This window comes from Cupressus sempervirens, chromosome 8, assembly GCF_028749045.1.
Source record: "Cupressus sempervirens isolate cs-2001-9-10 chromosome 8, ASM2874904v1, whole genome shotgun sequence".
Lineage (NCBI taxonomy): Eukaryota > Viridiplantae > Streptophyta > Pinopsida > Cupressales > Cupressaceae > Cupressus > Cupressus sempervirens.
The window spans coordinates 391809556-392097913 of NC_143125.1; the positions used below are offsets into that span (position 1 = coordinate 391809556).

Consider the following 288358-nt stretch of genomic DNA (forward strand, 5'->3'; position numbering starts at 1 on the left):
TTGGGACTTAACTTTGAGTGGTAACTTTATAGTCAAACTGGCCTACAAGCACCTCTTTAGTAAGGACCTTTGTCCACCATCATGGAGTAATATTTGGATTAGTAATCTTCTCCCTAAAATTAATTTCTTCTAGTGGACGGTTCAACATGGCAAAATTTTAACTATAGACAATTTGAAAAGAAGGGGCTTTTATATAACAAACTGATGTTTTCTCTGCAAGGATAAGGAGGAGAGTATCTCTCACTTGTTCCTTGAATGCCTAGTATGCCTTAAAGATATGGGTAATCGTTGTGGGAGAGATTTGGTTTGAATTGGGTTATGAAAGACAACTTATGTCAATTTGTGGAGAATTGGTGTTGTCCCTTCTACCACCCAAAATTGGTCTTTTTGTGGAAAATTGTTCCACCATATATTTGTTGGCATATATGGAAAGAAAGAAATAAAAAAATATTTTGAGTGGAGGAAAAACCGGTGGAGGTGGTTTTTGGAATAATGGAGAAATTGCTGAAGGAAAATATTAGGGTTGCCAAATGTAAGTTACCAAAGGAAGAACCAAGTAGGCAAAGAAGGTCAAATTGCTGAAAACTGGGGTATTCAGGAGGATTTTTACCTTTTCGATAACTCAAAAATGTTAAAGAGACAAAAAACAAGATGGAAACCACCTACCCTTACTCAATTCAAACTAAATTTCAATGGTGTTGCTAGAGGAGGTATAGGAGCAGCGAGTGGAGTGTTGTGGGATGGGAATGGAAATGCATTGTTAGTCTACATTGGGAAGGTGAGGAGTGGAAGTAATAATTTGGTCGAGGCAATGGCTTTTCTTTGGGGTCTTCATATGATTAGTGAAATGTAACTTAAGGAAATAACCATAGAGGGGGACTCCAAATAAATTATTGATTTGGTTAATGGAATGTCCCAACTAGGATGGAATATTTAGACTATCATTATAGACATTAGGCATATGTTAGAAGGGATGGAAAGTGTCCACCTATAGCACATAGGGAAGGAAATAAGGTGGTCAATGCAACGACTGCCATGGGGTTTAAATTAACGACAGTCACGTGCTGGAGAAATATGGAAAATCTAAATGAAGATATTAAATCCTTGATACACGAGGAAAGAGGGGGGAATATCATTTAATTATGGCTGTAAAATTTAAGTTTGGGGCCAAATTTGGCAATCCTTTCCTTAGGGAGTCGAAGTGCGCTAAATTTAATAAAGGCTTTAGGGAAATGAGGAGAAGACGTGGCCATACAAATGGAGAAATGAATGAATGAAATTTAAGAAGAGTGTCATTTCATCATTATGGTAACACATTGTGGAATTCAAATTACTTCCCCTTTGAAAGTATGAATGATATCATTATTCAAATTGTAAGATATTTTTGGGGTGTTAAAATTATGATGTTAAACAAGCACGATTCCCATTATGAATTCGCTTGGGATTTTGAAGCTTATTGAGCACGAGCTTGTAAAACCTTTTTGCTCATTGCTAAAAATCTCAGGGTTGATAGTATTCGCAGTGTTCTCGCAGACAAGGAGGTTCAGATGGGCATCACTGAGGTGGAGAAACTGGAAATTGGTAGGCAAGATATGGGTGGAGATTTGAATAGGTTGGAGCCTGTGAAAATTGAGAACTTCAAAGACAAGATGGCTAACTAGTTCTTGCTAAAGGAGGGGGGTTTTCTGCCTTACATGCAGCTGATGACGGGGTATGATGAGAATTGTTCCCTCCAATTCATCAATGGGTGGAATGACCACAAGGTAACCATTAATGAAATCACATTTCAAGTGAATGAGGAAGTTATCGCAATGGCTACTGGTCTTTCAATGAAAGGAAAAAAATGTATAAAGGTCACTAAAACTGTTGATGAGGCCAGTATGAGCAGTTTTTTGGCAGAGAGTGACGAACTAGTGCGCTACAGAGGAGGTTTTAAGAGGGATAAGCTACCAATCCCATGGGACGATGTTTGCCTGGTTCTCATGAAATACCTTACGCTAGAGGGCAGGTTCGATGTTTACTACTACTATCATTTTCCCTTATTGAATCATTTTAGAATTAGGGATTTTATTTCTATCCCATTTTTTCTGCTGCATTATCTAGAGGATATGGTCAGTGATGTTAGGGAGAAGAGGAATAAGGGGCATAACTTCACCATTATCCACCAAGGCCTAATTTTTTGCCTATACCAATTTCATCTTTCCCTTGGCCCCCCTAGGGGGGTGGTAGTTGATAACCAACACCACTAGCATAATTCACCCCCAAGTACCAGTACTAGTACCAAAATTAATACCCCACGACCCTCCCCTAGCCATGAAAATAAGAAAAAGAAGAAACCTAATGTGGTTGTGGAAAAAAAGGGTAGTAAAAAGATTAAAGTGGAAAAACCACTGGAGGTGGAAGAGGAGGAATCAAAGGAGGAGGCATGTGGAAAGGGTAGGAGAAGATCAGGAAGAATTGCCCAGTCCTAGTCAAGGTGCAAGCAAAAATCTAACTGGAGAAATATGAAAATCTAAATGAGGATATTAAGTCCTTCATACGCAAGGAAAGAGGGGAGAATATCATTTCATTATGGCTATAAAATTTAAGGCTGGGGCCAAATTTGGCAACCCTTTCCTTGGGGAGTCGAAGTGCACTAAATTTAATAAAGGTTTTAGGGAAATGAGGAGAAGACGTGGCCATACAAATTGAGAAATGAATGAATGCAATTTAAGAAGAGCGTCATTTCATCATTATGGTAACACACTACGGAATTCAAATTACTTCCCCTTTGAAAGTACGAATAATATCATTATTCAGATTGTAAGAGATTTTTGGGGTGTTAAAATTATGATGTTAAATAGGTACGATTCCCATACTGAATTCGCTTGGGATTTTGAAGCTTATTGAGCACGAGTTTGTAAAACCTTTTCGCTCATTGCTAAAAATCTTAGGGTTGATAGTATTCGCAGTGTTCTCACAGACAAGGAGGTTCGGATGCACATCACTAAGGTGGAGGAACTAGAAATTGGCAGGGAAGATATGGGTGGAGATTTGAATAAGCTGGAGCCCGCAAAAATTGAGAACTTCAAAGACAGGATGACTAACTAGTTCTTGCTAAAGGAGGGGGGTTTTCTGCTCGCAAAAATTGAGAACTTCAAAGACAAGATGGCTAACTAGTTCCTGCTAAAGGATGGGGGTTTTCTGCCTTACATGTAGTTAATGGCGGGGTATGACGAGAATTGTGCCCTCCAGTTCGTCAATGGGTGGAACGATCACAAGGTAACCATTAATGGAATCACATTTCAAGTGAATGAGGAAGTTATCGCAATGGCTACTAGTCTCTCAATGAAAGGGAAAAAATGGAGAAAGGTCACTAAAATCGTTGACGAGGCCAGTATGAGCAATTTTTTTGCGGAGAGTGAGGAACCAATGCACTACAAAGGAGGTTTTAAGAGGGATAAGCTGCCAGCCCCATGGGACGATGTTTGCCTAGTTCTAATGAAATACCTTACACTGGAGGGCAGGTTCGATGTTTACTACTACTATCATTTTCCCTTATTGAATCATTTTAGAATTAGGGATTTTATTTCTATCCCATTTTTTCTATTGCATTCTCTAGAGGATATGGTCAATGATATTAGGGAGAAGAGGAATAAAGGGCATAACTTCACCATTATCTACCAAGGCCTAATTTTTCACCTATACCAATTCCATCTTTCCCTTTGCCCCCCTAGGGGGGTGGTAGTTGATAACCAGTGCCACCGACAGAATTCACCCCCAAGTACCAGTACTAGTACTAGAATTAATACCCAGCGACGCTCCCCTAGCCGTGAAAATAAGAAAAAGAAAAAACCTGATGCGATTGTGGAAAAAAAGGGTAGTAAAAAGAGGTAGAAGAGGAGGAATCAGAGGAGGAGGCATGTGGAAAGGGTAGGAGAAGATTAGGAAGAATTGCCCAGTCCCAGTCAAGGTGCAAGCAAAAATCTTACAGATTCAGGGTTGAGGAGGTGGAAGAGGAGAGCTCAGAAAATAATGAAGAAGGGAGGGGGGAGGAGGATAACTCTGATTCCAAGAGAGATAAAGGGAAGGAGGAGGTAGAAAAAAGTGTTAACTCTGCAGACAATTCTGTTGATAATGCTCAGATGTCTACTGAAAATACTCAGGTGTCGATTGGAAATGTTATTACCACGGAGACTACCCATGTTTCGGCCAGCTTCACCCTACAACCCATTACTTTCTGTGAAGATAGTAGTAAAGTGGACACCTCCCCCATTACCATTTCCTCCCTGGTCAAAGAAAAATCTAAGGTTTTTACTAACCCAAGGGTTTTGCAGGATAATAACCAGGTGGAAAAAGCTAAAGAGGAAGCAAAAAAGGCGGGAATGGATAATAAGGACACTGAGGAGAAATTGGAGGAGTATGCCAAATTGGACAAAAGGGTTAAAACTTTAGAAGAGGGGTTTGTCACCTTCTCTAAATTTTTTCTAAAGGTACCCACGCTGCAGCCACCACCCTCCAACTGCTGGCACAAGAGAAAGAAGAAACAAGAATGGACATGGAGGATTATAAGCTCCATTTTAAATTCCTTGCTGATGATTGGGCTTAGGTTCTGTTGGTTGGGAAGTGAAAGGAAAAAGCTGAGAATTAAGTTTTCTTGTTTTAAAGGATCCTTGGATCCAAATTGTTTTTTGTTAATCTATTGTTACTTGATTTGTTGGTTTCCAATTGTTGCTTAGACTTGGGTTGGCCTAGTTGTGCCAACAGTTTTTATGATGAACTTAAGTAGTATAGAAAACATTATGGACTTCTATTGTAGTTTAGTTGCTTCTGTTCATAGTAGTATGCTGGTTAGTTACTTGCATAGTATTATTGTGGTTAAGTTGAACTTTAGTATGTTTTTACAGTAGTAGTGTTCACTATTGGTCTCTGCTGGTGATGTGTTGGTTACTAGCATTTTGGTTGTAAGGGCCAACCCCCTTGTTTTTTGTCGCTTTTTATTTCAAAAACAATAACTTTAAACTAAAAATAAAAATCCTACAAATAATTATAATATTATAAAGGACTTTGTACTTGAGCAAGCTATTTATTAATGGGTGAGTAAACAATAGTAAAAAAAGTAAGATAAAGAATGATGTTATTTCATAGTAACGAGAATTGCGACGATTCACATGATTCGAGGATTCGATTCAAGCCAAACTTATTTTTGTGGATTAGTGAATCAAATCAGCGATGAAGGGTTTATTAAATAAGTTACTAAATTTCAAGGGTTTTTTAAATTTGTGGACTCGTGGCCAATTTGATTCTGATTTATGGTTGATTCATGATATGATTTAGCCTTGTCAATTATGATCTTATTCAGATTCTCGTTACTTTTTGTTATTCTAATAATAGAAATCCATTTCTTGAAAACACTTGCTATTCTCCCCTCAAGCAGTGTGTATGCTACACATGCATGGCATGACACAGGACATGGCATTCCAGTAGCCAGTGCTCAAAGGTGATGCCCCCTCATTTCTAATGGTTGATGTCCCTTTATTTCACATGGATTCTAAACCCAAGTGGGTAAGTTTTGATTACCTTAAATATAATATGTTGTCGTCTAATGTGATATATATTTGTGAAGATATATAAATAAATAATATTATAATTAGATTTGAATGATGAATTATTAAATGGGTTATGAATATATATTCTTATACTTATAATGTGTATTTTTTTTACTTTTTTTATTTCATTTTATGAATACATTTAAAGTGATTAAGATTTCATTTTATTGATATAATTTTTAATATTACAATTAATTATATAAAATAGAGATGATATTTATGAATTCAAAAATTAAAAAATTAAAGATCATTTAAAAAAATAAGTTCTATTTTTAATTTTATTCTAAATAATATATTTTAAAAAAATTAATTGACACTTATTTATGAAATATATTATTATAAACATCATACATTGTACTTTAATATTTAAAGTGTCTATAATTTGAGTTTAATTTTTTTATCATCATTAATGTTGTTCAGAACCAACCATAACAAATTGACCAACATTTTTATCCTCCACCACAACATTTCATTCCAAACCAATAGGATCAACAACCACCACCTTTTCTATAGTAGAGTTAGCAATAGGAACCTCACCCCCATCCAAAATAGTCTGTGCTTGAATTGAACCAGTGGTACCCTACATAACTTCTGTAAGATTCTCATCATCTTAAGAAGATTTTTAAACCACCGTATAGTGTTGTGAAGAGGCTTCCTTCCACTATGAAAAGGGCTTCTTAAATTTCACTCTTTTGAAATTGCACTTCGTCACAACATTTCATGTTTAAAAATATTTTCTACATCTAAAAGGAAAACCTTCATAGTTTAATGTTTGAATCAAGAAGCCATTTGGAGAACAAAGTTTAATATTTGCTAAAGACCTCTAGAGGCATCTATTTCAACAAGAATTCATGCATAAGTAGAGTGAAAGATTGAAAGAATTTGAATCCACAATGTAAAAAATCTCCTAAAGCCTCACCCACTTCTTTAAGGACAAGATCCATCCAATGATGAAGAGCAAGGTTAGGAAAATGACCCAAATTGGCATCTATCAGAAAGATATAGAATATGGGTTCAAATCCTTTTAACCATAAGAGGGAAATGATTTTCCCATGTAAAAGAGTGATTGCAAAGAATGACCCTCCTATCTTTTGGGTCCTCAAATTTGACTATGAAGAAACATTTTACCAAGGGAAAGATATGAACCAAGTCTTTTTATATGTGGTTCACAATGCTTATAAATACAAGCATGGAGCCTCAGGAGAGTGAGCAAGAAACCCCGAAGTTGACAAATAACAACATCCATAGTGAGAGCCTCAGTCCTTTACTGAGTATATGATATTGCATCTTCTTCTAGATTCAAGAGAAGATAACACTAGATAGGAAAAGAAATGGTATTTTCTCTTTTTGAAATAACCCTTGGACCCCCTCCAGAACATAAGGTTTGGGAAAAAGAAGGCTCATTCTTAGCAACCAAACAACCATCTCATGTAGACAACGACCTAGAACCCTGAGCATCATCCAATCAAATAGGGACCTTATAAATAGAATCATTGTAGACACAAGTAGAGCCATTGTCTAGAAAGCCAGTTTGCAAGAAAATAAAAGACCATGTTCCAACAACAACACAAGGTGCTAAAGAAGGCAAAGGGTCCAAAACCCTCGACATTGCTTGGCCAAACAAGGGCCCATGAAGCCTCGACCATGAACAACCAACAAAGGGAGACAAAGAACCAACATCAACGGCAGGATTATCAACACCATTATGGAGAAGAGCACTAGTTTTCAGGGAAATCCTAGCAAAAATGCAAGCAAGCTCCATCACCAAGCTTGCTTGGATTTTATGTCACTATAGAGGTCAAACATTAAATCAAAGTTGATTTATTTTAGTGAATGCACCTTTATTATATAATGCTACAGTGGGAGATCAAAAAAAAAAGTGGTTTCTATTCAATAAAAGTTATAAAAAAAACACCATAAATAATAACTAAAAACATTCCTTGGATAATGGTGAAAAAATAGTAAAATTATATAGTACAAAAAAGCCCCACAAAAATAAAGAAAAGACATTCCTAAAATAATATCAAGAAAACATTCCCAAAAAATAGGAGTTAAAAGTAGGCCTGAAAAATAAAATTGGAAGTACAATAAGGTGGTTAAAAAAACCAAGTAAAACCCTATAAAAAGAGGTTGGGGCTCTCAGTTGTGCATGTTGAGATTGTTATGTATGATATTTATATCTATGGAAACCTAGTGGAGTTTGGAGTTAGACTTGGTTCAACTTAAGGTTTGTGAGAACAAAACCACTTACAAGAAACAAACTCTACATTTTTTTAAAGGCAATCTAAAGAATATCTTGGTGATTTCATCATAGAGGACATAGTTGAACATACTTGCAAGGTTTATTTCAATTTTTGTAAAACAATTCTTGCATATTAGTTTGTTAAAGGATGAATGAAGAAGAACAAAAGAAAGTGTTTGTTGTTCATTCTTGTTTGTTGTTGACTCTACATTGCTAATAGGGATGTGAGCTTTCTAGAGCTAATCAGCTAGGGCTTTGGTTTCTTCAACATTTTGGGGTTAGAGTGGGAAGCTACATTGCTATAATTTTCTTTATCATTGCTAGAGTTTTCAAGAGTTTGGTATTCATTTTGGGAGCAACAATTTGCAAATTTTCTTGAATAACTCAAGCTATTTCAATGATGCAATTTATGGGTATATTTGAATTAGACATCCCATGCTATTTGATAATTTGGGTTGTCCTCACTTTTGGCAAAATGTGTATTTTCAAATAAAAATAGAAACATGGAATTTTTAACTTCATAGATTTCTACATATTTTTAGTTTTCTAAGTTGTTAAATTGTCATAGGTTACTTTATTATATACACTTTGTTTATTATTTCAAAATCATTGCGAAACCAAAACAAACAACAATTAAAACAAAGGGCAAAACATCAACAAATCATATTGTAGTAGTATAAGAGCTCAAATTTTCCTGTCATCCTGTTGTGTGAATTCAAAAAGTTATTTTTAGATTTTACATGACATATTAGAGTTAGTAAAAGCAATTTATAAGACATGTTGCAAATGTAATTTGGAATAAGAGAAAGGAAAAATAAGCCCATCACTCTTATCCATTAGATAAATGTGTGATTGTTGTAAAGAAATCACCTCATGATTTGTTGCAAATTTGTCTTGATCCTAAAGCAACCACTTTGAGTAAACAAAGGCGGTTTAAAGACAAACAAATGGTGAAATAAAGCTATTGGTTATCCTTTTTGTAATGGAGATTGCATGAATCTTAGCAGCTTGGGAACCTTATGAAGATAACACAATAAAGGAGGTACTTCAAGTAAGCATTGATAGTTCCAAAGATGTTGGGGACTATAGGAGTCATTATTTCTCTAAAAGGGTTGTACCAAAAATATTTGCAAAAATCATGACAATTATTTTAGCTAGACTTGGGATTACTATTAGAATTTTTGAATGTTTTCTTTATTGCTCAAGATAGCTTCTCGTATTTTAGCAATCTAATATTAGAACTTGTTTTTATGTTCCTATATTGTAGCAGTCTAATATTTAGATACTTGCTATTTTGTAAATATCTAGTGTTGTATATACGAGCATGTTAATCATTGTAAATATCAAGCAATTCATTAAAATCTATCTGCTCTTGCATCTACTACTTTATGGTATCAACTCAATTACTTCAATTTTTTTCAATTTCTTTTGAAATTATTCGCTCTAAATTTTCAAAATTATTTCAGAGTTTTTTTTTTCTACAACCCGCCTAGGGTTTCCACCTTGTTATTTCTGAATGTCAATTAGGTTTCATCTTTTGAGGATCTGCAAATCACGAGCTGGGCATAACTCCAAATCGTGTCTACACAACTCGGGTGCATTTTTGGTCGCTTCTTATCTGCAAACCAAGGTTTCTCTCTTATGTAAATGCTTGGACCTGGCAACATCTGCTATTCATGATCATTTCTAGCAAAATCACGACTTAAAACTTTTGGTTTTCTTTGCATAACTCGTGTTTTTTCTTCACACAACTCTACCCTTTTTTAAATGCCTGTGATTGCACATTATGCCATTTTTCAGAGTCAACACAATAATCTTCCATCCCACATATGCCTATAACTGCAATCTGTGACAAAAATCGACAATTTTTTTCTAAGAAATCGCCATTTTTTTGCAATTTTCTTATTCCATCATTGTCGAATAGGGTTTTCTTCGAAACCCTAAATTTGAGCTTGGAAAAATATTTTGATTTCATATTCTTGGTGGGTTTTTCGAGATCTTGTATGGGTCTTTGTCAATTTTTCTAGGTACCTCATTTTTTGTGCCTTAATTTTTGAGCCAACAGATTTGAAATTTGACTTCAAATTCTTTTTGGGTTTTTGTCAACTCTTCTAGGCACTTGTTAGATCTTTCTAGGTCAGCCAAGAATTTGCTTTGAAATACGTGCCTGTTGAACTTTATTTTTTTGAACTATGTACTTGATTCTATTTAACACTATTCAATTTTTTTTTGCAAGTGGCCTCTTTGACCAACTTCTTGTTAAAGGGCAGTCAGTGATTTAATGGCAATAATTATAATAGCTGGAAGTAATGTAAGTCGACTATATTTGAGTATCGCCTCCTCGATAAACTGGTTTTGGACAAAGAAACTCTTCCTACCACAATTGGAGTTGATCAAGACAAGTTTGATGATTCTAACAGTGAAGTTGTCATGCTTCTAAAGTTGTCTGTTACAGATGACCAATTGCCTTAGATTCCCTTAGGGAAGACAACCTCAAATATTTGGAAGCACTTGAAGGAGCTACATGAGACCTTTGATAAAAGACGAGCATTCTTCTTGGAAAATTAGTTGTTCTCTATCATGATGGATGGCAATGTCTTACAGGAGCATCTCACAAAGATTAAGGACATTCGAGATCAAATGAGGGTATTGGTTGGAAAATGGAGGAAGAAGATACCGTAGTCATCACTCTCAAGAGTCTACCACAATCCTATGAGCACTTTGTTGAGACTCTCAACATTACGTCTACGAATGTTGCTCTGATGTTTCCTTATTTATGCAACAAATTCTTACAAGAGGATCACTAGAAGCAACAGTTTGCTAGCTGTGCTTCCTCGTCCTCTTTAGAACAAGCTTATGCAGCTACATTTCAACCATCTTAGTACTCACAACAAGGAGGTTCACATCAACCTTCAGGCAACCCTCAACAAAAGAAAGTGCAGTGTCACTACTGTCGCAAGTACAACCATATGAAGAAAGATTGTCGTCAAAGAATCACTTCTAAACAAAGGAAGCAGGGAGGGTCACATCAGCAAGAAAATGTTGTTGAGCACTCTAAGCAGAAAGAGTCTGTTTTTTACGCTTTTATGGATAAAAGCTTGTCATATCTAGCTAGGTCTTCTGCTTGGTATATCAATTATGTTGCTTCACATTACTTTTCTCATTGGTGTGATTGGTTTACATATTTCTCTTCATTCAGTGATTCAATTGTGTTTGGCAGAGGAGAGGAATACAAAATTGTTGGCTAAGGAAATGTTCAGATATAGTCAGGTGGGAGGAAGCTCCTCCTCAACATGTGCTATGTTCCCAGTATGACACTCAGTTTTCTTTCTATGAGTCAGATCATGAGGAATTCCTCTCAATTGGATGTGGTGTTTAGTACTAAAAAATGTTCGTTATTGACCGAGTGACTCATCGTACTATTGCTACTTGTCTAGAAGATCATGGCCTATATTGGCTTACTGACACTAGTGATTCCCTTGAGATAGCTATAGCAGCTCATACTTCATCTCTCATCACTTTGTGGCATCAACGATATGGACATCTCAACATCGAGTACCTGTCTCAGATGTCCCAGGAGGGACTTGTTTCTGGCCTACCTGATATTCAAACACAACATCATGGAGTGTGCAACGATTGTCAAGTTGGCAAACAACATCAGACTCTGTTCAATGATGGAGATTTTTGGCATGCATCTAAAGTACTTCATTTATTTCATGCTGACATTTGAAGCCCTATGAATACATCTTCAATTATTAGTTGCAAATACTTTATGCTCATTGTTGATGATTTTAGTAGAAAGATGTGGGTATACTTTCTTAGACAAAAAATAGATGCATTTAGTACCTTTCAGAAGTTTAAATCTTTGGTTGAAAAAGAGTTCGATTGTAGTATCAATTCTCTTAGAACAAATAATGGTGGAGAATTTTGTTCCACTACATTCTTCGACTTCTATGCTACCCATGGCATCAAACGCCAGTTCACTACACCTCACACTCCTTAGCAAAATAGTGTTATTGGGCATCGCAATCATACGATTGTTGAGATGGCTCGTTCTATGTTACAATGCAAAACCGTTCCTAATAAGTATTGGGTAGAAGCAGTGTTTACTATTGTCTACCTCCAAAATCATTCTCCTACTCATGATGTTAAAGGAAAGACTCCAGAAGAGGTTTGGTTAGTCGTAAGCCCAACATTATTCATTTGAAGACTTTTGACTCTCTTGCATATGTCTAGATTCCTGATGCTAAGCACTTGAAGTTGAATTCCAAGAGTTAGAGACTCATGCTGACAAGGTACAATGACAATTATACAGCCTACAAATTGATAGATGTCGACACTAATTGTCTTATCTTCAGTCGTGATGCTTTCTTTGATGAATCTCAAGGATCTTTTCTTTCTTCTCTTGCACAGTGTTCTGAGGATCAGCCTCACAGTGTTCCTCTTCCTCTAGCTTCACCTGATGGGAGAGATGATGCAGATGATGCTTGTTGTGAGGCTCCTATTGCTAATCCCATTGAGGCTCTGGAACATAATCCTCTTCATGCTCCTATTGCTGCTCCTAATCCTCTTCCAGCCCCTCTAGACATTAGCTCCTCCACTCTTTGGCCTAAATGGTCTGCTAAAACTATTAGTGATCTTTGGGATGATGAGTTCATTGAGGGTAGAGCTTCTAGAAATAAGAGCAAACAATAGCCTATAGTTAATTTTGTTCTTATGGCTAACATTCATAGTGTCTATGAGCCCGAGACTTATTTTGAGGCTAAAGGTATCCCTGAGTGGGAATATGCTATGAATGTAGAGTTCCAAAGTCTTTGGGAAAATCACACCAAGGTCCTCTCCAATCTTCCTTCAAGAAAGAAGCCCATTAGTTGCAAATGGGTGTACAAGGTGAAATACATAGTTGATGGAACCTTAGACAAACATAAAGCTCATCTTGTTGCTCGTGGGTTCTCACATAAACAAGGCATTAACTATGAGGAGACCTTTGCTCCTATAGCCAAAATGAGTACCGTATGGCTTGTCCTTGCTTTAGTAACTCAATTTGGTTGGAAAGTTCATCAGATGGACGTTAAGAGTGCTTTTTTGAATGGTGACTTGCAGGAAGAGGTCTACATGATGCAACCACCTAGATTTAAGGTTGTTGGTTAGGAACACAAAGTTTGTAAACTTGTCAAAGCTCTCTATGGTCTGAAACAAGCCCCTCAGGCTTGGTACATGAAGATTGATAAATACTTTACCGATCAGGGTTTTTAGCAGAGTCCATCGGATTCAAATTTGTATATCAAACATATAGGTGATGATATATTGTTTATACCTATTTATGTGGATGATTTGATCATTACTGGCAGTTCAGAACATTTGATCACTGAAATCAAATAGGATTTGTGTCACACCTTTGATATGACAGATTTTGGACTCTTGCATTATAGTCTCAAAGTTGAGCTTTGGCAAACTTAGCACAATATCTTCCTTTCTCAGTCCAAGTATGCCATAAATCTTGTGGCTAGGTTCAGAATGCAAGATTGCAAACCTGCCTCCTCTCCTATGGAATTCGGGCTCAAATTGTTAGCTCACTCTGTTTCACATGTTGCGGATGAATCTTTGATTAAACAACTAGTAGGCAGTGTTGTTTATCTTACTACAACTAGACCTGATATTAGCTTTGCAATAAGCTACATATCCCACTTTATGATAGCTCTCAAGGTTGATCATTGGACAGCAACACAGTGTGTCTTGCGCTATGTAAGCGAGCGATACTTCTAATTATGACCTTCTGTACACTCGAACTCTTGACCCTACACTATGTGGCTACACAGATTCAAAATGGGTCAATTATGTTGATGATCGTAAGTCTACTATTGGATATGTGTTTGATTTGGGATCTGGTGTTGTCACCTGGATGAGTAAGAAGCAACAGGTGGTGGCTCTATCTTCGACTGAAGTGGAGTATTGGGGAGGAGTTAAGGCAACTTGTGAGACAGTTTGGCTTCGGTGTATGCTTGTGGATATGCATGTTCCTCCGAATTAACCAACTCCCATATTCTGTGATATCAGAGTGTGCTTAAATTGGTAGAGGATCTGGTCTTCCATGAAAGAACCAAGCATGTCGAAACTCATTGTCATTACATTCGTCAGCTAGTTGAAGACAAATCCGTCCAATTTTTGTATGTTCCTACATTGGAGTAGCCCACAGATATCTTCACCAAGTCCCTCCCTTCTTATAAATTTGTAAAATTCAGGGAAACTATTGGTGTTGTTGATAGATTGAGCATTATGGAAGGGTGTTAGAATATTTTGAATGTTACCTTTAATGCTCAAGATAGCTTCCCATATTTTAGCAATCTAATATTAGATACTTGCTATTATGTTCCTATATTGTAGCATTCTAATATTAGATACTTGATATTTTGTAAATACATGGTTTTGTATAAATAAGTGCATTGCTCATTGTAAACATTGAGCAATTCATTGAATTCTATCTACTCTTGTGTCTACTATTTTAATTACATGATTTTATTACATAGATGTTTCAACATTTTTTGGTCACAATTAAGAAAGAAAATGATCAATATGTTATCGCAATCACTGAGACTATTATGGTCATGTCAATTAATGAGAGTGATGTTTACAACCCCTTATACATACATTGTTAGCTATTTCAAGGAAAAACAAGATGTTCCTAAATCTTCTTATGAGCCAGTAAAAAATGTGAGGGAAAATTGAAAACCTTCGTGGATATTGAGGATGCGAGATAATGCCATCGAGCATAAAGACCTTGACGATTCATTGGTTGTGTGCAACTACTAAGCAAGAGGAAGCATGTAATGGTAGTGTCATAATAACACTATTTGATCCAATTTCAAATTTAACTAGTGATTTTTCTAACATTAATGATTTTCGTTATGTATCGTGTGATGAGTTCACCAATATCCTTGTTGATGAAAGGCACAATGAAAACAAATTTTCAAAAGGGGATAAAAAGATCAAATGTGGTGATGATTTGAAATGAGCATTGAATGATGGACATGTTAAAAGCATGTATGATGATGTTTCTCTAATGAGATTTGGATGATGAGCGAGTTGAGAACAATTATGGTGTTCTCCAATTAACTTATGATGATGATTCTATATCTTATTCTAGTAATGATGCTTATGATGACTTAAGTACATATAATTTGGGGGCTAATTTATCCACAAGGTAAAAGCAACCATGAAGAATATAGTGAAAACAAATTTTCTAAACAAAAAATCAGAGTTTTAGCACTTGGGTCTAGTTGTGAAAACATTTAAACATGATGACAATCTAGCATAGGAAGAATTTTTGTTTGATCTTGATAAAGTTATGGTCTTACACAGTTTGCATGGAGGATGCCCTTAATGTTGTTGATAAAATCAAATTATCATTGCTTGTAGCTTATCTTAGGCACCTTGTTGATTTGGATCAACAATTTTCTACTGAGAATGATAAGGGAGACATTCAAGTGAATTGTGATAGTTATGGAGTTACTATTGATAGTTATAACAATTCTGATTTTAGTATTCATTTCAACATCAATTCCTTTTTTTTGCCCATACATAATTAAAAGGATCAATTTGTGGTTTTGATAACCCTTTGTTTGAGATGGTAATGATATGACATGTGACAATTCAATTTTTGAAGTGGAAAATGGAACAAGTCTCATTTGTAGTGCTCAACTTGGTGAATGAAGTATGGAATGGGATCTAAAAGAGGATTCAAAATCTTAGAGAATAGTTTTCAACCTATTGGAAGCCTCAAGGTAGACATGCCACTAGATATGGAATGCACATAAGGAGAAATAAACATTGAATTTAGAGTGATATGGCACTAGGAGGCATCATCAATTCTTATTACATAAGAAATTGGAAGGTAGCTTGGTTATGCAATTTGTCAATTTTAGTTGAATTATTCTTTCCTTGGGAAGTAGGAGAAATTTTCCACAAGTCAAATTGTGGTATTGCTATTAGAAATCAATAGTGTAGTTTTTGAGTCAAACTCATTGACCCATGCTTCATGAGTAGTGGTTTGAAAGAACACATCTCTTATGAGAATGAATGGAACACTTGACACTCATTGCATCTAGGTAATGCTCACAAAGGTGAAGTACCAAAACTTCACAAGTGGTCACCCATCCCAATACTACTCCAGCTTAGATGCACACAATGCCCAAGATACACCAATACTTTGAAATCGAGCAAAATCCAACAAGAACCAAACATCCACATTTTCAACTAAAAAACACACTTTGAGATCGTGATATAAAATACTTCAAGATGTCCTTTAATCATTCAAACTTCACAAACCTACTCTTTGTAATAGAGGCTACTAGCACATAAGCTAAGTTAAATAAAACAACGCAATAAACAAATATTGGATGACACACAAAATGAGGCAACACCAAAAACTAACAAATTCAAACATCTTGGACTTTAATGGAATAAAAAATATACTCAAACTCTCAAATATCCAACAAACATCCCATTCTAGGAATACACGCAAAATTTGACAAAATAACTAGGTAAAAACACTCATTTTCCAATCAAGAATTCACATAAATACTCGAGTCTGTCTAACTGGGTCATGTGATTGCATAAAAAAAGAGGGGAACACTAGTTCTCAACCTCCAATCATTTAGCAATAAAAAAGAAGAGATAATCAAAAGGAGGAAGCCCTACCTCAAGCCAAAGCTCCAAAACTAAGATAGATGAGAACAAAATAAAGGAAGCATCCAATGGGCTGAAAATTGCAGTGGGATGAAGAATTGTGCCACAATTCCAACAAGTCGCTCCTCACGAAAAATCCAGCAAGCCAATCTCCCACAATGAGTACTTTACTCAATTTCTCCAAAGGGGTTCAGAGAGCAAATTTTTTATTGTTAAACATAAAAATGAGAAGTGAAGTGTTAAAACTCACCTTTTGCCTAATTCAAGCACTTTTATCAAAGTGACTTATAAATTAGAATATTAAATCATTTTATAGACTAATTGGCCCATTTCCCAAATTAAATAAATCAATTATAGACATTTGGAATTCAACTACAAAAAATTAGTCCATAAATAAAAGAAATTAGATCAAATCAATAAAATCCCTTAAATCAATTAAATCAACATTTTTGGTGACAACTATTGAACCCTAAACGCACAGACACACTCACGGGTCTAATCACATAATGCATTACAAATTCAGATTTACTAATCTCTAGAGGATTAATAATAACAAACATATGCATGTCATCCATACAAGAACAACATTGGCTTAACATAAATAATCAAAGTCACTAGTCTCCTAGTGCCCATTGTTGGGGATATAAGTATACATTTGAATCCTCAATTCAGAGTGAATATACTTGGTACCTATTCAATAAATAAAAAACATCAAGTGTCGATGCTCAAGGTATAAATAGTTGAAGCCCAAACAAGCAAAAGTCACAAGAAGAAGAAAACGAGACACCGTGTAGATCTTACAAGTGACTACGACTCCATTCCAACTTCATACTAGCACCAATAGGTAATCCTCACATAGCACTAGTTCGGTAAAACATAACAACATATAATTACATGATATTGCATTAAAAAATTTAAATAATCATTTCTAGTCTTTTAAGCATGCATTTCAATTGAAATTAAAGGACAAATATCCACAGCATAGAGGCACAATAACTATAATCCAAATGAACATCTTCCATATGCAAATATAATCCATAATCCCAAACTCAAATATCGATAAATCATTTTCTTGTTATTCTAAGCATATAACAATGAAATTAACTAGATTACTTAATGACATATACAACATAATGCTTTACAAAATCCCAAACAGTTATCACAAAGAAACATCAATAGTCTCAAATGCAAGGTACACCAAATAACGCTAGGCGCCATCATATAGATACAATTAAAATACTACTAATAGCTAAATCAGCCATAAAGGTCAAAACTGTTGCAGGTACAAGAATCATGTGCAATAGTCCAATGCATCACACAGGCAACCAATGCATCACATAGGCAACCACTATTCATATCTCAAGGGTACTCACGGAATAATATTGTGATACCATACCAATCTGGGTAACTATTAGCATAGACCTCAATGAAACCATTGAATACATCATAAGTCTAATAAGTTGGACATAAATCATAATTAGTCTGCTAATATAACATCATTCAAATCACCCCAAGGGTGTAGACTACCCATGGGTCCCAACATAATCACTTTGAAAGCAAGAACATCAAGGTCACATCCATCAGGATGGCATAAAAAAATCAAATGTGAGAGGCACTACATGCATATTAGCCTAAGTTCAAAATTATTGGAAAAAAATACTATTTTTTAGCACTAATGGTTTAAGAAAACACCAATGGTACAAGAATCTAAAGTATAAAATTATGTAATTTTTATATAATACATACCATTATCATATATTTTCAGCTACAAAAAATAAAAAATATATTGCAAATGAGATAATCTGAGGTTCTACAATGCTGCAATCTGAATATAGGTCTACCAATCCAACCCAAGGCACTTTTAAGTCATGGATTCAACTCTCTTGTGACATAAATTAATCATAAAACAAACATGATTATGAAAGGAAAGAATAGGGAAGACGTTGCAATTGATAAAAAGGCCTTCAACTATACTTGTTCACGTCATGTTTGCTATCTTTTTAGATTTCCTTCATTCTCACATAATTCATAATTCAATTAATTTAATGACTTATGTATTGGGTCCATATATAATGAAGGAAATTGGAAAATATATACTTGATTGTACAAGAGGAGGAAATGAATATCTTCCATATCTGGTCTTAGCATAAGGAGTAATACAATTTGACACATGGTGCAGCTTACATAGACGGATTGTCATTAGCATAAGCAGGTCTTGCATTCAACAGAGGTTGGAGAGCTTTGACGACGATACTCATGTTTGGGCGAAAATCAGCTTCATACTGGACACATAAGGCAGCAACAGCAGCCATCTGTTTGAAATGTGCAGTACAGAAAGGTAAAAAGTTGATAATTTACCAATTCTAATCTGTAAGCTTTACATGAGAGACAATGAATGAAAGAGAGAAGTTAACATAACTAAGAAACTACCATTCAATTTATGATTCTAGCACAAATGTGGGAAATGTTCTAGTTTTCCACTTATAAGGGACCAATCTTTGGTATGATAGTGTATATATTAAAAGTCAACACACATTTAACTGTGAAAGCAGTACATATAAACTTCAAAGACGTTTTCTCTAGGTCATTCTCAACAAATGAATAATGAGTCAGGCAGAAGAAATGGCACAAGGATTTTCGCTTCCAAAATCAAATTTCATCTAGAAGCATATAACAGAATTTAATAACAGCCGAGAGAAAAAATCGAAGTCAAATGTAAAATCCCACAAATTATGATAATTACGCTAGCAAGTTGCACCTGCAGTCTCAGCTTAAGGCACATCTGACTGGTTGTTAAACAAGAAGGTAATTGATAGGTGCATTGATATGAGAAATTTAAATCTAAATTAAATATACAGGTTACAAATGCCCCAATGCACACAATTACCTAGCTAATAACAACCATCAGCTCTGGTCAAGATCTACCTGTGATACAACTGACAGACTATAGATGGTGAAGAAAAACGACAAATATGCAAGTTTAAATATTTAAGGTTAGGAATTAGGAAAATTCAAGGCTTGAGGGAGATTAAAGAAAGAAAGCAGCCTCTTTAGAATAGCAACGGCAGGAATAAAACCTTCAGTCTGAAAACTTGCTATAAATGCTCTGACTTGAGTATTTTTGTTTCGTACCATACATTATGCAATAGGAATGAAGTTTTCTATTACACAATAAAATCAATCTTAAAAGGTACCATGCAACTACACACACATAGGTATATGGATATGTATCTGCATGTGTGTGTATATATATGTTTTTGTGGTATATATAAACAGCTTTTGGAAAAAATAACTTTTGCATTGTGTTAAAATGAGAAAAACATAAATCATAACAATAAGTGGAAATAAAACTAGAAAAAAACTGAAACACTTCACATTAAACAAAGTACCAACACAAGGAAACAGATTACTGAAATTATCACTAAGACTTAGGCTATTGTCAGGCTTCATAGAAAGTAAGAGAAATCAAAAGCCCTGTGCTACTTCTAACCTTGGCAACTGCTTTAGGTGGATAATCTCCTTTCAAACTTGGATCCACACATTGCTTCACTTTGTCCTCACTAAGTCTTGGAGTCGCCTGCAAAAATATAACAAGAGATTTCAGTGAGTCCTATACTTTGCGTGGTCTCCTTGTTGAGACTAGTTTTGTCTCGTCTGTTTGGCTCTTGAAAGGTCAGGGACCTTTGTTTTCCTTGATCAAAAACATATTATAGCATACTTCATGCTTGGGAAACAAAAGCTTCATCTAAAGAAGATTGTGACTACAATATCAACCCAATTTATACCAAACAAAGAAAAACCAAAAAACATTCTTCTTATTAATAAACTGCTTCCTTGATACCAAAGAATGGGTTCCATTTAATTGTTAGAAAAAAAAACTCCTGAAGAATTGAAAACTCATATATCTGAAGGAATAGAAATTCTTACCCAAGTAACAAGACTCTGCTGACCACGTGGCAATGTATGATCCACTGGCTTTCTCCCTGTCAACAGCTCTAAAAGTACAACACCGAAGCTGTAAACATCACTCTTTTGGCTAAGTTGTCCTGTCATTGCATATCTGTTGCACAAGAGAATAAATACAACCATTGGACTTACATGAGAGAACTTTAAAAAAAAAACTGTGGGTATCAAATGCCATTGCCAGCTGTATTTTTAATTTTGTATTATTGTTGACTGGGTAACATATGCAATTAACTATTCCAGCCAAATAGTGAAGGGGAACATAGATATCATCACAATATCATGACAAGTAGTCATCGTAGAGATGCCATCAGAGGCCAAGACTGGATCCCAGATAGGTCATGATATTTCAGAGACAAGTTGTTCATGTCACTCTCCCCATTTATTTCACATTTTTCAGACACCTTGGACATACCCTTTTTAGTGCTTTTGAGAATGCCCTGATATCTTAAGATGAATGGGGATCATCAAGACATCAGTTGACCATCCTAGGGATGCCAAGGCATCCTGTACAGCCAAACAAAACACAAGAAAAGATTTTAAAATGGTCAAAAAGAATGAAAAATCAATTTGCAATGACCCCTTCAATGACGGAATAAACAAACAATACTAAGCAATCAGTAATGGACAGCGACTGGTTACTAGTAATCAAAAGACTGTGATCTTATGAACGATGACTAACTAAGAAAATTCGTTTGATAAAACAGTAATTAGAATATAATTAACGGTACTCAGTAGTTAGTTAAACACCCTGAAGAAGTGAGGATGTGTGAATAAAGGATAAACAAACTATAGCAATACAAAGAAGAAGTAACATTTCATTTTAAAAAGCAGTCTAATCTTAACCATTATCAGCAATTCTTATTTAGCAGCCATTACGACAGCAATCTAATTAATTCGAAAAACTGTCCAACTTTGTAAAAGACAATTGTTGTCCTACATTTTGTCACCACAAAATGTAGGTAACAGTACAAAACTTTTTCAAATTAATTTCGAATTTCTCCGAGTTTAGTGCATTATTTAATTGGTTAATATTGATCAATCAATCATTTCTAATTGATATAATGAATCCTTTTACTGAAGGCTTTTGTCAAGTCTATTAATTTTTCTATTTGTCGAGCATGTCCTTGATTTTTGGTCCTTTGGTTTTTGTGTGTGTTTGTTAGCTATTGGTCATTTGGTTTTGCTCAAATCATTTCTCAATTTTCCTTTTGATTCGATCTATCTTAGGGCTTAATCGGAGTTGGCAATCAAAAGATATGACAGTTTTAGCACTCAAAAAGTGGACCTTTTAGGTGCAACTGCACAAATTAAAATATTATGTTATATTTTGAAGTTGATATTCACTTTTTGAAAAATATAACATAATTTCACTTGATGTTATGTTTTTAAGTTACTTGATCATTTTGATTTTTCACTAAAAGTAACTATAGAGCACTTTATGTTATATTTTAAGTTGAGTTGTTTTTTAATTTTTCACTAGGTGACCATATTAACTATATAGTTTAATTTAATTTTTGAGTTTTAATTCAAAGCATCTTAGTAAATATTACTTTTAAGATTAAATTGACATGTGCTTAATTTATTACTTAAGTAGTGCATAAAATGTCTACAAGCACATTTTCATCAAAATATGCAGTTGCACCCAAAAGGTGCAATTTTGAATGAAAATGCAATTTGAAATACATAAAAGATGTCATTACATGTGTTTTAAAATATGCAATTGCATCCAGAAGGTGAGACATGCATATTTGATTGTTTTCAAAACATGCAGTGACCTCCAAAAACTGTGATTTTGCTAAGGGACACTTTTGATGATTTTAAAACATGTAATTGCACACAAAAGATGTGATTTGTCTTCAAATGCATGCACGTGTCTTCATAAAACCCGATTTTGAAGATTGAAGGAAAATTTTCATGCACTTGCCCTACAAGAACGCGTTTTTGCTTGAGATCTCCAAATTTATTCATTCCAAGTCAAGGAAATCATCTAGCTAGGGTCGTTCTTGCAGTTGAATGCATTCTCATGCATTTAGCGTCCAAATCCATGAAGAAATCTTTGCATTTCATGAAGATTTGAAGTCATATTTTTGGCAAAAACGTTCACTTTTGGGTGATTTTGATCACGTTTTTAGCTAAAGAGGAGGCATTTTGGAGTTTTCATAGAGAATCTTGCTATTGGCAAATACATTTTTACCCTCCATTTGCAAAAACGATTCACTTTAAGGCAACTTTGAAACACATTTTTGGATGAAAAACATCCCAAGAGCTTGCATTTGTAAAACACATTGGTGTTTTGAGGGATTGTAGGGCACATTTTGGGCATTCTTATCCAAAAACGCCTCATTGGATGCTCTTTACAAATTCATCATTGCAAGGTTGAAGAGGTCCAAGTTTGTTTGAGAATTTTTCAAAGTTGGAATTTCTTCCCCTTCATTCTTGGCACATTAATCTTCAAGTGGACATTTTCAATTTTGCTAATTAATTCATGCTTATCTTGCTGTTTTGATGCACGTTTTAGCTTGATGTTACACACTTGTTGATTATGCCATGAAAAGTGCTTTTTTTTTTAACAATGATGTAAATACTCATTTTCATACTTCTGTTTTTTTCCCAAATTCCAAATTTGAGTTTGCATGTTGAAGTATCTTGCTTGTTGACATGTTTGAGTCTAATACCAAACATAGGCATTTGTTTTGTGCTTGTTTTCGTTTTGTTTGCTTGCTTTTTCGTTTTTCTTCATTTGGAACAAGTTGAAGTGCTTTTCCAAGAACTTGAGAACGTTTCACTTCACTCCACCTTCCATCATCGCATGCAAGTGCATCATTTCATTTCCTGCCAAGCCACATTGTATTCATTCCTTTCATATGCAATTACACTTCATGAGCAATTACATGTAATTCCACTTTTCATGTCATAACACATTTCATTTCATTTCATCTCATTCTCAACATACAATTACATGTAAACTCATCCTCCATCTGCATTTACATGCAATCTCACTTTGTATTCCCAATCGCATGTCACATATACATGTAATTCACTTTTCAAGTAATGACATCTTGAAAACCTTTTTTTGACTTAAAAATCGCTCTTTAAAACTCAAAAAAAAAATATTTGCACACATTCCCATGCATTCAACTTTCATGCCTTAAAGCGTTTTCATAAATGCTCACTTCTACCCCATGTTTCCATCTTCTCAAGCCATATTTCAGCCCTTAAATATGCAAGTTATCACCTTTCAAGATCATCACACTAGATTTTTGAAGTGTCTAATCCATACTTCAGAACTTTGTTGTTGATCAAGAATCAACGTTTTTATGGAAGCAATATCCTCTAATGATGTGTTCACATTTTGGAATTTTCATGTTGCAGCACAAGCACAAGAAATGCCCTCATCCACAAAATTGAAAGGAAAAATGAAATATCAACATGACAAAGAATTGGCTCGTACAACTCCATCTCATGTCATGTCTATTCTTGATAGTGTGTCCAATACAAAGATTGCGCATGTGGATATGATTGATTTCTTGTGAAGAATAGAAGCTCCTGCTAATCCTAAAATGAAATGCATCAAAAGGAGTAATATTCATTTGGTGTCTACATTTTCTATGGCTTCCCTGGAACCAGAAATTGCTCTAGGATGTGCAAAGCGTTTCAATCCAAAGTCTAAAATGATCAAGGATGCAGATGGTAATGTCATTATCAATCTTAATCCTAAGGTTATTGAACAAATTTTCGAAGTACCACAGAGTGCAGAATGTGTGGATTTGACAAAAGAAGCCTTTTTGGAAATATGGAATGAAAACAAGGGAAATTATCAAAAATATGTTAATTTATATTTGGTTGGATTCCAAGAGAAACAATTTCTCAAGATGGCCTACAACCATTCATAGATCTAATTTCAAGCTAGAATACAAAGACTTGATTACTCTTTTCAACAGAATATAGGGCCTCAAGGATTTCAATGATTTTGAACCATGGATGTACAAGCTCATTTTTCAAATCATTAGTAATAAGGAACATATCTTTTTGGGAGAGCTTATTGCCATTGCGCTTTGTAAGCAGCTACCCAATGTAGGAACATTAACACCATTCTACATGAATTCTTATCTTGCCTATATTGTTGTTGCTATGGGATCTTTTTTCAAGACTTTCAACCAAAGGAGACCATTTTCAAGTTCCAGCTTGGGAGCATTATGATCAAATTACTTTGACAAATAGTAGCACTATAGGGGAGTTCAAGATGCGTTCTTTGGACATTTTTGGTGCTTGTTTGATAAGAAGTCAATCAAAAGAGTGTCTAATGAGGCTTGAGATAAGGTTAATCAATATGGTTGCATCTTTATTCAGTTTCCAACTTTTACCTATTTGAGAGTTAGGTATTTCAAAGGAGAACCATATACCTTACCTAGGTATGCTATTGACAGGATCATTCTAATGAATTGGCTAGACAACTTATGGAGGTTCAATCTGATCAACATACTATGGATAGACCAAGTTTTGGTATTTCTTCTGCCAAACCCTTGGTGATTGGTCATTATATCATCATTTATGTACACAAAGCAAAGGGTATGGAAGCAAAACTTTAGTTGATTACATTGAAGAAGTTAAAAGCCAGATATGATTTTGATTACAAAAATCAATTCAAAAATTAAGAAAGCATTTACTCATGTCCATCGAACAGAAGACATTTGGATTATTGATATGCGAACAGAGTTGGATATCATGAAAATGGATTATTGCAGGTTAACATTGCAATAGATTATTGATCTTCATATGCTCGAGATTCCATCTGATTTTCAAATTGGAGATGATGTTAATATTCTTGATCCAAAATATCATCAGGTTGGTTTTGATAAACGATGTGCTTTTCCCATTCAATGACAACAAAAAGAAGGTACTTTTATCCTTTATCTATTTCAGTCCATCTTGGCAAACACTAACAAGTGGTTGAAAATCAAAGGTCTCAAAAGGGTCAATCAAAACTTAGGTTTGGATTGTGGAAGTTTTGGTCCCCCTGGAAGGAAGTCACAATTAGAAATTGCAGGGAAAGATGGTGCATCTTCCTCTGATGTAAAGAAATCTCTCAAATTCAAATTGAAAGGTGGAAAGGGATTTAAATTATATCAAACACCTGAACAAATTCAAGAGTTAGAAGGAGAATCAGATGAAGGACTTGAGGAAGAAGATGAGGAAGAAGGAGAAGTCATGATCATACCTCCACAGCCTACACAAACTCAGGGCCATCTATGTAGGAAGTACCTTTTTTGGGTGCAATAGATGATGACGTGGATTCATTCTCCACTGTCTTCACACCTTCTAACGCAACCTCAAAAGTAAATACATCGACACTTCCTATATCTTCAGCAACTCCTCCCATTTTATAAGTTGAACAATGTGAACACTTAGGGAATGTGTTCGAGGATTTTCCAACCCCTCACAGAAGGTCAAGTTTCTCAACTTGATACATCTCTAACTGGTTTTGAGTTGTTTATGACAGAATCTTCCTATCATGCACCTATGAATTCAGCTATACAAACTGAATCATGATCGGTCACAATTGAGATACAATTGGGATCAATGCCAATGGTCTCCACTAACATCTCTAACTGGTTTTGAGTTTTTTATGACAGAATCCTCCTATCATGCACCTATGAATTCAGCTATACAAACTAAATCATGATCGGTCACAATTGAGATACAATTGGGATCAATGCCAATGGTCTCCACTATATCTGTTTCTGTAGATGAAAATTTCAATTTGCCTACATGGTTGAGCAAGATTACAATGAAGAGAAGAAAGATTGAGGTACCCCCAGATGACCTTACTATTAAAAAAATAAGTCTAAATCTTTGAAAGATAAGATTGTTTCTAGGATTATAGTTGATTCTAAAAAAATAAGTTTGTAGAAGTTGTTGAACCATTGGTGCATAAGCCAATTGAAGAACTTTGTCGTTCTAATTACAAGTTCACTAAAGTCGAACTTGGAAAGTAGTCATGAATTATGGGAGAAGAAAAACTAGCTGAAACAAGAGGTTGTTAGTTTAAATGAGGTTATTCGACAACAATCCTCACAACATACAGTTGTTGTATCTCAGACACCTAAAGATAAAAGGATAGTAGAAGTTGCAAAGTCTTGGATGTGAGAAGTCATTTCTGAAGGAGTACAGGCCATTGCAGACTAAGTCACAAGGTTCGCCGAATTTTCGGCTTCAAGTTCGAAATTCGGCGAACCCTAAAAAACTAAAAAATAAAGTTAAAAGTTCGCTATAAGTTCGTACGGCAGAAAAAATTTCGTCGTTTTGTGGAAACTATAATTTATTGGTCGCCGTTTAAGGGTTTGGCCAAAAGTATTATAAAAAACCCGAGCCCTTCACTAGGAATGCATCAGCGGACGACGACCTGTTTCTCCACTTAGCGCATGAAGCAAAATAAATTGGTTTTACTGTTCCGGCGTTTGAAGCAGGAGTCATTATAGAAACTGGTTGGACGCTGGTTGGATGCGCATTCAAAGATCACGCTGGTTTAGCGTTTGGTCGACCTCCTGCCGCCGACCTCCTTGCATCCAACCTCCTCCTTGCATTCGACCTCTTGCCGCTGACGACCTTGCATCCGACCTCCTGCTGCCGACGGATACCAGGTAGGTTTCCTTCACTTTCTTCCTGGCTTTCTTTCATTCCCTTTGGCGCCTGCGATTTTTTTCATTGTTTCAGACTTTCAGTTTAGGTTTTTAATTGTTCAATGTTTATAAATTATAGTTACACAACTTATACTGTTTAATATTATAATATAAATTATTGTTCATTTAGGTTTTTTATTGTTCAATGTTTATAAATTATAGTTATAAAACTTAAACTGTTTAATATTATAATATAAATTATTGTTCAATGTTTATAGTTATATTGTTTAATATTTTAATATTGTTTTATATTATAGTTTTATTTTTTTAAAATTTTGTAAACTCAAAACAAATAATAAATTAAATTATTAAATTAATAAATATAATATTTTAATATAAATATTTATATTAAATAATAAGATTTTAACACTAAAATAGTAATAGATTTATATTCTAATAATAATGTTTATAAAAAGTAGTAATATTTTATTTTATATTAAATTATATCGTGAATTAATGTTTAAATATTATATTTATTTTTGTCAAGTTTTTATATTTTATTTTATAATTATTTAGTTTTGTATGCAATATTTGTTTTAGGTAAACTACAAAATAATTACACTATCTTTATTTATTATTAATATTACTAATTAATTTATAATATATTATTTTATTAATTGTTTTCTATATTTATATGAAAAAACTAATGTATATAAATAATATAAACATAGAAAATCTATTATGCTTTTATTCTATATTTTAAATCATATAGTTTAAGGGTTTTATTTTGTTAAATTTAGTGATCTTACTTTGTTTTAACGTCACATATACTTTAATTTAATAATATTTTTTATATTGTATGCCCTTAATGAAATTTGGTATTTATTTATGTTTCATTATAGAGTTCAAAAAAATTATTTTTTATATCTCCTTTTAATATATTAAAAAAATATTGAATGATTTGAAATAAAAGTATTAATTCTTTCTTTTGTATCATGCAGGTTGTAATTGAATGGCTCCCAAAAAATCGAAGTCTGAAGTATGGAAATATGTGACAAAAGATGGTGCCAAACTCTATTGTACGAATTGTAAGAAAGATTTTACAGAAAGTCTAACAAGGGCAAGAGATCACTTACTTGGTATTAGTGGAGGCACAGGAGGAGGGGTTAAAGCATGTCCAAATGTGACTAATGAAATGGTAGCTGATATAGAAAGAGAACTAACCCATTTGGGGGAAGCTGACCACATAAACATGCAAAAAAAACAAAGAATTCAAGAGGATATATCTAGGTTCACATCTGTGTCATCTTCTAGTGTGCTCAAGTCTACAGGCGCAGGAAAACAAAGTGGAACATTAAACAGCTTTTGGAACCAATAGAGAGACAAGAGGTGGATGATGCATGGGGTGATTATTTTTTTACAAGTGCTACTCCATTCAATTCAGCAAGGAATCCTCATTTCCGTAATGCAGTTGCGAAAACAGCAGAGTTTGGCAAAGGTTATACACCTCCATCTTCAGAGGCTCTCAGAACAACTCTTCTAGAGAGGTCCAAAGGCAGAGTGACAGGAAAGTTAACTGTGGTTAAAGACACTTGGAAGGCAACTGGTTGCACTATATTGAGTGATGGGTGGTCAGATATATGTCAGAGGCCTTTGATTAATGTTTTAGTGGCTTCCCCTGAAGGAGTTGTGTTCTTGAAAGTGATTGACACGATCAATCAAAAGAAAACTTCAGAGTATATTTTCCAGATATTAGACAAAGCCATTATTGAAGTAGGGGTGGAAAATGTGGTTCAGGTGGTTACTGATAGTGCAGCGAATTGTGTGGGAGCCGGGAAGCTGATTGTAGAGAAGTACCCACAGATTTATTGGAGCCCATGTGCAGCCCATTGTTTGGATTTGTTGCTTCATGACTTGGCCAAGTTCCCATGGATACATGAAGCAATTTATAGAGGGAGATCAGTTGCAAATTTCATTAGAAACCATCGTCTCACCTTGAGTCTTTACAGGAAACATGCATCGAGAGAGTTGTTGAGGCCTTGTGACACAAGGTTTGCTTCATTCTATATCACATTGAGGAGGGTACTTGAAGAAAAGGCAGCTTTGAGATCTGTGATTTGTTCTAATGAGTGGGAAGGTTCAGCACTTTCTAAAAGTGCTAAAGGGAAGAACATAGAGCAAATCATTTTAAACAACAATTTTTGGGAAAGTGGATCAAAGGTTTTGAACATATGTGGTCCAATTGTTGAGGTTCTTCGTATGGTGGATGGTGACGCTCCTTGCCTTGGCATGCTTTATGAAAGTATGGACCGTTGTAAAGAATCCATTCAGAGAGCATTGAAGAATGTGGAAGCAGACTACATGGAGATATGGGAGGCAGTTGATTTCAGGTGGAAAATGATGCACACACCTCTACATGCAGCAGCTTGCTATTTGGAGCCCAAGTTATTTTGTATTGATAGACAAAGTGATAGTGAAATTATGGTAGGGCTTTATGATGCCATTAGAAAGTATGAGCCGGATCAAAACACTGCAGCTTTGATCAAGGACCAATGTTGGAGATACAAGAAAGCAGAAGGGATGTTTGGAATGCAAGCAGCACAATATGACATGGCACGAGTTGAGGTAACTGGGTCTAGATGGTGGATGAGCTATGGGGCACAAACTCCTGAACTACAGCGCTTTGCTATTAGAGTATTGAGTCAGGGAGCAAGTTCATCAGCATGTGAGAGGAATTGGAGTTGTTTTGACCACATTCATTCTAAAAAGAGGAACAAGCTGCTGTCCGGAAAGTTGGGAGATCTTGTCTATGTTCGTAGCAATTTGAAATTGCTCATGAACCAATCAGCAAAGGACTCCACATCTTCCTCACAAAAAGGAATTTTAGAAGACATGGCAATTGGACCTCTAGAGGAACCAGACTTCTTGGATGATGAGCTTAGTAGTGACACTGATGATGATTCTAGAGTAGATCAGCCAAGTGCTCTTGATAACCTGGAGCTTTTTTGAAGTTTAATAGTATTGACTTTTGACTATAATATTTTGACAAGAACTATCTTCGTACTTTTGCTAATTTTGAACTATTTGAAGTTCTAAACTTTGAAGTATAAAACGCTGATCTATCTTTTGGATAGTAAAAGAACTTTGTAATCATGATTTCACATGTTTCTTATGGGTTATATCTTATAAATGTGATATCTTTTGTTGTAATGATTTCAAATCTATTTTGTAATCTCAAACTATTCTGATTATATATTGGATATATTGTTAGACATGAAGAGATGTTTTCTATTGTAGTTATGAATTGAAAGTTCCTTGCATTAAACTCAAACATATAATAATAATGATAAATAACATATTTTTTGGAGAATTACATGAGGCGAATTTAATGTCGAATTTTTTTTCGAGTTTTTTGACTTGCCGAACTTCATCCGAACTTCATCCTTGTCGAACTCGAACTCGAACCTTGTGACTTAGATTGCAGATACAGCCAAAGTCCTTGGTCGTATCAAAAATATGGAAGAAATGGTAAATGCTTTGATTGCATGTTTGATTCAGGAAGCTAATACTTTGAAAGAAAAATTGAATGACTGGGATGAGATCGCCAAATTTGATGTTGATGCCATGGTCACGTGTGATGTTCTTCCATCCTATGAAATTTTCTATAGATACCATGGACTCATGGGTTATAAAGAAGAGACACTAAGAAAGCTTGTAACAAAGATTCAAGGAAACATAGAAGATTGTTAGGCAATAGAAACTAGAATCATGAGCCATTTGGAACAAATGGGATGTCAAATTCTTGACGAACATGGTAACTTGGTTGAAGTTGAAGGGATGACTTCAGAATATACAATCGGGATCAATGCTGATCTATATTCTGAAGATTTTGGTTTCCATACAATGAACAGGTTTTCTTTGTACAAATCTTTAACAAAGCACTTATAGGATTCTCTATCGGAAAATTCTAAAATTGTGAAATCAGCATATGCCAATGCAATGAGGATAGAAGCCATTTCAAAGACAATGGAGATTTCGGATCTTCCTACAACGTGTGATGTCATCATCAAACTCAAGGCACTAAAGAACAATCTCTAAGATTGTTAATTTATTTTCATGTTTGTAGATTGAAGAGGATGTATTGCATGAAACTTTGTAATTACATGAAACTTTATAATTACATGTAATGTGATTTGCATGTGTAGTGACATGTAATCCAATAATTTCTCTTGTTAGTTAGACTAGGTCAAAGTTGGTTGAGTTGCTCCCACTTTTTCCTCCTTTTTCTAAACTCCTTTGCCTATATAAAGGAGTGCTCTCTCATTGTAAAATCATCTTTTATTATTGTATGCAAGAGAGCTCTGGCGAAATTGTGCAAGCATAACTTTGATTGTGTAGTGCCATTTTGAAAGAAAAGTGAATAAAAGAATCAATTGAAATTGAACTTTGATTGAGTGAAATTGTTACTTGTGCAAGTTAGAAGCTTTGACAGTGATTTGCATTTGTTATCTTTGATTCATACGTTTTTTCCATTCTTGATAATTGAGTATAAAAAGAATTAGGAAGCAATTAGAGCCGAAGATTTTCCTAGGAGTGGTTGTGGAGATATATAGACTCAAAGCTTTGACTGTAGCTTTTATCTCTTTCTTGATTCACAAAATAGTTAAGGATACTTTACTTCCGGAAGTCTTTGCGCCCCAGTAGTAAAGATTATTCTAATAAAATAGATTAAGATCGGACTTAAAACCAAATCGGTACACTTTCAACTAGCCATTGAGTTACTATAAGTTCATTGATATCACCGTTTACAACTCTACATAGAAGTGCACTTCAAGGTTTCATCTTGCCCATTACTAACTTTGTCAGAAAGCGGATTCTTTCCTGAAGCTAAGAGGAAAGAATATGGGTAATACCCTTTCGAAATTTCTTAACTTCCTGCTTACCTTGAGTTGATCCAAGGAATGGTGAGAAGGGGGAGCCTTCCCTTTAAGGTAGGAGAGACTGTCTCACACGCTCATCCTATTTTGTGACTGAATTTTACCCAAAACTATCATTTGCAAAATATCCACGCAACAATGATGATCACTGAGTAAGACACACCTTACCATCTGCATTGGAAAAATATATATGCAGCACATCGACCATGGTTGGGGGACCCGGAAAATAAGCAAAGAAACAAATACATAATAGCAAGAAGACATGTACTTTGAAATGAAGAGAAATCATTTATCTGCAGAAAAAGATCAACTCAGAAATAGCAGCAATAATAGAAAAAGTAGAGGAAACATTGATACAACTATCACTAAGATATTACAACGAAACAAATGCAGCAATACTGTAATATCCCTCTAATAATGAAATCTAATAGTCAGTTGATCATTGAAAGTATAAAATGAGATAATTAAATAATAACAATAGATATAATTTATCAAGACAAATTATAGTTTACCAAGTTCATATAACTAGAATCAATATTCACACATACCGATTAAATAACAATCAATATGAAATAAATATAATCTATTCGTCTACCTCAGAAATATAATCAATATGACTAATAAATAAAACATGTAGTTGAATGATATAATAAATAACAAATAATAAATCAATAGTGAATATGGTATAATATTTAAATAATTGACAATTAAATAATCCAAAAGTCGTGACCATCATAGACCATTGAATACCCTTTGGAAAATGCTTGTATAAGAGCAATGTAGGGGAATAGAGATAGCCAAGGAACATCAGAACAAAGAGAGAAACGAACACAATATGATCCAATAATAACAAACAATGATAATCATCATTGTCAATCAATACATAACAGAAGCAAATAAATAAAGCGGTCAGATTTGAACCAAAAGAAGGGAAATAGATAGAAATGAACACAAGCAACGAACGAAGATGAGAGAAAGCTATCAACAGTGGCAAAGAAATAAGGAATAAGAAAATAATTTACTTGCCAAATGAGAAGTCAATAGAATACTAGAAGGAAGGCCGATAAATACCGACTCGGACAATTAAATATTCATAGCACCCAAATTGATAGCCATCAAAGATAGTCATGATCATTGCATAGAGGACAGTCAATCCATGGTGGAAGAACAACCAAACAAGAAGTCGGAAAAAAATAGAAATACCCCACTTTAAATATTTAATACTTGGCTTAGGCATATAATAAATAGCCCCTTCCAATGATGACTCAACCCTCAACTTAAGTTAAATTATAACTTTATAATAAGTAATTTAATGATTTAATAATAACTTGGCCACTAAAAATATAATAACTCCTCAAATACTCATTATTAAATTTGTCGTTTGAAATAGGAGTCACATCTATTATTTCTCCATGTGACCAAATGCACTTTCCAAAAATAGAAACAGTCCATCTCAACACCCAACTTACCACAAATAGTAAGTACACAAATCTAAGCCCAAATAAAGTCCAATCTAAGCCAAACAAAGACCAAACTGTAGCTTACTGAATTGTGGAGAAGACAAGAACTTACCAAGCCAAGCCACTGCCTCAAAAGACCCTCTATCCACAATAATTAACCTACAAGGATCACAAGAATAGGGCAATCCCTAAAACTCTGATGCTATAAAAAATGGGGACATTATAGTCCGTCGGCCTCGAGATTGCTTGTCTAGCAACACAGTAAACTCAAACCTCCACGTGGATCTTAAATGAAGAAGTACGTGGCATCCCTATCAACACTGAACCAATTGCATGCCAATATCATTAGGACCATCAACACCACCTTTAATATACAACCAAGTACCTGTGTTGATGATGTCAAAGTCAAGGATCACCAGAAGATAACTCCATAGGAGATCTCAAATTACTCTTCTTCCGTGTAGCCACCCATATAATATATATTGGACTAGAATCTTGTTCATCACAACAATACTTGAAAAAGACATAGCTACAAGAGAACCATATGCACTCACAACAACTACATCAATAATAGTTGTAGCCACCTCAAAACCTATGGACACAAGAACATCACCAATTGCCACAACAGAAAACTAAACAAAATCTGCAAATGGCAAAAACTGAGCCCAACTCCACACAGGTGAGTGATCAACATGAATTTAAAAACGGGGATTTTTATAAGACTGTGTTGCATTCATGTCGAACATAGGATTGTCCACAAAGTGAACATCAACATTGTTTTGATCAATAGTATAGCATAAGTTTGTCTCTACATCACTCAACTCATCATCAATCACATGTCTACTATCATCAGAGCACATATCTACAACTACATGCATACCTCTAAACTCCTCGATATAAGGCTCAACCAACATAGGAGTGGTTGCTGATATGACGGTATCCTCGCATGCTCTTACCTCCACTATCACTGCATCACCATCAAACACAAGATCCTGGGGGGTCATTTTGATAATTGTATCATCTGACTCAACCTCAGATGAATTCACATCATACTCCACGTCCCTCGTGTCCATCTCATGTGGTGTCTCATTAGAAATATCCCACACATATGTAGCCAACACTGTTTTATCACATTTTGCTCTTTGAAAAAGTAATATTGTGCTATGCTCAAATCTCATATTCGAAATTAGTTGGGTCATGCATTTGTGATTTTGATTTAGCTAATTCACCGCCATATCCAACTGTTTCACAATGTCGTGTTTCTCCAATTCTCCATCCTTAGGTGAAGTATACCCTCTATGGGTATAATGAATACCAAACCCCCTATCACCATCCATAACAATGTAAACCAGATCTCCAAAATAGAGTACTAATCAAACAGAGCCCTTTTAATGCAGGTTGGCCAAAAACTGCTCTGATACCCCTGTAATAACCCCACTCAATTATTGCCTTGTTAAAATCCAATTTTTCTTCACAAGATTAATGGTTTGACATTTTGTCAAACACTTTGCATGAAATCTGTATCTCGCAATCTTTTATCTTCAGATTACTTCCACTTGCTTGTAATGGTTCAAATTTCGTTTAGACGCATGCAAATGGTCATTAGATGTCCAAACAAAGAAGTGGAAGTACAAATGCAATCTTTTTTGACCATTCAAACACATAAATATGATTTTAGCATGTGAAATGTGCATCTATAGCCAATAGACATTTCTACAAACACTTGGCATGCAATCTAATGATTGCAAAATATGACTCAACCAGAAGATAACTCCATAGGAGATCCCAACAAACTATTCTTTTGTGTAGCCACCCATATAATATATATTGGACTAGAATCTTGTTCATCACCAACAATACTTGAAAAAGACATAGCTACAAGAGAACCATATGCACTTATGCAACCTCTATCAATGATAGGTGTAGCCACGTCAAAACTTGTGGACAAAGGAACATCACCAACTAGTGTAACAGAAAACTGAACCGAATCTGCAAATGGTGAAAACTAAGCCCAACTCCACTCAGGTGAGTGATCAACATCAATTTCAAAAAGGGGATTGTCATAGGCTAATGTTGCATCCATGTTGAACATAGGATTGTCCACAAAGTGAACATCAACAATGTGTTGATCAGTAGTATAACATAAGTCTATCTCTACATCACTCACCTCATCATCAATCACATGTGTACTATCATCAGAGCACATATCTACAACTGCATGCATACCGCTAAACACCTCGGTAGATGGCTCAACTGACATAGGAATGGCTGCTGATATAACGGTATCGTAGCATGTTCCTACCTCAACTGTCACTACATCGCCATCAAACACACAATCCTAGGGTTCATGTCAACAGTTGTATCATCTGACTCAACCTGACATGAATTCCCATCATACTCCACATCTCCCGTGTCCATCTCATGCGGTGTCTCATAAGAAACGTCCCACGCATTTGCAGCCACCACTATATCATCACAATTTGCTCTTCAAAAAAGCCATATCATGGTCCACTCAAATCTCGGATTTGAAATCAGGTGTGTCATTCGTTTGTGATTTTGATTTAGCTAATTCACTGGCATATCCAACTGTTTCACAATACCTTTTATCTCAAATCCTCCATGCTTAGGTGGAGTACGCCCTCTGCAGGTATAATGAATACCAAACCTCCTATCACCATCCATAAAGCTAAAAACCAAATCTCCAAAATAAAGCACTAATCAAACTAAGCCCATTTCCTACAGGCTAGCAAGAAATTGCTCTAATACCCCTGTAATAACCCCACTCGGTTATTGCCCTATTAAACATCAATTTTTCTTCACAAGATTAATGGTTTGACATTTTGTCAAACACTCTGCATGAAATCTCTATCTCGTTGTCTTTTGTCTTTAGAGTACTTCTGATTGCTTGTAATGGTTTAAATCTACTTTAGATGCATGCAAATGGTCATTAGATGTCCAAACAAAAAAGTTGAAGAACAAATGCAATCTTTTTAACCATTCAAATACATACAAATGATTTTAGCATGTGAAATTTGCATCTATGACCAGTAGACATTTCTAAAAATACTTGGCATGCAATCTAATGACTAAAATGCAACTGCAACTTGGCATTTTTACAAACAATTGTTGTGCAACCTTATAACTCCTTATTTCAATAACAAACTGTTAACAATGGACCACAAATAATAATGCCAAGATGAAATTATTGATTTGCAATATTAAACTTGTAAATTGTTACTACAACTCCCATGAAATTTGCAATTAAATTAAGAAACTATAAGTGACTATTGTAGATGTTAAATTGCAACAGATTTGTATGAGGAACCACGTACATTAGTATGCTCCCTCCATCTCAAGGCAAATCGCAATTAACATGTAATAGACGTCGCCCCAACAGAAAAAAAACATCAAACTCCTATAGCTTTCACCAATATCTAACCCTTGGATAGCAGAATTATAAACACCTAGAGCAGAAAATATGAAGGGATTCAAATCAGTAACCCAAAGCATTGAATTCTTTCAGCATCACAATATCCTCCTAGCCACGGTTGAAAAGTTGTTGAAGATGCAAATAAATTCTCTTTTCAGCCACTGTAGATACAATAGAGAAGTAATGGCAATTTTGCTATACTTCAGCAGCAAACTTGCAAAGACACCGCTAAAAAATCAGACCCTAATACCTCGTCAAGGGCACAAAATCAACAACTTAGAAGAGCCACAAAGGAAACCAAAGAAAATAAATATTCAAGCGTGTTTTTTGCAATGAAATGAGCTCATATTTATAATGCTTTGTTGAGAAAATTTTCCAAAAGAACTCAACTTCAAAATTTGGGAAATTTTCCCAAAACAACTCAGCTCTTGAAACTTTCCAACACATCACTTTAGATATTTAATACTTGCTTAGACATATAATAAATAACCCCTTCTAGTGATGACTCAACCCTCAACTTAAGTGAAATTATAACTTTATAATAAGTCATTTAATGATTCAATAATAATTTGGTCACTAAAAATATAATAACTCCTAAAATACTCGTCATTGAAATATGTTGTGTAAAATAGGAGTCACATCTATTATTTCTCCATGTGACCAAATGCACTTTCCAAAAATAGAAATGTTTCATTTTAATAAACACCCAACTTACCACAAATAGTAAGTACACAAATCTAAGCCCAAATGAAGTCCAATCTAAGCCAAACAAAGACCAACCTATAGCTTACTGAATTGTGGAGAAGACAAGACCTTGACAAGCCAAGCCACTGCTTCAGAAGACCCTCTATGCACAATTATTAGCCTATGAGGATCACAAGAATAGACCAATCCCTGAACCTCTGATGGTGTAAAAAATGGGGACATTACAATCCGCCCTCCCTGAGATTCCTTGTCCTCAAGCAATCCGGCAACATAGTGAACTCAAACCTCCACCTATATCCCAAATGAAGAAGTACGCAACATCCTTATCAACACTGAACCAACTACATGCCAATATCATCAGTACCATCATCAACATTGCCTTTAATATAGCACCCTGTACCTATGTTGATGATATCAAACTCGGGCCATCACCAAAAGATAACTCCATAGGAAATCTCAACATACTCTTTTCTCATGTAACCACCCATATAATATATATTGGACTGGAATCTTGTTCATCACCAACAATACTTGAAAAAGACATAGCTACAACAGAACCATATGCACTCATGCCAACTATATCAATAATAGGTGTAGCCACATCAAAACCTATAGACACAAGAACATCACTAACTGTCGCAACAAAAAAATGAACCAAATCTGCAAATCGCAAAAACTAAGCCCAACTCTCCACTCAAGCAAGTGATCAACATCAATTTAAAAAAGGGGATTGTCATAAGACTATGTTGCATTCATGTCGAACATAGGGTTGTCCACAAAGTGAACATCAACACTGTATTCATCAGTAGTACAGCATAAGTCTATCTCTACATCACTCACCTCATCATCAATCACATATGTACTATCATCAGAGCACACATCTACAACTGCATGCATATCGCTAAACTCCTTGGTAGATGGCTCAACCGACATAGAAGTGGTTGCTGATATGACGATATCCTCGCATGCTCTTACTTCCACTATCATTGCATCACCATCAAACACACGATCCTTAGGGCTCATTTTGACAATTCTATCATCATAAATCAACCTGAGATGAATTCCCATCATACTCCACATCCCCTATATCCATCTCATGTGGTGTCTCATTAGCAATGTCCCGCACATCTGTAGCCAACATTGTATCATCACATTTTTCTCTTCAAAGAAGTGATATTGCACTCTGCTCAAATCTCATATTCGAAATCAGTTGGGTCATGCATTTGTGATTTTGATTTAGCTAATTCACTAGCATATCCAACTGTTTCACAATACCTTGTTTCTCAAATTGTCCATCCCTAGGTAAAGTGCGTCCTCTATGGGTATAATGAATACCAAACCCCTTGTCACCATCCATAATGATGTAAACCAAATCGCTAGAATAGAGTACTAGTCAAACTGAGCCCATTTCATGCAGGTTGGCCAAAAACTGCTGTGATAACACTGTAATAACCCCACTCAATTATTGCCTTGTTAAACATCAATTTTTATTGACAAGATTAGTGGTTTCACATTTTGTCAAATACTTTCAATGAAATCTCTATCCTGCCATCTTTTATCTTCAAATTACTTCCACTTGCATGTAATGGTTCAAATTTAGTTTAGACGCATCCAAATGGTCATTAGATGTCCAAACAAAGAAGCTGAAGTACAAGTACAATCTTTTTTGACCATTCAAATACATACAAATGATTTTACCATGTCAAATGTACATCTAGAGTCAGTAGACATTTCTACAAATACTTGGCATGCAATCTAATGACTGAAATACATAACTACAACTTGGAATTTTAACAAACAATTGTTGTGCAACCTTATAACTCCAAATTTCAATACCAAACTGTTTACAATGGACCACGAATAATAATGCCAATATGAAACTATTGATTTTTAATTATAAACTCGCAAATTATTACAACTCTCATGAAATTTGCAATGAAATGAAGGACGGATAGGTGACTGCTATAGATGTCAAATTACAGCAGATTTGTATGACGAACCACTTACATCAGTATGCTTCCTCCAGCTTAAGGCAGATCTCAGTGAGCATGTAATAGATGCTAGTCTAATAAAGAAAACATCAAACTCTTGCAACTTTGACCAATTTCTAACCCCTGGATAGCAGAATTATAACACCTACAACAACAAATATAAAAGGCATTCAAATCAATAACCCAAATCATTGAATTTCTTCAATGCCACAATATCTTCCTAGCCACAGTTGAACAATAATGAAAGATGCAAATAAATTCTATTTCCAGCCATGTTAGATACAATAATGGCAATTTTACTATACTTGAGTGGCAAACTTGCAAAGTCGCCGCTCAAAAATGAGACCCTTATACCTCAGCAAGGGCACAGAACCAACTACTTGAAAGAGCCACGAAGGCAACCAAATCAAATAAATAGTTAAGTGTGCTTCTTCCAATGGAATGAGCTCATATTTCTAATGCTTTGTTGATACAAGTTTCCAAAAACACTCAACTTCAGAAACTGGGAAAGTTTCCCAAAGCAACTCAGCTCTTGAAACTTTCCAACACATCACTTTCGATATTTAATACTTGGCTTAGGCATATAATAAATGGCCCCTTCCAATGACTCAGCCCTCATCTTAAGTCAAATTATAACTTTATAACAAGTCATTTAATGATTTAATAATAATTTGGCCAGTAAAAAAATAATAACTCCCAAAATACTCATCATTTAAATATGTCGCTTGAAATAGGAGTCACACCTATTATTTCTCCATGTGACCAAATGCATTTTTCAAAAATAGCAAGGGTCCATCTCAATCAACACCCAACTTACCACAAATAGTAAGTACACAAATCTAAGCCCAAATGAAGCGCAATCTGAGCGAAACGAAAACCAATATGTAGCTTATTGAATTGTGGATGCCAAGCCATTGCCTCAGAAGACCCTCTATCCACAATAATTAACCTAACAGGATCACAATAATAGGTTGCTCCCTAAAACTCTGATGCTGGGAAAAATGGGGACATTACAATCCGCCCTCCCTTTTTGGGACATTAGGAGATCCAAAGTTACATTCATATAATATTGAATTTGGCTTATGAGCGTTTAAAGCAAATTTATAAAATGTGTCAATTTAATATTATAAAGGGGGTTAAAAGGTGACAAAGAAGGAAAAAGACCAAAGGAGAGAAAGGGAGCTCAAGAGTCACATATTGGGTCCTTAAAGATGAATGAGGATTTCATTTGCGATAGGCTTGAGTATTGGATTTCAAATCAGTTTTTTCTTGGAGAAACTTGGAGGGAAGCTACTTTCATTTTAAGAACTAGGTTTGAGGACGAAAACCCTCTAGCCGGAAAACAGTGGACGAGAACCCATTGTTTGTGGAGGCATCATTTCAGGTGTCTCACTTGTGCTTACATTTATCTTTATTGTCCAATCTGACTATTGTTACTGTTTATAAGATTGACTTTTCTCTGCATGCTATTGTATTGTTGAATATTAAAATACAATAGCAGTTTCTATTATTTTTCTATATGACAAATTGTTGTATTGCTGGTTTATCACAACTTTCCCTTCAACGTGCCAAGGAATCCATATTGAAAGAGCTTGGTCACAGTGTTGACGGTTGTTGGGAAAGGGTACAAGGCCCCCACTCCAAGATATCTTAGTAGCAAGTTGCTAAATGTTGATATTGTACGTGCAAAAGAAATTAAGAATGATGAAAAGAGGCAATGACAAAAGTATCGATGCCCAATTCTTTCAAATTAGTGGGCAGAAGGGAGGAATGACACTCATTATTTTTTTACCAGCTTCAAATGGTGAGATGGTTTTTCTAAAGTCAATTGATGCCTCCAACATAATAAGAGTGCAGAAAATTGGAGCTTGTTTGAAGCAAGTTGTTTTAAAGGTATATAAACTGTCCAAGCTGTTATTGACAATGCAATGACATACATGGCAAATAGAAGATTCCTTCAAAATAGGCATCAAACACTTTTCTAGACTTCTTTGTGCAGCTCAATACTTTGACATTCTTTTAAAATACATAAGCAAAATTGATTGGGTGAAATTAATTATAGAACAAGCACGAGATATAACAAGGAATACACATAATCACTGATTAGGTTCTTCAATTGATAAGAGATCGGACCAAGACTAAAGAGATTCAACAAAATTTGCAGCTAATTTTCTAATGTTGCAAAAGTATTACTAGTCTACTGACTATCTTAAAAAAAATGCTTGTGAGTCACCATGGTAGACTACACTAAGACAAAGAAGGATGACAGAGAAAGGATCAGAAAAAAATATTTTTTTTATGGTGATTATGCAACTGTAGCATTAGAGATGGTCAAGGTAATTTCAACTTTAGTTAAATTTTGAGTTGAATCCTTTTTATTTTAGCTTTAAAAGTATTTTGTTACATTGTAAGCTGTAATTTAAGTTTGCTTCTACTTTGTAATTGGTAGGTGATTGATCTTTTCGTGAGGATTTTGTGCTTAGTAGGTGGGACAAGAACTGCAATGGGATATATTAGTGAGGCAATTGACAGAACCAAAAAGGTCATCACAAACTGTGACATCAGGGATGAAAATAAATTTGCCCCTATTTGGGAGATAGTTTATTGGAGGTAGAACAATCAAGTTATCAACTACACCGACCCATTCATATGATTGACTATTATCCTAGTCCCAAGTTTAAATTCTCTAATAGCTTCATGGATGCTAACAAAAGAGCCAATCCACATGTATTAAGAGGATGACACCTATAGTTGACACGAGAGACCTCATCATTTTAGAGTAGCAAAATCATAAGCAACTAGCTGGGGTTGTTTTCTATAATGTCCCCAAGATGGAGGTGATTCATTTTCAATGATTAATGTACATTACTATGTCTCTAAATCCATTCAATTTAAGAAGACAATGAATAGTTCATAATACATTCAACAGTTAACATATGTAAGCCCGGATTTCTTAAATCTCTCCTAAACTCAATACTACAGAGATTGTGGATTTACTTGTCATAGGGTGCTTGACACCAATCTATAATAGATTCCCTCAAGGATTTGGGACCCTACCCTATCCTGTCTTTGGATTAACTTGACCTATATGGATTTACTCAACCTCTTCCTACACAACACCAACCTTTTCTCTAAGGAGCTATAGTAGGAGATTAAATAAATGGCTGCATGTATTAATATCTCATGTATTACCACTATATAAATAAAATATAACATACATCCTTATTCTTTTAAATTAGAATAAGAAATAATTACTAATTTATAATAAATACCTGAAGTCCTAGTTCCTTATTTGTAAGGTCCTTTTTTGGGACATTGTAAATTGACTGACAACTTAACAAAATATTAAAATGGTCTCTATTGAAGCTTAATGTAAAATAATAAAGTCATTGTAATATTGAAAAGAGGATTGAAGAGGGACAAAAGGAAAGAAGAAGAAAAAACAAAAGTTGTAATACAAAAGGTCACAGGGATGCTCTTTAAAAGAACAAAGCGGGGCTCATTTACATATGCTTGGTTTATGATTTGATTATTGTTCTCTTGGAGAATTTGGAAGCTTCAACTTTCAGCAAGTTTTGAGAGGACAGTAGCCCTCCATCTTGGAGGCAGTCGACAAAAACCCATTCTTGACTAGAGATATCATACAAGTGTTCCCCTTATTCTTAATCCTTATTTCTAGTGATCCAATCGGACTCTTATGTTTTGTGTTTGTGATTTGATTTGGTTATTGTTCTACTAAAGATTTAAATGCAATATTATTTTAGAATCTATATTTTAGCTAGGTAATTGTAATTCTGCTAGATATAAATCAACTGCATGCAAAATATTTGTTTGAATTTTTGTGTTAAAATCTAGGCACAATATCATATAGGGATATTATAGTGGTATTAGAGTTGGTTTTCCTACCATCCTATGAAGTTTTTATGTGTGACACGAACAATTTAAGTTTATGGATTGTTTGTGAAAAAAAAAAAGATACATTATTTTATTGAGTACTGTCAGAGAAAATAAAGTTTTTTTTAAAATATTAATGACATGAGATTATCTAGGTTTGTTATGTTAAATATCACTAAAAAATATTGAAGTTCACAATTTTAGTGATTAATATTAGGTATTGGTTTTGCGTACTCTATTGTTAGCTGGAGACTATGAGAACTTGAAATACGACGAGGAATAAGCAACGGATATAATAGGAACAAAGGAGCTTATTATTTGTCAAGCATAGTTATACAAAGCAATTAGTTTGATTTTGTAATAGAGAAGAACCATTCAAGATGGAGCTTAGCAAAGGAGACTAGAAATGAATCATCTTGAGGACATGAATACATTTATCTTTTCAAACCTTTTTGTTGCCCTGCATTTTGTCACCACAAAATTGAGGTAACAGTACAAAACTTTTCCAATTAAGTTTCACATTTCTCAAAGAAAATTCATTATTTTATTAGTAAGAATTGATCAAACAATTACTATATATTCATACAATGATGTGTTTTAGTGAAGGCTTTTGTCAAATCTTTTTTCGTTTTTTCAATTTGTTAGCCTGTGCTTGATTTTTCAAGCCTTCAAAATCCTTATTTGCATTTTTGAGTGTTTGTTTAGTTTGCTTTTATCTTTTTGTTGAGTTCAATCTCTTTCTTTCTGTAATGTCCCTGCTACTACGAGCTATGAAACCTACAAAAAACAACTGTGAGAATCATAATAATTATGAATTTCATTATCCTACCCCTTAATCTTAATCCCATTCCTTAAAGACATCTCTAGATCAGGTTTTCTAACCACAGTTATTTCAACCGTCTTTTTTAGAATGCACCCTTTAAAGTTCATATATGCATATGTTGACACCATTAAAACCTTTTTACCATTATACTTCCTCAGGCATGTCGGTCAGATGGAGATAACTCTCGCATACCAACATTATAGAGTTTGTATCCATTCAGTAGTGTTTGGCCAAATGGACCTTACATCCATCTTTGATACCAACACTATATAACCATCTTTGTTGTGTCAGTCAAGCAGGTAATTATTCCCATCTCTAATACTAACACTAAGAATTTGTAATTTACTTTATTGTATCGGTCAAATGGGAGTGTACCCATGTCTGACACTAATACATGAATTTATAATCTTCCCTTCATAGGTTATTGATTAATCCTTTCAATTATTAAATTATAATCCTTTAATAAGTGTATAAAATATTGTTTGAAAATTACATATTCACACAAGTTGTTTCCCACTTATGATCAAATAAATTAAAAGATTACTTGATTGTTACATATCCTTATATACGAGTCCCTTATTTATTATGTTTTAATATGTCAATAGGATCTCTCTACATATATATATTAAAACTTCAATAAATAATAAAGACGATGCTTCTTACCTTTATACTTGTCAACCCGTGCTATGTAGCTTGGGTGATGGGTTCTTTATTACATTTGGTCGAATGTCTTCTAAGGCCTCAATCTTATAGATGAATTTGATGGCCTTTTCTATAGGGGAGCAAACAAGGGTGTGTCTGCTAATATCATTCCACTCCACTGTCGATGCCAATGTATTGTATGCAATTTAGTGGTGTGGGATTTGTACTTGTGTCGTCTTAGAATCTCCCCATCTTTGTTGATGTTTACTCCTATGCTCCCACGTCACTGTTGCTGCTTTGTTTGGAATATTATGTTTGCATTCGCAAGTTTGAGTGGTTATGAATATTGAAAACAAGCTTATTTGATGTTCCCTGCTTCCTTCACAATGGTCGATTATTTATATATCTTCTTTTCTTATGATTGATGTGACCTTTGGCCACGTTGTTTGGTATGGGATTATTACTATCTTTTACTTTATCAATTCATTTAGTTCGTCCCTCTTAATGAATAAAAGATATTATTTTCTTTCTTATTTAAATAATAAGATTAAATTGCTAAATCATATTAATATTGATTATATAATTAAAATGTATTATTCTTTTTATACCATTATTAAAGAAATTATTATTCTTTACATACATATAGTTTATACATTTCATTAGTAATTTATAACTCAATTGAGCTCCATTGTACTTTCGGTTTTCCCGTTGATTTGGTATATCTTAGGGCTTAATCGAACTTATTAGTCAAAAGTTATGACCATTTAAGTGCCCAAAAAGTGGACTCTCCAAGCTCAATCCTATATTTAAAATATGGATGTTATTTCTAATGTTGAGTTGCACTTTTTGAAAAAAAAAAAACTTAAAATGACTTTATGTTATGTTTTAAAGTTACTCTTCACTTTTGATTTATCACTTATGTGATTTAAGTGACTATAGTGCACTTTATGTTATAATTTCATGTTGAGTTGTTTTTATATATTTTACTTAAGTGACTATAGTGCACTATACGGTTTGATTAAATATTGAGTTTACTTAATTGTTTTATTTAAAACATCAAAGTAAAATATTGCAAATAAAAAAATATTTACACAATATGTAAACTATATAGTGTAAATATCCTATTTTGACCCATTTAAAGTGATTTTTACTCCATCATCATAGACATGTGCTAAATAGGAAGTGTAAGTTTCTCAACTCAACAACATATAAATATGCTTCATGCAATTGCATCCATAGAGTGTGATTTTGTCTTGCAAACCCAAATGCATGTAAAGTTAAAGCATATTTTCAACACATGCAAATGCACTTGAAGAGGGTGATTTTGCAATTGAAGGGAAATGTTTGATTTAGACAAATGAGAAGGCAAAGAAAAAAACATGTGTTTGCATGTCTAGAGTCTGATTTGTATGTAAAAAGACAGTTCCAGCCAAGGCGTCACATGCAATGGCCTCCTAGAGTACAATTTCCACTAAAACATGTCATTTCCAAGTCATTTTAAATATGCAATGCCTTTCCTAGAGTGTGATTTGCATAAAACATGCCTTTCACATGTTGGGCATTACATGTAATGACTCCTAGAGAGTGCCATTTGAACTCAAACCCATTTTGCATGCAAAATAAAACATGCGTTTGCACTCCAAGAGTCTGATTTCGCCTTTAGGTTAAAAACATTGGAGTTTGGGGAGAAAATAAAACATGCAAATGCATCCCAAGACTGTGATTTGCTTCTTGGATACATGTAAACATCATTCAAAGGCATTTTGTCCTCAATACATGCAAAACATTACATGTAAAGGCAGCCAAAGAGTACATTTTTCTCCAAAAATTCCTAAAGACATTCATTTCAAGACCACATGTTTGCATTTGGAGGTCACGATTTGGCATTTAAATGCATGTAAATGCATCAAGAGACCACATGTTTCATCATTTGCAGCAAAAACATTTCATGTATTTGCATTTCTAGGGCACGTTTTTATCAAAAACGACCAAGAACATGCATTCTCTAAAAACATTTTGCATGTAAGAGAGTTTGGAGATCACATTTTGGCATATACAAGCAAAAATGCCCATGCATTTGAGCTTGGAGATCACGATTTGCAAAGTTTGAACTAGTCAAAGGCTCTTAGTTGTTGCATGCATTTACATTTGGAGAACCCGATTTTGGAGAAGAATTGTTCATCCAAATTCCTCTTTCCTCCATTTTTGGCTAATTAAGCTACAAGTAGAAGGATTCAAATTTGCTTCTATTTCTTACTACTTTTCTACAATATTGCATTCTTTGGCTTGTTTTGGCCATTTGTTCAAATGCAACCCATGTCTTTTGAATTGTCTTTAAATAAGTTTAAATCCTCTTATTTGTACATGTAAAAACTCCTCAAAACTCCAAAAACAAAATTGCATGTAAAGGGATATCTTCAAGTTTGTTATGTTTGAGTCGATAGCAAGAGACATGCTTTTGTTTTGTTCTTTGTTATTCTTGTTTGTTTTCATTTCTTTTTTGGAAAAATGTTGAGGATTTCCACACAAGAGTACAAGTGCATATACATGCTTTCATCTTCCATGCCAATTCACATTTAATCCATTTTCCAAACTCCATTCTCCAACACATGCAATTACACTCTCCACACCCGATTGCATATTTTACAATTTACACAATGTAAAATAAGAAGTTTTCACCATATGCAATGACATCTGAGAACCTAACTTGGGTGACAGCTCAGATTTTAAAATACCAAAACTCTCATTTTACACACATTTATATGCTTCCAACTTGCATTCTCGATCATTCAAAGCAAAAGCCCCACTTTGCCCACATGCAATCCATCATTCTAAGCCCACTTTGTTCATTCTCGCCAAAATACAAGTCATTACATTCATTTCTAGCCATCAAATGTGTTAAATAAGTATCTGATCCATCCTTTGAACACCTATACTCATTGGAATTTTTATGTTACAATGGACTCTTCAAGTCAAGAAGGCATACTTCGAATCGAAAGAAGCAATATTCATCCTCTCCACTTTCCCAATGGTGGCCCTAGAACTTGAGTTCCTGTGGGAATGCACCAAATCACTTTTTAAAAGAAGAGTGAGAGAGATAAATCAATTGAAGATGTTGATGGGAAAGTTGTTCTGGGTTTACATCCGGACATCATTGAGAACGTTTTCAAAGTGTTAAGAAACTTCAGAATGTGCGAAATTGACAAAAAGAATTCACAACTGTAGAATGAGCAAAAGCTTGATTACATCAAGTTTTCAAATGAGGACTGACAATTCATCAAAGAGAATGCAGTGACATGGAATACACGAACACCTGAATCAACAATCATCCACAAATGTGCCATCAAGTACAAGGCCTTTGTTGATAGTCTACAAGATTGATTCATTGAGAATCAAGTTATCAACAGCTTCAACATTTTCTTCAAGTATTTTTCAGCTTTGGAGTTGCAGAAGATGAATTGCATGTGATGCAATTACCTGCCTCGTGAAATATAATCCAATAAATCTTCTTTCCTAGTTTGACTGAGTCAAGGTGGTTGAGTCGCTCCCACCTTTTTTCTTCTTTTTCTCATTACTTTTTTCTATATAAGGAGTACCCCCCTCATTGTAAAAATCATATTTTATTCTATGCAAGAAAGTTTTGCCGAACTTGTGCAAGCATAACTTTGATTGTGTAGCACCAATTTGGAAGAAAAGTGAATAAAAGAAGCAAATGGATTCGAATCTTTGACTAGAAGCAATTGTGATAGCACAAATTGTAATTGCAATTTGTGTCTATTGTTTTTTATTCATGTTTTATTATATCTTTAAATTAAAAGGACAATGAGTTAAGAAATAATCGGAGTCGAAGCTTTGATTGGGAGCAATCATGGTGATACATAGACTAGAAGCTTTGACTTTAGAATTTATTATGATCTCAAATTCACAAAAAATAATTAAAATTTCCCTATTTCTGGAAGTCTTTGTGCCCCAATCGTAGAGGTTTTTCTTATATAATAGATTAAAACTAAAAATAAAGCAATAGAATCGAAATCATCTGTTCTGGAAATATTTGCGCCTCAATGGTATTGATTTTTCTTATAAATTAGACAAACATAATTTAGAGCCAAACCGGTAGGCTTTTCAATCAGCCTTTGAGTTGGGGTTGGTTTATCCATATTACCATTTCTAGATGGTAGATAGAAGTGTAGTTTAGAGATTTAATCTTGCCCATTACTCACACTGTGGGAAAGTGGATTCTTTCCTGAAATCTAAGAGGAAAGAATATTGGTATCACCCCTTAAAGATCTCTCAATTTCTTGATTATCTTGAATTGATCCAAGGAATGATGAGAAGGGGAAGCCTTCCCTTTAAGGTAGGAGAGATTTTGTCTCATACGTCGTGGCTGGTCTACCTATTTTGTATCTTGATCTGAACAAATTGTCGGTTGCAACATGTTAAGTATATAACCAGATAACATACAAGTCTAAAAGTGTAAACCGCACTTGACCTTCTTATCCTATATACTACGTATGAAATTATATGTATCCTTCCTCTCATGAGATAGCGACTTCATAGAAGGTTATGTGTTATTATTAAAAACTAATTTAATCACTATGTGTTAGTTAGCATTTAATGATAACCAATCATGTAAATTGCTGATTTATGGAAGAGGCATATGGGCCGACTTAGGCAAGAGACATACCCATTCAAGTGTCATGTCCTTTAGTCGAGTATATAGGAAGGTTAGTATTGCAATTTGAGGAACACACAATTACAATCAAGTCTGCTTCTTCAAGCAATATCATCCTACCTATTTATTGCAGAAATATATAACATTCTGATCAAAAGTAAAGGTGACAACTTCTTCAATATTCAGATTATTAAGAAGACCATTTTCAGCAACCAAAGAAACAATTAAAGTCTAATTCAAAGGATACAGAATTTACAGAATCTTTACATGGTATTAGCTCTGGTAGTTGAACCTAGGCTTTGCAAAATTCAGTTATCAGACTTCATATATATCTAGCAACATTCCCTATCTTCAAATGGCACACACAATCAGACCCGAGGACAAGTTTGATGGGAAAGAACACTTTGAGGCCTGGAAATTCAGAATCATGATGATTCTTGAAGAGAATGATGTCAGACAATTCGTTGATAAAGCGTCCAAACAACCGCCAATTGAACCTCATTAATCCATCTGGAGCAAAGGAAATAGGAAAGCAATTCAAATCATATTAGATGGAGTAAAAAATGATATCGTACCCATGCTTACAAAACATCAAACTGCATTTCATATGATGAATGTATTACGAAATGCATATGAAGTCAACAATGCAACTAGGGTTCTAGCACTAAAAAGGCAACTAAATCACATTTAGATAAAGAAAGGAGAATCAATGAATTCTTACTTCCTAAGGGTTGTTGGCATTAGAGATGAACTATCTAGTATAGGAACTATTATTAGTGATACAGAATTAACACTAATGGCTATAGATAGATTACTGGATTCATGGGAGACTTTTGCACAAGGAATAAGTGCTAGATATAATCTTCTTGACTTCAACAAGCTTAAGAACAATTGTCTTCAAGAAGAATCCAGAAAGATAAAGAAATGAGGGAAACTAAAAACAGAAGATGAAGAACTTCATGTTCTTAATACAAACTCATATAAGGGCAAAAAGCATTTCAAAAAGAAAAAGGGAAATCAGAAAAATGGGAAACCCAAGAAAGATCTATCTAAAATAAAGTGTTTCAAATATGAAAAATTTGGACACTATAGATCTAATTGTCCTGAAAATTCTAAACAACAAGCAAATTGTACAAATGTTATTAGGGAAAAAGATACCTATGATCCCAAGAACCGTGTTTTGTACTCCTCATTATCAAATGATATTTCAAATAAAGCATGGGTAATTGATAGTGGGTCTTCTAGACATATAACGGGATACAAAGAAATACTAGACTCTCTATCAGAGAAGGTTAATGGTGAAGTTACCATTGGTGATAATTCAACACATTCAGTTGAAGGAATTGGAAATTGCACCTTGAAACTAAAATCAGGAAATACTCTTCTTCTCAAAGGTGTACTCCACGTACTAGGAATTAAAGGAAATCTAATCTCAATTACAACGCTCGAAGATGATGGGCATACTGTTGCATTCGTGGATGCCAAAGTATTAACTTGGGCAAAGAACTCTTCAATCAAGAAAGCGAAGATGATTGGTCAGAGAAAATGATACTTGTATGAATTGAATACAGAATCTAGTTGACCTATTCAAGCCTTAGTTCATGAAGCTGCAGACATAAATGAAATTTGGCACAAAAGATTAGGGCATCTAAATTTCAAAACCTTATCAACTATGAGAAGATGGTTTTTAGGTTACCTAAATTAAATAAAGACCACTCAAGCATATGCAAAGGGTGCGCTCTAGGTAAGAACACCAAAAGTCCATTTCATGATAGCACTAGAAAAACAAATAATGTTTTGGAATTAATTCATTTAGATCTATGTGGACCTATGTCTATTCCTTCTCTTGGAGGACTCTAGTATTATATTTTGTTCATAGATGACTTTTCTAGGAAAACATGGATTTACTTCTTAAAATGTAAATAATTAGAAGAAATCCTTAAGAGATTCAAATAATTCAAAGCATTAACTAAGAAATTATCAAAACATAAAATTAAAACTCTTAGAACTGATAATGGAGGGGAATACACCTCAAATTTGTTTAAAAAGTTCTGTAAAGAATCAAGAATTAAGAGGAAGTACACCGTTCCTTATAATTCAAAACAAAGTGGGGTAGCTGAAAAAATGAATAGAACAATAATAGAAGCTATGATAGAAGAATACCAATCTATTATGAAGAATGATGTTTAGGAAATTGTTCCAAGACCTAAAGCAAAATTTGGTGTTTCTTCCAAGTGGATATTTAAAATAAAACATGCTCCTGACGGTAGCATTGAGAAGTATAAAGCTAGATTTGTAGCCAAAGGATTTTTCTCAGAAAGAAGGATTGATTATGAAGAAACCTTTACTCCTATTGCCAGATATACCTCCATAAGAGCAATCCTAGCAATCGCAACATCAAAGGGATGGAAAGTACATCAAATAGATGTAAAAACAACATTCCTAAATGGAAAGATTACAGAAGAAGTATATCTGGAGCAACCTAAAGGATTTGAAACTCACGATCCTAACATTTTTGTTTGCAAGCTCAAGAAAGCTCTCCATGGTCTTAAGCAGGCTCCTAGGGCCTGGTATGAAAAGATTGATAAGTATCTCACCGGCATAGGATTCTCCAAGAATGAAGCCGATCCAAATTTATATTATAAAAGAGATAAAGATAATATGGTAATTCTGATATTATATGTTGATGACTTATTAATAACAAGTGATGATAATCTTATAGATCAATGCAAGAAAGATATAACTAGAGAATTCGAGATGAAAGGCTTGGGACTCCATCATTACTTCCTAGGACTGAAAGTACCGCAGAATTCTAATAGTATCATACTTAATCAAGGGCAGTATACATCAGACATTTTGAAGAGATTTGGAATGTGGAATTGCAAGTCTATGTCTTCTCCAATGGAGACTAATCTACATATGCTTAAAGAAGCAGTAGCAAAATCACCTTCCATAGATTCTACTCTCTACAGATAGATGATTGGATCCCTTATGTACTTAGTAAATACAAGACCGGATATTTGCTATGCTATTAATGACTTAAGCCAGTTTATTTGGGAGCCAAAGGAGATTTATCTAGTTGCAGTTAAGCACATTATGGGATACTTTGATGTAGGCGCAATCTTTATTTTAAGCTTGTTTGTTAATCAAGAAACTTCTAGATAAATAATCTGAGGTGGTGAGGCTCTCACAAACCTTGGAATAGATTAGTTCCAATTATGTAATAGGAAGTTGAGACATTATAGGGATGTCATTAGATTAGTTTCAAGCTTAACTTAGCCTATTTTATAGTATAAAATAAGCCTCAGTGCAGCTTGCAAGAATATAAGTAGTGTATGGTAAACCATAATGTAAATAAAGCTGTTGTTTTGCATCCGACTGTTTTATTCGAGTTCTTTTTCTGTGAGTCTATTGGTCTCTGCTATCATTTTTTGGAGTGTATTTTCTAGACTGCATTAGTTGGTATCAAAGCAAGTCTGATACAGCCGCTGGGTGAGGAATACATTTGCAGCCACGTGAATAGCATACAGAAGGAAGTCTTTGCAGTTTGGAAAAATTTTGATGAGGACCCAACGCAAAGATCAGTGCAAGAAAAGAAGAGAAATAATGGCGTCACTGTGAAGGTGCAGACATAAAAGATTAGTCCCGGTAAAATGCTCATAAGTATAAAAGATCAGTCCCGGTAAAATGCTCATAAGTTTCTTGTTTTCCAACGAAGTTCAGAAATTCAAAATGTTTTCGAAAGCTGGGAGAGAGGAGCATCAAACCTAGAAATTATTTTGAATAATTCATTTCAGCGAATGAGCAGCTTTCATCACAAGGTGACGGATTTTACTACAATATATAGGAGTAAGTTTTATGAATTTAAATTTAATACTGTTTGCATATTTGAAATCTCTTTTCTAAGTGATCCATTTTATAAAAGAGGACATTTTGATCTTAGTAAGAATTAAAAAAAAATTGTATGAGAAAAAGATTATTCTTCAGCCCCCTACCATTATTGTCTAAAAATAAAGAAGTCCCAGCGAGTGTGAAAGAAGACCTTTGCCTAGAGATGGCATTCAGAGTTCGTGGAAGAAGAGGAGGTCGAGGAGGGGGTTGAGGAGGAGCAACTGCAAATGTAGAAATCCTAGAAGAGATGAGACGCATGCAAGCACGACTGCAAGCTATGGAACTTGCACAAAGAGGAGGTATTGATATGGAAGATATCAGTGACGAAGAAGAAGCTCAGGAGGCAGAGGTAGAACCTGAGGAAGAAGGATTTGAGACAAGATTCATTAAAGCAATTACCAGAGCGACTTCCAAACCCAAGTTGGAAGTGCCTATGTATGAAGGTAGCCTGGATGCTGAGAAATTGATCGATTGGATCAATGCAATGGAGAAATACTTCAAGTATGAAAGTGTCGCTGATGACAAGAAAGTAAAATTTGCAGTAACAAGACTAGAAGGTCATGCATCCCTTTGGTGGAATGGAGTACAAGATGAAAGAAGACAAAAAGGGAAATTAAAGATCAAGAGTTGGGATCGGATGATAGCAAAGCTAAAAGGTAAATTCCTACCTAGAGATTACGAGGTTAATCTTTTTAAGGAATTACAAAATCTTAAGCAAAAGGAAGTGTCAGTTAAAGATTATACAAAGGAATTTTATAAGTTGACCATTAGAGCTGGTCATATTGAAGATGATACAGAAAAAGTGGCTCGATATCTCAATGGATTGAGATATAATATTCAAGATGAAATTAATCTTTTATGTCCAAGAACAGTGGAAGAAGCATACCAGTATGCTCTCAAAGCAGAGGAGAAGTTGTCTAGAAAACAAGCACAAAGCTCCAGAGGGAAAAGTAGGAGCTATAGAGGAAGAGGATCATCGAGTGGTAGAAACCAATGGCAAGCTCATAGGGAAGAAGCTAGTAGTTCACATCACCAGGAACAATCTTTCCTAGGTAATGATTCCTTTAGAATCAGAAGACCCTATTCAAGAGGTAGAGGTAGAGGATTTGTTAGCAAATGTTTTCAATGTAATAAGTATGGACATAGATCTTATGAGTGTCCAGAGAACTCTGTGACAAGCCAAAAAAGTGCACACATTGCTCAAGCTGAGGAGGAGATTGCAGAATCACTTGTTCATACAGATGTACCTGAGGTTGGAGAATCATTGCTCATGAAACGAGTCCTACTTAAGCCAACCAAAGAAATTCAAGAACCATTACAAAGGAAAGCATTATTCAAAACTACCTGCAAGGCCAAAGGTAAATGTTGTAAAGTTATAATTGATAGTGGGAGTACTGACAACCTTGTATCCACTGAAATGGTTGATAAGTTAGGCTTGAAAAGGACAACTCGTCCAACCCCATATAAGGTGTCTTGGCTGCAAAAAGGACATCAGGTATTGGTAACAAAACAATGCCAACTAGAATTTCAAATAGGGAGTTATAAAGATAAAGTAATATGTGATGTTATGCCTATGGATGTCTGTCATATTCTCTTAGGTAGACCTTGGCAATTCGACAGGAAGGCAATCCATGATGGAAGATGTAACACATATACTTTTGGAAAAGATGGACATAAACACACACTAATACCTCTTAAGGATGAAAATGTAGTTGAAAAGGTCAGTCCTAAGGTATTAATGGTAAGTGGGAAAGAATTTTTGCATCAAATCAAGAAGGAGGAGGTAAATTTTGCTCTAATTGGGAAACCAAAGGTAATTCTTACAAGTACAAAATTGGTTGATTTACCTTTGGAAATTCAAAATATGTTAGATGAATTTATTGATATTGTTGTGGATGATTTGCCTAATGAGTTACCACCAATAAGAAGTAGCAGCCATCATATTGATCTTATCCCTGGAGCTAACTTGCCAAACAAAGCAGCCTATAGAATGACTCCAAGAGAGAATGAAGAGATCAAAGCCCAAGTACGAGATTTGCTTGACAAAGGGTTGGTCAGAGAAAGTCTAAGTCCCTGTGCCGTTCCTACAGTATTGAGTCCAAAAAAAGATGGAGGATGGAGAATGTACACAGATTCTAGAGCCATAAACAAAATCACCATCAGGTATAGATTTCATTTGCCTCGTATGGATGATTTAATGGATTGTCTAAGTGGTGCTAAGTATTTTTCTAAAATAGATTTAAAAAGTGGATATCATCAGATTAGAATAAGGGAAGGTGATGAATGGAAAACGGCATTTAAAACTAATGATGGGCTTTATGAATGGTTAGCAATGCCATTTGGTTTAACAAATGCTCCAAGCACTTTTATGAGATTAATGAATGAAGTGCTTAAGGAATTCATAGGAAAATTTGTAATAGTCTATCTTGATGATATTTTAATCTATAGTCAATCAAAGGAAGAGCACCTTCGACACTTAAGATTGGTTTTAAGTAAGTTGAAGCAAGAAAAACTTTTAATCAATCTTAAGAAGTGCATATTTTTGAAGGATGAGTTAATTTATTTGGGTTTTGTAATATCTAAAGATGGATTGAAAATGGATCCTGAAAAGGTTAAAGCCATAATAGATTGGCCTACTCCAAGAAATGTTTTTGAAGTCAGAAGTTTTCATGGACTAGCTAGTTTTTACAGGAAGTTCATAAGAAACTTCAGTGGTATTTGTGCTCCAATTGTTGAAACAATCAAGGGAAATAAACAGTTTTTCCAATGGACTAAAGAAGCAGAAACAAGTTTTCAGTTACTGAAGAAAAAGATTACAAAACAACCTATTCTAGCCTTACCTAATTTTGATAAACTCTTCCAAGTTGAATGCGATGCTAGTGGAATGGTTGTAGGTGTTGTTTTAAGTCAAGAAGGTAAGCCAATTGCTTACTATAGTGAAAAACTAAATGATAAAAGGAAGAAATATTCTTCATATGACAAAGAATTTTATGCTCTTGTTCAAGCTTTGAAAAAGTGGAGGCATTATTTAATGCCCAAAGAATTTGTGTTGTATACTGATAACCATGCTTTAAAGTTTATTAGTAACCAAACCAAAATAAATCAAAGGCATGTAAAATGGATTGAATTTCTTCAAAATTTCACCTTTGTTATCAAGCATAAAAGTGATCAAACTAACAAAGTTGCAGATGCTTTGAGCAAAAAAAGTTTGATCATGCGGAGCTCTGAAATAAGCATAATGGGTTTTAATGATCTAAAGGAGATGTACAAGGAAAACATAGACTTCAAAGAAGCATATGTAGCATGTGTGAATCCTCTTAGTAAGGATAGAAGTCCTTGGATGGATTTCATGATTTAAGAATGTCTTCTGTTCAAAGGAAGTCAGCTTTGCATCCCAAGAAGTTCCATGAGAGAGAACTTGGTGAAAGAAAAACATAGTGGTAGTTTAGCAGGACACTTCGGGCAAAACAAGACACTGGCTCAGTTGAGTGCACACTATTACTGGCCAGGTATGAGCAAAGATGTTAAGAAGTTTGTAGAAAGATGTAAAGTGTGTCAACATGCCAAAGGAGGTGGTCAAAATGCAGGTTTATATCAGCCATTGCCAATTCCCAATAGGCCATGGGATTTAGTAAGTATGGACTTTGTACTTGGTTTACCAAGAACTCAAAAAGGGCATGATTCAATCTTTGTAGTAGTTGATCGCTTTTCCAAAATGGCTCATTTTATTCCATGTAGAAAGACAAGTGATGCTACAAATATTGCCAATTTGTTCTTCAAGGAGATAGTTCGGTTACATGGACTGCCTAAAAGCATTGTCTCTGATTGGGACACTAAATTTGTAGGACACTTCTGGAGGACTCTATGGAAAAAGTTGGGTACAAATTTAAGCTTTAGCTCAGCTTATCATCCTCAAACAGATGGTCAAACAGAAGTAGTCAACGGAAGCCTTGGGAACATCTTGAGAAGTTTGATCAATATGCATCCCAAATAGTAGGACTTGGTACTTGCAAAAGCAGAGTTCGCATACAATGATTCACCTAACAGAAGCACGAGTATGAGTCCATTTCAGATTTTGTATGGTATGCATCCTAGAGGAGTATATGAGTTAAGGAATTTGGGTAAATTGGAAACAAGAAGTGTCGATGGTGAAGACTTTGCAAGAGCAATGCAAGATTTGCATGAACAGGTAAAAAGGAAACTTGAAGAAAGTACCATCAAGTACAAAATGAGAGCTGATCAGAAAAGAAAAGAAGTCAACTTTAATATTGGTGACCTTGTTCTAGCTCATCTTAGAAAAGAGAGATTTCCAAAGGGTGAGTATAATAAGCTAAAGGCTAAGAAAATTGGCCCTTGCAAGATCTTAAGAAAGTTTTCTAGTAATGCATATGAAATAGAACTTCCACTAGGAATTGCGATTTCTCCTATATTTAATGTTGCAGATTTATACCCTTTCAAAGGTGAACAGCAAACATTTTGAGCACCTGGAAAAGATAAAGAACAGATTGTTGAGTGGAAACAACAATTACCCAAAGAAACACCCAAGCAACCCGAGGAAATTGTGGACAAGAAAGTGGTCAAGAAAACCAGAGGCAAAGAATATTTCCAATACCTAGTCAAATGGAAGGGCCATCCACTTGAGGATGCCACATGGATGACAGCTTCAGAACTATCCAAGCATGGTACAAATATTGAAGACCTCATGGACAGGAGTTCATGAACAAATCTTTTGTTTCTTGGGAGTCTGATGCAGGCGCAATCTTTATTTTAAGCTTGTTTGTTAATCAAGAAACTTCTAGATAAATAATCTGAGGTGGTGAGGCTCTCACAAACCTTGGAATAGATTAGTTCCAATTATGTAATAGGAAGTTGAGACATTATAGGGATGTCATTAGATTAGTTTCAAGCTTAACTTAGCCTATTTTATAGTATAAAATAAGCCTCAGTGCAGCTTGCAAGAATATAAGTAGTGTATGGTAAACCATAATGTAAATAAAGTTGTTGTTTTACATCCGACTGTTTTATTCGAGTTCTTTTTCTATGAGTCTTTTGGTCTCTGCTATCATTTTTTGGAGTGTATTTTCTAGACTGCATTACACTTACAAGGTACTCTTAATTTTGGATCAAAATATAAGAAAGTTGATCTAGATTTGCATGGATTCACTGATTCAGATTGGGGAGGAAGTGTCAAAGGCAGGAAAAGTACTTCAGGATGTTTCAGTTTAGGATCAGAGATGATATCTTGGATATGCAGAAAGCAGTCTTCAATAGCTCAGAGCTCCACAGAAGCCGAATACATTGTAGCAGCGATAGCCTCTCGAGAAGCAGTCTGGTTAAGGAAGTTACTTGTGGGATTATTTGGGCAAGCCATGAATTCTATGATTACTCATTGTGATAATCAGAATTCCATCAAGCTTTCAGTGAGTCCAGTTTTTCATGACAGGTCCAAGCATATTGAAATTCCTTACCATTATGTAAGAGATATGATAGACAGGAATTCTGTAAAATTAGAATACATTTGCACTACAGATCAGACAACAGACCTACTCACCAAACCCCTATCTAGAGTGAAGATATAGAACACTTCAAAAAGAGACTTGGTATGGTTGAGTTGTAATCCATTTGTACTCTTTAAATTATTAATAAAATAATTTTATTTTGTCAGGCTATTGATTGTTACGGGCTCCACCATTTGTATTCATTATTTAAGAGGTGACGATCTCTGAGATAATGAACACTTGTATAAAAGACATTATAAGAGGTGATGATCTCTTAGATAATGTGCTAAACAGTAGAGTTCTACTATAAGATCTAGATGAGTGTAAAGATCATATCGTGATGTAGACATTGCTATGTTTATGAGTTACAATTTGGATAAAGGAAGAATTTTATTATTCTCCAGGTTTATCCTGTATTCTGGTAGATCTTAAACTCAGGATCTTGTTGTGATATAGAAATATCAGTTTCAATGAATCACAGCTTGGATAAATAAAGAAATCAAATTACTCTTCAGATTTATCCTGTATATTATCACTAGTAGTAGTGATTTGACATATCATAGGTTTAGTTATATGACATTGTATCACATGTTCTATGATACCACATACTAAGAAGATTCACACAAATATAGGGTATTAATTCTTGCTTATTCATCTGTATTGATGTTGCTAGATATGATATCTCTCTGTATGATTATCAAGTTAAGAGGGAGTGTTAAGTATATAACCAGATAACATATAGGTTTGAAAGTACAGACCGCACTTGACCTTCTTATCCTATATACTACGTATGAAATTATATGTATCCTTCCTCTCATGAGACAGCGACTTCATAGAAGGTTATGTGTTATTTTTAAAAACTAATTTAATCACTATGTGTTAGTTAGCATTTAATGATAACCAATCATGTAAATTGCCGATTTATGGAAGAGGCATATGGGCCAACTTAGGCAAGAGACATGCCCATTCAAGTGTCATGTCCTTTAGTCGGGTATATAGGAAGGTTAGTATTGCAGTTTGAAGAACACACAATTACAATCAAGTCTGCTTCTTCAAGCAATATCATCCTACCTATTTATTGCAGAAATATATAACATTTTGATCAGAAGTAAAGGTGACAACTTCTTCAATATTGAGATTATTAAGAAGACCATTCTCAGCAACCAAAGACAGAATTAAAGTCTGATTCAAAGGATACAGAATTTACAGAATCTTTAAACAACATATCCGCCCAATATTTTCCATGAGTTTGTATCGATATTCTGTAAAGAATTTCATATATTTTATTTGGTCAACTTGACAAATCTTGGCACTTCTAAAATTTTATTGATCATTTGAGAGGATTTTAACAATGGTTATTTTATATAATAATTGATGGCTTGATATAATGTCCTGTATTTCCTCAAAGCATGGTCCGGTGAGCGATTGTAATTATCTTATTGACACTTATTATAAAGTTTGGAATATTTAAATCGGATTATGTCAAGTATGGCATTTGAAAGAAATAATATATGGGGAGGCACTATATTATTATTGTGGTGTCTGTGATAGCCTAAGCATTCGACAGGCTTACCATGGACTTGCCCCCTTCTAGAAGTTTCAAACCCATTAGGTAGGAGGAAGAGTTACAAACAAGATTTGAAGTTCTATTTGGGAATTATGGCATAGAATATGATATTGGCAAAATACAGGTTGAGTTTCTCGAGTTTTCTGCAGAAAAGCATTAATAATCAAGTAAAAATATCAGTCCTTCAATTTTCAGATTAATAATAGAAACTTGAACGTTACAATTTGTGAGCATTTACTTAACCAGGTTCAAGTGATCTATTTGTAGATTTGTGGTAGAATATTTTGTGGGCACACCAAAACATTAGAGGCTAGTTATCTTTGTTTTATCAGAACCCTGTTGCACTTCCAAGTGTGAGCACAATTGATGCTTATTTGACTAAGTGCCTCAATGACCTTTACTTTTACTAGAACCTTTGTCCTTATCCACAAAGATGGAGGACCTTTTCATCAGACCATTGACTTAGATGACATCAATCTATTTCTTGATTGGCTCTCAAAGAAGCAAATGTCCAGTTGACTAAGGAAGGTATGGCTTAATTGGAGAAACAAGCAAGAGTGGAAAGGCATTGAAGGAAAGCATACTTGAGGAGTCATTCATTCGTAATGATGGTTGCAAATTATATCCACTCAAAATTACTAAATACCATGTGGGGAAGAAGTAACATTGTATTTGGCTGTTTATTACACGTTAACAGTTAAAGAATTATTATCCATAATTTTATGATAATACAGTATTACAATGTATCGTTGACTTTAAAATCATTAACACTAAAAAATTTAGGAGTTTAAGGGATATATGATCTATGTAATCTTTGTATAATAAAAGATTAATAGTCAGAATAGACCTATGTTTCTCTAAATGCATTAATGTCTATTAAATTATTTTTCTTAGGCCAACTCCCAAATCTGAGTTGATCTTATGAGATGTCAAATTCAAATTTTCCAAATCTGCAATAAATCACTAGAGAATTATAAAACAAAATCACAATTATTAAAAGCAGTAAACTGCTTTGTTAGATTGCAGTATCAGGACTTTTAGCTGTAAAATAATATATATAGTTAAATGCACAGGTGTGCATAGTGTTCCTAAGTAAATCGGAACCACTAGCTCAAAATAATCTAGAATTTATCATTAAAAAATGCAATATCAATCATTTGTGGCAATAAAATGCAATCGATTACCAGCAGTAAACAAAGAACTGTTCTTATGCCACGGTAACATTATCTATTATGTATAAAAGCAATAAATTGTGATTGGATTAATGTCAATCATTCCAAAAAACAGTTCCTTAATCTATTCAAAAGACCATAAGGCTTCATTTTCTGAGCTGCAAACAATATTGATGTTAAGGATTGCTAGATAATTTCAATATTGAAATTTTGAATCTCCTACTGAAAATGTTTTCTGCAAAGAGAATTCATTATTGAATACAAATTTCTGACAACAAGCAAAACTATGTTCCTTAAAATGAACTTACTCTGGGGCATGATAACCAAATGTTCCAAGGACACGAGTGGAATGAAGTCGCGCAGCCATATCAGGAGCTTGATTAGACAGATCAAAATCAGCAATCTTTGCCAAGTAGTCATCAAAAAGTAAGACATTGCTCGACTTGATATCACGGTGAATTATTGGTGGTTGTAACTTCTCATGGAGATACTCAAGCCCTTTTGCAGATCCTGCTGCAATTTTTACTCGTTCCATCCAACTGAGAACCGGACCTGGTTGTGCTCCTTTTACACCTTTCCTGCCTATGCTAAACCAAGGGAATAGAATAACTTATTAAAACAACAAAACCCTTGCTCACCAACATAAATAAACACTAACAAGCACTTACAGTTTTACATTCAAAACCTCCACTCATGTTCATTGAAAGAAGTTCCTTTATGAAAGAAATAAGTGAAAACCATATTACAAGAGAGATCTAGTTTGTCCAATAATCTGATATCGATTCTAATCATATTGACTTATTATATAAACAGTTCATGTTTTCAAAACACACAAAGGAGGCAAGGAAAAGCTGAAAAATACAACAAACTATGCAAATATCATAAGTGAAAATGGTGTTGCAAATGTCAGAGTTTGAAGCTTATTATTCTTAATACAATACCTTTTATATTTATCTTCTACACATCTGTAAGTGTGCATCTTTTCTCTGAGATAAAACTAAAAGGAACCTAACATTCAAATCATCAATGGTCAATATAAGAAGCAACAATGGAATAGTGAGGAAACAAAGACTCATTGTGATCTTTTTTGATATCTGCAAAAAAAAAAAATTAGCATTTTAAAATCGACTTTGGAGACAAGATTAGTGCATCGGAAATGAAGAAACAAAACTAAAATGCATGCTCTAAGACGTTTGGCCAGTGTATAACCAATTTACTATGAATATGGCCATGCAACATGAAATAGATTTGCACGCAGATACAATTTTTTGCAAATAAAATTCAGAATCTACAGATCAGATATGGAAGTCCAACTCGATGCCATTACTCAGCAGCTATATATCTGTTAAAAAAATAACAAAGGAATATTCCAAGGATCCCTACAACTTGTTTGTTATGAATGGTGACATTCATAGATTTGTAAGTTAATTTTGTAACTCCTCTCCTCGTCTCTATTTAAAAGATGCTCCTCTCTCATTCTTCATACACATTTTTGATGTTATTGTAAATGAGCTAATTGCTCCCTCTCACTCTTTTTTAGGCTTTTCCTCTATTTGTAATAATTCACAAGGGGTTTTTCTTTGCTTTTCCCCTTTCAAAAACTCGTCTCCTTGTTGTCTCTTTGGGTGATTCGTCCAAGTTTATGCTATTCTCATGTTTACATTTTTCTTGATCATCTAACTCTCTTGGATTTTATTATTTCCTTGCTCTTTTATTTTTTCTTTTCATGGCATCAAAGCTTGGTTACTAATCTTTGTTTGAGTGTAAGTTGATGAAGGTTGCCATTTTATCAACCTCGCCTAGTTTTCGAAACATTCTAAGAAGGGGGTTGAAAACTCATTTCATTGACTCACTTGTGTTGCACGTTTTTCATCTACCATGTTTTTTTCATTTCTAACCCTCTTTGGAAGGCTTGCCACCAGAGAGTTCGTTGTTATTTGGCTTTAAATCTTTTGTACTAACCCTCTTTGGGAGGCTTGCCGCCAAAGACTAGTTTTAAAAAAAAAATCAGCCTAACCTTAGTCGTGAAATCACAAGATTAGAACTTTGTGCTCAAAAGCTATTTGCAGATTGTTTATCTCATTTAGTTGCAGGTTTCACATTTAACTTTTTTTTACAGATCTATACATACATCTTTGTGCTTGCAGATTTTCAAATGTTATTATAATTCTTATATAAAGTTTTCTGCAGGTTCCAGCATTATTGTTGCATCGTATATGAATGTCTAATAACCTCAATTGATTATAGCTCAGTTACACACAATTTTTATATGCTAAGTAGTTGTTTGACATTTCGTCAAACATTTCCCAGGTAATACTGATACCACTGAAATGCTGGATGATAATTTTTGCACAGGATGTCAGCTTGTAAATTTATGAATATTCAAATCTTTTGGGATAAATGCATATAACCAGATGTAATTCTAATTCTCCAACCTTTTAAAAAAAAAACTTCACATACACAACTTCAACAGAAATCAATATCAGAATGATGATAGACAATTAAATGAAAAATTCCTCTTTATTCATTTCCTTAACATAAATAGCATTTACTAAACTCCCATACAATTAGACGTAAAATGTAACAATGAACCTGGCAATGAGTTGTATAATAAGTATCAAACTTTTCCATAAATCACAGCCTGGTATGTAATGCTACAGTAGTCCCAAAATGATGCCCAAATTAATGTAGCAAATTCCAATTGCAGCCTCAACTATGTATGACTTGGCCTTGAAAAATCAGCATGGCCCCTAAAATACAAACACTGGCTTCCAGCTTGAACACAGGACATCAAATGTAACTCACAGGGCTTCTAAACAGATTGTAGGCCTTGAATTTCCAACCGTAGGCCCTGTAACTTCAAACACAGGCCTTAATTTGCTAACGCTGGCCTCCCAAGGGTGATTGCATGTGAACAAACTTGGTCACAGTACACAAAAATTTGATTGCAGGACCCAGGAATCCACTCGCAGCATTCCAATTAGTGAGAATGCTGCCAATATAGGAAACAGCAGCCAATGTTGAGTCCACACGCTGCCTAGTATGAGGAACGGCAACCTCCAAAACACACAGCAGTCTCCAAAAACAAACACATGTATCTCAACTACAAATCTCAGCCTTTCAAACACAACTCAAACCTCCAAGAGAGGATGTGATAGATGCTTAACCAACCATGAATTTGACTTCTCAGTTACAATATGAACAGTATGAGAAGCCACAATGGAATTCTCAAAAATCACAAATCCCAAACACCACTATACTTCAGCAATAGAGTAATACTTTAGCCTTCAAACCATTATACCTTAGCAAGGGAATTGAATTCACAAATCAAAAAACCCTCTCAACCAAGCAAACAAAGAAAAATAGACAATCGGATGCGTTTTCCTTTACAATGGGCTCATATTTATAATCTCCAAATGGCACTAAGTTTCCCAAACACAACTCCACTTAAGACGCTTCACCAACACAACATCACTTAATAAATATAATAATACTAATAATAAAGTGCCATATAGCAATGTGAAATTTAATAATTAATCAATAAATATAAACCCAACCAATTAATAGCTCCATATAATGCAAGTGATGACCAACTGCCAGCGCCACCAACAACACTGTGAAATATGGCAACTGTCCAAATTTGACTTACTAAAGATAGTAAATCCTCAACTAAGAACCTCAAATCTCATTGTAAGCTCACGAGGGTCACTATGATGAATTACCTCAATCAACTGCAGGAGCTCGCCAAAAATGGCGACATTACAGTCTCCACTCCCTAAGATTGTTTGTCCTCAACCAATCCGACAATGCACCAAAACCTCCACCAGGATCCCATATGAAGAAGCACGTGACATCCCTATCATCCCTAAACAACTCTTGTAACATTACCACTAGTATAAATGATTGAACGTGCAAACTATATCAAACCTAACTGTAGATGTCACATGAGTGAACATCTCATAGGAAAGAAACTTGGTAAAATGACAAAGCTTGCTTTCCCAAACTACGCAAAGTGAGCTGCCACACACACCATCTGACACATGCACAACTAAACTGTGCACTTGAAAATGATCGTGCACATGAGAGTCAAAAGCAAAACCATATGCACTTGACATCATGTACGCATCCCAAAACTCCACTACGAGCCCTGTTTGAAATCCCAAAGCACTAAAAAGATCCCATATAGTGAACTCACTCCACCAACAACCCCTACAAAAGTTGTAGCTATAGGATAACCTGGTGCAAAGTGGGGTTCTTTGTTGTTGTCAACAAATGCACTCATTGCAACAAAACCTGTAATTGCAATGAATTCAGCCACATCCTCATCACAATTTGTGGATACAGGAATGTAACCAACTGCTGCTACAGGAAACGAACTGTGTTTGCAGATGGTGTAAACTATTGCCACCTCCACTCAAGTGAGTGGTCAACATCAATCTCAAAAAGTGGACTGTCCACAGAGTGAACCTCAACAATGTCTTGATATGTACTATAAAATGACAATGTCATTACATCACTCATCACATAATCAACAACATTTATCATCAATACAAACATCAACAACTAAGGTACTTCTATTGAGTACCTCACTGAAAAGCTCAACTACCATAGAATTAGCTACTAATCTGCCAGTATCATCGCACGTTTTCACTTCCACTATCACTGCATCGCCATCAAATGCACAATTTTAGGGACTCAAGCCAACAATTGCATCATCTAACTCAGCCTTAAATGAATTCCAATCACATCCTTCATCCAATGTGTCCAACACCTGAGCACTAACATGTGGTAAATCAAAAGAAATGTCTTACACATCAGTAGCAATCACTATATCATCATCATGCCAAAAATCCTCACTGCTGTCATGTAAATCAAAACTAATGTGACTATCAATATCCATCTTATCTCCCTCGGTATCATCAATAACATGCACACTATCATCCACAACATTTTTGGACTTTGCTATGACACTAGGTACAACTGTAATCTCATGTGGGCCACTACTAATATAAAAATCAGACTTAGAGTTTTGACTGGAAACATTTTCTTGCTCCCTAATAGTGTCCATAGTACCATCACGTTTCTTCCTTTGCAAAAACGATTTCATGTTCTGCTCAAATTTTGGATTTGAAATCAATTTTGTCATTTGTTTGTCGTTTTGATTCAACTCATTCACTAACACATTCAAGTGTTTCACAATACCATCCCATTATTTTTTATTAATGGCCATGATTCTAACACATGCACAATAAATTTTATTTTCTTACCCCACAAGATGGCAGGAAACCGCTTTGATACCATTGTAATAACCCCAATTGGTATAGCTCAGACAGACAATCTTCCTATGCTAAGTAGTTGTTTGACATTTCGTCAAACATTTGGCAAGTAATACTGATACCACTGAAATGTTGGATGATACTTTTTGCATAGGATGTTAGATTAGAGATTTATGAATATTCAGATCTTTTAATGGATAAATGCATATAAACAGAAGTAATGTGAATTCTCCAACTTATTTAGAAATAAACTTCACATACACAGCTTCAACTGAAATCGATATCAGAATGATGATAGACAATTAAATGAACAATTCCTCTTTATTCATTGCCTTAACATCAATAGCATTTACCAAACTCCCATACAATTAGATGTAATATGTAACAATAAACATGGTAATGAGTTGTATAATAAGTATCAAGCTTCTCCACAAATTGCAGCCTGGGATATAATGTTACAACAGTCTGAAAATGATGCCCAAATTAGCATAGTGAATTCCAATTGCAGCCTCAACTATGTACGACTTGGCCTTCACAAATCACAATGGCCCCTAAACTCCAAATGTTGGCTTCCTGCTTGAACACAAGACTCCAGTTGTAACTGACAGGGCTTCTAGATAGATCACAGGTCTTGAATTTCCAACCGCAGGCCATGTAAATTCAAATGGAGGCTTTAAGTTTCTAGTGCTGGCCTCTCAAGGGTAATTGCAGGTGAACTGACTTGGTCACAGGCCACAAAAAGTTGATCAAAGGACCTAGGAATCCACTCACAGCCTTCCAAATAGTTTGAATGCTGCCAATATAGGAAACAGCAGCCAATTATGAGTCCACATGCTGCCTAGAATGAGGAACAACCTCCAAAACATACAACAGTCTCCAAAAACGAACGGAGGTATCTCAACAACAAACCTCAGCCTTTCAGACACAAATCGAACATTTAACAAAGGATGTGATGGATGCCTAACCAACCAGCTATGAATTTGATTTCTCAGTTACAGTATGAATAGTATGACAAGCCACAATGGAATTCTTAGAATTCACAAATCCCAAACTCCGCTATGCTTCAACAATGGACTAAAACTTAAGCCTTCAAATCCTTATACCTCAACAAGGGAATTGAATTCACAAATGAGAAAACCCTCTCAACCAAGCAACAAAAGAAAAATAGTCAGTTGAATGCCTTTTATTTCATAATAGGCTCAGATTTATAATCCTCAAATGGCACTCAGCTTCCCAAACACAACTCCACTTAAGAAGCTTCACCAATACAACATCACTTGATAAAATATAACAATAATATAGTGTCATATAATAATGTAAACTTTAATAATTAATTAATAAATATGAACCCAACAAATTAATAACTCCATCCATGCAGGTGATGACCAACTACCAATGCCATCAACTACACTGCCAAATATGACAACTGTCCAAATTTGATTTAATATTATTAGTAAGCCCTCAACTAAGACCCTTAAATCTCATAACAAGGTCAATAATGACCACAGATTTTTGAAAGGGATCCTTGGTGATACGGAGCTTATGAAGAAGGACATCGGTAGTTTGCAGCAACAGTTGCAGGACATTTTGAGAGAACTTGATCAGCTCGGCAAAACTTCAAGAGGGGAGAGAACTCTGGGACAGCATATTGATAGACTTTCTAAGGTGGTGTTATCTCTTGAAATTACACCCTCATTAAGCTTGACAAAAAAAATTTAAAATTTCAAGATAAACAATGGAAACACTTCTAAGCTGTGGGTGAACTATATAAGAAGTGAATCTCCGAATAAGGCCGGCTCCTAACTTTCTTACACTTGCAAAACTATTGACTTTCTAGGAAAAGGGGAGAAACAGATAGCTTTAAAACAAAGATGAACTTGAAAACTAAAACAAAACCGTTAAACAAAGGTGAACAGCTCTGCAACAAATACTTGGTCTCAAATGCAGAGAAGGAAAAATTCACAACCTATTATGGACCATTTTTGCATAAATATTTCATTAATCGGTATGAACAATGCAAACACTATCAAGGAAAGATGATTTTCACAAGTTAGCATTCTAAACACCTCTACAACACAGTTAATAACCTGCACTAAAAGTCACTTGCAAAAAGATGAAGGTAAGTGAGACAGAAACTACATATATATATATATATATATATATATATATATATATATATATATATATATATATATATATATATATATTTTAAAGGAAAAAAATCTGTATTTCTTGTTTCATCAATCACATGTCATACTGAATGCAATAATAAGTAGGATAAAGAACTCTGCAAATGGAAGAAATACCTGCTAAATATATAGATTTCCAATGAGAATGAGTTACAGCGAAAATGATGCCAAAAGACCAAGGAGAAATATTTTTTATCACTAAGTCCTTTCAAATCACTAACTAGAACTGAACTTCTAAAAATGAGCTCACAACCCACTTAAAACACTTCCCACAACCTTTGGGGTCGGATGCTAGAAAAATCCCTAGGAGAAGGGGCTTAGAAACTTCCACCATAAAGTTCCACCTCTGAAAAATATCTCACGAGTCATAAACAACCTTATGGCTCAAAAAAAATTGTCCATAAAACTCTCCAAATGACCATGAAGACCCTTTAACTGATAAGACAAGATCAAATTCGACCTGCAGTCTCCTATATTCCCTGCACATGTCTTCAAACTGACTTATGACTCACAAAATCCCAATTAAATGGCATATTACACATGGCTTTTATCTTTTAAATGCATTTTTTTTAAAAACAAACATATTTAATGGTTCATAAACACCATTAAATAGCTTATTTTATAAAATACCAAGCAAAATACATTTAAAAGCTACAACTTAACCTTTCCTAAAGCTAAAATGTTTTAAAATCCCCCCACACAGCAAAAGCCATAATAAAGACTTGGGCAAAATAAAATAAAAATCCTACTAAATACGTTGAATTCCAAAACTTATGAAATCCGACTTGGGGCTTACTTCATCAACATTTGAGTTACAAGATTAACTCATTTTGACATTCGCAAATGCTTGGAGAGGCTCTCTCGGCTAGGGTTTGAGGAGAAGAGAAGAAAAATTGCAGCGCATTTTCCATGATATTGAGTAAGGTTCAGTTGCTTCCTTTGTCTTGAATAGTTTTTTGCCTTGCGTGATTTATAATTGCTGCTGTAGATATAAATCTGGAACAGGAACAGTGTTTTGCACTTGCTATATCATTCCTATTTGCTGAAATTTTAGATGGGTTTCAATGTTATTATTCCTCAGCAAATTCGTGCGTTCTGGAAGCATTTTTACTGTTGGAAATCTGTTCTTTGGCTGCGAAAAACTTACAGCTGGTGAGATTTTTCTTCAAATGCAAAAAAATAGTTCTTTTTCTAGGTTTTTAGAGAAACCTGACCATGACTTTAGCTGCTCTCAGAAGAAATCAAACTCTTTCTCTTCTCTGCTCTTTCACAAGGTATCACAGCTTAGCATCCTTCATTACCTCTGTTCCCATTTAAATCTTTTCCTTAGACTCCCCTTCATTTTTTACATTTGCATATGATGAATTTAATGAGGTTTTCTTGTTTCTTGCTATTCTGGTTTTGATCTTATCCTGAAGCCGCCATGAAGCTATTCTATATCTTGCTGGGAGGAATTCGTTGGTATACCAAAAGATTCAATAGGACAAGTTTCTTGAGATTGACTAGAGCAAGAAGAGGCTTCCCAACATATAGTTGTTATATGAATCAGTATTCCATTGTTCTTCAGAACAGATATGCCTAGAATCAAAGACCTTTTGCTCTGCATGTTTTGTTTATGAGTGTATTGCTTGAAGTAGAAGTAATTGTAACTTCTTGTTTTAAAGCCATGTCGTATTCTTGTGATGCTTCTGACAGCTCCTTACCAACCTCAACAATAGGTTTGTGTGGCTTATATCCTATCTTAGGAATTGTGTACTAACTTTCTTGCTCAACTCTGTTTTGAATTTCAGAATTTCTGATGGATGTTTGTGCAGGCTGTTTGATATTGAGTTCTGGAAGCACTGGATAACCCTCTTTTTTTTTTTATCGATGCTTTAACCAACACTTTTCACTTTTGATATTATCAAGAATGTACATATTGTCAATAGCCCTGCTTGCATCAGCAATATGGTTACAATCTTTATCAATTTCACAACAGTCTGCATTGAAAACTAAAGTGCATCCTCGATCACACATTCAACTCACAATAGATTATGTTTCAGACCACCTGCATAAAAACCATTTCCAACTTTGGTTTCACCATCATCCAAAATAAGTGTACTTTTGCCTTTAATTTTTTGTAGATGCATTATCTTCAAATTTTACTGTAGCTCCATTGGTCCTTGTGAAATGTTGAAACATGCTCTTGTCTTCAATTCTGTTGCTCTTATAGCATTACACTCTTAGTTTTTTAGATCTGCCTATAGTGCAAAAGCCACTTCTTGCTAGACTTTGTGAATTCTATATCATTTTGCTTGCTGGAATGTTTCCTCATTGGATTTCTTGCTTTTACTGCTTTAAGCTTTGCTCAAATGTTCATGACTGTGATGTTATTACTTGTTCATAATGAAAGCTTGGTGATTTTATTGAGGCATCTTGATATCATTTAGATGATCTGTATTCTTGACACAGACTTATCACTTTTCTCCTCTTTACTTCATTGGTTGCTCATGAACTTTGGATGTCTTATTCCCTGTTTGTTATCATGATGGATTCTGAAAGATGGCAGCTAGATTTAAGATTTCATACTGATATGTAAAATTGTCTTTTTGATATATGTGTTATTCTTCAATCAGTTTTGATACTCCAATCTCTTACAAGCACGCCAGGCTCAATAACCCTTGTGGGAGCCTACGGTTATATCCGCACACTTGTTAAGAGTTTGGATGCTACACAGGAAACAAACATTTAGATGTAAATGCATGTGCGGGGCAAAGGTTGAGCTTGTCAGTCATTGCTTAGATCATTTTGATCTAACTCATTTTTTTGCATCTACAGGATCTGGAACGGGAGCATGGAAAGATAGGACAAAAGAAGCGTGTGGGCAACCAGCAACAAGCCAGTCATTCCAGGCAATGGCGGGCACCCATGAACCCTTTGCTTTTATGTTATTTCATTTCTGTACTTGCATATATATGTAAAAGTTTGATTCTGATGTATTTTTTATTATTGGTTAGTTTCACGGCATGTGTGAAACACTATGGACTTTTAATAAATGAACTTACATTTTCAGAAAACATGTATCTGTTTTATACATTGCCTTTTTGATGCTTTTGTCATCAAATGTAATTCATAATCCATAAAAATGAAATATCAAGTGTGGAGAAATAAGTTATGTCAGCAACACGACCTTTCTTTTTAAACTAATAGGTCAAAAGGATAACAGGTGGTTGGTAACGTTGAAGGGGTTAAGAATCTTATGCAACGTGTTCCACCCCTGTAAGCCAAGAACGGAGCTTTGGATCAGCTGATTAAAGATTTCCAGAAAAAGTTGGATGGTCTGGATAACAGAGTGATTAATATGGAAAAGATGGTTAAGAAACTGGCTGATCAGAATTGTTCTATTATGAAGACTGGGGCAGACAACATTAATAATCTCTTGAATAAATTTGAACATGGGAAAGATCAAAGCTCCAAGGAAGTGAAAGATGACCAGGGAACTAGCAAGTGCACCAAAGCCAACTCAAAAAAGACAGAGGTTGTCGAAGCCAAAGATATGGATGATCTAAAGGCCTCTGCAAAAAGCATGAATATCCTTGTAGATCAAGCAGCGGATTTACTGAAGACCCTGTAGCTGGTTTTGTGCTGTCTTTTTTCTTTCTTTTTGTTGTCTTTTCCTACTGGTTGTTTTTGGCTACTTGTTTTAGCTAGTTCTACTCTATGGTGTTGATGCACAGTTCTTCTCGGTTGTTCAGCTTTTGTTATCTTGTTCCTATGTAAAAGGTTTCGGGTCCTTTAAAACCTGTTTTTACTTAATCAAAACAAGAAAAAGCTTTCTTACCTTTAGGTTCTCTGTTTACAATCAATGAAACAACTTGATCGATCTTCTTTTCTTCTATCTACATTTCTAGCCAATCTATAGCATAATCACCACCAGTGCTCACACTTTTAGTTAGTACTATTTTATCCTTATGCACACTAGCCTTAAAAGAAGTCTCAAGTCTAGGTAGATTAGGCTTCAATCTAGATTCAAATGCTTGTAACTGTCCAATTAAAGTTTCTCTATTAAAATTTGGCTTCATTGGAATGACTTCTATTACAATCACCTTAGTTTCATAAGCAGGAGATAATGAGCTCAGAATTTTGTAGCATACCTCATCCTTTGATATAGTTCATCCACAACCTTTTATGCCTATAACAATCTCAATGATCCTTGGAATATATGACCTAACCGATTCATCTTCTTGTATTTTTCCATTTTCAAGCATAATTTTCCAATTTTGTAGCCTAGACATCTTGGCATATTTATCTCCTTCATAAAGTGCTTCTAATCTTGTCTAAATATGATAACCAAGTTGTAGACCTTTTACCTCAAGAATTTTTTTTTTCTGGAATTGTAGAGATTGGTACCTCTCTACCATACATGTTGTACATAAGTACCTCTTCCTCAGTAGTACATGTAGGTAGATCCTCTTCTACCTTGACATCCTTCTAAGTCATGGTAATCATCTAGTAATCAGTCCCCATGAAGATCAAATGAGTTCTCATCTTATCTTCCAATTGTCATAGTTCTCTCCATCAAAATTTTTGGACTTCCTTTTTTGAATGCCACGAATCTCCACAAGCTTCTAAGATTTCTTATCAACGAGGAATTCACACTCTCATACCAATTGTCAGAAAGTGAAGTCCATCCACTCAACTAAGAGCGGAGTGAATCATTTGTGAGCAAATCAAACTTGAATTCAACTTACTAAATTAAACTTCAATAACAAAAACAGTGAACAATGCTGAAAGATAAAACATGCACAATGACACGATGATATGTTAACTAGGCAAAACCTTGATCAAAAGGAAAAACCCAATGGGGATGGTACCCACAAGTTGATGTACTAATATAAAAATTCCTTGTGAAAGGATCTAACCCTACTGGGATCCAATTACAATACAATCAATACATTAGTCCTTCTTAGGAGACTTTGAACCATAGTCAGAAGGTTCTAGCCCTATTAGGAGCATAAAGGAAGACAATTGAACCTACTATCTAATGGAGCCCTAATTTATAAAATTAAGAGCTCCATTTATGTACACTTTTTAAGCCATATCACTATCAATTTTATCTTTTAGATCATTATCCTTGTGGCTATAACGATAGATTTTTATCTGATCAATATACTTTCGTCCTATATTTCCAAGTTACATTTCCAAACTTCACACACATTTTGTCTTATGTAAATCTAACTCTAAAAAGGCCATCCTTTTCATATGTAATCTTATACAATTTTGCTCAGTCATGTAGTTCTGCATCACTTCCAAACTTACAAATTGTTCATCCATGGTATTCTCCAGCCAGCAATACTTGGATATAAGATTGAAAAGATTCCTCTTGCTACTTTTCACATATCTGAAGAAACTGTACAACATGCCTTTATCTCTCTAAGATACACCTGGAACTCTAGAATAACAATTGTTTAAAAATCATAACAGATGACAACAGTGGTGGAGTCCAGAATAAGTACAATTTGGTAATATTACAGCAATGATGTGAAAAGTTTAATCCTATCAACAGAGTCCTAGGGAACTATGTATATTGGAATACCCAATCGATAATTATTTATCAAGCAGCAATAAATACCATTTTTGGAAGTCAACACAGAACAAACCATGTCCTATGTACACTAGTGAAATATCCATGGAGTCATGAACTGTGACTTGTGTGATAGCTGCAATCTCTGTAGACAAGCACAATATGGATAAATTGCACATCATGGCAGGAAGTGTGATTGACCTACAGAGAAGTTACCCCAATCAAGCATTCAAATATATATACAGAAACAGTAATAGATGTACAAAGTTATCTGTTGTGGAGTTGATTCAATCTGCCTGCATACAGGAGTTACACAACACAGAAACAAATAACATACACACAATGGTAGGAATCCTAATAGCAGCGTTGATGGAAAGATAATGAAATAGATAAGTTAGAAGCAAATATGTTGTACAGGAAGCAAAAGAGGCCAGATGACAGTGAAGAGGACTTCAAACGAAGGAAGTGTCCTAAAAGAAGATGGACAAGCAAGCCAACGTGTGTGAAGTGAAAAATATTGGGATTGAAGTGAAAAATATTGGGATGAATACAAAGGTGAAAAAATATGCAGATTGACCACCTTTTCATTCCCGCGAAACACAATCAATCATTGGAGATTTATAAATGAAGACTTTCCTAGTATCACCTGAAAGCATGGATGGACTTACTACTGGAATAAGACATGTATCCTGTGTGTGTCTATTGGAGTTGGGCATTTGAGTTCTTATCAGAAATGTATTGTTGGCAATCCATCTCAGCGTAGACACTGTCGGGAGTCTTATGCAACTAGAGGCAATGGCAAGAAGGAAATCTGCCACGTCCACGCACACCTGAAAGCTTCTAAATATGCATGTGCGGCTTTTGTGTTGTCGAAACCTGTAGTTAATAGTTTGACCATATATGAAGAAATCACAATAAGAAGACAACCAGTGATAATTGACACTGATGAACTTAAATGGACATATTGTATACGTCTATCAAAAAGATCAAAACCCGATAGTATTCGTAGTTCTTTCTTGGAGAGTTTACATTAAGGATTCGTAGGCGTTTGTCTCAGGTTGACATTCAGTGGATGTGGGAAGAGTTGACGGAGTTGTGCGTGTACAAGAAGATGTCTCTATTGATGATTCTTTCAAGGGTCTCCAGCATTTTCAAAAACACGAATATGTAAAACATAATATGAAGCAAAGGAATAGTGTTGTTGGAATCTGATCACATACGTTTGCTAAGGAATGCATCAACAGCAAATTGATATTGTTTAAACATTGTGCCAAAATGAGAAAATGCAATATGATTCCACTTGAAGGATCCCACACCAAACTAGAAGTACAAGAGCACGATGAAGAAATCATCCTGGTTGGAAAGTATGGCAGGATTGAAATCAAAGTCCCGTATTACCCATTTCAAATTTTGCATCAAAAGGTTTTGATGCTGAGAAGTTTCTATTAACAGCATCCATGGGTTTTTGGTAAGTATTGTTTCCACGATTTCCCTCGCATATATACTTACTAATAACATCTTTGTATGTCATCGCAAGTATGCTTTCAGAGCGTGGAAGTCTCAAGGTGTTCAACGCTGGTCAGAACGCATGTAAAAGTTGAAGACAGGAAAAGAGACATGCACCTAGGCAGATAGAGCGACAATCATGTTCTTTCTCGTGGTGATCGGCAAGGGTCATATTAAAATCCGCACTTGTTTTATTTGTTTAATATATAGCAATTGAGTGCTATCATGTTAATTAAAAATCTTATGTAATAAGAAGCAGTTATAGGTTACCAAGAGGTGTGATGTTTGGAAGGTTAACTAACACCTCTTGGTTATCTATATGTATGAGATGTAAAGTTCAAACAAATGAACATTGAGGCTGCTTCATTTGTAATCTGTAAATTTTCTATCAATACTGTTGGAATCCTACTGTCCAAAAGAGAAGTTGGAGATCTAAACAAAGCAAAGGAGATTCTAATTTTTCGAGTATTATTTTACAGCGTTGTATGGATCTTATTGTGTTGGATATTGCATCAAAAGATTGAGTCTTCAGCACGATTTGTCCAACAATTAAATCAATAAGAAATTTTATTTGTTTTAGAGTTGAAATATATAGAACTCGTCCTTTATGGTTTTGTTGTACATTTGTTTATAATTTACTAATTCAATAAGTATATTAAAGTTTTTCATTGTTGTTCGGATTTGACCAATACAAAGAGTGCAGGATATAATTTCTATCCCATTATTTTTAGCTATTGTGTCCACATAACGGTTAAATCATAATAGACTAGTCTGAATACACTAAAGTGTGAAAATTCGTGGCATCGAATTAATTAAGTTAATAACAAATATTATACCATCAATACTATAAAGTTGTATGTAAGAAATGTATGTTTGACTCTATCACCCAATTAGAATTCAGCACTAATCATAAACTTGCTCGTAAATTTTGAATCTAATGCTGGCATTTCTCTATTCTTTTTCTTTGGCAATTTGATTTCATTTAGTAATTTGTCTATCCTTTTTCGTTTCAGCAATCAAATAAATCTTAAATAAAGTAATTAAAATTTGAAGATAAATAATTATTAACTGCAATCTAGAAAAATTTCCTTAGTACTTGCCAATTGAGGAGTTCAATTTATTGTTATAATCCGCTATAAATTATCTTGGATCCGAGTTCTGTCATCCAGGATTTAGGTAAACAGGGCTTAGTCCAGCGTGACCAAAAGCGCAAAGGATTTGAATCAATCCTCTCAAGTTGGCCAAAATCAGTTAGATACCCAACATCAAGCAACTAGCGATTTTGATAACCAACAGATTGGTGACTCTATTAGGGAAGTCGCAAGTAAGGTTTACTTACTCCAAAGACCAGTCTAGAGTTTCATTTAAGCACAAGCCTTGTGGTGAGTTCTCTAATTTTGTTTCTTTCACTACAAGTGTAAACACGTTAGTAAGCTTTCTTTTAGTATTTCCATTTGTTATTTATAACTTTCAAATTCTAATATTCAGATTTCTAGTCAGCATTTGGATAAAATTTACAAATCTTTTCTGAGATCTCAAGTTGTGTTCAAAAATCTTAAGTTTTGGCTTGAATCTTAGTTGTATACATTTCACATAAATACTAAACAACAACTAAAGCAAAATTTTATCTTCTTATTTTCAGCAAATTGTTTTCAAGTTATTGGCATTAACTCTGCTAGATAAAGAACCTAAATCTTTATTTCTTTTTGTTTAAAAGAAAGTGGCGACTCTATAATATATTTTGATCAGCATTTGTTTAATTTTGAAGTGTATGTGGGGTAGAAGATTAGTAAATCCCCGACCTAAAAGACTTGAATAATTAACTTTTGATAAGAAGCCAAGGAATAAGAAAGGAAAAAATCAAAAGGCAAAAATGTTTTACACAAGGCATAGAAATTTCCAAGAAAGTATCAGCAAACAACCTGAAATATGTGAATCAAGTCATAACAGTCCTGAAAAAGATGAAGAGAATTGTAATCCATTCTTTCACATTCCTAGGGTTGATGAAGAGCCTGAATGCAAGATAACTCGTATTGAGGACAATGATGAACAGGAACAAATAATGGAATGGAATATGATAATAAAGAAGATGGCTGAAACTACAAATGGTAATAGCACAATATTGGCAAAAACATTAAAAATGCAGCCAGATGATATCCTAGCAAAAATAGGAATATCAAAAGATCTTATTACTTTCCCGCCTAAAGCTTGTAATGAACAAAGATCGAATAGAAAAGTCAAATCAAAATCCACCACCTAAGTACAACCCACCTCATAGAAAGAATTTGGAAGCACAGTTTGCTACTAGTCATGATAATCCACTATATGAGAACAGAAGAGATAGAAATCAAAATTATAATTTTAATAGATATAATAATTAATAGGCATGGAACAATGGACAACATAATAGAGGAATTCAGCAAAATGGTGGAAATGTTAGACAACCTTATGGGCTGAATCAGAATAACAATTAAAACATCCAAGGACATGTGATGCAAAATCAAGGCACTAGAAATCAAATGATAAAGCAACCTATGGCAATTGAACGATATAGACAACTGGATTTCAATGGAATTCAAGGATATCTGAATCCTATATCAAATGACTTAAGGAATGCCATCCCAAAATATTCAGGAAATGGAACTGAATCAGCTGAAAGACACGTTATTAACCTAAAGAATGTGATTGAAGATTTTGAGGAAGATCATGAAGATGTATTCATGAAATTATTTGTTCAATCATTAACCGAGGATGCTGTGGAATGGTATAGAAGTTTGCCAGATGGATCCATTTCTGGATGGTGTAATTTCGCGGATCAGTTTATTGAGCAATTTGGGGAGCACACTGATACATCTTTTGTGTCACATGAATTAACAAGGATTAAAAAGAACTCAAATGAATTAGTGTCAGAATTCAACAAAAGGTTTAATAAAGTTCTCAACAGAATTCCAAGGGAAACTAGGCCAGTAGATTCATTCTTGATTGATTTTTACTTGAGTGCTTTCGATAGTAAAACTCACTATGAAATAAGATCTCAAAGACCTTCTTCGCTGCCCCAAGCTTTCAAAATTGCCATGACTATTGAAAATGATAGGAAGGCAATAGGAAGAGTTAACAAGAGGGATGATCCAAAATATATAATCCAAAAACCCTAAGAAGGACGAACTTAAAGAAATAATGGATATGTTAAAGGAGATAAAGGTCAAACAAAGTAGAAATGAGAGGCCACCATTTAACAGAAATGATAGGGTAAGACTGCATGATATGCCATACAACACAAATTGGAAAGACGAGAAACCTGAAAGACCAAGTCATACCAAAGACACTCCTGATCCTTTAAAGAAAGTCAACATCGTTGATGATGGCATTCCCTTTTAATAAATTCCTGTAGTATGGGTTGTAGGCTGCATGAGGTGTGCTTGCATCGGAGAAATCATATTTGGCAGTGGATACGAAAACAAAGTGTGCCAACATTAAAGCGCTGTGTATAATATTGAGGAAAATCTACGGGAGTAGTACATGATGGCGTTACACAAGCATGTATGTATATTGTAAAGCAAACAATAAAATCAAAGTCGCGGACATGAAAGGCTATGCTCGGGGAATGCCTGAATTGAATATTTGAAAGTGGAACAAATTGACTTTCTTTAAAGGATCAGGAGTGTCTTTGGTATGACTTGGTCTTTCAGGTTTCCTGTCTTTCCAATTTGTGTTGCATGGCATATCATGCAATCTTACCCTATCATTTCTGTTAAAGGATGGCCTCTCATTTCTACTTTGTTTGACCTTTATCTCCTTTAACATATCCATTATTTCTTTAAGTTCATCCTTCTTAGGGTTTTTTGGATTATATAATTTTGGATCATCCCTCTTGTTAACTCTTCCTGCTACCTTCCTATCATTTTCAATAGTCATGGCAATTTTGAAAGCTTGGGGTAGTGAATGTCTTTGAGATTTTATTTCATAGTGAGTTTTACTATCGAAAGCACTCAAGTAAAAATCAATCAAGAATGAATCTACCGGCCTAATTTCCCTTGGAATCCTATTGAGAACTTTATTAAACCTTTTGTTGAATTCTGACACTGATTCATTTGAGTTCTTTTTAATGTTTGTTAATTCATGTGATGCAAAAGATGTATCAGTGTGATCCCCAAATTGCTCAATAAATTGATCCACAAAATTACACCATCCAGAAATGGATCCATCTAGCAAACTTCTATACCATTCCGCAGCATCCTTGGGTAATGATTGAACAAACAATTTCATGAATACATCTTCATAATCTTCCTCAAAATCTTCAATCACATTCTTTAGGTTAATAACATGTCTTTCAGCTGATTCAGTTCCTGAAAATTTTGGGATGGCATTCCTTAAGTCATTTGATATAGGATTCGGATATCCTTGAATTCCATTGAAATCAAGTTGTCTATAGCGTTCAATTGCCATAGGTTGCCTTATCATTTGATTTCTATTGCCTTGATTTTGCATCACATGCCCTTGGATGTTTTGATTTCCACCATTTTGTTGAATTCCTCTATTATGTTGCCCATTGTTCCATGCCCGTTGATTGTTTTGTCTATTAAAATTATTATTTTGGTTTCTATCCCTTCTGTTCTCATAAAGTGGATTATCATGACTAGTAGCAAACTGTGCTTCCAAATTCTTTCTGTGAGGCGGGTTGTACATAGGTGGTGTATTTTGATCTCACTTTTCTTCCCTCCATCTATCTAATCTGTGTTCATTACAAGCTTTAGGTGGGGAAGTAATAAGATCTTTTGATATTCCTATTTTTGCCAAGATATCATCTGGCTGCATTTTTAATGTTTTTGCCAAGATTGCGCTATTACCATTTGTAGTTTCAGCCATCTTCTTTATGATCATGTCCCATTGCATCATATGTTCCTGTTCATCATCATCCTCAATACGAGTTATCTAGCATTGAGGCTCTTCATCAACCCTAGGAATGTGAAAGAATGGGTTACAATTTTCCTCATCCTTTTCGGGACTGTTATGACTTGATTCACCTATTTCGGGTTGTTTGCTAGTCCTTTCCTGCAAGTTTCTATGTCCTGTGTAAAACATCTTTGACTTTTGATTTTTACCTTTCTTATTTCTTGGTTTTTTCTCAAAAGTTAGTTGTGCAAGTCTTTTAGGCTAGGGATTTACTGATCTTCTACCCCTAATACACTTCTAAAGCAAACAATTGATGCTAAAAATATAATATCCAAACAAGATAGAGTCGCCACTTTCCTTTAAACAGAAAGAAATAAAGATCTAGGTTCTTTATCCAGTAGAGTTAATGCCAATAACTTGAGAACAATTTGTTGAAATAAAGAAACAAACTTTTGTTTTAGTTGCTTTTAAATATATACGTGAAATGTAGACAACTTAGATTAAGCCAAAACTTAGACCCTTGAACACAACTTGAAATTTCAGAAAAGATTTGTAAATTTTATTCAAATGCTGATTAGAAATTTGAACATTAGAATCTAAAAATTGTAAACAGCAAATGGAAAAACTAAAAGAAAGCTTACTAATGTGTTTACTATTGTAGTGAAAGAAACAAAATCAGAGAACTCGCCGCCAGGCTTGTGCTTAAATGAAACTCTAAACTGGTCTGGAGTAAGTAAACCTTACTTGCGACTTTTCCCAATAGAGTCGCCAATCTATTGGTTATCAAAATCACTGGTTAGAAACCTACGAGCCTTGCCTGCTCGATGCTGGGTATCTAATTGATTTTGGCCAACTTAACAGGATTGATTCCAATCCTCTACACTTTTGGTTCCACTGGACCAAGGCCTGTTTACCTAAATCCTGGATGGCAAAACTCAATTCCAAGATGATTTATAGCAGATTACAGCAATCAAATAAACTCCTCAATTGGAAAGCATCAAGGAAACGTTCTGGATTGTAATTAATAATTATTTATCTTCAAACTTCGATTACTTTATTTAAGATTTTATGTGTTGCTGAAACGAAAAAGATGGACAAATTACTAAATGAAATCAGATTTGCCAAAGAAAAAGGATAAAGAAATGCCAGCATTGGATTCAAAATTTATGAGCAATTTTTATGATCAGTGCTGAATTCTAATTGGGTGATAGAGTCAAACATACATTTCTTACATACAACTCTACAGTATTGTTGGTATAATATTTGTTAATAATTTAATTAATTTGATGCCACAAATTTTCACACCTTAGTGTATTTAGACTAGTCTATTATGATTTAACCATTACGTGGACACAATAGCTACAAATAATGAGATAGAAATTATATCCTGCACTCTTTGTATTGGTCAAATCCAAACAGCAATGAAAATTTTAATTTACTTATCGAATTAGTAAATTAAAAATAAATGGACAATAAAACCATAAAGGATGAGTTCTATATATTTCAACTCTAAAACAAATAGAATTCCTTACTGATTTAATTGCTAGACAAATCGTGATGAAGACACTCAATCTCTTGATGCTCTATCCAACACAATCAGATACATACATTTCCTAGAAATAATACTGAAAAAATTGAAATCTCCTTTGCTTTGACCAAATCTCCAACCGTTCCTTTGGGAAGAAAGATTCCAATAGTATTGATAAAAAGTTTGCAGATTACAATGAAAATAGCTTCAATATCCCTTTTAAAAGCAATGAATCTAGTGTGTCTTTGGTTTGGATTTACACATAATTATAAACATGGAATTGGTGCCGGTTTTACTTAAAAAATCGCACCCTTTCATAAATCAACTAATCCAATGTTAGAAATAATATTTTTTAATTTTATTAAAACATAATCAGATTCTCGTGCGCTATATTCTCCTTGTATAATACGGGATATGCCATCGCATAGTATGAACAAAGTTTAAATTATGAATTCATCCTTCCCGTGATACGCAATATGATTGAGGTAGAAATAACAGCTGCACATGATGACATGGATGTATTCGAGATTTCTTATTGCCCAACGTTTTCTTCTTCAACAAATGTCGTTATTAAATTACATCTTTGTTTTCTCTTGCGCACAACTGGAATGTTTGGACGTGGCTTCACCTCACTGGTACGTATTTATCCTTCCATCGAATGCAAGATTTGTCCTCATCGATTCCATGATGATGCCTTTGTCCAGACGAACCTATCACAAATAATTCAAAACATTGTAAGTAAATAATACAAAAAATATATTTGCATGAATATACTTACCTGCGTAATCCACGAATATCCCTGGTTGAGATCGGCAGATGTAATTCATGAATTGCGTCTTAGACAATAATCAGTCCTGACCTCCATAAACCATGGATAACTGTCATTTCCAAGCACAACTCGTGCAGCCTATAACCATGAATTTTGATTGCGTATCTATTGGTAGTATTCATTCTCTCAATCGTGAATCACAGGAACTCTACTTCATTCCTTCCATGTAGAGATTAACATTTTCGTAGATGGCAATTCTGAGACTACATTGCACACCATTCCGAGAAAGTACAGCAGCAAATATGAATCATACGCCTTGAATATATTGAAGAACAATCGAACTAAGGAGATGAACCAACCATTTCTAAGAAGTGTGCCCAGAATATCACTAGTGAAAGCCATAAAGAGAACACCCCGTGAATTCATCACACCATAGCACAAGAATAGGAGAGGACAAGCATAGAATATTCAATTTGCTCCACTTTCAAATATTCAATTCAGCCATTCCCTGAGCACAGCCTTTCATGTCCACGTCTTTGATTTTATTGTTTGCTTTACAATATACATACATGCTTATGTAACGCCATCATGTACTACTCCCGCAGATTTTCCTCAATATTACACACAACCCCTTTAACGCTAGCACACTTTGTTTTCGTATCCACTAACAAATATGATTTCTCAGATGTAAGCACACCTCATGCAACCTAAACCCATACTACAGGGATTTATTAAATCCTGAATATCGATTGCTAAAGACTTTTGTATGTATACTCACTGTCTCAACAAATTATTTATGGAATCAGACTGGTTAAATGCATATTCACCACTGAGATCACTGAAAACTAAGAGATTGATTGTAATATTGCTTAAAAGAACACTATAATTCTTCTCAAGGATTCTGAAAAAACCATCAAACTCCTTCCCTGCTAGTTAACTTGATCAAGTGATATAACAATACTAGTAATTAGATCCTGAGAAAAGCTTACTCTCTTTAAGGAATATAACTCATTTGTCTCCTGGAGTATTCCTTTGTATACTATGCATTGTCATTTGAGTGTTGGTGAGTGAAGACTTTGGAAATTGCTACCATGTGAACAAGACAATCCTTCATTTCTTTTGATTCCAAACCTATAATCTCCGTTGTAGCAATTCTCCTAAGAATTTCAATAATAATATCTACACCAGGTCCCCTTAGAGATGTAACATGGTGCGTTAATTCTTCCATTTGTGATGTGTTGACCATCTTAGCACTCATACTTATAAGCAATCCTTTATAACAAGCTGAACAAGAGAACATTATCATTTGTAGAATACCACAAGAAAATTACTTTGAACATTTTATGATGAAAAAGTAAGATCAACATTCAGAGCTTTTGTATTCCTGAAGGTCTTTGTATAAACTTTATATCTGAGGAAAGTATAAACTGAAGTCCTTATCTAGATTTCATTCTGTCCAACAATGAACTTTCCTGATATTGACAACACCATCTCATCATTCGCCTTCTATATGATCTCATAAATGGAGATAACAATTAAAATTCCAAGCTCCATCAGGACGAACTTAAAGAAATAATGGATATGTTAAAGGAGATAAAGGTCAAACAAACTAGAAATGAGAGACCACCCTTTAACAGAAATGATAGGGTAAGACTGCATGATATGCCCTACAACATGAATTGGAAAGACGGGAAACCAGAAAGATCAAGTCATACCAAAGACACTCTTGATCCTTTGAAGAAAGTCAATATCATTGATGATGGCCCATGGTGTGATGCTTGCAGGCTGCCCCATGATCCTAAACATTGTATTGTTGTGTAAGCTGTTTTTGAAGAAGAAAATTAGGAAAGTGAAGAAAAACCCATAGTCAACACTATATCATCCGAACCATTATGGGGAAGAAATGAAGATGACTCTACGGATGAAAACCAAAATGCTGATTGTTATTACAGGGGTTCTAACCAGTAGCGGTGTACTCAACAAGTGTTTTCAGATGAGGAAGATACACCTACTTTTCGCAGATTAACAGCAGAAGAAAGAAGAGCCTATACTATTGCGGCAATTGAGCATGCTAAGCACACTTACCAAAGAAGGAACAAGGACAACAATGCTGATCAAGGAAGTCCCGCTAGCATATTCGCAAGAAATCAGCAGCAAATTGAAGCATCTAAAAAACCTAATAATCAAGCCCAAGCCAAGCAAAAGGAAGGTAATCAATCTTATAGAATGACAAAGCAACCAATCGTACAAACAAATGGTAAGCAAATATCTAATTGTCATAGTTTTATGAGTCATGCATTACCTCAGTTAAAAATTGTTGTGCCTCTAATGGAAATGATGAAAATTTTTTATTACAGGGACGAGACTTTGAAGATATTATCTAGTGTGCAAGATATTAACAATAAGGATGATGTTAAAAATAATGAAGAGACACCCATTGTATATTTAGGAACAACATTAAATAAAAAATCAAATCAAGTAGATCCGTTCTATTTAACACTATTGATAAATAATAAATTGGTAAAGAATTGTATGATTGATTCTGGCGCAGCAGTCAATATCATGTCTTCTGATGTAATGAAAGAAATAGGCCTTAAAGTTGATACTCCTTTTGGTAAATGCTATGCCATGGATAACAGATCTGTACCTATAGTTGGATTTATTAAAAATGTTGAATTTCGTTTTCCATCATTTCTGCATATATCATATAGAACTGACATTACAGTTTTCGAGATATCAGCAAGTTATCGTATGTTGTTATCTAGGCAATAATCGAATTTGGTTGGAGGTCATGTGTAGTTGGATTTATCTTATGCTACCATACCTGTGGGAGGTAAGGAAATTTGGATTGAAAGGGAAACCCAGTCATACTATTTGGTTGAGGATTATATTCCGGATCCTGAAGTTAATGTTTGCCATTCTGACATGGACAACTTCCAGATAAGCATAACTAAACCTACCCCTAAAATTGTTGATCCAATTTCAATATATGTAAAAGAAAATTGCAATGATATTTGGCAAATGTTTTTTGATGGCGCTTGTAGTAAGGAAGGAAACGGGGCTGGCGTTATTTTCATTTCGCCATCAGGTAAAACTTTTAAATTTTCTTTCTTACTAAATTTTGAATGTACTAATAATATTGCTGAATATGAGGCCTTAATTATTGGTCTTGGTATTGCAAAAGCATATGGGATTAAAGTGCTCTCTGTCTTAGGGGATTCAGATCTAATTGTTTCACAAATTAGGCATAAATTTTCAACTAGGAACCCATGGTTAAAACAATATCAAAATTACGTTTGGGTTTGATGCCTTTTCAATTAAATGGGTTGATAGATCAACTAATTACCTAGCTGATATAATGGCTAGCTTTTCTGTTAGGCAGATAGCTATCCCATTTGATGAGGTTATTCAGGTTGAAATGAAGAATAGACCTTCGATACCAGACAATGTGCAAAACTGGCGAGTTTTTGAAGATGATAAAGATATTATTAAATTTCTAACTTGTCAGAAAGATTATGAAAATCAATTCATTGATTGGAATGGGTGTGTAGAAGAGAAAGATGGTAGAGAAACATTGTTTGGAAAGGAAATAATGTAATTAAAAACAAATAAAATACCTAAGGGTTTGGTTGCCTTAGAGCAGATTTTTGATGAAAAGGAAAGTGAAAAGAATACCAAATCCACTCAAATCCAAAATAATATTGAGGAAATAAATTTAGGAAGTGAAAGTTCTCCTAAAAGGGTTTATATAGGAAAGAAATTATCATCCAAAATAAGGGCTGACTTAATTACTTTATTAAGAAAATATAGGCATGTCTTTGCTTGGAGTTATGACGAGCCTAAAGCATATAGGGAAGATTTGTTTCAGCATGAAATACCTCTAAAACTTGATGCCAAACCATTTAGACAAAGGAACCGTCCAATAAATCCAACCCTAGCTCCAAAAATGAAAGATGAACTCATTAAATTAAGAGATGCTGGAATTATAAAACCTATAAGACATTTTACATGGGTTTCAAATTTAGTTCCAGTAAGAAAAAAGAACGGAGATATATGGTTATGTATAGATTTCAGAAATTTGAATATATCATCTCTTAAGGATAATTATGCATTACCTAATATGGAAATTTTATTACAAAAGGTAATTGGTAATGAATTACTATCTATGATGGACGGATTCTCAGGTTATAATCAAATTAAAGTTAAAGAATCCGAACAGTATAAGACTGCTTTCACGACACCTTGGGGTACTTATGTCTATGTTAGGATGCCTTTTGGGCTAACAAATGTGGGAGCTACCTTTCAAAGGAAAATGGATGTTGCTTTCAATGGATTAATTGACTTAATCATGGTGGTTTACCAAAATGACCTTACTGCTTATTCTAAGAAAGCAGAAGATCGTTGTAAGCATTTAGAGAAGATCTTCATAAGAGCCCCCGAATTTGGAATTTCTTTGAATCCTAAAAAGTGTCAATTTGGGGTAACTGAAGGAAAATTGTTAGGCCATATCGTCTCTAAGGAGGGGGTAAGAATTGATCCCGAAAGGGTAGCAGTAGTCGGCAATATTCAGATACCTAAAACAACTAAGGGAATCCAATCTTTCTTTGGGCAAATCAACTTCATGAGAAGATTTGTTTCTAATTTTGCTGAAATCATTAAACCTATCGCTAAGATGCTTAAGAAAGGAGCGAAGATTGCTTGGGATAACGAGGCCATAGGAGCATTCGCTAAAATAAAGCAAGCTATAAAAGAAGCCCCGGTTCTAAAATCTCCTGACTTTAAGAAGTCGTTCCAATTATTTTTGTTTGCCTCTTACCATACCATAGCCACAGTTATGTAACAAAAGAACAATGAGGATCATGAACAAGCAATTGCGTTCTTTAGCAAGAGTTTACAAGCAGCTGAATTGAATTATGACATAAATGAAAAACAGGCTTATGCTCTTGTTAAGGCGGTGAAATCTTTTCGACCTTATTTAGTAGGAGTTGAGGTTATCTCCTATGTGCCAAATGCTGTCATTAAGGACATATTTAGACAATCTGAAACTACTAGAAGACAATGTCGTTGGATAAATCAAATCCAAGAATTCAATATAAATATTCAAATTAAAAAATTGGTTAGAGGGGCAGGGATTGACTAAGCTTATGGCAGAGTCAAATTTGGAAGCCGTACAAGTTAACCAAGTCGATAGTGATCAAAATGTTAGTATTGAGAGATGCCCTTGGTACACAGATATAGTGTATTATTTGCAGCATACTAAATGTAGAGATGAATTGAATGAAAATCAGAAAAGAACTATTAAGTTACAGGCTGCAAAATATATTTTAATTCAGGGTGATTTATATTGGAAAAATCAGGATGGGATTTTATTATTTTGTTTAGATATTGCCCAATCAGCAATTATTCTCAAGGAAATTCATGAAGGGGTTTGCGGTGGTCATTTCTCGGTCAGAGCTAACGCACATAAGATATTATGAACAGGTTACTACTGGCCTCAACTTTTCAAGGATTGCCATGCCTATGTTCGAAAGTGCGAAGCTTGTCAGAAATTATCCGATAAGTTGAAGTATGATGGCGCACTCCCTTTAAGGATAGTACAAGCAAAAGAACCTTTCCAAATGTGGGGAATTGATTTTATAGGAGAGATTAGTGAAATATCAAGTGGTGGACATAGTTGGATTTAGTAGCCACTGATTACTTTACCAAATGGGTGGAAGCTATACCTACCCGGCAATCAACAAATAAAGTGGCTATTAAGTTTCTTATTGAGAACATCTTGACTAGATTCGGAGTTCCTCAAAAAATCATAGCGGATAATGGTATGTGTTTTAGGTCTAATGAGTTTGTTGAGTTTTGCAGGAAATATGGCATTGCAGTTTCATATTCATCTCCATATCACTCCCAGCGTAATGGACAAGCGGAGTCTAGCAACAAAAACATCTTGAAGATTATTAGAAGAATGCTAGATAATAACAAGCGCGCTCGGGATTCAAAGCTGAATCTAGCATTATGGACAGACAGAATTACGATAAAGAAGTCAACAAGTTTCTCTCCTTTCAATTTAGTTTATGGCAAAAAGGCCAAACTTCCTTTGAATAATTTATTGCCTGTTTATAAATTTGTTACTGAGGAACAATTAGAAGATATTAATTTTATGGAAAATAGGCTAAATGCAATAATTGAGCTTGACGAGGTGAGAAGATTACTACAAGAGCAAAATATAAGTAAGTAGCAACAGGTTAAGTTCCTTCATGACAAGAAATCTTCTAAGCGGTCCTTTAAGGCAGGTGATTGGGTCTTGAAATGTAACGCTAAGGATCAGGACAAAGGCAAGCATGGCAAGTTCGAGGCCATATGGCTTGGACCATTTATTATGGCAGGTCTACTTCTCCAAAGACCACTGAGATCTCGTTATGCTCACAAGGGGCATACGTCCCTAGCAAGAGCCACTAATGGAGCCCTAACTTATAAAATTAAGACCTCCATTTATGTACACTTTTTAAGGCATATCACTATCAATTTTATCTTTTAGATCATTACCCTTACAGTTATCACGATAGATTTTTATCTGATCGATATACTTTCGTCCTATATTTCCAAGTTACATTTCCAACCTTCACACACCATTTGTCTTATGAAAATCTAACTCTAAAAAGGCCATCCTTTTCATATGAAATCTTATACAATTTTGCTCAGTCATGTAATTCTGCATCACATCCAAATTTACAAATTGTTCATCCATGGTATTCTCCAGCAAGCAATACTTGGATATAAGATTGCAAAGATTCCTCTTGCTACTTTTCACATATCTGAAGAAATTGTACAGCATGCCTTTATCTCTCTAAGATACACCTAGAACTCTGGAATAACAATTGTTTAAAAATCATAACAGATGACAATAGTGGTGGAGTTCAGAGTATGTACAGTTTGGTAATACTACAGCAATGATGTGAAAAGTTTAATCCCATCAACAGAGTCTTAGGGAACAATGTATATTGGAATACCCAATCAATAATTATTTATCAGGCAGCAATAAATACCATTTTTGAAAGTCAACACAGAAAAAACCATGTCCTGTGTAAACTAGTGAAATATCCATGGTGTCATGAACCGTGACTTGTGTAATAGCTGCAATCTTTGTAGACAAGCACAATATGGATAAATTGCACATCATGGCAGGAAGTGTGATTGATCTACAAAGAAGTTAGCCAAGTCAAGCATTCAAATATATATACAGAAACAGTAATAGAAGATGTACAAAGGTATATGTTGTGGAGTTGATTATATCTGCTTGCATACAGGAGTTACACAACACAAACAAATAACATACGCACAATGGTACCAATCCTAATAGAAGCGTTGATGGAAAGATAATGAAATAGATAAGTTAGAAGCAAAATATGTTGTACAGGAAGCAAAAGAAGCCAAATGACAGCGAAGAGGACTTCAAACGAAGGAAGTGCCCTAAAGATAGATGGACAAGCAAGCCAACGTGTGAAGTGAAAAATATTGGGATGACTACAAAGGTGAAAAAATATGCAAATCAACCACCTTCTCATTCTCGTGAAACACAATCAATCATTGGAGATTTATAAATGAAGACTTTCCTAGTATCACCTGAAAGCATGGATGGACTTACTACTGGAATCAGACATGTATTATTTGTGTGTCTGTTGGAGTTGGGCATTTGAGTTCTTATTGGAAATGTATTGTTGGCAATCCATCTCAGCATAGACACTGTCGGGAGTCTTATGCAGCTAGAGACAATGGCAAGAAGGAACTCTGGCACATCCACACACGCTTGAAAGCTTCTAAATATGCATGTGCGGCTTTTTGTTGTGGAAACCTGTAGTTAATAGTTTGACCATATATGAAGAAATCACAATAAGAAGACAACCAGTGGTAATTGACAGTGATGAACTTAGATGGACATACTGTATACGTCTATCAAAAAGATCAAAACCTGATAGTATTCATAGTTCTTTCTTGGAGAAATTTCGTTAAGGATTCGCAGGCATTTGTCTCAGGTTGACATTCAGCAAATGTGGGAAGAGTTGATGGAGTTGTGCATGTACAGGAAGATGTCTCTGCCGATGATTCTTTCAAAGGTCTCCAACGTTTTCAAAAACACGAATACGTAAAACATAATATGAAGTAAAGGAATAGCATTGTCGGAATCTGATCGCATAGGTTTGCTGAGGGATGCATCCGCGACAAATTGATATTGTTTAAACATTGCGCCAAAATGAGAAAATGCAATATGATTCCACTTGAAGGATCCCACGCCAAACTAGAAGTACAAGAGCATGATGAAGAGATCATCCTAGTTGGAAAGTCTGACAGGATTGAAATCAAAGTCCCGTATTACCCGTTTCAAATTTTGCATTGAAAGGTTTTGGTGTTGAGAAGTTTCTATTAACGACATCTGCGGGTTTTTGGTAAGTATTGTTTCCATGATTTCCCTCGCATATATACTTACTAATAACATCTTTGTGTGTCATCGCAGGTATACTTTCAGAGCGTGGAAGACTCAAGGTGTTCAACACTGGTCAGAACACATGTAAAAGCTGAAGATAGGAAAAGAGACATGCACCTATGTGGACAAAGCGACAATCATGTTCTTTCTCGTGGTGATCGGCAGGGGTCATATTAAAATCCGCACTTGCTTTATTTGTTTAACATATAGCAATTGAGTGCTATCATGTTAATTAAAAATCTTATGTAATAAGAAGTAGTTATAGGTTACCAAAAGGTGTGATGTTTGGAAGGTTAACTAACACCTCTCGGTTATCTATATGTATGAGATGTAAAGTTCAAACAAACGAACATTGAGGCTGCTTCATTTGTAATCTGTAAATTTCCTATCAATACTGTTGAAATCCTTCTGTCCAAAAGAGAAGTTGGAGATCTAAACAAAGAAAAGGAGATTCTATTTTTTCGAGTACTATTTCAGGGCGTTGTATGGATCTTATTGCGTCGGATAGAGCATCAAAATATTGAGTGTCTTCAGCATGATTTGCCCACCAATTAAATCAGTAAGAAATTTTATTTGTTTTAGAGTTGAAATATATAGAACTCGTCCTTTATGGTTTTGTTGGACATTTGTTTATAATTTACTAATTCGATAAGTACATTAAAATTTTTTGTTGCTGTTCGGATTTGACCAATACAAAGAGTGCAGGATATAATTTCTATCCCATTATTTGTAGCTATTGTGTCCACATAACAGTTAAATCATAATAGACTAGTCCGAATACGCTAAAGTGTGAAAATTTGTGGCATCGAATTAATTAAGTTATTAACAAATATTATACCATCAATACTATAAAGTTGTATGTAAGAAATGTATGTTTGACTCTATCACCCAATTAGAATTCAGCACTGATTATAAACTTGCTTGTAAATTTTGAATCCAATGCTGGCATTTCTCTATTCTTTTTCTTTGGCAATTTAATTTCATTTAGTAATTTGTCTATCTTTTTTCGTTTCAACAACGCATAAATCTTAAATAAAGTAATTAAGATTTGAAGATAAATAATTATTAACTGCAATCCAAAAGAGTTTCCTTAGTACTTGCCAATTGAGGAGTTCGATTTATTGTTATAATCCGCTATAAATTATCTTGGACCTGAGTTCTACCATCCAAGATTTAGGTAAACAAGCCTTGGTCCAATGGAACCAAAAGCGCAGAGGATTTGAATCAATCCTGTCAAGTTGGCCAAAATCAATTAGATAGCCAGCATCGAGCAAGCAAGGCTCGTAGGTTTCTAACTAACGATTTTGATAACCAACACTATCCAAATCACTTTAGCAACTATATACAACAGATTATTAGGATAACAAATCTAAAAGTGAACTAACCAAAACTGCAACTCAATTGCCATTACAGTTACTTTAAAGTTTAACACTATCAAACAACTTTGTCTCTGCTCTGCTCTACTCTAATCATTCTGCATATAAGTTCAAATCAATTGATTGCATTCATAACATACATAATGATGGTATCTTTTACCCAACTAGAACGGCTTCCTATATACCATACTCAAATGATAATTAGCTTAGCTTTTTTAGCTTCCCCAATGCATAATTGATTACATAGGACCTCTTTAAGATATTTCATTAAGGTTCCCACATGTTACTTTATAATTGACAACTTCCAAAACAATTCCCAATACAAAGTTGGATGTCAATAAGCATAACGTACGTTATAATTCCCATGACATAGATTTCAACAAGTGGCAATCATCAAGCAATAATATGCATGGAAATAGCAAGATAAGCATGAATTGATGAGAAAGTTTGAAAATGTCCACTTACTTGGAGGTTGTGAGCCAAAATAGCAAGTTTTATGGACTCGAAGACCAATTCTTCCTCAAATCCAGATTTTTTCAAACAACTTTTTTGACTTTTTCTGTACTTGCACTTAACATATATTAATGAGCAATGAAGGGTTGAATTTGACATGAAAGTGCAAAATAAACGGTCTCCAAAGACAATATCATGCATTTAAAATTCAAAAATAACCCCTCTTGATCAAAAGTATGGGCTGAAAATGCCATTTTTTGAGTTTTTGAAACAAAACATAACTTTTTAATGCAAAAACCTGGGTTGTCTTTGCAAAAATGTGGCCAAAAAATGCATATTTTTGAGTCAGTTTTGACTTGTGAATGCAAAAACAACTTTCCCAAATAGATATACAGGGATCCAGATGCAAAAAAGTGGATAAAAACCTCGATTTTTGGGCTTTTTAGCAAAAACGTCCTTCAAAAAAGACATGAAACAAAAACATCTTGGCTTCTAAAGTTGAAAATGTGTATCACAATACAATGACAAACACTTAAAATGCCAAATCGATTCCTCTTTGGGCAAAAACATGAGCCAAAAATGGTGTTTTCTGAAGATTTTCCCAAAAAGTGCCCTTGGAGGGAGTTTGGAAAAACATTTTTTAGCAAGATAAATTCATTTTTTATGTTAGAAAATCCATTGGTAAGAAAAAACGACCCTAGTGAAGAAAATCTCATGCAAAACCATCAAGTAAATCTCTCACAATCTTCAAAATCGAGTTCTTGGAGGGCAAAGACGTGTTCTTCTTCAAAATTGGACCTTTTGGAGGTCATTGCACATATTAAAACATGTTTTTTGTTAAAATTAGACCTTTTTGGGTCAATTGCATGTTTTAAAATCTATAAGTCATCAAAATCAGACCTTTTGGATGCTATCACATATTTTAAAATGTGTAAGTCATCAAAACCGCACCTTTTGGGTGCTATCACACATTTGAAGTTACATCTCACTTTTTAGATGCAAAGAAATGAAAACTTCAATTTTGATGTAATTACATCAAAAAGGTCCACTTACATGATAACCTTTTGATGTAATGAAATCAAAAAGGTCCACTTTTGATAACAAGTTGAACTTTATATGCAAAGACATGTAAAATGTCTACTTTTGATGGATTTTACATGTAATTGCATATAAAAGGTCCACTTTTAATAACTTAAAACCATTTAATCAATTTAATTTCATACAAATGTTACTAAATGAGACATCAACAATATTAATATATCATATTAAACATACAATACATAAATATCATCAATCAAAAATTAAACTGAAACTATATAGTTATATAGTCACTTTAAGTGAAAAATTAAAAAATAACTCAACTTAAACTTATAACATAAAGTGTACTATAGTTACTTTAAGTTAAAAATTTAAAGATAAAGTAACTTAAAAATATAACAAAAAGTGAATTTAAGTTATATTTATCAAAAAATGAATGTCAAATTAGAAATATAACATGATATTTTTAATTCGTGTTGTTCCATCAAAAAGGTCCACTTTTTGGGCACTAAAATGGCCATATCTCTTGACTAACAACTTCGATTAAGCTCCAGGTTAGATAAAATCGAACGGGAACCGAAAGCCATGACTTGAGACAGACCAAAGGACTAAAAACTAACAGACACTCAAAAGCAAAGAGAAGGATGATGAAGGCCTCAAAAATCAAACATAGGCTCGACAAACAGAAAAACGAAAAAGGCTTGACAAAAGCCTTCAGTAAAAAGATTCATTATATCAATTGGTGTCGTTTGATTGATCAATACAAACCAATTAAATAATGAAATAAGCTGAAAGAAATACGAAACTAATTTGAAAAAGCTTTTTACTGTTACCTACATTTTGTGGTGACAAAATGCAGGACAACAGTTGGCTCTGTCTGGGGAATGTTACTCATTTGTTCTTGGAAACAAAGGGTGACAGAATCCAATTCTTTAAGTGCCTTTATCCACTCCATTGGGCTATAGAGTCAAGTGATAAAAAAACAAAAAACAAAATCTAACACAACTAAAGCAAAGCAAATCTAATAAAGCAAAAAAATGCAAGCACACTTATTAACAACAAAGGAAAACCTCCCTAAATAAAACTAGCCAAAAATGAAGATTTTAGATGAAACCATTTGCTGGCTCAACAAAAAAGCTACCTTTTTTCAGTAGCTTGTGGTACCTTGCATGTTCACATGCAACTTCATGTTGATGGAACACAAACAACTGGAGCAATGATGTCAAGGCATAATATAACACCTCCTGGGAGAGATGGAAGAATTCACCTTTTTGAGATGAATCATGTGTACTGCTATTCCAAGAAAGGTTCATGAATTGAAACCACTCTAGAACTGAACACTTTTTTTTGACATGTTCTTTGATAGTAATTTTATGTTCAAGTACATGTGGAATCTCTAACTTTTCATTACCTTCCAACCAAGAAAAATGTCGGATTGGACATTGTCTTGATCGAAGAAATATTGAGTTCTTTCCAACTGCATTTTGCTTGATTGGTTCATCAATCACCACTACCTCAAAATGATCAAGAAAACCTTGCTCATAGAATTTCAGTGATGACACTCCTACATTGCATAGATCAATATACTCTTCACAAAATTTTGATTTGGGAAAGTCTTTATGGTTTATGAGAAATTCTTTCTCAATCTTCAGGGTAGAACATTTATGCAAAGTGTTCCCAACTTCATGACCTTGAGACACAAACATATCATTTTCAGCTTGCTTTGAACTTGCTTGTATGTCAACTTTAATGACACAACCATCCTGAACCTTGAAAGAAAAATTTTCCTTACTCATCTTTTCATCACGAGCCTTCTAAGACTGCATATACTAGATATGAGAGTCGCCAGCTATGTTTTCTTCCTTTTCTTGAAAGAGAATAGCAAGATCGCTATCTTCAGATACAGGATGCTTCACTATTGTCTTTGCTAATGGGGCTTCAATTGCAACCTTCTTTAATGGTGAAACCAATTTTTGTTGATTCCCAACAATAGAACTTCGTGAAATAGTTGGAAGAGGCCTCCTTAGTACATCTTCACAAGGAACAAAGAACATGTCTTGAGCTATTTGCTTTTTGAGGGCAAGTATCTCATTTGCTAATCTCTCCACCGCATGATCCGTCCTTGTACTTTAAGAAGATGAATTAGAAGAATAATGACTTTCTTCAAATCCACTTGCTACAATTCTTATCTTCCTAGCAAGAATAAGATCATCTTCAATTTCAATTGCCAATGCTGTGCAACTACAAGAGTAGTTGGGGCTTCTCTCTTTCATAGAAAACTGACTTCAGGAATTTGAGCATTGATAAAGAAACATTTTAGATTGGTAGATATAGGTTGAGCAGCAATTGGAATTCTTCGTGTCAATTTGGTGAAATGAGCAACAAATTCACGCATAGGCACATGAGATGACTTCTGCAGCTGAGCAAGTTGGGCCAATAATGCATGAGCATCTTTAGGAGGCTTGAACCTTTCTTCAAACTTGGCTATGAGAGTAGCCCAGTTTGTGATAGTACGTGGTGGTAAATGATAAAACCAATCAGCAACCACACCTCGTAGAGTTTCCACAAACAACCTAACAGACACATCCTCGTATTCAATAGCATGAACACCCCATGCAATGTAGAAAGCAGCAATATGCTCATCAGGATGTTGTTCATCACCGAAAAACTTGGGAAAGTTCTTTTGTGAGGCATTAGGAAGAGCATGTAGAGGTGGAGCTAGATTCGACGGTCCAAAAGCATTTCCCAAGGACCTTGGGCCATTTACATGTCCTTAGTAAATGCATGAAACAGTTGCAATGAATAATTTTACAATGAAGAAGGACATGGGTATGATTCAAATTAAAGAATGTGGCTCTCAAATGCGCATAGTATCCCCAGTAGAGTCGCCAAAAAACTGTTGGGCGGATATTTTTCAACCGACGGTTTTGGGTAAAAATCTAGTCGCAAAGTAGGATGACCAACCACAACGTGTGAGACAGAGTCTCTCCTACCTTAAAGGGAAGGCTCCACCTTCTCACCGTTCCTTGAATCAACTAAAGGTAAGCAAGAAGTCAAGAGATTTTATAAAATGGGTGTTACCAATATCCTTTCTTCTTATCTTTCAAAAAAGAATCCACTTACTCGTGGAGTGAGTAATGGGCAAGGTGAATCTCTAACTACATTTCTATCAAGAGCTGGAAACAGTGATATTGATAAACCTTCACTAACTCAAAGGCTAGCTGAAAATGTACTAGTTTGGCTCTAAGTCCGGTCGTACTTCTATATGGAAAAGTTTTACAATTAGGGCACAAAGACTCTTAAAAGTAAGAATAACTCAACTATTTTGTGAATTAAGAGAGAAGAATAAGCTACAAACAAAGTTTCTAGCTATACACTTCCACAACCGCTCCTAGTCAAAGCTTCGGCTCCGATTGCTTCTTAAATCACTATGCTCTTTTATTGAACATACAATAATAATATGCATCAAGACAATAGCCTAAAATTACAGTCAAAACTTCGAATCCAATTGCTTCTTTTATTCACTTTTCTCCCAAATTTGTATTACACAATCAAAGTTATGCTTGCACAAATGTAGCAGAGCTTTCCTGCATACAACAAAAGATGACTCTTACAATGAGGGGGCACTCCTTTATATAGGCACAGGAGTTGAGAAAAAGGTGGAGGAAAAAGTGGAAGCAACTCAACCAACTTTGACCTAGTCTAACTAAAAAAGAAAATGTAGGGTTACATGCAATTACACGTGCAACTCACATTACATCTTTTACATACACATGTAACTCGTATTACATGTAATTACACATCTTCATGGAATACATCCTCTTCAATTACAAACATGAAAGAAGAAGAAGAAAGATAGAAGAGAATTGAAACAATCCTCGGGATTGCTCTGATGGGCCTTGTAGTTGGTGATGCAATCCCAAATGATAACAGGATTGGGAGTTCCTATACTTTGTACCGCTGCATTCACCTTGATAACTATTGTGTTGCATCTTTTGATAACATCTGACTTTGATGAATTGTCCGTTCTCATGTGAAAACTTGGTGTGATCAAGTTTTTCTCACTCAAGTTGTCGTGAATTCTCCTTTGTAGATCACCACAAACTGGAGTCTCTGACACTTTGAAAACCTTCTTGACGATGTCTGGATGTAAACTCGGAATAACTTTCCATCAACACCTTTAACTTTTCTTTTTCCTTCTTTTTTTTAAACATGAAAGTGGAATGCATGGGAATGCGTGCGAATGAAGACTGCTGATTTCAAAACGTGACTTAGGATCTTCAATTACATGAAGAATGGATTACATGTATATGCAACGTGTAATGAGGAATGAAAAGTGAGATGGATTGCAAATGCGGATGGTGGATGCACTTTACATGTATATGCAAATGGAAGATGAGACGCAAGGCATGGAAGGTGCAGAAACATGTAATTGCTCATGAAGGTGCGAATTCATATGGAGGGATGGAAATGGAAAATAGAAAAGGGATAATGAACTTTATAGTCATCTTTGGTGAAAAGAAGTCAAAGTACATCGAAGATCAAAATGACATCTTTTTGACTTTTCAAATAGTGATTTGTAATCAAAATCATACCTTTTTGGATGCAATTACACGTACGGTTTTTCGTGTAATCATGTCGTGCAAGTGGATGTGGAAAGTGAGATGAGTGAAAATGGAAGCAGAAAATGGGATTACATGCATGTGGGGACGCTGAACGAGATGGAAAACACATAATCACATTTTTCAGATTGAAGCAACAAGTTCTTGGGAAAGAACATGTAACTTCTTCAAAGTGGAGAAAAAACCAAAATGCAAACAAACAAAACACAAAAACAAACACATGCCTTTGAAAAAAGACTCAAACACGTCAACAAGCAAATTACTTCAACATGAAAATTCAAATTTGGAAATTGGGGAAAAACCAAAAACATGAAAATGAACAATTTCTTCATTTTCAAAGAAAAAATGCACTTTCCATGTATAGATTTCAACAAGTGGCAATCATCAAGCAATCATATGCATGGATATAGCAAGATAAGCATGAATTGATGAGCAAGTTTGAAAATGTCCACTTACTTGGAGGTTGTGAGCCAAAATAGAAAGTTTTATGGACTTGAAGACCAATTCTTCCTCAAATCCAGATTTTCAAACAACTTTTTTTACTTTTTCCGTACTTACATTCAACAAATATTAACGAGCAATGAAGGTTCAAATTTGACATGCAAGTGCAAAATACATGGTCTCCAAAGACAATATCACGCATTTAAAGCTCAAAAACAACCCCATTTGATCGAAGGTATGGGCTGGAAATGCCATTTTTTGAGTTCTTTGAACAAAAACATGACTTTCTAATGCAAAAATCTAGGCCGTTTTTGCAAAAACGTGGCCAAAAAATGCATATTTTTGAATCATTTTTTACTTGTCAATGCAAAAACGACTTTCCCAAATGGATATAGATGGATCCAAATGCAAAAAAGCGACTCCAAAGTGCAAAAAAGTGGATAAAAGCCTCAATTTTCTGAGAGTTTTTAGCAAAAAAGTCATTAAAAAAAAGACATGAAACAAAAACGTTTTGGCTTCTAAAGTTGAAAATGTGTATCACAATGCAATGACAAATACTTAAAATGCCAAATCGATTCTTCTTCGGGCAAAAACATAAGTCAAACATGGTGTTTTTTGAAGATTTTTCAAAAACCGTGCTCTCAGAGGGAGTTTGGAAAAATGTTTTTTAGCAAGATAAATCCATTTTTTATGTTAGAAAATCCATTGCCAAGCAAAAACGGCCCTATTGGAGAAAATCTCATGCAAAACCATCAAGTAAATCTCTCACAATCTCCAAAATCAGGTTCTTGGAGCACAAAGACATGTTCTTCAAAATTGGACTTTTTGGAGGTCATTGCACATATGAAAACATCTTTTTGGTTAAAATCATACCTTTTCGGGTCAATTGCATATTTTAAATGTGTAAGTCATCAAAATCGGACCTTTTGGGTGCTATTACATATTTTAAAATTTGTAAGTCATCAATCGCACCTTTTGGGTGCTATTACACATTTTAATTTACATCTCAATTTCTACATGCAAAGACAGGAAAACTTCACTTTTGATGCAATTACATCAAAAAGGTCCACTTACATGATAACCTTTTGATGTAATGACATCAAAAAGGTCCACTTCTGATAACAAGTTAAACTTTATATTGAAAAACATGTAAAAGGTCCACTTTTGATGGATTTTACATGTAATTGCATATAAAAGGTCCACTTTTAATAACTTAAAAACCTTTTATTCAATTTAATTTCATACAAATGTTACTAAATGAGATATAAACAATATTAATAGATCATATTAAAAATACAATACATAAATATCATTTAAAAAGTAACATTTAAATGAGCATTTGATTTAAAAATCAAAAATTAAACTGAAACTATATAGTTATATAGTCACTTTAAGTGAAAAATTAAAAAGTAACTCAACTTAAAATTATAACATAAAGTGCACTAGTCACTTTAAGTTAAAAATTTAAAGATAAAGTAACTTAAAAACATAAGGAAAAGTGAATTTAAGTTATATTTATCAAAAAGTGAATGTCAAATTAGAAATATAACATGATATTTGCATCAAAAAGGTCCACTTTTTAGGCACTAAAATGACCATATCTCTTGACTGACAACTCTGATTAAGCTCCAGGTTAGATCAAATCAAAAGGGAAACCAAAAGCCATGACTTGAGCAAGATTAAAGGACTAAAAACTAACAAACATGCACTCAAAAGCAAAGAAAAGGACGATAAATGCCTCAAAAATCAAGCATAGGCTTGACAAACAGAAAAACGAAAAAAACTTGATGAAAGCCTTTAGTAAAAAGATTCATTATATCAATTGGTGTTGTTTGATTGATTAATACAAACCAATTAAATAATGAAATAAGCTTAAAGAAATACGAAACTAATTTGAAAAAGTTTCATACTGTTACCTACATTTTGTGGTGACAAAATGCAGGACAACACGATCTTTCTATGCTTTTCCCCTTTCAAAATCTCTTGTCTCCTTGTTGGCTTTTCACATGATTACTCCAAGTTTATGCTATTCTCATGATAACATTTTTCCTCATCATCTAACTCTCTTGGATTTTGTTATTTCCTCGCTCGTCTATTTTTTCCTTTCAATATCAATAATTAGTGGGTGATAATCTTGGCCAACATTACAAGAATTTTCAGGACTTGCCTAGACTCAAAAAGTCTCAAGTAAAGTGACCCTCAACAAATCTAGAGAGACTCACCCGTCAAGCACTTGCTAGTCTCTCTAACTCTAGACAAGTCTCAATTGGGAAACTTGTAATGTTCCAAACATCGATCTCTATCCAGAGGTGATCTCTATCCGGAGGCAATTTCTGCCCAGAGGTGATTTCTATCTGGAAGTGAATTCTTTCCAGAGGTGTTTTCTATCTGGAGGTGAGGCAATTTGTATTGTACTTACGATATCAGTATATGGCGTTTGTACGATGTATATGGTACGGATTGTTGAAAGGATAGTACAGTAGCAGATGAGGGCGTCTATAGGAGCTGTAGGAGGGTTATACGATTGCTAAAATGTGGAAGAGTATTACAAAGACAACCAATGGAAATAGAAAGTACTAACATTTATTGCCATGCTAAGACAAGATTATACTATTAATGTGAATTACAAAGGTTATTTGCCAATCATTGGATATATATTATCCATACAAGAAGGTACGGCCCGTACTAGCAGACTTGTAGAATTATACAGGTTACTTTCTTAACATTATTTAGGTCGACTAAACAAAAAGTTAAAGAACAGGGTATAAAGGAAGAACTTTTTGATATGTGAAGAGACATATGATTATGCTACCCTATAATTATGTCGTGCGAGCTTTGTTTATGATGATATGCGAATGTTTTGACAGTCAAAGTAGAGAAGAGGTATATGGGCATGATTAGATGCAAGAAAAAGAAACTAATAAAATATTGGAGATATTCATATAGTCAACTTTTCGTACTTTCTCAATACTATTGTAAAGTTGTATATTGTTGTAGGGTTGTGACCTCATTTTATAATACGTCTAATAGGGTTAAGACCTCTAACAAGGTCAATTCCTCTAATAAGGACAAATACACTATTTATGTAATAAACTCCTAACAGGTTCAGAATGTTTTACAAGATACTTTTGATTAGTGGATCATTTTGTGGGTACCATCACCACTGGGATTTTCCCTTGGTCAGGTTTTCCCTAGTTAACAAAATATGGTGTTACGAGTTTATTTGTGGGATGTTCATTATTACCACTCAATTTAGTCATTTATGCATGTTTATAATTTATTGATGAAATTCATAATTGAGGAAAAAGTGTTGGAATACTAATTCACCCCCACCCCCCCACAATATACCTTATTTCTAATAATTGGTATCAAAGCTTAGTTACTCAGGTAGTCTAATAATTTGTTGAAGAACACTATGGATTTACTAGTTCTACAAAGAAACTATGAAGCAACTCTTGAAGAATTGGATAAGGCAAGCGACAAAAGAGATAGATTGAAGATCAAGCTCTAAGATTCACAAGTTTTCATTAAGAAGCTGAAAGATCAGATTGAAAATTCAAGACTAAGAGGAAAGAGCTAATAGATCAAGTCAAGGATTCAAATTCAGCTGTCAAGCTAAAGAAGGAAGATGAAATACTGAAGCATAAACTTGACAGCACATCACTAAAGATGAGTATGATGTTAGGTGAGCAAAAAGCAAAAGATCTAAAAATTGAAGTCACAACTTACTAAAGTAACATTTGAACTTGAAGAAACAAAATTGAAATTCATAGAACTTGAGAAGTATAAAACTATTGTGAAAGGAGAACTTGTTTAGACCAAGCTACATCTTCAAAAGTTATATTCAAGCACAGATAACCTTGAAGAGCAATTAATGGCACAAAACCATTGGCTACATTGAAGGTGAATCTTCTAAAGAGTCAGAGATAATAGTTGAGCACGAACATGAAAATGACCTAATTAATCATTAGATCGGATCAATCAACCTAGAGATCAGATTGACCAACCTAGATATCAGAAAAAATCATTCAAAGGCAGATGTTATGCATGCAACAAGTATGGACACATAAAGAAGGATTGCGAAGGTAACATAGATACTAAACCCTTTATTGGATATTGTTTCAACTACTTTCTTTATGGTGGGCATTGTTGAAGACTTAAGTGCAGAATAAAGCATTGGCATAAATACTTTGAAATTATTAGTTTGGAGCTCGAAGTAGTTTGCCTGGACTAAAGGAATTTGAAATTTTTTGGTGGAAAACATTCAGAGAATGACTGAAGGCCCTCTAGGTTTGAATAAGTGTTCAAGTCTTGTAACTCAGCTTAGCAGCTTCAACTGTAAATGGAAACACACAAAAAATATTTTTGAGGAAAGAACACAAAATTTCAAGGATGCCTCTATCATCGATATGGTAGACATGACTAGAAAGTTGTACGAAGACACTCAATCTGGTATTGCAGGTTCAAGGAGCTTGTTTTGAAATTGTATGAATATCGCGAGTCTTTGGAGATGGAGAGTTATAAAGTGTCTATTGGGGAAATTTAAGTCGACATTAATGCCATGCTAAGACAAGATTGCAAGGGCACGGGGTAATTCACTCCTTTTGAACTCCATAAATGCTCGCATGCAAATTTGGAGAATCATTTCATGACAAGGAATATTGACTCAGTCTTAGTGGATGATTTGAACAGTCAGGGCACAAAGGGCATTTAGTTCTTGCGTTAGACAAGCCAAGAGGCTCGAAGATAGTGATGGTTTGAATTCAAATTCCTCAGATAGATAGCTGAAGCACCGTTAATTTTGCCAAGTTAGCATGATAGTTGATAAGTGTCATGAAGCACTAGACATGCATCATTCTCTACCAGAGTTGGTCATAATAATAGAAGCGTGAAAATTATTGTTCGGCAAATAAAATAAAATTTGTGGAGATATTATGAATAAGCATTGCCAAGTTCAATTGTTGCAGGAGACAGCTTAAGCACAAATTGAAAACACTCAGTTTGAAGGTGAATGGTTGACAAAAAAGAAAAGACTTTCGACAAGAAAGTTAGAGTTCGAGGAAGACGCGGCAATTATGATTTTGTAAATCAAATGGTCAGTTGTTGACTTTAAGCTTTATTTTAGGAGGCATCGATTATTCAAGGGAATTGCTTCATTCCTTTGCATTGAGCAATTTTGTAGGCACTTTGATGTGGAAATAATAATTTATAATGCTTTCGGTTATGTATCTCAAGCCATGCTTTGAAGTGAGGATAGATATGGGTCTGGTTAATTCAACTTCCAATTATCGAAGGCTTCAAATCTGAACAGTCCAGTAATGGTTTAACATGTATGGCAGAATTATCAAGGAGATGGGCAACAATTTAATCTGGATGTGTGACTTCATCACAGAGTCCACCATTGTTCTTTACCAGGATTAATGTTATCAATGGAGGAAGGTTGTTAATCACCAAATGATTTGATCAGGAGCTTGTTCAAACATGATATACAATTCGAAGGAAGAGCTCTACACGCAAGTATCTCTAAACGGCCTTCTTTTCTAACAGGACCTAGTAATCGGAAGATGGAGAACTAAACTGGCAGCATACAGCCAATTCTTGTTGTTTATTGAGTTGGAGTCGACCATAACATATCCTATGGAGCAGCGAATAATTATTGGAGGCATTAAGACTAATTGTTTGCACAGGAAATAATATCTGAAAACTTGAAAAAACGTAAACTTAAGGTGAAGGATTGGAGATTGCCATTCAGCGGAGAATCTTTTAACTGTAACTGCTATAGAGGAATAGATGGGTAAAGAGTTTTGATTGGAATAAAGACAAGATTAAGGTGTCCTTAAAAAAACGTCTTCAAGAGATTGTACCCTTCGTTGGTAAAGTCAGAGCCACCTACATCATACCCAAGCGGGATGCATTTGTAAAACGCTACAAAGAAGCCAACTTTGGACGTTGTCGAAAGTTTGGAAATTTAGATCACAAGGAGACTACAATTTAATTTGAATTACGTAAATGCCAAGTTTGCGAACATCTTTCCTTTTGTATGATACATGCAAATATGAAGCAAACATAATGAGCAAAATTGTTCATGATAAAAACTCAGAATTAAATTCACTAAACTAGGCATTGGTTTCTCAAAAAATTATTGGACTGGTATTTGTATGCAAGTTGAATGGCTTTGCAGTTAAGAATTCTTACAAGAAACGCAAACTATTTGACATGATAGTAGTGGTTTACAGGAATTGGATCAGAGCTGGGGTAGTTCCATATAGTGAAAGTGTGCATCAAACTTGGGAGAAATCCAATTGGAAAAAAAATATGGTAATGTTTTGGCAAATTTGAAATTGTGTATTTAAAAGCTGCAAGCATACTATTTACTAAAATGCCTCAAAGTGCAAAGAAAAAGTTCGGTACAAATAAGAACTCTTACAGTGACAAATTGGGAACATTAGGAAACATTGAAAGTAGCCTCTTCTCAAAAGAATTTAATAATACATTCAGTGATGCTCAGTTTCGAAACTTGCAAAAAGAAAGAGAAGTGGGCAATTGGTTATATGTGATTGGCATACAATCGGAGTCCATGAAACCCTTAGATGGTGCTCTTTCCAAACTGGAAGAGTTAGATTCACATCTATCAAAAGTTGAATAGTCCAATTGTAGACTTCTTAATTGGGCTTTCCAGCCTTCAAAGGTTGCACTAGTGCAGCCCAGAATGTTGGAGCATTCGAATAACGATGTGAGACTTACGATTGCCTCTTGTTATAGTGAGATTATTAGGGTAACAGCTCCTTTTGCACCTTATGCTGATAACGTCTTGGAGAAGGTCCTACAATTGATAGTGGATGGCTTGCGTGGATTACAGGATGACAAGGGCCCTACCTTTGGTAAGAGAGCTAAAATATCGGATATTATAGAAAAGGCTAATTTTTTTATCATCATGTTGGACCTCCATTCTGAAGGAATGAGATACTTCAGATGTTTCATGGTTTCTTAAATGAATATAGGAAGCATCATCTAGATAATGTGAAAGCCTACATTATAACTATCATATCATTAATCCTTGATGAGAACAATGACATATGTAAGCAATTCAAATCAGATTTGTTGGCTATGTGGAGAAGGGAGAACATAATCTAACTTATGGCTTATGAGCTTGTGGAGAAACTAATTGAACATAAGTTGGACATGTTCAAAGAGTTTACGGCTGAACTTGAGTTAATGTCAGCAGGCATACAAGTTGAGGGATCTCCAAAACAGAGCAAGAATCTTATGAGAGAGAAGATGTGTTACACATGTCACCATTCTTGGACACCTGATCACATTTGTGGTGATGGGGTCACCAAAGATATACAGACCAGCAATGGGGGTGATAAGAATTTTACTCTTTTACTCTTACAAAGCAACACAACTACTAGAGATGACATGAATTCAAGTATTGTCAAACGTATGGAGCATTTAAGACTCTACATTGGTGATTTAAAGATTGAAATTGACAAACATTCTATTACAGATAGTCATACTCAAAGTGAAGGTATATTGGATGATTCTAAAAAGGTTCACCAAACTTCATGTTAGGAGGAATTGTTTAATGACAAAGTAGCACCCTTGCCCTTGCACAAAAATCAATCAAAGAGGGAGTTTGAGATTTCTTACATCACAACTCACTTATGCATAATTGTGATTCACAAGACCAAACAAATATGGCAATCAAGGATGATGGTATTTTGGGTGACCAATCAGAAAATGCTCTTCATAACAACAAAGATGAAAAACAATTCTTAAAGGAACAGTTAAGAGTCACTGAAAATATGATTGTTGCAGCCTTAGTGAGGTATGATGACACTCATAGGACTGTTGAGGGTCTTCACATGAAGGCACAAATGGAAAAGAGGAAAATAAGAATGGAAAGAGATTCTTATGTTGCTGATTTACAGTGGGTTAAACTAGCTTTGAAATCAGATTATTTATAATTACTTCCAGACAAGAATTACACCTTAAAGGTTTCTAAAAATTATGTTGGTCAATTAAGGGAAAAAAAAGATGAGGTTAATAGGCTCAACAAGGAGCTTAATGTTTCTCAAAAGGAATTGGATAATACAGTGGTTGTGTAGTATCCCTAACCGGATATTTGCTAATTTCTCTTATAAACAAAATAATCAGAACTAAAATCTTGCAAATGTATTCCAGCACAAGCAAATCCAGTACAATAGCCAACTGATGTTTAACCAACTTCTTATTAATTATAATACTCAAACTTAGATATATGCAAATGGAATACAATACGATGTTTAAATCAGAAGATTCTCCACAAATTAATAACCAGTTCCTTTCAGAATAATATTCAGGATTTTAGGCATATAGAAATGCATTACAAACTATAATGTTAAAACCAAAAACTTCCATACAACTCCACAAATACGTTATATACAACAGCAATATAATAACCAGTACAAAAACCCAATCCTAAATATAGATTTAACAGTCAAATTGGAATGCTAGAATAAGAACCTATAAGCACGAATGAAACACCTGAACTGATGTTTCCCGGGACAATGGGTTTGCATCCACTGTCTACTAGCATGAGGGGCTACATCCTCCAACTAGGTGAAAGCCGAAGCTTTCTAAGACTCACAAGAGAGAAAACTGAACTGAATAATAAAATCAAGCATGCCCAACAATAAGCCTCTTTCCTCTTTCAATAAACAAACCAAGAATCTTCGGCTCCTCTCTGCATCCTATTCCCTTTTGGCTCTTCAACTTCCCTAAGGTATTTCATCTTGTTCCTCCTTGACCTTTTGTCCTTTGTATAACATTAAATTGACTTTTTTAATATTTTGCATCTATGTCTCAGAGTCAATTTTAATATTGTATAGAATAAGACTTCAATTTTTCTAATGTCCCAAAAAGGAACATTACAAGTTGCTCTTCATGAAGCAGAAACTCAAATTGTTGTCACCAAACAATCTAGGGAGAGGATAAAGGAAGGCATGAGTTTTTCCAAGAAGTGTTTAAGGCACTTGATAGCATTCAATAGACAAGTATGACTTGGATAGCTGCCCCAAGAGATCAAGTAACAAAACTTTAGATCATATTATGCTAGTAGACAATTCTTTGTTTGAGGTGGGTACCCATTGGACATTTGATAGTCCTCGTTTTGAGTTGAATACAAAGATCTTTATGATTTCCGTGATGAGGGTGATCTTGACTAGAGGATGTGGGACCCAGTTGCAGTTCTTAGCATTTGGTTCACAAGATTGGTGTAGTGACCCCATTTGCAGATTTAACATTGTTTCTCATTCTCCAATCAGCTTACACATTGTTTTAGACTTTAGTATCTGACTTACACATGAGTTGGACGACTCCTTGCTTCACTAGGTAAATAGATCTTGGTTGAGGATTATTGGGTGCTATAATTTCATCATAGGGGATGGCATCTTAATCCTTTCTTTACTCATGACAGTGGTACCTAGGAGTATTTGAAGCTAATGAAAGAATGTATGGCCTCTCTGCACCTTTGATACTGATTTTGGCTATTGAGCAGTTTGCTTCCTTCATCAATAGTTGTGATAACCACTTTTTGAAATAAGATTCAATAATAGGTAACAAAGATAATAGAAAAATTGAAGTACAAAAATTAATAAATAATAATCATAAACTTTAAAATATGAAGACTAATCAATATATTTATTAATAAACAAATAAGATTAAACAATATTAATAAACTATTAATACTTTATCAATATAATGGTAATCATTCTTCAAATAAATAACAATATTAAATAGTATAAGTGTGACAACCCATTGAAAAGGAGAATGTCATTACTAATAACAAAACATATTAACATTTCAAAAAACAATCTAAAATAGAAGGATGACACTACCATTTAATTAGAAACACTAAACATTATTTATGAAGGGGTGGAAAGGATAATGTAGTGACTTTTCAAAAGCTTAAAAGGGGGCAGCCCCACCATATTTAATCAATGGTATAAATGAGTGAAAATAGGGAGAAAAGAAGGGAGAAAAAATAGGAATAAATATTGGACAGAGAAAATGGACCATAAAATCAAATTCACGTCAGCTAATATTTATTTGTTAAAAGAGGAAGATGGTAATAAAAAGAGTTGTGTTTATTAATTTACTAAAGATATGTTCAATTTATGAATTGGGTAATAATCATTGATTTATAATGAATTAACAAAACATCGTAATTAGAAGATAAAATATATAAAAGATAATATTATAAATTTAAATGAACATGATTAATAAATAAGATAAACTAGTTTATAATGATTTCTGATATTTTAAGCAATACATTTATGTAATATATTAAATATGAATTACATTAATATTAGGAAATAAAGGCAAATTAGTTTTAAATTATATATAGAAATTTGGAGGAAGAATATTTTAAGTTTTAATATTATTAAATTAAAAGAATAATATTATTAAAGAAAAATATAGTTAATTGTTATATGTTATAAGTAATCAATATAAATTCTTATTGGAAGTAATTAATCATATGCCATAGTGCCAGTGTAGAGTATCCACCCATTTCTTTATAAAAGGTTGTGTGCCAGTATAGGGTTCTAAGTAATCTCTTATGAATGGCTGTATAGAATTTCGTAGTGCCAGTGCAGGAAGTGAGATCCTCATATAAATGACTATAGTGCCAATGTGAGAGATGAGTAACCCTGTATGAATGGCTAGATAAGAAATGGACAATATAGTTTCAATCCATTGGATTGACTTCATGGTGATTAAGGGAATCCCTATCCTTGGGTATGTGGGGCGTTAAGGTCTCCATCTAACCACCATGACTAGGGCTAATAGACAATCTCCATGTACCAAGATATTCTGATGATGTCAACATATGCATATGTGATTGGCTGGTGCAGGGGCACCAAGGCTCAACAAGCAATTCATGACGCCACTCCAAGTACACAAGAAGACTATGAAGACAATCAAGTCACCTAATGAAGATCAAAGGATCAAAGAGGTTAAAGGGATCTTAAACAATGCAAATCCAATAAATTATAGTATATTGGCACCTTTGATGTTTTAATGCCCTGCAATGGCATTCAAATAAATAGATTTCACTTATATGTTTTAAGAGCCAAATTTGAATAACTTAACTTTTGTGTAAAAGGTCCATCACCCTTTCCTATGCATCAAGTGGTATCAGAGCGAGGGGTAGGTCTTGTGGAAGGTTTGTTGTGGTCTTGAGAAAGTTGGTTATTGGATCCTTGGTTAAGCCCTTGAAGTAGAAATATCCTTTGAGGTGTAGACCTGAGTTGATTCATTTGCCAAGTTGATCAAAGAACCACGGCTGAAGGTGAGGAAGGAGATTTACCTACAAGAATGACCAACATGGAATTGGCAAAAATTGTTAAAGAACAATTGTCAGATAACAAGAAGCTAAAGGCAGCCCTTGAACAAGAAAAGAAAGAGAAAGCTGAAAAAGATAAAGAGATGAGAATCATGATGGAAAGAATATTGGCCCTAGTAAAAAGGGACAAGAGCATCAGACAAGATGAAGAAGTTATAGATGAAGAAGAATAAGAGGAACTCCAAGACAAAGAAGAGTTGGATCATGATGAACTAAAGATGGTTAAGTTTGCTAAAGTCATCAAGAGTGGTGATATAAGGGCAAGAACTGATTTGCCTACGTATGGAGGAAAGATGGATGATGAGGAACTAATAGATTGGTTTAGTGCCATGGAAAATTTCTTTCAAATGTGAAGATGTGGAAGAGAATCAGAAGTTGAAGATTGCAAAGTCCAAGTTGAAAGGACATGCATTGCTATGGTAGGACTGTGTGCAAGCGGAAAGTAGGAAGAATAGTAAACCCAAGATTACTCCTTGGTACACCATGATGTATAAGATGAAGGCAAAGTTTTTGCCAAAGGATTATAGAGTTCAGTTGTATAAGAAGATGCAAAGTCTAAACAAAAAGACATGGAGGTGCAAAGACATACTAAAGGATTCCATAAACTTGACATAAGAGTAAGTCATGATGAGTATATGGATGAGAAAATTGCAAGGTACACGGGCGGACTGAGGTTCAACATACAAGATGAATGTTATAAGCTAGCCATCAAGGTCGAGGAAAAGATCAAAAGGAGACAAGAGAGACAAGGCAGCAATAGAGGTAGATCTTCCATGAGAGGAAGAGGAAATATTGATTTTCTGAATCAGCATGATAAAGATAAGGACAAGAGTTACTCGTCTGATACAAGAGGTGGGCATAGAGGTGGAAGAAGTGGAGGAAGAGGCAATGGAGTATTCACAGGGAGATGCTTCACTTGTAATGAAGTGGGCCATCAGTCATACAAGTGTCCTAAGTGGATTGAAGATAAAGGTAAAGGAAGAAGAGTGAATTTGGAGGAAGAAGAGACAAGCAAAGAAGAAGAAGAGTCTAGAAACATTGTGATTTTACCAGAAGAGGAAGAGCACTTGTTCATGAGGAGAAATCAGATATCCTACAATCCAAGCATTTCCAGATCCAATTGTTTGATTCAAGGTAAAGTATGTAGACTCATTATAGACTCAGGTGCAAGTCATAATGTTGTGTCTCATGAAGTTGTTCGGAAATTGAATTTGCAAACATTTGTACATCCTAAACCATATTATGCTACTTGGGTTAATGAAAATCAGAATTTGTTGATTAGTACTAAAGTTATGATTGAATTTTCAATTGGTAAATACAGAGATAAAGTGTTATGTGATGTTATGGATATGAGTTCTGGACATCTGATATTAGGCAGGTCTTGGCAATGGTCAAGGAAGGTAATCCATGATGGATTCACTAATAAGTATTTGGTTCACCATGAAGGCAAGAAGTTTGAGTTGCAACCTTTAGTAAGGGGTCAAGAAGCACCTATACTCGTGTTTTGGGCAGGACGTAGCAAAGCAAGTTCAGTATGATACTGGCTGGTATAATGGAGGAAAAGTACAGTCCAAAGGCAGCTATGACAGTCCTAGAAGAAGAGAGCTTTAGGACTTAGCCTTTGTGCAAGTTGGGACAGTCAAAGTGTCTTATCAAGCAGCCAGAGATTAGCAAAGGGACAGAGATGTTGGACCAAAGGTCTAATCCATGCAAGGAATCAGGGAAGATTGAGGCCTTACAGCCTTCTCACTTTCCTTCCCAAGGACAGCCAGCCAACTTATGTTTTTCTTTTGATAATTGGTGTGTGAATGCTGGTGAAAGAAAGAGGCTTACATTGGGGGATTACATCACCCCTACATTGAAGACATCCTTCAAGCTACACAACTCTTGGGACAAGACTTTTCTTGCAGGTGAGGAGTATGGTGCACCCAGGCTCAACAAGAAATTCATGAAGCCACTCCAAGTACAAAGAAGACTATGAAGACAATCAAGTCACCTAATGAAGATCAAAGGATCAAAGAGGTTAAAGGGATCTTAAACAATGCAAATCCAATAAATTATAGTATATTGGCACCTTTGATGTTTTAATGCCCTGCAATAGCATTCAAATATATTGATTTCACTTATATGTTTTAAGAGCCAAATTTGAATAACTTAACTTGTGTAAAAGGGCCACCACCCTTTCCTCTACATCATTGGCCTTGGATAGAAGATGTCTTGGCCAAGAAGAACCTTAAGTGGTGCACTTCAAAGAAGATGGTGGAATAAGTAAGGGTTAGAAAACCTGATCTGGAGACCTCTTTAAGGTTAGGGTTAGGATAGAGGGTCGAATAATATATATTTTATCTTGTTATTGTTTAGTTCTAACATTTATTTTGCAAGAAATAATTGTCCTAAGCTAACCCAAATAGTGGGGAGATTAGAGTACTTCAGGATGGACAGCTATGATGGAGATTAATATGCATTTCCATGAGAGATCACTCACAAATGGACAGTTGTCCATTATTAATAGCTCCTCGAGATATTTATATCTTCTCATATCTGATGCTCGTGATAGTATAATAGTGTTGGATTCTAGTATTGATTGTTTACCGCATAGGGTAAGAAGTTCAACACATGTATAAAACGATTCAATTCAGAACAGGTACTTTATTCATGTATGCACTTGCATATTACAATCCGATTACAATGACTACAATGATCTATCGATTACGACGATGCTTCCAAAGTCCATCTCGGACGTGTACATATACCTTTCCGAAGGGGTGACTCAAGCATCACTCACCCGTTCAGATACTATTCTACCCGTTGGCTACATTATACATTTACCGACAACATCATCCCCCCAAAAGAAAAAGTCGTCTCCAGACGACAATTACAAAATATCTGAGACAAATTAACTACAAAATACATTAACTAACTACAACAAGATAGATTTTTTTCTGTCACATCACTTTCATGTTCATCTTGTGCCTGCACCAAACTGGTCTCCAAACTACGTTGCATCTGTAGCCTCTACTAACACAATACTGTCTCGTTAGCTGACTTTGATAGCCACCCGTGCTGCTTTCTCTGCTTCCCACTCCTGAGTACCCAGAGCCAAGTGTCACTGTACTGCCTCCAACTGGATGATGAGCTCCTCCCGAGCTCTCTACGCATCCACCAAGACAGCCTCACGTCCAACACCTGCTCCAAGTGCCTCTAGTACACAGACACTCTATGCCTGCAACAGCTCCAAGTCCTCACCAACTGGTCAGACTTTCCACGACTGATATCCGCAGCGACTGGGGGTCTAGGGGCCAATGCCCCCAACAGTGTCGAGGAGCAGCACCCCCGTGGGGTCCTAGGGCACATTAGCACTCTGAAACCCACACAAAACTGCACGGAACACACTATTTCTGTCATTTTCTTCCAATTCCACACTCTTTCTAGCAACTGCTTATGTCTACCCTTCCCTTTGGCATCATGCATTACTCATTCCGAATTGTTTCAATTTGTCGTCGTTTTTTTTTTTTCTTTTTGCTCTTCCACTTCCTCTTTTCTGTAGACTTGCTTTGTGAATCGGCTACAGCAATTCCTCTTCCTATCCTGATATCCTTCGTCTCTAAATATAAAGAATAGATGAAGTTATTTCAGATAAATACCTTCTTTTCCTTGCGGCTTTATTCTGGTCACCACTCTGTATGATGGCGTTCGGCTTGCGACCGTACGATCTTATTCACCTTGCCCTCAATTCGTCTTTTCAACCACCGTAAGGTCGTCGTACTATCCTCAATCCTTATGGCTTGTTCCTCCTTCCATCCGTATGGTCCTATTTTCTGCCGTATAGTACGACCTGATTTCATTCACAAAATAAAACCTGAAGGCCGTACAGTCATCTAGGGGCCGTACGGTCATTTACGACCTTTGATTTCCATCTTTAATATTTCACTCAATTTGGCACATGTTCTCTTTTGGGTCGTACAGTTATCTAACCAAGCAGTATGGTCATTTTACTACCTCCATTTTTCTTTTTTTCTGGTCATACGGTCTTCCTTATATGATTTCCTGCTTCCTCATACGAATTTCTAGATCTTCCAATTACTTTTATTAGTTATGGCTTACATTTTTAAATTTGTCAAGGCCGTACGGTCATCTAGAAGGTCGTACGGTCATCCAAAAGGTCTTCTTAAATTCCCTCACTTCCCACTTTATTACCATTCGGTCACTTTATTATTATTCTATTATTTGCTCAAGCTTTTTCTTCATACTTTTTCCTTTGATGATATCTTCTAAGGCCGTACAGTAAGCCGTATGGCAAACTTTTGCTCCCTCTGACATTTAATATTTAACATTCCACTACATTTATTTTATGCTTCAAGTTTCCTTATTTTAGCACTTCATACTTTTAAAACTACAATTTATTACTTGACACTTCAACTTCAATATTATACATATGTACATTATTTACATTATTTACAGACATCTTTTCTTCGTTCAATTATTTTCTTGCGGAGGATCCTTCCTATCCCTATATATTTTCAACTTTGATCCATTTATAGTATTTGGTATTTCTTTTCCATATAGTGTCCACAATTTAGTTGCTCCATTATATCCAACTTCCCGTATATTGTATGGTCCAACCCATTTAACTTTATATTTTCCAGGCCTTATTTCATTCTGTCCATTATACTTCAGTACCAATTGACCGGGTTGAAAGTTGTTCAATTTTAAACGCTTCTGACGCCATACCTTCCAACTGTTTTGTGCAACTTCCACGGCCCATGCTGCATAGTTCTTATTCCTTCGGTACGGCCGCTTCCGTACGGGTACCGCACCTTCGATTAATGGTATCCGGTGGACACATAGCTCTGGTGGCACTCCTTTTAAGTCCTTATATGTCCAAGCTACCGCTTTCAATACTGGGTTCCAATCATCTCCTACAAGAATGTTCTTCAAATTTTCCTCATCACCCAAGTTTATTGTTTTCACCGTCGGCTCTTCATACTTCATTGGTTTATCTTTACTGAACGTATGGGCAGGTGTTTCATCCACTTGCGTTTCCCCCTCCTTCAGTTCAATATACTCCTTTGAAAACTCATGGCCTTCTTTTCCTTCCTCGATACTCAAAATATTGCAACTCGGAAAGACCTCATAATCTTCCATTTGCCAATGTAGCAATCCGTTTACTGAACCTAGGTCGTCATCAGTTGACCCTCCTATTCTCAACAGCCCTTCATCATCTGGTTCCATCCTTTTTTTCCCTTCGTCATCATTCTTGCCTTCGACTTCTGAGTCCGACGACACTGCTTCTTCTCCTACCATCTATGTATGCAAATCGATTATAAAACTCCTACCTCCTTTCTCCATTGACAGAGTATTCCTTTTCCAATCATGCTTTACCTTAGCTTGTACCAACCACCCCCGTCCCAGGATGGCGTCGTACCCTCTTCTCTTTAATGGAATGACTACAAAATCTAGTAAAAATGGTTGTGTCCCAATTGTTACAGGCTGTGCCATCAAAGTGCCCAAGGGTTTTATCCCATGTTGATCTGCTGTAAGTAACTGAAAGGTGGGTGGCCATAGTGTTGGTTGTCCAAGTTTTTTCCAGATATCTTCCCACATCACATTCACTCCCGATCCTCCATCTACTATTGTATCTGTTAGCACTGTACCTAGAATGCCCATCTCCACCGCTGTTGGGTGTCTACCTATCATAAGTGCTAATAACATCGGTTCTGTTGATGCTGCTATGGTTGTTTCCTTACTATCCTTTGCTTCCTCCGTCACTCTCAGGGACAGTGTCATATTTATAATAGCCATACGCAACTGTGGCATGGTGAGAAGAAGATCATTTAATTTAATTGGCACTTCTATTTTCATTATCTGTTTCACCATGTTTTGTTCCGCCAAGTTTCTTTTCGGAGTTTCAGCAGTGTCTTTTACTTGTGACTTCTCTGCTTTCATTTGCTTTTCTATCTCTGTTCGGGCTTTTTGTAACCTCTCCTTCTCTTCTTCCACATTCGGATATTTTGCCTTCCTCGCTTGCTCCCGTGTGATCGCCAACATGTTCTCATTACTTGTTTCAATACTTAATAAATTTACGCTTTGCTTTGGACATTTTGAATCTTCATGGTCCCCTAGACCACACCATCCACACAGCAGCTGCGACGCCTCCTTCGTAGTACAGTCCCTCGCAAAGTGACCCCAAAGATTACATGCCCAGCACTATATCATCAGCCGTCCACTCACATCATATTGTATTATACGCCGGCCTCCATTGTTATTGTTATTGTTTCCACCCATTTCGCGTCTATTATTATTTCGATATCCACCTGAAGTTGCATCATTGCCTGCGTTATTGCTATTGTTCGACGCTTCCTGCGTGAGTAACACCTGCTGGTGTCCCTTTACTTTCAAGTTAAACGGGCACTCTTTCCGGGAATGCCCCGCCACCTGGCAGATGTCACAAAACTGCTTCTTCGGGCATGAACCCTTCGTATGGCCATCCTCCTTGCAATCTGTGCACCACAATTCTCCTTTTACTGTATCCAAATTCTTTTTCAAATTTTTGAATTCTTTCATCATCCGAAGCATGTCTTTCTGTAGCACTTTCACCTTATTGTTCGATTCCTCATCACTACTACTATTTTCTGAAGATGAATCATCTAAATCAGAGGACTTATGCTTTTTCTTCTTACTCGTCTTCTGTTCACTTTCCAAATCCATAGCGCGAGTAGACGCATCGGTGTACGATGCCGGTGGTACAATCTTCATTTTCTTTTTAAGAGTCGACCGTAGCCACTCCACAAACCACCGTTTTTTCAACCCATCCGCTGGTTGACTCTCCATCTTTCCAATCAATTCTTTTAGTCGCCTGGCATAGGTTCAGACTGTCTCATTCTTTCCTTGTTTAGTGCTGTAGATTTCTACCACTATTTCATTATCATCTCGTAACAATCTAAATTTTGCTATAAATTCTTTTTTAACATTTTCCCATGTATTAAGTTTCTGAGGACTAATGTCAGAAAACCAATCTATCGCGACACCCCGTAGGGTTGCTGGAAATTGTCTTACCCAATCATCCTCATCCATCACACCATTTTCCGTCCATATGGTTTCACACGTTTTACAATGTCTGATAGGGTCTGCTGAACCATCACCGTGAAACTTGGGTAACTTTTCTTTAGGGCCAGCCATTGTTACTTGTCTTTGATTCTGAGGTAATATTCTCCGTCTGTATCCGTTCGTCCGATGTATCAAGAACGAAGAGATCCCTCCACGCTCGTGCTCCCTCAGCACTCCGAGTCGTGCGAGTTGCTTCCCTTCCACTCGGACACTCTCCCCTCGCCGTATACAGGTTAAGGAAGTCTTCCATTGTTTCCTCCACCAAATTCAAGCGTTGTTGAGTTTCTTCCAACAATTCCTCGGCACTCCTCAGCCTACTAGGTGAGTGCATTCCCTCTGTCTGTGCCTCTTCACCCCTTCGGTGCCCCTCGGCAATTTGCTGAAGTCTCTGTCTGCATTCTGCTTGCTGTGTTAAAATTAAAATTTCTTTTGCTGTACTTAGTGCATTCTTATCTTTCACCTTATTCCAATCTTTGTTTGGCAAATTCGGCATTAATCTTCATATCATTTGTTCGTTCCAAGTACGTCTGGCAACGGCGCCAAATGTTTACCGCATAGGGTAAGAAGTTCAACACATGTATAACACGATTCAATTCAGAACAGGTACTTTATTCATGTATGCACTTGCAGATTACAATCCGATTACAATGACTACAATGATCTATCGATTACAACGATGCTTCCAAAGTCCATCTCGGACGTGTACATATACCTTTCCGAAGGGCTGACTCAAGCGTCACGCGCCCGTTCAGATACTATTCTACCCGTCGGCCACATTATACATTTATCGACAACATTGATATGACTGATGTTTTACTCCAGCAGCATATTGATGAGTGCCTACATAGTTTTGGGCTTGAAGTGGTTTTAATCAAAAGTAGTGTAGCGGATGGGTAGTAGTAATTTTTAGATTGGGCTACAAGCTTGTTGCAGATTTATATGGGATCCTGACACCAATTGCTTGAGCACAAGTTTTCTCGAGGGAGGACTTGTAATGTCCCTTTTTTGGGACACTAAAAATTCTGAAAGCCAAATTCTTAAAATATTAATTTCGGCTTAAGGGAGCTTAATGAACTTATAAGATAGGTCAAATTAATATTATAAAGTGGGTTAAAGGTGACAAGAAGGAGAAAGACGAAAGCATAGAAGGAAACTGAAGAGTCACCGTTTTGAGCATAAAAGAAGAATGAGGACCTCATTTTTATTACAATAACAGATAGTTGTCTATTATTAGTTAATGGTTATCTATTGTAAATATCTAGTTAGCTTTTGTTTGCTTTCGTTTTTTTTAACTTTCTCGGTTAGAATAGAATGTTTCCATTCTTTACAATCATTTCCGAAGGAAACATCGTTTTATTCTTTTGTATAAATTGACCTTTCGCTCTTTGTTAAGAAGAAGCAAGTATTTACCAATTACTTCGTAATATGGTATCAAAGCCTAAACTTCAAAAAAAATTAAATTTTTTTTAATTTCTTTTGAAATTATCTGCTCCAAAAATTTCAAAATTCTTTTCGAAGTCTTTCATGGTTTTTTACATGCTTCATAATAACTAGTCACGGCTAGGGTTTTAGAGACAAAAATCTGCAAATTTGTCTTAAAAAAAGACATTTTTCCTTAAAATCGCAATCTGCAAATCAGTGATTTCTTGGGTGTTATTTTTTCTTAGGTGTTTTGGTCTGTGCTATCCCTGCAAAAAATGCCTTTATTCTAAATAAAATCAGCCATCTTTCTACCTGCAAAACACCTTTTTCTGCAATTCCGTCCATTAATGGCCGCCAACTAGGGTTTTCTTCGAAACCCTAATTTATGGGCTCAAAAAAAATTTGATCAGAAATTCTCGGTGGGTTTTTCGAGAACTCAACTGGGTTGTCGTCAAATTTTTCTGGGTGCCTCAATTTTTGAGCCAAGGGATCTTGAAAACCACAACATATTCCTTCTAGATCTTTCGAGCTCTCTTCTGGATCACTCTCCAATTTTTTTGGATCTTCCATTTTTTTGCCTCGAAGAACATGCCTTCAAAGATTTTCATGCTCTTTCATTGAAAAACGTGCCATGGCATCTTTGAAAAACATTATTTTCAACATGCTTGGATTATTGTTTTGTTTCGAGAATTTGAGTTTCTCTTGGAGAAACATTGAGAAAGTTTACATCATCAATTTCAGACGTGACGATGCAAACCTTTAGGTAACCTCTGATGGATTGGACGTAGCCCTGATTCATCATTGCAACGGATTCGAGGCAAAGTTCATCCTAAGTTTACAGGTTCTTTTATATGTTTCCAATTTGACTGTTATTGTTGTTTGTAAGATTGGACTTTATGTATGCTATTGTATTGCTAGTTTATAATACAATAGAAACTCTTCAGTGTTAAAACTTAAAACAAAGCCTTTTAATGAGCATACTGGTTCATTTGCTAGTTTACATTGTTGGACTATATTGCATAATTTATCTGTTATATTCTGAAAACTCTTATGAGAAAATTTGCGAGATAATATCTTACTGGGATATTACATAAGGCCCTAAGGAGTTAGTTATGGAAAAACAAAAAACTATGAAGTCATTAGGTTGGTGTTGACGGATAAGGTTGCTCATTACTTCTCTTTATGCAAGGCTCCATTTTAGGTTACTTGTAATATCTGTTGTTTTATCTGATCCGCATGCATTTGTCTGCGTCCCTGTTGTTGGCTGTCACATAATGACTGTCCTTGTTTGCACTTCTTGACTACTAATTACCATTAATATTCACTGCTATTATTTGCTTACATCAATGTGATTGACAATGGCAAAGTACCATCCTCAATGATGTTGTTTGTAAAGCTTTCATTATGACATGTATACATCTACTGCTCTTGTTTACTATTCCTATATTATGATCACTGATATTCCATGATATGGCTACCTTTTGAGTCAGAATACTGTTACTACACGTGCAACCTATACCTTCTTCTTTTCCACTATGATTACTCTTATTGCTTAAATTTTAAATAAAAGCTCTGCTCCTTTGCCTTATTGGTGTATATGACTCTAGTTGTTTTCCTAATTTATTTGATTGCCCTTGGTACTTCCTCTAACAATTTTCTGTGTCTAGCATTGTCCTTGGCATTAGACCAGAAGGTTTCATGTCTAAGTCAGATAACCCTTCAATGGCTCTATTGCCTTTTACTGCTGCCATTATCTGAGCTAAAAGGTTTCATGCAATGAACATATGTCGCTTTAATAGCTCCTGCTTCTTGTCATCAGCTTAATTGTTTATTAAATTAGCATATCATAAAAACACATTCTTTCAATAACTTATAGCCTCTATACCTGTAGCTGCACATGACACAAACACATTACATAAAAAATGGATCCTTTTTGCTTCTTCTCTTAATTGCACTAATTCTCCCTCTGTGTGCTTTATGATCTCTTATGTAGCTGAAAACATTTGTGGGAAGTGATTCAGTTCCGAAGATAGGTGTTTGTTTTTGCCATTGCTTAGTCTTTTTCTTAGAAGACTGACACCATCTTTTCACTCTTGCGGGTACTCAAGGAGATGCAGATCCAGGGACTCAGTTGAGCATCCTCAGCACAACCGCCTCCCTGTTCAGGCAAAGGAAGATACAACTCCCTCTTTTCAGTTCTTGATTTATGTTTACACATGTTTTCCATTGCATGCTTGTACTTCATTGAGTAGGCTATGCCAATGGCTTGTGTGGACCATTAGAGTTTTCATGTCTTTTTTAATGAAACAGTATTTGTCCTAAATCTCTGATTAAGGACAGCAACACTATATCTCTTTATGCTCATGAGTTAGCTGCCTATACTCGTGGGAAAGTAAGTGTTATTGACTCTCCAATTAATGGTGTACAAGATGCAAAGGTTAGACATAATATTTTTGATAATGCATCTTTTGGGAACTCTATATTTGTTCATTTTGGGACAGTAGCATTAAATCAGTCCCAAAGAATAGAAGAGAGGTGGCTTAGGAAGGCAAGTAATGCCAAGTTGATGATTCATCACGCCAAGCTTCATCTTCAACACATTCATGGCATTCAACACTCCATTGATGATGAGAAACATGGGTTGTTCAATTCTATATTAACTGGCGATGTTGATCATTCTCCACATGGAGTCGATGAATTTGTTGATGACACTCATAGTGGACCAGCTTCTGAAGTATTATCTTCAGTTAGCAATGAGGGCATTTACTTTACATCCATGGGTTTGCCACCTATTTCTTATGATATGTCAGCTATCAATTTGTTGGTTGGTGACCTATCTTCATTGATTCCTCGTGGGTTAGAGGCTATCCTATTTGGAATTACAGTGTACTTTCTGATTTTGCATGATCTACACCAGCTTTTTAATGGCACAAGAATGTGTGGGGACATACCTACTTTATGGACATTGAGTCTGAGATGGAATTTATTTGTTTGCGTTGGTATATTGACACCTATGACATCATTCGTGTTGTTGGTCTGAACTATAACAGCAATGTTGGGCAGCTGTTTGTCTTGGTTTCTTGGCATGTGGGATTCCGATTTCACCCTCTTGTTGGCCTATCTTTGTCAATGGATGTCTTGTGGCGACTTGATGAAATATTTCATCTTCATCTCATATGGGTCAATTGGTTTGGTATCCTGGCATTGACTTGATCAGTGCATTGATACTCTAGGATCATGATGAGTTGCTTTATAATTATAGGCATTGTGATTTTTATAGCACAAAAATCTAGTGGAGCAGTATGTTTGAGGTTGAAAGGGAATTAGAGCTTGTGTGATTTCAGTGTGCAAGTGCAGATTACTTAAGGGCAAGCAATCTTTAAGTCTTAAGGATTGTAATGTCCCTTCCTAAGGAAGCTCAGAGGTTTACTTACTATCAGGGTTACTATAGGTCATTAGAGTGAATAGGCAATCCATCCAGAGGTGTGTAGAGCTATGCAGGGGCTTTATAAATTGTTTGAGACAAGTTCAAATAGTCTTCTTTTTAGGAAGGGTTCCAAAGTTTTAGGGATTGAATGGGTGTTGACCAGAATGATCAAGAAACCTCAGGGATCATTCGGGAGACTTGGGTAACAGTTTCTATTTATTAGGGAGGATCCTTATCCTTTAGAAGAATGTCAATTTACCTACTATATTTAGACATCACCAAGATAGTACGTGTATCATCAGTTTTTAGTTAGGGATGGCCAGGTGATGAGGTTGGAATTAAAATTAAATATTGAAGTCTTGACTTTAATACTTTGATTTAATAAAATAAAGCGATTCATCATGATATGAGCTTATAATAATTTAATAAAATATAATAAAGTGATCCCTTCATGGCACAAGCTCCTAGGAGTTATAAATGTTAGGTTGTTTCTAAAAGGTGGACATTTTATTAATGTGCAATTAGACCCTCAAGAGGTTTGAAGTCTCTAGCAGAAATAAAGTTCAATAAACTTTATTCAATATTAAGTATTGCAACCCTAAAAACAAATTAAGGTTTGGAGTTAATAAAAGGACATGAGGACTCCTCAATTGAGCAATCTATGATTTATTTTTACATCTTGAAATTGGAGCAACAACTGTGGAGAAGAAACTCTCAGATTTACTATGGATTCATAGTTTTGTGGCCCACAGAAGTGAAAAATGATCTTAGGGACATTACTCTTCTGATTGGGGATAGGTTATCAGCAATTTCATTGTAAAAGGAAGGTAATCTATTGAATGGTTGGAGGAAATAACAGTGAGCAGCACTGCAATTGAGTAGATCATGGACAGCCATGAGCAGATCGGTCTTTTCAGAGGTCATTACTACATCAAATTTTGTATCATTCCAGCCTGTCGTACCATTTTGAACACTTGTGCATCAAACCATAGGTGACACTTGGGGTTTCTTGTTGGTTTGGAGCTAATTCAACATCTTTACAATTGGGAATTTCATATCAGACCTAGAGCAGAACTGTGGAGTTGAATTTGGAGATGGAAGAGGTTAAATTTGTTGTCCCAGACATATGTATACAAATTGGGATGTGTATCTCTGTTATTCTCTTGAACTAAAAACATCTAGATTGTCCTCTATATTTTAATCTGTTCACTTATTTAGTTATCAGCAATTCCTTTATTCTATCAATCATCGGACCCTTCCAAAATCTCAAGCAAAATACAAAAAACTCAAAAAAACAAAAAAACACTAAACAAGCAAAATATATATAAATATACAAATTTCTATCTGTGTTGGTCAAAGACAAACCAGAAATTTGGGTCAAATTTCAGTTGAGGATCTTTCAATAAAATTGTGATTCCCACAATAGCCTTCGCAATAGTTTGGCTTTAATCAATATTGATCGTCAACAATGGACCAAGCCTTTGAATTACATGAAATAGACGGCAATAATCTCAAGTGCCGATAGGAAATATTAAATCTTTGATTTAATTTTGCAAGTAAGGAATAAATAATTGTCAATCACCATAATGTCCAATGAAGGGAATAATTATTTGAACCTCTAAAACTTGGACTTCCTTAAGTATTCCATAGATAACAAGTTAATGTAATTTCCACATTAAGTTCACACTGTAGATATAAAGGATATACACGTTCTCCACATTTCAGAAATAATTTTTTTATATTTTATTCCCAATAGATACAAATTACCTCAAAACAGGAAATGTCATTTATTTCTGCAAATTTGTCTTCAGCTGAAGACTTCACAAACTTGGCCCCAACGTAGTCTCTGTCGTCAATCCACCTCTTTGAAGAACCCGGTTTCTGTTCACCTATCCTATCAAACTCTTGAAGGTTTTCATCTCTATAAATTTCAGCTGATGCCAAGCATCAAACAATTTCAGCATATCAAAATACACAAAACATCTCAACATATTGAATGCACAGAAAACCCCTCCATTAATAAAAATTTAGGGGAAACTTTTAGAATTTCCTTATGAAGTCACTTTTTTAACAAGTTGGAGAATTTTAATAAATAAAGTGACTTTTTAATATAATTTTATTCTAGTCACTTCTTCATAAAATAATTTGGAAAACTTAACAATAGTTTATTTCTTTTATCAAATTTTGGGGACATTAGTCCAAAGAATCGTCTGAGGGGCCCACACAAAAAAGGAGACCAATCAGGTTCGCTTTTTATGTCAGGAAATTGCTATCGAATTTTTATTTTGGTTAACATTTGTAAAGTGGAAATATCACTCAAGTCTCAAAGATACAAAGATATGCTAATCACACAGAATGATTCAATTGATACATATGAAGTAACACCTAACACATACCATTCATACCACAATACCAGTAGGCAAGGAAATGATTTCTTTATCAATACCGAAAACCAACGTCTGTACAATACCAATGTTCCAGACATTTATAGAAAGGTCAGTTAGTTGGAAACCAACCAACTCATTTCCTCACCACCTAACTACCCAACCTGACTAGCTTCAACAAGTACTAACATAATAGTTACTTTATTCTGACTACATCTATACCCCCAAAAAAAGGAACTCATCTTCTAGATGACTATACAACATGAAACCAACAAAAACAACTTTGACTTCAAGAGGATGGGAGGACATCCCTGTGCTCAGAGTTCCCCTTAGCTGTTGCAGGTCTCGCTCAGCTATCTTCTGCTTTGTCCGAATGCCCTACAATACTCGTAATGTGTCCATCTTTTTAGTTTTTGCGACGACAACCTTGCTCTCCAATTCAGTATTTTCTTTGTTCCAAGCTTCCTGCATAGCAACTTTCTATGTTGCCCACTGTTGTTGAAGACTCTTTCTAGCCTGCTAGCCAGTACCAATGTCCCCCGGTGTTCGCTGCTCACTTGAGTGTGCACTGCCTCTAAAAACAAAGCCACTGTATGATGAGGCAATAAAAGGCCTTATGTTTCAACTCCATAAATTCTTGAAGTCTATCAAAAAGAAATTTAGCCCAATTATATGTCTGCCCATTGTACAATCCATCCATTGCAGGTAACATCCACAAGGAAATGTCAAAAGTACAGATGCCTACAGTGAGCTTGCTTTTAACCAAATCTACCACACAGTGCCATTCATCATTTGCTATGAAAATTTTCTTCAGACCCCAACTATTCTTCAAGATTCCTTCCCATTCCAAACTTGTAAGATCTTTCCAACACATTAATTTCAACCATTTTTTCTTGTCTTCTACTGTCAGAAATTTTTTCCACTTCTTGCCCTCTGTTAAGAATTTTGAAAACCCTACTAATTTCTTCTGCTGCATAAGAAACTGTCAGCTGTTGCTGGAAATTTTGTACTACAGATTTATGACCTGATTTCCTATACCGTGTGATTAAATTCCATAATATAGACTCAAACTCTTTTAATTCAAAAATCGGAATGAAAATGATTTTATCTTATCTACCTCTGCTGTATATAACGCTTTCATCAGAGGATGGGCTGCCTCTGCTTTTTCCCACCAAGTCTTGCACTCGCTTCCCATTACACTTTCAAATGTAATATTCTTGGCAGTGATGGTGATTTTCTGTGCCACTTTCTTTTTATTTTTTGTCATCTTCCTTACCTCCTTTGCTTGCAATACGGCAGAGTTCTTTTTGGAGTCAATAATGTTTCCCTTGCTTGGATTTCCAATGCTTAGTTTCAACATTGTGTGTCGCTGTGTTAGTTCCCAAATCTTTTGAATTGGTTGTATATGCCACCTGTACCAATCGTCCTTCTGAAGTAATTGCTTGTAACCAACTTCCATGTGTAGTACCACAGGTTGTCCCAGATTCCGTACAGATTTCTTAGGTACTAGGAATGCATGTTTTTGTCGTACCTCTGTCTGTCGTACTCCTGCAGACTGTTGTTATATGGGTGTCTCTACCTGTTGTATGGAATTACTTCTTATGCACCCTTGTTGTACGAGTGCCCATAAGGAGGAGAATCTTTGCCTTTGATGTCGTACGCTACCATGTTCAAATGGAATTTGGAAATGTCGTATGCCTGCAATTTGGAAATGTCATACTTTTCCTTGTTCCCATGCGGATGTGATTTGGTGATGTCATACTCTGCCCTGTTGTTGTACAGATGCAATTTGGTGATGTTGTACTCTGCCCTGCTGCCGTACGGCTTTCTTGGGTACCCTTCCCTCTTGTATGGCTGTCCATATGGCCACCCTTTCTCGTACGGTTGTTCATACGGCCACTCTTCCCTCAGGTCCAGTCGTCCGTACAACCACTCTTCCCTCAAGTCTAGCCGTCCGTATGGCTATCTCTACACTTTCCTGTCTACCACTTCCTTCTCCGGCAACTTCTTCTCTATCACTCCAGTTAATGTTTTGGGTAATGTTTTGTGACTCCGTCTCTTTATAAGGGCTTGGTTCAATTTTTTCTCTTTTTGCTTTTCGTCCTTTTTGCTCTTTTATATTTATAAAATAGCTACTTGCCACTTTATTGTGTCTCTCGTACACTTTTAACTTAGACCCGTTTACGAGGTCTTTGATAGGTTTGTTATCCAAAGTAGATAACTTTACTGCCCCATTCTCTTTATACTCTATGTACTCCTCCATGTACCTTCCTTCCAACTAAGAGTCTTGTATTTGTAGCATAATACATTCTGCGTGAAAAACTTCATAGTCTCACATTTGCCAGTGGAATAATCCATTAAGGGAATTTATGTCCTCGTCTGACCATTCCCCTAGTCTAAGCACCCCTTCCTCATCTGGTTCCATCCCTTCATAGTTTTCTCCTTCAAAGTTTGATGCCAAGTCCTGACTTACAAACTAGTTTCTGAGATCTATGATGTACTTTCTTCCTTCAATCTCAATAGATAGTGTGTTCCATTTCCAATTATGGGTAGCTTTTGTTGCGACCAACCATCCCCTGGCTAATAAAGCATCGTACCCCTTCTTTTCTAAAGGGATAACCACAAAATCAATAAAAAGTTATTGCGTACCAAAAATGACTTTTTGTCCCATCAGCGTTCCTATACTCTTGATTCCATGTTGGTCTGCTCCTACTAGTTGAAATGTCGGGGGCCAAAGTGTAGGTTTCCCTAACTCCTTCCATGTTTCTTCTGATAAGACATTTACACTAGAACCTCCATCCACAATAGTATTTGAGAGTTGGCACCCTAGTATCTCCATCTCTACTACTGTTCGTGTTCTCTCCATCCCTATGGTGAACAATGTATTGTCTTTTGTGTGTACTTCTCCTTCCTTCTCTTTCTTTGAGGTTGTGTCTTTCATTTTTGCCCCCTGTGTTAGTGCCACCTGCAATTGGGGTAATGTTTCTAATAAATCACCTATTTCTACTGAGATAGCAGTTTCTAGTACTTGCCTCACCATATTCATTATACCACTATTGGCAGTAGGTTTTTCTGATGTTGTCTTTCCTCGCTCCCTCATGCTATCTCGAATGTCTTTCTTTGCTTCATGAAATCTTTCTGTCTCTGTAATAGCATCTGGGTAGGTTAATTTTCTAGCTTGCATCCTAGCGACCGCAAGCATTTCATCTTCTACATCTTCAATGTCTAACATATTTACTCCCTTCTGTCTCGAGCAATTTGCATCTTCATGATTGCCTAGCCCACACCATTTACAGAACATCCCTCCATTTTGTCCTCCTCCACTTTGGCAATCTCGTGCAAAGTGTCCCCATTCATTGCATCTCCTACACTGGATCATTGGTCTCCATTTGGAATCATACTAAAGTGGATGCTGAGGTGTGTTGTTATTACTATTGTCATTGCTATTATTGTTACTTCCTCTCCTGTTGTTTCTGTATCCTCCTAGTGAGGCTTCCGTATTTGTATTCTTTAAAGGAGTGGAGGATGGTGTAGATTGTTCCCCATGGGTCAAGAATACTTGAGCGCTCTGTGTTTTTAACTTGTAAGGACAATCTTTAATTGTGTGCCCCATTACCTAACAAAACTTGCAAAAAGCTTTCTTCAGGCAAGATCCCTTTGTATGGCCCTCCTTTTCATAGTCAATACACCAAAGTTCTCTCCCTTATTTTTTTCTTCTTTATTCCCTGCCACTTCCTTCATCAATCATCTCAAATCTTTTCTTAAGGCTTGAATAGTTTTAGATTCTTCTTCACTCTCTTTCGAACTTTCGCTGGAGCTTCCATGCCTTCTTGCCTTAGAGGTTTTACTCACTTTCTATGTCCATGGCGCAAGTACACGCATCCCCAACGGTTGATGGTAGAACTATCTTCATTTTTTCTAAGGGACGGTGTTAGTCCTTCAATGAACCATTGTTTCTTCAATCCATTTGTCGGTTTGTTGTCCAGTTTCCCTATGAGCTCTTTCTGTCCTCTAGTATAGGCTTTGACAGATTCACTCTTCCTTTGTCTTGTGTTATAAATCTCTGTTACAATTTCATCATCATCTCTCAGTAGTCTGAATTCCTCTTCAAAAGTTGTGCGGATATTACTCCAGGTGTTTTTCTTTGCTGCGTCCAAGTTAGTATACCAATCAATGGCAATACCCCTTAGTGTGGTGGGGAAGGCTTTTAACCATTCTGTCGGATCATTTTCTCCATTCGCTTGCCATATTGTTATGCACATTTTATAGTGCCAAGCGAAATCCTATGAGCTGTCCCCTATGAAACTTGGCAATTTTTGTTTGTCTATAGCCATTATGTGAGGTTTTTTTCCCTCTTGTGGGAACACTTCTTCCAACACTTCCTCCCAATGGTACACCTCCTCCTAATGGAACACTTCCTCTCGATGGGACAACCTCCCGATGAAACACTTCCTCTGGAGTGAACTCTAGATGGAACACTTCCTCTTGACTGGAAATTTGCTCTCGAGGAGGAACTAATGAAAGTATCTTCTTCTTGTTGACTTTGCTCCTATCAGAGATCTTTCCCCACAGGTGTCTTTGGATTTCTATCTCCCAACTTCCTTGCTAGCATCTCCGAGATGACCAAATTTTCTATACCTTCGATTGTATGCTCAATCAATCCTTCTTGAATTCTTGTGGAATCCCCTTGTCCTCCATTTAAGTTGCGACGTCTTTCCTGCTGCTACAAGAGATGAAATTCCCTCAAGGCGACTTCTTCCTCAGTTTCTTCTCCTTATACCCACCTAAGATATATATTTCGAATTAGGGGCATGAATCAATTTTATTGTCTTTCTCTTTTACTCATAACAAATTGTTTGCTAATAGGCAAGGAATCTCTCCCAGGAGATTGTACACCGCTAGTGGCACTAGAAGTTCGTCGTGTACCATACCTTCAAGGACCGTTCTCTCAACTTCCCTTTGTATGTACTGATCAACTGCAACTTCCCAAGCCGACACCAGATCACGTGTCAACTAATCTTCCCTGGTTATTTCCTCCTCTTCCCGTCACTATTTATTACTTGGATGAGCAGTACAAAGGGCCTTCCCATTACTCCATCCTGTCAACCTCTAGGTTCGAACTTAGGCAACGGCACCAAAAAAATGTAGAGTGGAAATATCACTCAAGTGTCACAAATACAGAGCTATGCTAATCACACAGGATGAGTCAATTGATACATATGAAGTAAAATCTAACACATACCATTCATACCACAATACCAATAGGCAAGGAAATTATTTCTTTATTAATACCAAAAACCAACATCAGTGCAATACCAATGTTCTAGACATTTATAGAAGGGTCGGTTTGTTGGAAACCAACCAATGCATTTCCTCACCACCTAACTACCCAACCCAACTAGCTTTAACAAGTGCTAACATAATAATTACTTTATTTCGACTACAACATTTCCAAAGTAGTTTTCTGATGAATATTTCAATTCTTGTGGAACACTGTATAGTATTGATATAAGCCAAAAGAAGGATTGGCAGAACACAAAATAATTATTTTTTGTAAAAAAATGTTGTGAAACTTTAAAAAAGAATATTTCATTCTTTGTGTATTGGTGTGCCTTCTGGATTTTTTACTCTGTTTTTAAATCTGGATATAGAGTTCATCAGAGTTTATTAAAGGTTCGTATACAACTCTTACTCGGTTAATCTAGATGACTATCAATAGATCTTTTGCAAGGGAGAGGACTTTGGGTAATAAATAATCTTCTTTGCAATATCATCCTTGTTTACACCAAAAAGAAACAGAAAACAAATTCTGGCCTTACATTAAAACAACTTTACTCAAACCCAAGTTCCCATTTAAGGCAAAAATACAAGAGAAAAGAAAGCAGTTGCTTGCATACCATGAAGGATGTCATGAAGTGATCCCATTGTTGCAAACTCATATGCAAGTGCTCTAACAATCCCATCAACACAATACCCAACAAGTTCCACCACATTTTCATGCTTCAACCTTGAGACCATGGAAACCTGTGAAAAGACCCAAAATGTTAATTATCAGTTCAAGTTTGGAATACTTACACTGATACAAATGTCAGAATACAGATAACTAATCATTAGGCATCAAGTACAATGTCAAAACTAACATCATGGGAAACATATTCAGGAAATTAGTATATGTTGTCAGGGAACCATATGTTTTGTACACTGCCATCTAAAACAATGATATTTATTTCCAACCTGTGCAAGTAATTCCTGATCTGGTTGTTTGCTGGAATCTAACTTTTTAATTGCTGTCACACAGCCATTTCTTAAAGTTGCATAATATACTCGACCATAAGAACCCTCTCCAATCAATGATTTCTCTCCAAAGTTATCTGTTGCATCCCTCAATTCCTCCACTGTGATCTCAGGGACAGCAATAGGCTGAGGTTTTACGTTTTGATTAACCTTGAAAGTCGTGTCTGCATTCTTGTACGTTCCATCATTTCCTGCTGAATACATTTCAATGACTTTAAACAAGCTTTTGGCATAGATTTTGGGGACTGTCCATGTAGTTACAGTTTTGATTCAAAAAACCTAGACGGAATAGGAAAAATACATAGTGAACAAGATAAAGTGAAAGGTATGCAGTATAACAGAATCTCTACTAATTCAATCTTGGAAGATGTGTAAGCTCAGCATATACTATTATTTTACCCACAACTAATGCTGCGGGATGACATGCCAAAAGAAACAAATTTAAGAGCTAAAAAGTATTATGTACCTCAAAAGTTATTAAATTTAGAATAATGCATAGTACCTCAAAAGTTATAAAATTTAGAATAATGCATATAGTCGGATACAGTGCTCAAAGCAGTGAAAATTCATAGAAACAAGAATATAACAAATGACATGGCACAAGCAGCAAAACTGATGCTTTAGTACTTATATTAACGAGTTAAGATCTCAAGCAGCACCAATTGCTCATCAGCCATCATGTTTACTGGAAAGAAACTATAAATATCTCTTTATGATAGATGATTTATATTTAGAGATTAGTGGAAGAGTAGCAAAAGCACTATAAATTCCTAGGTTATTATTTTCAATTCAGCTTCAGGTTGAGGGAAGGGTATGGAAATTTGAATATTGCTCAATATGCCAAAGAAAAAAAAGGTTTTGCTTTACTTTTTGTGCATCTAAACACAGAATTTTAAAACAATCATAAAACGATACATATTTACAGACAAAACAAAGGTATTAGATTCAGAATACCAAAAACTGTGCATATATAAAAAACATAAAAATAAAAATACAGCATAATAATTTGATGTCAAACTCAAATGTCATGATAGATATTCATTGCTCAATATTAAAATAATAATCAGTAATCAGCATCATATGGTTTTTGTTACATGCCACTTTTTCTTAAGATTTAAAAGTTTCCATATAGCCGTTGGGATTTTATAAAAAATTTGAGAATGGATAATTAATTTGATTATTCATTATAAATTCTTGTGAATTGAAAATGGTTGGTTAAATTGGTTATTCGTTATAAGTTCATGTGATTTGGAAATATTCATTATTAGGTATGGATTCCTATGAATTAGAAATGGATGGTTTATTTGGTTATTCGTTATGAGTTCCTATGAATTATAAATGGTTGGTTAATATGATTATTGATATGATTACAATTGGATGATCCAGAAGTATGCTTTCACCTTCTTGTTTGTTCTTGCAGGCATGGCGAAGGGGGGGAAGCATTGATGAAGAGGGATCAGGGCACAAGCACCAACCTCCCACCAAGGAATCAGGTATTCGTCTAAACCACTTTGGCTAGGAAAAGGAAAGCAAACTAGGACAGACTAAATGATACCAAGTGTCCACCATAAGCTAACTAGGTCACCTAATTAAAATTTATATATATATACACTCATGAAAAATAAGAAAAATAAAATTGTTACCTTTAATATTAAACTTGGGAGTTTTGTGCCATCTGATGACGAATATGTTATACTACGTAATGTCCCCTTTTCTAGTCATTAATCTTTGATTGTGTCATTGGCCTTTTCCCATCTTTGTTTTGTGGGCTAACCAGATCTTGCCAGGGGTCAGTATGAGTTTCAACAAAGGCATTTTCACTTTCAGGAAAATCAGAGTCTGAATAGCAGGGTTATCTGATACTTACTATGTATAGTAAGTCGGTCAGGGCCTGTATTTCCAGGATTGCCGTATTGGACTTTGAGTGTCATGCCAAGAGCTTCCTCACAAGATATCATACATGGCTTTCTGAGTTAAACAGGATATTTATTTTAATGTCTAAAGATTAACTTGTTTTAATAAGGTGACTTTAAAATTAAAAGGGGAACTAATAAGTCACTTTGGCTTATAGAGTTATATTATACTCTTAAGTGGGAAAAGGACAATTAAAAGGGAAAAGAGAATTAAAATTAGAGAGAGATGGGCTTAGGAAGATGAAGAGTCACCCTGTTGTGCTTAAAAGAGGAGAGAGCTCATTTTTGGCATGCTTGGATATTGATTTGGTTTGAGATTTCTCTTGGAGAAATTAAGGAAGCTTCACCTTCTATTCAAGATCCGAAGACGCAAACCCTCAAATTCTCCTTGGGTGGATTGGATGTAGCCCTGATTCATCAGTTGCGGTAAATTTGTGATAGAGTTCACAGTTGCATTTCAATTTCATTTCTGGTTATCAAATCTGACTGTTATCATTGTTTTTACCACTGGATTGTTATTGTATTGCTGAACATTATACTGCAATAACATTTTGAGTAATTTCTATGTGCATTTAATAGTTAATATTGCTGGTCTTTATTGTATAACTATCAGTTTATATTCTGAAAAGTATTGTGAGGAAAATTGGGGAGAATATCCGACTAGGATATTACAGTGGTACAGAGCATCGAACCTTCCATACTGTTGGGTATAATCAGAGATTTCATCAGAAATATTTTTGTAAAACAAAAATCCGACATTAAAAAAAGTGCTATTAAGCAATTTTAAACTTTATTATGTTGCATCTGAGAAGTGTGTTATTTGTCGTGAGATATATTAATACATTCTCAGCATTGCCTTGCCATCCGAAGTTAATCCAGCATTGGATATTATTTACCAGTAATATTTGAGAGTTCCCAACATATTTTGGAAAGCATAGGAAAAAATAAAAGTATTGCAGGCCCATTCTCTTTTCTAATAATGTTCATTGTTGTGAATAATAGAATGAAAAATTTAAGCTACACTGCTTTGATATAATTGGTAATTGATTATTTCATTACATTTTGATGGAAATGTGGAAGTCGACCATGAAATATTGAGCTGTGATTTATTTTTTGGCAGCCATATTAAGGGTTGGGGATCATGGTATCAGAAATATTGTTGTTGTTGGGCTCGACTTTAGCCTTCCAATGTGAGTTCTAACGTTTCATTGGATCGTGGGGCACGAGTCTTCCTTTGACCGAGTATATTCAACCATACTTTATAATTGTCATAGATTAATGGGAGCCAGAATAGCAAAGCAGATTTAATAAAAATTCATTGGAAATTATTTTAAGGCACAAAGCCGTACCCAAGCCATTAATTTAATTGAAACTTTAGAAAATTTTATTGTATGTGTTGTGCATTTGAATCGGGAAATGGAGTATATATATATATATATTGAGCATTGTGTTGAGACCTGCCGTTACAGAAATTTCCAGGGGTCTTTCACTATACAGTGTATTGCAATGATCCAACAGTGAATTCAGAATGAACCATTTTGGGCATTTCGTCGAGACTCAGTACTTCTTCTGGGCTCGTAGCAGTTGATGTAAGTGTTCTACAGTCACTATAATTTCCAAATATCTTTGGCTTTATGGATATTAGCTTTTCCATGAGTGCCTCTCAGTGGTGGTTTTATATTTTATTAAATTTTGACTTAACAATCTCGCTGTCAGAAGAGAGGAGATCTGCCATTTCTTGGCTGGGAGAAAAAAAAAATTTAAACGCCTTTGCTGGGTGGTGTCGCAAAGAACAAAGAAGTTGAAAAAATGTTGTGGAAATTGAGTGCAAAATTTTTTGGCACTATTGTTTCTCCTGGGCTACAAGAACTGTCAGTGAATGATGAGTTGGGAGTTGATTTATCCTAATAAAATTCTACTAAGTACACTACAGTTGAAGATGATTATAACTGGTGCAAGGCTTACCAAATTGCCTTACTTAAGTCTATGCCTTCCCATACAGTGCTCCCGAAGGACCAGAGCCTACAACTGATGAGATTATTTTAGTAATGAACATGCTAAATGTTGAGAAATTTAGCCTCGTAGTGAATTGAAGCAAATTCCATATGTAATATATGTTAATATATGTGTCTGTGTGTGTTGATGAATTTATGTTGGTGTCTGTAAATATGCCATTCCAAGAATATCACATTGAGATGATATATCTCCATATGGTTGAGAGCATATTGTGTTCCTTAACAAATCCTCCCTAGCTAAGGAGTGTTAAGATTATAGCTACAATTGGATTGATTTAATCTTAAAATGCAATGTTGATATATATATATATATATAAAATCATTATACTACATATATATTATATTATAAAATATATATTATATCATAATATATTATACATATACATTATATATAATACATATGTTATGTTGTTATTTATATTGTTAATATATATTAACTAATAATGATTAATCATAGAGACATGTCTCTTACTCTTATATTTATAAGAGATTTTGATCTGCATTTGGAACACACCTATAACAATGGCAGTTTGCCGAAACCGATCCATGTTAGACAACATGGTATCAAAGCCTACTGCAGATGTATGAAAACCATAAATAATTGAAAACAAATTCCAAATCACTTTTAGACCTGCCCTTTAGTTGATCATTATTGCAGAGATTTTGAACAACTGTGGACTCCAACTTGATCGCCTATGAGGAAGAAAGAGTTGCATGATGAAAGCTGTCAACTTCAACATGTAAGAAGAAATTCAAGGTATACACTCAGCCTCTAGATATTTGCGTAGAAGGCTCAGAAAATACAGTATCGTGAAAGATTGCAAGGCATTGTTTATAGCCTTGGAATTTCAAGTTTTGCTAGCATTGTGCCAAAGAATATATAATCCAAGCAAGAGTTTCATGACCAAATAACTAGTTCACATGATCATGTCTGCAAAATGTACGAAGAGATAAGGACAGAAAACTGTGACACCTCAGTTATTGGTGCTGAGGAAAAACAAAAACGACATCTTTCACATGAATATTCTTTAGATATTCGTTAGACCGATAAGTACCAAAGTTGAACTCGCCTATACCTATTATTATCAACGGTGTTGTGCTTTGGCCAACAACAAGGACAGTCGCAATATAAGAATTGTAGAAAAACAATATAAGGATACATAATATACAACCTCTCCCTTGTAGTATAGTGGATAGGGCCAAAAGAGTAGTAAATTGTTCACATAGATCTATGGTGGGACCAATCGAGCACGTGGACCAAGCAAAGAAAGGGGACACATCATTGTAAAACAAATTATAATCGACGAGAAAAGATTTTGAAAACAAATGAGTAAATAAACAAACAAAATGAAGAGGGTGGTGCTTTGATTGGCTCAATGGGTTATAAAACTACCAACACATACCTTGAGCAAAAAATATAATGAAAATCGAATGTTTTATAAGCACAAGCACCAAAAGGGAAACATATACCACCGGGGGCAGGGGGGGGGTCCCTTGATTTGACCCGTTATTGCAAGATAGTATGCTCATACAAAAGGTGGCAACTATTTTTACACATTGCATTAAATGGGGGATATGCCACATTGATTTGGAATACCCACTTTGTCGAACAATTGAAGAAGGAAATGAACATCCAAAACATGTTGACAGTAGCTAAACAAAAGAAGCCCACCTTAATTTGGTTGTGTTCCATGTGGCAAGGGACCCTTAACAAGCATGGAGTGGATTAGAAAGGTATTGAGGTAAGTTATACTATCTTCATATATTATTAGTATGGAATATTCTTTATATGAAATATTATTGGCATATACAATATTAATATGAAATAATAGTATTAGCATACTTCTTGTTATATAATGGAATAGTTATATAATCAAATGAGATTGATTTTCAAATGTGATGGGATAATGATTAAATAATTATTGAATATAATTAAGTTTCTAAAATCCTAACATCGAATTCAAAATGGAATTAGTTTCAATTATTATCATAAATAATTATTTAAGGTGGTTTTTTATTACTATAAGAGCTATTTGCCTTGATCTTTTCCTCCAAGAATGTTCTTGTAGGAAAAGTGAGATTGATTGAGGTTCAAAGGGAGAAAGACATGTTATTAGAGGCAACCTTGAAAAAAAGGGAGAAGATTGAGGATGTTATTTAGTTAACCTTCAATGGACTCGGCTTTATTGACTAAGAGGGAGTAAACCATGTTATGATAGATTCACTAATGATATAAATTTGGAATACACAGATTGCAAGATGTGCGTAATATAGGTTTAATCAAAAGACCAAACAAATAGCTTTGCATGAACAAATAAAATTTGAGTTTTGTGAGGTGTTAATGAAGTTTTTAAGAATTCATTTGAACCATCTACGAGTCTCTTTGATGAATGAAACTCAACGTATGAGTTGTAGATTCATACATGTGGCACAATCATACTCAATCAAGATATTGGCATATTGTGGACGAGTTTGAGAACATTGAAGGACATGTTTGCTTCTACTGTTAAACTAAATGAATGTTTGAACCTTCAATGGACGAAAAGAGCAAGTTGGAGCTTAGAAAGGAGTTGTCATATTTGATATAAAACAGTTCAACAGTATAAGAATGAGTGAAAAATTTACATTGTGGGGGTAATAATAGTCAATGTTCCATTCCCACTTGAACCTTATTTAGAGGGGAGATGTTCCATTCTTAAATAATCTAAAAAAAACAATTTTTGAACCTGATGGAGCCCTAAAATGTGGCCTCCATTTGTTATTAAACAATTTTTGGAGACTTGATGAAGTTTTCATTGTTGTCAGTAAAATTGATGGAGTTTCTTCTTGTAATGAGTGTGAAGAATCCTCGATAGAGTTTCAAGGAATGAAGCGACGCTTATTAGTATATAAGGTTGAGATAAAGTCTCCAGTCATAATGAATTGGACTGATGACATTCTTTTTTCACAACTATGTTCCAACCTAGATGTCTATATTCTTCTTTATCACAAATACATACCAGGCTTGCAAAAGGTTCATATCCAGATTCCAAATTAGCAAATTCTTGAATTACTACTTCTCATAGATTATTACTTTTGATTTCCAACAAGAAGCCCCAATAAAATATATGCATCAATGGCATACCCGATTCAGCACAGGCAAAAGATTCATGCACAAAAAAATGATGAAGATTGTGGAAGCAGATGTCTAGAATGAATATGATGGAAAAGAAGAACTGGTTAGAGTATTTGCCTAGCACTAAATTGTATAGAACTCAACACATCTCAAATGGGAATGATATCGCATATGCAAAATAATCAAAACATTATAGCATGGGGAGTTTAATAAATGTTTAAAACATTATTTGTGCCCCTAAATGTTTGACAAGTCACTATGCAAGGGTCTTTGATTTGTTAAAGGAATACATATTCGCAAGAAAAAATGATGCCCATCGATTAAAAGGAAGATTATGAACCGACAACAACGTATTATGTTTTAATTGGAAGGGGTGTAATTTATTTTTATAAGGAAGTGACTTTTGAGTTTGGAAAGTCACATTTCTTTAATTTTTTAGATATAAATAATGAGAGAAATGTAAAGAACTAGACATATTCAGACATTCACATTTAGATTCTAGAAGAAGCATTTTATATTACTTGTACGGAGGGATAAGGAGCAATAATATGACTTTGTAATATGAATTCAATTATTTTATTATTATTCAATTATTTTATTTTAATAATAAAATAAGAAGTCTTTTGTTTATTATTAAAGGTATGGAGATTTAAACTGCAGATGAATCGTCCTTTGTAATTTTTTTTGGAAAATGTATACAATTTAAATGTCGGATAAGTGGACAAGGTCATTTAACATTTAAATTCAATCATCGCAAATATTGTGAAATATTAAATTGTTTCTGTATCAGTGTCCAATTTGTCTCCCTACCAGAGGAGTTAAAATTCAATCTGGACTTATTTAAGATTGCATATATATTTGTTTTGTTGCATATTGATTATTTGATTGTTGGTAATAAAGTGTGTAAAACATTATAAAGTTGTTTGTGATCATTCACTGAAGTTGACTCTATTGCCCGGATGAGCAGAGGCATTGGTCTTTTTATTATTGAAGTCAGAAAATTTGTAACTTCCTTCCTACAAGCATCAAATTAATTATTATTCAATTATACAAAACATTTAACCTTTATTCAATTTCAGTTTCATCGAGTTCATGGACCTTGGTAGCCAAAGAACTCCAAAGCTTAAATTCACTTTAGAAAAGCTCTAAACCAAGTGATTAGATTTGAGGAGGTCTACCCGCCTAGGTGTAGTGGAGCCTAAACTGCAGGGGAATTGAAGTCATTCACGTTCGTTGGCCAGAACTGATTGAGAAGTCCTATCAGAAAAGTGCCAAGCTCTTGGATTTCCAATCTACAGTTTTGGGAACCACCAAAACCTTCATGTGCAGATAAGTATTCTTATCTTTTACATTTATCTACTCTTTGTAGTCTCTCTCTTATTTGTAGTTCTATACATGCTATAAGGGTTATTTGCCTTGATCTTTGCCTTTATGTTTGAGGATATTCTTACAGGAAAAGAAGGTTGGTACTTTACATATACTATCTAATATTGTGCAGACTCAATCTAATGATAGTAGCTCCAAAGACCCTAATGATCAAGATGGATAAAATAAGGCTCTTGAAGCAAACATCTTTGATGATTAAAATTATGAGATTCTTCTACATTAAGAGGGAGTATGGCACTTCTTCTAAAGCAACACAAGGGCTTAGAAGATTGATACTAGGAGGAAGTCTAGATATACATGTGTTGACTACATAATTTTGATGGACCTACTCCTATGTATATCATGAGGAAGTGATGAATTATCACCAAAAAATTAGATATTGGATTCAGAGTGAGTCTAACAAGAATTCTTGGGGAAGAGAGCCTCTAAGGGAGTAACTACTAGACCTAACTTCCCAGGATCATTGTTCAAAGGGAGAATTTTTGAGGTGCAATCCTTTGTGAATGATATCTTCTCTATGAGAAGTTCTAAGTGAAACTCCTTATAATGCATTCCTCTCTGTGAGAGAAAATTAAGGTAAAAGCCTTTGTACCACCCTCTGAATGGGGTCATGGTGGTTACTATTTCACATATGATATGTAATGAAAGGTGACGATCTTTCATTGACATATAAAAACAAAAGGCAACCATTGTAAGGTGACGATCTTATAAATGGTAGACCTATTATCATGACAGACTTCATTCAGTTGTTGTCCCAGAGTGTTGGAAGTCATGATAACGAACATATCAATCAAAAGGTAACTATTGTAAGGTGATGACTTTGTCAATAGTTGATCTATCTCCTAATACCAAAATGTGTTGGAGCAAGTGTTATCATGGTTCTTCGGGACGAATTTTGCCACACACCATGAAAATCAATTTGATATGGTTCTTCGGGCCAGATCTTGCGAGACATCATAACTTAAATCTATCATAGGCCACACTTAAGGTGGTGTTCAAATCTTGTATTATAATTGCTTTAATTCTCTCTTTGCTAAAGAGGGAGTGTTGAGAAATTTAGCCTCATAGCGAATTGAAGCAAATTTCATATGTAATATATGTTAATATATATATGTGTGTGTGTTGATGGATTTATGTTGATATCCGTAAAAATGTCATTCCAAGAATATCACATTGAGATGACTTGTGAGCATATTGTGTTCCATAACAAATCCTCCCTAGCTAGAGGGAGTGTTAAGATTATAGCTACAATTAGATTGATTTAATCGTAAGATACAATCTTCATACATACATACATACATACATATATATATATATATATATATATATTGTGATTTATATTGTTAATATATATTAACTAATAACGATTAATCATAGAGACATGTCTCTTCATGAGACGTGTCTCCTATTCTTACATTTATAAGAGATTGGGATCTGCATTTGGAACACACCTATAGCAATGGCAGTGTAATTACATTTACAGAAACCGATCCATGTTACTCAACACTTAAAGCTGCCCAAGAAGACAACTGCAATATACATTCTAGGTATTTTCTTGAGCTGTAAAGCTAACATTTTGAGTTGAACACAGGAATAGGATCAAGTTGTTTGTTCCTCCTATTCTTTCATACGAAGAAGAGGAACAGCTACAAGAAGTGTGGATTATTTCTTATATACTATGTTTCCAAGGAATATCGCAACAGCTTTGATAAAAGGAATGTTGAAGAATCTGTTGTTTATTAACCGAGATTGAGTTCAATTCCATACATAGCAAGCCAATATATTCGAACAAAGATCAGGGATTTACTTGAGAACTAAAGTCAGTCTGCAAAGTCTTTAACTGAATGCTCTGAAGGACAAACGATAATTTCTAAATCTGATTCTCTTACAAAGTCTATGAACTGGTGAGTAAGTGTTATTACAGTGGTTGACTGCTACAGGGAGTGATCCTAGAGCTATGGAAAGATATGCATATGGGTATACAAGGACATGCAAGCATCTTGTTCTGGGACAAATCATTGGAGTTGGAACTTTGTGAAGGTCGAATGACTGGTGCATCTTTTGACAGAGATCATGCAAAATAAAAAAAGTTGAATGCAGGTTCCATACAGAATAGTAGACTTTCCATCAGCAATGGTTTAGTTTGCAAATTATTAGGTGCAGATAAACCATACTAACTCATAGGACAGACATTCTCAACCTATTTTAGAATATTTTGAGCTTTAAACTGGATAGAGACATCATTCCTTCTCAGAGTTAAACTGGTTTGTGACTGCAATCTTCATTAAAGATTTGATAATTTGTTATAAAAGTGAATACGAATTTCACTGAGAAACACAGATTAGCCGAAGATTACAGCATGCGCAGAATTGAAACAGGAATATCTAACCTTACTCAACAATCTGAAGCCTATTTGACAAAATGATGACACGATAGAAGACAAAGAATCTGGTAGGGTGTTGCAAAATCTGGGGCACAAACAAGGCTATGACATTCTAGTGGCAATAAGGAAGTTTCTATGTTGACTTTCACGGGTTGCTTGCAGCAGTAGCATCTCATAACAAGTGGGAAAATATAAACATCAGAACAGGGGTGGCCATTTCAACGGTGTTAGTTCACTTAAGTGTGCATTAGAATTACACAAACATGTTTAGGCAGCTACCAAAGTTCATTTGTCAAGAAAAACGAACATAACCTTGAAATAAAGCTCTTCCATATAGGAATGAAACTTGCATGTTTGTCTCAATGAAAGTATGAATTACTTTGCAATTTGGGAGCAATAGAGAGTTGTTTATCCACAATAGAATAGTTGGGTTCTAAAAGTAAGCAAGTGAACATCCTTCTTGCACTGATTCCCTTGGTTAAGCCAATGTTGTTGAAACATCCCGATAGAGAGGTAAGAATTGCAATTACTCAATGTATCATTCACGTCATGAGGATAACAACACCACATGATACATACAACAGGGAACTGATGAAAGAGGTCTTCCAACTGATTCTAGAGCGGTTTCAAGGATCAAATGATATACATAATCCATCATTTGGTAAGGTAGTCCAAATTTTAGAATCAGTTGCAAGACTTAGAGCTTGTGTGATTATGATAGATCTTGGTTATAAAGACTTAATTATTGATATGTTCCATGAATTTTTTATGGGCCATTATAAGGGACCACAAGTGAAACGTTCTATCTTTCATGCAATCCATTATGTCTTTGATTATTGAAGGGGGTTATGGGACCACAAGCGAAACGTTCTATCTTTCATGCAATCCATTATGTCTTTGATTATTGAAGGGGGTTATGTTGATTCACAAAACTTCTTATCTACCATATTGGTTGATTTAAAACTAACACATGCCACTTCCTTCGATGTTTGTAGTTTGGTTAACAATATCCTCAAACAATGTGAGCAAACATTGAAACCATTCTTAGCAAGGGGCAAGATTTGAAGAAGGAAGGAAGCAATATTTGTTTCAGCCTATAAAGTGTTAGGAGAAGGAAGACAAAATTCAGTCATTTGGGCAATTTAGTAGGAATGAAACTGATGATATTCTTAGTGACTACAAGGCTGAAAAAGACACAACCATGGATCAGCTACCTGGAAGTACAAAGGAGTCTCCATGCATTATGACATCATGTACACTGGTTGGGGAAGCATCATCTGGATCAGCTATTTGTGTAGCAGCAACACATGGTAGGCATGAAGATATTTATTCTCATGGTGATAATACTTTCAGCCAGCATAATGTTGATTGGATGAAACATAGTAATTCACTTTTTGAGATGGATGTTGATTGGATATTGGAGAATCCGCTGTTTGAGTTTGATGATGGAACACCTTTTGATATTGATCAAGAGTCCCAGAAGGATAATGATTGCAGCAGGTGGTAGCCTTGTTACATTTGACCAAAGAACATAATGCTGATTACAAATCAGCCTTGGATAGAGACTTGGCAAACATTATCGTCAAGGAGCATATGAGGGGAAAGGATAGTGCAAATGAGTATACATTGATTAATTCAGGTCCTCGTTTATCTAATGCCTACAGTAACTCTACCATCACAAATGTTGAGTATGATGATGACACTTCGCTTGTTACACTTCCCTTCATGAAGGAGGAAGCCATATCCAACATGCCTCTTCGGTACACTTACAGTTTCAGCATACATGTTAGAGGAGCCATGTTGTGGCAATTGGATATTTTAGACATTCTACTTTTTATCATGGAGCGGCAAGATATCTCAGACAACTAGCAAGGTGGATGGTCCTTTTTGTTTGTGGGACCCAAGAGGATTAGTCACATGCACATGGCAGGTTGATTCGATAGACTATTTACATGGAGTTATCCAAGATTATGATATTAGTATGAATTGTGGATTGTTGTGGAGAATGATGAGCAGCTTCGCATTTCGAGGCATGTTATTTGTATCAGAGTGGTGTAACAGCTAGATGGAGTAACTCCCTTGAGATTGATATGGGATCCAGGAATTTTAGTTACAGTGTGCAAACACCGATTGCTTAAGGACGAGCAATCTTTGGGACAGGAGGACTATAATGTCCACTTTTCTAGTTATTTATCTTCGATTCATCGTTGGCCTTTTTCCATTTTGGTTTTGTGGGCTATTCGGGCCTTGCTAGGGGTCAGTATGAGTTTTGACATAGGTATATTCACTTTCAGCCAAATCAGAGTCTGGATAGATACTTTTTTTTTATAAAGAGTCAGCCAAGGTCCGCCAGGTTTGCGGTATTGGACATTGAGCGTCATGACAAGAGCTTTCTAGAAAGCTATTAAACATGGCTTTCTAAGTTCAACAAGATAGTTATTTTAGTGTCTGAAAATTATTGTTTTAATAAGGTGACTTTAAAGTTAAAAGGGAATTAATAAGTCACTAGGCTTATAAAGTTATATTATTCTCGAGTGAGAAAAAGACAATTAAAAAGAAAAGGAGAATAAAAATTGAAAAGATAGGGTAAGGAAGATGAAGTCATTCGGTTATGCTTAAAAGAGGAAGAGAGCTCATTTTTGGCATTCTTGGATATTGATTTGGTTTGAGATTTCTCTTGGAAAAATTATGGAAGCTTCATCTTCTATTCACGATCTGAGGATGCAAACCCGCAAGTTCTTCTTGGGTGGATTGGACGTAGCCCCAATTCGTCGACAGTGGTGAATTCGCGACAAATTTCACAGTTGCATTTCATGTTCATTACTGGTTATCCAACCTGAATGTTATCATTGTTTTTATGATTGGATTGTTTTGATTGGTTTTGATTCGTTTTGATTCAAAATGGAGTCTATGGACAACACCATATCACTCGTTGTATGTCCATCACTACCAAAACATTCCTTCTATGAATTTCATTTTCTCACTGTTATTACCTCTACTGAGCATTTTGACGGCACATGGACATCTGAAAATATATTGAGTGCTTTTATCTTTATTCACTCATTCATAGTGCCTCTTATAAATTGCAGGAAGTAATATTAATAAGTTCAACTTTCATTTGTCCTTTTTTCATTGTCTTGTGCTTACGATGGGAGAATCTGATCATCATTCAATAAATATATATCGTTGATGACTTTATTACTGGAGGCAGACAACACACGCACAATATGTTTCATTTCCTTCTTGATGGGTGATTTCCGTCAATGGGATCATATTACTTCTTATAAGTCGTAAACCTATATCTTCAATTTTAACATTTTATTTGACTTCTTTAAAGTCACCATTTGTATGCCGCTGACTTGATTTGACACGAGCATGAAGTTATCATTTCATTATCTAGCAAATGATCTTGGTCACTGCTATTTGATTGATCCTCTTTGCCAAGGATATCTAGATTATTTTACATATCTCGTTCAAATTGCTGCTGTCACTCTTTGTTTGTGATCTTTGAATATAAGTTGAAGGTGGTTGCAAACGGCTGTTATATATACTGTTTGGCTTATACTATGCATTTGATTCTGTTCAGCAACTTATTCCCAATTCCTTATTCCTATATAGAGATGATAATTTCACTCCATGTGCACTTGCTTCAGATCCGCGTTCAATATCTCTGTGTATACTATATTTATTCCTCCAACTCCCATTCGCTGCTGAGTGACTTCCTTTATGCTGTGCGTTAATGCTAAGGCTCCTTAATTGATTATTGATTTCTTCTTAGGGATCTTTAGTTGTTCTTAGCAGCATCTAAAGACTTTTCTACTCTATATCTTCTGATTGTATTCATCAGCTGCTGGAGTTTCATTTGACTGTATTCTCTATATGGAATGCTAATTTGGGGAATTGCTTCTGGTTATGTTTGCAATGAGTTGCTTGTTATGACATATTAAGATGTCGCAACGAGATCATAAAGTCACTTACCTCCTCTCGTTCAATCACCAACTATATAATGATTTACAGTTTGTATTACAACTTAGCATTGTATCCACCCGCTGAATGTGATTTAATATATTATGTGACATGGATAAATGCACTCTGAATCTCAGGAGTGAACGAATGATCACACAGCTATGGGAATGATTTTTATATGTTTAGATTATCATTGCTTTTATGAAGAGTCTATTATCCCAGCAGATTCAATACTTTTATGCATTGATTTCATGATCTTAATCAATAAACTCTCTTTGATATGTTTTTTCAATTCAGTCTCCAACATTATGTTTCAAACTGATTAATAAACTTTTATCAGAGGATATGCATCTGGAAGTCTTGCTTTTAAAAAGAAGATTCTTTGCCTTTTCAGCATCATAGAAGTTTGACTCCCTAATTGCACTTTCCTCTTTACTTTGCCCAGTTTTGGTTGCTGCTTCAATGTATTTGAAGAAAATTTTGAATACTTACTGAAACTCACATTTGCACTTGAGGAAATAAAGATCTTCAGCTACATGAAGGAATTTATCTCAAACATGTGGAAACCTTTAATCTTTCTCACCCCGAAACATGATGAGCATTGAACCAACCTTGGTCGCTCTTCTTTTATAGAGGTAATCCAATCTATCATTATTTATTCCAATGATTTAATCATGATTGTCGGTCTCCCTCTTTGTCTTTGCATCTTTCAAATTTTCATTATAAATCTCCCACGTCATTTTGCAAATGTAGGCAATAAATTTATGGCTCTGCCCCTTGTGGGCATGATGAGACTCCAGTTATCTCTAGAGAAGTAGACCAAGCATCCATGCTTAACATGATGCATAGTGAAATTGGGTGGCCCTATGCCCCCCAAAAATGAGCATTGATTCTTTCCTCTATCAAACACATCATTTTGATCATGTAACACTTTGGATTTCTTGAATACAATGTCACCATTCCTATAAACAATACTTATTGTTGTCATGTCCCCTTCTCCGCAATAGTGTTTGGTGCCAGGTTAATCTATCTCCACACCCGAATAGATTAACAAAATCAACAGTCAGCATGCTTACCAGTCACACCGGAAATTTTAAGTACATCAGTTATTATATTAAAGTGCTTGGACAAAGTTACTTTATGTTTATAAAGTCATTTACTTTATAAAGTGACTTAAGTGACTATATGACGAAATTGTTGTTTTATCCCACATCTCTTATTCCAACGTCTTCCCCTCACTTCGAGGTTATAAATAAGAGATCTTGCCTTGAGATTTACACACAAGAATATATGAACTCAAATATACTAAAAATGCTGGTTGCTTTGATGTGACTAGCACACTCTAAGGACGAAATCCCTCAAGATGTTTGAGGAAATTGGACGTCACCCCAATCCTTCCTCTTAGAAAACAAACAACACCGACACCAGGTAGAAATCGGCAAAGAGGATATGAAGCAAGTGAAAGTAAGTACAGTCAAGTTGCATGTTGGGTTGAGATTTTGAGGTCTTCATTTGTTTTGTTGGCGTCTAGATTTAAATCTTGCCACTTAAGTGGGATAGCATTGGACTAAGAATTAACAGCAAAGCATAGTGCCTTTGAGATTCTTATTGGAAACACGCCACACACCCTGCAAGTTATCCGTCTCGGGTTTTCAGACTGGAAAACGGCATTGATATCTCAGACTTCTCATTCCCACGTCTAGTATAGAAGTCGCGGGTTGTTGCTAATACTTCATGTTAGAGATTATAGGTCACCAAGGGTATTGCTGAAGTTGGGCACTTGGATAGAGTGTTGTAGGTTATACGCAAGGGCAGATAACAATGTTTCCGGAAGTAGTAAGCGTTCATCCTGAACCACCTCCTCTACGTCAACTCACGAGTTGCCTTTTCACACGGGTCAGGCACCATTCCAAGGTCACGTTTGAGTCTAGTTGTTGCAGACAATCGGGTTGTCCTCTTCACATGGGTTCTCTCTGCAGTTCCAGTTGGGTGGTGTGACCAACGTTTTGGACAAAGATACAGTTAGTTGCGGATTCTAAGATCTTAGCGGTATTCATCATATCCGGTCTGTACCATCTCATTCTCACTTGTAATGGTCACTTCTTTCTACTGGTTATACTTGACTGAATTCCAGAGTTTCTACTATAGTCTGAATCCATTGATTGTTCTTTGGAGTATGAATTATATGTTGAATGAACGTGCGAACTGCTTATGGTCCATTTAAATTGAATACATTATCACCTTGTTTGATATATTCTGGGTATGAATCTTCAATTGATCGTAAGAAGCTGAACAGTAACACATAATTTATCCAGTGCTAGTTATAGTCTAACTATTTGACGAAATTCCCTTCAGTGTTGTGCAATTTTTTATTTTCTTTTTTAACTCAAATACAGCAGTGGATATTACAATTGCTTTCACTTGATTAATGCAGTCTTTGACATTCATCTCATGTTAAGCCTTCAAGAAATCATCAGGTGCTTTGTGGTCTTTTCTGAATAGAAGATCGCTATGCATTTGATCATCGCTACAAGTAGCTCGAATAAGGTTTTCGGCTTGAATGTCCCCATGTACATAATCTGCCCCATTTCCATAATATGGATATTGTCTCTCTTTACAAGATGGTTTCAAAGATAGCTCACATTCTGGAACTATTGTTTCTTTTTCATCAAGAGTTTGATTAAATAAGACACTTCGAAATTTTTTTAAACTAATCTCCAATGCACTCTCCTCTCTATACCCATCTAATTCTGTATCTTCTTCACATGTTTGAAATAACTCCTGCTCATTAATGCATGTCTCATCTTCTAAAAACATATCACGAGTTTCATCAACTTCAAAAATATCATTAGCCAAGCTATCCTCATCATGATGCTAATGGATTTGATTGCATAGAAGATTGTCTTCAAATAGTGGGTTTAAGAACATAGACAACTCAATCATATCTTCTTCTACTTCCTCTTCAAACAATGGATTCAAGAATACAAAGAAATCAGACATGCATTCACGAGAACTTTCATCCAAAACTTCCTCTTGTTTATACACCGTATGCAGTTCTATTTCATCTTCGCTAATAACCATCTCCTTCATCCAGTAACTTGCTGACCATGATGAATCGAGAAAACATTTGGACCATTTCTCTCAACATGTTTCTAATATTCCTGATCTAACAAGGCTGAAATTTCTTCCACACTAAGAGAATCTTCTTCCTCTTTTTCGCATTCACTGATATATGTTGTTATACAAGTATCATCATATTTGGATTCTTCCTCAAACTGTCCACAAATTTCTTCCCCATTCATGTCTAAAACATCATTTGACTCATATGTTACTCCAGTCTTGCATTCATTCTCCTCCATAACCAGTTCATTATCCATAAGTTTCAGAAAGATAAGAAACTGATGATCATATAAGAGACCTAGTTCTCGCATTTTGTTGAGAAGATCAGAGGATGGAGGTCTGTATTTCGAAAGTATTTCTTGATAAACATTAAACATCCTATTGTAGAATTGTACTACAAATTCTTCTTCTTGGTTTTTTCAGTTAAAAAATGTATCCAAAGGAGATATATAACTTGAACTTTCATCCTCTTCTAATATTTGAAAGAGAAGTTTCAATTTCAAGTCATCTAGCAAGATTCCCAAATCATGAAATTTAATTATGAATTCCATGCGTGAAGGCATGATGTTTGAAGGTATATCCCAAAAAATATTCACCATCCTTATGAACAAATGTGATGCGGATTCACCTTCATATCTTTCCAAATTGAAAAATGCATCTAAGAGGTGTATGTGTGCTTCCTCCATGATGCAACATAGATCCCCTTCCTGTTCATAATACATATTCTCCATAGTACATGGTCAAATCATTTCCTTCCGAGTCTTCTCCCTCAACAGAGCTACCAACTGAAATTTTATTGCAAAGTCACCACCTCTTTTGAGAAATGTATTGATTTGTTGATCCTTCGAGTTCTCGCTTCTAGTAGAATATGCTTCCAAACAAAATTGATACAACTACTTATTGATTCTGGTCTGCAAAATCTGAAATTTTGGGTAGCTTCGCAACAATTGTTGCGAGCAACTGTCCCTAGTAGATTTGCCGAACTATTGGTTCCCAAAACTGCAGATTGGAAATCCAAGAGTCTGTCACTTCTCCAATAGGATTCCACAATCAATTTTAGCCTATGAACGAGACTCACGTTGATTTCCTTGCACTTTAGGCTCCACTACACCCAGGAGGGTAGACCTTCGCCTCAAACGCTAACTGCGTGGCTCAAGGCTTTTTTTATAGCAAATTTAAGCTTTGGAGTTCTCTAGCTGGCAAGGTCTTTGAACTCTATTAATATGGAGTTATATAATAGTTTGAAATGAATGTTTTTATATAAGGTTTTTAACAACGAATTTAAGGTTTGTAAGAAGGAAGTTATAGATTTTCTGACTCCAAATATAAATCCAAATACTTAATGATAAAAAGACCAAAGCTTTAGCTTATTCAGGCAAGAGTCAACTACAATGAAGATTATAACGTACAACTTTATAATGTTCTACGCACATAAACTATAAACAGTTTAATAATCAAGACGCGATGGATCAAATATATATGCAATTCTAAACTAGTCCAGATTGCACTTTAACTCGTAAGATCAGAGAGGCAGACTAGACACAAATTCGGAAACAATTAAATATTTCACAATATCTACAATGATTGAGTTTTAAAATGCCATAGATGACCTCATCCACTTATCTGACATAAATTGTTTTAAAAAAAAAATTTAATTGATTATAAAGAACCAATCAACTGCAATTTAATTCTCCATGCCATTTAGATAATCAAAAAGCAATAGGCTTTTAAAAATTATCGAAATTTAATATTAGATTATATTACAAAGTCATATTCTGCTCCTTATTCCTCCACAAATATATATACGAATGTAAATGTTTTATATTGAAAGTGTCTTGTTATTTTTATTTTTTTTACCACCGCTCCTTATTTATGCTTGATAAATAGAAGAGGGTGGCTTTTCAAGTCCAAAAATCATGTCTTCAAAAAATAAATCACACCTTGTTTTTTAATATTCTTGATTGTGATTTTAATATATCTTCCGTAATCCTAATCGCATGGCTCATTTTAGCCATATGCTTTAATGATAATCAAATAGGCAAGTGAATTTATTAATACCACTGGTTTATTATCCCCAGCATAGCTCTTTTTATATATGTTGCTATTACCATTTACATCTCGTGAGAGTCTTGGTCATCCATCCTGAAAATCTTTATTCCTTCACGCTCCAGGCTTGATTCATCATCAAAAGCTTTCGGATTCTCGCCAAAAAACTGGAATTGGATCATGCACAAATGAATGTTTTCGATTCAGAATGGAAATCATCAACGGTGTTATATCATTCGCGTTTTACTCTTTTCGAATGCCAAATTAACTCTTCATATGTTGATTGGTTTTGATTAAAACTGGAGTCTATGCACAACACCACATCACTCGTTGTATGCACCATATCAATGCCAAGACATTCCTTCTATGAATTTGATTTTCTTGTTGTTATTATCTGTACTAACTGTTTTGACAACACATGGACATCTGAAAATATGTTGAGTGTTTTTATCTTTATTCACTCATTCATAGTGCCTTTTATAAATTGCAGGAAGTAATATTAATAAGTTCAACTTTCATTTTTACCCTTTTTCATTGTCTTGTGCTTACGATGGAGGAATTCGATCATCATTCAATAATTATATATCGTTGAAGACTTTATTACTAGAGGCGGACAACAAATGCACAATATGTTTCATTTCCTTGTTGATGGGTGATTTCCGTCAACGGGATCATATTGCTTCTTATAAGTCATAAACCTATATCTTCAATTTTAATATTTTATTTGACTTCTTTACAAGTCGCCATTTGTATGCCGCTGACTTGATTTAACACGAGCACAAAGTCATCATTTCATTATCTAGCAAATGATCTTGGGCACTGCTATTTGACTGATCCTCTTCGCAAAGGATATCTGGATTGTTTTACATATCTCGTTCAAATTGCTGCTGTCACTCTTTGTTTCTGATCTTCGAATATAAGTTGCAGGTGGTTGCAAACGGCTGTTATATATACTGTTTGGCTTATACTATCTATTTCACCATATGCATTTGATTCTGTTCAGCAACTTATTCCCAATCCCTTATTGCTGTATAGAAACGATAATTTCACTCCATGTACACTTGCTTCAGATCCACATTCAATATCTCTATGTATACGATATTTATTCCTGCAACTCCCATTCGCTGCTGGTTGACTTCCTTTATGCTGTGCGTGAATGCTAAGGCTCCTTAATTGATTATTGATTTCTTCTCAGGGATCTCTAGTTGTGCTTAGCGACATCTAAAGACTTTTCTACTCTATATCTTCTGATTGTATTCATCAGCTACTGGAGTTTCATTTGACTGTATTCTCTATATGGAATGCTAATTGGGGGAATCGGTTCTGGTTATGTTTGCAAGGAGTTGCTTGTTATGACATATTAAGATGTCGCAAGGAGATCATTAAAGTCACTTCCCTCCTCTCATTCAATCACCAACTATATATTGATTTACGGTTTGTATTACAACTTAGCATTGTATCCACACGCTGAATGTGATTTAATATATTATGTGACATGGATAAATGCGCTCTGAATCTCGGGAGTGAATGGATGATCACACAGCTATGGGAATGATCTTTATATGTTTAGATTATCATTGCTTTTATGAAGAGTCTATTATCGCAGCAGATTCAGTTTTTTTATGCATTGAATTCATGATCTTAATCAATAAACTCTCTTTGATATGGTTTTTCAATTCAGTCTCCAACATTATGTTTCAAACTGATTAATAAACTTTTGTCAGTGGATATGCATCTGGAAGTCTTGCTCTTAACCAGAAGATTCTTTGCCTTTTCAGCATCATAGAAGTTTGACTCCCTGATTGCACTTTCCTCTTTGCTTTGCCCAGTTTTGGTTGCTGCTTCAATGTATTTGAAGTAAATTTTGAAATCCTTACTGAAACTCACGTTTGCATCAAGAGAAAATAAAGATCTTTAGTTACATGGAGGAATTTATGTCAAACATGTGGAAACCGTTAATCTTTCTCACCCCGAAACATGATGAGCATTGAACCAACCTTGGCTGCACTTCTTTTATATAGGTAATCCAATATATCATTATTTATTCCAATGATTTAATCATGATCATTGGTTTCCTTCTTTGTCTTTGCATCTTTCAAATTTTCATCATAAATCTCCAACGTTATTTTTTAAATGGAGGCAAAAAATTTGTGGCTCCATCACAGCTTTCCAAGAGTGAAGTCTCAGCCTTGGCAATGATTGCACACGTCTATAATGCCGAAACGTGACCTCACAAGTGAATACAACAGCAAGAAATGTCCAGATTGAACCCCTCTAATGGAGTTGCAGGTTGATATCAAAATTCAACAAATTCTCCACACAATAATCCCCAGCAATACACATCTCCTCAGACTCAGTAAATGACACAATAGAGAAGCTACGGACAAATTATTCTACCTCAGCAATAATTTGCAATTCTCAAAATCAATCCACAATACCTCAGTTTTCAATTGTCAGGCAGTTCTCAAAATTTTCAGACCAAACCCTTAAACCTCAGCAAGGGCAGAAAAACTTCGGACTCGGAACTGTCACAAAGACAACAAGAGCAAAATAAGATAATCAAACAATCAAATGCCTTTCCTTTCACAATGAGCCCATATTTATAATTTCCAAAAACCACTTGTTTCCCAAACAAAGCTCCACTCAAGAAGCTTCACCAACACAACATTAATTAGAAGCTTTCATTAGATTCTTCTAAATGAAAACAGTTCCTTTCCCTTTTGTAAATAATACTTGGCTTAAAATGAATTAAATAAATGGCTCCTTCCAATGATAACCCTCAACATAAGTGAAATTATAAAGTTAAATTATAACTTTATAATAAGCCATTTGATGAATTAATAATAATTGGCCACTAAAAATATAATAAATCCCAAAATACTCATCATTTAAATATGTCGTCTGAAATAGGGGTCACACCAATTATTTATCCATGTCACCAAATGTGCTTTCCAAAAATAGAAAGGGTCTATCTCAATCAACACCCGACTTACCACAAATAGTGAGTACATAAAACTAAGCCCAAACAAAGTCCAATCTGAGCCAAACAAAGACCCTTGTAACTTACTGAATTGTGGAGAAGAAAAGACCCTCCCAAGCCAAGCCACTGCCTCAAAAGACCCACAATCCATAATAATTAGCCTACAAAAATAACAATAACGAGCTAATCTCTGAAAATCTGATGCTGACACAAATGGAGACATTACAGTCCACACTCCCTAAGATTGCTTGTCCCTAAGCAATCTCAAAACCAAATAACACATCAGTCCACTTATGTCCCAAATAAAGAAGGAACCCAAGACGAATCCTAGGTTGCATATATATATATATATATTTAAAACCATATATTCTTGTATGAACCCAGAACGAATCCAAACCCAACCCAAAAAGATTTTAAACAAATTTGAACCCAGATCCTTAACCCAAATCTGTGCGTGAATCTGAACCGACAACTTAGGATCATAAATACTAGGCAGAATTGTATCGTCTCTGATATTCGGATATGAATTAAGAAAATACTCTCTACATAAGCCCTCTCTGATATTTCTATAATATTATATGCGTTTTCACTGGTGTTGTCTCTGATCTACAATTATTATACTTCCACGTACATAGGCTTCAATAACAACTGACTATGCTCTTTATCAAATGGATTCCACAAAGGGAGATAAGTTTATAAAATCAATTCTTCGCATATGCTTTGGCTAGCCGATTGGCTTAGTTATATATATGTTCAAGAGTGGCGTGACGAAAAGATGCCAAACTTCATAAGCAGTAACTGACATTGTTAATTGATGATCAATACGATTGTTATGGATAATTATATGATATCACACATTAAACACAACAATTGCGCAAAGTATCAATGGAAAATGAATATAGCCATTGCTGTGAATCAGTACTTTACTCTGAGTAATCAATTGGATTATTCATAGCAATCATAAGTCATTATTTATGATGTGAGCCTGGAATACTGTCGGATGTATAATAAAGTCCATAAGTCGGCAGTCACACCCAATACTGGAGAACAATGATCTCTATGATGCTATTCTCATATATCTAAATATGATGATTGTTGCAGAGTGTCATGATACTTACTGTTGAGTGCCATGATGCTATGATGCAGAATGCTATGGTGTAATGCAAGATGCCATGAGTACATCTATTTATCATATGATGTTCCCTGTATGTGATAACGTGCATGGAACATCATATGATGTATGAATGCATGCATAGGATATGATTGACTTGTTAATGAGTTATCATGCATGTATGGATATGGTGACTCACGTAAATGTATGATTGTGCAGAATGTGATAGTGATCTTATTGAAATTAAACTAACTGTTACAAAAATGCAGGAAAATATGTACAAGACAAGGTAAGGTCACTTTTGCTTGCCCTTTTTTACATGTTTTTTATTAATTAAAATAATGGGATATCACAGTCTCCCCTCCTTCAAAAATGCTTGCCCACAGGCATTTGATTTTTTTTGCTCTCAGGGGCTTTTTCTTATAGTTGATGCAGATCCGGGGTGTTCCATCACTCTTAAGGATTACTTCAATCTTGGGGTGAATCTTGCTCCCTGAAATTTGTAGAGCTTTCTTGAGTCTGTAAGGATGTAGCTGAGGAGGCGTTATTGTGTTGGCTCCAAGTCTGTAAAGGATGTGTTTCTTCCTTCTTTCAAAACGATTGTTTGCTTGTTCATATCCTGCTTGAATGGTCCTATGCTTTTCATCCAAGGTAATCCCAATATGAGATCTGTATTCCCTAATTATAATATGTGGAATTGAACCGAGTATGTGCAGTCTTCAAGCTGCGATATGAAGGGGAGAGTTGTGGTGTTGCAATACATAATCTCTGCATTGGTTAACTTAATCTTGATTTTGTTGCACTGGTGTTGTGGTAGATCATACTTCTAGATGCAAGTTTGATTGATAAAGTTATGAGTAGAGCCACTATCTATGAGTACCTTTATGCTTCTTCCATCAATATGTCCCTGTATTTGAAAGGTGCCTGGTGTGGGTCCCTCTAGGTTGGCTAAGGTTCCTCCCTCGTCCAGATCCTCCTATTGTTTTGTCGGGTAGGTTGTCTTTTGAACCCTTATTTGATATGGAAGAAATGATTGTCAAATATCTTGTGTTCTTTGAACTTGTAGAGAGGATTCTGTGTGAGGTTGTCATTCTTACCTCTTCCTTTTGCTTGGTAAGGCATGGTAATCTTTTTTTGATAGGACTGCAAAGATAATTCATCTGAAGTCATTTCATCTCCCCATCTTCTTCTGGCTGTCCCTGTATCATTTTGTGAGTGATATGAATCTATTTTTGCATCCTGTGAGGAGGTGTCATTGGCCTCAGGTAGGAAAGATGGTATTTTTCTTGTGTATGTTTCCTTTGGGTGGTAATTGTCATATCCCCAAACTAAGAACAGTGAGAATACAATTATAAATAAATTATAAATAAAGATTGAGATTTATTTTATATATACCAAATACATACCAATACCACTATAGATGACAATTTAGTGGTTGATAAGTCATCAAGAATGAAGAACGTGCCAGGAGGTAGATAGGTGGTTAATGACAATTGTAACCAACAACATCAAAGCGTCACAATATAAATACATCAACAACAAAAAATCAAGAACTATACAATATCGATGAAGCAAGAAACATAAACAATTCAATTAAACAAACACCCAACCACGTAATGCAACAAAGAGGGCTACTTAACAACATGAGGGTGGATTTGGGCTGTTATCTAAGACTATAACAATTGATCTGAATGTGGAGGCTGAGAAAAAGATAAATCACAACGAAGCAGATTTCCCCGATTTAAGTGTGATTGGTCGCTTTAGAGGACTATGGCCAAGCTCAAATGAACTGCATAAGTGGATCTTTGAATACTGGGAGCCTATTATTGATGGTTGTGTGCAAATGTACTCTATGGCAAAAGGGATTTCTATTGTTGTCTTGGAATCCAATCAGGACAAGAAAAAGGTTGTGTGAACATTTCTGGAAGTGGGAAGAGAAATTTCCCTTGATGCTGAAACCCTGTCATCTCATTTTTTGCTCATCCACAGAAGTGTTTGAAAAGATTTTGCTTTGGGTTAGGCTTCCCAACCTACCTTTACATTTTTTGTCTGATTCCTTTCTAAAGGCTGTTGGAAACTCACGGGGGGATTTTCTAATGGTGGACAGAGGGTCTTCTAATCTTTTTCATTCTACCTATGCTTACATTTGGGTAGAAATGGATGTCATCGAGGGGCTTCCAGCTGAAGTTTCATTAGCAACTTCAAAAGGTTATTGGGCTCAACCTATAGACTATGAGGGGGTTCCTTTCAGATATAGAAGGTGCTTCCAAACTAGTCATGTTTCTGCACAATGTGAGAAAGATTAAACAGCTAAGAAGGTCTCCTGGTGGAAAGATGTTTCTCAAATGCACTATACAATTGAGAAGAAGGGAGAGAAGCAAAGAAGTTTCTCTCAAGTTGATGCTGAGGATGTGATGCATAAGTCGCGTATGTTTACTACTAAAGAAGAGTGGCCAATGAAACCCAATATCAACGGTGGACAAATTCAAGAGGCTAGGGAGCTAGCACAAGCAAATGGTATTGATAACCCAGAGGGGAAGGAGAAATGTAGACCAATGGGAACCCAAAGTATGTAGATGGCTCCAATTACAGAGGTTGAACAAACTTAGGCAAGGGATTCAAGAACAAAGAGTGTTGTAAGAGTTTCAAAAGAGGCATACTTGGACTAGCAGAAGGAGGCAGCCAAATTAGAAGATGGTCAGCACGTAGTGGTCCTTCAGTCTCATTCGAAGAAGTAACGTCAAATTAAAAGTGTACTTTGTATTATCACCTAGGGGCTTTATTGTTTTATGGTATGTTAATGGATCTCACTTGTGTGCTTCTTGGGATAGTGGTACCTCTGAGTGTTTACCGGCTGTGGTTAGGAACATGTCTTTTACTGGCTTCGTAAAATGATACATCTATAATAGAGAAATAAATATGTATATATTTTACATTTTTAGTAATAGTAATATGATTAATATTTTACATTTTTAAAAGTCCTGTATTGTAATAACCCTGTTCGTTTATAGCTTAGACAAACACCATTTTTCCTTAGCTAATCAGTAGTTTAGCATTTTGTTAAACATTTGGCAGGCTTCACTATTATCACAGCAAATATAATATTCTAAATTTCCAACACCATACTAGAGAATGCAATTAAGTGCTTACAATATTCAGATCAATTTGGTTTTAAGAATTTTGCATTGGTGAATGCTAAATATTGATATACAATTCTGCCATACGAACTTTGCAAATAAATAGCTCTGGAATATCATGTGATTCACACCAAAAGTTTATTCATTAACATACAATGCTTCAAACAATATGCAGCAACAATGATTTATAAAATGGCAAGAACCTGGAAATTACATTCATCACATAAATAATGAACCTGTGTTCGCCACAATGGTGAATTCTTATTGTCCATGCTGCTTATTTGGGACTGCCAGTTACCACCTTCAACTGATCACAGAGCTCAAAAGACAATAGCAGACCTTCAAACTACCAACACAGGCTCCTAAATACAAGAGCAGGTCCAATTATGAAATCTCAGGTGGTTGTTATGAAACGCAGAACATAGAGGATGATCGCAGGCTTTGTAAAAATGCTTCCAAAACCCCAAGGTGAGATCGCAGGCAAGGGAAAAAAAGCTCATCGCTGTTGCAAGTGAATATGGCAGCCTTAAAAAATGCACAGGACTTCCCAAGCCAAATCGCAGATACTTTCCCATCTAACGCAGGTCCCAAATAATAAATTTCAGGCCCTTAAAATCAAACACCAATCAAGCTAAATGTTTGATGGCAAACTTCAGAATTAAAATTTGCAGCTTCTCATATGCAAATCGAACACACTCACAGGATTATGAGTCAACAATGAGCAGAAGAATAATTGCCCTACAACACCAAATCCCTCAATTTGCAAATGCGAAATACTAATGACATCCAGCTAGCAAATGCCTTCCTCAGACACAGTAAAAACAGTAAAAGAAGAATGCCAAAGTAATTACCAGAATTCTATTTTCAAACCCTCTTACCTTAGCTCAAGATTAAATCACAACTCAACAGTATCTCCTACCCACAGTTAATACAGCAATGGAGATATCAAACAATTCTCAGAACTCAGCTACCGATTCCATTTTACCTCAGCAATTTGAAATAACATCACACAGCCATCAAACCCCTCAGAAGAAATAATCAAAAGCAAATAGACAATTTGATGATTCATTTGCTTCATGAAGCCACCTTTTATAATCCACCTGGCTTCACCAACACACCATTAATTAGAAGTTTCAGTTAGATTCTTTTAATAAATAACGTTTCTAGCACATGGTTTCATGAAGACGCTTTTCACTTAAGTGGCTTCAACTTTTAAATATAACAACTCCTTGCACTTCTATATTTAGTACTTGACTTAGAATTATAACTAATTAAATAAATGGCCCCTTCCAACGATGGCTCAACCCTTTACTGAAATTAGAAAGTTAAATTATAACTTTATAATAAGCCAATTAATGATTTAATAATAATTTGGCCACTAAAATAATAATAACTCCCAAAATACTTATCCTACAAGTACGTTGTCCAAAATAGGAGTCACACCTATTGTTTCCCCATGTAACTAAATGCACTTTCTTAAAATAGAAAGGGCCCCTCTCAATCATTACCTGACTTGCCATGAATAGCAAGGGCATGAAACTAAGCCCAAACAAAGTCCAATTTGACTCAAACGAAGACCAAATTGGAGCATACTGAATTATGAAGAAGACAATACCCTCCCATAGCCAAGCCTTTGCCTTAGAAGATGCTCTATCCATAATAATTAGTCTATGACAATCACAATAATAGGCTAATCTCTCAAACTCTAATGCTGAAAAAAATGGGGACATTACATGTATTTTGTTATTTGGGGGTCAGTACTTTGATTTGGCAAGGGATATTGATACCAGGCGGAGTACTACAGGTTATGTATTTACTGTTAGTGGGGCAGTAGTGAGCTGGGTTTCTAGGTTACAGAAGGTGAACACTTTATCCACTACAGAGGCAGAGTATGTTGCTGCTACAAAGGCAGCCAAGGAGATGATATAGCTTCAGTTCTTTCCGGAAGAATTGTGACACCCTCAGAAGGAAAACTATTTGTTTAGAGATAGTCAGAGTGCCATTCATCTTGCAAAGAATTCAGCTCTGCATTCAAAGACAATGTAATGTCCCTTCTTTGGGGACATTAGAATTATTAAGAAGGAACGAATTTTCAATATTAAATTTGACTATGTTATCTGGAGATTTATTATTAAGGTCAAATTAATATCTCATGTGGTCACAAGAGGACGAGGAGGAATAAGATGATTTATCAGGGAGAAGTTTAAGAGTCACTGTTGTGAAGATAAAAGGAGATGATACTCATTCTTTTGGTATGCTTGATTTTATTATTCAATTCAGCTTTCTCTCTTGGAAAGTCTCAGAAAGCTTCAGCTTTCAGCTAGTTGGAGGATGTAGCCCCTCGTGCTAGCAAATAGTGGACGCAAACCCATTGTCCCGAGAAACATCATTTCAAGTGTTTCATTCGCGCTTACAGGGTTTTATCCTAGCATTCCAATCCGACTGTTAATCTGTATTTAGGATTGGCTTTTGTGTACTGGTTATTGTATTGCTGTTGTATAATACAATAACGTATTTGTGGAGTTGTATGGAAGTTTCTGGTTATAACATTATAAATCTATAATGCATTTCTATATGTCTAGAACTCGAAATATTTTTCTGGAAAGAACTAGTTATTAATTTGTGAAGAATCTTTGGTTTAAGTATTGTATCGTATTTGCCCATTCTTGAGTTTGAATATTTCTGAGTTTGAAGAACTGTTTAAACATCTGTCGATGTACTGGATTCATTTGTGCCGAAAGCTATTTGCAATGTTTCATTTCTAAGGGTATTGTTAAAAAGGAAAAATCAGCAAATATCCTATTCGGGATATTACAATGGTATCAGAGCTACTTTTTATGCCTGTGAAGTTATATCAGAACCGTGTTTTCTGCTTGCCTGTATGGTTATGGGAAATCGATAATAAATCCTTATCAAAATTTATCAGTAGACAAATTTGTAGAAGAGCGATTAAGTACCTACTAAACAATTAATCTTTTGTTGGAGAAATTATATTTGAAAACTATTCTTAGGACATTAAAGGTGGCACCTAGTTACAGATATACATATACAATATTGATGTACTTTGACAAACTAAGCTAAGTAGTTCCTCTATCTAAAGCTTACAGTATGCAACGACAGCAACTCAATCAGATGAAGAATTAGAATCGCTACCATTTCTAAGGGTGAGTTTACGAATTTCGTATGCACTAAGTTGGGCTCTTTCATCTTTAAATAAGGATTTTATCAAAGAGAAAGTAGCAAGAAAACAAGACAAAGCATTTACAGGAACATCAGATTTAGAGGAACCAAAAGTTGAGAGACAGAAGTTGAAAGCTAAGCTTGAGTTTCTTGTTGTGATGTTACAAGGATAAGAGAAGAAGAACGCCTTCGACGAGCTTCAAGTCCTCCTGGAAACACTTTCAGTTATCCTAAGAAAGAGCATCAATGGGATCAATTTGATGGGGATTATCACAAAAACATTTTGAGGCCCGTATCCTGCCCTCTGATGTTTGTTTACAGGAGCACACTCCATTGTTAGACAACAGTGAAGCCAAAAAGCATATTTGTTTAGATAGGAAGGTTGATGTTTCCGGGACGAAGATAGAAAATAGCGTTGCAAGAGATGCCAGTGGGCCAGCACTCTCATTAACAGAAGTTGTTGCAAACCAGATCTGTATAGTCCAGAACGTCAAGAACAAGTATATTGGTAGTGGGAGGCAAAGCGTCTGTTACTAGTTGCATCAATTTCCTTCTGCGTTTGTAAAGGTGGCGGGTTCATTTTGAAACGTAATGGCAGCTGCAGACAGTATCCTTCATTGGTTGTCCATCATTATCGAATTCTCAATTCCTAGCTTAGTTTTGCTGAAACCGACTCTCACTGGGCTACGCAAGGAAAAGCATAATTTAGGTAATTCATACATGAGCGAGAGCTACCTGGAAAGTCAAAATTTTGGCAAAATAAAATGTTCTGAACTGGCGAGCAATGAAATAAACAAGCTTAAATCTTGATTTCCATATTTGTTGCCGTTACAAGGCATTCAAAGTTTTAGAGCTCCGAGGGCTGGATGAGGGGCTTTAAATGTTATAATGACAATAGTATGCAAGTGTATGTTGATAGTCTAGTGTACCAGTGGGAAAGTGACACCCAGGTAGTCGGTTCCAAGTGACAGCTCACAGGTCAACTCACACAAGACGGCTACATTCTTGGGTCAAGGCATTGACAGTTTTCTGAAGGCGGGCTGGAGGAGTGTGCGGTAGACGGAGACTAACAGAGAGCTGACATTGTAACCATTGTGGAATACAAGTGACATTATAATTTTTGTTGAAATCCATCATATGTGCAGGCCAGGAGCGGTCTGAGGCAGAGACGTTATTCCGTAATAGCCGAGTTTAGTGATTGGTAATTTATTCCAAGAGACACGCACCGAGAATAAGGTATTCGACAAATTGGCGTTACTCATTGACATTGGTAGCATGTAATGGAGCAAAGAATTCTTGCCGTCCGTTTCTAGAGGAAATCACAGGAAGTAATAAGTAGTTGATAAGCGTTTGGGAATACATGAGAATCTAGGTGTTACGAATTCAGGACGCAGAGCTTTTATATGATGGCACAGCATTACAACAGAATGGGGGGTATTTTTATCAGCGGTTATAAACACTATCTTCTGCACGCATATGCTAGAAACTTAATATGTGTCCTCATGGCTAAAGTCGTCATTATTTTTTTTCTGAAAACTTCATATAGGCGTAGTGATGAATCAAATAGTCTGCCAGTCACAAGTGTGACGGTTGGGAGAAAACATTCGATACCTCTGGAATGTTGCACGATGCAAGGAATAAACGGAAGAGATGTTTTGGACAAAATCGGCAATCTCATAATAGGAGGGAAGGGCCTTGCATCATTTTACAAATACCTATATGCTGGAAGTGTGTGCAATATTTTGGAAATTGTCGTTGATGCAGTTGTTCAATACGGGATTTTCTAGATTTTAGCGTCAACATTGTCTTGTGTGTTGTAGGGAGTTTTGAATTCCTTTCATATTATTTTTCTGGGAATTATCGGTGGTTCAAGGATATGATTTTACTGTAACGTTCTCATTGTGTTTAGAGCTAAAAACCACGATTGCAAGAGTCGCATTTGTTGGACTTGGTTACTTCTTGGTATGTCATGTGAATACCATGATTTGTCTTGGAAAATATATATGTTGCGTATTGTAGTTGTATTGCTACAAGAACCTTTGGGATTGATTTCTCTACATCACATAAGGTACTTGTTTGAGCAAGGATTTCAAATATTTAATCCAAGTATTTCTTACTAGAGATCCCAATATAAGAAATTTGTTGTTCCAAGCGGAAGTTTTCTAGTTGGCATTGGGGTGAAAAAAGTTGTGCTAAGAAATAAAACATATTGCCAATGAAATTTTTAAGGGGTGGACATAGAACAGGTACTTCAGAATCAAATTGAGTGAAATTGAGCTTTCCTGAAAAATATCTACAGCAATGATAAGGTATTCTTTCTAATTTTTGTATGCCTATACGGTTTTCAGCATACAGTTGAATCAGAAAAAATGAGAATAAGGAATCCGTGCTAACGATAGATTGTGTTGGGAAGATAGAAAGCTTACTACAGTAGTCACACATCTTCAAGGATTCTAATTTTTTCCAAGGCTTGGACAAACGATTACCCTTGAGGATTCTAGAAGAATTTGCAATTGAAGCATCAAGGTGTTTCTCTCTGAATATAAGGATCTAGACAAGAAGTCAGAAGACATATGCATAATCTTACCTACCTTTATGCACATCAAGAATGCTGCTATTTCAAAATATTCCGGTTTAGACTATAAGCAGGATAATAACTTTCAGCAATGGGAAAAAATTTGGATAAAATCAGGAAGGGTACGATGAAGCCACATGGGCAGTTAGCTCATTATTCGGAATCTGATATAAGAGTAGAAACACTCAACATTTATAGAGAGTACAAAAGACTTCCTACCCGAATTCAAAATAATCTATCATTTAGTGATTATATGGATTTTTATCTCGAGCAGCAAAACAAGACCGATATAACAAAAAGGAGGTATCTGGAGTTGGTCCAAGATCTCTTTGCAAATGAACTACACGTAGGGGTGTACGAAGAAATTCTGATAGACCAAAATTATCATTTGGATGTTCTTGAAACAAAAGAGCAAACAACTACCAGATATGGGCAGCCTTCTCACATAGAAGATATTACACAAGGCACAAGTTTTTATGTTGGTGAATGGAGGTGAGTGTTGACAAACAGGTGGATGAGGACAGTTGCACTCGAGATTATTGCTGGTTGGAATCTTTGCATGACGAATCTTTTAATTCTGATACCTATGACATTAAATTAGAATAACATATCGAGAAGACCCTACAAAACGACAAACCGCTTCGGAATAACAATCATGAAATGCTCCCCTTAAGGAGTCAGTTGAAGGTTAATGAAAATAGTATTGGGACTTCTCTAATACATTACGACAACACTCATAAATTGGTGGAAGATCTATATAGAAAGGTTCAAAAGGGAGTGGAAGGAGATTGGCTTATTCCTGACTTGCAAGTGATCGTGACAGCTTTTGAGACTATGAAATCAGATTATATGCATTTGCTTTCTGACAGGGATAATATTCTTAAGGTTGTTGAAATTCATGTTGGTCAGCTAGATAAAGAAAGAAATGAGATTATGAAGCTCAAAAGGGAGCTTAAAGATACTCATGAGGCATTAGATGATGCTCAAGAGGCAGAAAATCAGATTAGAATCAGGAATCACTCTCAAGAGCAAGAGGATAAAGTGTGGCAGGAATTCTTCTAAGACGTCATTGACGAACTTGAGAGCATTCAACAGATGTATGACTTGGATAGCTGCCCCAAATGGTTAAGTAGCAAAACTTCAGAACACTTTCAGCTTGTTGACAACCCTTTGTTTGAAGTTGGTGCTGATTGGACATCCGACAATCCTTTGTTTATGTTAAATGAGGAATTATCTCTTGTTCGCCATGAAGAGGAAGAGTTTGATTTCAGACTTTGGGATCCTGGCTCAGATTCTAGCAGTGAATCCGATTCTCAGCATGGGAATGATGAATCAACTTCTATGGCTTATCTTTGGGTCAGCCCCAACACATTTTCCAATTTCACCCCATTCAGAAGTTGGGTAAATTTTCTTCATCAGCCTCTTAATAGTTGTCGATGGAGTATCTATGTGAGATTTGTGGGTAGATTCTTAGCATTCTTCATATTCTTAGCTCTTATGCACCAGGGAATTCTCCAAGTTTATGCCGACAATATGAATTATGAGGTCCATGGGATGGTGTTTTCAGTTTTTGAGCAGTTTATTTCTTACATCATCCATCTAAGTCAGGTCTTTACAATCTACTGGATGATACATGGACCCTGGATATATTTCTATATCATCATAGCAGCGAGGCAGCATAACAGAGTTTGGGATCCGGGTGTTGGTAGGTTATATCTTTGGTTGGATGAGGATTTTATTGTGGTTCTATTCAATTTGAGGCTGATTATGGTGATGATCAATGTTGATCAGTTTACAGGCACAGCATTTCTTTGAAGATTAATATGGGATCCAGGAATTCGGTTGACAGGTATTTTGAAGAGTGGTACCATGCTTCACAATTTGACCAAGTTTGTCGACAGTTTGGGCTACTGGATTAATTACATATTTATATGGGATCCTGGTACATATTGCTTGAGGGCAAGCAATCTCAAGGAGGGGAGATTTGTAATGTCCCTTCTTTGGGGACATTAGAATTATTAATAAGGAATGAATTGTCAATATTAAATTTGACTATGTTACCGGGAGATTTATTATTAAGGTCAAATTAATATCTCATGTGGTCACAAAAGGACGAGCAGGAATAAGACGATTTATCAGGGAGAAGTTGAAGAGTCACCATTGTGAAGATAAAAGGAGATGAGACTCATTCTTTTGGTATGCTTGATTTTATTATTCAGTTTAGTTTTTTGTCTTGGAAAGTCTCAAAAAGCTTCAACTTTCAGCTAGTTGGAGGACGTAGCCCCTCGTGCTAGCAGACAGTGGATGCAAACCCATTGTCCTGGGAAACACCATTTCAGGTGTTCCATTCGCGCTTACAAGTTTTTTTCCTAGCATTCCAATTTGACTGTTAATCTGTATTTAGGATTGGGTTTTATGTACTGGTTATTGTATTGCTGTTGTATAATACAATAACGTATTTGCGGAGTTGTATGGAAGTTTTTGGTTATTAACATTATAAGTCTATAATGTATTTCTATATGTCTGGAACTCTGAATATTTTTCTAGAAAGAACTGGTTATTAATTTGTGAAAAATCGTTGGTTTAAGTATTGTATCGTATTCCAATTGTCTATTCCTGAGTTTGAATATTCTAAGTTTGAAGAATTGGTTAAACATCTGTCGGTTATTGTACTGAATTCATTTGTGTCGGAAGCTATCTGCAATGTTATATTTATGAGGGTATTGTTAAAAAGGAAAAATCAGCAAATATCCTATTCAGGATATTACAAACAAAACACATACAATTGCAGTACCATTTCATTCAATCAGTTTTGGATGATGGAGAGTTAAAGCTGGACAAGATACATATAGATGACAATCCAACAAATATGTTTACAAAGGCAGTGACAAGGGAGAAGCTGAACTCCTCTTCAACTTCGATTGGTCTTCTAGACTGAACAAAATAAAAGAACAGCTTAGTCTAGGGTGGTTTGATCCAGTGGGAGCCCCATGTGGTAGCGGTATTGTTACAGGATCGGTCTCCAAGTGGGAGATTGTTGACTAGTGTGGAGCTTGATCAATCCCCAAGTGGGAGATTGTTAGTTTGTGGTGACTGATCAGGGAAGTACTGTACATACTTCATACTTCATAAATTTTTGGGCCCTATTTTATCGGGGCCTATTTTATCGATAATTTTGGGCCGACATATTGTAATTAACTATAACCCTAAAGCAGCAAAAATACTTGTACAAAAGGGCTTAGAATTAGGGATTTTTCCATAAGGTGTGATGCGAAAATTGCTTCTTGCGGCGGTATTTAGCTGTAAGAGATTACGGATTGTAATTAGGTTGTAATCACTAGATCGTAATAATATTGGACTTGTTGTTTGGTGGGCGTAGCCTAGGGATTGAGTGAACCACGTTAAATCTATTATTAGTAAATCAAATCAAGGTAATCTTGGCTACAACCAAGGGTAGTAACAAGAAGGGGTACTACCATCATCGAGTAAACCATATCAAGTAAGAATCACATTAGCAAAGGAAACAAGAACTAGATCTTCAGCCTATCCCTACCCCGAGACTGAGATCGAAGGATCATATCAAAGGGCTCTTTCACCCCGTGTTTCTCCTTTTTCTTTTTCACAACATGCAATCCATCTTCCACACTTGCAGCCTCCTTTGGCCAAACCAACATATCCTGAGTGCCAATATCCTCCTAATGAGTATTGTCTCTTTCAAGTGAGGTCTCTTGTGTTGCATTAGAAGCTTGTAGCTTGCATTTTTCCTTTCCTGCTGGTGTTGTAGCACCACGACTAGTTTGTAGCATTCCAATCCCTCTATACAACCTGGAAATGTTGCCACAACCATTAGGAAGCTCCTTTGTCAATGCCGCTAAAGATTTTTGTGCCGGGGATTCTACAACAATCTAGGAGAAACTCTTTTGTTTCTCACCCCCTTCCACTTTCTTCTCCACTGTATAGTGTTGAAGATCACTATCTTTCCACCAAGCACTATCTTTAGGACATTTTGAAGCCATATGTCCCACTTGGTGACATCTCCTACATCGAAATGGCACACCTTCATAATCTAAGGGTAGTACCCAACAAACCTTTGAAGTTCTGATCTCGATTTCTGCTGGTAGTCCATCTGAAATATTCATTTCCACTTAATTCAAGCAAAGGTGGAATGCAATAGGTTTAAAAAACCATCATCTACCATCAAAAAATCACCTATCGAGTTCCCAATCATCTCCAAATGAATCAAACAATAAATATAAAGGAAAAATAAGGGAGCCTTACCCACAAGGGTACTTTATCAAAACATTATGAGTTTAGACAAAAATCCCAATGCCATGGCTTCAGCATTAGAGCATGCCTATCCTCCCAACACTAGAAATGATCACGCAAAACCATCTTCCTATCCTGGGTGTTATCGAAAACAACAATGAAAAAGCCTTTCACATAGGAGTAAATTTGGACTCCCCCCATAAGCATAGGCTCCTAGTTATTAGATATCCAAGCATGCAAATCATGCAAGCATGGCCACAAACCACTAAACCACCCTATTAAGCCTAACTCAAGAAAAATTGAAACATTTTGAGTTACTTCATCATATGCACTTGCGTTCAGGGCTACCGAAACAATTTCTGATGGTTGAACACAAATAGGAGAAAGGTATTTGAAAGAGGGATTCCTTCCCTTGTTGTCATCTGACAGGAATCCAACCACATTATTATTGCCTAATCCCCCACCTAATGGTTGTTGCGTGACATGTCCCAGGGTGTCATTCAAAGCCCCTTTCTTATCCCCGTCTAAGGTCTCCACGCCTACTCATGATTTGTTGTTGCTTCCCTTGACCACACCCCAAAACATTTAGGGTCACGTCGTTTCTCTGTAGACCCACTCAAGTGAAAACTTTAGGTCACCATCGAGCATCCATTATTGGATGGTTCACCTTGTTGGAAACCTCCAAAACTCCCTTGTTTCATCTGGGAGGCCAGGCCATCATCCACTCCCTCTTGCATTATCAACAGTAAACCCGTAGTCTTAAACAAACCCCCATTGTTCCCAGCAACATTGGTGGAGCGGCCATTGTACACAATTTGGAGCTTGGAGCCAGCATTAGTAGAAGAAGCTCTAGACCTAATGGCAGAGGAAGTCAGACACGAGCACCATTCAACATGACATGTAATTTTATTATTTATTGGTCATTATAGTATATACATTGTTAAATAAATAATATAAAATTGTTTTAAAACTAAACATTTATGTTATTAATAATTTTGACACGGCTATAATAATATTCCTATTAATAATATTATAATAAATGTAATATTATTAAAGTAATTTGTCACCTAAACCAAGGATCATTGTCTAACTAAATTACCACAAGGGTTTGCATTTGTTAAGCCCTCTTAATTAGAGGTCATCCCTTAGCTGAAAGGAGATCTAATTTATCAAATCATCATATTCAAAAATCTTCCCACTCTATTATAACCAGCACAAACACAACTTTGAATCCAGCAAGGCACCCAAAAAAACACTTGCCTCACTTAGGCTTCTAGAAATTTAAATGAGGAAAACTAAACAAGATTACTTAATTAATCAATACATATATGTATTTAAGATATCATTGGTAGGTTTTCACAAATTTCTATAATTATTAGTAGCTGAAGAATATTATTTTTTATTTTCCATATACTTTTTAATTTAGTAAAATTTAGACAGTTACAAATTATATTAAGGTTTTGACGGATTTCTATATTTATTATTATACGGAAAATATCAAATGTTACTTTATATATACTTTATATATTAGTAAAATCTGGACAATCTTTTTAACTATATACTAAAATAATAGTTTTGTTTATCTTCATATTTACTATACTATAATTTTAATTGAATGCTGGACTTTTTTTTAATTTAAAATTGGGCATTATTTTTTGAGTTTTCATAAAAATTTAGATTTTAGATTTTACAATTAAATGCAAAGTAACTAACTTTATGTTTGCTCGTATTAGATTCCATGTTCTTTTTTCTTAAAATTATAACAACTAATTGAAATATTTTATAAATAGTACCATCAATATTATATTGTTATGTGGAATTAAATCCTAAAATGTTACATTTTATGTTATAGATTAAATTTTATACTTTCACTTTTTTTGCTTTAACTTTCTGTATAATATTGTATATTAAATCTCACATTTTAAATTTGAATTGTAAAAAAAATATTTTATATTTAAAATGTATTTTCATAATCAATTTTTTTATTTTAAATGTATAAATAGTAAAAGCAAATGGTCAAATCTCGACTTCAAAATAAATATGTTATATATTGTTTTTTAAAAGCAGAAGTATAAATTGTAGTATTCATAGTTACATTCTAAATCAAGGTGAAGAGATGATTTCTGAAAAGTTAAATCTAGCATGAAGCACCAATAAAGATTGATACCAAATCCATGATTTTGGATCCAGTTTTGACTGTATATTCGTAATTTCATACACGTTTTTGCAATTTTTAATTTGCAGTGCTTAAAACGCTAATATTGCCTTTCTAATTTATATGTTTGAAGTTGTAAGACCTTCATTCCAAATGATAGTGTTTTAAAATTTTATAGTTTGTGGACTTAGATAAATGAAAATATTAGCAGCTATGCACACAACTCAGTCGTAAATTCGATTATGAGATCACTGAAGAAAAGTCCCACAATCTTTTGCCCTCTGTAAACTTGTTCACTAAAGGCGGTAGTTGAAAAGGAGTATAGGTTTCCACATGGGCTATATCAGTGTTGGTCAAAGGGGATGGAAGTGAATAAAGATATACCTTACAAATTGTTCGAATAAACATATCTACATATAACTATATTGTAATTTTTCTTTTTCTGTTTTTCAAGTGAGCGAAAGTCCAGCTGGTGCCATTTAATGTTAACATATTATCTACTGCAAATATATTTTTATACTAACATTTTTTTTTTCATTTAGATGGAAGGTACTATCTTCAATAAAGAGCAACCTCTCTTTAGGGTTTTTTTAACATTGAGGTCCGACTCTTATCCATTTAACCCAATCATAAATCAGTTCTCTCCAATCAGTAAAAACAATGGCCTCCCTTCCTTACCACATCAAATGAAATACATAGCATCAAGCCTGAGTACAGGTTGCCTGTTGGGACCTGCTATTATAATTTGTTGAAACAAATCTGCCATGAGACAAATAGGTAAAAAAAGTTGACATGAGGCTTGAGAAAAAATCTGTCGTAAGACTGACAAGAAAATAAATCAGGTGTGAGACTTAAGGAAACATTAGTGGAAGTTCTTCCCCTAAAACTAGCTTATCAGCTAAATACAAATTATTTCCTAGAGAAGACTTCACAAAATTGAAGTGAACGAGCAGACTAGGGTGGGATTTTGGGCCACGAAACGCTTGAATCTCCAATTCTCCGGAGTAAGCAATAATAATTCCCAAATCATCCGACCTTACTTTTGTCCAATGATCCCTAATATACTTGCTTGATTGTAGTTTCCATAGATTTGAATTCTCAGTAGGCCCATAATGAGAGGAACAATTGAATTAAGATGGCCTGATTATGCAATTTTGAAATAAACAAATGGACCCATCTTGAAATATTGATAATTACCTTATCAAAGGAAGGGGGCATTACAATCAAGACATATGTACTGGTTATAAATGCAAGTTTCTCCTAGAAGATATATATCGGTTTCTGAACCAAAGATATATTTCTCAGTTGCAATTGCATGGTCCCTTCTCTTCTTAGTGTGACATAGGATAACAAATTTTAAGTTAAATTCTAAATGTAATATATTTTTCATTGTTTTGTAATTCTGGAGAAGGCACCTGCAAGAAAATTCCTCTCTGTGTCTAAATGTTTACAAAGTTTCTGATAATCTCAAGGGATTTCATTGCATTTGCTAGATCAATGATACCTCTAATTAGTCAACAATGACAGTATTTTCTTTTTAAAATCCATTTATAGCATGTAGGGTTATTTGTTCATTTTGGATTGGAAGGAATGTTCAAGCATGTAAAGTACTTGAGCCTTTAAAATGTATTTGAGTTAGATTGGCAGGATCTTATATAACTTTACGGATCTCTGTTTTAGATTTCTATGCACATGTTTTTCTTGCATTGCAGTTAACTTTGTTGCCCATGGATCAAGACACCTGTACATTGTTTACTATTTCATCAAGCTTTTAAAAGATAAATCATCTATCCACTGTTCTAATTGTTAAGTTTGAACAAATTTGTCTTTGTTGTAACTTGTAATAGCACTTAATTTTTATTTTGTGTGTTTCAAGTTACCTTCTCAATGAATATGTATATAATATTAAGAGACATGTCTCTTTAACTCATTATATATTAGATAATATTTGCTTAAGGTATCATTGCGATTAAAGTATGTGATATATATACACTTTATTATCAATAACAATAATGGTCCATGATAACAATAGTGTAGGATAGATATCAAATGTTTAAGACCGATAGGCCATTCAAAAATTTGATTTCATCGATTGGCAATCATCTAATCAAAGCTACAATCATTAATAGTCCCTCTTAGCTAGGGAGGATGATTTCTATGCAAATACAACAACATAGTGTACAACTACAATTGTTACCTCATAGTAATATCAGAAGTATGGTATGCCCAAGAAGATCAACCATGCGATATTCATCATGCTCGTCTCTTTTCTTGGTATGCACACTGACATCACATCTCCTGATGTCTACTAGAGAAAATATTTGTACATGGTGTCTCCATATACTAAGTCTCATAGCATACACCATGTCATATTTCAATATCCTAGATACATGAGATATACACTATCAAATCATATGGCATTGTTCACAGATATCTTGATTTGGAGATATCAATCATAATGATGTAATCTCACGATATCAGTAGTAATGGCACACAAATATCAAGTCTCGTGATATTTACCAAGTACTCATATGGCCTACAAATATCAAGTCTCTTGATATTCACAAAGTACTCAAGATGTCCACAAGGTATGTGCACACGTATCACCCATGTGCTACTTACCATAGGGACATTATAATCATGGTCTATTCAAGAATATTAATCCCACGTGATATATCTATACAATACGACTTGTAGATATCTATGTGACAATTTCTATCTTTCATTGGATATTGATTTACAAGATATAATCTATCATGATCTACTTAGATATCAACCATATAATATCCATCATGATAGAAGGTTATACTATGATATCCCATGGCCCTTATTGTAAATTATTTAAAAATTAATAAAGTGAATATAATATTCACTTACAATAATTTATTTAGAGTCCTTCAAGAAATATTTAGTTATTTCCTTATTTACTAATAAAATAAGATTCAAAGTTCAGAATTTGTTCCCAGAGCCCCTACAACATCACTAAACATCCCGATGAATCCCCTAAACATCATGTTGACCTATGAGAACTCGATGACAGGCCAGCCACTAGAAATTTGCTAAGCCACTTAATGAGGGGACATGATGGTTAGAAGTAGCGTTTGGTTTATTGGAAGATATTTTGGATGCATCTTTGATGAACTCGCTTAGGCCAAACCACTGATTGCTTGCTAATTGTAAGTCTGTGTTGTGTGGTCAAATGGCATATTTATGGACATAACTTCAACTATTGCTTGCATATTAATATACATTGATGGATAATGTTAATGGAATGGTGGTAGTTTGAAAATCTTAGATTTACATTAGGAAATTGCACTAGCTTGGTTAATGTTGATGGCTAAACTAAGTCTAGTAGAGTCACAAAGACATCCACATTTCTTGAATTTTAGGAGTAGATTAGCTTTCTAAACCCTTTCCCTTATTGTTTGTTTAGCGACAAGAAGTTAAAGTCCAACTGATTTCCATGGAATAGATAGCACAAGTCCCTTTGTGATAAGTAGCATATCACATCAAAAGAACTAATGAAAGTCCACAATAAAGAGCCTTGGGGTTGACTCATTTGATCACACAGTCTATTTACTTTTTTAAGCATATAAGCATGGTTATTCAAGATTTATTTGGTGTTTCATCTTGGAATACAAGGAATTTGATTTTGCATGCGGTAGTGGAACAAAACTTACTTCAATAGCACCACGAAAAGTCACTTTTTTTAAAATGAAATATTCAACTTAAAAATTAATCAAATGCAAGTAGCCTGAAAATATTACTTTAGACAACTTAATTTTAGTAATTAAATTATTTGATCTTTAAAAGCCTAGACCAAAATTGGCAACATTACATAAATCAAGAGGAATAGACTAACATTACATAAATCGAGAGGAATAAATAGGCTTACCTCTTGATGATAAATGAAGATGTTGACCATGCATTATTCCATATGAGTTCATGATCAATTGAATCATATGAACCATTGGAATCTAGATGCATGTTTTGATGTTGAACCTAAAGATGCCACATAGGCTAATGAGATAGCATAGAAGCGATTGAATGGGACTCCATTAGATGAGGCAATCCTCCTTAGTGATAGCGACAAACTCAAACTTCAATTTCCATGCAAAGTTAATATGAATGGGGCCACATTATTTCTATGTTTGTACTATTTTAGCTGAAACTTTCAACCTTTCACCACTTTGTTGTTATATCCACAATAACTATGGAAAATTTTGAATTTTGTTAATTTTTCAGTATGATTACGAAATCTCAATTTAACTCTAATATTATGAATTAAGGTCATAATGAATGCCTTATCAATTTAATCATATGAATATCCAAAATTTGCTATAATTTTAAAATTTCTCTATTTTCTACATGATTGTCACCTGAAACATTGCCTTCCAAAAAATCTGTCCTAGAAATGCATCCCTCATCACCAGTAGTCCTCACCCAAGAAAATTTGTGTAACTATAATATCCTCATTTTAGTAAACTCATGTAGCTTGGCGAAGTTAGTTCATCATTGTGACTCTCATGAGTTGGTAATGTGTTTTGAGAGTCTCTGTGAGTGAGTTGTTATTTATAGTAAGTCAATTCTATGTCAGTTACTATTTTGAACAGTGCAATTGAGGCACCTAATGATTGGCATCTTCAATGATTGATCGGGTAAATTAATGTAGCTTTATATTATAAGTTGTCTATTAAGACTATCTTAATAAATGACTTTATCGTTTGTAGAAACTCAATAATGGACATGTGTCCCCTAATCGTTCTAGAGATGGTTGTATCTCCCAAACATGAGGTAGCGTTGTCCCTAGGTTTCTAGGACATTTCTTGGAAAATTTCAGAATTAGGGTACAGCAAGGGGATGAACCCTAGCTATCTCCAAGTCCTATAAATCATTTTCGTACAACGAGAGGGGTTTGAAACTAGGGGATGCGTATCTAGGTGATAGAATCGAACACATCTTTCAAGGGTTGCCTTGGAACTAGTTTGGAAAAATCAATGTTCCAATATAGCTCAAACCCATGCAAAGATGTAAATGAGTGGTAGACTTCATGCTGAAGAATGGACCATAAAAATAGACTCCCAAGTATGTGCAAGTCAATTAAATTTCTAAATTTGTCTCCTTGTACAAGGGTCAAGAACTAGAAATAAGAAAGGAAAAAAAATAGAGATCTTATAAATTATGACCATTTTTTATTAAGTTCACCACAAGTTGACAAAGTTTACAAAATGATAATGGGCTTAAAGTAGCCATTATAAGCCTTAGCAAAATGAGAGTGATGGACAACATCAACAAAAAGTACTATTTCTATAAAAATCTCCTCATGCAAAATAAAACCTTCATCAATTTAAATATGTTATTTCTTATTTTTATAGCATATGCACATAGACAATGAATTGTGGAAACAAATTATTTTTTGAATTTTGAAATCTAATATTTCATTAATATTCATTTGTTTGACTCTCATGTGAACTCTCTTGTTGATTATTTATGGATTCTATAAAATTGATTTCAACATGATCAATGTCTTGTCATTGTTATTAATGTTATCATATGAATATTTGCAAATTCAAAATTCCCTATATTTTTGTATAGGGGGAAATGTGAGTCAAGGACATAAAACCCTAAGTTCATCACATAACCACACTTAACACCACTCAAAGAGGGAGTTAAGAAGATTGATCCTTTCAATCCCAACTCTATGCTAGCTAGATCTAGGAAGATCAGTGCCAACTGAGTGGTAAAGGAGCACTAATACAAACAAAGATCTAATTATTATGGAGTTGGAGAAAGAATGTAGAGTCCTTAAAACCCTAATGTAACAAGAGCTAGGTAGAGCAACTAAGTAGATGTGCGATATAAGATTTAAGTGCAAGGAAATTAAAGTGTATTGAAATAGAGAAGGAACGAAAGCTTACTTGTGAAGAAAACGGGATGTCTAATGATGTCAGAAGTTTATTTAACTCGACCTCTATGCTGAAATCTCTGAGAACAAGAACCCAAATATCATCCAGAAATTTGTCAGAGGCAAACTTAATGATCAATTATGAAATGGATGTTCAGGGGTGCACTACGACCCTGATTGACTATGTGCGACGCTAATTCTGATTTCCCAGTTCTATAGAAAGTCGAAAAGGGTATCCAAATCCATAACATGTTCACCAATCTGAGATCCAAAGCTTGCAAAACAAAGAGGTTGTTTGTTTGTTGTTGGGAGGGGGGGGGGATGCCTTGGTCAAACCCCAATTTAGGAATTAACCTTGAATTGAAACAAAATTAGAATGCTAGCAAGTAGTAGTGATAGATCTAACATGAAGCAATGTAAATCTATGAATATGTTCTTGAATTTGGAATATAATCTAGTATGTAGATGCAATAGCCTTGACTCAACTTCAAAATCCTAGAAAGGAAATCAAAGTGACATCAAAAACTTCATGAATCTATGTGTTTTGAAATCCGCCTTGTAGATGAATGTAGATATTGAAAGGATGAATGTAAAAGATGCAACAAAGGATCTTGAATAGAGGAAGGGAGATCTTGAATGTTGAAAATGCAATAGAAGATCTAGCATAAATTCCTTTAATGCTTGAATGCGTATATCCTTGATCTTTAATGGAGAGATAGCTTGAACGCCTTGTATGCTTGAAGAATGCTTGAGAGCTTGAGAGCTTGAATTCGAGTGCTTGAACTTGTGAATGCCTTGATCATAGAATGCTTGTGGTGTAAAATGAAGCAAATGAAAGGGTCTATATAGAGCTCGGAATTAACTAACTCCCATAGGCCGACTTGCCTAGGAATTAACACCTTGAAAGTATCCGAGCACGGGACCCAAAATAGGTCCTAACTAGGGGTGCACTACCCCCTGAAAACTTGGTCTTGAAACCGCTCCCAAAACAGGTCTTGGATCTCCCAGATTAGGTATAGAGACCAAGATATAGCCATTACGGTGCGGAGAGAAGATTCTAAGTGGATAGATGAAGGGAAGGGAGGACCTAGGAGGATAAATCCTACCTCGAGCTTAACGCCATGAAAATAAGAGCTTTAAAGAGGATCTATCAAGTTTTACCCCAATTCTATTTAGAAGAAAGGACTAGAAAAAGGGAAGAAAGAAGGAAAGGTGCAAGGAGATTGATGATCTCACATTAAATAAATGTTAAATCTTAATTAAATTGGAGTGTGTCCAATTTAAGACGATACATTTAGCCCCCACTTTAGCGAGAGTGTGGGTCAACCTACACTTGCAATAAAGTAGAGAGAAGAATTCGGCAAATCGCAACAAAATAGAACAACACTTAGTCAAAGGGAACAAACCCCAAAAACCAAGGGTCCTAACTCCACATCCATGCACAAGGGTGCAAAGAAAAACAAAAGAAAACAAAAACAAAAAGACAGACATGACAAAGGGATTAGTACTAAAACAAACCCAAATCGACCAGTGAGAGAGACCTCAGCTGAAGAACGTCTCACCCACTAATATTATATTTGGAAAGTCATTACAAGAGCATAAACGACAACATAAGAAATGCAAGAGAAACATCATAAATAACATAGCTTCTGGATCTATCTCTACTAGCATGAAAGCAAGAGAGAGAGAGAGAGAGAGAGAGAGAGAGAGAGAGAGAGAGAGAGAGAGAGAGAGAAATGATTACCCCACCCATTAGAGTGCCCACCCCACTATGAATCGCCAAGAGAACAACTGCAAAATATGGCGTTGAATGGTCTAAAAGGGTGGTAACCTACTAGTCAACCCACCGAACTTCCATCCATAGATCAATATCCATTGTATCACCATGGCATAGTCCTCTCTAGAAAAAATGTATTGCCTGTGTATGGGACTTAGCATGTTGTATTTCAATGTGTTACCTATATTAGAACTTAGCAAGTTGTTTTGTGTTACCTATATTGGGACTTAGCAAGTTGTTATGTCTTACCCAAATATAAGATTTAGCATATATATCTCTAGATGTGTTACCCATGAATGAGATTTAGAAAGTTTATCTGCGGTACTCATTATGAGATATAGCACATGTGTGTGTGCAAAAGAGAGGTGAAGCAGCAATGCATAGATTTGAGAATAACTTAGGAAGCATACCTAGCATCTAGGGTTAAAGTACTCTAAGCCATGCTCAAAATCTGTATTTGTTACCCCATGAGAACAAAAATTATTTGCGAGGGCATATATATGCCCCCCTCCTTGTCATGTCTATGTCAAATAGGTATGAGAAGGAAAAGAAAGAGGATACCTACTTCATACGATGAGGAAATATCCTTAAAAAACAATATGGACTATATTCATAGAATAGAGCCTTAACTCATACAATCATAGAACATAGACAATTGTGAAAACAATATGTCACTTATGGAAAAAGAACCCTCAAAAGGGAGAAATCTTAATAACAAGACATCTACCTAAGAGGAATGCTTGATCAAGACAACCTCTCCAAGAAAAGAAAGAAGGGAAGAACAAAAATGCACCTATTCAGCCCCCCATGTATATAGGTTAAATAGGGATCCTTGGGTGAAGGATAATAATCTCCAACCAAGGGAAAGTGTATGTTATGAACATAGCCTTAATTAAGAAGAGGTGACAACCTAGGACATACACCTCTTGCAAAAGAGAGAATCCATAGTCAAGACACAAGTCTTCATAAAGAAAAGTACAATGTCACATAATAAACAAGTTCCATGTAAGCTTAAAGAAAGTAGGTCCTTAGAGAAAAAGATAAAGAATGTACAAGACTTCTTGCCCCCCAAGCATGAGACAAGAAAAAGAAGTCAATGGTGGATTATATAACAAGATATTGAAAAACATAAAGATGAGAAATAAGCAAAAACCAATAGTCATGCACAAAGCGCAAACACCCTATATCCACAAGAGATATATACTACTACACCATAGAAGGGTAAAAGATAATCAATTCCAAGCAATATAAGAATTCTAGAATATATATATATATATATAGAAGGGAAGCAATAGAAGATCATTATATGAGAAGCATTAAGATCAAAGATATGAATGATACTTTGCTAGGCAAAAAAACACGGTTATGCATGTAACAAAGGAAAACATATCTACAGATGAAAATGTTTCATAGGACAATACCAATCCATAGAGAAAAGACAAGAAAAGATGTCGTTATAACATCTAAAGAGCATCTTAGCAACCTATGTAACGCAAAGAGATGTAACAAACAGAGATAATGCATCGGAAAAAGAAGATACAAGTTCTAATCAAGAAAAGATAACAAACTCGTCTTCTCACAAGAAATTTCGTAAAATGCGCATGTATGAGAAGAAGAAAGGATCTCTAAGAAAGAAAAGAAGGATTTCTTGCCCCCCACTGAAAAGGAAAAATAATAAGGGAACCTATTGGGAGATTCCAAATACACATTATATAAGATAGTGGAGAATCCACTCCAATAGGTGAGAAATAAGACTAAGTGAAATTATGAAGAAATTGTTATACCTCACACATATAAGGGATAATACCTCATGAAGCCTTTCCTTAACATAGAAGCAAAGATGAATACAATTGGCAATCATATGAGAATCATCAAGAGGCATGCTAAAAAAAATCGGTTCAGCAACAAGTACTTGAATATACACCTTTAAAGCCAAATCTCTACAAGTATCGGGATAATCAAGATTAGAAGTAGGTAAGAGAAGGTGAAGATGTTGTCCAAAATGTTCTTGCACTACGTCGGAAGGAGAATATCCAATACCAAGTCCTAAGCCATTGTAACCTTGTTTAAGAATCATGTACTAACCTTTAGGATGGTTACTTGTCAAATCTTCAACAAGAGGAGATTTTTCATTAGAATAATGTGTAAAGGTAGCGTAAGGAATGATAACAAGAGGAGGAACAAAAGAAAAATTATGTTTCCCCTTATTACAAGTAAAAAGAGGACAAGGTTCATCAAGGAACGCGGTAACATCCTCATCGTGAGCTAAATTTTTAGTTTGAATATATGTTTAAGATGTGCTAGGAGATGTAGGAAGAGGATTAGGAGGGTTAGGCAAAGGATTAGAAGGATTACGAACATCCTAACTAAGGTTCTCGCATAATACAAAGAAGAAATAAGCTAACCACATAAAGATCTACTCACAATCTTAAAAGAAGGAAAAGATGTATTCGTTAACTTCATAATAGTATAAGCAAGAAGAGCATGAAGAGTCATAAACACAATGAAACGTATAAAGATGTCATAAATGTCATAAGTGCTATAAAGAGATGCAAGAAGAAGAATATTAAAAAAGATAACCATACTGTAAAATACCAAGATTCTGAATAGGCTTTTGAGTGCAACTCCAAAAGTAATTTCATATGCAAATGTAATTGTATACTTCAAAATATTAATCTCTAGTTTAATTTATCATTGGAATCAGGAGTGTGATTCTTGAATTTATTTCTATAGAATTTATACAATAATGATTCTCAAAAAATAATGTTTCTTTTAATAATGAGTGCAGTTCACCAGTATACAATTTCTTCAATCTAAAATCTATAGTTGGACAAGAAAATATTGATTCTTTAAATTCTTACTATTCATATGAAATAATGTTAATGCAAACAGTACAACTGTATTGTGGTCTTGACCCAGCCAACACAGCAAAATAGGTATTTGATTCACGTCAAAGACAAACAATTGAAATCTTCACTATCTAGTCCAGCATCTTCCACAAACCATATTGCTAGTATTACACCCAGAGTACCTCTGTCGGGTTCAATAGGAACTCAACACCTTGCACGCGATGACTCTAACTTCTTCTTCCACCGTATGTGTATCTTCTACCACTGGAGAGAAATACTTAATGGGAAAAATCTCTTGAGTGCTCCCAATTCTTTCGTTATCCAAGCAAGTCTTGTCCTTCCTGTTGTTATAGATAAATCAATGATTCTACATTTTCTGAGATATACGATTCCTTCCAAGTTAGAAGACAGAATATTTTGTGTTCACCTGACTCAGCTTAGCGAAATTCGATTTTGTTTTTGACAATAATTCCTTTCAATAGATTGTTCTAGCAATCCCGTTCTACGTTCCACTAGGTCAACTGAAAGTTGACGAAAGTAAGTAATAAAGCCACCTTCGAAAATCTTCACAAGTTCAATAATTTATTCCATGCCGTCACCATTGTCCATGGCCAATATTTAACTTGGAAGAATTAAAGTGGAAGTTTCGTAAACTTCCAAAATTGCCCGATTGGAAATAACTAATTAATCCAAAAACTAACTAGACCACAAAAGAAATGGTATTATTTAACTTAGAATAATTAATTATTTTATATTAGTTTTGAAGTAGTGGAACTAATATAGAATAATTAATAATTTATTCTTATTTTTCTATCTTTATAAAGATAGATTTGGAGGAACATAACAAATCTCCCCTACCTCTTGTTGCTTGCCCACAAGCAACTATAAATTTGGATGTTGATGCACCTATTCGCCTTTCCATGTAGCATCATCCATAGGTAAGTTCTTCCATTGAATCAAATATTCCTTGACGATGCGGTTACATAAACATCATTCTCGAATGTCCAAAATTTTGAATGGAATGGTTTCCAATTCTCCTTCTAAATCCAAAGGTGGTAATTCTTCTGAAGGTGTCACCTGTTTGCCCAAGGCTTTCTTAAGACATGAAACATGAAAGACATTGTGTATATGGCTACCCTCAAGAAGATGCAGTTCATACGCAACAGTACCAACTTTTTTGATAATTTGGTAAGGTCCATAGAAGCGGGGTTTCAACTTTTCGGCAACACTACTTTTGAGGGAAGATTGTTGATAAGGTTGTAACCTGAGATACACCTAATCACCTTCCTCAAAACTGTGCTTTGTACATTTCCTGTTTCCATAAATTCTTTGTTGATTCCAAGCAAATTGTAAGTTATTCTTAAGTGCTTTTAGAATATCTTGACTGTCCTGAAGCCAATTCTGAGCTTTGGGTATTGGACTATTATCAAAAGCAAAATCAACAAAAGATACAACATCGTATCCATAGAAGGCGTTGAATGGAGTCATACCGATAGACATATGATATGACATGTTGTAACAATATTTTTCTAAGTGCAACCATTTGATCCAAGCCTTTTGATGCCCAGCTACATAAATATGAAGGTAACCTTCAAACCATTTGTTCACAATTTTTGTTTGCCCATCTTCTGTTTGCAGATGATAATTGGTGCTATGATTCAATTTTGTACTTGTTAACTTGAATAACTCTTCCCAAAAAATGCTTAAAAATATGTTGTCTTTGTCACTAATGATGTTCTTTGGCAAACCATGTAAGGGGAACACTTCCTTGAAAAATAATTCAGCAACCTAAACTGCGGTGAACTTTGTAGTGATTGCAAAGAAGTGGGAAAATTTTGTTAGTCGATCAACCACAACAAAAATACAATCTTTACCTTGTACTCGAGGAAAACCAATAATGAAGTCCATAGAAATACTTTCCCATTATTGTTCTGGAATGGGTAAAGGCTGAAGTAATCCGACCAAATAGGAATATTCAACTTTATTTTGCTGACATGTGAGACATTCCTTCACATAACGTAAGACATCTTTTTTGAGCCCTTTCCATGTGAAACGCTCACATATTGTTCGGTAAGTTTTGAAATAACCAGGTTGTCCTGCCAAGGGAAGATCATAAATTGCCTGCATAATTCTCAGTTTTAATTTAGAACCAAGTACAAGAAAGATTCTATCTCTGTAGTAAATAATATCATTCATGAGTTTATATTTGTCATCCTGCACATTCCCATCCATTAAATCACATGCAAAAGTATTTTTAGCATGTTCTGCTAGTAGCAGAGATTTCCAATCAGTTGTTACTCCTAAAATGGCATTTATTTCAGGTTTTCTGGATAATGCATCATCAACCACATTGTTCTTGCCTTTAATATATTCAATTTCGAAATCGTAAGCTTTGATTTTATTGGTCCACTTCTACTGCCTCTCATTCAAAACTTTTCTAAGTCGAGAAATATTTCAAGTTGTTATGATCAGTTCTAACTACAAATCTGCCACCAACTAAATATTGCCGAAATTTAGCCAATGCATGCATAATTGCCTACATTTCCTTATGATATATTGAATACAACCTTTCAGCACTAGTGAGTTTCCTGCTTTCATAAGCTATAGGGTGCTTATTCTGCATTAAAACTACCCCTATTCCTTCACCAGAAGCGTCATGTTCTAAAACGAATGGCTGATTGAAATCTGGAAGTGCAAGAACAAGGCAAGAACTCATTACCTCCTAAAGTTTGTCAAATAATTGTTGTGCTTCTTTAGTCCATCTGAATGCCCCCTTTTTGATAAGGTTTGTTAGTGGTGCTCCGAGTTGTGAAAATCCTCTAATAAATCTTCTATAATAACTGCATACAACAAAGAAACCTCTTAAATCTAAAAGATCCCACGGAGGTGGTCAATCCAGAATGGCTCTAATCTTTTCCTGATGTACCTGCACACCTTTAGCACTAATCATATGATCCAAATATAAAAAAAGTTATCATACCAAATTCACATTTAGAAGCCTTTGCATAAAGTGATTGTGATTCCATTATACCCAAAATCTCATTAATGTGTCTCAAGTGTTCCTCCCAAGTCTTGTTGTAGATCAATATATCATCAAAGAAAACTAACAAAAACTTCCTCAATTGTTTATTAAAAATATGATTCATACAAGACTGAAATGTTGCTAGCGCGTTGGTCAGCCCAAATGGCATGACTAGAAATTCATACTGACCATAATGGCAACGGAAAGCAGTTTTATGAATATCATGTTCCCGTAGTTTTATCTGAGGGTATTTAGATCTTAAATCAATTTTAGAAAAATATACAACACCATGTAATTCATCTAACAGTTCATCAATGCGAGGAATCAGATACCTAATTTTAATGGTTTTTTTATTGAGAGCACAGTAATCAATACACATGAAGTATCCCATCTTTCTTTTCAACCAGCACTACTAAAGAAGCAAATGGGCTCAAACTAGGCCTGATATGTCCCATATCTAGTATATCTAGTAACTCCTTAATGACTTTCTCTATTTCCTCTTTGAATGCCTTAGGATGTCTGTAGGGAGCAATAATAACTGGCTTTGCCCCTTCTTCCAACTCAATAGTATGTTCAAACCCTCTATCTGGAAGAACTCCTGGAGGCATATCACTGAAAACCAAACTATGAGAATCTAAAATCTGTAATAAATCTTCTTGATAATGTTTAGATTCAAAACCTGTCACCTTAGTAGAGATAAGGCATTGTGTTCACCACGCTACATCACCATGACAGAAAATGGCCTCCATTCTATTAGCAAATACAACCTGAGGACCTCCATTCACCATTCCTCTGAGGATTACCTTTTTCCCATTAATTTTGAAAGAAAATTCCAGACGTTTGAAACTCCGTGAATATTTATCCAAGGTTATCAACCATTGGATACCCAACATAACATTAGACTTAGCCAAATCAACCACATAAAATGATAAAAATCATCTGTTAATGTATAATTACCAAGAGTAATATTTAATTGTGGAACCTTATGCGTACTTACTAAAGTAGTACCACCTACTACTCGAACACCAAAACCTTCATGTTTCACTATATGTAAGTCATGTTTCTTAACAAGAGCAGTATCAATGAAATTATGTGTAGCACGATTGCCTATCATAACAATGATCTTGTTCTTGATTTGGATCTATGTTTTCCTCATCTTCATTATCTGATACTACTTCAATGTAATGTATTTTTCCTTTTCCCAAACATCTATGACCTGGTGCCCAAGATTCTTTACAACTGAAACACAATTTTTTCCTTCGGAGTTCATCACATTCTTCCTTTTCTAATTTGTTTATAGGTGGTGTGTTGCTTGGAAAAGGGTTTTTACCAAAATCCAGCATTGGCCCTTTGTGAAATATCTTTCCTTTAGAAGGGGGTTCCACTTGTCTAACCCTTTTTATGGCTGATTGCAAGGAAGGCGGATTTAAGGAATTAACCCACCCTTTGATAGTATGAAATAATCCATCTATAAATATCACTATTTTTTGCCTCTCAAAGATTTATGTTACTAATATTGCTAATTTTTCAAATTCAGAAATATATTGTTCCACTATACTTGTTTGTCTAAGAAGAGTCGGATCTTTGAGATGGAGTTCAAGATTCTTAGAATCAAACCTGTCAATAAGCCTTTATGTGAAAATAGCATAGGTGTTAATCTGATTATGACCTACTGTAAGCTGTCCATGATGCCACCATTCATGAGCAATTCCCTACAAGTGTAATGTTGCATATTTGATGGCTTCATCCTCCATCATTGGGTTTAATTGTAAACACGTATCAAGTTTTTGTACCCAGGCTATGGCAGTAGTTTTACCTGACCCATCAAAATAAGGAAGGGACATTTTACCAATCTTCCTTTGTAATTCATTATTATACCCCCTTTGCCCCTTATTCTTATGTTTCATTATGACATCCAAATATTCTTTAAAAATCATTGATGCTCTAAATTCGTCCCCTACTTGTACCCAATCCTAATAGACCTCTTCTTGGAGTTCTCTAATTGTAGGTTCTCTTTTAGGTTGTGGATTTGTAGGAGTAAAAGTTGGCATGAAGGGTCTTGCTGAAGTTGAACTCTCAAGTTGTCCAGCTATTATTGTTCATGAATTGTGCCATATGGTTTACATTATTTTGCATATCTTGTTGACTCCTAGGTAATACAATTCTGAGATCCCTAGTGTCATCTACTTCTCCCATATTGTTTTCAAAAATTATTTCCTCATCTGACACAGTATGACTGTCTTCAATGTCAACTTGTGTAGAGGAACTTGAGGATTCTAGCAATCAATTTTGTCTGACTCTGGTATTACGGAAGTTATAATTTCCTTTTGGCATATGTATATTTGTACCCACAGGTTGGCAGGATTGAAAGCTCTGATAGCACTGTAAAATCCCAAGATTTTGAATAGGTTTTTGAGCAACTCTAGAAGTAATTTCATCCACAAATGTAATTGTATACTTCAGAATATTAATCTCTAGTTTAATTTATCATTGGAATCAGGAGTGTGATTCTTGTATTTATTTCTACAGAATTTATACGATAATGATTCTCAGAAAATAATGTTTCTTTTAATAATGAGTGCAGTTCACTAGTATACAATTTCTTCAATCTGAAATCTATAGTTGGATAGGAAAATATTGATTCTTTAAATTCTTATTGTTCATGTGAAATAATGTTAATGCAAACAAAGCACCTGTATTGTGGACCTAGCCAATGCAGCAAAATAGGTATCTAACTCACGTCAAAGACAAACGATTGTAATCTTCACTATCTAGTCCAGCATCTTCCACAAACCATATTGCCAGTATCACACCCAGAGTACCTCTGTCGAGTTCAATAGGAACCAAACACCTCGTACGCGATGACTCTGACTTCTTCTTCCACCATATGTGTATCTTCTGCCATTGGAGAGATATACTTAATGGGAAATATCTCTTCATTATTCCCGATTCTTCTGTTATCCAAGCAAGTGTTGTCCTTCCTACCGTTACAAATAAATCAATGATTTTGCATTTTCTAAGATATACAATTCCTTCCAAGTTAGAAGATAGAATCTTTTGTGTTCACCAGACTCAGTTTAGCGGAATTCAATTCTGTTTTAATGAATAATTCCTTTTAGTAGATTGTTCTAAAAATCTCGTTCTGCTTTCCACTAGGTCAATTAAAAGTTAATGAAAGGAAGTAATAAAGCCACCTCCAAAAATCTTCGCAGGTTCAATAATTTATTCCATGCCGTCTCCATCGTCCATGGCCAGTATTTAACTTGGAAGAATTAAAGTGGAAGTTTCGTAAACTTCCAAAACTGCCCGACTGGAAATAATTAATTAATCCAAAAACTAACAACTAGACCACAAAAGAAATGGTATTATTTAACTTAGAATAATTAATTATTTTATATTAGTTTTGAAGTAGTGGAACTAATATAGAATAATTAATAATTTATTCTTATTTTTCTATTTTTATAAAGATAGATTTAGAGGAACATTACACGTACACCAAAAGATCTTCATGATGCGAGATGTATGTTGAGCAAGAGAAAGATCTAGCACAAAGAATCTGACTCTAAAATAAAGGAACGAAATCAGGTTCACCAATGATGAATAGAGGTGAACAATATAAGGCTCTAACCAAGATCAAAGAAGAGAGTGCATCGGATTCACCAATATGTCTAGGGGGAAATGTGAATCGAGGAAATAGAATCCTAACCACACTTAGCCACATAAGCACACTTACAAAACTCAAAGAGGTTGTTAAGGAGATTGATCCTTTCAATCCCAAGTCTAAAGTAATTAGATCTAGGAAGATTAATGTCAACCGAGTGGTAAAGAAGCACTAACACAAACAAAGATCTAATGGCTATAGGGTTGGAGAAAGAATGCAAAGAGTCCTTAAAACCCTAATGTAACAAGAGCTAGGAAGAGCCACTAAGTAGATGTGCAATATAAGAGTTAAGTGCAAGAACATGGAAAAGTCTATTGAAATAGAGCAAAAATAGAAACTTGCCTTGTGAAATACAAACCTGAAAATGGGTTGTCGAATGATGTCTGAAGTTGTTGTAACCTGAGATCTAGAATGAAACCTGCGAGGCGAACAAAACCCAAAAATCTATCAGAATTTGTTAGGGGCAAAATGGATGATCAGGAGTGCACTGCGACCCTAATTGACTGTGTGCAATGTTGATCTAATTTCCCAATTCTGCAGAAAGTCGAAAAGGCCATATCCATAACCTATTCACTCGTCCAAGATCTGAAGCCTGCAAAACAAAGAGGTTGTTTGTTGTCGGGGGGGAGGGTTGGCTTGGTCAAACCCCAGTCTAGGAATTAACCTTGAATTGAAACAGAAAGAGAATGATAGCAAGTAGTAGTGATAGATCTAACATGAAGCAATCTAAATCTATGAATATGCTCTTGAATTTGGAATATAATCATCTAGATGCAATAGCCTTGACTCAACTTCAAAACCCTAGAAAGGAAATCAAAGTGACATCAAAACCTTCAGGAATCTATGTGGTTTGAAATCCACCTTGTAGATGAATGTAGATACTGAAAGAATGAATGTAGAAGATGCAACAAAGGATCTTGAATGGATGAAACTCCTTCAATGGCTTGAATGCATAAATCCTTGATCTTCAAAGGAGAGATAGCTTGAACGCCTTGAATGCTTGAAGAATGTTTGAGAACTTGAGAGCTTAAATGTGAGTGCTTGAACTCGTGAATGACTTGATCTTAGAATGCTTGTAGTGTGAAATGAAGCAAATGGAAGGGTTTATATAAAGCTTGGAATTCACTAACTCTCGCAGGCCGACCTGCCTAGGAATTCACCGTGAAAGTATCTAGACAAGGGACCCGAAGAGGAGACCCAAGATATGTCCCAACCAGAGGCGCACTATGCCCCAAACAACCAAGTCCTGGCACCTATACCAAAAATAGGTCCTAGATCTCCCAGATTAGGTATGGAGACCAAGATATAGCTAGGAGGATAGATCCTACCTCGAGCTTAACGCCATGAAAATAAGAGCTTTAAAGAGGATCTATTAGGTTTTACCCCAATTCCACCTAGGAGAAAGGACAAAAAAGGGAAGATAGAAGGAAAGGTGCAAGGAGATTGATGATCTCACATTAAACAAGAGTTAAACCTTTCATTAAATTGAAGTGCATCCAATTTAAGATGGTACATTTTTATTTTTTAAAATTTACTATAGCCATCCCCTTTCGCATCTCCTATCATCCCCAAAAATTGGTCAAACATAGCTGATTAGAAGGCTTTGAGAAAATGAAGTACTTGGGGAGATAGGGCCCCTAATAAAATCTCTTAAAGAGAAACTCTATTCTCTCCCATCAATAGCAAAAACCTACGCAAGAACAACAATATTGGAGGCTAAAATCCCACTTGATTTGGTTTCATAAAGGTGATGCTAATATTAAATGCTTTCACCTCAAAACCCATTAGCTGTACCAAAGAAAAGATGATTAGAAAATTTCTACTTGACAATGGTGATCCTCTAGCTCAAAGGAAATTGAAGAAGCTGCCCATGACCATTACAGAGCTTTGTACAAAAAGACATACGAAGGTCCAACTGCTCCAATCTCCCTGATCAATAGCAATCCTAAAATCATCACTAAGGATATTAAAAATTTCCTTTGTCAAGTGGTCACTATGGAGGAACCCAAAGAAATTATTTACAGCATGGCAAATGGTGGAGCCTCAAAGTCTGATGGGTTCATGAACTCTTTCTATCAACAGTTCACGGACTTCTTAGGGTACAACTAGATCAGAATGCTGGAAGAGGCATTCTCTCCTACTCATCAGATAACTACCATCAGGGTAATTTTGGAACATGTGCTTGTTAACCATATGATGTTAGACGTAAGAGTGCAAACAACATTTTAATAAAGAATCTTCTTTGAGCTCTGGAAGATGTTGAGAAGGCATTTGGACATTCTGTTATATAATAGGCATATTCATAGCATGAGGATGAATCAGCTCTTCTGCTGGAAGTAAGGATAAAACTACCTCCAAGAAAATGTAATTTTTTCAATTCAGTCAATCGTCATTCACTATTTTCTGCTTTCTGATCCTCTGTGTCCTCATTTTACATACTTGCAGCTGTTAAAGATCCTCCAAATCTAACTTCCTCGAGATTGGCCCTTCTCATTGAGAAGACATTAAGAACCAAGGTTATTACTATAGAAAAAGAAATGTCAACATCAATAATTTTACCAATTTGGTCAGCCATCTCACCTATATCTTCTACTCGCACTGTGGATGACATGTTTTTAATTGCTCCAAGATATCCTTCATGTCTATCACTAGGTACTAAGCTAATCAAGCCTCCAAGTTAAGATATTGTAGATAACGATCAGAAGCATTGTATAAAACAGTTCATCCCATATTTTGTTCTGTTCAGTGATGTGATGATGACTTTTGTGTAAAATAATTGTAGATGGTGTCCTAGTCTCCCTTTTGTCTGTCCCTCCCTCCACCAACAAGGTATTAAATGATATGTCTCTTTGTCAATGTTGCACTTCCTATTCTCGTTATATACATAAAATTACGTTTGAGGGTTCATAGATCTAGCTACATACACTACCCACATGCATAAAATATTCAAATCATAAAAGGCATTGTAGAAGCCATACCAAGGGAATGGGGAAACCATGCTATGCATATTGAAAGTCAATTACAAGAAACAAAAACGTAGCTAAAGGGTTAAGAGTAAAATGTTACAGTTAGACAATGCAAATATAGGAGTCAAGAGCATCCCCCAATCCTGACTACAATTAAAAGGTCAAGATAGAGAACCTAGAGTGAACAGAACATCTAACTTGTATCCACAGAGAATGGTGCAAACCAAGAGGTAAATGAAGCAACCATAAACAAAAGGAAACCTATGAAGTATAATGGTCGACTCCTCTACTAAAAATGAGATACCCGCATACACTTGATGGTGTTCTTTCATTATATGATGATTGCTTGATGTGAACTCTCTCGGATTGTTTCTGTCCTCATACATATGGGTGAATATTGTTGTTGAATCTACTTGTCTTATATACATGATAGCTACATACAATATAGTATCCTCAAAATATTACAAAAAATTTTAGTAAGGCACACACTTCTCCATATAAGTGTGTAAATAAAGCATCAAATAAAATACCTGCCAGGTGCATATTTGGCATAAAAGGGCTGGTACCATCAGTTGTGTGTTGTATTTCATCTTCTCTACAGCAGCTAAAGCATATCATGACTATATCAAAGCGAAGATGTCAAATCTTCACAGCCCGGCTATTTTGAACTCCTGTTGCAGATTGTAAAAGCTTCAGTATTTATGATAGTACCTTATTTCTGGTAAACTTATATCTGACTACTAGTAATTAAGAAACTTATATCTGACTACTAGTAATTAAGAAAGAGATAAAAATTAAAAGGCAAACGCGTGAATCTTTAAAAAAACAACTACTATCAAAAAAAATCACAAAACACACTGATCAATAACTAAACACCAGAGATGTACATCAGCAATGAGGTAAAAGCGTAAAAAAACAATAACATCACTGGAGAGGCATTAAAAGAGAGGTTTAGTTTCAGAAAAATACTTTCACAGTTTTAATGCTTACCATGAAATAAATAGGATAGCCATATTTAATAACTTTGCAAATTATCTACTTCACCATAACTCCCTCTGCCAGCAGATAAACATATCCCTCAGCACAAACGATGTGAGAAATTGAGCTACTGGACTTATAAATTTAGACTTGGCTAAAAAGGTGACAATTGAGCTCGTATTTCCATTGTATGGTTCTCTAGAGGATGCCCTATCTGTAGTCTCTATTGCAATCACTGAGATTCTTGTAGATGTAGTGGGAGGCAGCAGTAGAAGTAAAGACCGGGTAAATTTTGACAGGTCAATGCCAGGGAGACAGCAATCTGGTGTACCACCCACTTCTAGACGTCCAAGATCGGATTTTCTTCAATTTTTAAATTTTGTACTCCTGAGTTTTGACTTCCTGACCAAGCTTATTAAGTTACATAAACATGCAAATTCACCTACCCAAAGAGTACATCTTATCATCCAGAAGCATGTCGAGGAGGATATGATCACATCTTATCATCTGTCAGAACATGTCCCCTTTTCCATGACCATCAGAATTTGTTTAGTTTAGCGACTAGCCTATCATCGGCCCTCATAGGTTACGTCTGGTGGATAGAGGGGGTTGTTTGGTCTAGCCAGAGGCTGTTTTCCTACTCCAGATATCAGGGATGTTCAGGTTTGCTCTTTGTTTGAGTCGGATTGCAATACTTACAATTTATAGTAATTTACTACTTCAAGAAAGTCGGGGTAGTTATTATAAACAGGGCACCTGAACAGTTGGTAGTAGCATGGAGTTGTGAGGACATTGGCAGAGCTTCCAACTTGGGAGAGTTAGGCAATGTGCACCTAGATTTGGAGCAAGTCCATTAAATTAAATATAGATTTTATATTATAAAGTGTGCTCAAGTGCATTAAATGTTTATTTAACTATGAAGTGACTTGGTGCTTATATTTGGAGGAAACTATAATAAACTGTTATGTTTCAAACATGGCAACAAAAGAAAATATTAATGTCTAAGGTGTGATTTAAGCTATAAAGAGTGTGACCAAGAAGCAGCCAATTGATTTGCATTAGAGAATTATAGATGCATTCAATGCAAGAATAAAATTATTCTATTGAGCATTTGACATTTGCAAATTGGTGATCGAGTTGTGCCTAGGGTTTGAACAATTGGAAGCTGGAAGAATTGGGAATTCTTCTCAATATTTTGCACTTTGAGTTGGTTGATCTCTGCTAGTGAATTGTGTCAGCCTTAATCTCATCCAGAGATTAAGATAGTGCTTGATTTGGTGATCAAATTGGGATAAGGATTTCAGTGTTAATTCCAGAGAATGCAGTTAGCACCTATATGAAGAAGGGCTGTGGTTGGAATTAAAAGCTGCCACTGCCATAGTTATAAGGATGGCCCCATTATTTTATGCCTGCATCTTATCTTAGAAGCCTGTGTATGGTTCTTTGTGGCTGCATTTGATTGTTGGAGGCAGCATTTGTCATTGTGGGGTTGCCTTTGGGTTTTACAAGGCACATTATGTTATCAAAGTGCCTTCTTTAATTTCCAACCACCAGTGACATGAGGAATAGTCTACAGCAGCACCAGTAACAATAAACTGGTTGACAAAATTGTTTATGCTGGCATTTAGGTTCTCATAATTAAAGATCAATATCATTTCTTAAATTTCAATAACTGCTGTTGTATGCAATCAGATTTCATGTTGAATAAATTATGAATACTTTTGTTTGGATTTGTAAAGCAAATGGTTCATTTCATGCATTGTTGTATCTTAAGTAATTACAAAAGCATTCAAATACAAACAAAGCAAACACAAATATATTCAGGAATTGGAATTGAAGGATTGCAAGCCAACTATTTGACAAAATGTCAAAAGGTCAAAATTGAGTTTCCAGGGGTAGAACCTTAAAAGTGTATTGATCCCTGAAAGAGAGAACAGGTATATTCAATTTGCCTTTTCTGATATATTAAAACTGAGTTCTGAGTACCAATACAAATCAGATCTGTACAAGTATTCAACCTTGAGTTCTCATAACAAATTTGATTCTTATAAATATCAGCATAACTGAACCTGGTCTACTGATTACCTTTTAACTATTTGTGGACAGTAAACTGATATATCTATGAATGCAGATATATTCTAATTATAAATAATATAAATGAGATTGCAGATTTCCGCTGCAGAATACTATATATGAGATTGCAGATTGCTGCTGGAGAATACTATATTTCAACTTCTTATTGATATGTATCTCAGCGGCAAGTCTGCTTGCATTTATAGGAATCGATGTCCCTACATGGACTGACTAATCTCCATACTATCGTTAGTTTACATGAAATATACATCATGCCTGATACATAAGGTTTCGATATTATTTAAGGGACTAGTACTTACATATATATATATATATATATATATATATATATATATATATATATATATATATATATATATATATATATATATATATATATATATATATATATATATATATATATATAATTCTGAGATATATTCAAATATTAAGTATATGAAAGGAATCTGAATCATTCAAATATTCATATACTTAATATTTGAATATATCTCAGAATTTTATATATATATGTATATGAGTGAAACACAGATTCATATACTCAGTGTGCTTCACTCCTACTGAAGCTACACTTTAACAGAACCAACAGGGTTCTTAGATTATCATCCAGGGGTATGCTGAGAAAGATAAGATCACATCTTATTATCTATTTGAACATGTTCCGGACATAGTTAACATCACAACATTGGTAGAAACTAGTTGAGAAGTTTTAAACAGCATTCCCAATCAAACAACCCCAAGCAAGGATTGCCAAGGACCCAAGAAATTTACACACAACAACCCATGACGTATGCCCATTGTAGTATCCCTAACTGGATATTTGCTGACTTCTCTTATAAACAAAATAATCAGAACTAAAACCTTGCAAATGTATTCCAGCACAAACGAATCCAGTACAACAGCCAACAGATGTTTAACCGGCTTCTTATTAATTACAATACTCAAACTTAGATATAGGCAAATGAAATACAATACGATTTTCAAATCAGAAGAGTTTCCATAAATTAATAACCAGTTCCTTTCAGAATAATATTCAGAATTTTAGGCATATAGAAATGCATTACAGACTTATAATGTTAAAACTAGGAACTTTCATACAACTCCGCAAATACGTCATTGCATTATACAACAGCATTACAATAACTAGTACAAAAACCCAATCCTAAATACAGATTTAACAGTCAAATTGGAATGCTAGAATAAGAACCTGTAAGCACAAATGAAACCCCTGAACTGATGTTTCCTAAAACAATGGGTTTATGTCCACTATTTGCTAGCATGAGGGGCTACGTCCTCCAACTAGCTAAAAGTTGAAGCTTTCTGAGACTCTCGCAATAGAGAAAACTAAACTGAATAATAAAATCAAGCATGCCCAACAATGAACCTCTTTTCCCTTTTAATACGCAAACCAAGACTCTTTGGCTCCTCTCTAGCTTTCGTCCTATTCCCTTGTGACTCTTCAACTTCCCTAAGGTATTTTGTCTTGTTCCTCCTTGACCCTTTGTCCTTTGTATAACATTAAATTGACCTTTTTAATATTTTGCATCTATGTCTCAAAGTCAATTTTAATATTATATAGAATAAGACTTCAATTTTTCTAATGTCCTAAAAGGGAACATTATAAATCTCCCCTCCTTAAGATTGCTTGTCCCCAAGCAATCAGTACCAGGATCCCATATGAGTCTGCTAGCAGCCATGTAGACCAAACTGAAAACAATTTTGACCACACTGTGAAGCCAGATGACTCTCTGCAAAAACTCAGCACCTGTAAACTGATCAACACTGATCATTACCATATTCAACCTCAAACTGAATAGGACCACAATAAAATCCTCGTCCAACCATAGATACCATCTGCTAACACCTGGATTCCAAACTCTATTACGCTGCCTTGCTGCTATGATGAGATAAAAATAAATCCAAGGTCCATGTATAATCCAATAGAATGTGAAAACCTAACCTAAATGGATGATGTAAGAAATGAGCTGCTCAAAAACTGAAACCACCATCCCACGGACATCAAAATTCATACTGTCGGCATAAACTTGGAGAATTCCCAAGCACATAGGTGTTATGAATATGAAAGATGTTGAGAATCTAACGATGAGCCTCACATAAATACTCCACCGAGAACTGTTCAAAGGCTGAAAAAGAAAATCCACCCAACTCTTGAATGGGGTGAAATTGGAAAATATGTTGGGGCTAATCAAATGATAAGTAGCAGAAGTTTCTTCATCATCCCCATGCTGAGATCCGGATTCACTACTAGAATCTGAGTCAAGATCCCAAAGTCTAAAATCAAATTCTTCCTCTTCGTGGCAAATAAGAGATGATCCCTCATTTAACATAAAAAGAGGATTTTCGGACATCCATTCAGCCACAACTTCAAACAAAGGGTTGTCAACAAGCTGAAAGTGTTCTGAAGTTTTGCTATTTAACCATTTGGGGTAGCTATCCAAGTCATACATCTGCTGAATGCTCTCAAGTTCATTACTGACTTCCTGGAAGAACTCCGGACTCATTCGATTCTCATGGTCCTGAGAGTGTTCCATGAGCTTGATTTGATTTTTCGCTCCCTATAGAGATAATTGAGTTTCACACCGTGCCTCCCAAACATACTTAAGCGTCCTATTGAGATCCTCAATCTCATCTTTTTCCCTATTTGACTATGATGCATAAATCTCAGCAACCTTAAGAATATAATCATTGTCAGACAACAGATATAAGTAATCTGATTTCATAGTCTTGAGGGTTGTTTTGACCTTCTGTAAATCAGTCGCATGCTAGCAACCTTCCCCTTCCCTTGGGATCTTCCTGTAGAGCTCCTCAACCAACTCATGGGTACTATCATACCACACCAAGGATGCCATGACCATGTCTTTACTAACCTTTAGTTGATTCTGTAAGGCATGTATTTCATTGTCTCCCTACTGAAACTGTTCATTGTCTTGCAGTGTCATCCTAGGTTGTTCCTCTAAATTCATGTTCTAAGTATCATGAATATATGGTTCATGATGCCAAGGTCCCAAACTATTATTAACTTGTGTGCAATCTACTTCATTATTCTGCTTGGCAAAGCTCACCTCCAAGTCACCAATGAAGAAACCTGTACCTCGTGTAACATCTTCTATGTGATCGCGAGAAGGCTACCCATCTCTGGTAGTTGTCTGCTCTTCTATTTCAAGATCATCCAAATGATAATGCTAGTCTATCATAATTTTTTCGTTTGCAAAGAGATCCTGGACCAACTCCAAATACTTTCGTTTTTCCATATCAGTCATATTTTGCTGCCCTAGATAAAAATTCAAGTAGTCATTGAATGATAAATCATTATGGATTCAAGTAGGAAGTTCTTTTTACTCTCCATAAATGTCGAGTATTTCAGCAATGAAATTTGAATTTCGGACTAACTGCTCTTGTGGCTTCATAGTAGCTTTCTTGATATTATCCAAATCCTTTCCCATTGCTTAAAGTTGTTATCCTGTTACCATGAAACTAATAAACAGCTATATTATGTTCTATTCTTCATAATATGAATTCTACAAATTAGAGTCACAGTGACCCTTATGAAAACTCAACCCTTACTAACCACACAACATTAGTTCATGGGCTTGCATGCTGAAAGTCTTCCAAGTGGGGAAGATATAATCTGATTCAAATTATACAAAATAACCTTCCCTGTATGATGTTATTGATGTGATTGTAGGTTGGGAGGTATTTGCATCAATGAGAGACTCCAACTAAATCTATCGTCAATACCTTCAGAGATTGACTGAGAACCCTGTCAATAATACAGTCACTCAACACAAGTTTTTGTCCTTCTGCAATACAGATAGCAATCCATTGTCCACAACAATTTAACTGACCTCGAGCAGGCACCCTTCACTCCAATGTATTGTTCCTACTGTTACCTCCAGATTTGACATGATATGTTACAGCGATAACCATGTAACAGCTACTTCCATCATGTGTTCTTTTATTTCCACGAACTGAATGATCTTTTCCTATAAGAATGTTTTGAAAAAAAAAATTATGTCGAATGTTGTTGTCTTCTACAGAATAAACTGAATCTTTTGAACATGTCAGTTTCTTCCCATTTTCTTCAAAATGTCCATACATACGTTGCAGAATAGAACTTCAGGCTTATGGAAAGTCCAACATCTTAACCTTGCGATCTTTAGCAAACAACAGTACTCTTCTCCAAAGGTGAATATATATGATAGAATGAGGATAAGAAGAAGATGCCAAGTTGTTTCAGCAGTGGTCCGGTACTCTCAAGTTACAATGATCAAACGGAATCGTATTTCTCTCTCGAAAGCTAAACGACTCTCCTGTGGTTTCTAAGAATTCCCCTTAACGTTTATACCTCCTACATCTGGTGACAATGACTAAAGATTTCCTTGTTGCAAGCGCTACGATTTCTCCAAAGAATGTAATGACCATAATCTGAATTATACACTGCAAACAATATATGATTTTCTACCAAGATTTGTCTCACTCCTCAAATGTTTCCATCTTGGTTTCTAACGGCACATACTTTATACGAAAGTTATTTTTATTCCTTCTAACTACTTGAAGACTTGATTGTGTTCAAAGTTGGCACTGCTAACTATTCGGTTCAATTTGTTTGCTATTAAAGTTATAGATGTTAATGGAGTTTGAATATCATTCTCCCGTCGTCTTTCTTGGTTCGAACTAAACCTGGTGGGTAACGTCTTTGCCAGGATACCATGCGTTACTTTGACGCATGTCTACAAGCAATTATTTTATTTTATTTTTGCCTATATTGCCACGTATTTCCTGCGATACAACCTAATACTTCACAAGATTACCTTTCCCATTCACTGCTAGTCATTCATGACAAACCGTCGACACGTCACTTGAGACAATGTATTCTATTAGTTTTAGCAGGCTCTTCGTTTCTTCCTCTATTCGTCAGGTTCTAACAATTTCTTTGCAAATATTTAATTATACCTTTAGTGAATCTCCCGCCAACATTCCCAACTCATGCATTGCTTTTCCATGATATTGGATGCAGAAATAAACTATTCTAAACTCTTTCCAATTGAAACACGCACTCCTTCTATTCAATCAATTCATATTGTCATGACTTTCTTCTTAGAATTTCACGGTGCAGCAACAGTTATTAAAAGTAGCTCCCTGTATATTGTCAAAACTCTAGCCCCCTTTGAGATCGGCCACGAGAGCACATCACATAAAAGAAAATATTAAAGTAACAATTCAGATTTATGGGATTAGCAAAGCTTTTATCTTCTTATCACCACTAGAAGAAATGCACTTCCCTTGATCCACATTGCATATTAATTCGTTGCCAACCCATAGAAATTCCGGAAGTCGTGTTCTCCCAATAACTTCCAAGAACACAAATATCACTAGGAAGACATTTGTTCATCACTGTATTGCCATCCTAAGTATTCTCGTGCCCTTGTAGCAGACGTTCTTGAAATTGACGACAACAACTCATACACACATGCTTTCCAAAACATTGCTACCTCCTTCCTCTGAAATGGACATGAAATCTAAACCCGTCATGCAAATACACCAGAACCTTCACAAAACCTTCCTTTAGCATGTATATCCACCAAACTTGTAAGCTAACTGATTTTGGATAAGTCTCTAGATACTGAGGTAGTGAACTGACAGGCCTTCCAACGTGTAAGGAAATGGCCTCGAAAAGTGAACTTGTTTATTTTGTTATTTGCAATCTTGGGGCAATTCTGGTAGATGATAATCATTTGAAAACTCCATGCATATTACAAATGGACTCACTTGGGAACCACACAAGTCTCAGAAAGGTCATCCAAGGTTACTTGCAGGAGGGTGTGCCCTATAAATGCTTTGTCTTGTTTCCTGCAATTACCTCTTTTTGATAAAACCCTTATGCTAAAACTATCTCTGATAGAAATTTCAGAACTATGTAAAATCGTATACTAATTAAATATATGCCACTAAGTTCTGATCAAACTTCTGGCTGTACCCAACAAAGTGGTAGGAAATAGACTCTAATACCATTGTAGTATCCCTACCGGATATTTGTTGTTTTCCCTTATAAACAAAATAATCAGAACTAAAACCTTGCAAATGTATTCTAGCACAAATGAATCCAGTACAATAGCTGACAAATGCTTAGCCAGCTTCTTATTAATTATAATACTCAAACTTAGATATAGGCAAATGGAATACAATACGATATTTAAATCAGAAGATTCTCCATAAATTAATAACCAGTTCCTTTCAAAATAATATTTAGGATTTTAAGCATAATGAATTGCATTACGAACTTATAATGTTAAAACCAGAAACTTCCATACAACTCCACAAATACGTTATTGCATTATACAACAGCAATACAATAACCACTACAAAAGCTCAATCCTAAATACAAATTTAACAGTTAGATTGGAATGCTAGAATAAGAACCTGTAAGCGCAAATGAAACACCTAAATTGATGTTTCCTAGGACAATGAGTTTGCGTCCACTGTCTGTTAGCATGAGGGGCTACGTCCTCCAACTAGCTAAAAGCTGAAACTTTCTGAGACTCTCGCAAGAGAGAAAACTAAACTGAATAATAAAATCAAGCATGCCCAACAATGAGCCTCTTTACCCTTTTAATACACAAACCAAGACTCTTCGACTCCTCTTTGGTTTTCGTCTTATTCCCTTGTGGCTCTTCAACTTCCCTAAGGTATTTCGTCCTGTTCCTCCTTGACCCTTTGTCCTTTGTATAACATTAAATTGACTTTTTTAATATTTTGCGTCTATGTCTCAGAGTCAATTTTAATATTATATAGAATAAGACTTCAATTTTTTAAATGTCCCAAAAGGGAACATTACACCCACCTGGTCCATTACGAGGTACCCTTAAATAAGACATTAAATTATTTCGCAGCTACATTCCGCAGCTCTATGTAAGAGGTTTTATTTGGGAGGATCCCAAAATAATAAATCTGTGAAAATACTTAAATTTGACAACCCAAATCTAACAGTCTTGATTCCTAAAATAGAAAGCTAGAGTTTCAGAGACAGAAGTCTTTAATAGACAGAAAATCCAAGACAAGTGCAGAGAAATGTGTATCTGAAACTCTTTAAAAATAAGCTAATATAGTTTCTGAGATCCAACATTTGTAGTGCAAGAGAAAATTCAAAATTTCTAGAAACTAAAGCTGTAACCTCTATAAAAGAAAGTTCCATAACTGTTGACAAAGACCTGAACTTTTTCTCTTTCTGACAACTAGTAATGAAAACAAAAAGTTATATTACTAAATAATAAAATATTAATGAATGCTACCTTTAAGAGAAAAGAACTTTCCTAAGAGGTTATGAATGCCAACTCCACACCCATCCAGGGCAATCTGGACATTGTTTTGGTGTAGCACAGTTTACAGACTTGTTCCCATAAACTGCTTTCCACCTATTGGAAAAAATCCATCATTATCTATCTTCAACACCTTTAATTTATTTTCTATCTGGTTCTCAACAAAAACTTTGAACTCTTTGAAATTCAAATAGACCTAGGGTTTTTGCCCCAAGAATACTGATTTCTTGAAAAAATCATCAATAAAAAGTGCATTAAATGATAATTTATTGGAAATGGTACATACATCCAGACCAAATACATAATTGTAAATCAAATATAAATTTCCTACAAATTTGGCAAAGATTGCATAAAAGTTAACCTGATATTGTTTTCCATATATGGTTCCAGAAATATCAACTCAGTGTTTGTATTTTGAAGTCCTTAGGCCTTTCTCACCAATGTGACCCATACGCTCATGCCACAACATGAATCTTCTCATTTTCTATTAATATTTCATGATTCCCTAATTAGGATGATCAGAATTATCACACTCAATGGTGCTACTATCCAAACAGAACAAAAGCCCAAATAAACTCTCTTCAATAATCATGGCCCCCCACAATATGTTGCATCCCTCTATGTTGAAAACCACCCTCATACAAACATCATTCAATTTACTTACAAAAAAGGTATCACATCAAACCAATAATATGCAAAACATGGGAGACCATTTTGATCCGTCTATTCCAAGTGTGAGTGGAATTTTCCTTGACCAATGATTTTGAGAGATAATATATCTTCCGAGTAAATTTGTCCACCTTGCGACATCTCATAATCTAGAAGCTGCTCCCTGTTGAAAGTCATGAGAAAGAAGCACCAAAATAAATACACCATGCATCGAACTCCTATTTTGCTTCCCTTTCCTAAAGTTTTTGATGAGCCCAATCTTACCATAGTTTGAAGATTTTACCTTGGATCTCCCTTTAGATTTAGCATGCTCAACCTTCTTCTTTCCCTTTCCCTTGTCCTTCACAATATTCAACAATTGAAGCATCTCTGCTCAATTTCGTCTCATCTCCTCTGAAATATTGCACCCCTACCTCAACAAGCTTTAGCTTTAAATTGTGGTACAGATTGACATAACCAAGTTGTCCATGTATTAAGCAAAGAACAAATGAGGGCTATGGACTGGTCGTCCTAATCCATTTTCACATCCACAAATGCTAACTAATTCACCACAATGTTAAATACATTCAATTTATTTGTCATAGAATCTATATCACTGATCTTCAAGGAGTAAATATTATTCCAAAGGAAAAGCTTGTTTACAAGGCACTTTGTCCAATACAAGTTCTTGACTTCTTCTAGATACCCTCGATGGTGATTTCTCTCAATCCATTCAAGAGCACTGAATTTGCAAAGAAAAGCCCAACAAACCTCATTGCTTTCTATCCTCTACTTGTCTTCATCTTTCATGCTGGAGGGTTATATCTTACTATTACTACTCTTAGATCTATATGTTATGAACCCTTTTTGGGACATTAGGAAATTAAGGACATATTCATGTAATATTAAAATTGACTTATAAGAGCATAATGTAACTTAATTGACAGGGGTCAATGTAATATTGTGGGCAAAGGTGACAAAGGAGGAAAACGACGAAAAGACAAGAGAAGTCAGCTGAAGAGTCACTGTTTGAGCATTAAAGGAGGAAGTCTCATTCATTTTCAGCAATGTTTGGTTATTGGTTTCAGATCAGGTTTCTCTTGGAGAAACGTGGAAGCAAGCTGCTTTCATTTTGAAAACAGCTTTGAGGAAGAAACGCTCTAGCCAAACAATGGCAGACGAGAACCCATTGTTCGGGGGAGACATCATTTCAAGTGTCTCATTTGTGCTTACACCTATCTTTATTGTCCTATCTGACTGTCTTTTGTTGTATTTAAGGTTGGGAAACATTACGTTCTTGTATTGCTGGTTTTTATAATACAATAGCAAATCTGAAGTTGTTTGGAGCTAAGTATTTTAATGAGCATCTACTAATTCATTTGTCGGTTTCTACTGTTGGTTTTATGTGCATGAGCTATGTATCATGTTCTGAAGTTTATTTGTGAGTAAATTTGGGAAAATATCCATCTGGGATATTATAGTGGTATCAAAGCATCGAACCTACCATCCTGTTGGGCATAATCAGAAATCAAATTTGAAGAATCTCTATTTAATTCAAAAATATTTTGATAAGAGTTTTGCAGAATATTTTTAAGATTGAATATTTCAGCTTGAATTGAATGTCATGGAAGAAAATTTCTCCTGGCATCAAGGAGATACTTTTAAGTCTTAAGTTTTGGCAAGTTATTAAAGACAAAGAAGATTAGTAACGCACGAGTTTGTCGGTGAGATGAATTTGGGAAATATTTCTTAGAAGCCTAAATGTTTAAGAATTGTATAAGCTTCTTTTGTATTTAAAGTTGGAATTTTAGTGTTGCAATTTTTTTAAAATTTGTGAAGAGCAATGAATTAGGTCATCATAAGGAAAAAGTGTAAATTAATTAACTATTTGGCAAAAGACAAGTCATGGAATGTAAGCTATTAAGATAAATATTTGTCTTTGATTAAAATGCTTCTATTGGCTGAACCATTTGAAGGTGTATCGTCTTGGCAGAAATAAATTACCCATTCCTATGAACAAATTGGTCAAATATTTATAAAGTTTGGCTCACCCAAAATTAATTAAATATCGGCTTCCCATTGGTCCATTAATAATGGACTTAATTGGATGTTCAAATATTCATGGAGTCTCTTTTCATGGACGAATATTAATCCACATTGGCTGACAAATAATTATTTGCTCAATAAACTTTCAAGCTCCTTAGTATATTATATATTGGCGATGAAATATTTGTTCTCATTCACTCAATGAAATATTTATCAAGCATACCATTACAAGTTCCGTGCACAATACAAATTTAAGGTAATTTTCAATAGGTTTCGTTCGGGTATAATTTGTAGAGTGTTATTGGAAGTTGGATCTCTAAGGAAATATTATTGCTGAAGTTGTAGGTGGTCTTTGGCCATTTAGCCTTCATCTCTTGTTTGTGGGTGCTCTGAGTCTCATCGTATTTTAATCAACTTGGTAAGGATTACAAGGAATTGTTTTGGAATACATAAGCTAAGATGACTTGCAAATCTCATGTATAAGGAGCATCGGTTGGACACATACTGTGAGCAACCATTGAGGGTAGGAGGCATTTATTAGTTGAACAGAGATTGCATGAGATTCAAGGCTCCATCCTTGAACCAATTGGCTCCTAGTATTTACCTTGTGTTTTGACATCAACAACTCAGATTACAATGCATTTTACTGGTTCCCCATAAGCAGCAGTTATTTGATTTCGTGAGTTGATACCGACATATAGTGGATAGTGTGTATTAATGCTGCATATTTGGACTGATAGATTATCAATATCTTCTGAACAATAAACAAGGTAGGCACATATTCACTATGCCTTTTCAATTTTCTTTTTGAAGATCAATAAAAAAGAAGATTGAAACTATTACTCATTCAAGCATTACACTTTGAATTGTTACCCTTGTGTACCTTCAATTATCTTGTCAGAGAATCATATATTGTCTTCTTGTACATAATGGTCTTTACATTCTCTGGATAAATTGTAGTGCTAGAAAAAGAAATGACAGTAGCTTTCAAAAAACTGAAGCAACATGTTATTTGGAGGTAACTTCTTGATTATGTTGGAAGAACATGGTTAAGTCCCAAACATCAACAGTAGAAAATTGCAATGTTGGTAGGTAGAAAAGAAACGCGTCTGACATACATATGTAGAAGTGTTACATCTGATGCTATTGCGTGTGGGAGAACTTTAGCTGGGAGTTGTTGGTGGAGAAGTATAAAAATTCAACTACAGGAATTTTTCGTCTGTCTTAATTCCTAAAGGTAGAAGAATGCACGTGGAAATTTTTTATATGCCTGTCTATTCTAAAGGTATTTTCCACATAATAGTCCTCATTCACGGGAATAATTATGGTTAGGATTTTGTGCAACTTCACCTTTTAATGCAGATAGAGATTATGCCAAAACATAAATAAACTCAAACAATCTGGTGTTGGAAATCTAGTGGGAAAGTAAGATGTTGAGAGGGGGGGTGAATCAAGATCTTCAAATCTTTTACCACTTCAAACATAAACCATATTTAAACTTAATTCACCACACATCTCAACCTTAACCTTAATCATGCATCATAATAACATTTAATATCAGATCTAACATCTACTTGCATGAATTAAATACATAAACAAGTAATCAACACATAACACAGAATTTGGTAAGGCAGAAACCCTCCAAGCTGAAGGTAAAACTACGGTGGGGATGGCAGTTAAAAGCTTACAAGATTGTTAAGTCTACCTTGACTAAAGGATTTAAACTTCACAATTAAGTGAGTACTCTGTTAAGAGATTTACAATAGGCCTATTATGACCACTCCATTAAGAGATTCACCTAATACAATTGATAGAATGTAACGGTACCTTGATCCTTTGGTTTGCACTAAAATGCTGATAACAGATCTTCTCTATCCAAATTGTAATCACCTCACTATGACTGATTTGAAATATCTCCTCACTACACTTCTCGGTCACCTTACTTCACAACTTGCTCATTCTCCTTCAGCTTCACATATACACATAACTTTAATTCACAACAACAATTTATGTCTTAAAACCCTTATGTTATAGCCATCTCACAAAGCTTCTAGATCGCAATCAACGATCCGCATTCATCCTTTTTGCCATTTTAACTTTCCATTTTTCTGATTGGTCCATCATACCGCATAGGGATTAATGATACGTAATCACATGCATAGTTACCTCCTTGATTAGCTCCTCGAACTTAAAAACACAATTCATGCTCAGAAAAACAGTTTACATAAGATTTTGTGCCATTCCAAACTAATATACTCAAATTGTATAACTCGGCACTTATACCTTCCTGACGCTCGGCCATGCTTATTTCTTCATGTTGTCCCTCAACATAAACTACGCTCAGTTATACTCATTTAACCTCTGAACTGCTCAACTGATATGTAGCACTAGGCAGCAACTGGAATGCTCAGCGACAATTGATGTGCTCGGCAACTACGTCTGCCTCGGCACATGCTGAACTTGTATACTTCTGCTCTATGTAGCTCGGCCTTAATAGTGGCTCGGTCACAATTGTTGACCAACCAACTCTACCTTGTGAATGACAAAGTGTTTAGCACGAGTTGACAATACTAAGATTGCCTTTAGGGTTAACTTCTGGACACTGTAGTTAAAATCCATTCAGAGGACATCACCGAAAATCAGTATTTAGATATTAATATGCCATCGTTGTCCTTTGGATTCAAACTGAAGCCTTTAGAGATATCTCAACGATCACAAAATTAATGAGCATATCAAAAGACTAATTTGGGGGTCGATTCAATCAGTTTTGACGCGTGTTTATTTTGCACACTAATATTCCTTGATTAAGTGTTGTTAGAAACTTTTATGATGGGAATGTTTAGGAAGTATACTAGTAGAGGATTATTCCAAACTGCCAATTAATTTTCTTTTAGGTGCCATGAATAATTGGAGATGGAGATTTTAATGATTTTTTATGATATTTTAGTGGGGACCTGTATATTCTTTGGAACCCCTCAAACAACTACAAACTAGAGGTTTTATATTTAAGGCAGCCACTTATTTCAAAGCGTATTTTTTGTTGCTGAAGGTTTACAGTAGTTATTAATCAAACAATAGCTGTATGAACCATGATTTTTTACTCTCCACTTTAAGGTCGCAGAAATTATTGGAAGTGCTAAACTTATTTAGAAGTTTCCATTCAATACCTTGACATCGCCATCAACAAATATATCTTGGAGAATCTGCTGAAGATTAATAAGGTATTGAATCTTCAATATAAGGAAAAACGCTTCAATAGGCCAGTTCAAACACATTCAGAGACTGAATGTTGAATGAAGAAACATCTTGCACAGATTTGCTATAGAGGGCACCTTTTCTTGGTTCAAAGAGTGATTCACCTGGTTTGAGGTGCTTCTAGTTGATTGCTTGTACAGTTTTACAACAGACACACACACACATATATATATAGCTGGACTAGTGAAAGGAAGTGTAAAGGTACATTCAAAAGAAGGGATCTCTACAGGGGTAAGTAGTTTATAAATTTTTTTGGCTTATAAATTTTTCTAGCAGAACAAATTCGTGAAGAAAAGCTCTACAGTGTAGAACGGAAACTTGCAGGTTTGTCTTCAACTATAGATCTGAGAAATTTGAACCATCAACTGTCTTTAAGCTAAAAAGAATATGCAAACATCCAAATCATTGCAACACAAGAGATATCCTAATGGTCTTCTGATGATAATTTATCACTCAATAGCTCACGCGTTGTATTAATGATAGTAATTTGCTACAGAATTAGAAAACAACACGAATATTCGCTAGCCAACATTAAGCTTCCACAATCATCGATATTGACCTCTATAACCTCTTTCTTTTGGTAACCACAACCACATGGACAGTAGATTAGAGGGCTGCAATCTTGACATCATAACCTAATGAATATCAAGCTCTGCTTGAAAAATTCTTCCAGTTCCAAATACTAATATGCCTTGTATATATTTTTCGTGTTCATGCCTTGAGAATAGAACTGTTGGCTAAATATCCTTTGGGCCCACCATCTGAGGCATAAAGAATTAATGTGCAATACAATAGACTTTATTGTGCATATAAATATTTAACCTTCGACCTTAGTTCTCATTTATTGATTCTAGGAACTGTGGGATATGGGCCCATACACCTCTATTGCGACTCTATTTTTCAATCCATGTCAAACTTTTTGACCAATATATCCCGGCACCGGTTATATGAAGTCATGTCAACACAAACTATTTGCACAATATTCTAAATACATTATTCAATCGGCACATTAATAACTCCGATAATACAATTTTCTATAATTCTATCTCTAAGAAACCCTTGTGAAATTTCAGATTATATCCAACAGGATGGCAGGTTCGAAGTTCTAATACCACTATAATATCCCAATAGAATATTATCTCCAATTCTTTTCAAAATAAATTTCACAACATAAACAAATAAATGGTGTAATGTAAACCAGCAATATAACCAGTAAATTCTCATTAAAATGTCTCAAAATATGTTATTGCATTATACATCAGCAAAACAATAACCAAATATCAAGTCTAATCTTAAATACAAAAAATACAGTTAGATTAGAAATAACAATAAAATACACCTGTAATCCCAAGTGTGAATTCTGATATGAATCCACCAGATAAATGAATCGGGGCTATATCCAATCCACCCAAGAAGAGCCTAAAGGTTTCCGTCCTCAGGATCCTCAACAAGAGAAAGCTAGTAGCTTCCCAAAGTTCTCCAAAGAGAAACCAAAAAATAAGCCTCAAATCCAAGCATAGTTGAAAAATGAATGAGATTCCTCTTTTAATGCTCAAAAGTAACTCTTCAATTGCCTTATGTCTTTTTGTCTTGTTCCCCTTTTGTCACTTTGGCCCACTTTATAATATTAAATTGACTTCTTTTTAAGTATTTATATTATGTTCTCATAAGTCAACTTAATATTACATGAACTTGTCCTTAATTTCTTGATGTCATAAAAAGGGGACATTATGGTACTTCTGTGAGTTGGTTCATTTGAAGCAGTCTGGTAGATTAGAGAGTTACATCATCAGTGAGTTCTAGGGGCACTCAGTTATGGTCTATGTTATCTCAAAGCACAGACGAGTGATGTTATTTATGGAGGGATTGATTGAGCCACTCCGTGGATGGATGAAGTCATTAGACCCCTCTTCTTTACAGAGGCGATGAGGAAGGCACGAAACATAGAGTCATCTTCTCGAAGAAAGGTTGCTTTGAAATCTTTTGTTCCTTTGCCTGTTGATGAGGAGCCCCCACAAGTTGTTGAGGAAAAGGAGAAGCCAGCAGGGAAGTTTGACGATACATCTAGAGAGGACCTACGAAGGAGACAGCTTTGCTTTTGGTGCAAAGGGCCTTTCTCTGAAGGTCATACTTGTGCTTTGAGGCTAAAGGAAGCAATGAATCATGGCATGTGGGCTTATACCGATATTGTTGAGAGAGTCATCACAATAACCTAAGGATGAGGATGGGGATGGAGATGGTCATAGTGGCAGTAGAGTATGCACTGTGATGAGTATTTACAGTCTATATTTGACTTGCATGTTTAGGACTTATTTCGGATGCAAAGTTGGTCGGTGCCTAAGTTGGATTATTTGCAGGATGATTGGGTAGGTACAGTAAAGGAGAGAATGCTGAGATCTCCAATGGACTTGTCTTTTAGTGATGTCTTGACTTCTATATCATTAGCGCAGGTGTTTGGTGTTATGTTGCAGGTCACGTTATTGGCTCTAATGATGGTACTAGCATGCAGTTGGTTCAATGTTAATAGGGATATCACATGCTTCTTATGCCTAATTGCTTGAGGACAAACAATCTCGGGAAAGGAGGACTATAATGTCCCCATTTTTGGCGAGTTTCTACAGATGATCAAGTCAATTCATTACAACCCTTGCAAGCTAACAAGATTATTTGGGGGTCTCAAAGGTGGACTACAATTTTTAATAAGTCTATTTCGAGTAGTTGCCATTTTTGGCAGTGTATATCGAAGCATCACAGTTGATTGTCACCTGCATTGGATGAGGCTAGTTATTGCATGAGCTCATATTTATTTATTATTTATTAAAGTTCCATTATTCTAATAGCAATTTATTATAATAATGTTATAAACTAATGTTGTGTTGGTGAGGCTTCATAAGTGAAGTTGCAATTGGGAAACTTTGTGCTAATGGGGGTTATAAATATGAGTTTATTTTGATGGAAAAATCACCCAATCATTTGACTATCTATTTGGCTTTTGTTGCCTTTGTAACAATTTTGAGTTCGTGGATTTTTGTGCCCTTGCTAACGTATAGGGGTTCAGCATTGGGTTTTGCATTGTGGATCAAAATCTAAGGTTCACTATTGTCTTCTTCTATTTCCTATTGTGTCTGAAAGAAGGTTATTCTTTTGATATCTTCTGAGATTGTAATGTTTGTAGCTAAGGAGAGTTTTGGAGCTAAGAATTGTTCTAAGTTTGCCAAGGCCTATAATATCCCTGTCATTAAATAAAATAAATTAATAACTTTATTTCGGGTCCCAATTGATTTTTGTATATCTTGGGCCCATCTTTAATTTTCCGTAAGTATAAGTGTTTGTCATGGCATGTGTCAACACGTTTCTCCCTCGGGAGTTTTCCTCTGACGAGGTATATATGTTTGTCAAATTAGTCGTTGTAGGTATGTGAATTTGGATTATTACGAATCGTGATTAGTGTTCTACTCTTCTCACCATTTTGAAAGTGAAAGACCTTCCCTATTTGGCTCACATGGTTTTGGTGGAATTCAACCCTCACCCTATTCCGTTTTGTATTCTTGGCTCAGAACTGGCAAATTGGAGCGTTATTTCCATTATCATTGTTTCCTAGTATATATAAATATAGATTCAAATCATGCACGTACACTCTATGTTAGTATTGATATCTTTGTATTTGGTCAACTACATTGTCATTGAAGGAAGCACAATTCCTCAAGCCCATTTCTATTCATTTCTCCTTGCTCGCAATATCACCCCTTGGTAATCATCATTCCTCACAGTTTGCAATTCTATATGCCTTTGGCGCTTTCATCTATATGGCCAATAGTTTGTACGCCACCAGTCCCTTTTGCTTGTATGATCAATAACCCCGTATGGTATCCCTATTGCACCATATCCTTGCCACTGCAAGACATCCATCCCCTTCGAATCGAGTTCCCCTTCGAATCAAAATCACCCTCGGACTGAGTTCCCCTTTGAGTTGAGTTCCCCTTCGGACCGAGTTCCCATTCAGACCGAGATTCCCTTCAGATCAAGATCCCATTCAAATTGAAATTGCCTTTGGATTGGCATCCCCTTAGGACTGAGATTGCCTTGTGACAAAGATCGCCTATGGCCAAGATCATCTTGGGAACATTACAATGCCCAGCACTTACATTGTTACCTATTAGGAGTATTACAAAGTAATTGGTAAACATTTGCTTAATATTAACAGAGACCAAGAGGTCAATATATACAAAAGAATAAAATGATGTTTCCTTAGGAAACGATCATAAAGAATAGAGACATTCTATTCTAACTAAAAGAAAGCTAAAGAAAGCTAACAGAAAACTACAGACTAACTAATATTAGAAACATTCTAATATTTACAATAGATAACCATTAACCAATAATAGAAGCTAATCTATTATTGTAAAACTCTCCCTTAATTGTTAATCTAACCACAACACCAAGTTGTCCTCTAAATTTAACAAACTTATCAGGACCAGGAGGCTTGGTGAGAATGTCTGCAATCTAATCTGTGGTAGGAACATACTGAAAATCTAGTCTTGTCTTCAACTAGTTATCATATGTAGTGACAGTGAACGTCCACATGCTTGGTTCATTCATGGAAGACAAGATTTCATGCTAACTTGATAATGCCTTTATTATCAACAAACAAGGTGGTCAGTCTTGTTGGTGATATCTGCATATCCCCAAGCATTTGACGAAGCCAAATAGCTTCACAACCTACCTTGATTGTCCCTTTGTATTCAGCCTCTATAAAGGAGAGAGAAACTGCCTACTGCTTCTTACTAGTCCATGTGACGGCACCGGATCCCAAACTGAACACATATCCAAAAGTTGATTTTTTATCGTCAACAAAGCTTGCCCAATCTAAATCTATGAACCCACTGAATCTAGGATTAGAACTTCGAGAGTAAAGAAGTCCATAATCTGAAGTGCCCTTCACATAACGAAGCACATGCTTTGATGCCATCCAATGATCAACCTTGGGAGTTGACATAAAGCATGAGATGTAGCTAACTGCGAAGCTGATATCAGGCCTAGTAGCAAAGATGCAAATGAGGTTGCCTACTAGTCGCCTGTATGTACTATCATCAACAGGAGGAGAATCAGACTTGGCTAATAACTTGAGATCTTTCTCCATGAGTATAGACATAGGCTTGCAATCTTGTATACGGAGTTTGTCTAGCACAACCTTGGTATATTTGGACTGAGAGATGAATAAACCAAAAAATTGTTGCCAAACCTCAACACCTAGGCAATAATGCATGAGCCCAAGGTCAATCATATCAAAAGACTGGCATAAATTTTGTTTGATTCCCTAAATTAAAGATGTTGAACTACCAATAATGATCAAATCATCCACATAAATAACTAGAAAAATGATGTTACTATCAGTAGTCTTGATGTACAAATTTGGGTCTAAAGAACTCCTCTGGAAGCCTTGATCATTGAGGTACTTATCAATTTTCATGTACCCTACCCTAGGGGCCTGCTACAAGCTATAGAGAGCTTTCACTAATCAGAGAACTTGATGTTCTTTACCGGCAACCTTGAAACCAAGAGGTTGCATCATGTAGACATCTTAGTCGAGATCACCATTTAGGAAAGCACTCTTGACGTCCATCTAATGGACCTTCCAACCCAACTGTGTTGTCATGGCTAGAACTAATCTAACTGTGCTCATCTTTGTAGTAGGAGCAAATATCTCATAGTCAATCTTGGCGCTGAGAAAAGCCCTTTGCAAATAAACGAGCCTTGTACTTTATCCAAAGTACCATTAGATTTGTATTTGATTTTGTAACCCCGTTGTAGCCAATGGATTTCTTCCATTTGGAAGATCAAAAAAGACCTAGGTGTTATTCTTCAGCAAGCTCTGGTGTTCAAATGTCATGACCTGTTTCCCCTTTGGAATTCCTTTAGCATCAAAATATGTTTGAGGTTCAAACATACTATGAATTTTGGCCATGAGAGAAAAGTTAACAAAATTTGTAGGTTTACTCTTTTTATGAGCAGTTCTCCCAACAATGAGCTTATCATCAGGAAGATCAACAAGTGCTTAGCCCACCACTTAGGCCGAAGAGGAGAATGACCAACATTAGTATCAGGAGATGCTCTATGATCAAGTTCCTCATCAAAAGAATCTGGATCAAACTTAGGTGAAGCATCTATAAATTTGGGTGATCTTGTAGGAGAAGTCGGAGGTGTTTGTGCAAGGATCATTGGTATAACTAGAGCCGTAAGAGCTACTGGAGTCCTCCCATCAGGTGGACTTAATGGAAGCCTAACTCCCAAATCATGAGCCTTCATAGGCTGATTTGTTGGATCAAGAACATGAGAAACAAGCATGAATGGTCCTCACTACTCATCAAAGACTACATCACGACTGTACAAGAGACAACATGTCTCGGTGTCGATCAAGCGGTAGGCTTTGTAATTTGTATCCAGCAAGCATGAGTTTCTAACTGTTGGCATCCAACTTGGTGTGTGATGCATCAAGGATCCAATCAAAAGCAAGGGAACCAAAAACTTTCAAGTAATTGATTCTGGGCTTGCGACCTAACCAGGCCTCTTTTGGAGTCTTACCTTTGACTGCCACTATGGGTGATTGCTTCAAAAGATAAACTACAGTGTTAATTGCTTATGCCCGAAACTTCTTTGGAACATGTATGTATTCAAGCATGGATCGAGCCATCTCGGTGATTGTTCTATTCCGATGTTCAACTACACTATTTTGTTGTGGTGTATGGGGTGTGATTAACTGGTGTTTGATGCCATGAGTATCCAAGAAGCTAGAGAAATCATGAGTATTCTAGGGTCATCAATACTATCATAGCAATACGACACTTTTTGTTAAGTTGGAAAGTTATAGTTGTATGCAAACCATTCTTGAAAAAGCAGAATGGATTAAGTGAACCACCAATTTTATACTTTCAGTTAAGTTCATGTTGAAGCCACCTACGATAAGAAGGGAGCCTCCCCTATTGCTGAAAGGAGGGAGAAATCTTATGAGACATTGTTTAAAACTTTTAAGTCGCAATTTTGTAAGTTGTGGTCATAGTGACTTACAAAAAATTTAGCCAACTACTTTGAATGACCTAAATTCAATAATATAATTTGCATAAAATGTGAAAAAGTAATTAGTGGAGGCATATCCCATTGGAAATACCAGCTTGGAAGGATCACAAAGCATGACATAAAGGTTTGTGACAACACCATGGAAGATATAGAAAGAGAAATGATTTTCTTTCTCACTGCCCAAGAAGTGGAGAAAAATGCAATGGATAAGGACAAAATTAGCCATGAGGGCAAACATTTACGAATCTCAAGGTATCCCACTGTCTCCTTTTAAGAATCCCTTATTATTTTCTAATCACCATTATTAGTTTGGATTTTGTTAAAACAATTTAGATTCAAATAAAAATATTAAAGACCGTAATAAAATAATGTGGGTTGTGACCTTGAAGAAACATAAAGAAGCAAGAGTACTTGAGGGCATAGTGGTCTCTCTTCGTGATCCATGCATCTGCAGATCCACTATCCCCTTAGCCACTACTTTTGTTGCTTTTGGTAGACTATCATCATCAATGTCGCAGTCATCTTCTATATATAGATTTTTTGTGCACAGCAACACACCTAGAGCATAATCATCATTGGAGGCTATTGGGTAGAACAAAGATGTGCATTAGCAAGTAGACAATCAATGTGTCAATTTCTAGTATTTCAATGTCTCCTTCAATGTTGCAACAAGTCCCTATTGGCATTATTTTGCGACAGGAATTACTATGGCGGGAAAGGGCTACAAGGCACTCATGCAAACTTGAGTGGGAGGTTAATTCAATCGTTATAATTTTTAAATGTTTTACAATTTTACTTCTTTTTGTTGAATGTAAAATTTTGTTTAATCAAAATTGTGTCTTAATGTTAATTTTACTTCATGCTTGTAGGTTGCTCAAAGATGTTGTTTCTAGGGTGAAAGATGGGGGAGTACACCAAAAATTACAATAGAATCAATTTGGCTGCATTGTACTCTTTTTGTTGAATGTAAGATTTTTATTTAATCAAAATTCTGTCTTAATGTTAGTTTTACTTCATGCTTGTGGGTTGCTCAAAGACGTTATTTCTAGGGTCAAAGGCGGGGTAGTACACCAAAAATTACAATAGAATCAATTAGGCTGCATCATGCTTTCAAATGGATGGACGGATGGAAAAAGCCATAGCATCATCAATTTTTTCATCTCTAGCAAGGATCAAGAGGTCTTTTTGAAATCCTTGGAAGCCTCCAACAAGTTAACGACAACTAAAACTTTGGCTCTAGTGTTAGAGCAAGTTGTGATAGAGGTGGAAATTGATAATGTGGTGCAAATCATAAACGACAATGCAGCGGCATATGTCGCAACAAGTAGAATCCTTCAAGAAAAATATAGTACACTTTTATGGTCTCCTTGTGCAGCGCATGTGCTTGACTTTCTTTTGGAGGACATAGGAAAATTGGATTAGGTGAGACCGGTTGTAGAGGATGCAAGAAAGATAACAAAATACATCTACAATCACCCTTGGTTTCTCTACTTGATGAGAGAACACACCTAAGAGAAGGTGTCAATTAGAGTAACATCGCAAAGTATTATTACTTCTTTGACAACTTTTAAAGAAAATGTTTTTGATTCAAGCATGGCTAGACTCAAGTTATTCAAAGAAGCCTAATGGAGAAAGTGTTTCATACAACATCTTTGACAACCAATTAGCACAAACTAGTACAAAAACTACGAAGATAACTTGGAAACTTCAAATGCTCAATATTTAATTGCTTTTATATTCAAGAATCAAGCCTTTCCCTATTTATTTGTAACTCTAGCCTTTCATGGTTAATGATAGTCATTTTCTACTTTTAAGTTGTAGGTGACTGAACCCTTGAAAAGAGTTCTTCACTTGGTAGATGGGGATCAAACCCCAATGGGGTATCTTTGTGAGGCCATAGATAAGGCCAAAGAGGCTATAAAATAAATTTACACAATAAGGAGTCTAAAATTTGACCCCTAATGGGAAACTATTGATAGGAGGTGGAACAATCAGCTCCACTAACCCATTCATGTGGCGGCATACTTCCTCAACCCTTGTTTTTGTTTCTCTCCATCCTACTTGAATCTCAATGGAGAGGTCATGGAGGACCTCACCAAATGCATGGAAAGGATAGCATCCGAGGTTGAGGTAAGGGACCTCATTATGCCCAAATTGGAAGTGTATCAGAATGCAAGGGGCAAGCTATTCTCTTTAGAATTGGCAAAGAGAGGAAGACACACTCGAACCCCATGTAAGAACCCAAACTAGGCAGATTCTAGAAAATAAAAAAAATTGTCTTGGTGTTGTTTGTTTTGATGAAATAATGTGGTATATTTGCAATGTCTGATAAGACAATATAATGCAGCAAATAAAAGATATTACAATAATAACTTTTCAAAAAAATACACAGCTGAAAATTTCATATTTTTATAACAGCTTGAATACTCAAAATTTTCACAATATAATGACGACCTAGCTCATTGAATAAAACCCTACCACCTAAAACAATAATACCCACAAAAAACTAGGAGTTACAGTTTATGAACTCCCATGTAATGCATGCCTTGAAACACTTTGAAAGGATGAATATCAACAGCTGATGAAATCTTCAACAAACAAATGCTTGTAATCTGATTTATAATTATAGCAATAATGTATTTAGGATCTGCAACTGATAAACCTTCAAACACATACTCAAACATTATCCAAAATCTTCAAAACTTAACCAACTAAGCTCAAATATGACCATTGTATGTAACCAATCTCTTTAAGCAATCTTCAGCTGATACTGCATAACCTCTGATAGCTGGAACCAATTAGATTTTTTGTTTTCAATGATCAAATATGGCTGAAACCCTAGCAAGTTTCTTTTTGATGAAAGAACTCCAAAATGCATAAGTCAAATATCATCAAAAAAGAATTTATTTGCTTTTGGAGACCACCTTATAACTTCAACTCTTTAATAGCATGTAAAAGCTGGATTGGCTAGTATAGCGAAAATCTGTAATCATTTGCGATTAATCGCTAGTGAGGGATAGCGTCGATTTATTTCCTGCAAAATCAGTAGAAATTGCATTGACCAGTCAACAATTTTTGCCCAATTAATCATGTTTAATTGACGCAAATAATACTATTAATCACAAATAATGAGATGGTGAAATGGCACCAAAAAAACCTAATTTGAACCAAAAAAATATCATTTCTTCTCTATTTAAGCTGCCATGCAAGCCTGGAGATACATTCGACAAGCTGTTCATTCATAGTTTTTACTGAGGTTCATCGTTTTTGCAAAGGTTCATCATTTTTGCAGAGAGAAGTTGGAGTTGTCTTCATTGTTGTCTGTCACTTTTCACCATTGTTCTGTCATATTTCCAGGCATTTTTCTGCTCTTTTTTAAATGACATGTTTTCTTAGCATTAATCGACATGAGTGTTAGATCTGAATTTGTTAACCAAAATTTTAAACTATAATCTTCGTCCAGCGACTTAGCATCATAGATGGAGAATCATTACAAATTACCAAAATTTTCTACAATGCCAAATTTTGAAATCAATCATTATAATCAAGAATTTTGAGGACCCAAGTTTGTGGCCTGTCCATTAAATTGGAATAAAAAATAGAGCTCTACTATAAAATTGAAAACCTAGAAATACGATGGTTTGAAATTAGTGCAAACAATGGCTCTTGCTCATAGATATTTGCCCCTTGAAAGCATAATGAGATTCCATAACTAATCTATATAGTGCAGACAAATATTTGATCCATCAAGTGCAATCTAACAAGACCCGCAAATTCCTGAGACCCTAAGGCACCAAAAATATGAGTCTAGCTTCTACCTCAGTCAAAATTATATTCTTTAATGATTTCTTGAAGTAATTTTGTTTTTTTTTAAGTAATTTTTTACAGTTTTACTTCTAGTTTCTACATTTTTTTGCAAGTCTGATTTTTTCCCAGTTAATTCCATTTTTTTCAAAAAAATCCTACACTTTTGGTTTGTCAATTTTTTCCTAGAACGATTTATACTTCTATCAACCCGCTTCCAAATCCAGTTTCAGGTTTTCAATAATTATCTCAAACCGACCTGCAATTTATGCAATTAATTATGTATTTTAAGATGCATTTAATTGACAGTCATGGCCCCATTTCAAATAAAGTGATTTTTAATACCTTATATTATAATTGCACTATTAATAAACTAATCACTTTATTAATAATTGCATAACTCTGTAAATAATCATTATTTCTCAGTCCTATCTAAACCTAGAAGTCGACTATTGTGTCCACCATGCATCCAACTGCCTTTCTAAAAATAGTAAGGGTTTTTCTCTAACAACCACTCACTTGTCATAAAAAGTAAGTCCATCAAACTGGGCTCAAAAACAATTGACAAGGCAAAATCCATAACCTAGCAAAGAAATGGAGTGATTAATGTCAGCAAATGCCCAAGTAACTCCCTTTGAAGATTGTTCATCCATCACAATTAGCCTACAAGGCTCAAGGTAATTGGCTAATATATTATGAACCGTACCATCTCAAAAGGGGGACATTACAGTCCGCTCTCCCTAAAATTGTTTGTCCCCTGTCCCCAAGCACTCTCAAAAGCAAAATAACACACTAATCCACCCAAATCCCAATGGTAGAACTGTGTAACGTCCATGTTGATGGCAAGTAGCTCTTGTAACACCAACACTAGAATAACTAACAGAACTTGCAAAACTTATTCGAATCCAAATGTAGATGTCGCAGGAGTGAATATCTCATAAGGAAGCAACTCAAGCGGCTGACAAAGGTTGCTTCCCAAAACTATGGAAAGTGAGCTGTCATACACACTGTCCAACCCATGCCCAACTAAACTGTGCATCTCAAAGGGGTCATGCATAAGAGGGTCAAAAGGAAAGTTATAGGCATTCCTCACTGTGTAAACTCCTAGAAACTCCTCACTGAGCTCTGTCTAAAATCCTGATGCACTGGAAGGATCAAAAACTCTGAACACAAGCCAACCAAGAAGAGCATCCTCAGACTTCTACTGCCCAAGTTTGAACTCAACTTCACCATACCCCTGGTGGTGTAGCCAAATAATGGGACCCACCCAAACTGCAGTTCTAACACTGTCATCACTCTAGTCCCAAAGCAAACAAAACTCAAATCCATCTGCTATGGGAAGATACAAATCACGGAAGGTCTCTGCAATACCACAACTTTCTCCATCCTCTGCTAAATTGTCATGGATGTGCTCACCTTGCAAGAAATCTAACTTCCAGCTCTTGATTCCATCTACTGCAGCTAGCAAATACCCATCCCACAAAGGATGGTACAATCTCGGAGCCAATCCACACTAATGCATCATCAATTCCTTTGTGTGTCGATCAAAAAAGAAGTGACGAATACTCCCCTCTACTCAATCACGATAAAAAGCTTCTACCTCAGTCAACAGCTAAATGTCACAGTTCTGGATATAACCCTCATCATTTGACTCGTCACCAACAATGTATGGTGGATGTAACTAGAGGTGAACCTAGTACTACATGTGATTCTTTGTTGCTCTCAATAGATGCACTCATCCCATCTATATCAATTGTACCTATAATTGTTATAGGTGTAGCCACATCCTAAAACTACTCACACCCATAATCCATGGCTATGAGATCATCACCAATTACCACTGTAGAAGACTCTATTGTATCTGTAGCTGGTGAAGATTGTGCCCAACTCAACTCCGTGGTAAGCTCCTCAATCCTTGACTGACACAAACGAAGGGCCAATTGCACACTCTCCAAGGAGTCCATAGTCACATCAAGCTCGTGAGTGAGCTTGTCTACCTCCTCCTTCTTCCCCTTCAAGTCATCATAACAAGTGCAATCCCACTTGAGAAGATAATCCCTACCAACCAGTAACAATAAGTAGTTATCTTTCATTACTCCAATCACTTCTCAAAGTGCATGCAACTCTGTCAGGGAAAGGGCACTATCGCCATGCTCATTTGTCATACCAGTAAGCTAACCAAAGGTAGCCAACATCTGACGAGCAACATCAAAATGCTCTATGACTATGGCAATCATGTTGTCACTAACTTGAACTCACCCAACCAAATGATGAGGATTCTAAAACTTGTAACTCCCACGCAAATGCTCAGACACAAAATTTGCACTATGATATGAGGTTGTATCTACATCGCTCACCTCATGATAAGCAACATCATAAGTGCTATCATCAACGCACCCATCAACAACTAAGGTACTGTTGTTATGTACCTCAAAAGACGGCTCAACTGGTGAGGTGAAAGTTGTTTTGACAATCTCTTTACACAATTTTGCTACCAATGTAACTGCAAGCCATCCAACTCACAGTTCTGGGATTTGATGCCACTAATTGAATTTTCTAACTTATTTTCCTAAGACTGATTTGAAAAATCAGATCCATCATGACATGAATCTACCTTACCAATCTCATTTTCAGCACCCAAATCTTGAGTACCTTCATGGAAACAAACTAAAAGCATGTTTCTTAAGTGAAATGGCTGCTTCCTTGTGATAGTGCAAAGAATTCTGACTGCTGCTGCAAAAATCATAATTGTTAGAGCTTGTATCATCTGCATATTCCTCATCTTTGACACTTCCAACTTGCATGCCAAAGTTCATAGATCCTTCTACAACATTTCTGTCATTTACTAACACATCTACATCATGTTTAAGCTCAATAGTTTGGGTGCAATGTAAATCAGCATGCGTATAAGTCTTCTTAATCTCAAGGGCTTCAACATGGGATCCTCTGTGCCCTTCCAAATGATGTGATTCATAAATCCCATCATCTACATGCAACATGTGCATCTCCAAATCTGTCTCCTTCATGACTTCCTCATCAATGCATCTGAGGTCTTCCTCAGGCTCCTTTTCCACATTATTGGTACTTTGTTGCTTAGGCTCCTGAAAACCTTTGCAAGTGAAGCATAGACCTTGTCTTCTCATTTCATTTCTGCTCATTAGGGGAGTTCCTATAACCTGGTTATTGAGTTTAGAAGTAGATCCATCCTCATTATCTGATTCAGTATCTCTACCATACATACCTACTCACACTATGCCCATGACTGAAAGCTAAGTCACAAGGTTCGAGTTCGAGTTCGTGTTCGACAACAATAAAATTCAGATGAAGTTCGACAAAAGTAAAAAGTTCGAAAAAAAATTCAACATTTAATTTTCCTTATATAAATTTAATTTTTTATATATAATAATAAATTGATTAAATTATAAAAATAACTTAACATCATTAGATGAAATTGAAATAAAATAAATTATTTAATTATTTATTAAAATAAAATAATATTACTTTAAATTTGAAACTTAATGTATATATTTTAGTTTTACAATTGATAAGCTAAAATTATAGAAAATAGATCAATGTAAACATTACAACAAATTTAAAATCAGTATAATGTAAACAAAATTAAAGTTTTAATTATTTATTTAATTAACATATAAATTAGAAAAGTGTTATTTATACTATATAGTATATGAAATAATAAGTAATAAATATATCTTAAATATGTACATTAAGTAATGTGTTTTAATGTATTATTTAGTACTTCATATACATTTGCGTATACATTTGCGGGACTTAAAAATACTTGGAGGACTTGTATTATCGACTCTCATTTTGAGCGCTCACCATGCTGGAGAGGATTTGTGTTACAGGGAACAATCCAGACGCCTAGTAGACAATCTCTTTGTGCGGATTTTCTTTTGCAGGGATTTTCTTTTGACTATTGGCGTGTCTTGCAGCGATATGACTCGTACATTTCCCTAGATTCCAATATTGGTGTGTCTTGCATCAATAATATTTCTTCATTTCAGGACTTCCATTCATTCCACCCGAGAATGTGTTTCAAAGATCCAAATGTATCAACTAAAATAGCCCTAACCCTATTGCATACGATTTTTGGGACGAATAAGAGCAAATTTTATAGATTCTTTCAGAATTCGCCGAATTTCGAATTTCATACATGAAATGCGGCGAACCCTGTGACACAGACTGAAAGTTTTTCCTTTAGACAAAATTGCCTCCTTATACACCGTCCTAATTTACATTACCATCCCAATCTCTTCAGGCCTCAAGATAACAACATGGTTCAAAAAATTATTAAGAGACTGTTGTGCTTTAAAAGCATCTGGCATATTCTGATAGTCCTTAAAGAGTTGAGGAGCTTCCCAATCACATCTTTCCCCGATCTTGAGGCATCCTATTTAATCTCTTCCCTGGATTTCCCTACGATACTTGTAGTAACCCATAAATGGAACTTACGAGTGCTGATTGCTCAAAATTCAAAAATCAACTAGGTGAGCTCTATGAAATTTTTAATCCAACTCCAACAGTGTCCAGAAATCGCTTTGATACCATTGTAAGAACCCTATCTAGGCAAATTCTTGTAAACACAAATTTTCATCTTATTTGTGTATGTTTGATGAATGAATGTGATATATTTGCAATGTTTGATATGACAATATAATGCAGCAAATAAAAGATATTGCAATTATAATTCTTTTTATACTTGGAATTTTCACAAAATAATGATGACCGAAGTCATTAAATAGCCCCTATTTTCTATAACAACAATACTCAGAAAATCTAGTACTTACAATTAATGAACTCACATGTAATACATGCCTTGAAAGTTGAAACCCTTTGAAAGGATGAATATCAGCAGCATAGTTCTTCAACAAATGCAAAAATTTCAAAGTTACATGTCTGGAAGAATTTATTTATAGACCCTTTAGCACTTCCTCATCCAATTATCAGCACTTGAGAAAATCATCAACGTAGTTCATAGAATATTTCTAAGAAAAATTTAAGATTCCCAAAATTGAATGCGTACTACTGGGAGATATTAAATTGTCATCTCAAATCTCGTGGCATCTAGACTCTAGAAAACCGCCGCTCACAATAATCGCCAACTAAAACATCGAAATACAGCAACACCATGCCAGAAACAATCTCTGAAAGCTCCAGAACCTGCGACATAAATGTATTCAGAACAAAAAATGGCACCGCTCAGTCCTTCCAAAATATAAAGACACGCAGAGCAGACAACGTCATGAGAATAAATTCAACATGAGCGAGTACCTCAATCAAGGCATGTTTAACACTATGCGGCGTGATTTTTTTCAAAAGGTAAGAGATACTTGATTTGATTCGGTCTTCGTCCGGCTCTACCAATCTTAGTTACAGCATACATGGTTGCGTCACTGATTTATTAGGGGAAATATCTTGCACAACAATGCTTACTGAAAACTTGCTACACTCTGCTAGACTGCGGATCTTGAGGTCTGTTATCATCTAGATTGTATGTTAATTACCAGTTACTTGTCAAGTGGTATTTGGTCTGTTGGTGAAGCTTGGTTCTAGCAAAAGATCAAGTCTTGCCGAATGTAAAGGTCAATGATATTCTCAAGGAATGAAGCAGAGATCATGTCCAGGCGAAATTGATCCACTAAATAACCTCAATCAATTATTTGGACACTTATAATTCACATTTCAATATCAAAAAAATGCTACAGTAATTCAGTATCTTCTCTCGTAAAATATTGCCAGCCACATAATATCTTGAAACACCTGAATTGAATTACTGTCGATTTCCAGTATACAATCATTATTTCTTATAATAAAGCATATACAAAACCCATCGAGCTCGGATTGGATAGCAACCCTACTAACAGGTTTTTCTGACAATTGACCAACATAATCCAACAACATTTTCGCACATTTTAGAAGAAGTATACGGGTTATTTAAAAAAATGTTTTCAGACAAAATCGTTTTCCTGTCCATTTGAAAGAGCCCAATCATATGATGGGGGATTGGAGGAGTACAGAATGTGTCATTTAGGATTTTAATTACTAACCTTGAGAGGTTTGGCTGTTTCCTCCCTTCTTGGCGGACTAGATCTCTAGATTGTCGTCTGATTGATATCGATTGCTTTGTTGCAAATCTATTGCGGTTTGAACTTTAACCCGTGGCTAAATAGCAAACTAAAACGTAGCTTTTATGAAGACATCTAAAGGAAAAACACCAGTGTCCCCTTTAGCCATCGCGTTGTAGTTGTCTATTTAACTGGTTCCTCAATTTTGTTGCCTCTTCAAAAACACTTTATCACATGCAATCTTAAAGTCGAGATCACAGTTCCGTATGAAATCCTTTTGGCGGAGGTGGGTTCCTTTCTATTAGAAGCCGTCGCATTGATCCGAATGCTAAGCTATTTAAAGAAAACCCAAGGTCTAGAAACACATCGTTGGCCCAAGTTGGTAATAGAGGAAAAACTTGTGAGGCGGAAAAACACATGGATGAAACAAAATGACAAATGGATGCAAAAATGGGATATCAACATCCAAGCTTTCTCAGATAACATTAAAGAAATAAAAAAGTTTGTCAATGAAAAATTTGGCAATATTCTGTGGACAAGACACATAGGGAGGAAAAAATCTTATTACATTAAAGAATTTAATCCCACTTCTAGTCATGATGAAAAGGCCTATATAAGGGCACCTATTAACTGGAAAGCAAAAATGTTGATGGCACAAATTAGAACTAGTTCACATCAGCTGCGATGTGAAACTGGTAGATGGCAAGTTCCAAAGGAAGAGTGGGCAGACAGAACATGTTTATTCTGCAATATGGGAACAGTGGAGATAGAGCAACACTTTGTCATGGAATGCTTGGCTTACAACGACATCAGATCTGATTATACAAAAAATTTGCAGAACAAGGACTTCAACTATTTATTTGAGGAAGATCAAGTGAAGAGAACAGCGGATTTGATTATCAAAATTCAGAGAAGAAGAGACAAGTTAACCAAAACTTTGCAACTGACTAGTTTGGCTCCTGACTCGGGAGGGCAATTGCATGGGTCTCATAGACTACTTTAGTCTCGTGGACGTCATTAAAATCTATCATATCATATCATTAACTCATCAAATCCCGTTTAGTAGCTGGAACCGAAGTGGAATAGAAATCGACAAATTCTTATAAAAAAAAAATTCCAGTTTGTTTCTATCAAATTGAAATTTGGAATTAGGAATTTAAATTTGTATTCTCATTTTGACTCAAAACAGGTCTTTGTTGATTTCACTAAGGGCCTGTTTGGTTGCTAGAATATAAGTTAAGCATTGGCATTCAAAATGTTGGCTTTGGGATTCTAGAATTCAGAATCCAGTTTATGATTAGGGAATTCAATTTGGGACCATTTGGTTGACCAAGAATTCATTATGAGAATACAAATTTCTTCTGTTTGGTGACAAATTATGGAATTAGAATACCAACCAGAGTAAACATTATTCATTGATTAGTTATTGTTCCCAGCTTAAAATAAACTTGTCATATTCAAGAAGAGCATGCATGATTCTTTGTTTACTCTAGATTTTTTAATTCTAAAGATGTCTTGGCACCAACTATATAAAATAATAGTAATAATATTGTTATTTCTTTATAAAAAAACTGTAATGAACACATGTTAGGTCATTTGAGATTCCAATGGAGTAACACTTTCAGGCAGCAATGGAATGATTTGATTGGGTCAGTTGGAACTGAGATTTTGTACATTAAAGCAAATATCTTGTATATTTAGTTCAAACGAGTAGAGCGGACTTCACAAAATCTTCACTATATAATTTTTCCCCTTGGATCGAGGAGGGAGGAATGGCTTCAGCAGTGGGTGAAACAAAAGGTTAGCAGGTCGAAATCAGGCACCAAGATGTGGTTCACGACACAGCAATCAACTATTATGGTAAGCGCATGGCCACCTGCATTTCAGATCAAAGCATCAAAATCTTTGGTCTCGGCGGCTCAAATGAGTACAGTGGACGTGAAAAACAATTTTATTTCAATAATGTGCAATGCTCATTTTTTGAAAAATGGAATTAAAATGAGTATTTGGACAATTCCACCTATTTAGATGGAATATTGAATCCTGGTTTTGGGGGGCAAATAAGGATACCAGATTCTACTTTTTTCTAATTCCCATTCTCATTTGGTAGACCCAAACAGTGGATTTGAAAATTTTGAGGATTCCGAATTCTAATTCCTGTTCTAATCCATGACCCAAACGGGCCCTAAAATACATGATATCCAAATATGACATTAACACTAACCAATCAAATTCAAAAATTTAAAAGATTATATGAGATTTCAAATGTTTATATCTTTTTCTGATTTTTCATTATTTTATAAATCACATTTTTTATCCATTCTATTGGTCCATACTACTTTTGGTGGAGGAGAAAATTAATTTTCTTCAACCAAAAAATACAACTATTTTCTAATAACCTCATCTTGCATTAATGAATGTATTTATTATAACTTTATCTTTTCCACATTTGTGACAAGTTGATAACATTTTATCTTCCACCTCACACCACATGTCTAATCAATATTAATTATCACAATCTATTAAATATTTTTAATTTCTTATTTTAAATATATTTATTATTAGTTTTACATTGATGTTTATTTTTGACAATTTGATATAACTTGTTCCTAAAACTTCATTAATGCATAAGTTCAAATTATACTTCTATATATATAAAATTAATAAATGTCTTTTTAATATAATTTCAATATGTTATATCTTTGTATTTGAATTTCTAATTTTTTTAAAATTTTGCTTTTTTAATAAAAGTAGTTAATTTATTACTATTATTTTACTTTAATAAAAACAAATTAAACAATATTATTTTTTAATTATATTTTATAATAGTGTTTGTAATATGTATAATTGATAAGTGTTACAATTTTAAAATTATATTATTTATTATTATTAATATTTTTTATTTAAACAATTTATCATTTAGTTTAAATAAATTTAAAACTTAAATATATATTTTAATATTAAATTAATAATTATATTTTATATCAAAAAACATACTAAAAATAATAATCACAAAATATAAATAATTCAATTCTAAAAGATATATAAATTATTATTAAATTTTTATAAACTATGTATTAAAATTAAATAGTTATATTTTATTTCTTATTTATTACATCACATTTATTCATCAACATCAAATTTATATGTATTACATCTATTTATTATTTACAAATGTACATATTAAATTATATAGATATTATTTCATAATTAAAAATTACTTAATTTTATGAAAATTTTGGAAATACAAAACGTTAAATAGTAAACCTTCTCTAATTGTGTAAAATTAAACAATTAGTTTTACTTATAAAATATTTTTATATTTCAATACATTTCATTTTTCATTTAAAAATGTGAGCTTTAATATAAAAATTAAAGTCTTAGTTTCATTAATATATATATATATATATATATATATATATATATATATATATATATATATATATATATATATTTTTATTTTTTTTTAAATTTTTTTTTTTATTATTATAACCATGATTTTATTTTGACACACACACACACACACCACTTATGTTGGTATCACTCTATCTTACCATTTTATCTCTCTTCCTCTTCCTCCTCTATATTATCTATCATTTTTTCCTCTGCATATATGTTTAGGTTGTTATTGTTGTATACTACTATTTATCTCTATCTATGTCTCTATCTTAGTTTTTGTCCAATGCTAATGATTAAAAATAGTGGGTTCCATTTGATAATCAAGATGAGAATAATACATAGTTGGGGGAGTTATTCCAACTACTCATGGTTGTCTAGTAGCATGCATGGTATGCTTAGACATATAATGTGATACTCCAAATGCTTCATCACTTCTTCAAGTTCTATATTTCAAATATTGGTATGGATATCTTTCCTCATTGCACATAATTTAAGTTGTCAATGGAGAAGATGCAAATTTGTCTAAAGCATATGTATTGATCGTAGTATGATATTAAGTACTTAGTGCCATATTAGGGACTTTGGCCTCTTATTCTTGGGCTTAAATGCCCAAAGACATAATAATATAGCACAAGAACTTAACAACAAAATATGAGCCATCCTATCAAATCACAAGCGCATTTCTAGAATGAGAATTTAACAACAAAATATGAGCAATCCTATCATATCACAAGTGCATTTCTAGGCAAAAATTAATGCATTCATTATGTTAATTTAGATTCTCACTCATCTACACCTCTACAACCATTATGTGTTAGGCAGGAACTATGATGCATTGCGTCTCTTGTTAATATTTAATCAAAAATTGAAATCCATTGTCATTGATTCAGTCTTTTGTTCAGCTAGATTTGTTAACAATTTTACCAATGGTGATGGAAATTAGTCTAGTCTCTCTACATTGGTTTGAGTAAGTTTCTTCTTGTCACCAAATGGGATATATTTCATAATCTTTTGCTTCAACATTTTGTCTGAAAAATTCATCGGCATGTTGATATTGGCTTGGTTGGGATCATCAATGTCACCCAAGTTTTCTTGTGAGAATCCACTAGCCTAAAGTCAGAAATAATTTTGCAGTTTTTGGCCAAATGCCATGCTAATAACATGATCAACCATATCAAAAACTTCATCCTTGACAATCTTCATGACAAGCTAAGCCCACTGGAATGCCCTCCATCCTTTCACCCTATGGTAGTCATACTTCTAATCAAATTGCCTTGTCCCCACTGACAACAACAATAAATCCTCCACCCCTCTCACAAATGGGAACTCTTGCTTATATTGTTCAGCACATACGTAATATAGCAACAGTAGGATTGTGCATAACAAGCCCCCCATCTAATGCAGTACAAGAGATGTGGCCATCGATAGACTACATCTTAACATGTTTAAAAATCCCTGGTGTTGTAGATGTTGCCCTACAAATTTCCCATAGATTGAAATTGAAATTGTTTGTCTCTAGTGCATCTGCCCAAGAGAACAAAAATGGTGCAGAACTTGATAAATCATAGTAGGGGATCAGATGATAGGGTTTGATCAGGAGATATCAATCCAGATGATTCAATCATTTTGAAGAGTATTAATGGCTTCTGTGTAGGTGAATTCCAATTTCTATTTTGTTTAACCAAACAGAGAATTTAAATTCCTATTCCATAATAACAATTCTCAATTGTCAATTCCTATCCCTGCTACCAAACGGGCCCTAAGTGACAAGGGAGAATTTGTCAGATGACATCTTTATTTTTTCATTATGTTATTTTTTTAGATTGCAAATTTATTTTTTCTATTTTAAGTGAAAGTCTAATAATTCTAATATGATTTCATTAAGGGCCTGTTTGTTTGTTGGAATTAACTTGGAATAGGGAAACGGGAATAGGAAAATTGGAATAAATCTATTCCAATTTTGGTCCAATGCAAGAATAAATCTAATTCCTAAAAATACTTGGAATTCGATTTATTCTCATTTTGGGCCATAATTGGAATAGATTTATTCCAATTTTCCTATTCCCGTTTCCTTATTCTAGGTTAATTCCAACAAACAAACGGGCCTTAAAGGTCGAGTTTTGTTGAGTGTATGGCTTCAAACATAAGGAATAAGGCTGAGATACTCCTCTAGCTGAATTTTGGTGATATACATACCCCTTAGTCCCCAACTCTTAACCGATGAGATCCTTTGAACCTCCAACAATAAATAAATGTGATTTGGGAATTTAAATATTGTAATAAAAGTATATGATTTTTATTTATTTAAAGATAGACAAATATATCTTCTTTTATTTTACAAGCTACAAAAAGAAGGGTGTTGTCTTATTAGTACAACACCTTAGACGTTGTTCAGTCAACAAATCAATGATAGAAAGGTTTTGATAGGAGGAGTTTCATTTGAGATTTATGAAGAGGTGACATTAATGAATAGGATTTCAAATATGGATGGCGTCCAACAAATTTTTAGAGGGAATGAAATTCAAATGCTAAGTATCATGGTGGTTATGAATGTAAGAAACTTCCAGAGCCCTGGGACCAAGTATGCCTCATGGTGATGAAATTCCTCACCCTTGAAGGTAGACTTGGGGTTTATTATTTTTGTCGTATGTGTACACTAGAATTGTGCACTTCTCTAAACCATTATATCCAAGGTATTCCATAAATTGGAAAGCTTGAATGGTGGCTTAGAGCTCCCTAGTCATGGAGTGCAGAGGTGTTTGCATAAGCATAAAAATAGCTCTCAACTGAGCCTAAGAGATGCAACTCTTTCTAGTAAACCATGAAATGGGAGATTCTTTAGACAAGAGCAAGAGTGATAGTGTCAAAGAACTCTTGAGTATACAATGCAAAGATGGAACTATGCTAAAATGAGATGCATAATGCAAAGAAAGCTAAGCAAATGAGAGTATTACAACCATGCTAATTAAGCTAAGTGATCTATGCTATTTCAAAAGGAAACTAAGCTATTGCAAATCAACTATACTAGCATGAATGTGCAAAGAATGAGACAAGAGGATAGAAGTTCTCTGCAAAATGCTCCAAGAAAACTTGTAAGTAAACCTGCAACATAACAATAGCTCAAAATTGGGATCCTTAGAGAAGGAGAGAGCTCTCTCTTTTAAGGATGTACAGATGTTTGAGATCAAGATCAAGAAATAAGTGATCAAGGGTGAGGGTTGACTTTTGACATGATCCATGTGTGAGATCATTTCCACCAATGAGAAAGAGTTGACATTTCATGTCCAACAAAGTCTTTTCTTTTAATTTTTAAATGGGAAATAGACTTTATGTGTGCGCATTAGAATGGGTTGGAAGAATGGGGTCTTTTATTTAATTAAAAGGGGACATCTTCTTTTAATCAAATATGGACATAAGTTATTATTGTTGGTGTAAATTAGTATTCATTATTTACACTTACTTAAGTTTACTTAGGTTAATGCATTATATTAATTTTTATTTGTGAAGCACTTAGGAGTTTGTGCACTCTTGTGAGTAGTCATGATGACATCACGAAGGTCCGCACCTCTTTTAAGCACATGTTGTCTACAACACAGGAATCTTCTACACACATATGACACTTTGTCATTCTTATCCATTCATCTAGAATGTTGGATAAGGCGCTTAGTTGTCTTATCTTTTGGTTGTTTCTAGAGACATTCTAGGTGCTTCCTGAGAGGCCTTTATATAGAGGCACTTCTAGTGTACTCTTATCATGGCATATTGAATATATCGTCATTCTGATCATACTCTCTCTTTCTGGTCTACTGTGTGCTTGTGTTTGAGTTCTTAGGTCCTGGGTGAATTTTTCCCTTAGGCAAGGTGCTGAAGCAAGCATGGTCTCGAACGGCTATGTGATGAGAAAATCTCCAAGTTGCTCTGATACCATGTAAGAATTTGCCTAAGGGCAAAATTCACCCAGGAACTAAGAACTCAAACACAAGCACATAGTAGACTAGAAAGAGAGAGTATGATCAGAATGACAATATATTCAATACGCCATGATAAGAGTACACTAGGAGTGCCTGTATATAAAGGCCTCTTAGGAAGCACCTAGAATGTCTCTAGAAACAACCAAAAGATAAGACAACTAAGCACCTTATCCAACATTCTAGATGAATGGATAAGAATGACAAAGTTTCATATGTGTGTAGAAGATTTTTGTGTTGTAGACAACATGTGCTTAAAAGAGGTGTGGACCCTTGTGATGTCATCATGACAACTCACAAGAGTGCACAAACTCCTAAGTGTCTCACAAATAAAAATTAATATAATGCATTAACCTAAGTAAACTTTAAGTAAGTGTAAATAGTGAATACTAATTTACACCGACAATTATAGTAAAACCATAGGTTTAAATCAAATAAATTAATTTTTAGCCATTTAGCCTAGGCAAATGATTAAATAATTTAGCCATAATGTTGAGAACAAGGAGCTACTAGTATTAGTGACCATTTTTAGGTGATTACAACATGCCCCTAATCTATTTCAAAATCATAGTATTATCTTGTTTCTTTTTTTCTCCATCACTCTCTTGAGAATTTGGTAGGAACAAGTAGATTCAGGTAAAAGTCGAGGTAAGAAAATCATTCCCCTTCACCAAGCCTGATCTTTCAACTCTATCATTTCCACTTGACTTTCTATCCACCTAGGCTAATTATCATCCATAAAGCCTCGAATTCTAGTAATCCCCTCATAGATAGCCATTAGACACACTTGGCTCAAGCAAAAAGTAATGTCTTAAAATCATGAGTCAAAATCTCATCAAGGTTCCCTTAACACCCATATCCACATTGTTGTGGTGGAGCCTCTTGACCCCAACAAAAAATCCCAACCCTTAAAAAAGAAGAAAGGGAAAGCCTCAACTAAAGAGATAGAAGTTGATATTGAAGCTACTGAGTAAACTAGTACTCCTAGAAGGTCTAATAGACTAGCTACTTGCCCTACAAGAAAAGGGAAAAGTACAATTATGGACATGGAGTGTAAGGAGGAAGATGGCAACAAGAGTGAGGAAAAAGAATATTAAGGGAACGGGGTGAAAAGTAAAAATGAAAAGGAGACAAAGATAAAAGATAGTTCAATGATTGCGAACAATTCTTTTAATGTTTTGAAAGGTGTCAAAACCGGGCCTATTGTCCTCATGAATGAAATGATGCCAAAAGAAGCTAATTCCACCAAACCCATCGTTGTTAGTGCCTATGGAGATATTCAATTAGGGACTTGTTCATTATAATGATTGAACTTGAAAAGACCAAGGCCAGAGTATCCAAGTTGGAAAGGAAAATTCGGATAGTTTAGGTTCTCCATGTGTGTGATAAATAACTTAGCTACTTCTTTATGTCTCCTACAAAAGAGCGTTTTGAGACATGAATACAATGAGGAAGGAAATTATAAAGAACTTTTCAAGATTTTACTAGAGGATTGGTTGCCTGCACTACATCAAGTGAGACACAATTTTTAAAGGAGCTAAATAGGGACAAAATCCCTTCTTTTGTTTATTTCGTTTGTTGTTAATTGCCACCCTAGGCATAGTATGAAGATTATTACGTTTTTTTTTTAAATTTATAAATTTGATAATATTAGTAATATTGTTATGTTTACTACAAGGAGTGGTCCTAGGTAGCTATATCATCATAGGTAGCTATATCATCATACTTATCTTAGATTAGAAGGTATATTGCATAGGAATTCAAGAGACTTGTCATTATGTTTTGATGGTTTTAATGTTAGTTGTTAGTGATTAATGTGTTAATAGACATGTGTTATCTAGGTAGAGGTTACAAGCTTAACCTATGAATTGTAATATTGTAATAAAATTATTTGACATTTATTTAAAGAAAGACAAAATTATGTTATTTGGATAGAGGTTAAAAGTTTAATATGTTTTAAAGTAATTTTATTATGAGTAAATGATTTTAAATTGATTTTAAATTCAATTCTAGTGTATAAATTCAAATAAGTTTCATAGTTGTCAATGCTTACATTTGTAGCATTGTCGTTGAAATATTTTTATGGTCGGTAAAAGGCCCATAGGCCAAGATATATTTAATATTAAAATTACAAAATCTATCTAAATAGGGCACCATAGATAAGAGATGGGACAGGTATCTTTAATATTTCCCTTACAATCTTTATATGATTAATTTGATAAAGAGAAAATAGACATCTTAGTATCTCGAAATTGAGTATCCTAACCAAATCCTCAACTTTAAGCTCGTTAACTCATTTAATCCTTCACTACAATTATGTAACTCAAACCATGTTAGATTATGATGAGGAGGTCACCTTCCACCTTGAGTTCTACTCTCTTCTAGAACTCCTTAGACTCACTCTTGAGCCCCTAGGGTTACCATCTGACCCTAGTATTAGAGGAGCTAATCTCTTCCCCTTCGTAAGGCTTCCTACCCACCGAAAATACTATCAGACCACTATTTCTTCTCATGACTAATAAATATCAATCATGCTCTCTCTCCTCTCTTCTCCTCTCTCTACAAGCTTCCTAATTGAGACATGTCTTGCTCGCCTAGGCCTTGCTTGAACTCAGAGCTAGCTCCAACACACTCACAAACAAAAAAGAAAAGAACATATGTATAGAGGATTCTTCTTTATTCCAGAAGTCCTTTTGACTGAACACAGAGACCAAGAAGAATCCATTTATTTGTCTTCTCCTATACAACACAATTATAATCTACCAAGCTCTACCAATAGAAGATAAATTATAGACTAGAACTGACTAACACACTTGAACTATCTTTTATTGAACTTAGAAAATCACATTACATTCAAGAAAACTCCATCTATTGGAAAATAATTGTTTGCTAGCTTCTACAATACTAATTCTCCAACTCTCTAACTTCTCCCACCCCCTTGTGCCATCCGAGAACCTTCAACTTTTTAGCTCCATGCCAGCTTGTTCAGCAAATCATCAAGATTCAACATTTAACCACCTTTCTTGTCTCTGCAACTTCTTACTTCATTTGTAACTATTTCTTGGCTAATGTGTCCATCTTCTCTCTCCACATATTCTCTTTCCTCTTTTGACTTTTTTGGCTACGATGTTGTGAACAAGTCTTTCTCACCTCTTCACACTTATTTCTTTCTTAACTGTGTTCCAAGTTATGACATTGCATTGGTTATCTTCTTAATAATTTTTCCCCTTCGTCACTTATCCTCTAACTATCTGCTTCATCATTGTGATGATGTGAACATTGATCGTGGATTCGCACCTCTTTTTCCTAACAGCCTACTCTACCTTGTGACCGTGCAAAGATGTCTTAGTACAATTTTGTTTCCCATTCTCTTAACTACTTGTTTTCCATTGCGACCATGCAAATATAGATTTGCACAACTTCACAGTTGTTCTCCTTAACTATCTCTTAACTCTTGTAACCTTGTGAAAAGGTATTGATCGCATCTTCGCAACTAACTTTACTAATTGCCTTCTAACCCTTGCGATGTTGTGATGCCCTAATCACATCTTTGCCATAGTTTACTTCACTTGACTCTCAGGGGTTGTGAGGATGTGAACTATCTTATTTTCTTTGATCATTGCTTCGCTCCTACTTGGCTAACTTAACATTTTATGTTCACAACGATGCAAAATGATCTTTGTTGCCTTTAATCGCACCTTCGCTAGCTTACTCCAAGGTTAGTCATTGACAGTCGTGACCATGCGCCAACCTTCATTTTGACTACTTTGCCACTTTGCACAATTAAAGAACTTAACTACTTGTCTGGATGCGAACTTGCAAATATCTTATGAATGAGCCTAAGGTCCTCGATGCACTTATTCAATGAGTTTATTCAATGTGATCCACTCATTGATCATGAGCATGAAAATCAAATAGGACTTGGAGTAAAAACCTAGGGTGCTCCTGCGCCATACCCCCCCTCTGCGAACAAGAGACTAAGTTGGATTAGTCGGCAGTAATTCTAGACTAATGCCTCATTTATTGAAGTCTTCTTCATCAATCCATGTAGTCTTTACAATAGGCAATCCCTTCCATTGAATGAGATACTCCGTGTATACTCGAGGCTTTGTCATTTTCTTCACCCTAAAATCCAACATCTTTTCTGCTTGCAGCTTCTGTTGTGTTGGTATCTTGATTTCCTAGATGTCTCTTTCCATTTTTTCTTTCCAAGTATCTTATGGAATCTCAGGTCCTTTGTAGGCAATTAGGTCTTTCACATTGAAGATTGGTGATAACCCTAATTCCTTAGGTAGATCAAATTTATATACATTATGTCCATACTTCTCTAGAATTATGCAAGGACCAATTCTTCTCATCTACAGCTTGCTAGACATTCCTTATTGTAATTTGGATTTTTTTAGGTGCATTAATAACAAGTCTCCAACTTGAAATTTCACATCTCTTCTTTCATCATCCACTTTTTCTTTCAATTTCCGATTTGCCTATATCAGAGTCTTTTTGACCTGATCATATATTTCTTTCATGGAATGAGCAAAATCTTCAACATGTTCACTAATTGATCCATGTTTGTTTACCTCTTTGAGTTCACAAACTCCTCTGGGGTGTCTTCCATAAGCAATATGTAATGGACTCTTGTCAATAGTCTTGTTGATACTATCGTTATAAGAAAACTCAGCTTGTGATATAACTTGATCCCAAGTCTATCCATATTCTTTTTTTAAGCATCTGAGAAGATTCCAAGCACTCTATTTATCACTTCATTTTGACCATTAGTTTGAGGATGATATGTAGAGCTATGGAACAAATTTGTTCCCAATCTCCTCCATAATGTTTTCTAGAAATGACCCATGAATTTGACATCTCTATTAGACACTATACTAATTGGTAATCCATGAATTTTGACTACTTCTTTGCAAAACAAATGTGTGATGTAGCTTGCATCATGAGTGGTTTTACATACTATGAAATGACTCATTTTGTTTAACCTATCGACTACTACAAAAATACTATCAGAACCAATTTTAGTTCTTGGTAACCCCACAATGAAATCCATACTTAGTCATTCCCAAGGTTTATCAGGTATGGGTAATGGTTGATACAAACCAACATTTGATGAGCTTCCTTTTGCTTTATGACAAATGTTAAATTGTTCAACATCTCTCTACATCCAAGGCCAATAATAATATCTACTCACAAGCTCTAGGGTTTTGCTCAATCTAAAGTGTCTACTCAAACATCCATTATGTTTCTCTTGGATAAGGTTCTCTCTCATTGAACCATTGGGAACACAAAGATGATTTTCCTTGAACAATAAACCATTCTATGATGTATAATTAGCAAACTCACTATGAAAATTATTTTCAAAAGATGAGCATACCTTGTAAGCTTCTAAGAAATATTCATCTACTTCATAGAGATCTTTGAATTCCTCTACTCTAATGCTTTTCATTTAAATTTCTTGCAATGTCAACAATCTTCTGCTTAAAGCATCTGCTGCTTTTTTACTGATACCCTTCTTATGCTTAATGGTAAAAGTGTAGGACTGCGAAAATTCCATCCATTTTATGTGCCTCAAACTTAGTTTCTCCAGTGAATTAATAAAGCTTAAGGCTTGATTGTCTGTGAAGACCACAAATTCCTTGGGCAACAAATAATGTCTCCATTTTCTAAGCACTTGCACTAATACATATAATTCAAGATCATAGGAAGGATACCTTGATTTGGCTTCATTCAATCTTTCATTGAAAAATGCAATAGGTCTACCTTCTTGACTTAAGACTACTCTAGCAACAATGTTTCTTGCATCACACTCCATTATAAATAGTTTCTCAAAGCTAGGTAGTACCAAGATTGGTTTAGTAGCTACCTCTTTCTCCAATCTTTCAAATCCTTCATCTGCCTTTTTTGTCCACATAAACTTTGTCTTCATTCCTCCTTTGATAGTGTCCACAATAGGAGCACATATCTCACTAAAGTTTCTAATGAACTTCCTATAAAACTATGCCAAACCATGAAAAAATCTAATAGTTGTACCTGTCTTTGGTGTAGGCCAAGTTAAAATTGTTTTGACCTTGTCTTCATTCATCTTCAACTTACCCTATGATACAACAAATCCAAGGTAGAGTAGTTCTTCTTTCATGAACTCACATTTCTCAAGGTTAATGGTCATCTTTTCTTCTTTGCAACATTCTCAAAAAAAATTCCAAATGTTTCAGGTGCTCTTCCTTACTCTTGTTGTAAACCAAAATGTCATCTAGGTAAACTACCTCAAAGTTTCCCATATAATGTTCAATACTTCATACACTAGTCTCATAAATGTGCTTGGTGCATTTGAGAGACCAAATGGCATGACTAACCATTCAGTGGTTTTAAAGCTTGTCTTCCACTCATTACCTTCCTTCATTCTAATTTGGTAGTACCCACTTTTAATATCAATCTTGGAAAAATATTATGCACTACCTAGACAATCCATCAAATCTTCTATTCTAGGAATAGGAAACCCATATCTTATGGTTATCTTATTTATTGCTCTAGAATCAATAAAGAGTCTCCACTTACCTCCTTTCTTCAGTGCTAGCACAACTGGTACTGCACATGGACTGATGCTCTCTTTGATCAATCCCTGATCTAGCAGTTCTTGAATCTGCTCGGCAACCTCCTTGTTTTTATCTAAAGTCATCTTGTAAGTAGCTTTGTTTGGCAATGAATCTCCTGGCACAAAGTCTATCTGATGATTTACTACTTTGTGTGGGGATAGCGTGGATGGTTTACCATCATTAATGATATGCCTAAACTAATCTAATACAGCTTGTACCTCCACTAGAAAGACACTAGGTTTCTTTACCTCTTCTTCTTTGGGCTTCAACAGGACAACAAACCCCCAACTTCTTCTTCTTTCAAGTCTTTTACAAATTCTTTCCCACTCATCAAAAGTGTTTTGGCAGTAGCCTTCTCTATCTTTTCTTCTTCCACTATGGATTGTATCCTATAAGTGGCTGCACCCTTCTTGAAATAATATTTATTCTCCTTCCCATGATGGATTGCCTCTCTATCATACTGCCAAGGTCTTCCCAACAACAGATGACAAGCATCCATGGGGAGTATGTCACATAGATTTTTCTCTTGATACTTCCCAATAGTGATGTCTGCCCATACTTGTTCACTCACTAGGATGTTTAGCCCTTTGTTCAACCAAGTCACTCTATAAGGACACACATGTGGTATCTTGTTAAACCAAGCTTTTTTACTACTTCATCTGACATTACATTGTTAGTAAACCTTGAGTCATTGATTACTTTGCACACTTTACCTAGGATTTTTCAAGTAATCCTAAATAATGCCCTTCTCTGCTTAGGCTCCTCCTTTATTGGTTCATTAACTAAGACTTTTCTACATCAAGATCCACCTCACCTATTTTGTGATTATTTTTCTCTTGGATGTAGTTGATATTCTTATCTCCATAGGATGATGATGCCTTCTCTGGACATCTATAGGCAAGATGCCCCAACTTGGCATAGTTATAACATTTCATATTGTTGAAATGCGAGCCTTTGTTATTGTTGTTGCCATTTCTACCTTTGCCACCATTTTTGAATCCTCCTCTTAGAAGTCTACTAATTCCATTTGGAATCATTGAAATTTCTTTTCTTGTTTGTCCTTCCACTAGAACCTCCCCTAGAGCCTCCTCTAAAGTCTCTACCTCTACCTATGTTCTTTGAACTTGAGTCCCCTTTTTTCCTCAACTTATCTTCCACTTTTCTAGCCATTTGAAAATAGCTTTTTAGTGTGGTGAAATTGAACAAACTAAGTTCATCTTGAATAGACCATTTAAGACCATTAAGATATCTTTCCACCTTGATTCTCTCTACTTCTTGTACCCTTGACCTTAGAGCCAATTTTTGAAACTCTTCAGTGTATGTAGCAACATCAAGATCCTTTTGCTTGAGATTCTACCTCTACTTGTGTAAATGAATCTCACAGTCCTCTGGCAAGTAAGTTTCTTTTATCTTTGCCACCATACCCTTCCAACTAGGTATGGGGTTCTTCCTTCACTTTCTCTTTCTTCTTGCACAAACTTCCACCAAGTAAGTGCATTTCCTTTCAATCTAGATTTTGCAACTCTCACTTTTTGTGCCTCTATTATCCCTTTACATTCAAAGTAATTTTCTATACTCTCAATCCATTCTAGGACGACCTCAGCATCCATCTTGCCATGGAACAATGAGACATTTTTTAGACTCTTTCCTCTCAATGCTTTGAGAGCTTTAAGGAATGGTTCTCCTTCATCCAATGGAAAATCTTGTTCAGGTATCTCATCCTCTAATTTTGCCTTTCCTGCATTTCTACTAAGGTATTCACCTTCTTTTTCTTGGGTTGCATCTTCCATCTCTTTTAACTTGTCTTTCATCTCCTCTATGGCCTCATCAAGGATCTTGGTCTTCTCTTCTAGAAGTTTCTTTTGTTCATCTACCTCCTTAGCCAATTTAGCATTGGTCACCATCTTTGAAGACCCAATGGATTTAGGAGTATACAACATACCACACAAGCCACAAATTGTATGGCTCTGATACCAATTTGATGGGGAGGCCACCTTCCACCTTGAGTTCTACTCTTTTCTAAAACTCCTTAGGCTCACTTTTGAGCCCCTAGGGTTACTACTTGACTCTAGTATTAGAGGAATTAATCTCTTTCCCTTCTCAAGGCTTCCTACCCACCGAAAATACTATCAAACCACTACTTCTTCTCATGACTGATAAAGATCAATCATGCTCTCTCTACTCTCTTCTCCTCTCTCTACAAGTTTCCTATCTAAGACATGTTTTGCTTGCCTAGGCCTTGATTAAATTCAAAGCTAGCTCCAACACACTCACAAACAAAAAAGAAAAGAACATATGTACAAAGGATTCTTCTTGATTCTATAAGTTCATTTGACTAAACACAGAGATCAAGAAGAATCCATTTATTTGTATGCTCCTATATAACACAATTCTAATCTACCAAGCTCTACCAACAAAAGATAAATTATAGACTAGAACTGATTAACACACTTGAACTATCTTTTATTGAATTCAAAAAATCACATTACATTCAAGAAAACTCCATCTACAGGAAAATAACTCTTTGCTAACTTCTAAAATACTAATTCTCCAACTCTCTAACTTCTCCCACCCCCTTGTGTCATCTAAGAACCTTCAACTTTTTATCTCCATGCCAACTTGTTAAGAAAATCATCAAGATTCAATGTTTAACCACCTTTCTCATCTCTGCAACTTCTTGCTTTGTTTGTAACTATTTCTTGGCTCCACATATTGCCTTCCCTTTTCTTAACTTTTTCGTTTGTGACATTGCTAATAAGTCTTTCTCACCTCTTCGCACTTCTTTCTTCCTTAACTGCATTCCAAGTTGCGATGTTGTGTTGGCTATCTTCTTAACAATTTTGCCCCTTCATAACTTATTCTCTAACTGTCTGCTTCATTATTGTGACATTACAAACATTGATTGTAGCTTCGCACCTCTTTTCCCTGACTGCCTACTCTACCTTATGATTGTGCAAAAATGTCTTAGCACAACTTCTTTGTCCATTCTCTTAACTACTTGTTTACCCTTGCGACCATGCAAACATAGACTTGTGTGGCTTCGTGGTTGTCTCTTTAACTGTCTCTTGAGTCCTACAACCTTGCAAAAAGGTTTTGATTGCGTCTTCATGACTTACTTCACTAACTGCCTTCTAACCCCTATGATGTTGCAATTCCCTAAGCACATCTTCACCACTATTTACTCGACTCTCACGGGTTGCGAGAATGCGAACTATCTTGTTGCCTTTGATTGTTGCTTCACTGCCATCGGGATAACTTAATATTTTCTTTTTGCAATGATGTGAAATGGGCTATACTGCCTTTAATCACACCTTCATTGGCTTACTCCATGGTTAGTCATTGACAGTCGCAACCATGTGCCAACCTTCAATTTGACTTCCATGCCACTTTGCACAATTAAAGAACTTAACTGCTTGTCTAGCCACGAACTTGTTAATATCATATGAATGAGCCTAAGGTCCTCAATGCACTTATTTGATGACTTTATTCAATGTGATCCACTCCTTGATAACAAGCACAAAAATTAACTAGGGCTTGGAGTAAAACCCTAGGGTGCTCTTGCACCAAATTACTTATGCATAATGAAATTCTTAGTTCATTATTAGCTGTCTCAAAGAGTACTAATATAAGGGAAATAATGCAAGAAGTGAAGAGATTACTAAAGGGCTTGAGTTGACAAGAACAAAAGAAGAAATGAAGGATCCAAAGAGGGAAAGTCAAAGTTAATAACTACAATAAATATATTAATATTCAACTTATCCAATTATTCTGAGAAATCCATACCATATGCACCCATATTTACAAGTTTGTCAATCGTCGTATTTCCCTCACGGTAAATATGTTTAAATTCCATGTCTTTAAATAATTTGTCTAGATCCAAGGCTTTTTCAAGAATTTATTGAATTCTCCATTTGGGGATTTTGCTCACCCTTAAAGCATTAATTACTTGGGAGTTTCCTTCTATCTCTAATCTTGCAATACCCAAAACTCTACCCAATTTCAAGCCCTTTATTAATGGTAAGGTTTCAACTACATTATTAGTTATCTCATGTAAAGATTTAGCTAGTTTAGCTAGTTTTGCAATAATGTTTCCTTCTTGATTGTGGATGACACAACCTATACCTTCTTTCCCTAGGTTACCCCTAGAAGCTCCATTGAAATTTAGCTTAAACTAGCCTAGTTTAAGAGCATCACACCTACAGTTAGCTTTCTTCTCTTTGCTACTTAAAGCGCCTTTTCCAAAATGTGGTGGAATCATTAATCCAAACTAATTCTTATGAATGATTCCATCCATAAATGAAAAAGTGTCTTCATAATGATTTTGATTGCTCATCCTATTGTTTAGAGTCTCTATAATGCTTTCTTCAATCTTATTACCAAGAGCATGAAATGCCAATTCACTATTTTGGAATGCCATTTTATTCCTTTCTTTCCATAATTACCATAAGATTATTGAGAGTGTGATCATCCAAATGCTTTGGTATAAACATTTGTGTAATTTTGTCACTCAGTTCCTTAGATGTTCAATAAAGTCATTATGAAAAACAGGCTGCCAATTTAATTTCAAACATATGTCATTCCAACATTCTTTCACATATGGTTGTTAAGAAGAAGGTGATAAACATATTCTTTTTTTTTCACAAAAAATACATCTAGACAGACCTTTTTAACCTCTTTTTGAACCGCTCTACTGTAAAGAGTTTTCTTATGCATAGCCACCTAGAGAAATGATCTTGATTTTGGAGCACAATTTTTATCCCAACATAGTTCTAGAGGAATAATGGAAACTGAAGAATTTAAGGGTGATGATAAGTAATTATAGCCATCCTTAACTCTATAGGTACCATCTTTAGAACCTATCCAAATCAATTTGTCATGATTTTTATAAATGGTGATGGGTCTGTTAAAAATAACTTTTTTGAAGCTACTTTTTTGTATTTCCATTAAAGGAACATTATTTATATCTTTCCATTTCCGACCTAATATTGAGTTACCATCCTTAATAAAGTAATCCCTCAATTTATTTCCCAAAGTCTTTCTTAGGATACTCTTGATATTTTTATCTAGACCTTCTGAGTCCAAAGGAGAAAATCTGGCCCCACGAGTCCTCCCAAAATCAAACTAATTCCCCTCTACCTACATTCTAAGACAATTTATCATTAATCATTGAGATACAAACTTTAATAAAATTCCAAACTATGGATATATTCAAATGATTATAAGCGCACAACTAATTTATTGGGTCACTATTTATAACATATTAATTGAGAAGCATTGATGCCAATTTCTTGTTAGGCTCATTTAAGAGATTCCATACAAGTTTCACTCCTAAAGCTATGTTTTGCCAATATAGGTTTTTAATACCAAGACCATTATTTTTAAGCGGTCTACAAATTTCCTCCCATTTCATAAGAGATAACTTTTTATTATACGATGATCCTTGCCAAAAAAAATCTTGAAATTCACATCTAATTTCTTTTTATTGGTTGAATAGGGGGAAGACTGACATTAGTATGTAGGGATAGCCTAAAGTATGGATTCAATCATTGTGGTTCTGCCCACATTGGATAACAACCTTACCTTCCATCCATCCACTTTATGATGAATTTTGGTGATAATATCTTCACAAAGCTTATTATTCATTGTACCTTTATCTAATGGTATCTAGAGATATTTACATGGAAAATTCCTAGATTTGAACCCCATTATACTACATATTTCTTCCTCAGCTTCAAGTTTTGTTTTCAAAACAAGATCTCTAATTTATCCACATTAACCTTATGACTTGAAGCATTCATCTAATTGCTAAGGATCATTTTAAATTGTATCACTTCCTCCTTAGAGCATTTTCCCATTAGGATAGTATCTTCTACAAATTTGTGATGGGTTATATTTGAGTATTTTTACATTATTTAAATTCCACTAAGTTTTCCTTCTATATGCACTTTATGAATTGATGTTCCAAGGGCTTCAACCATAATGGCAAGGAAAAGTGGTGATATTGGGTCACCTTGACGAATGTCATTTGACATATCAAATAAACCTTTTGGGTTTCCATTTACCAAAATAGAAAGTTTGGGGGTAGAAATGCAATTTAAAATGAGACTTATCCATCCCTTAGAAAATCCAAAGGCCTCAAGAAACTTACATAAGAATCTCCAATCAACTTTATCATAAGATTTATGGAAATCTAACTTAATCAACATACAAGCTTCCTTGTTTGGTTGGGAAGATTGAATCACTTTCAAAGATGTGATAATACCTTCCAATATGAATAGATTAGGGAAAAATCTTGTTTTCTTCTCGGAGATAATCTTTGGTAGTAAGATTTTTAATTTTTTGGCAATAATTTTAGAAAAAATCTTATAAACTTTATTATATGAGGAAATGGGTCTAAATTCTCCAATCGAAATACATCAAGATATTTTTGGAATGAGAGTTTAAAAAAAGTGTTGTTAATATCATTCAATAGTACAATACATTCCTCGTAGCTTCAATGGCCTCATATAGATCCTTACCTATTATATCCCAACATTTTTGAAATAATTTTGGATTAAAACCATCTGAACCAGGAGCTTTATCTAGGTTCATTTGAAAGACTACTCTCCTTACTTCTTCGAAGGAAATTGCTTTATTAAGATTCTTATTTTGGGATTCACAAGTGGGAAGTATACTTTTGAGAGGGGGGGGGGGGGGGTGTGGTGGGTGAATTAGAAGTACTAAACTTTAACCAATAAAACTTGTAACTTTAAAACATTTCATGCATAAACATATGGAAATAACATGTAAACCAAATTCATCCACATAAACACTTGACACCATATATGATTACCCATAAACCTTCTAATGAGAAGGTAAAACTGGGGTGGGGATGACACCCACAACTCTTCACTACTGCAGCAATAAAGTTCACCTGTTGAGGTTACATATTTTTACCATTCTCATGATTTGCCCTATGAAAGGCCTACCCTGTTAAAAGTTTACAAGGATTGTTAGATCCACCTTATTAAAGGATTTTAACAATCTATCAAAAGTGTACCTGGCTAAAGGATTTACAAAACATTCACTTGGAATGTCACCCTGTTAAAGGCTTTATACAATGGTTGTTAAACTAACCTATCTCCATAGGATTTCATTCTGCTAATACAATTGTTAAAAAGCATAGTAGAATGTTTGACTTGATTACTTATAATCTGCTATTGTTGATTTTAGATCCTTGTTCTGTATAATTTGATCCTCACTGATCTGGTATGAAAATGCTATAACCTTGATCCTTTGTTTTGATAACTAATTCTACAATTCTATCCTTCTTCTAAGTCACCTTCAACTTGATCAATTCACCCCTTTCACTTCCTTCAAATCTTTGCTAGCATTATCTCCTCACATGAATTCTCTTTCGCACACTCTGTAAATTATGGGGTTTCATCTCCTTAAAAAGATTTCATGACTTAGGGTTAGGTATGAATCTACGATTGGGATTCATCTAACTTTCATGCTCAAATCTTTCCATTTTTCTAATTGTTTGCACGTTGATTGCATAGGGAATCCAAATAGATTTGATCTTATCTTTAATCCTTCAAGATTTATCCATATGTCGGCTCAAAAAAGCTTTACATCTTAGTTTGTGAGGGCACAAACTCTTATGCTAATTCTATGTTTCTCAGCACTTGCTAATTAATGATGCTAGACACATACTAAATTCTATCTTGCTCGGCACTTGAACTTGCTCGGCATCTATTAGTTGTACACTCGAAAGTGTCCCACTCTAAACCCTTCTATCCAAATGATTCCATGAGTTCGGAATGCTTGGATGCCGGCTTAGAGCTCCCTATCCATGGAGTGCAAGAGAGTGTATTTCAAGTTCAAGGGCTCTCAGATGAGCCTTAGAGATACTCTTCTTGCTAGTAAACCATGCAATGGGAGGTTCCAAAGACAAGATGCAAGAATGCAAATGTCCCAAGGAGTTCCTCAAGAATGCAATGCAAATGAAAATTAAGCTAGAATGAGATGCAAAGTGGAGCTATGCTAAAACATGTATGAGAGTGTTACAATACCATTATTAAGCTATGTGAGATTAAGCTACATGTAAAAATGAAAGCTAAGCTAAGATGCTATGGTATGAGAGAATGTAGATAAGAAATAGAAGTTATCAACAAAGCTCCAAAGAAACCTGTTAGAAAACTTGCAGCATAACAATATTCAAATGAGGATGGATGCTTTGAGGGGAAAGCTCTCTCCCTTTTAAAGATGTACGAATGGTGGAGATAAAGATGAAGATGGTGGATGATCAATGGTTGAATTGGAAAATAGGAGTGATCCATGTGCACACACAAGTCAACCAATAGAATATAAGTTGACTTGTCAAATAAGACAAAAAGTCTCACAAGCCTTTTCTTTTAATTATAAAATAGAAAAAGGTCTTTATGTGTGCACTTTAAGTGGTTTAGAAGAATGGGGTCTTTTATTTAATTAAAAGGGGACATGTTCTTTTAATCAAATAATGAACTTAGGATAGCATAGTCAAACTATAGATTATAATCAAATAAATTGATTATTAGCAATTTGGTCTAGGTAAATGATTAAATTAATTTAGCCAAAATGCTGAGAAGGGGGCTAATAGTCTAGATGACCATTTTTAGGTGATTACATTTGCCCCTCTTTGACTAATGCGTGATCGATCCGGGAACACATTACGTCAAAGAAAATCGAAGCCAAGTAGGCGATGATAGATATAGATATCTGATTCCAAAGAATGAAATGCAGAAATAGATAGTAAGTCCTAAATGCACAGCCTGATAGCGGTAGTACTGAACATTAGGAAGATAATGTTAGGATCCGAAAAGAATTCTAACATCTAGCAAAGCGAATAGATCGAGAGCAAGTGATAAGGTCAAACAAATGCTCCTAAGAAATAGATAGCTGTAACAATCAGCAATAGAGTATTTCTGCCCCCTCGGGATCGAAATTGAAATGAGGTAAGGGGATGCAAAAACTGGCTAGACATGAGAAAATTAGAATAGAGCAATGTCCAAGATGACAGATAGATGATTAGAACCCAAGAATGGCTATAAGAAACTGATAAAATGCCCCAGTTTGACTAGAGTTGATCTTGAAGGATATAGCATAAAAATTAGGTCAAAATGAGCAGAAAGGTGATTTTAGACATGAAATAGTGAATTTAAGTAGATATGAAGTATGGAAATGATGAAGACATGAAGAAATGAAGATGCCCCAATGATGATTTAGAGATTAGACCTCAAAAGGTCAGCTAACTGCTCAGAAGAAAGTAGAATTTTAAAAGACAATTTTGACCATCAAGATGAACTCGAATTTGGATTTCGATCTTGAAAATGAATCTAGGATGTCAAAATTATTTAAGAGGTCAAAACTTTATGTAATGTGATGACAAGATAGAAAAAAGATGAAGCGAAAGATTAAGAAGGTGAAAAGACATGAACAAGAATAAAGTAAAGAAATATATGAAAGGAGTTAGCCGATATGTCCACAAAAAGATGAAGAGAGAGCTCTCCCCATATGCAAGAATGCAAGACTAAGCTAGAAAATGAACCTAAAATGCAAGCTAATATGCAAAGTGGTTTACCAGCAAGAAGCGCATAACATTTAGACTCTTAATTTCATCATTGAGCATTTATTAGGGACATCATGAGATCATATAACCATCACTAGTATAACTAAGAGGATATGAATATGATCGATATTAGATAGGTATGTGGAAACCCAATCTAAGGATCAGAGACATGTAAGTCAAGATAACTACACGATTAGATTCCCTAAGTTTAATTTAGCAAGATTACACCTATATCAAGGCATAAGCGCCAGGATAAACCCTGAGTGTGGTCTTGCAAAACAGTCAAGGATGATACATTTGTAAGTCAATGTGTTGAATAGGACCAACATAAATGCTTACAACACTATAGACAAACAAAGTATACCCACAAGAAGAAATCAAGAAGACATGCCCCATGCCCCCAGTCTTCTAGTCAATGACATCCTCGAAAGACTATTAGGGAGGTAACACATGGCAAAGAAATCATCATAGACAACATAGAAAGTAGATAAAGATCAGCATAGCTCAGTCGTTTAAGTGTTAAAGTGCGTGTGTGCAAGTCACTCGGCCATTTCTTCCAGACTTGATTCTGATAGTGAGAAATATCGCGACATCGGAGATCGTAGGTAAACTATCTGTAAAGTGTTGAAAAACACTTCATGTCAAGGTGGGGGAAGTGTTGAGAAACACTATTTTGTGAGTTGTCAAAGAAACCCTAATGCACAAGAATACCTCAAAAGGCTAAGCAGCTATGCCCCTGCGACAAGGACAAGAAACAATTCGAAGCTAGGAAATGTGTAGCAAAATAGGTGATTGAGATTGATAGACATAGGTGCGAGGGTTTCAAGTAGCGCTTGTTTCCAGGTTTTCACCACTTGACAAATTTTTTTCAGGACTTTTTTTTTTTTTTTTGGGTGATACATCAAAGTGAGGTTTTCACTAAGATGATCATTTTTTCAGGACATTTTTTTTGTTTTTAGGATTTTTTCAGGCTCATAGATATATACAAGATAGCTGAGCAGCAAGCTTCTAAGTATAGAACTTCTTCAAGTGTAGGATGTTGATAGGTTCTGCAAGTTCTTTGCCTTCTGAAGTAGACAACTGGTAAGCACCAGACCCAAATGCTGCTGTGATAATGTAAGGACCCAACTAGTTAGGTTCAAATTTCCCTTTTTGTTCTCGATTTTGCTAATTTTTGGGATTCTCTCTAAGTACGAGTTCACCAACTTGGAACTCACGGGGTGAACCTTTTTGTTATATTGTGTAGACATGCGCTTCTGGTAAGCTCTCATGTGATCAAAAGCATCCTTGCGCCGTTCATCTAGAGTCTCTAATTCCTGTACTCTCATAGCTCTATGATCTTCATCGGTTATTAACCCATGTAAGGAGATGCGCAAAGAAGGTATCTCGACTTCTAATGGGAGAACAACCTCAGAGCCATAGACTAGAGAAAAGGGTGTAGCCCCTATAGGAGTACGAATAGAGGTTCTATAGGCCCAAAGTGCCGGATTTATTTGCAAGTGCCAATCTTTCCCAGACTTGTGAACTGTGCGGTGTAGGATTTTCAGTAGTGTTTTATTAGAGGCCTCAACTTGGCCATTCCCTTGGGGATAGTAAATGGAGGACCAGTGTTGTTTAATTTGAAACTTTTTGCATAGCTGTTTTAAGTCTTTATTCTTGAACTGCCCTCCATTATTCGTAACAATAGAGGATGGGATACCATATCGACAAATGATGTGATTCAGTATAAACAGGGCAACATGTTTGCCTATAGTAGCGGATAATGGTACAACTTCAACCCATTTAGTAAAATACTCCGTTGCTGTGATGATGAATTTATGACCGTTGGATGAGCTTGGATGAATCTTTCCTACCAAGTCAAAGGCCCATTGCTGAAATGGCCAGTATGTCACAGAAGGGATTAATTCTTGCCCAGGAGCATGTATCAAGTTGCCATGGAGCTGACATTTCTAACAGGACTTTTCATAGTGCACAACATTAGCTTGCATGGTGGGCTAGTAATAACCTATCCTAAGCAATTTTCGGGCAAGTGCAAGGCCATTAGAATGTGCCCCACAAATGCCATCGTGGACTTCGTCAAGTGCCTTCTCAAACTCTTCTAGCTCTAAACACCTAAGCAACGTTCCGTCTAGACCCTTCCCATATAAGTCACCAGAGACCAAAGTGTAGTGTGAAGCATTACGAAGGAGTTGGTGTTTTTGGTTGCCGTGAGGGTTTCAGGAATAACCTGATCACATAGGTAGGAGAAAATAGCCGCATAGCGGGAGCAATCGTGACCCACAATAGTGTAGATCACCTGGTTATCTGAGGAACCATAGGCTGGATGATGCAATTCTTCCACCAGGAACTCAAATCGCGATTCATGTTCTTGTAATTGGAGGATAGATGCTAAGGTGGCCATAGCATCAACAACCTTGTTTTCTGCTCTAGGAATTTGTTGGAATGTTACAAAGGTAAAATAATTCCTTAGAGCATCTATCAACTTTTTATAAGGGATCAATTTATTATCCTTTGTTTGATATTCATTATTTACTTGGTTCACAACCAGTTGAGAATCCCCATAGATGTGTAGCTCAGTTATTCGCCATTCAAGGGCCATTTTGATCTCATTTGTTAATGCTTCATACTCTGCAATATTGTTTGTACATGGGAACAATAATTTGTAGGACTTTGGGATCGTATAACCATGAGGGGAAACAAACAACACCCCTGCTCCTGCTCCATTCTGTGTATGGGATCCATCAAAAAACATCTTCCATGTTCTGTCAGTAATGTTCATGATTGAGGCATCTGGAAACTCAATTTGCATAGGTGCTACATCTTCAAGTGGGAAGTCAGCCAACTGGTCAACTATGGCCTATCCTTTGATTGCCTTACGTTCAACATACTGAATGTCAAATTCGAAAAGAATCATCATCCATTTAGCAAGGCGACCAGTAAGTGCAGCTTTACTTAATAAATATTTCAAAGGGTCTATCTTGGCAATCAAGTGAACTGTATGGGCCAACATATAATGCCAAATTTTTGGGAGGCAAAAACTACAACAAGGCATGCCTTCTCTATACTTGTATAATTTAGTTCATAAGCCACCAAAGTTCGACTGATATAGTATATGGCTCTTTCTTTACCCGTTTCATCACTTTGGGCTAAGAGTGCTCCTAGAGAAGAATCAAAGGTTTTCCCAGAATGGGGTGCATCAAAACTGGCAGTTTTGCCAAGTAGCCTTTGATTTGGTCTAAGCTTTGTTGACAGTCACTGTTCCAAATATGGGTAGATCCTTTATGCAAATTTTTATTGAAAGGTTGAGCCTTATCAGCTAATTGAGAGATAAATCTTCTTATGGATTGTAGCCATCCTTGCAGACCTCTAAGTTGACTGATAGTCTTTGGTGGAGGCATATCCATGATAGCTTGGACCTTTTTAGGGTCAACCTTAATGCCTTTTGCTGAAATGATATAACCTAGCAATTTTCTAGAAGTGACACCAAAGGCACATTTTTTTGGATTCAACCTAAGTTGGAATTGTTCCATACGGTCCAATATAAAACTAAGGTCTTTGAGATGTGTGTCTCATTTCTTTGATTTCGCCAATGTGTCATCAACATAGTCTTCCATGTTTTTATGCATCATATCATGAAAGATGGTTGTCATTGCTCTTTGACATGTAGCGCCAACATTTTTGAGCCCAAAAGGCATGACATTCCAGCAAAAGGTACCCCATGCACATGTAAAGGTTGTCTTTTCTTGGTCTGCTGGAGCTATCTTTATTTGGTTATACCTAGAAAATCCATCCATGAGCGAGTACATCTCATAACCCGCAGTCATGTCCACTATCATATCGATGTTTGGTAGTGGAAAATCATCCTTGGGGCACGCTTTATTGAGATCTCTAAAATCAGTACAGACTCATATGGATTTGTCATGCTTTGAGACAGGTACAATGTTGGAAATCCACTCAGCATAATCAATGGCCCTAATGAAGTTTGCATTCAATAGTTTTTCTAACTCTGTCTTGACCAGTAGAGCCACATGTGGATGCATTTTTCTTAACTTCTGTTTGATAGGCTTGACATCTGGTGAGATTGATAAGTGATGCATGATGAGATCTGTATCAAGCCCTGGCATGTAAGAGTATGTCCATGCGAAGTTGACCTTCTTGTCTTGAAAGAACTGAGCAAACTATGTCTTTTCTTTGTCTGACAAAGATTGAGCTACATGGATAACCTAAGGGCATTCTTCTGTTCCCAAGTTGATAGGCTATGTAGGTTCGACTAGAACTGAAGATCTATCCTGGAAATAGCTTGGCAGACTACCAAGTACCTCATCCACAGGTGCCTCAGAGAGGTTTTCACCATTAGATACATCTTTATTTTTACTTTTTTGAGGGTCAGACACCGCCACAATGTGGTTTTCGCCGTCTAATTGCTTATTTTTTCTTTTAATTTTTTGACTGAGGTACTTGATATCTTATTTCGTCATGTTAACCGCGGGTTCCCTGGTGGAAGAAATGATAGGTTCAATTGCATTTAGATAACAAGCGATCTCATAGTCATTTTGGCAAGACCGTATTTCAGGTTTTTGATTTTGGATAGACCAATCTATGAGATTTGGGTAAATTATCGAGAGTGAGGGAGAAGTTTCAATGTGATTGATATGGAAGGAGTCATCTCTGGTGACCTGTGAAGTTGAGCCTATAGAAAATGTCGCAAAAGAGTTCAGCTCAGGAATAGTCCTAAAGGAACTAGCGTGATCCATTGAGACATGTTGTGAGTCAAACTCATCCGACCCCATACTAGACCATTTGACTATATCGGTTTGGGTTGCATAGGCATGAATGACATCCACCCCTAGCTCGCAAGATGCATCAGAGAGGCTTTCCCACTCATACTCATGAGAATCTGTACTTTGACCCCTAGCTATGAGATGAGCAATATTCTGCCTAATTCGTCCTCTATTTATGTCCTCAGAAGTAGACCCTTCTTTTTCTTGTTGTTGGGAGGTAGAAGCTTCTTTATTATTAGCAATCACTATTTCTTCTCCCCAAAGGAGGGAAGTGAGAGGAACAAAGTCTTCATCTTGTGCAGTAGTAGCAATTACGGGAGAGTCATCATCCTTCGATTCACTAGACATGAGTAATCTTTGATTACAGTTTGGTGTATTTTTGTCTAGCCCAAAGCCTAGACCAGCGATGTCTCGAGCATCATGACCTTGAGTGTGACTTAAAGGTTCAACTAGAGCGTTCTTACAACCAGTTAAGGACCCGTGGCCCTGGTAGCCCATTTTTGTCAAAAATTTATAACCTTTTCCATATTTTTGGGAGAAATAAGGGTAGTCTTTGTAACGTCCTCGTCTTCCTCTTCTTTGTAGATCTAGTCCCTAATGGCTTGTTCTTCCTTTTCTGCTTCCAGTGGTATGGAAGATTGCACAAAAGTGCCAAAAAGTGTCATAGCGGAAGCAGAAGACTTCTTTGCAATAGGTGGTTTCCCATAAGACCGAGGGGAAATTGGTAAGGCAGCAATAGAATCCAAAGTATACTCGCCCATACCGAGGCTCATCATTTTCAGTTTTTGTTCACATTCTGTGAAAGATGGTGCTAGCTCATGAGAAGAGCGATTGTGCGAGACTAGCGTTTCGGCAGCAGATAATGTGTTGATAGACATGGAGTTGTCGCTGGGGACAACCACTTCAGTACCATTAAAAGGGAACTTAATGCACTGATGGTATGTAGAGGGTACTGCTTGCATATCATGAATCCATGGTCGTCCCAACAACAAGTTGTATGCAAGTGGTATGTCTAAGAATTGGAAAACAACATTCTTCTCAACTGGACCAACTTTGATTGGAAGTACAATTAGACCTTTAGAAGGCCTTTCAACCTCATCATAAGCCTTTATAGTGATCTTGCGCTTAGGATTGATGGCAAATTTAGACATGCCCAATTGTTGGATTACATTAAACGAAATGATAGTTAACCCTGCACCATTGTCTATCAGGACTCGACGGACGCGGGTACGAAAGATTTGAACTTCGATATGAAGAGCAAGGTTATGGGGATGACTGAGAGCTCGGTCATCTTCTTCAAAAAAGGTGATATAGTGAGGTGAGGAGATGTGCATAGATGGCATTGGAAAGGTTAAATGTAGGTTCCTTAGTCTTAGGAGTGTCCACTACTCCGTCATTGACAACATACTTATTTTTGTTCCAAGGTTTGCCTTTGTCTTTACTGTTCCCATTGTTAATTCCATCCTTGTTCATGGCAATATCACCTTTTTTGATAGCAACATCCTCAATGCGATATGCACTTTCTACCATGGCATTGAAGGATGTGAATAACTGTTTTCTTAGATCAAAGTATAATTCGGGTACAAGTGTGTTGACAAAGATGTCAATTTTTTCAGCCTCAGGCACTTGCCGAGGATACCGAGAGTATAAAGATCTCCATCGTTGAAGGTATATTGCAAAAGACTCTCCTAATTTTTGTTTGATGTTGCATAAGTCTAGCACTGTCACAGGATGTTGAATGTTGTACGAATATTTCTGGATGAAATGTTGCGCAAGTTCGTCAAATGTTTTAAGAGGAGGACTCAATTTTGTTAACCACTCCATAGCTCGTCCTCTTAGACTTCTAGGGAACAAACACATAAGAAAGGTGTCTTCATGCATAAAGTCCATGCTAATAGCATAGAAATGTCTCACGGGTCACCATTTCCATCGTATTTGTCATACTTAGGAACCTTTATATCCTTAGGAAATGGTAGCATGTATAGACTCCTATCAAATGGAAGAGCGCAAATTGATTCAACAAATGATGTCTTAGGTGGCTCTTTTGAAGTTTGCAGTTGCGTAAATTATTTCCTTAGTTCTTGTATTTCTTCCCTTAAGATTTCAGCCTCAGTGGGCTCTCATTTTGGGATAATATGTTCAACATTAAAACCTTGAGGGAGTTTCCATCCCCTAGCTGCCATGTATCGGAAGTATTGGTCTCCATTTTCCTCTAAAGCTCTGAGCATTAGTTTTTGGGCGAAGCCATCTTGTTGAAATTTGATCACATCTTCGCTAGTTACTTCTTCATCACTATCATGATGAGATGGTTTAGGTGAGGGACATGCACTAGCGGCAGCTCTAGGAGTCCTTGGAGGCGTGTGATTACCATCATTGTTCTCAAAAGGATTTTGAGGACAAGTTCCTTTGTATCCTTCATAGCGTGCCTGATTGTCAGTTTCAACTTGTTGATTTTCTCTCTCCCTAGCGTATATAGCCTCCAAAATCTTTTGGGTTTCACGTGCTTGTTCTTCTAAGAGACGTTTAATTTCATCAGGGTGCACCATAGTGACTATACCACTCGTATCCTGGGGTGTCTCAAAGGGTGTACCAAATGGATTTTCAAAACTATAAAGTGGGTTGTGTTGAACGTTGGCCGTTTGTGTTTGAGTAAATTCGAGATTCTTATCACAAGGTTGTTTGTGAGGACGTTTGGGTGGTGTTTCTAATTGCTTGAAAATGAAAGGCGTGTGGCTACTATTACCAACTTGATATCTAGTTGTGACCGGCATGTAAAGAGTTGTCTTTGTTTAGTAGGACAAGAAAAGCGAGCCGAATTTGAAGCTTTTACGACCAAGACTAGTCACTTGTCAAAATGTGATAGATGGCTTGTCAAACAGTGCTCAAGATCTTACAGCACGGGTGACTCGAGCCGAGCGGACGAGCAAGAAGCTCAAAAGCGGATAGCTAGAATAAAATAATAGCTTAATTTTGACAAGTGATTCATCAAGACGTTTCAAGACTTACATTCAATGGACTAAACCCATCTTTTCAACCTAGGACGAATTCTTCACACACTGATACGTAACCAGGATCAAGGGTGACCAACGTGACGCTCCTTAGACCAAATAAATCCAACTGCAAACTCTGGTTTGACCCAAAATAACTCTAGGTGATACTTTGTCAAAAGGAGGGCGACATAAGTTCAAAAAATAGTGTCACACGACAAAATTTCAACAAGGGTACAACACTTTTTGTCTAAGCGACAGATATTTGAACTGAGTGTGACAGAAACTTATTGCTAACATGTGACATAATTTTTGAAAAAATTGTCGTGCGATATTTCTCATGAAAGCATGCGACGGAGTGCCAGTTTTGTGCAAAAAAAAGTTAATTTTTGGTTTGAAGTTCGTTTCAATTTGTCAATCAGATAGTCGTTTCAATCAGATAATGTTTTGTTTCAGTTCGTATCAGTAAACAACAAGGTTTCCAAATAGTAAGTGTTGTAACATGTCTCAAAATAGTTGATCAAGGGTAAAAACAACCTTGTCAATATGCATTTGGGATATCAGGACGACCTTCCTAACAACTCTTTATCGAAATGTTTATGTTGCAAGAACGTTAACACTGGTCAAAACATGAAAAAAAATAGCCAAGCAATCTACCTTAGAGTCACGGTTCATTACTCAACAACTTGGCCCACACTTGATGCTCCTTTGCCTCACACCAAGTGGTTTCCCACAAGAGATATTGGCTTTGTCATGGAAGTGCCATAAGCACAACCAAGGGAACACATATGGTGAGTGTAAATCTTGGGGTGATCCGGGTAGTCCACTAGGATCGATCCTTGCACCAAGAAGTTGAGCAGCTAAAAAAAAGGTAGTTACTAACTTAGAGTTTTTAGATTAGGCTTTTGTTCATAGTGTTCCTCTTGATCCCAATTACGAGACACCTCACCTTGCGATGAGTAACCGATCTCGTGATCACAAGAGTACCTTAAGCATTCTTGCCTAGTGATCTCCCTATGGTCGAAATCCCATAAGCAATCACACTAGGCGAAGACAAAAATTATGTCTACCAAAGTTTTGTGTCCTTGTTAGCCTTGAGTTTATAGTGGGTTGGAAGAGCCAGGTAATTGGCTTGTCCCCACTTGGGTCGTTCCTCTCAGGTTGTCCGAGAGAAGGCCCTCTAAAGGATTCTAACTACACAAAGTGGATCAAATTTTGGAAGTCAAGATTTCTGGTTCACCACAAGGATGAAGAGCATACTCTCTTATTCCAATCATTTTCTCTCAAACACGATTAGAAGATTCAGTTACCCCTTGCTTTTGAAACCAAATGGCAAGTCAAGATTTCTGATTCACCACAAGGGTGAAGAGCATACTCTCCTATTATCAAAAGACTCCAATCACAAGTTTTATGTGCCTATGAAAAATGAACAATTAGTCAATGCCACACATGAAAACAAAAAATCAAGAAATTTTGGGTTTTTATGCTTTAGGCAGCCCTGCAAACAATGTTAGTAGCCCTTGCACATTTGAAGCTTTGACATGCGTTCTTTTTATGCAATGTTTCAATTTTATTTTTCATAAGGATGGAAACCTGTAATCACAACTTGTTAGCACCAAAAGTTAGTATAAAATAACATAAAAATCTGAAATAAAAAGTGGTGAGTTGCCTCAAAAATCCAATTTATCTTCCAACCAAGTGCATGCAAAGAAAGTGCAAGTTAATCACAAATGCTCTCATTTTTACTCTTTGATTTTGACCTAGTCAACAAGATTGGACTTGTTTACTATGATTTTTTATCCAAAAATGAAAATGAAAAGAAGAGAGCCCTATTAAAAATTAGAGAGATTTCCAAAAATGCAAGAAAGTTTAAAAAATCTCTTCATTTGCGCTCTAGAGATCAATTTTGTCAAAACAAGACAAATTTATCAAATCGAGTTTTTGATCTTTAATACGACTTCAAAATTCAAAACACAAAGAAAGAACCCTCATTAAAATTGAAAACCCTTTCTAAAAATGTAATTTTTTTAAAAAAATTCGCTGATTTGCGATCAGAAACAGCTTTTTATGAAAAACAAAGAAAAACTCATAACTCTCGAAAATTAGGTCAAAATACTCTGCAAATTGGACTGAGACATTTTGAGCATATACCCAAATTTCAAAACAAATTTCAAAACCAAAATTCAAGTGGTTTAAAAGATATGATCAAATCTTTAAACCAACTAAGTTTTTGGCCTTCAAACCAATTTACTTATGGGTTGGCCTTAAAACCAAAGGGATAATTCTACAAAAGCATTTGATTAGATCCAATATGCTGCTATAGAAAACCAAAGATGAAAAATAAAAGCAAATGGAGCTAGAAACTTGATTCAAGCCCCACGGTGGGTGCCAAAAATGTACACTCGAAAAGGTGTACTTCTCTAAATCATTCTATCCGAGGTTCTCCATAGATTGGAAAGCTCGAATGCCGACTTAGAGCTCCCTAGTTATGGAGTGCAAGGGGCATACAAATGAGCATATAGGAGCTCTTAGCTGAGCCTTAGAAATACAGCCCTTGCTAGTAAACCACAAAATGGGAGATTCTTTAGACAAGAGCAAGAGTGCTAGTGTCAAAGAACTCTTCAGTCATGCAATGCAAAAATGAAACTATATTAGGATGAGATGCACAATGCAAGCTATACTAAAAATGAGATGGAAATGTTACAATACCATTATTAAGCTATGTGAGATTAAGCTACATGTAAAAATGAAAGCTAAGCTAAGATGCTATGGTATGAGAGAATGTAGACAAGAAATAGAAGTTGTCCACAAAGCTCCAAAGAAACCTGCTAGAAAACTTGCAGCATAACAATATTCAAATGAGGATGGATGCTTTGAGGGGAAAGCTCTCTCCCTTTTAAATATGTACGGACAGTGGCGATCAAGATGAAGATGGTGGATGATCAACGGTTGAATTCAAAAATAGGAGTGATCCATGTGCACACACAAGTCAACCAATAGAATATAAGTTGACTTGTCACATAAGACAAAAAGTCTCACAAGCCATTTCTTTTAATTGTAAAATAGAAAAAGGTCTTTATGTGTGCACTTTAAGTGGGTTAGAAGAATGGGGTCTTTTATTTAATTAAAAGGGGACATGTTCTTTTAATCAAATAATGAACTTAGGATATCATAGTCAAACTATAGGTTATAATCAAATAAATTGATTATTAGCAATTTGGTCTAGGTAAATGATTAAATTAATTTAGCCAAAATGTTGAGAAGGGGGCTAATAGTCTAGATGACCATTTTTAAGTGATTACATTAGTCACTCAATGCTTGAAACTTGCTCGGCACTGTCTATTTGCTTAGCATCTAAATGACTCAACACTAGTTGAATTTCTTGCTTCGTACATATTGTAACTTGGCATCTATACTATACTCGACATCAAATTAGAAAATAGTTTAAGTGTGTTGACACTCAATTGTGAAAACCAATCTGAGATCAACAATCTCCCCCTTTGACATGAGTGACAAAAACACTTAACTATACATGATGAAACTAATCTCCTGGAGTATAATATACATTCTATTCAATATATATACGAAACTTCAAAATTGTTCAAAATTTTGTGAAGGATTATATACCTCAAAATTTTTATCTCCCCTTGAGTTGATGTGCCATATCCTTGTATCCAAAATCTTTCTGAGTAGATTGATTTGCCTCTGTTGATTCTCCTTGTCTTTATTCTGAATTCTGATATTCTTTATCTGATGTATCATGTTATGCCCTGTTTCCTATTTTTCTCTTCTCCTTTCTTTTCTCTATTTATTTTATCACTCCCCCTTTCATTTTAGCTCCCCCTTTCACATGTTTCCCCTTTCAGATTAAGTGTCCTTCTGGATTTTTGATTTTTCTCCCCCTTTTTTTCAAATTCTCCCCCTTTTTTGACACTTATGTCAAAGGGTCTATACACTAACTGAATATGTGGCCAATAAGATCTTGTTCACTTCCACTACAATTCTCAGAGCAACATCCTATTTTTGTATTGCAACTTCTAGGGATTTGATTTGTATAGTTGTCTTTGCTACAAGGTGAACTAAGCCATCTAATGTAGAAAGATTTGGATCTTTCTTTATCACATTTTTTTGTGTAGGCTAGTTCTTTCTGTAAAATCTCCATGTGAGGGGTTAGGGCAGATTGAATGTGAACTAATTTGGCTATAGTGTTAGCCTCTTTTGCTATTAATATAGCTAGTTCCTTTTGTGTGTGAAGCATTGTGATAAAGTGCTTCTCACTTTGAGTTGGATCTTTTGGCAGTTGCATGTTAGATATGTTCAAGTTCCTTTCCAAGCTCATTATTCTCTAGCTAGTTTCCTATGTGAAAATGGAAGGATCACACAATTTTGAGTACAATGAGAAGATATTCTCAAGTACTTCTTTCACTTTATCTATTTTTTTAGCCAATTCTACCTATGAAAGTGTTATCTCACTAGATATTATTTCGTTCACCTTTGCTTGAAACTTCTTTTTTGACCATTCCATGAGTTTTATTTGTCTCCTGGTCTTCATTGGTCACCTACTTAACTATTTCTGATAGTTGTTCCAACATTGGTTTTGTTTCATCAGGTGCCTACAAGCTAAATACATCTAAAAAGATGTCTTTTATCTCAATTAGTACTTGCCTTTGTTTATACTCATTTCTGAGTATCTCTAACTTCTTCTTCCTCTCTAGTGCCTCTTGCACTTGATTGATCTAATCAATGCTTATGGTTTCATAGTCATACTTTGGAATGAATATTTCTTCATCTAATGTAGGGTCTCCATAGTGAAGTACCCTTGCAACCTTTTTAGAGCTCGAGCTTGGTGCTGAAATTTGGAGTGGTATTGCTTCAGTGCTCAACTTTTGAGGCATTCTTGTAGGAGTTCTAGTGGTTGGCAGATTAACCAAAGTTTGAATTGCTTCTTGCTCCTTTTCTTTTGGGGTATCCTTCTCCTCCTCTAATATTCCTTGGTCAATTACTATTATCTATGGTGGTGCATCTTGTACTTGTGCAGTAGGAACATAAGTATCCACCTATCTTATTTGGTCCTTTGTTGGCTCCTCAATAGTTGTAGTGATTTTAACTCTGGAGTCAACCTTAGCTGATGTATCTTGTAAATCTTGCTATTTAGGTTGTTCATTCATAGCTATAGGGATGATAGAAGATGTTTCTTGTGTTTCCATCTTATCCATAGTCAAGTCAACTAATGCTTTTTGCAACTCATCTACACTGACCAATACTGGATTACTGCATAATTGAGCTTGTAGAGTTGATTGGTCAAGGATCTATTTAAGATCCTCTGCAGCTAATGGATTGATGTTCTAACCAGAGTTATTAGGAACATACTTCACTTTTACTATATTTGCAGGTGTGGATGTATCATGTGGAGGACTTGGAGGCAATTGAATGTCTTGCACACTCTGTTCTGTTTGCTGCTCTTCAATAATTGCCATATCATTTCTCTTTTGTGTTTCCTCCTCCAAAGTATCATCTACCTTTTCTTTTTCACCTTCACCTTCCTTTTTATTGTCATCCTCTTCTCCATTGTTTCTCCTCTCAAAGGGATCTTCCTCTCCTTTGATAGTTGTTAGGCCATAAATTAATTTCCACATTTGAGTGGACTTTTTGACAACATCTTCAATCTTATTCTAAAGAATGCTAAAAGCTCTATATTTTGGTACAAATTTTCTCTCGTGCTTCTTATTGGCTTTAGTTATTTTCCCTTTTTTGAGCTTAGGCATTACTTGAGCCATTGTAGACTCTCTTATTTCTTTCTTCATATTAAGGCAATAATGCCATTTATTTTCAATAATAGAATACAAATCTTTGGGCATTGAATTGTCAAGTTCAAGTGGGGTGTTCTTGAACTTAGCCATCATGGTATAAACTAATTCTTCAACCATGTTCTGCTCATTCTTACTTAACTTACTAAATTCAATATTCTTTAAGCCATTTAAGTTAGCATTATCTTTAACATTATCACAATTTTTTTCTAAATCAGATTTTAATGCATGACTTACCACTCTAAATTGGCTTGTATTTTCTAACTCTATTCTCTCTTCATTCGAGTCAGGTTTAGCAACATATTTTCTTCTTAGTCTTTTCTTTTTTGGAGCTTATTGCTTAGTTGCCTTCTTCTTTTCTTTGGCTTGCTCCTTGGCCATTTGAGTGGTAGCCCTTGTGCTTGCTCTTGTAGTGGGCTTTGCAGGGCTTGGCTGAGCAGTCTTTTTGCTCTTGGGTTGAGCTACAGGCTAATTTTGAGCTTTTCTTTTCTTAGGCTTTAGCTTAGTAGGTGCTTCCTTGGCTTGCTCTTCCTCGACACCTTCTTCCTCTTCAACATCTTCTCCCATGCCTTGTGTCAAGGCATGTGGCTCTTGGTCCTATTCTTCTTCTTCTTCATCATCATCTTCTTCTCCTTCTACTATCCCTTCACCAAATTTGGCCTTAATCTTTTTGACTAATTTGTCCTTTTTCTTTTGGGTTGAAGTAGTTTTCAACTCCATCTCTATCTTAGACTTTACAACATCAAAAGTGCCAAAATATTTTGCACTTTTATCAATATCTTCTGCAAGCAATGTTGTGATTGCTGTTGATGCCTCATCAATGTTAATCTCATATCCTAATGGCATTAGCCATCTCACTCTAGGTACTGCTGCTTGGATATAAGTGTAGTCAATGTCAACTAAAAAATAAATGTCATTGATATGTTGATCCACTAGGGAGACTGGAATCCTTAGTCTTTGTTTCATGGACTTCTTAAAGTCCTCAAAGTAGCTTGTCATTAAGGTTTCAAAATTGGCTCCCATCTGCTCTATGTACTCATTTACTTGTACTTCTATAGACCTATTGGTCTTCCAACTTATCTTACTAGAAGAGGGTAATTCATTCCGAACATAGAAAAATATGCATATCAAAATTGATCCAAACTTACACTGAGCACTCTTGGATCTTCTTATTGCTCCCAAATTCCCAATGATCTATTGCAGTTGCAGTTCTGCCAGATCATATGTATGATCCTTCTTAACAAGTTTGTATCCCACATCAATTGCAATGCATGGTACACTATTCAGTCAACTTGACTGGTAGAATTTATGGGATATGACCCTAACAACAAATTCTATAAGTGGATCTCTGATTGTGTCAATTGTCATGCCTCTTTTATTCCACTTTGCCCCAGTGTTCTTTTTAATGGCTTCTTTTGAATCACTTCTCAGGGTCTTTGGTCATTCTAGGGTTGGATATCTTGTTACCCTATGTATGATTCTCTTTGACAACTTGGTGGGTCCACCTTCCAACCATAGCCATCCATCATGAATTTTGCTCAAAACTATTCTTATCCTTCAATACCCCATTCTGAAATTCCTCCTTCAATACCCCATTCTCACAAAGTTTGTTGTAGGCTTGATGAATCTCCATATCACTAATTGCTCCAACTTTATAGTTATAACACTTTTTGACATCTTGCACCATTATGACTTTAGGTGGAATTATGGATAGTGCACTAGCAGGGTCGTTCTTGTATGTGACTTCTAGAATTGGTCTAAAATCTAGTTGTTTAACTTCATTACTGACCAACTAAACCTCAAATAGTTCCTTGTCCTTGGGATTCCTAGAGCTAGATGCCATTTCTAAAAACTAAGGTTTCAAGATGTAAAAATTATGTAACTGCATAGCTCGACACTTGTGTAAATACTGTGAATTGATGATATCACTCTAAATCACTATTGGAATCTGCTTGAATTCTTTTTCCTTTCTTGAAATTGCTTCTATGCTCTTCTTACTCTCGCTCTGTGTTTGCAATGATGAAAAATGATCGAAAGATTGACATTATACCCTTCAATACACAACATTTAATGCTTAGTACATATACAACTATCCACTCACCTCCTTATGCAATTATATTTTACTTGGCTTCCATTGATTTTCCAACACTTAGCATCCATTGGAGTTTCTCTTACTCAGAATCTAAAGGCAACTTTCCTTATTTGGCAACAATGTGAAAACCTTGAAGATTTAATCTTGTATCTTTATTTATGTTGATCTATCCTTTTTAGTGCTGACTTATTATAAGAACTGATGTATGATAAAGAATTTAAATATCAGTCCCACATACCTTCTTTTGCTTAGTTTGACGAAGTATGACCACTTGACCCTTTAGGTGAAGTGATCCCTTTATTTGATGTTTTGCATCCATCTTCCTTCTTCCATATCTTATTCATCTCTCCTCTAATGTGCTCAACATCTACCTTGCCTTTTCCCTTGTTTGAGTCTAAGTTAGGTGCCTTTGATCTTGTTGAGTAGTGCTTGCCGATATGACCAATCTTCAAACAACTAAAGCATGTAATTTGGCTTAACCATCTGCCATAGCTTCCACTGAAATGAATTCTTATGCAATTCTTAGGGATGTGTCCATACTCTTGATGGTAATGATAGCTATGTCTTGTATTGTAGTCCCAATTATAGGAATTTTCATGGCTTCTTCCCTTGTTTGATGACCATGTGGTCTTGGATCTGCACTCAAAGGCTTTGTGTCCAAACTTTTGACAATTATAGCAGCGTCCTTCAAATCTTGGTGCATGCACGATCCTTGTCTTGCATTCATGTGCTTGATGACCTTGTTTGTTGCATTTGTGACAATGTGTCATATTCTTTGGCTTGGCATTCTAACTACCATTCTTGTTCTTGCAAACATTAGCTGTATGTCCTTTCTTACCACAAAAATGACAAGCGGGTTTGGAGTTCTTACCTTTGTCATTCCTTTGTTCAGTAGTCTTGGATTACTCTCTTTCTTTAGTGCTTGTTTAGCCCAAACCTAATGCGTTTTTATTGGATCTAGGGGATTTTAGTAGTTGCTCAAAGTACTTGATGGCTTCATTTGGCTTGTTGAAGCTTTCAAAAAACTCCTTCCCTCTTTTTAGGTCATTCGACAGTTGCTCATTTTGCAACTTCAATGTAGTTATCTCAATGTCCTTAACATTCAACTCATGATGGGCATTCATCATTTGGCTTAGGGTATCCAACTGCATGTTTGAGATCCTAAAAAACTCTGTTGATTTTTCTTCCAATCTTTTTGACAAGATTCTTTTGTCTTCTTCAATCATGGCCTTATCCTCTATGGATTTCTTCTTTTGTTTAGTCACTTCACATAGCAGTATGGCTTGTGATTCTTGCTCCAACTTGAGATTTTTGATCTCTTCAACTTGTGCTCTATTCTTGTCCACGAGATCTACAATTTCTGCATCAAACTCACATGAGTTACCATTTGCGAATAACTTTATGGTTTCAATCTCCTTATATTGGGTATCATTCTCAGTTATGGCAATCTCTTTTCTTCTTTTTAGCAAACTTCTAAAGGCATCTCTAGCTTCATCTAATTGTTGCAATAAGAGGTGTATCTCAATCTCCTAATTCTCAATGGTCTTGCCCAACTTGTTGACTTCCATCTCAAGATCTTTTCTCCAAGTTGTAAGGCTTCTCTTGATGAGAGCTTAGCTCTAATACCAATTGTTGGGATTTACAAGTGGGAAGTATACTTTTTTTTTTTTTTTTGTGGGGGGGGGGGGGGGGGGGGGTGTGAATTAGAAGTACTAAACTTTAACCAATAAAAATTTTAACTTTAAAATATTGCATGCATAAACATATGGAAATAACATGTAAAGCAAATGCATTCACATAAACACTTGACACCAGATATGATTACCCATAAACCCTCCAATGAGAAGGTAAAATTAGGGTGGGGATGATACCCACAACTCTTCACTGCTGCAGTAATAAAGTTCACCTATTAAGGTTACATATTTTGACAATTCTCATGATCTAGCCTGTGAAAGGCTTACCCTATTAAAAGATTACAAAGATTGTTAGATCCCACCTTGTTAAAGGATTTTAACACTCTATCAAAAGTGTACCTAGCTAAAGGATTTACAAAACATTCACTTGGAATGTCACCCTATTAAAGGCTTTATATAATGGTTGTTAAACCAACCTATCTCCATAGGATTTTATTCTGCTAATACAATTGTTAGAAAGTTTAGTAGAATATTTGACCTAATTACTTACAATTTGTTATTGCTGATTTCAAATCCTTGTTTTGTCCCATTTGATCCTCACTGATCTAGTATGAAAATGTTGTAACCTTGATCCTTTGTTCTAATAACTAATTATGCAATTTTGTCCTTCTTCTAAGTCATCTTCAACTTGATCAATTCAACCCTTTCACTTCCTTCAATTCTTTGCTAGCATTATCTCCTTGCATGCATTCTCTTTCTCAAACTCTGTAAATTATGGGGTTGCATCTCCTTAAAAAGATTTCATGACTTAGGGTTAGGTTAATTCTATGATTGAGATTCATCCAACTTTCTTGCTCAATTCTTTCCATTTTTTTGATTGGTTGCATTTTGATTGCATAGGGAATCCAAATAAATTTTATTTTATCTTTAATCCTTCGAGATTTATTCATCTATTAGCTCAAAAATAGTTTACATCTTAGTTTGGGAGAGCACAAACTCTTATGTTGATTCTATGTTGCTTGGCACTTGTTGATTACTAATGCTTGGCAATACTAAATTCTATCTTGCTCGACACTTGAACTTCCTTGGCATCTATTAGTCACTCAACACTTGAAACTTGCTCGACACTATTTTTTTGCTCGGCATCTGAATGACTCGACACTTGTTGAATTTCTTACTTGGCACATATTGTAACTTGACATCTATACCATGCTCGATATCAACTTAGAAAATAGTTTAATTGTGTTGACACTCAATTGTCAAAAACCAATATGAGGTCAACATCTTATTATCTTCATTCATTATAATTTTAGGGATAGATGATAACATCTTGGATGGAGTATGAATATTTGATTGGTCCTTCTTATTAATTGCAGAAACGTATCTAACTACGTCTTCTAAAATATCCTCAAGTTTCTCCAAGGTGTCCCCTAAATTGTTCTTAATCTTGGATATCTTATCGACTACTCTTCTAACTTTTATACTATTGTAGGAAATTTTAATGTTTCTATCTCCTTGTCCTAGCCATGTCACTTAGGATTTTTATTTATTTTTAAATTTTCTTTGGCTAAAATACTTTCCAAACTCACTAGGAATTTTTTTTTCTTTCATGTAACTTTCATTATCCATTCCTTAATGATAACTTGATTAGGACTAGCCAAATTATTTTCTTAAAAAAAAATATCTTAAAAAATATTGGTGAAATGTTCTTTGTTCCATTTAATTAATTTTTTCTTAATATATTTCAATTTTGAAATAAACATGTACATATTAGATCCTTCTATCTCACACTCTTCCCACCAAGATTTGATTAAACCATACTAGTCCTTATGTTCAATCCACATGTTTTTGAATTTGAAGGGGTGTATAGAAGCTATCTTAGGCTCACAAATGTTCAATTGGATTGGGAAGTGATCAGAACTCGAGTGGTTTAGAATTTGTGCTTCTAATTCAAAGTTGAAGCTATAAATATCTCCTCTATACAAGAATCTATCTAGTTTTTCAGAAATAATATTAAAATATTTTCTCCTATTAGTCCATGTAAAAAATCCATTTTTTGTTCTAATTTCTGATGAATTATTTAGACATACCCAATCACAACAATATTTTTGTGATTGAGAAAGAATTTGTTGCCTCCATTCTTTTCGAAAATACCAAAAATAACATTAAAATCTACTCTAAAGATAAAAGCCTCCAAGCGAAGAAGTGAAATAATTTTGCTAACCTAGTTGCAAAATGACTAACTTATCTCTTGTATTAGTAGGACTGCATACATTCAACTAAAGAAAAAGCTAAATTATTGTTAATGCTATTAACTCTAGCACCAATCCAATTATTACTTTTGTTAATATTTGTTACATTTACCTTTCTTGGGTTTCGTAAAAGAGATAAACCTCCTGAAGCACCCAAGTGGTTAACCCATACTTATTTCTATATACCTAGTTTTCTTATAATTGTTCATATTCTACTTTACTTACTTTATTTTCTTGTATAAGTATTACATTAGAGTTAAAAGTTATCAAACTCCTATTTAGAAGTCTCTATTTGTTAGGGGCATTTAGTCCCCTAACATTCCATGTTAAGGTTTTCATTAGGGGGTGGAAGGCAACTTCCTCCATCCTACATTGCAAAGAGTCGTTAACTTTGATTGGTTTGCGACCATCCCATCCTTGGTCCTAAGTTCTAACAATGGTTTTCTACCTCTTTCATTTTTAATTTTTTTTGGCTATAAGAAGATGATCCAAATATTTTATAGTTGTTTCTAATCCTATTTTTTCTACTAAAATATTTCCTGTAGTTGTATTATTATTTAGGGACTCTAAATAAGTTTATTTGAATGGTGTTTCCTCAAGGTTTCCATGAAACTCATCTTCATGCTCTATTGCCTCAATATATTCTTGTAAGTCTATGTTCTTCATCTCCTTAAAAGTGGTTGGAGACATCTCTTGACCTCTTATGAAGACTACTTCATCTGCCTGGTCTTTACAAGGATCAAGATTTCATTTAATCTAACCAATCTCTACTTGAGGATCCTCTTTGCATTCCTCTACCCATTCATTCATCTCTTCAAAAAGGTGATTTGTAACTTTAGGCAAGATCTTAGAAGGAAAAAATGATACTTTGGTGGATAATAGGTTACGAAAATTGTGTCAAGAAGTTAATTCTTCATATACTTACTCATGAGTCAAAATTAAATCTTTTAATAGGTCATTTAAAACTAACATATATCCTTATACTTTCTTGATGAAAATATCTACCTCATTCAAGTCCCTAAATTTAGGTTCCTTGTTTAACACCTTCAGTTTAGTTATTCTTTGATCAAAAGAGGTCTTACTTGCTGAAACAATTTCTTGATTTGCATTCATTGTCTCACCTTTTTCATTATAGTAAAGAATGTTGGGTTTATTTTGATTTGAAACAATCCCTCATTATGTTTATGACTACTATATATAGGAGAATGTCTATGAGAAGAAACTGGAGACTGGGTTCAAATATTAGGCCCAACTTCACAAGAAATGGGTGAACAAGGATTTATATTTGCAGGTGCTACTGCAAAAATAAATTTACCTTCTTCTATCATAGGTGATTTCTTAAAGTAACCAGAGTCACCGTTATCTATAAAATTAAGGCTTAACTTCTCATCTAAAATTTTTTTACTTGTGCACTATAATAGAATTCTTCCATGATCTCAGAGTCAGCAAAACAATGTAATATCCTCATCTTTTTAGCATCTCAGTGAAGTTCTTAGACTTTACATTCTTTGAAGGCTAAGTGGAGAAATAAGGAGAAATTGATTAAATTAATTTCTTATAAAGTCATTAAATAAATTAAAATTAAAAGGTGATGTTATATTTAACTAATTTATTTTTCTAGAAGCACAACTAATTATTGTATTGGAAAGGGGGAAGCTTCTAGAGAGTGCAATTAAATAATATTTTATTTCCTTCTAGAAGGGTGAAGGAAAAGAATAAATAAAGGCAAGAGCTTCATTATTGAGCATCTGGTTATTGTCAATTACATTTGATATAAACTTGGGAGAAGAAACTAAGGGTTTCTGGTTTCAGTTAGCCATTGGAGAGTGTTAATTCTTCAATGTTGTAACCATTTGAGGTGGTGAAATATCCACTGAATTTAGCATTCAGGAGAGCTTCATTCTAGAGTTTTATTTGTGCTTAAATTAGAGAATACATTTATTGTTGGCTACTACAGTGTTGTAAACAGTGACATGAATAGTACCATGAACAGTGTCATGAATAGTACCGTGCTACAATACTTGGCTTGATTATGATTGCAATTTCATCTCCTTCATTAGGTGATTTGTATATCAGGTTCTACAATCAATTTGCATCATTTAAATTGTTCATTTGGCATTGTAAAGGTGGTTGTCATTAGTAGCTATAGATGCACATTTTATATCAGATTTATAATATCATTTGTACTCATATTTTTAGGGTTGCAAAGTCAAGAGCCTTGGAATATTATGTTAAGCATTGAATTAGAAAATATTTCACTAAAGGAGTGATAAGTTGTAGGTCTATATATTTGATGTAATGTGCATAACTATGTCTTTCATGATTGACATAATAGTATTAGAGTTTGCTTACAAAGTGTTTGACGAAATGTGAAAGAATTGAATTAGTAAAGGATTTGGTATTTGTTGAAGTTATAAATGGTTGGGGTTATTACATTGGCATTAGAGCTTGCTTGCAAAGTGTTTAAATTTTTTTTAAACAAGTGAATTAGAGAAGAATTTATGGTTGACAAAGTTATAACCGGTTGTGGTTACTATAGTGGTATCAAAGCAGTTTCTTGCCATCCCGCGGGGTAGGAAATTTATATATTGTCAGACTTGCTGATGCATTTGGAATGACCAACACTCTAGCATTTTCTAGCCATGGATAGACATAGGAGGATTGACAGTTCTAGAAGTCAATGGAGTAATGAAAAATTTAACACAAAGATGAACACTTTGCAAGAGAGTATGGAGAGACTTAAGCTTCATCAATAGCGATTGACAAAGAGCTTTTCGAATCCAGAGACAATTGAAAGGGTAGCAAGGTATATGGTTTCTACCTTTAGAAGGTTGACATCAAGGTTGCAAGGAAGGAAGCTTGAGTTTTCCCTAACAGGAGTCCTTGATGTAGATGTACGTATAGTTAGTATGGCACCTGCTAGTCCTATTTATAGTGTTGACGATGGACTTATTTCACAGGGGCATGTGGTTGTGTCAGTGGCAATAGCGGATAGCGACACCAAGCTGCAATAGGTTGAGGCTCCCAGAGTTGTTGCTATAGTTAGTGTAGAGACATTTGATGTGGTTATTACCATTGATACTTTTGGCTCTCTCTAGGATAGGATTGTTATTGGATATTTGTGTGTGATCTCATGGTGTTGCTGCAGTGTAGGAGGAAATTGCTTCCTCAGGTGGGACTAAGGCATATGTAGAGTCACCTAGCTATGATGTTGGTGATGTGGGTCTTTCAGCAGAGTTAGTAGATGTGGGTTCATGCTCTAGTATTATTTACTCACAGATTGGCATAGAGTCATGTGTGCAGAGTTAGGTGACAATAGTTGAGGCCCTGTCAGAAGATGTCGATGTGGATAGTATGGACACATATGATGTTCCATTTGATGATGCTATGAGATGTATTGAGTATGACACCCCTTGTTAGATATTGGGTGATGACTCCAAGGAGGTTTTGGATGAGTGTTAGGATCGATGCTTATAGGATCTTACTATTGAGGTGGAAGCTGAGACATGCGAGGAGATTGATATGGCAAGGGCTTCTATTTCCTCAAATGAGGAGATGGTTGAGGTACATGGCAATTGTATGTTGGATGTAGAATTGTGCAAGGAAGATAACAACTATATGAGAAATCTTCTGGTGGAGAGTTTTGATTCAGTTTCCTATCTCAGTGCAGTTAGTGAGATAGAGAGCTTGCATAGGAGTCAACGATTATAGAGGCATCATGTGACTTCTCAAGTAAAGGTGAGTGATAGTAGCATTTCTTCATCTCTTGGCCATTATAATGCTATTCATCAGATGCTAGCTACATTTAGTTGGGGTGCTCCTATAATAGATGAGCATGATGATAGTAGTCTTTCTATAGTAGAGGTTGATGCACTTCAAGAAGTTGTTAGGATCTTGAAGCATAGTTACTCTCAGTTAGTTGCTAATAGGGATTAACTTCTAGAGTGGGGTAGCACCTATTATGAGATGTTGTCAGGGAAAGAGGAGGAGGTGGTTGAGCTAACTTAAGAGCTTGAGGGGACTATAGACTCTCTTTAGTATACTCAGTTGGCTCTTCTGGAGTTATAGTCATAGTTGGATGAGGTTACCATGGAGTTAGAGCAAGTATAGTCAACACCAGCCCCAGACCTTGTTCAGTTACATATTGTGGTTGGTGGTAAGTTTTCTTCTATGGTTGTGGATGAGGGACATGATGATGTGGCAAACACATTCATCTAGGATATGAGTGTAGTATGTAAGCATTAGTGGAGACATGCTCTCATGGTGATTTGCTTCCTTCTATTAGAAGTGAATCTATTTCTTCTTTTCATACAACTGGTAGCATTGAATAGTTGGAATTGTCACATTTTTAGAGGGATTAACAATGGATTGTGGGAGAGAAAATTGATGCTTCCACATATAATTTCTACTATACTGATTGATTCATGGAGTATTTTCTTGAGAGCTCAGATTTGTGAGAGGTTTCATATAGTATATCTAAGGGTACTCTTATTCAGGGCTCTCATGCTATACAACAATTGGTGAGGAAGATTGTAGAGACTTGGCTGCAATGCTTTCCAATAGGGATTTGGTGGTTAAGTTTGTCAAGAGGGTTGCCCAAGATCCTGATCGACCAATAGTTCAAAGTTAGAGAGTGGAGCCATCTTTCGATTCCTAGTTTGATGATGATGAGCCCTTGACAAAGATTGGAAGGTTTTATTAGCATTACACTGTCAGGAGTGCTCATCACTTTTCTTTCAACCCATAGGTAGAGGGCTTGGTTTTCAACATTATGGATGGTGACAAAAGGTTTGGAATTAATTATACCCATAGAGAGTGTACTTCTCCGCCAAGGGATGGAGATTTTGAGATACATGGTATTGGGAAACAATTGGATGTGCTAGTGAACAAGTGAATCAAAATCACAAATGGATGATCCAACTGATTTTGAATCTGAGATTTGAGTAGAGCATGATAGCTCTTTTTCAAAGAGTAAAATGTGATGATATAATTGTGGCTTCAGATTTGTGGAACATTTCTTATGAGACATTGCATGAATTGGGCACAATTGAGGTGGAATGTAATGAGAATTCATGTCAGGTCAAACTAAATGATGTAGTTGTTGGTATGAGTTCCCCGGATCATGTATTTGGTGGCAATGCAACAATAGTGGGAGTAGGAGCATGCGAGGATATTGTCATATCAACAACCACTTATGTGTTGATTGAGCCATCCAATGAGGAGTTTAGCAGTATGCATGTAGTTGTAGATGTGTGCTCTGATGATAGTACACTTATTATTATTGATGAGGTGAGTGATGTAGGGATAGAGTCATGTTATACTATCAATCAACAAAGTGTGGATGTTCACTTCATGGACAGTCCTATATTCGACATGGATGCAACATTGTCTTATGACAATCTGTTGTTTGAGGTTGATGTTGATCATTCACCTAAGATGAATTGGGCTCAATTTTCATCATATGTAAAGATTTAACTTTGTGTTGCAGCAATTGGTAATGTTCATATGTCCATAGATTTTGATGTGGCTACACCTATTGTTAATACAATTGGCATGAGTGCATATGGTTAGCCTATAGCTACATCTTTTTCAATGCATGTTGGCGATGATTAGGATTCTAGTCCAATATATATTATGTGGGTGGATACAGGGAAGAAGAGGTTTCTGAGATCTTCTATGGAGTTTCCTTCTAGTGATATTCTAACTTCTACGTCATCAACACAAGTATTGGGTGCTAGGTTGCAAGACATGTGGTTGGTCTTGATGATGCTAGTTTGTAGTTGGTTTAGTGTCCACAAGGATGTTGTATACTACTTCATTTGGGATTGAGGTGGAAGTTGGAGTTCATTGTGTTGTTGGATTGCTTGAGGACAAGCAATTTTAGGGAGGGTGGAATGTAATGTCCCCATATTTTTAGCATCTCAGTGGAGTTCTTAGCCTTTACATTCCTCAAAGGCTAAGTGGAGAAATAAGGAGAAATTGATTAAATTAATTTCTTATAAAGTCATTAAATAAATTAAAATTAAAAGGTGACTTTATATTTAATTAATTTAATTTTCTAGAAGCACAACTAATTATTGTATTGGAAAGGGGGAAGCTTCTAGAGAGTGCATTTTCTAGAAGAACAACTAATTATTTCCTTGGAAAGGGGGAAGCTTCTAGAGAGTGCAATTAAATAATATTTTATTTCCTTCTAGAAGGGTGAAGGAAAAGAATAAATAGAGGCAAGAGCTCATTGTTAAGCATCCAATTATTGTTCATTGCATTTGATATAAACTTTGGAGAAGAAACTAAGGGTTTCAGATGTCAATTAGCCATTAGAGAGCGTCAATTCTTTAGTGTTGCAACCAATTGAGGTGGTGCAATATCCATTGAATTCGGCATTCAGGAGAGCTTCATTTTGGAGTTCTATTTATGCATAAATTGGAGAATACATTTATTGCTGATTGCTACAGTTTCATGAATAGTGTTGTGAACAATACCGACACTACAATACTTGGCTTGATTATGACTGCAATTAAATCTCCTTCATTGGGAAATTTGTATATCAGGTTCTACAATCAATTTGCATCATTTAAATTGGTCATTTGGCATTGTAAAGGTGGTTGTCATAAGTAGCTATAGATGCACATTTTATATCATATTTATAATGTCATTTCTACTCAATGTTTTGGGGTTGCAAAGCCAAGCCTTGGAATATTATGTTAAGCATTGAATTAGAAAATATCTCACTAAAGTAGTGATTAGTTGTAGGTCTATATATTTTATGTAATGTACATATTTACATTTTCCATGATTGACATAATAGTATGCATTCCAAGTGTTTGGCAAAATACCAATTGGCTGTAAGTGCACATTTTTCATTTAGAATTCATCTATATGAATTTGAAAAGCCAAAAGAGAATTGCATATGCATTTAGTTATTTTCTTAGATATAGTAGTAATCAATTATAGGCTTTTAGATTCCCTTTGATATCATTTCAAGCAAGCATAATCAGTTAGAAACTCAGAAACAACAAGCATAGAGATCGTATTGGAAGTGTTTGAGAATATTCCTTGAGCTAAAATCAGTTAGTTTGGGCAAGGGATATTACAGTGGTATTAGAGCTTGCTTGCAAAGTGTTTGAGAAAATTTCAAACAAGTGAATTAGAGAAGAATTCGTAGTTGATGAAGTTATAGCCAGTTGGGGTTATTAAAAACAATTTTTGATCCAATCACTCCTTTGAAGAAGAATGAAAAAATTTCATAAGTATAATTATTTGTAATAATCTTTAATGGTTTAAGGGTTTTATTCATAGGGAAATCTACAAATATCTTGATTGAATTGGAGCCTTAAAATTTTTTTGGAACCTCTTTGAAATTCCCCAGCCTATTCTCATTTTTTTCCCAATATTGAGATGTTCATTAATTCTACTGGGAAACTTTTAAATTTCATCCATCAAAATGTGGAAGGAATGGGTATCTTGGACAAATAATTTTTGTATGCCATTTAAAAAATGAAATTGAAAACCCTTTAATGAATAAGGGGGAACATTTTAAAAGCTTGTTTTTGATAGTATCATTTAAGCATTTAGTAAACATAAATCCATTTTTTAGTTTAGTAGTACATGCCTCACCTTTGATGTTGAAGAAAGCCAATGATCAATTTCAAAATTGGAAAAATCACTACTATGCCAAAATGTAACAAGGCCACATTTATGGCATTCCTCCCATAACCTCTCTAAAGCTGGATTACTTATTATCAAAAAATCAAACTTTCTCTAATGCCTATTACCATTGTTTATACCATGATTTTCTTTCTTCCCCTAATAAATGTCATTTTGGAATTTGTATGTGTTTTCCCTCTAAGTTTGTTGTGTTCATCTTCTATTTGGTATTTCTTCCATAGACCCTTTTTTTGTACTTGGAAAAACATAATTAAAATACTTTGTCTTATGAAAATAGGAGCTCGCTTATGGATAATACACGTCTTCCTTATGAATCCAATCCCTTGAAAAACTTTGCCACTGATTTCTAGTTAGGGTCTTTTCTTTCGTTTGTGGATGAAATTCCATCTAGATCTTGTGTTTGCAAGAAAGAACCCATTTAGAGCTTCCACATTGTTAATAATTTGATTTTGATTATGAAGATCACCTCTGTAATCTCCTTTAGAAATAATTTTGAGGGCATTTTCTACTTTTATTGCATATTTGATTTTGTAAAAATTATTTAAGGCCCTTAACTCTTCGCTAGATCGACTACTTATCCATGTATTATTCTGCCTTTCACTTCACATTTTTTTAATGATTGCTTATTTTGCCTTTCGCTTTGCTTATTCTTCTATTCAGATAACACTTCTTGTAGAGAAAGAATATATGTTGTTCACTAATATTCGTTGTTTAGAGATTGATAATATTTGTGCAAACCTTCTTTTTCTTGATATGATTGCTCAAATATTGTACGCTAACATTCACTTTTCTAAAAGTTTATAATTTATTGATTGTTTACAAAGGTGTATTTAGTTTGATTGAAAAATGATATGTTGTCAAATAGAGTCTAATTCTTTGATATGCAAGGAACTTATCTATTTCAAAATCTAAAAAATTTAATTGCTATCAAATTTCCTTTTATTATTATAGGCAATAAATATCTATACTTAGATTTTATCTGTAAGTCATGTAAGCCTATAGACAATTGTAGTAGCAGTAATGAGTTTTCCTATATTCTTCTTCTTCTTCTATAAACATATTAGAATTATGAAAGTTTCCCTTGGCTATGGATTGTGGTTCATTGTGGTAACCTATTAATCCTTGTAGGAATGATATTGTACTTTTTGTCATATTCCAACCTTTCTTGACTACCCATCTTTGATTATTGAGCTGATTTTTCTTCTCAATTACCCATTCATTGTCATTTTTTATCAAATCAAGTCTTGCAATGTCCATTGCCCTACCAATTTTCACTAATCTGTTATAAGATCACGTAAAAAAAATTTCATCAACATTTTTTTGTCTTTTCCTTATGGTGGTAATGTTGACTATTAACTCCTTCCCATTGAGATCTAGTTTCTTAGTGTGCAATATTCATTGAACTAGGTGGTGTAGGAGCACCTACATAGGGCTCATGGAAGATCTAGGGTTCCTAAGTTATTTTGGTTTATAGTGGTCCTAGCCACACCACTAGTGTAATAAGGGGACTGGTGTAGTCTTAAGTTGAGGTGTGTTAGAATAGGAAGCCTTAATAGGCCATAGTTGCCCTTAGTTGCAAGTATGCCCATATCGGGTCAAATAGGGTATTTTTGTGATTTTAGTAGTAAGTTGGCCAAGCAAGGGACTTGAGGGCCTTTTCGAATGCTTTAAGAGCTCAGATAGGCATTTGGTGAAGTTTGGTGACCTTATGATCAAGTTTGGATAGCAAATTCTAAAAGATGTAAAAGTTATCAAAAAGTTGTTAATATTGTCATTGACAACATTGCCAACATTGTGTTGCATGAGAGAAACTTCAAGCAATATGTTTCATAATTGTCTAAAACTATTGGTTTTGAGCCTTGGTCAACTATTTAAGGCTATGCTTGAATTGATGAAGAGGTTGGCCTAATTATTAAGGCGTGTGTATGGATTGGATCATAGTAAGAACAATCACATTTTTTGTTTTTTAGAACATTTGGCATTTTAATGGATTGAAATTAGGACTATGGCCCATGAAAGTGTTAGAGTAGGTCATTTTAAGAATCTTGTGTGGTGTTAGATTGTGGTTTTGTAGACTTCTAGTTAGTTTTGTAAATTCTTTTGTATTTTATCATTTTGGTAGTGTGAACCTGACAAACGGTGAAGATGGGGTCATAAATTCTCTTCCCATGGTGGTATCTACACAAGCTTTTGGGATTAGGGAGGTGATTCCATGTACATGTTTTATAGTGAAGGATGGGCCCTAGGAAGCAAGAATAGTATTTTTGAGGTGATGCCCTAGGCGGGCCAGAGTTGCAAGGCTAGGGATCATAATGAGTTACGAAGGTGGTAAGGAGGACTAAAGGCATTGATAGCTTCAATCAAAGATTGGAGAATGGTAGATACATGAGATTTTTAGTCCCAAATTCTATGGGAAGTGTTGGTGAAAGTTATTTGGTGGGGAAAATGAAGATTTTGTTAGACATGCTTTGAAAGCCTTAAAACCCTAATTTTAGGCATATTTTTAGGTTGTACTCTATTAGCAGTTTGGAAGCCATAGACCTTGAGAATATTTTAGGACTCTAAAAAGGGTGTCTAGATCAAGGTTTAGTTACCATAATTGTTAAGGAAATTTTAAAGTTATTAAATATTTTCATCAAAAGTAGGCCTAATTGCTTATAGCCTTATTTGGGAAGCAACTGTTGTGTTTCTTGGAACTTGATTAGGGCTCCAATGTAAGAAGTGGTTGCAGGTTTTGGAAAGGAACCCAATGAACTAATAAAGGTCTACATATCTTGGTAGAGTGATTGTTTATCATGATGGGGCAGATTGTGGAGTTGATGAAGAGGAAGCAAGAAGGGCTAATGCAAGCCTGGGAAGTAGTGTATGGAGTTGTTGTTCTATCTAATTGGTGTTCATTAGTTGAAGGAAGTTTGATATCATAAATAGGATCCTAAGGAGAGTAGGGTAGTGAGAAACCCTATTAGGTCAGGAGAAAGACCTAGGGAGACCCTAGAGAAAGTTGGGGTAGGAACAAGACTAGTGTTACATTAGAGTGGTATTAGAGTAAGTTAAGGATTTGGGAATATAGTATATGTCTGTAGCTACTGGGGAATCAATGGGTGAGTCAAGTATGGTGACAAATGTAGAGCTAGCCAAAGAGATTGATGAGAAAAAGGAGAAGAATAAACTCCTTAAAGAAGCCTTAGAAGAAATGAAGATAAGGTTAGATGCAGTTGCTGATGCAGCCAAGAAAAAGGAAGAAGAGAGCAATGATAGGGGCAGGGAGATAGAAGAGGAAGATGTTGTCCCTAAACTAGACCCTATCTTAAATGAAGAACCTTTCTTGAAGGCCATAAAAGCCATAGGAGGGAAGGCATTATAAGGTGTTCCATTTTGAATGTGAAGGAGTGATAGAAGCACAAAAGCTCAATGTAGGTAAGTCAATACTGAGAGGATCAACATTAACATGGTTGAAATATGTTCATGATGAGAGGACTAGGATGGATAAGAGACTCATAGCCAATTTGAATGCAATGGTGACTAAGCTAAAGGAGAATTTCCTACCATAAGACTATGAGATTCAAATTCATAAGAGGAGACAAAGACTAAAGAAAAAAGACATGGATGTGGCCTCTTATATAGAGGAATTTCAAAGATTATGTCTTAGGTCAAAGAAGCAATAAGAAGAGCCAATAAAAGTGGCCAGATACTTGGGTAGTCTGAAATGGACCATTGAAGAAGAGTTAAGTTTGTGGACACCTACTATTATTTAGAGATGCCATCAATTAGCCCTAAAAGTGGAAGAAAAGAATAGAAAGAAAGGGGACTCTAACTTCAAAGACAGAGGTAGAGGAAGAAATGAGAAGGGTTAAAGAGGAGGATGTCAAGGCAGAGGTAGTGAATATAGGAACCAAGGTGAGACGAAACTTATTGAACAAATTACTAAAAGCACTCCAAGAGGGGGTTATAATAGAGGAAGGGGTATTAAAGGAGGCTCTAATAGAGGCAGAGGGTTAGAAAGAAGTAATTCTTACTTTTTTGGTATGAAATATTATAACTATGGTCAACTAGGCCATCTAACATATAGGTGGCCTGATAAACCTTCTTCTTTAAACCACGACAAGGGAGTTGCATATGCTCAAGAGGATAACAACAGTGTCAAAGAACCTAAAGTGGATCATATAGAATTAGATACATGTGAAAATCTCATGTTTAGGAGGGTATTGATCAAGCAACTAGCTCAAGATGAACCTAAGCATAAGAGAGCTTTGTTTAGGGTCAGATGCAAGATTCTTGGAAATCTTTGCAAGGTGGTAGTGGACTCTAGTTCTAATAACAATATAATATTAGAGGAGGCAGTTAACAAGCTCAAACTGACCAAAATACCCCATGTGGATCTATATAAGGTAACTTGGCTCAATAAGGGTCAAAGTATTTTGGTGAATGAACAAACTTGGGTTGAGTTCTCTGTAGCAGGGTACAAAGATATGTTGTTATGTGACATCTTACTGATGGATGCTTGTCATTCACTTCTGGGAAGACCCTAGTAGTTTTACAAAGATGCGGTGTCTAATGGGAAAGAAAATTCCATATCACTAAAGAAGGGTGGCAAAACTTTCAAGATACAATCTTTATTGGAAGGAGATGAACCACAGTTGAAAACTCTTAGTGCATTGCTATGTAGTAGAAAGGAAATTGTTAAGGACCTCAAGGATGATAAGAGTCAAGGCTATGCTATTGTACTAAAATCCAAAGGAGAGGAAAAGATAGTAAAAAACCATTGCTAGCAGAGATAAAAGAAGAAGTACAAGGAGATTGTAAGTGATAGAACCCTTGCCACCTTACCTCCTAGAAGGGTGATAAGCCATCAAATTGATTTTGTCCCTAGTGCATCTTTTCCAAACAAAGTAACATATAAGTTCACTTCTAACTAGAATTTGGAAGTAGCAAGACAAGTGCAAAAACTCTTGGATCAAGGCCTGATCAAGAAGAGTATAAGTCCATGTGCAGTCCCTATTGTACTAGCACTGAAGAAGGGAGGAAAGTGGAGACTATGCACAAATTCAAGGGCTATAAATAGAATCACAATTAGGTATAGGTTTCCCATACCTAGGATTGAAGATCTCATGGATTGTCTTGGAGGGGCAATGTACTTCACAAAGTTGGATTTGAAAAGTGGATATCACCATATTGAAATTAAGGAGGGAGATGATGTTGGAAATTTGTTTAGTGCTTCCCTTGGGATTTATGACAAGGGCTTAACCATCTTCTATGTACTATAATTTGAGTGTTGTATCAAGCATTGACAAATCAATCTTTTGGTGCAACAACGACCCCACTCTACAAGTGGTATCAGAGCTTGGTCATAGGTTTGAATCCTCAAACCCTTAGGTAATGCTGAGGGGGAGATTGTTGGAAATTTGTTCAGTTCTCCCATCATGATTAGTGACAAGGGCTTAACCATCTCCCATGTACTATAATTTTAGTGGTTGTATTGGGAATTGAGACATCAATCTTTTGGTGCAACGACAACTGCACTCTAATAGATGAGTGGAAAACAACATTGAAGACAAGAGATGGGTTGTATGAATGGCTTGTGATGCCATTTGGCCTCTCAAATGCTCCTTGCACATTCATGAGGATCATGAATGAAGTGCTTAAGGAATTAACTAGAAAGTTAGTGGCTGTATATCTAGATGATATACTAAATTCAACAAAACAAAAGAGAGCACATTAAACATGTTGAGGCTGTACTGCAAAGATTGCATGAGGAAAAGCTTGCAATTAACCTTGAGAAATGTGACTTTTTCAAGAAAGAGCTTGTGTATTTGGGTTTTGTAGTGTTAAAGGGGTCCTTGAAGATAGATCAAGGGAAATTTGCAGCTATCCTCAACTAGCCACCACCTACCACATGTACTGAGGTAAGAAGTTCTCATGGTTTAGCCCAATTTTATACAAAATTCATTAGAAATTTTAGTGGTATATGTGCACCTTTGCTAGATACCATTAAGGGTGGGGTAAAATCTAAGTTCAAGTGGACTTTAGAAGCAAAGAAATCCTTTGGGCTTTTAAAGAAACAAGTAACCACCCAACCTATCTTACAGTTGCCTAGTTTTGAGAAACTATTCACCATAGAATATGATGCAAGTGGGTTGGAAATAGGGGGTGTATTGAGTCAAGAAGGTAGGTCTGTATCCTTCTTTAGTGAAAAATTGAATGAAACAAAGAAAAAATATTCTTCTTATGATTTTGAATTGTATGCCTTAGTTTAGTCTCTTAGGAAATGGAGACATTATTTGTTTCCCAAATAATTTGTTGTATTTACTGATAAATAGGCCCTAAGCTACATTAACACCCAAGAGAAGTTAAGTAATAGGCATTTGAAATGGATGGATTACTTGCAAGCATGTACTCTTACAATCAAGCATAAGAAAGGGCACATGGACAAGGTAGCAGATGCATTGAGCAAGAAATTGTTAACTATCCAAGAAGTTCAATTACATAGCATTGGGATAGAGAGTTTCAAGAATATCATTAAAGAAGATGAAGACTTTGCAGAAGCATACAAGGTATGTTCTGATTTTTAGAACCATTTCCATAGCAAGTTCTCTGAATTTATTTTGTAGAATGGATTGTTACTTAAGAGCAATTAGTTATGTGTCCCAAGAGGATCAATAAGAGAAAACCTAATTTAGGAAAAGCATTTAATGGGAGTCTAAGAAACCACTTTGGTGTGAACAAAACTCTAGAGTTAGTCCAAAGATTTTACTATTGGCCAAAACTAGTCAAGGATGTGACCAAGTATGTTGAATAGTGCATGGTGTGTATGAAATCCAATGGTGGAATGTGTCATGTAGGTTTATATCAACCCTTTCTAGTCCCGAATAGGCCATAAGAGTGTGTGAGAATGGACTTCATAGTAGGTCTACCTAAGACAAAGTAGGGATTTGACAATATTTATTTAGTGGTTGATAGATTCAATAAATGGGGCATTTCATACCATGAAAGACTACCAATGATGCTAGCCACATTACACACTTATTTTTTAAGAAGGTTGTGAGGATTAATGGTCTCCCATCGAGTATTGTTTTAGACAGAGATGTGAAGTTCATGAGTCATTTTTGGAAGACCATGTGGAGCAGACTTGGTACAAATATTTCCTTTGGTTCAACCTACCATCCTCAAACAAATGGCCAGACTGAGGTGGTTAACAGAGTTTTGGGTACTCTACTTAGGTGCCTAACTAAGGAATATCGGAAAACATGAGATGTTATTATTCATTAAGTAGAATATTCTTATAATGATAGTAAGAACAAAACCATAGGTAGAAGCCCATTTGCGATTGTGTATGGGATGCATCCAAGGGGTGTATGTGAACTAAGAGATCTTGGAGGCATATAGTATAGGAGTGGTCATGCCGAGGACTTCACTGAAAATATGAAATAAATCCAAGAGCAAGTGAAAAAGACTATCCAAGATAACAGACAAAAGTTGAAAACCAAGGTAGATGAGAAGAGAAGATATCTTCAATTTTTCATAGCTGATTATGTAATGGTGTATTTGACCAAATTCAAGTTGTAGAAAGGTGCACCAACTAAACTACAGATAAAATGAGTGGGACCATGCTAAGTTATTGCAAAATAAGGAGCCAACACATATAAGGTTGATTTTCCATCATATTTGGGAATTTCTCATGTCTTCAATGTCCAAGACTTGGTCAAATTCAAAGGTCCATTGGCTGAGATTGCTCAAAACAATCAAGAAGTTAGTACTGATCTGGAACCTATTGTGGTGCCTTCCCCAACCAATTTAGAAGTTGAGAAGGTCTTCAATTCTAGAGTCAAGAAAACTACTAGGCATAAGGTGTTTATGAAACACCTCATCAAGTGGAGGAATAAACTAGATTCAAAGACAACATGAGTTATAGAGGCAAACTTCACTAGGTTAGGCATCTCCAAAGACCTATTGTCCATAGGAGTAACATAGATTTCCTTTGTGTGGGAGTATGGTGCAAGAGCACCTAGGTAGGTCTCATGGAAGACCAAGGGTTCCTAAGTTGTTTTGGCTTGTAGTGGTCCTAGCTACACCACTAGTGTAATAAGGGGACTAACCTAGTCCTAAGTTGAGGTGTGTTAGAATAGGAAGCTTTAATAGGCCTTACTTTCTCATATCACGTCAAATAGGATATTTTTGTGGTTTTAGTAGTAAGTTGGCCAAGAAAGGGACTTGAGGTTTTCCAATGCTTTAAGACCTTAGATAGGCATATGGTGAAGTTTGGTGAACTTATGTTTAGGTTTGGATAGCAAATTCTAAAAGATGTAAAGTTGTCAAAAAGTTGCCAATGTTGTCATTGACAACATTTTGTTGCATGAGAGAAAATTTGAGTAATAGGTTTCATAACTTTATGAAACCATTGGTTTTGAGCCTTGGTGAACTATTTAAGGCTATGCCTAACCTAATGAAGGGATTGGATTAATTGTTAAGGTGTGTGTATAGACTAGACCACAATAAGAATAGTCACAATTTTTGTTTTTTAGAACATTTGGCATTTTAATGGATTGAAATTAGGACTATAGCCCATGGAAGTGTTAGAATAGTTCATTTTAAGAATCTTTGTGTTGTTAGATTATGGTTTTGTAGACTTTTAGTTAGATTTGTAAATTCTTTTATATTCTATCATTTTACTATTCTAAACCAGGTAATTGGTGAAGATGGGGTCATAGATTGTCTTCCCACCATGGTATTTGCATGGTATTTTGGGATTAGGGAGGTGAATCCATGTACATGTTGTATAGTGAAGGATGGGCCCTAGGAAGCAAGCAAAGCATTTTTGAGGTGATGCCCTAGGCAAGCCAGAGTTGCATGGCTAGGGATCAGGTTGAGTTGCAGAGGTGGTAAGAGGATTGAAGGCATTGGTAGCTTTAATCAAAGCTTGGAGAATGGTATATATATGATTGTTTAATTCCAAAATTCTATGGTAAGTTTTGGTGAAATTTTTTTGAGGGGAAAATGAAGATCTTGCTAGACAGGCTTTGAAAGCCTTAAAACCCTAATTTTAGGCATATTTGTAGGCCGTACTGTATAGATAATTTGAAGCTATTGACCTTGAGAGTATTTTAGAGCTCTAAAAATGGTGTCTAGTTAAAGGTTTAGTTACCTCCTTGTTAAGAAATTTTTCAAGTTATTAAATATTTTCGTGAAAAGCAGGCCTAATTGCTTGTAGGCTTATTTGCGAACCAACTATTGTGTTTCTTGGAACTCGATTAGGGTTCCAATGTAATAAGTAATTGTAGGGTTTGGAAAGGAACCTATTGACCTCATAAAAGTATACATCTCTTGGTGGAGTGATGACTGATCGTGTTGGGGTAGATTGTGGAGTTGGTGAAGAGGAAGCAAGAAGGGATAATGCAAGCCTAGGAAGTATTATTGGGAGTTGTTGTTCTATCTAATTGTTGTTCACTAGTTGAAGGAAGTAGGATCTCATAAATAGGAGCCTAAGGAGATTAGGGTAGTGAGAAACCCTATTAAGTCAAGAGAAAGGCCTAAGGAGGCCCTAGAGAAAGTTGGGGTAGGAGCAAGACTAGTGTTACATCACTAGGTTTCGTTAAGAATGTGTTATTTTTATGATAAATGAAACACATGCCATAAGTAACTTATAATAAAATTTCAATTTGTAACTGAAAGAAAAATTAATATGTTTAATATTAATATTATATAAAAGATTAATTGATAAGATGAATATTTAGTTTACAATGATACATTTCTTACTATATTATATTTGAGCAGAGTATATATATATATATATATATATATATATATATATATATATATATATATACATATATATATAATATTTGTAGATTATAATATTGTTACTATAACATTTAAATAATATTATATTTAAATTATATGATTTGAATGCATAATTTATTATGTTAATTAATTTTTATTTATTTATCGCTAAGTAAACTACATCAGTCTTTCTATTAATTTTTTTAATAATAATTGTACATCTTTCTCCATTCAGTGTGGGCACGCATAGGAAAAGAATAGAGGCAAGAAAAAATCTGGTATAGCATGAGGCTTATTTCCTGTTAGAAAATACAAACTTTATAATGAGGCATATCTCATATTTGCATTTGAAAGTAGGACATTTCCCTATTACATTGAATACCATATGATATGGGCATTTCCCTTTTTACATGAATTAAGATACAAGTGTTTCTTTGTATTCTCTAGTTCAAGTTAGATGCAGTATTAGTCCTCCTTTATGGTGATTTTGAGGCAAGATCTATACAACTATCTCAAAATATAAAGCATTCTTGGGAGTCCTACCCTACCCTACCCTATTGATGGGTGGAGCGTAGGGAGTTCTACTTGATACTTAAAATATAAAACTTGATAAAATTGCTAGATCTTAAAATATATGAGATCAAGTTACTCTAATCCTAATTATAACAATGCAAATTTTCCTTTATGTTCTTAGACTTTGAGGCAAGTATCTGCACAAAGTAACTCAATGTACAAACCTAGTTGAAAACTGTGGTACAATTTTTATTTCTTCATGATTATTGAAATTGTGAATATGGAGCTTAATTTAATGCTCTTCTAAAAAGACCATGGAATGAGGTTATCTTAGTATAACTTGTTTCTTAATATCTATATGAACATATAATCCTCATAAGCTTGATTATACATTCCTAGCTATCCTAGGAACTAGATTGTGTTGATTTGTATTATATCCACATACTATTCTTGGGAATAATTAACCTAGACATGAGTGCTACATGAATAAGGTTTCTAGGAGACAAACCTATGGGTTTGTGAGAAGTATTTAAAAAAAAACAAGTAACCTTAAATCAATGATAATTACTTATAGCTTAATATTACTAAGTTTTTAAAGTTATCTTATTAGTTCATAAATGCCTAGTTCTTTAATACCTAAATTTGCAAGTTTATTGGCTTTAGAATTTCCTTCTCTATAAATATGTTTGTAATGTATGTTATTAAAATATTTAAATAGACCTAGTACTCTTTGTAGTTTATAATTTAAACACAAATTTGGAGTTAAAACTATTTTGATGGCATTGATTACTATGTGAGAGTCTCCTTCGATTTTAAGGTTTTAAACTTTGAGAGTTATGCACATGATAAGTCCTTTTGTTAAGATTCAAGTTTGGAAATGTTATTCATGGACTTCCTTGTAGCTTTATCTATTATTCTAGAAGTGTTTGTATTCTAATTATCGATGATAAAACCAATATCAATTGGCCCAAAGTTTCCGTGGGAAACCTCATCAACGTTTAATTTGTAGCAATTTTGTTGAGGAGGAGACCATTTGTAGTTTTGCCTAGCCAAAGAAGAATCCTTACTGCCTTTACCATATTGAGGAGGGATATTGATATTATACAAAACACTTATGATCTCATTGTCCGATTATGAGAAAATGCTATTAGAGTATTTAATCTATTTGAGACTATTATTTAAAACTTCTACAATGCTTGCTTCTATCTTATTTAACATGTTTCTAGTTTCCAATTTCTTATCAAGTTTGATGAGACAATTTTAGTTAAGGGAGAAAAGGTGTTATTTTTTAGGGATAAGGCCAACTTTTGAATAGGTCAAAAATATTTTTTAGACGGGGAATATAGACTTGAAGTTTCTCAAGTAACCATAACCAACATACTTGAGTGTATAGACTAATTACTACAATATTGTTGAAGTTGATGAAAGATCAACCCCACAGCTCCTAAGAATCACCTGCATGCAAACACCTGTCATAGAAATAGAGAAGCAAAAGCTATGGAGGTTGTAATTCCCAGATCCATAGATGAGACATTCTTGATGAGTAAAAAAAAGAAATTGTTATAATCAAAAGTGAATTAATATTACAAAGAGAGATCGTCCTTATAAAAGGAGATCAAAACCCTAACAAGAATCTAACCTAGATTGCATTATAATAATTAATAATAAAATTATTATTATATGCCTAAAGTTTAGCTTAAGTAAACTAGAGCTAATAACTAACTTAATAATTACATCAATATGATTTAATTAATAAGGAAAAACTTTTTACTCTAATACCCCCTTTAAGATAAACTTAGGGAAACTAGAAACCTAGAAACTATTACTAAAAGGAAATTTGGGTCCTGACAACAAGGCCTGATGAGGTACCCAAGCACAATCAAATCTTTGAAAATAGGAGTAATAGAAAAAAACACATGGGAAAAACCATAGTCCAAAAAGAAATGGAAATAAAATGTTCTATAAGATAGGAACAAAAGGATGATCATGAAGAACACCACTGAAGTATGAAGTTGCAAACACTACCAAACTATTGATCTGAGGAACCTCCAATATATAAAACATGGCTAGGTAGAGAAGACTAAGTCTAAAGAGCTGATCAATCAAAGATGGAAGGTATCTTCATGGCCTCCTAAAATAGGAATGAAAGAATTTTTATATGGTAAATGATTTGTCTCACCGAAATGCATAGGTATCTAGCCACTATAATCGCCTAGTACATAGGATCAAATCCAACCTACATAGCTTTTGCTTATCTAACCAATATGATCAATTGTTTCTTTGTGTGATTCACATAGGGCACATCTAGATGGACCTTTAAAGCCTATTTTCCTAAACCATTCAATGATTCAAATGTGTTGTTGGAGAGCATCCCATGTGAACATACTAGGCTTAGGTAAACATAACTTATCCCAACATAACTGAAGTGATATTTCAAACTTATTTCAATTTTGTTTATTTATCAAGGATTGATATGCTTCTTTAACCTTTTAAGATTCAATTTTAGAACTTAACC

At 35.2% G+C, this 288358-nt stretch overlaps 1 protein-coding gene and 1 pseudogene across 25 annotated transcripts; both read right to left on the minus strand.

Annotated features, from left to right (window-relative positions):
• Nucleotides 1–18281: 18281 nt before the first annotated feature.
• On the minus strand, nucleotides 18282–224875 carry LOC149542936 (pto-interacting protein 1-like). 25 transcript variants are annotated; one of them, XM_089797868.1, is made up of 11 exons: nucleotides 224763–224875; nucleotides 223739–223875; nucleotides 223503–223577; nucleotides 217815–217924; nucleotides 191992–192132; nucleotides 131874–132124; nucleotides 131537–131663; nucleotides 62092–62365; nucleotides 20443–20575; nucleotides 20006–20092; nucleotides 18282–18827 (listed from the first exon to the last, which is right to left on the minus strand). In XM_089797868.1, the coding sequence occupies exons 5-11, from the start codon at nucleotides 192077–192079 to the stop codon at nucleotides 18696–18698; spliced, it is 1092 nt and encodes a 363-aa protein (XP_089653994.1). In that variant the 5' UTR covers nucleotides 192080–192132; nucleotides 217815–217924; nucleotides 223503–223577; nucleotides 223739–223875; nucleotides 224763–224875; the 3' UTR covers nucleotides 18282–18695. The 25 variants fall into 25 exon arrangements, with proteins under 25 accessions (XP_089653994.1, XP_089653978.1, XP_089653977.1 ...); XM_089797852.1 differs by lacking the exon at nucleotides 224763–224875 and adding an exon at nucleotides 188854–188913 and having other exon boundaries at nucleotides 131874–132127; nucleotides 223518–223577; XM_089797851.1 differs by lacking the exon at nucleotides 224763–224875 and adding an exon at nucleotides 188854–188913 and having other exon boundaries at nucleotides 131874–132127.
• Nucleotides 224876–229118: 4243 nt separating this feature from the next.
• Nucleotides 229119–238829, minus strand: LOC149542937 (patatin-like protein 6 pseudogene; annotated as a pseudogene).
• Between the last annotated feature and the right edge of the window lie 49529 nt (nucleotides 238830–288358).

Coding starts and splice junctions, on each gene's coding strand:
- LOC149542936 (XM_089797850.1), bottom strand. CDS start 192,079: ATGATATGCTTTAGCTGCTGTAGAGAAGATGAAATACAACACACAACT. Junction 132,128..188,853: donor ATTCGACAACCCATTTTCAG/GTTTGTATTTCA, acceptor AAATGTATTCAG/CAGGAAATGATGGAACGTAC. Junction 18,828..20,005: donor CACCTAAAGCAGTTGCCAAG/GTTAGAAGTAGC, acceptor CATTTCAAACAG/ATGGCTGCTGTTGCTGCCTT.